The sequence below is a fragment of the Dromiciops gliroides genome, chromosome 4 (genome assembly GCF_019393635.1).
Source record: "Dromiciops gliroides isolate mDroGli1 chromosome 4, mDroGli1.pri, whole genome shotgun sequence".
In the NCBI taxonomy this organism is placed as follows: domain Eukaryota; kingdom Metazoa; phylum Chordata; class Mammalia; order Microbiotheria; family Microbiotheriidae; genus Dromiciops; species Dromiciops gliroides.
In genome coordinates, this window is record NC_057864.1 from 213,560,924 (window position 1) to 213,849,281 (window position 288,358).

A 288,358-nucleotide genomic window follows, 5' to 3' on the forward strand; every position below is an offset into this window, starting at 1 on the left:
TTTTCATAGTATACAAAAATGGAAACTAAGGGGCTGAACTTCTATTGGAGAATGGCTAAACAATTAGCAGCATATGGATATAATGAAATATTGTTCCATAAGAAGTGATGAAATGGACAGTTTTTTTCTTCTTTACTTATGTATTATTAATTTTCATTTTTTATTTAACACAAATGCCATGAACATCAGTTAAAGTACCACTTTCTTTTTTTCAAACACTTCTATTTTACTTTTCTTTTTTTTATTATGAAAGTAGTTTATTATTTTCCAGTTACATATAAAGATAGTTTTCAACATTTGTTTTTATAAGATTTCTAGTTTCAAATTTTTTCCCCTCCCTCCCCACCTCCCCAAGAGAGCAAGTAATCTGACATAGGTTATATATGCACAATAACATTAAACATATTTCTGCATGAAATGGACAATTTCAAAGGAAACTGAGAAGATCGGTATAAAGTGATTTCAGAGTGAAGTACTGGCCCTGGATTCAGGAGGACCTGAGTTCAAAGCCAGCCTCAGACACTTAACACTTAACTAGCTGTGTGACCCTGGGCAAGTCACTTAACCCCAATTGCCTCACCAAAAAACCCAAAAAACCCCCAAAAAACCCAAAAAACCTCGGGGCATGCACTAGCCTCTGGGGCTCCGCAAATGGTACAGTGTTCCACCCACTGATTGTAGCCGTCACCATGGTGCTGGCACCTCACGTCATCACCACTCTCCAACACCTACATGGGCCTGGCAAAATTATGATGATTGGAAGCCTAGTGAGGGTAGTCATGTGACTGTCAGAGCAGCCAGCCAATTGGCTGGGGGCTGTCTGGGGTCTGCTGGGAAGAAGAGGGGAAGAGATTCACCATTCTAGCTTAAAGCTGGAAGGCAACAGGATGCTGCTGTGTATTCTCAGCTGATTCCTGGGCGGTGGTGTTATTCAGGTTGCATAATTTCCCTTTCCCCATTTTATTTCCTTTCCCTTGATCCTATTGATCCTGTTTGTGTTTTTGGTTTTTAGGTTTGTTCTTTTTAAATAAATCCTGCTCTGTTTTGAGGGAGGCTGCTGGTCTCCTTCCTTGCCCCAATATTGTGGTGAGCCGCTTAGCTAACACTCCCCAATTAAAAATTGGTCCCCACACTAGCAAGTTGGCTTGAGGTTATCTTCGGACCAGAGAACAGGCCAGGCGAAAGAAAAACCTGCCCTCCCTCAAGCTAAAACACCTGGGACCCCCTGAAGCTGGGGACAGTCATGTAGCCTAGAAATAGGGCCCCCCAGTGGGGAATTAAAAGTCAAGTAAAAGGGGTGGCTAGGTGGCACAGTGGATAAAGCACTGGCCCTGGATTCAGGAGTATCTGAGTTCAAATCCGGTCTCAGACACTTGACACTTACAAGCTGTGTGACCCTGGGCAAGTTACTTAACCCCAATTGCCTCACTAAAAAAAAAAAGTCAAGTAAAAGATGAGCAAGCAAAGAAAGTTCAGAACTATAGAAAGTTTCTTCACCAACAAGGAAAATCAAGATGCACCCTCAGAAGAGGATAACAACCTCAGGGCTTCTACATCCAAAGTTTCCAAGAAAAATATGAACTGGTCTCAGGCTATGGAAGCTCTCAAAAGGGACTTTAAAGAGAAAGTAGGAGAGATAGAAGGAAGATTTAGAGAGGGAGGAAAGAATGGAAAGAGAAATGAGAATGATGCAGGAGAGTCATGAGAAAAAATCAACAGTTTGAAAAGTCAAATGGAAAAGGAGATAAAAAAGCTATCTGATGAAAATAATTTTTTAAAAAAGAAAAAAAAGAAAAGAATTTCTTAAGAATTAGGATCGAACAAATGGAAACTAGTGACTTTATGAGAAACCAAGACATGATAAGGCAAATTCAACTGAATGAAAAAATAGAGGGCAATGTGAAATATCTACTTGGAAAAACAGCTGACCTGGAAAATAAATCCAGGAGAGATAATTTGAAAATCACTGGACTACCTGAAAACCATGACCAAAATAAGAGCTTAGACACCATCCTCCAAGAGATTGTCAGGGAAAATTGCCCTGATATTCTAGAAGCAGAAGCTAAAATAGAAATTGAAAGAATCCACCGATCACCTCCTGAAAAAGATCCCAAAGGGAAAACCTCCAGGAATATTATAGCCAAATTCCAGAACTCCCAGGTCAAGGAGAAATATTGCAAGCAGCTAGAAAAAAGGAATTCAAATACTGTGGAGCTCCAATAAGGATAAAGCAAGATATAGCAGCATCTACCTTAAAGGACCGGAGGGCATGGAATATGATATTCCAGAGGGCAAAGGAACTGGAACTATAGCCAAGAATCACATACCCAGCAAAACTGATTATAATCTTTCAGAGGAAAAAATGGGACTTCAATGAAAAAGAGGACTTTCAGGCATTTGTGATGAAAAAACCTGAACTGAATAGAAAATTTGACTTTCAAATATAAGACCCTGGAGAATCATAAAAAGGTAAACAGGAAAAAGAAATCATGAGGGACATTAAAAGTTTAAACCGTTTGTTTACATTCATACATGAGAAAATAATACTACCAACTCATAAGAACTTTTTCAGTAAGGAATACACAGAGGACATAGGTCTGAACTGAATATGAAGGGATGGTCATTGTAAAGCATTTATTTTTTGTGTATCCTTGTTCTTTGTGGGGCAAACAGGATGGATTGTCTTATGTCTGGGGCTGGATTTGGGCTCTGGGCCTCCTGGGCCCAGGGCTGGTGTTTTGTCTACTGTGCCACCTAGCTAACCCATGATGGCATCTTTAAAATAGGGTTGAGGGGTAGGAGGAATAGACTGGGGGAGGGGGAAGGGGAGAGGTAGCTCACATGAAGGAAACAAGAAAAAAGCTTATGAAAGGGAAGGGAAGAGGGTGAAGGAGTGGTGGAGTGAGTGAACCTTACTATCATCAGAATTGGCTCAAAGAGGGAATAACATACATACTCAAGTGGGTATAGTAATATATTTTTGCCCTGAGGAAAAGTGGGAGGGGAAGGAGATGGGGAGAGGGAGAAGAGGGAAGGGAATTTTTGGGGAGAAAGCTGCAAAAAGCAAACCACTTTTGAGGAAGGTGAAGATGTTCTGCATAACAGCACATGTATGATATATATTGAATTGCTTGATTTCATAGGGAGAGTTGAGGAGGGAGGGAGGAAGAAAAATTTAGAAAACAGAATTAGCTCAAAGACCTTAACCTCATCAGAGTGGGCTCAAGGAGGGAATAACACAAACACCCAAGTGGGAAGAGTAATCGATTTAACCCTATAGGAAAGTAAGAGGGGAAGAGGATAAGGAGGAAAGGGTGAATGAAGGGAGGGTAGAGCAAGGGAGGGGGTAGTCAGTAGCAAAACACTTTTGAGGAGGAATTGGGCAAAATAAGATAGAAAATAGAGTAAATATCATTAGAAGGGAATAGGATGGAGGGAAATAGTTATGATGATTGACTACAATGTCAAAACATATGGTACCTACTCTGCTGGGCTATTGTGAAGAAAATTCTTTTTCAAGTTTAAGGTATTATATAAAAGTTATGATGAACAAGATGCCATCAGAAAAACCTGGAAAGATCCACATGAACTGAAGCAAAGAGAAATGTACTGTATACAAAATAACAGCATGAGTGTAAGATGATCTGCTGGGAAATATGTGGTTATTTCCAGCAAGGCAATGATCCAATATAATTTTGAAGAACTTATGAAAATTGCAATCCATCTACAGAGAAAGAACTGATGGCATCTGAAAACAGACTGAAAGATGTTAGAGCTCTGCTCAATGGAATATTAAATCATGAATCCTAACGAATAAAGATGAAATATGCCCCATACCTCCTGACAGAGAGTGGTGATGAACTTAAAACACAGAAAGAGACATTTTTGAATATGGTTAATGTGGAACGTATTTTGCCAAACTACATCAATATGTTATGAGTTTTTGTTTTTAATTTGCTCATTTGGGGAGATGGAAGAGATATGGATTAATTAAAATATACCTTTTTTTGAAAATAAATAAAATTCAAGAAATCCATCTTTCTGTCTGGTATGAACATGATAATCGTTATAATCCTCTAATAGTTATTTGATTTAAAATTTTTTCATTTATAAATTTCAAAACTCTAAAAACAATCACACACAAATGAGCTATCTGATGGATCATAATGCCATTATTACCTTAGTAATTGCACTGCTTTTTTTTTTCTTTGTGGGGCAATGAGGGTTAAGTGGATTGCACTACTTTTAAACAGGTCTTCCCAGTATATTCATCTGAGGGGCAGTTAGTAATATAGCTGGTTCTCGGAACATTTTGTGTTTCTCCTCAACATTTTATTTTTTTTAATTTTAATTTTTTATTTTGAACTCAAGACACAAGAAGAGCATTTCCATATATATAGCAGAACACAAGAAGAGGATTGTAAGTGAAATAGTGAATCTTTGTTTCATGCTACTTTTAAAAAAGTATATTTTAGGGGCAGCTAGGTGGCGCAGTGGATAGAGTACTGGCCTTGGAGTCAGGAGTAACTGAGTTCAAATCCGGCCTCAGACACTTAACACTTACTAGCTGTGTGACCCTGGGCAAGTCACTTAACCCCAATTGCCTCACCCCCCCCAAAAGTATATTTTAAAAGTCACACATTACTTTCAAAACTGTCCTGTTTGTTTGTACTCCCTTCTGAACTTTTTGTTTTCTTCTGTGCATTTTTAAAAATGTTTCTATGGTCCTCTTTTTTTTTTTTTTTAGCCTCAGTATCACTAAACCCCTTATTACCCTTCCACCTACTCTCACCCTACCCCAATTAACCCAGAGGAACAAAAGATTACAACCCAGTAATAAATAAATGTAGTAGAGCAAATGAATCCACACAGTAGCCATGACTAAAACAGGTATGTCCCTAGACCTTGAACCCACATTTCTTTTTCAAGAGATAGCCAAGATACCTCTTCATAGGTCCTCTAGAGATATTGTTGATCATTACATTGATTAGAGTTCTACAGTCATTCAGAATCATTTCTCTTTACCATTTCTCTGCCCCTGTAAAAACCGTTCTTTTAATCGCTCACTACACTCATGGCAGCTATTCTATCCAGGATTCTTTGAAATTATATTTTCTGTCATTTTTCACAGTGAAATAATATTTCATTCCATTCTCATGTTACAATTTGTTCAACCATTCCCCAATTGTCTAAGAGGCAATCTAAAGCATCCCCCTTGGAATCTTTTTCTTTTCTTTTCTCTCTTTAAAGAAAAAGTCTTGGGGCCACTAGGTGGCACAATGGATAGAGCACTGGCCCCAGATTCAGGAGGACCTGAGTTCAAATCGGGCCTCAGACACTTGACACTAGCTGTGTGACCCTGGGCAAGTCACTTAACCCCAATTGCCTCACCAAAAAAAAAAAGTCTCCTTTTCAAGATCAGGAAGTTTGTTCTGCTTGGGAATACTCCTTCCCCAGGATTATCCCCCCTCTTAACCTCTCCCTATCCCTGTTTGTTTCCTTGTTGAGTTTGATGTATTTTTGTACCGAATTCTATGTGTGTGGGTGTGTTTTTAACCTTTCTTTATCCATTTCAAATGAGTGAGGTTCATCTGATGCCCATTCCTCCCACCCCTTTCTATATGTTTGTATACTGTTCTTCTCACTTGCCCTAATTACAGGAAATAGTAAGTTACATCTCCTTCTTCCTCCTTTCTACTCTAGTATAGTCTTCCTTTTAATTTCTCTTCAAGGCCTTAGAAAAGAACCATTTATCCCCAGGAAGGATCTCTATTTTTTTTTTTTTCAGCTTAACTTTCTCATTACCCTCTGAAGACATTAGAGTTTCTAAAAATACATTTTTTTGGTGTGGCAATTGGGGTTAAGTGACTTGCCCAAGGTCACACAGCTAGTAAGTGTTGAAGTCAGATTTGAACTCAAGTCCTCCTAACTCCAGGGCTGGTGCTCTATCCACTTGGCCACCCAGCTGCCCCTAAAAATACATTCTAATAAGAATATTAGCACTATATTATCATACAGCTCCTTTCACTTACTCAAATAAATTTACCTTTCTAGGTTTCTCATGATTCATATGTTTGCATTGCAAAGTTCCTACTCAGCACTGTGTGTGTGTGTGTGTGTGTGTGTGTTTTTATTGGAAATCTTTAAGAGTCCTCTATCATATATGTGATCCACTTTTTTCCTTTGTAGTAGCATACTAAGTTTTGTGGGGTATGATTTTTGTTGTTGTTGTTGCTATAAGTCTGTAGCTTTTGTCTTTTGGTATATTTTATTCTAAGATGTCCTCTCACTTTTTAAAAATGGTATTTTATATTATTTTTTCCAATTACATGTAAAGATAGTTTTCTACATTCATTTTTGTAAGATTTTGAGTTCTAGGGGCAGCTAGGTGGCACAGTGGATAGAGCACCAGCCCTGGAGTCAGGAGTACCTGAGTTCAAATCTGGCCTCAGACACTTAACACTTATTGTCTGTGTGACCCTGGGCAAGTCACTTAACCCCAATTGCCTCACTTAAAAAAAAAAAAAGATTTTGAGTTCTAAATTTTTCTCCCACCCTCCCTTCCCTTCCCCCTTCCAAAGCCAGCAAGCAATTTAATATAGGTTAAACATTACAGTCATGTGAAACATATTTCCATATTAGTGATGTTGTGAGAGAAGAATCAGAACAAAAGGAAAAAGACACAAGAAGAAACAAAAACAAAGCAACAAAAAAACCCAATAAAAGTGAAAATACTATGCTTCAATCTGCATTCAGACTCTATAGTTCTTTTTCTGGATATGGAGAGCATTTTCCATCAAGAGTCTTTTGTCATTGTCTTAAATCATTGTATTGTTGTTTTTTGGGGGTTTTTTTGCGGGGCAATGAGGGTTAAGTGACTTGCCCAGGGTCACACAGCTAGTACGTGTCAAGTGTCTGAGGCCGATTTGAACTCAGGTACTCCTGAATCCAGGGCCAGTGCTTTACCACTGCGCCATCTAGATGCCCCAAATCATTGTATTGTTGGCAAGAGCTAAATCTATAACAGTTGATCATTCAACAGTGTTTGTTGGGTTTTTGTTTGTTTGTTTTGTTTTGTTTTGTTTAGTGAGGCAATTGGGGTTAAGTGACTTGCCCAAGGTCACACAGCTAGTAAGTGTTAAGTGTCTGAGGCCGGATTTAAACTCAGGTACTCCTGACTCCAGGGCTGGTGCTCTATCCACTGCGCCACCTAGCTGCCCGATCATTCCACAATGTTGCTGTTACTGTGTACAATGTTCTCTTAGTTTTGCTCATTTCACTCAGCATCAGTTCATGTAATTCTTTGCAGGTTTTTCTGAAATCTGCCTGCTCCTCATTTCTTGCAGCACAATAGTATTCCATTACATTCATATATCACAACTTGTTTAGTCATTCCCAAATTGATGGGCATCTACTCAATTTCCAATTCTTTGCCACAACAAAAAGAGCAGCTATAAATATTTTTGTACATGTGGGTCCTTTTCCCTTTTTTATGATCTCTTTGTGAGATAGAGCTAGTAATGGTATTGCTGAGTCAAAGGGTATGTACAATTTTATAGCCTTTTGGGCATGGTTCCAAATTGCTCTCCTGAATAGTTCAATCAGTTCACAACTCCACCAACTGTGCATTAGTGTTCTAATTTTCTCACATCTTCTCCATTTATCATTTCCCTTTTTTGTCATATTAGCCAATTGGATAGGTGTGAGGTGATACCTCAGAGTAATTTTAATTTACATTTCTCTAATCAGTTGTGATTGAGAAATTTTTTTTCATATGGTTGCAGATAGTTTTAATTTCTTCATCTGAAAACTGCCTGTTCATATCCTTTGACCATTTCTCACTCTACTTCTTAGGCAGTACCAAATAATTTTGATGGTTGCTGCCTTACAATATAATTTTAGATCTGGTACAGCTAGGCTACCTTCCTTTGAATTTTAAAAAATTAATTCCCTTGATATTCTTGACCTTTTCTTCTTCCAGATGTTATTTTTTCTAGCTCTATGTAATAATTTTTGGTAGTTTGGTATGGCAATGAATAAGTAAATTAATTTAGGAAGACTTGTCATTTTTATTATATTAGGCTGGCCTACCCATTAGCAATTTATATTTTTCGATTTGTTTAAATCTAATTTTATTTGTGTGAAAAATATTTTGTAATTTTGTCCATATAATTCCTGGGTTTGCCTCGGCAGGTAGACTACCAAATATTTTATATTGTCTACAATTATTTTAAATGGAATTTCTCCTCTATCTCTTGCTGCTGTACTTTGTTGGTTATATATAGAAATGCTGATGATTTATGTGGGTTTATTTTATATCCTGCAACTTTGCTAAAGTTGTTAATTGTTTCAAGTAGTTTTTTACTTGATTCTTTATGATTCTCTAAGTATACCATAATATTATCTGCAAAGACTGTGTGGTAAAAATTATTTGTGGTAAAGATTAACATTGAAAGTTTTAGCTGAATCATTTGGGAGGGGCCACACATGGCCCACCCTGAGATTGCGCATGCTACTGAACAGCTTTTGAAGGACCTCCCCTTTTGGGGGAAGAAAAACTGAACTCGACAGGAAGGGAGGGAACTTCCAGTAGGAGGGGCGTGTTCAAAAGGTTCATGCTCTTTTGGCCTGGCAATCCGTCTGGTGAAGTTCGGGGACCTGGCGAGGCATGTGTTTTGCTCTGTTTCGGATGATTGCTGAGTAACAGGGTTTGGTGAGTTTTACAAAGGAAAATCCTAAATTCCTTTGAACTACCTTAATTGGGAACACTCTGGGATTGCATAGGCTAAGCTTAGAGTTAAGACTATCTATCTGTATTTTCTACTTCCTTATTTCCTTAATTGGTTTCACCTTTGTGGTTTAATTAATTCCCAAGTAATAAAACCTGATCTTTATGAACTAAAGCTCAGAGGCTCCTTTTCTTATTGTCCTGGGAAGAATATATAAAAAGGAAAGTTCAAAGGGGAGATTAAATTTAAAAGAGTCCCTCATATTTCTGGGACCCCAATATTAAGGTGAGTCACCCTAACACACTCCGTATATCAAATTTTGGCCCTCACAAGTAATAATTTTGTTTCTTCCTTGCCTATTCTAATTGCTTCAATTTCTTTTTCTTCTCTTATTGCTAAGGCTAATATTTCTGGTACAATATTGAATAATAGGGGTGATAATGGACATCTTTGTTTCACCCCTGATCTTATTGGGAATACTTCTAACTTATCCCCATTACATAAAATTCTTGCTAATGGTTTTAGGTAGATACTGTTTAGCTCCATTTATTCCTTTGTTCTCTAGTGTTTTTTAATAGGAATGGGTGCTATATTTTGTCCAAAGCTTTCTCAGAATCTACTGAAATAATCATATGTGGTCAATTATGCTGATAGTTTTCCTAATATTGAACCAGACCTGCATTCCTACTATATATCACACCGGATCATAGTGTATTATACTGGTGATAAATTGCTATAATCTCTTTACCAATATCCTATTTAAAACCATATTTTTCTCATAAAAAGAATTTGAGGGGCAGCTAGGTGGTACAGTAGGTAGAGCACCGGCCCTGGAGTCAGAAGGACCTGAGTTCAAACCCAGCCTCAGACACTTAACACTTACTAGATGTGTGACCCTGGACAAGTCACTTAACCCCAATTGCCTCGCCAAAAAAAAAAAAAAAGAATTTGATAGAATTCCTTCTTCACTTATTTTTCCAAATAGTTTATATAGTATTAGAATTAAATGTTCTTTAACTGTTTGGTAGAATTCACTTGTAAACCCATTTGGCCCTGGAGATTTTTTTCTTAGGGAATTCATTGATGGCTTGTTCAATTTCTTTTTCTAAAATAGGCTTATTTAAGGATTTTATTTCCTCTTCTGTTAATCTGGGCAATTAATATTTTTGTAACTATTCATCCATTTCATTTATATTGTCAAATTTATTGACATATAGTTGGACAAAATAGCTCCTAATTTTTGCTTTAATTTCCTCTTCATTGATGGTGAACTCACCCTTTTCAATTTTAATACTAGTAATTTAGTTTTCTTCTTTCTTTCTCTCTCTTTTTTTTTTTTTGCGGGGCAATGGGGATTAAGTGACTTGCCCAGGGTCACACAGCTAGCAAGTGTCAAGTGTCTGAGGCTGGATTTGAACTCAGATACTCCTGAATCCAGGGCCGGTGCTTTATCCACTGCGCCACCTAGCCGCCCCCTCTTCTTTCTTTTTTTAATTAAATTAACCAAAGGTTTATATTTTGTTTTTTATAGAACCAGTTCTTAGTTTTATTTATAAAATCTATAGTTTTCTTTCTTCTTACTTTCTTTCTTTCTTTTGTGGATCAGTGAGGGTTAAGTGACTTTTCCAGAGTCACACAACTAGTAAGTGTCAAGTGTCTGAGGCCATATTTGAACTCAGATCCTCCTGAATCCAGGGCTTTATCCACTATGCCACCTAGCTGCCCCCCTCTTTTGTGTTTTTTAAAGTTGAGTTCTGCTCCTGAAGTACAGCATGCACTGTCCCAGGTTTCTTTTGCTGGGGGCCAGGAGCCTAGTCACTGGCTTTCTGCTCTGATGTCTCAGCTGCTTGTAGCTTGCTCACTGCACTGGAGTGACCCAACCTAGTTGGGCCTGTTGAATAGCAGATACCCCAGCTGGCAGATTGCCTTTTGTGTTGGGGCTGGGGGCTTCACAACTGGCCTGCTGTGCCACTAGCTTGCTGAGCTAGGACTAAGGGCCTTTAGCTGTTGATCTGTGCTGTGACTAAGAGCCTTTTGCTGGCCTGCCCAGACACCCTCTGCACTGAGCTGGACTCCCCTTTTACCCAGATGAGACAGACCTTTCCTAAAGACCTTCTCTAGGTTATCTTAAATCAGAAGATTGTTTCACTCTGTCTTTTTGTAGGTTCTGCAGCTCCAAAATCCTTAATTAATTAGTTAGATTTAATTAATTTAATGTTGCTTTTGAGGGAAATTTGAGAGAGCTCAGGCAATTTCCTGGCTTCACTCTGACATCTTGGCTCTGCCTCTGGAAATCTCGACTGTGTATTGGTAAAGGGCTTTGTTATTATTTTTTTCATTTGGGGAAGGGATATGGGAAGAAGAGAAAATAAATGCTTATTAATTGAAACAAAGTTTTTAATTAGGGGCAGCTAGTTGGGGAAGTGGATAGAGCACTGGCCCTGGATTCAGGAGTAACTGAGTTCAAATTTGACTTCAAACAATAGCTGGGTGACCCTGAGAATGTTACTTAATCCTCAAATGCTTTTTAAAAAAAAAACCACTCTTCAGAATTTTTTTATCATGGTTTTCAGGGAGTCCATTGATTCTTTTTATCCTAATCTTAATAGTATTTTTTCTCAGTTACATGTAAAGATAGTTTTCAACATTTGTTTTTATAAGATTTTGAGTTCCAAAGTTTTCTCCTTCCCTTCCCTTCCTTCTCCCCAAGACAGAAAGCAATCTGATAGAGCTTATATATGTACAATCACATTAAACACATTTCTGCATTAGTCCTGTGAAAAAAGAATCAGAACAAAAGGCATGAAGCTCAAAAATGAAAAAAAAAATTAGAAATGATATGGTTCAATCTGCATTCAGATTCCACAGTTCTTTATTCTGGGCATTTTCCATGATGAGTGCTTTGGAACTGTCGTGGATCATTGTATTGCTGAGAAGAGCTAAATCTATCACAATTGATCATAACACAATGTTGCTGTTACTATGTACAATATTCTCCTGGTTCTGCTCACTTCACTCGGCACGTCCCCTAAAGTCTTTCCAGGTTTCTCTGAATTCTACCCGCTTATCACAACTTGTTCAATTCCTCAATTGATGGCATCCCCTGAGTCTATTGATTCTAGAATTATGTCTCCTTGACCTGTTTTCCAGGTGAGTTGTTTTTGATATCAGATATCTTATAGTGTTGTGGGGTTTTTGTTGGGTTTTGGGGGGGTTTTGCATGGCAATGGGGGTTAAATGACTTGCCCAGGGTCACACAGCTAGTAAGTGTCAAGTTCCTGAGGCCAGATTTGAAATCTTACAATGTTTAAAAAACAAATTTTAGTCTTTTGATATTCTTGGGGCAAAGGTTGCTACTTTATTTTCTAAGCTACTTAATCTCCATCCATTTTTTTTCTTCCAAATATTTTATTTCACTTTTACCCTCTTATTTCATTTGTTCTAGCTATTCATATAATACTTGTGGAAGATCCATTTTTTCCTATGAGCATTTGAACAAGAGCAGATCCAGAGTTAGTCTCTATTTTTTGGGGGGGGAGACTCTAGATTTATAATAATTTTGAAACTGATTATTGACTTCTTTGGTTTAGTCATCTCTCCACATTTTGTTCATAAATTGGGACTTAGTGTCAGAGCCATACTCCACCCCTTGCTGCACATTTGGGTCAGTGGTTGACCTTGTTTTTTCCTGCCTTGGGTCACCTGTATTCTTGCACTGAACTCCTCCTCCCGGGTGAGCTCCCTCTGGATCTTGCAGGTTCAGAGGGCAGGATCTTCAGCACTCTCTCTGGCATTTCAGTACAGGGTGCTAGGGACCTCAGAGCCCTAGGTTGTCCTAGTCCAAGCTGCACTCACCCTGGTCATGGTTATTTTGCTACTAGGGGCTTCCAGGCATCCCAGGGACTTTCTCAGGAGAGACCTCTGCTCTTTCTTCCCCCCAAAAGAAGGCCATCCAGGCTATAGGTATCTTTGACGGTTCTCTGTTCGGGATAAAATATTACTGTCTCGTTAGCCTGGGCAGGAGTTTGCTGGCTGCCAATAGGAGAAAGTCACTTACTTAAATTCCTTACTTTATCTTCTGCAAACTTCACGTTTTTCCTAGAGTATATGTTGTAGAGCTGGGCTCTGTTCAGGAAGCCATTTGAGGCTTCCTGTTTTTCTGAGAGATTTTCTTCACAATTTCATTTTACCCGTTTTCCTTTCGTGAATTTTCCTTTTCTGCCCCTTTCAGTAACCAACCATATGAAAGGGACAATGCCTTCCATCGTTTTGAGAGGCGATACGTGGCACTAAAGCTGTTTGGAAAGAGGTAGAGGCAGAGGTGAGGAGGGAAAGCACTCCAGGCAGTTGGGACAGCCCGTTCAAAGGCGCAGAGGGAAGATGCAAAAAGGCCATTAGAGTGTGGGACCGTAGAGTGTGGGCAGGGGAGTAATGTATCCCAGGGCTGGTTATATGAAATTATACCTGAGAACTTGCAGTCTGCTGCCAGCTCAATATAGTGCGAGACCCGAACTAGGAGGGTTAAGTCAAAGATGCTCTCCAGGCCACGCCCCCGACCACAGCACCACCTTCGCCCACGATGTCAGCCAATCATAACCTCTTGACCGAACCCACCCCCGGCCACACTAATATGGCCGAAGCTATTCGAATGATACCACCTCCTCTCTTGGAAAGCGATTTCTGATTGGATAAACTGTCTTTTCTCTCCTCCCTCCTTCCCGGGGTTGGAGCCAGGTCTCATTCCAGGACCTCAGAGTCTGCTCGGGTCCAAGAAGGATAGTAGCTGTCGTGATGGAGCGAAGTTTTGACGGCCGCCGGGCGCTTGTCACCGGAGCGGGCAAAGGTAGGACCGGAGCCGAGGCTGGGGCTGGGGCTGGGGCTGGGGCCGAGGCCCGGGCCAGGGCAGGGGTCGGTGGTAGGCGGGGCCGAGCGGTCAAGAGGGTCGAAACCATCCCTCATCTTCTCCGTGCGTTGCAGGCATCGGAAGGGACACTGCCAAGGCGTTGTTTGCCAGAGGAGCCCAAGTGGTAGCAGTGAGCCGGACTCAGGAGGACCTGGTCAGCCTGGCCCAGGAGGTAACTGGGGATCTCCGAGCCCCGCAGTCCCTTCCTGCTCTAGCCCCACCCCGCCCACTAGAACCTTGCCCCTAGCCTTCTGGGCACGTGGGTCCAGAGAGGCCAGGCTGCTGCATGCCAGCTGACTTCGCGGGTCAGCCTCCTCACCCACATCCCTCCTGCTTGGTCCTCCCACCAAAAACAGCAGCAAAATCCAGAGATTCAGAGGCAACAGAGTTGGACTTAGGTGCAGAAGGTCTAGTCTCCCATTCGAGCTCTGCCCCTTCCTTCCTTCCTTCCTTACACTTTTCTGACTGACAGTTTCCTTATCTATAAAATGGAGAGGATATTGAGGCTCGGTAATAAAAGCCGGCATTTATACAGTGCATTTTAAGGTTTGCAAAGCCCTTCACACACATTTGTCTTTTGATCCGCACAACCACCCAGGGAGGTAGGCTATTACTATTTTTCCTTTTTAGCTGCTCTGTGGTTTTGTTCATAAAGAGAATTTCTGATGAGGAAATGCCTTCTATGAGAGTCACTGCTCTGGGACTTCTGGCTCTGAAGAGTTGCCTGGGGGCATCAAGCAGTTAAATGACTGACTGGATTACTCAGCCAGGAGGGCTCCTCGGCTGGGTCCTCAACCTCACCCATGCCTCACAGTTACTGTAATTATCCTCATTGTACATAGGAAGAAACAAGCAGAAAGGGGTTAAGGGACTGGCTCAGAATTAGTCAATGTCAGATGTGGGTTTGAAGCCCACATCCCCAAATCTTCCTCACTCCAGTACCAACACCTTCTTAGGGTATCTACTCTAAGATAAACGGCACAGGCAAAGTGCTTCTTAAATTTTGATCATAGGCTATCCTAATTCTCTATCTTTCCCCATCTGTCTTCCAGTCTACAGAGTTGATGGTCCAGGCCTTGGGGCCATGCTGTGAGAATCATCACCCACTCTTGGTCCCTACTGCCATACATTCATGTCCACTCCCAGGTCACATTTGGCAGAGACCTGGGACTCCAGAACAGCAGAGGCTGAGGCTACAGCTGCCTCCTGCTCCCCAGAAATGTACTTGAAGTAATCTGGGGGCACAGAGTCGTAGCTATTGTGATGACATGGGCAGAGGTAGTTGAAAGTGTATGAGGGGCAACTAGGTGGCAGGTAGGTCAAGCAGTGAATAGAGCACTGGCCCTGGAGTCCAGGAGGACCTGAGTTCAAATTTGGTCTCAGACACTTACTAGCTGTGTAACCTTGAGAGAGTCACTTAACCCCGACTGCCACCCCCCAGTTCCCAAAAAAGTGTTTGAGGGGTGAGCAGTGAGCCTTCAATTTCCTTGAGAAATCCAATTCTGGCTCAAAGTTTAGAACTGAGGGATTCTGTTTTCTAAGGGGCACCAAAGTTCCCAGAGACCATTTTGAGGGGTTACAGGATCTACTGGAGACTCCTGTCATTGTCATTCTACAAGTCAACTTTAATATGCTCTTAACCCATGAGTGGAAGCACTGCCAGGAAATGAGAACCTAAGACTTGTTCATCATCATCATGTGATCATCTCACTTTCCCATTCCCATTCCCCAATTGTCTTCCTCTTTCCTGAGCTCCTAGTTGGGGTCAGGAACTCTTCCACCTCAGGAAGCTTTTCTCCCATTGTTGCCTTTCCAATCCCCTGAAGTGCCCAGGAATAGAGACTTTATGTGTGGATCTGGGAGACTGGGAGGCCACAGAGCAGGCTCTGAGCAACATTGGCCCCGTGGACCTGTTGGTGAACAATGCAGGTGTAGCCTTGCTACAGCCTTTCCTGGAAGTCACTAAGGAGGCATGTGACAGGTAAGCCCTAGGGGTAGGGAAAAAAAAAAAGCAGGGCTCCAGGATGGTGGGGAAACTGACCTGCTTAAAAGGCAGGTCCTAGGAATCTACCCTGGTATTTTTCCCCTGTGGGGGGAATGAGAACCCACCTTATCTGCTCTGCTGAAGAAGGAACTGGGATGGGCCCTGGGGTTGTGGGTAGGGAGATATTTTCCCTTCTGGCTATGACTGTCTGTATCTGTCCCCAGATCCTTTGATGTGAATTATCGGTCAGTGGTCCAAGTGTCCCAGGTGAGTGGTGGCACAAGGTTTGGGAATTCCAACAATGTGGGAAATGATAATATAATAAAATTCCCTCATTCAAACCCCTTCTTCCTTCTCATCCTTCTGTTTGGTACCCATTTCCTCCCTGATCTCTAGATTGTTGCCAGGGGGTTGATAGCACGGGGAGCCCCAGGAGCTATCGTCAATGTGTCCAGCCAGGCCTCCAAATGTGCCCTAAGGGACCATGCCATCTACTGTGAGTGCATGCCCCCTGAGCCCTCCCTCACTGTCCTTTCTTCAGCCACTTGTTTCAACAATTTGAACCACCAGGCCCCATCTTAATGTAGAATGGAAAGTCTGGGAGGAAGGAACCTGAGAGATCAGGTAATCCAACCCCTGCACTTTACAGGTGAAAAAACTGAGGCCCAGAGAATTATCCACAGGGAGCCGGTGAAAGGGAGGACTGGACACCAAGTCTTTTGACACTCAGCCTGGGGCTTAACCTTCCCATTAACCGGGTCCCTGGGCCACTTCCAACTCTTGGGTTCCCTAACCCTGAGTCTCTTGGTCAATCAACAAGCATTGATTAAGTGCCTACTATATGACAGGCACTGTGCTAAACACCAGGGAAGCAAAAACACAGCCCCTGACCTTGAGGTGCCTCCTCCTTCTCTCTGTATATTTGCCAGCTACCCCTCTTAACCATCCTTTTCTAAATAACCAAAGACTTTTAATGTTTTTTCTCTCTTTTACTATACTCCATCGCCCCTGATCAGGCTCCACCAAAAGTGCCATGGATATGCTAACCAAGGTGATGGCTCTGGAGCTGGGACCCCACAAGGTAAGATCTGAGGCATCATGATTAAGTCCACTTATTACACGACCCAAAAGGGCCTCTCCCCAGCAGCCAGGTGGCACAGTGGATAGAGCACTGGACCTGGAGTCAGGAGGACCTGAGTTCAAATGTGGCCTAAGACACTTGACACTTACTAGTTGTGTGACCCTGGGCTTAACCCTCATTGCCAAGAAAGAAAGAGAGAGAAAGAAAGAAAGAAAGAAAGAAAGAAAGAAAGAAAGAAAGAAAGAAAGAAAGAAAGAAAGAAAGAAAGAAAGAAAGAAAGAAAGAAAGAAAGAAAGAAAGAAAGAAAGGAAGAAAGGAAGAAAGAAAGAAAGAAAGAAAGAAAGAAAAGTCCTATCCTCTGCCTTGGTCAGCCCACAGCTGGAGCAGTTTCTTCATTTCTGCATGCCACATTTTAGGAAGAATGTTGATAATTTAGGTTTCAGAGGAGAAGCTGGATAGAAATGGGTTTCAAGTTCATGTCCTATCAGTTGAAGGCATTGGAGATGTTTAAGTGGCTCCGTGGATAGAGCACCACACCTGGAGTTAGGAAAACCTGAGTTCAAATGTGGTCTCTTACACTTACTGGCCTCTGACACTTACTAACTGTGTGATCCTGGGCAAGTCACTTAACCCTAACTGCCTGCAAAACATGCCTGCAGAAGGAAATACTGAGGGTGACATCTTGTTATAACTGTGTTCCTGTAATGAAGGGCTGTTGTTTGGAAGAGGTGTTAGACTTTTTCTCTATGGTACCAGTCCCTGGCACATCATAAGGATAAGTCCTTATCAGTTCCTATTGACTGACTGACCGGAGGACAAAATGAGAAGTATTGAGTAAAAGTTAGAGAGGGAAATGTGGTCTTGCTGGGGGCTTTTGGGGGAGTGGAGCAAAAAAAACCCCAAAAAACCCTTCAGAACACTTAAAACTATCCCACCGTGGAACAAGGCTGCTTCAGGAGAAGTGGGGTTGGGGGTCTCCTGGCAATAGCTGTCAGGCACACTTGTCAGGTTCACATTGTAGAGAGGATTCTTGTCCAGCCCTGGGTTGGACCAGATTCCTTCTGAGGTCCCTTTCAGCTCAGTTCCTGAGACTCCCAGGCTGCCCCAAGGGTAGCCATGCCCCTGTAGTGCTAACCTGATCCCCTTTTAACCCAGATCCGGGTGAACACAGTGAATCCCACGGTGGTGATGACTGCCATGGGCAGTGCCAACTGGAGTGACGCCAAGAAAGCAAAGCCCATGCTAAGCCGAATCCCACTGGGCAAGTTTGCAGGTGAGTTGAGGGTGAGCAGTGGGTCCTCAAGATCAAATATCATCCGTTCCCTCTCTTCCCTCCTCCCCCCAGGTTGTTTATCTCTTGGTGCCTTCCAAGAGGCCTAGGACAGAACCTGAGTCCCTTGCACTTGCCATGGATACAAGAATGCACAATCCCCTTTAAAAATGGCAGGGCACAGGGGCAGCTCAGTGGCTCAGTAGATAGAGCACCAGCCCTGGATTCAGGAGGACCTGAGTTGAAATCCGGCCTCAGACACCTGACTCTTACTAACTGTATGACCCAGGGCAAGTCACTTAACCCTCATTGTCCCGACACTCCCCCCCCAAAAGGAGGGGCGCAGGACCCTACCACAGAGACACACCTGTCTCCTAACCTCCTGATATCACCCTGTTCCCCTTGCAGAGGTGCAGGATGTGGTGAACAGCATTCTTTTCCTGCTGAGTGACCATAGTGCCATGACTACGGGCTCAGCCCTGCTGGTGGACGGAGGCTACCTGGTGGGTTAGGAGGCCAGCATCCTGAAGCAAGGGGAGTCGTCTGCTTTATGGGTCCTATTAAATGTGTACAATCTGATCCTTGAATGCTGATTATTTGGCCTGAGGAGGGAAGGGCTGATGGTGGTGCTGGGGAAGGTAGAGATGGAAGAGTTCAGCCTCTTGGGGAGTCTGGGCTGGTTCTGGCTCTAAGTCCCCAAAGTCACCCTACAAACTAAACTAGATCTTTGGGCTTGGGACAAGCCAATATGGGGCTCTTGAGGGAAAACTGTCTGAGGTTGGCAATAGTATAGGCGAGACTCCTGTGGATACTCCTGGCTCACAAAGTAACCATCCCGGGAAGCTCTTGGTATATTGGGGGGGAGGGGAGAGCAGAAAAGCAAGCTATCTGGTTAGTGGAGGGTCAGCTTTAAAGAAAGGCAAGGCCTGTGTTCATGGAGAATGTTTATTGTATAAAATAAGGGATGATGGCCCTGTCCTGGGACAGGATGAATAAAACCCACAGTCACATACTCCCCTCCTTTCCCTCCCCTCACCCTCCCCAATGTGGGATGCCCATCCCGGGGCTTCCCTGGTCATCCCCCTTCTCCTCTCAGAGAGAGACCCTGCTCCCTCCTGTGCTGGCTGGAGGCCTGGGCTCCTGGCTCCCTGGGTGCAGAGCAGAGTGGGAGGAAGCTTCAGACTGTGCTTGCCAGGCCTGGGTAGGAGGGGGCAGGGGCTTCCTCTCTCCCCTGTCTATCAGCTACCCCCCTCCAGCCCCTCCAGGACAGCATGCCCTGTTCCTTGTGCTGTTCTTCCCTCCCCAGAGCCCAAGCCTCCCCTCCCCACCCCCCTCCCTCACTATCTTCCCACTCCCCAGACCCATGTCACATCAGACTGAAGGGAAATCAAACATTTCAACAATGACACCATACTTGGGGGTCTGGGACACCGTCCTAGCCCCCCTGGCCCTTGGGCTCCTAGCCCTCCTCACCACTCAGGCCCCCTCGGGTAGGGGACTCTGGGCAGGATCTAGAACACAGTACACTTCTTCCCAGGTTTCTTGATGGGAGGGGGACACAGCACTGCCCGAATGGCTTCATCAAACACTGTCTTAAGCCCCCGCTGAGTCAATGCTGAGCACTCCAGGTACTTGACAGAACCTGGGGGTAGGGGGAAGGGGTCTCAGGGTGAGGATGAGGATGGCAGCAGCCCTACCTTATCATGTAACTGACCTTCCTCTTATCATCCCCTGCTACTGTATCCCACTGCCCCTACTCACCAATCTCTCGGGCCATGGCCAAGCCCTGGGGGTAGGTGATGGGGGCCAGCTTCTTGTCCCGAAGCCGTTCGATGGTGTCCTTGTCATCTCGAAGGTCCAGCTTGGTGCCCACCAGGATTATGGGCGTGTTGGGGCAGTGATGTCGTACCTCAGGGTACCACTATGGGAAGATGTATGAGATGCTAAGGGGTCATCCCTTCCTTGTGGCCCCTGTTCTCTCTCCCCTTTCCTGGGCCTCAGGCTTCTGGAAAAGGAAGAAAAGGGCCTAGTGTTCCTAGCATGGCTTTCCTTCCTGCCCTTGCCCACGTAGTACCTTGGCACGGACATTCTCGAAGGAGGCTGGGCTCACCAGGGAGAAGCAGATCAGGAAGACATCCTATGGAGGAAAAGGGGGTCAAGCGTTTGCTGGTGAAAGGAATCCTCCCCACACTCTATTTCACCCACCTTGGCCCACTGTCAAATTCCAACCCTGACCTACAAGTCTGGGTACTGAAATCCCAATTCTCCCCAGAGCCCCAGAGCCCCTAGCCAGCTTGGGAAGGGGAGAAAGTAGGAAACTGCAGGGACTACATACAGTCTGGGGATAAGAGAGGGGTCGAAGCCGGTCATAGTCTTCCTGCCCAGCTGTATCCCACAGCCCCAGGTTCACTGGCTTCCCATCTACCATCACATTGGCTGAGTAATTGTCAAAACTGGAGGAACAAGACATGGATGTCAGAGTTGAGGAGTTTGGCCCCTGAGTCCCGCTCCCCCTCACCCCCAGAGCTCTGCACAGGGATCTTCAAAAGTCTTAGCCACCCCATTGCCCTGTCCCCCTCCAGCCCTTCAGAATCAGCAACACTGTATCTTCAGGGAATGTAGACTGTGGCAAAGTCAGCATTTGCCCTCCCCTCTCCAAGGTCCTCCCATCTTTTCCACAGGCAGGGACCAAACCCAGACATGCACCCCTCTTCTTCTTTTTTTTTTTTTAGTGAGGCAATTGGGGTTAAGTGACTTGCCCAGGGTCACACAGCTAGTAAGTGTTAAGTGTCTGAGGCTGGATTTGAACTCAGGTACTCCTGACTCCAGGGCCGGTGCTCTATCCACTGCTCCACCTAGCTGCCCCCCCGTGCACCCCTCTTCTGTGCCCCCTCTTTGGTCTCCTTTCTAACTGGCTGTCTTCAAGTGCCCTGTCCCAGACTGCCCGGGTCCCAGGCGCTCACACGGTGGGGATGTACTCTCCAGGGAAGGCATTCGTGGTGTAGCTGATCAGCAGGCATGTCTTCCCCACGGCTCTTTAGGATGAAATGGCATACACCAGAGGCTGATTCCCAAAGTCTTGCCCATACCCTCCCCCACTGAACCCACCCACTTGATGAAGACTCTGTCCTTTCTTTGGGATGTTGCACCCCAAGGTCTGGAATGAGGAGACAGGAGTCTAGATGAAGGTGGAAACTGTGGGGTCTCCCATGGTTCCACATGCCTCCCCAGACCCAGTTTTTCTGGAGAGACCCAAGAGGTGTGAAGGAACCAAGAAATGGAAGTTGTTTGGTGGGGTTGAGGGAGGGAAGGGGTGGTGATGGGTATTCCAGCAACTTGAGTGAACTTACAAAGTCTCTAAGGAGGATGAAAAAGGGAAGAGGAGAGGAGCACCCAGTGCCAGGCTGATTCTAACGAGCCTGTCTCACCACTACCTCAGGTCTCAGGCAGAGAGGGTCGGTAGGAGGAAGTAAGTGAGAGCTGGATCTCCTCGAAGTCTGAGACAGTGGGACTCAATCCCACCCACCCAAAAAGGTAGAATTTGTGGGGGAGATGAACTAGTTATTCCTTCTGTGTATGTACTCTGCCTCTTGGGTCACTAGGCCAATACCGATTAAAAAAAAAAAAAACTAGGAATGGGGGGGAAAGACTAGGGCACCCACGGGGGAAATTCATACTCAATTCAATACTCCAGACAAAGTGCTGGGAATGCAAAGGCAAAAATCAAACAGCTGGTGTCCTCAAAGAGTCCACTGAAATGAAAATGTGGGGTGGGAGGTCTGGAGATGGTTAGGAGAAGGGGAAATGGAAGAATTTCAGAGTTGGAACTGAAGGGGTCCTTCAGTTCATTTCTATCTGATGTAAATATTCTCCCTAGCTTCCCTTCCTGACCAATAGTGATACAGGGGGACCTTCCCAAGGCTTTTTCTCCATTTCTTCGGCTCCTCAGGTTACTGCCCTCCTTTTCTGGGACCTGGGTGCCCCTCCCTCTTCCCCCCCCCCCTTTTCCAGTCCAGATGCTGACCAAGGGGCCGAGGCTCTGTCCAGCCCCAAAGAGACAACGCTGCCAGGGCGTGGCACGTGCGTGCCCTCAGATGGGGGGTGGAGGGGATGGGGTGGTGGGCAGACACACCGCCCGGCCCGGGCTGCTGCCCCCGAGCAGGTGTCAGTCCCGTTACCTGGTCTCGTGGGTTCTCAGGATCCAGCAAACGTGCCCTTTCATCTCCCTGGACCCTGCCCCCACCCATCCCGAGATGCAGACCCACCCTTAGCATCCTTGCACTGGCCCCAGCCCCTGCCCCGGCCCCTTCCTCTCCGGCCAGGGTGGCGCCCCAGACCCCGCCCACTGGTCCCCCTGAGCCGGACCCCGCCCCCCGGTACCCCCAGAGCCAGATCCGCCCCCCGCGTCCCCAGGGTGGGCTCCATCGCCCGCCCAGGGCTCACCCGTCGCCGACCACCACGCATTTGATCGCCTGCATGTGCCCGGGGCCAGGAGCCGGCTGCGCGGGAGCCGGGGTCTGCGAGCCGAACCGCAGGGAAATGCCCCAGCGCCGCAGCCACGGCGGGGACTGGAGAGTCGAGGGGGCTGAGCCGAACGAGCGAGCGGCTGGGGCCGGAGACAGCCGAGCGCCGCCGAGCGCCGCGGCCGGAGACAGCCGAAGACCCGAGGCCGGCGGGCGGGCGGGCGCCGCGAAGGTGGGAGGTGGAACCCCAGACCTTTCCCCGCCCACTCGGGCGGAGGTGACTCCGTGGCCCAGGGCCACTGGGGCGGCAGGGGCTTAGCTCCTCCCAAACGAGCTCCCTAAGACCTCTGGGATGGGTAACTCAGTCCTGCCCGGTTTGCTGGCTATGCGGGTGCCGGGCTGGGGCCGCGGGAGGACACGCCTGCGGGCTGGAACGGAGGCAGTGAGGGGAGTACCGCTGAGGGCAGGGGCCTGGCTGCAGGGATCCAGTCCTTTTGTGAAACCTTGCTGATCTCCCAGCCCTGCCCCTCCCCAGTTGCTAGAGATTTCTCTCAGCAATTATCTTGCATCCGATTATCTGCGCACAGAATGTATCCTGTCAATAGACTCCAACTTCCTCGAGGGGACTATTTTGGTTTTGTCATTGTAACCCCAGCACCTAGCTCTCTGCCTTGTCCATTACGCAGGTCATGTGTTGCTTTTAATTTGGGGCACCTGGACAATGGGGCAGAGCCCATAGGGAAAGGAGGGAAGAAAAGTTGGATCTAACAGTCACATCAAAGAGGAGCGGCTTCTCTCGCACCACACACACAAGCCCCCTACTCAGGGCCAGGCTAGGCTCGCTCTAGCATGATGCTCTCCGTGTTTGCTGCTTAGGCTTCAGCCGTGCTGATGGCAAAGGGGAATGGCGCCCTTCTTTTGCTCACTCATCGACACCAGAGCCAACCGGATGTGTCTTAGAAAGGAGACCCTGGAGCTGTAGGCAGGGGCCAGCCCGAGGATCAGGGCCTTTTCCATAGTAGGCCCTCAAACATCAACTGATTAATCTTTGATTGAGTAGCATAAACCTTGGTGACAGGTAGGGGCACTTTTGGGAAACTCCAAATTCCCTGGAGAGAATACCTTTTGCAGCGAGGTGGGTTTTGGCATATCCATATACAAAGATATTCAGATGGTCTTTGACCAAGCCTTTGTTAAGCAAGAAAGAGAATTCCAAGGCCCCTTTCTTTGAAGCTGCCAGAGGTTGCCACATGCAAGAGGGCAGAAGTTGAGGTGAAGGCTTACTAAGGAAGAGGAAAGTCTTTAAGCAAGGCAGCACAGGACAAGAGGATTAGGGGCTTCTGCTCAGGGAACGAGATGCTTTGGTCCTAGGGAGATGCACAGGCACCAGAGGCCCTGGTGTATCATGAAATGCACAAGCTCTATATTTCGGAAACATGCCAAACAATTTAAAGAAAAAAATTGCCACAGTAGATGCAGGGCTTAGCCCTGACAGTGTGCAAAAGAATGTCCACTGAGTCTCAAGGTTAATTTAAAAAGTGATCATAACATTATCTGCTTTGTACTAGCACATGACTATGCATGCACATACACACACACACACACACACACACACACACACACACACACAAACCCTCAGCTATCTCTTGAGGAGAGATATCTGCAGAGTTCATATTTAGTTCTGCTCCAGGTTTTCTGTCATTTTCCAGCACTCTCTTAAGGCACATGATTCTCAAAATAGGTTGGAGGGGCAAAGATTGGCGGTTGTCCTTTGTGTTCAAAGATCAAAGGACCAAAATACCACCACTATGTCGGGGTCAAGGTACAGTGTGTCCGACTATGGTTGATCAGACCAATATGAGCTTGGAAGGCTCTACTGTGGTCAGGCACGAATAGTCCATGTGAACATTTGGAGTAGAGATGGCTCTAAATTTGAGCATCTCACATTTCTTTTGAGCTACAGCAAAGAAGGGGCAGAGAAGGGAATCGTTAAGTCCTTGGGTACCAGGGAGCACTCAGCCATGGATCTGCTTCTGACCCAGCAGGCACTGACCAGCCCCTTGCTGGAGACAAACCCTAGTCTGGGGTGATTTCTTTGGGCCAGTGAAATTCAGATCACAAAACTAAATTGCATTTGTCAAAAAAACAGCATGGTAGCCTCCATTCTCCTCAGTCATCAGTGTTGTTTTAAGTTGGAGATGAGATAGGAAAGCCATTTTGCCTTGTTTGAAAGAGGTGAAGGAAGGGAAGAAAGTTGGGAGAAACCCAGATTTCCCACCTCCCTTCGTAGTAGTTCTCTGGCATCGACTGTACCTCCCGCAGGAATCCTCAAATGCTCTGGAAGGTCTCGTGCTGCACTCTTCATCGTAGGCCCCAAGAATGACTCAGGAGATGGAGGTTGTCTCGTAGGCAGAGCCGAGCTCCCTTTGTCTTGCTGTGCTTTATACCCAGTCTCAGAACCTCCCCTGACTCTTATTACTTGTCGGGGTTTGGAGTCCCCAGGGAGGAACCCTGTACATAAGCCAAGATGGCATTCTGCAGGAAGCTCGCTCGCTGGGCCTCCTCCTCCCGCAACCTGTTAATCTCTGCGTTCTTGAGCCTCAGCTTTTCCCTGATAGAAGCGTTCTCACCCTCTCTGTCCAGCAGAGCCTCCCGATGGCTGCTTGACATCACTGTGGGGAGAGGAGAAATCTGGTGAGGGGGAAGCAAAGGTCTCTTCGTCTGTGCCACATGATGTCATGTGGAGCAAGTAGGCCAGGGGCGAGAAGGGCTTCTGTGTTAGGCTGGGAAGCAGGACCCTCCCTGTGGAGCTGTTTCAGGTAGAGGCCTCACCTTTGATCTGCCTTTCCAGGGCTGTAATCTTCTCCTTCAACCCTTCCTGGGCTGTCCGCTCTGCCTGCAGGTGGCCAATCTGCTCCTGCAACTCTACTCGCACCTTGTTCACCTCAGCCACCTTCTCCTGTTCCTTGTTTCTCAGTTCCTATTGGGGAAAATACTGTGAATAGAGGGAGTGGGACCCCTGGTGTGGCCCCTCGGCAGGGGCTGGGGGGGCCCTACAAACATACCTGCTGCAGCTCCTCTAGCTGCCGCCTCAGCGCTTCCATCTGGAGGCTCATCTGGTTGCTCTTGGCCTGGCTTTCAGCCACAGCTTGTTTCTGCTGGAGGCAGTATTCCTGAGCTTCATCCCGGGCCTGGGATGTCACCCTTATTTTCTCTTCCAGATGAGTCATTCGCTGTTGCTAGAAGGTCCAAAGAACAACAACGATGACTGGGGCCATCTTGGAAGGATGGGTCACTACCATGTACTCCCCTCCTCCATTGCCTTTTTCTTCCTCCCAGGATTTCTTAAAATCCATCCAATGAACCCCAACCCAAATCAATAATCCCTCCTTTACTCCTTGCCTCTTCAATTCTTACACAATAAGTAACAGGCCAAGAGTCTTTACAACCAACCCCCAAGAGCTAAGAGCTGTTCAGATTCCTTTGTTGCATGCAATACTGCTTGAAATCAATGGGACAAAAACTGTATTAAAAATCTTTTAATTAGGGAGACTAATCATCACAATGGTATCTTTTGCAATAGATTTGATCTGTAAATTAGCTCCATACTTGTTTAAATGCTGTTTTGTCCTGTTCTCTTCATGTGTGTCCTCCCTCCCCCATTAGAACCTCTTGAGAGTAGGGACCCAACTTCGATTTCTCAGGCATCCTAGTTGTGCCTTCTCTTCCTCAATACCAGTAAAGGGCTGGGCTTCTCCAGGGTTGATCAACTCACCATTTCCAGGCGGACTTGGTTCTTGGCCTTCATCATCTCCTCCTCTGCCTGACCTCGCTCAGCCAGTATAGCTTTCTTCACTCGGCTCACTTCCTACTCAGGCACAGACATGAAACCTCTAGGAGGCCCATACCCATTCCCAGGGAGTGACCCCATTCTGGCTACTTAGCAGGCTTTATGGCAAAGTCAGCCCTTTTGGGGGTGGGAAGCTTGAACTTGTAATTTCACCGATAGAAGGAATTCCCAATAAAGAAGCAACCTCTACCAAAGCAGATGAGCAATTGTTCTTCACTTTAAGAGTTGCCTGGGGGCACTGAGAAGTTAAGGGACTTGCCTAGGTAGCATCATCCAGCCAGTGTCAGGGGTGGGACTTGCACTAACGCTATACCCTTTGCCAAGTTATTTTTCAACTTCAGCCCAGAACTCTCAATTATTAAATGGAATTCAGCTATTTTCTTAACAGGGCCTTTTGCCAGGATATCCAACCCTGCTCCCATCCACCCCAACATGACATGAGAAATCAGTGGCCTTAGCACACGGGAGGATCCTTTCATACTTTGCCCTAAGCTCTGTGGTTGTCACTTCCAATACAATCGTAGCCTTGCTTTGCCACTGCCTGCCTTCTAGATCACCTTCTGGGTTTCTGGACATTTCCCTCAAGAAGGGAAGAAGATGACATTAAGGGGCAGACACTGGCAAAGTGTAAAGGAATACCTTTGCAGCCCACAAGCCAGAATATCCTTGAATCCAGGTCCACCAGGCTGTGGCTGTAACATGGAAGTACGAGGAAGGTATGGGGAAGGGGGTAATATCTACACACTCTGGAGGGCTATTTCCAGTCTCTTACTCTGAGAGATGTTATTTATGGGTCAATGTCCCCCCTGTATCATGAATGCTCACCTCCTCCAGGGAGATTCGCACAGTCTCCAGCTTTTGTATCCTCTCCTGTAAGCATCGTTCACTCTCCTCCATGTGACGACTCATGTTTTCTACCTGCTCAGTAACAAAGACAAATGCTTGAGGCCTAGAGAAGCCCTGCTCCCTAATTCTTTTCCAACAGCCTCTGGAGACAGTTGCTTTTCTGAGCCCCATTTCCTCCCCCCCCTTTTTTTTTTCGGGGCAATGGGGGTTAAGTGACTTGCCTAGGGTCACACAGCTAGTTAGTGTCATATGTCTGAAGTCAGATTTGAACTCAGGTCCTCCTGAATTCAGGGCCAGTGCTTTATCCACTGTACCACCTAGCTGCCCCAATTTCCTTCCTTCTGAGAAGAGATGGATTCAAGGCCAGAAGGCCTCCAGGTCTGATGTTGAAGAAAAACTTAGGTGGGAAAGGATTGTTCACCTACTTGAAAGTAAATTCATTTTTAGGGAGAAGCTAACTTCCTAATATTAAGATGTTCTGTCCTACTGTCCTTCCTGATACCTTTTAGGTAGGTTTTAAGTCAGACAAGTAGCCTGGGAAAGTGGATACTTAGAGACTGGGAATTAAGAGGCCTCAGTTCAAATCCCTATTCTAACGACTTAACCAGTTGACCTTGGGCAAGTCACCTAACCTCCCTGATCTTCAGTTTAGGATTTACAGATTAGGATCTGTAAAATGGGGGATAACAGTATTTGAATTACCTACTTTCCAAGGCTATCATGAGAATTAAGTAAGAATATATAAGTATTTTATAAATCACGAAGCATAATTCAGTTAATTTTTACCAAAGTTTAAAAAAAAAAATCAGTGTAGAGAGGGACTGCTCAGTATAGAGTGAGGAAGTTCCTCTACCAATGCAAATCTGCACCTTCAAAATTGAAAGGCTCTAAGTGACTTGCCCTGAGTAACACTGCCAGTGTGTGTCAGAAGCTGAATGCAGGTCTTCATGACCACGTCTGACTCTCTCTTCCTCTTTATAAAAAAGATGGACGGGGATGCCCTTCAGTTGGGGAATGGCTGAACAAGTTGTGGTATATGAATGTAATGGAATACTATTGTGCTATAAGAAATGATGAGCAGGTGGATTTCAGAAAAATCTGGAAAGACTTACAAGAATTAATGCTGAGTGAAGTAAGCAGAACCAGGAGAACACTGTACACAGTAACAGGAACACTGTGCAATGATCAACTATGATAGACCTAGTTCTTCTCAGCAATACAATGATCCAAGACAATTCCAAAAGACTCATGGTGGAGAATGCTCTCCACATCCAGAAAAAGAACTCTGGAGTCTGAATGCAGATGGAAGCAGACTATTTTTACTTTTTTCTTCTTTCTTGAGGTTTTCTCCTTTTGTTTTGATTCTTCTTTCACAACATGACTAATGTGGAAATACATTTAACATGATTGTACTGTGTAACTTGCTTGCTGTCTTGGGGGGGAACGGAAGGGAGAAACATTTGGAACTCAAAATCTTATAAAAATGAATGTTGGGAACAATTTTTACATGTAACTGGAAAAAAATAAAATACTATTAAGATCGGGGAACAAAAAGATGGGCATTCTATGATTACCCAGGCATCTGGAGACCTGGCTTTGGTTCTAGCTCTGCCACCACTTCTCTGGGTGACTTCAGGCAGGCTGGGTTGTGTTTCCCTGACCCTACTTCCTCCTCTGTAAAATGAAGACTTTGGGCTAGACAGTCTGGAAGGTTTCTTCTCACTTTTCTGCTACACTAGGATACTATGAATGCCCCAGTTGGGTGTGGAACTACAGCTTCCCAGAAGCCACCCTCCACTTCCCCTACCTGACCCAATCTCACTAGATGGATATGTTGCAGGTCAGTTAAGTGGTGCCTCGGTGGATCTGAGAACAGGAATAAACACTATGCAAGCTGGAGAGACTAAGGAGGCTCTGAAGAGAGGCCATGGATCCTTTTTTACCTCTTTTAGTCGCAGGTTTTCTGAATCTTCTAAGCTTTGTTTGAATCTCCTCTTCTCCATTTCTAGGCGCTCTGGAAGATCAAAGTAGGGAGATGTGGGTCACACCCTTCCACAGGAGTGGCCTTCTGACCCTGCTCTATCTTAGGGTTCCCCTCCCCAAACCACCCCCTCCCCACTCCCCCCTAGCACTCACCTTCAGCCTGGGTTAATCGTAATTTCAACTCTGCTGTCATGTTGGTCAGTTCCTGCTTTGTCATGAAGAGCCGCTCCTGCTGTGTCTTGCTCTTTCGTTCTAGTTCATCCACCTGAAAGGTCGAGCAGAGGTGTCAAACATGTGGCTCCCCAGGGCAGCCCAAACCGAACTAACATGTAATTGAGAAATATTTTAACAGAAATATAAGAAAACAAAGATAATGTTAATATGTGGTTTTCCAAGTCACTATGTGGCCTATAGGAATCCTTATGCATGGTTTTGTGGCCCCTGTTTCTGTGGGAATTTGATCTCAGTGATGTTGGGCTCACTCAGCTCTATCTCCTGGACATCTCTGCCAGGGCAGCACTGCTGCTCCTTAGCTGGGACATCCAAACGTGTCCCACTTCAGCCTGTTAGCCCTGGCCTGGCCTCTATCTTACCTGGTTACGGAGAAGCATATTTCTGTCATTGGATGCAGCCAATTCTTTCAGTAGTTTTGATTCCCGATCTGCAGCTTCCTAGGAGTGCATAGTTGAGAGACAATGGGTCAGGCTCTCTTTCTTTCTGTCGCACTTGAGGCCTAGGCAGTACCCCTCCCTGTTCATCTCCCTGTTGCCCGGTCTTCTCCCTGATCACTGAATCAACTGAAATCCCTCGTCCACTGTACCTGTTGCTCTAGCTTCAGTTCCTTGGACTGTCGCTGAGACAGGTTTATTTGCTCCTGCTGTGCAGTGGTCAACAGCTCACTCAAGTCTTGGACCTTCTGCTCAGACAGGGCCAAGGCAGCCTCAGTCATCTGCAGCCTATATGATGGGAGAGGAGGTTTATTCAATTAGTGCCTATCCAGGGCACACTGGCTTGGGCACTGGAGGAGACATAAGAAGTCTGGTTAGGAGTATAAGACAAAACACAGGGAACCATAAAAGCGATATTACATCCCATGACAAATGCACCAGAGAGTTGCAAAACAAAGTACTGAGGGCAGTGTGGGAAGCCTGTGCTTGGGAGGGATGCTTTTTAAGACTCTGTAGAAGTTTCTTTTGATCATTGCTTTAAAACCCAAACCCTTCAGCTTGATTTTGGGGGGGTAGGGGCAGGGCAATGAGGGTTAAGTGACTTGACCAGGGTCACACAGCTATTAAGTGTCAAGTGTCTGAGGCCCGATTTGAACTCAGGTCCTCCTGAATCCAGGGCCGGTGCTTTATCCACTGTGCCACCTAGCTGCCCCCAGCTTGACTTTTAAAGAGCCCATCGCCAACTGTCCCCCCCATCCCCCACCATGACCTTAAGCCCTCTAGACCAGTTAACCTAATCCATCTAAAAAACCAAACCAAACCAAACTTACTTGTTCCATCAAACCCACTTGTAGTTCTCTTTCCTTCTCTCTGCTGGCCCACATCCACCCCACCACCTTCAAAAGCCAGCTCCAAGTTCTTTCTCCAAGAAGCCATTCTGGATTAACCCAATCCAACTTTAACTATTCCCTTATTATGCACCATTTTTTCCCCCAGCACACTCAGTGCTATTGGTTCCCTATTTTCCCCTGGTGTTCTGAAATGCCCATGCAGTTGGTGTTCTCATGTCCTAAAAACTCTGTGAAGGTCAGGGACAGAACAGGTGCTTCAAATATATATTTTTTTAAGTGAGGCAATTGGGGTTAAGTGACTTGCCCAGGGTCACACAGCTAGTATGTGTTAAGTGTCTGAGGCCGGATTTGAACTCAGGTACTCCTGACTCCAGGGCCGGTGCTTTATCCACTTGCTTCAAATATCTTGATGTGTTAAGGAAGCCTACTAGGGGTACCCCAAACTACCACTATGCTTACCCCATCCCAACCCACTACATACTTGGCCTTGAGGGAGTTGATGATGGAGTGACGCTCATTCAGAGCCTCTTGAAGCTGACCCACTCGAACTGCCGATGTCCTAAGGAATGGCAAGAGAGCTGACCAATGAACAAAACCCATATATCCCATAAAGCAGCTGCCTCTCACCTCCTTCTGAACCACTCACCTGCAATTCCTGGAAATCTCTTCCCTTTGTTTATCAATTGTATCCATCAGGTTCAGGAACTGGGGATAGAACAGACACAAGCCATATAAAAATAGTTGATATTTGGGACAAAGATTTGGGGCAGAAGACTAAGCAGTCCTCAGGTCATGCCAAGTAAATAAGAGAGTCTACCCTTCTAACTTCACACTTCATCTATCCATAGGGCTCTGATAGCACTGGGCTGTCAGCTATGTCAGGAAAGAGGAACACTTACTATTGAGGGATTGTGGGGTATAAGAGCAGAAAGCTGAGTCAGGAAAATAGGAGAATCAGATGAAGGGACTTGACAATGCAGAGAAAACTTTAGGGAGACACTGGAAAGGAAGTATTAGTCTCCCTTCTTCTCCCAAAAAGGAAAAGTGGATGGCACAGCTCATGGTGACCATGAAAACGATGAGCTACCATACCAAAAGTCCCCGATTGAACAACTCCTTTCCTGAGGAGGAGAGAAATCTGAAGGAGTAGAAAGAAAGGGGAAAGGAGAACTAGCTTCTCTTCATCTACACAAAACCTATAATGAGGGAAATCATCTCACTGAGGGTAAGCAACAAAAGTCCAAGCCCAAGGTGCAGACAGATAGATGACCAGCTGGCTTCCTGATCGAGGAGTCTGTGTTCTGGGGTGAGATGGCAGGTGAGAAGCAAGGCTGCTTACCTGTTTGGACTTCTCTTCTTTGAGGTTTTGGACTTCTTTGCTCAGCACATAGGTCCGGTTCTGATTCTCATGGAATGACACTTGCCTGTCAAGGTTGTGATCCATGGCTTGCTCTGTCAGGAGACAACAGTGTCACCCCCACAGCCCTCTTCACTCTGGGACAACTGTCTCCTCACTTGGAGCCAGACTGTTCTTTTGGCCTGTCCAGAGGCTGCAGCTGAGGAGAGCTCTCAAGGTCCTGAGGTCCACCAACCAGATGTTCTATCTGTTCTGGGCACTCTTATAAAGTACTGCTATTATCACAGATGAGAAATATAAACGAATTTGCATTTCCTGAGAATACTCTGACTGAGAAGATATAGGAAGGAACTTAGGATTATGGTAAGGGGTAAGGAGAAACTGGGCTATAACTCTGAATTCTCTTTGGATAACTGACAAACTAGAATCTTGCTCCCAAGTGAATGGCTGAAAGTTTAGTGCACATTATTTTTCTGAAGAGGTAGTATGGCATAGTAGAAAGAGTGCTGAACCGGAGGCAGGAGACCTGAGTTCAAATTCTGCCTCAGACATTACTGGCTAGCTGGGTGACCCTGGGCATCATCCTCTTAGAACCTCAGTTTCCCCATCTGTAAAATGAGGATATCAAGTAATCCCTCAGAGGATTATTGTGATGGAAGCACTTTTATAAGTCTTAAAACGTTATATAAATATGAGAAATTACTATTATAGTGGCCCTTAAAAGCTCCAGGAAGTCTTGCTTGTATAGCTATGGTCCCACAGTCCTGTGAAAGCAATGACTTCCCTAGCACTCCAGGGGACTATGTTGACTTTATCAATAATCACTGATAGTTTTTATCTAGCACTTTAAGGTTTGCAAAGCACTTTACATACTTTAATTCATTTTATGTAAAGTGCTTTGCAAACCTTAAAGGAACATTAAACCATAGAATCTCTCGTTCTAGGTTGTATTTTTGAGCTACTTCCTTAGAAACCTGCAGATGCTGGAGTAAAACCTACTGCATCCTGTGCTTTCACAAAATTCTTTCTCTTAGGGAGAAGGCCTTATTCTATCAATAGGTATGGGAAAAGAAACTGCTCTACTGTGTACTAGTCCTGTACAATTAGATTTTTCCCTTCCCAGTGGATGGTCCCTCAAAATATTTAGCTTCCTCAACAGACAGGATTCAATCAAAGGGACCCAGCAGGTCTGAGAGCTGGTTAATGTCCCATTTCAAGGCAGTTCTGAGAATCCAATTCCATCCAATCCTGCCACTTACCAACAGCTTTCAAGATATCCCCTGGGATGTTGTTCCCAGCTAGCTCCAGCTTCCTTAGGGTCTTGTTGTTGGAAAGACAATTTACAATTGCCCGGCCTCCCAGGATTCCAATGTTATTCCAACGCAGATCTGAGGGGGAAACAGGACAACATCACAGAGACAGAGAAAACCACCAGAGGACAGAATAATAGAAAAGAAGTCTTGCCACAGAGTCCCATCAATTGCTAATTCTCTCATTCCAGCTAGAGGGACTATGGAATCATGAGGAAGGCAGCTATGGAGTCTCAGCAGAACAGGTGGCCATGTAGGAAGAAAGGGACAGAGCTAAAACTTTGGTCTGGGAATGTGAGAGGAAAAGCTCTATTTCAAGTTACCATTGCCTCCCCAGTTAGAAGTGCACAGATGCTTTCCTGCCACTTCTTGAAAAACATGAAAATTACAACAGGAGGTGAAAAAGGAGAGATGGCAAAAATGCTTAGAGTGTCCGGGTACAGAGAGGGATGCTAACTTGTACAAGTAGAGCAGCAGGGTAGGGAACAGGAACAGTTTCCTAGGGGTTCAGTGGACAGAGTGCCAGACCTGGAGTCAGGAGGATGTGAGTTCAAATCCGGCCTCCGATACTTAACTAGTGTGTGACCCTGGGCAAGCCTGCTTGCCTTAGCATCTGTCACAAGGGGATAATAATAGCCTCCCAGGGTTGTTGTGAGATGGGAAATTGTAAATGAAATGGGAGTTGTAAAATGCTTTTGCAAACCTTAAAAAGTGTCTTAAGAAATGCTAGCTATTATTTTTATCATTGCTCATTTTCCAAATAGCATCCCACGTTCCCTTTGCACTCCAGAGCACAGACCAACTCCATGGCCAGGGGAAATAAGGGGAGACAACTCTCCCCTGCCACTGGGTCAGCAGGGTCAGGCCTGGATGGAACTTCCTTACCTATTTCTTGAAGAGTGGAATTGTTCTTCAAGGCCATGGCCAGCTCTTCTGCCCCCTTGTGGTTGATCTGGTTGTTTCGGAGGTCCAGTTGCTGCAGAGTGGTATTGGCCCCAAGGCCCTCACAAAAGAGAGAAAAACTTTCTTCCCATACTCCCAGATTGTTCCACTCTAGAATAAGGCTGCAAAAAAAGCCATCATCAGGCTGGCACAGAAGAGCAACTTGTACCCATGAAGGCTCATGGGAATGAATAGGAGAATTGTTTGGGAGCTTTTCTCTCTAGGAATAACCCTGAACAATGTGGATGAGAAGGGGGTGGGCAGGGAGTCACCCTCTTACCTTTGAATGGACTTGTTTTGTCGGAGGAGTTTGCCCAGAGCCTCAGCCCCTATAGCTCGAAGGTTATTACCCTAGGACAGACATGAGTGGTCAGTCATTCACCTTCCTAAAGGCTGGACTCTCAATGTGAAATCCCTACCTTTTCAGTGAGCCTGCTACAAGGTGAAATTGAGGCTAGGCAGACCTTCAGGAATGGTCCCTAAGACATTGCAGAGGGGAGTTAGGCACATCATTCCTTCGTGGGACTAGTGCTACTCACCCATTCCTTCATTTATTCAACATGTATTTATTAGACACACTATGTATTAAGCACTGTAGGAGATTTATGATCTTTCCCTTTGAGCTTAAGGATTTTCATGAATTCAAGCTATACGTCTATAACATAATCAGAAAAAAAAATTCTCAGGCCACATATAAGCTGGGCCATTCAAACAGGATACCACAGACTACCTCACTAAAGTATTTACCAATCCCCATCTTTCCCCCATGGCTCCTTGGGTCAGGTGTTCCTGTAAAGACTATGGTTCCATCTGCTCACCTTTAAATCCAGATATCTCACTCCTGTGTTTGAACAAAGTCCTTGTATCAGCAGTTTGGATCCTGCAAGAGACAAGGAGTTATTTTTTTCTTGGAATACAATGGCTTCCCGAGCTCATCTCTTGTACTCTCCTTTTCCTATGTTCAGGTAACTCCTTAGACCCAGGAAAGAGATTTTTTACTTTTAGTTTGGTCTGGGTTAGGTTTATAACTGAACCCAAGTTGACCATAGCAACAGAATACTGCTCCAACTCACTACAATCAGCAAGCCAAATGTTAGGCTATTTCTGGTGCCAACGACCCCAAGACTACCATGTTAGGGATCTCCTAAGGCTGAGACTCATAGAGATCCTCCTACTGATAAGAAGATATTACATTTATATAACATCTAAAAGTCTAAAAAGCATTTTCTCAAGCTGAAATCATGTTTGCTTAGAAAAGGTTGCCAGGTTTCAGGAAAGGAAACTGATGTTCATGAAGGTGAATTGTTATCACACAATAAGCTTATTTCTAAGCCAATGTACAGAGCTGGTATAACTTTAGAGGATTCAAGAAGATGTGGGAGTGGTCTGGTTGTTGTGGAAGTCTAGGGGCTACAGAGAAATATTTGGCCTTAAGTCCCTCACAGAAGAAGGGAAAACTTTCTTCCCATCTCCCAAGGCTCTCCCAGTCTAGAGTAAGGCTGGGAAAAGAGATACCACGAGAGCCGAAGGCACCTTAGAGGGTTTGGCTTCTGAGTGGGAACCTAATATTTTTGTTCAGTATATGAAATGGTGATGGAAGCAATGGAAAGTCTATATATCTGAGGCCGGGACTGGGACAAGGAGTTCAGAACTGGCCTAGCCCAAGCAGCAGTCAGAGGCTGCTGGCCTCTGACCAAGTACCTAGAACCATCATTCACCTTCCTCACTCATCATGCAGTCACTAAGGAGGACCACTGAAAATAGGATGTCATTTTGCAGGAGCTTTCCCAGAGCACCGCAGGTGTCAACCGACAAGCTCTGGGTGGCCAGGTCCAGCTTGCTCTTGCGATGGCCCTCCCGAAGATCATGCAGCTGCTTGAGGACTGCTTCCTGAGGCTCAGCTCCATTGTCCTTACACAGACGGCTATAGGAACGGCGGAACTCCTCCATTGTCCCAGGAAAACTGGAGGGACTTCCTCACTATGTTCTTTATAGTCCAACTTGTCTGTGGAGAAATTCCAGAATGAGAGAAATAGCAGTTCCAAAGCCTCACTAATTATGAGGTGAGCAACTCCATCCTCATGAAGGCCCTCAGCAAGCTGCCTTCACCACTGTTAACTTAAAGTATACACAGAGAAATAAAACACAAATCAGAATACAATAAGTGCATAAGGACTATAAAGTGCTACAAGATTGGATGACATGTAACAGTACAGCTTCAAACAATTCACTTCGAGACTAGATATGGCAGATACTGTCTCACCAGATGAGGGATGTGGGGTGAAATTAGAAAAAGCAGGACAAGTGTTGGGAAGTCATTGGGTTCTTCTTCCTCTTCCCTACTTTTCTCCCAAAATGCCAGTTCAGTTATTGTGGTACGTAAGGGTAAGTACTGATAAGGGCAGAATGGGCTAAGGAATTAGGGAGAGGACACACATAGGAAATCTACATAAAATGAAGCTCCTTGTCATGAGGGTGCTTTGTCATAATGGAGGTCCCCTTGTTGATTGGGATGCTTCCCTGGATAAATGGAGAGGAAGGACTCAAGGAAGTTTAAGTTCAGTACAGTCCTAAGTATATTAAAAAGTCAAACCAGGGGCAGCTAGGTGGTGCAGCAGATAAACCACTGGCCCTGGATTCAGGAAGACCTGAGTTCAAATCTGGCCTCAGACACTTGACACTTACTAGCTGTGTGACCCTGGGCTAGTCACTTAACCCTCATTGCCGCCCCCCCGCCCCCATACCCTAGTAGAGAAAACCCAGAACCCTGAACCCAAGAGCCTTAGGAACAACAGTGCCTCCCAAACCACCAGACCTGCTCCCAGCCCAGCCCCTGTAGCTATCACTGAGGGGAGAAATCATTGTGTCAAGAGGGACCGCCTTCCTTCTCACTACTAGCAATAATTGCTGACTGCCACCAACAGGCAGATAAGCACAAGAGCACAAGCAACTTCTGTGGAGGAGGGATCAGCCATCCTTATCAACTGTCAACCCACTGCCACATACAAAGAAAGGGAGGCGAGCCGGTCAAGTTGGAGTAGCAAGGCACCCTGAAAAAGAGACAGGAGGCAGGCATGGGGCAGGCAGGTCAGAGTCCATCATCACCACCTTGGCCACCATCTCACCAATGCAAACAGCCCAGGATCCTGAACTCAAGAGCCTTGGGAATAGCAATGCTTTTAACCATCACTCTGGGAAGCCTCCCCTGGGGAGATGCAGCCTGGCAACTGCTCCTGCAGCTGCTCCAGCCCCAGCTCCTGAAGACCCAGAAAACACAGTTCTACGGCCCAGAGTCCTTGGCACTATAAAATGGTTCAATATCAGAAACTGCTGTGGTTTTTAACAGTAGTAATGACATTAAAGAAGGGGCATCACCATCTACTTTCTCTCTGCACCTTAAGGACCATGGGATTTTTTCCATGTGACTTGCAGCCGAAACTTTCCACATGTGTGGTCACCTCCATTAGAATGGGATCTCCTTGAGAGCAGGGGTTGTCTTTTTCTATCTCCAGTGCTTAGTACATATAAGTGCTTTAATAAAATACTTATAAATTTCGTTCTTCACAGAGAGGAGTAGTCTAGTGGGGAGGACGACATATAAGGATGGGGAGAGTAGTACTGTGTCTAAAGAGGGATATATAAGACGGACTCATATGGAGGAATACTGAAGTAGGATATTATGTACATGGGGACTTCTTTGGGGGGGTTCTATGAGAGAAACAAGGGTAGTGTTGGGTGGGGTCAGTTTCTAGGAAACGATGGTGTAGAGACAGAAAGAAAGAGAAAGAGAAGTGAATGGGGTGGATATAACATGAAGAGGGCAGCATACAGGGTGGGGGGAGAGAAAGTACAGTTGAGGGGGGATATGGAGGTTGAATGGGGACGGGGTAGTGGGTCGAAGGTTGGATACGGGGAGGGGGTGGTAGACGGCGTGTGTGGAGGGGGAGGGGGTAGTGTATCGACCGCAGAGCATGGGGGGGAGATGGCAGAGGGGTGTGTACTGGGGAGGGGGCAGCGCAGCGGAGGGATGATGACGTGATGCGCTCCCCCCCCCTTTGGAGAAAGGTGAGAGGTGTGTCTGACTCCTGGTTTCAGGGTAGGAGGAAACAAAGGCCGTGGGGTCGCATCTGCTTTCCCCCCTCCCTACCCCCCCCCCCAAGGCGAGGGTTCGAGGCCACCACCCCCCAGCTACACTCCGACTCCAGCCACACTCGCGGCGGGGGGTGGGAACCGCCAACTCACTCACCGGCCGCCGCCAGCAGCGCCTCGGTAACCAGGAAGTGCAGGGTGCGCTGGGAAAGGTAGTTCAGCCTGAGGCCTAGAGGCGGTAGGAACTACAAGTCCCAGGAACCCTCACGGGGCCTTCGCTTAGGAGTAGCCCCGTGGCGGGCGAACGAAAGAGGCGAGAGCATGCGTGCGCCGGGGACCGTAGCGACTGGGGCAGGAGCTGGACGCAGCTGGCAGCATCGCAGCTGCCTCTTCCCGCGGCCGTTTCTCATTGGCTGGTACAAGACCTCCGGGGCGGGGTCTGCGAGGTCTTCGCGGTTCTCGGCGGCTGAGATGGAGGAAGATGGTCCTAGCTTTAGGAAGGTAGGGGCTCTTCTGCGCACAGGTTGCGGAGCGCTCCCGGGAGGCTGCGGAGCAAGAATGGGGCGAGGGGGGAGGAGGGGCCGCCTGGGGCTGGGAAGGGGACAGGAGAGAGGATTAGGACGCCAAGATTTGCAGATAAGAGCCATGAGGCTTTCTAATGGGGGAAAATAATGACCTTCCTAAAGGGCAGGTTTGACCATGGCACCTCCCACCCCCTCCACAAACTGCAGTGGCTCCCTGTTACCTCCAGATCAAATACAAACTCCTATTTGGCCTTGAAAACCTTTCATAAGCTGCCTCCCTCCTAAGGCTTCTTACACGCGACCCCCCTCCACGAACTCTGATCCAAGGACACTGGCCTCCTTGCTCGCTGTTCTTCGCCCAAGACCCTGCATCTCCCGACGCCGAACGTTTTCACTGGCTTTTCCCCAGGAATGCTCTCCCTCCTCGACTCCGGCTCTTGGCCTCCTCACCGTCTACGGAAAGCTTTTCCTTACCCTCCTTAATAGTAGTGGCCTCTTTCTGATTTATTCCGATTTATTGTTTTAGGGCCTGATTGTATATGGTTGTCTTTCCTTTTAGACTGTGCGCTCCTTGAGGGCAGGAACTATTATTTTATTTTTTCCTTCCTATCTCCAGCACTTAGCACACATTGTTATTATTCAGTCGGTTTCAGTCGTGTCCGACTCTTCGTGACTCCATTTGGGGTTTTCTTGGCAAATATACTGGAGTGGTTTGCCATTTCCTTCTCCAGTTCATTTTACAGATGAGGAAACTGAGGCAAACAGGGTTAAGTGACTTCCCCAGGGTCACAAGCTAGGAAGTGTCTGAGGCCAGATTTGAACTTAGGGGGAGGGGTCTTCCTGACTTCAGGCCCTGAACTCTTTCCACTGAGCTGCTCCTTTGGCACAATGAAAGCACTTAATAAATGCTTAGTTATTTAATGGGCTTGAGAAAAGACAGTCTTGGCATAGTGACTAGTGTGTTAAATGGAGTCAGGAACACCTGAGATCACATTCTGCCTTTGACTTTATTGTAAGAGTCTAGGATGACTATGACATGTGAACCTAGGTCCCTGGGAGAAAGAACTGGTTTCCTCATTAGTTAGGGAAGATTAGAGAGGGGAAGTTAGATGGCTCAGTGGATAGAGTGCTGGGCTTGGAGACAGGATGACCTATCTTCCTGAGTTCAAATCTGGCCTCAGATACTTCTAGTTGTGTGACCCAGACAGGTCACTTAACCCTCTTTGGCCTCAGTTTGCTCATCTGTCAGATGAATTGGAGAAGGAAATGGCAAACCATTATAGTATCTTTGCCAAGAAAACCCTATATAGGGTCATGAAGAGTCATACATGACTGAAAAATGCCTGAATGACAACAAAGAGAAAATGAGTTCATTTTTAGACTTCTGATTTTGAGGTGCTTGTGGCATGTGTATGTAGAGAGATGTTTGACAGGCAGTTGAAGATGCAAAAATGGATATATAGAATTGTGTCGCTACAAGCGCTACTGTGACACCTCTCTGTGTTGTGAAGATGACCCTGGGTTCTCAAAACCCTCGCCAGAAGAACATGAGATCTACCCTTCGTACTGGAAAGACTATGAATTCTGGCCCAGCACTCAATACAATGTGTCTGGTTTTTGAACACCATTGTGGATAGTGTAGCCACTTGTCAATGATATGTTGACTTCCCCAACTAATGAAACTGAGAAAAATACAAAGTAGCCCTTGAATACTGGGAGATCCTCTTCTGTTTTTGCTGTGACAGGGCAGAATGATATCGTTTTAAAGACAGCCTACAAAAATTAATATAGCTGTTGGTATTTTAAAAGTGAGATCATTGAATCATATCAATCTTGACATTTTTTGCTGCAAACAAAACCAGAAGAAAGTTGGTTTAATTGTGCATACCAAGACAACGAGAAACATCATTTCATGGGACATTTGATTTTCTGGCATCACACTGCAAGGGAATCACTGTGAACATATGTAATTATGTAACATTGATTACAGAAGAAGGAAAGAGAAAGTCTATGAAGAACTCCATTAGACCCTCCAAATGAAAACAACGTGTAATTTGATACTCTGTGACTTCAGTGTTAAAGTGAGCATAAACAAGAATGGCCAAAAAAATTAAAAAGCTGCTTACCCCCTCAGGGAGGGGGGAAGGAGGGATAAAAATTGAAACTCAAAACTATAAATAAAAGTGTTTATTACTTTAAAAAAAGGTTGGAAAATATGGTTCAGGAGTAGGAAATGAAAGAAACCAAAGCCAGAACCACAGAATTTTTTTTAAAGGTTTTTTTGTGTGTGTGAGGCAATTGGGGTTAAGTGACTTGCTCAGGGTCACACAGCTAGTAAGTGTTAAGTGTCTGAGGTTGGACTTGAACTCAGGTACTCCTGAATCCAGGGCCGGTGCTCTGTCCCAGAACCACAGAATTTTAAAGTTCCATGGACCTCAGCCATCCTCTAGTCCAACACATAACTAAAAAGGAATTTCTACTTGTAATGGACAAATGGTCTTCTAGTCTGTGCCTGAAGATTTGTGTCCAATGAGGGGAAACCTACAGCCTACTGTAAGAATATTTTGGGGGGCAGCTAGGTGGTGCAGTGGATAAAGCACTGGCCCTGGATTCAGGAGGACCTGAGTTTAAATCTGGCCTCCCACACTTAGCACATACTAGCTGTGTAACCCTGGGCAAATCACTTAACTCTCATTGCCCCACAAAAAAAAAAAAAAATAATATTTTTACTGATTTGTGGCTTAATCTGACTGGGGGGCCTAATTTGGAGACTTTTGACTGGCTGGCTATCTGACTGCTATTAATTTAATATGGGCCATTTATAAAATTTCCCCCACACTGCTCCTCCCAAAATTGATAATTAAATAATCAAAGCAGGGTTTATTTATAAAAATAAACGCAAGAGGGGCAGCTAGTTGGTGCAGTGGATAGAGCACCAGCCCTGGAGTCAGGAGGACCTGAGTTCAAATCCGGCCTCAGACACTTAACACTTACTAGCTGTGTGACCCTGGGCAAGTCGCTTAACCCCAATTGCCTCACTAAAAATTAAAAAAAAAAAAAATAAACGCAAGAGATAAGGGTAAAGAAATACAAAGTTATACAAGACCTGACTGCTTTCCGCACATCTCCATCCTGCCACTGCTTGTGCTTACTCTTTGTCATCTACCTTTCTTAGTGTCCTCCTGCGTACCAACGGACCTTCTAGCGTCCCCCTCATTGAAAAGCCCCCTGTTCTGTACTCCTGCCAGCCCCTGAAAAGCCTCTTACTGTTGCGAACCCCCTTTCTTTACTGTAGCCACCATCTCCTTAGCAATTTCCTAGTCCTCCGGCGTCCTCTTTCTGTACGTGCTCTTTCTGTACATTTCCCCTTACTGTCTAACTCCTCAGTATATATCTTCCTTCTCTCCCCTCAAACCTTGGGCTCCCTACGCCCCTGTACACGCCAAGCTAATCCCCTGGCTGCGCTAGGGCTGCGCGGGGGTAGGAGGGGGGCTCGAGTGTCCAGTGCATACCACATCCAGGGCTGGAGGGGACTGTGCCCCCTGCTGCGCGCCCTGGGCCTGGCTGGACAAGCCTGGGATCTTCAGGGCAGCTCCCCTCAGGGAGGAGGGAGCTTGAGCTTTCCCCAGCTGTCTGCCCAGCCTTCTCTGAGCCCCACGGGCTTCTCCTCTTGACTGAAGCAGAGGGGGAGGGGCACCAACCCCTCTTAGAGAAGAACCCTGAGGGCCTATGGCTTTTTAATCTCAGCCCAAAGGCAGGGTCCCCAAATCACAATAAATTCCCACACTACCATGTCCTTAGAAAACCCCACCTTGACTCTGCCTTCCCTTAAGCTATTATCCTGTCTTTCCCATCCTTCACTGCCAAGGTCTTAGAAAGAATCATCTACACCAGTGATATCAAACTCAGAGAGAAACAGGAGCCATTAAACTATAAATAAGGATGCCTATGGGCTATATATTGACTTAGAAAACCCAACATTAAGATTATCTATGTTCTTTTCTATTTTTATTAATTTTGTTAAGTATTTCCCAATGATGTTTTGTTATTGTTGCTGTTGTTTTGCGGGGCAATGAGAGTTAAGCCACTTGCCCAGGGTCACATAGCTAGTAAGTGTCAAGTGTCTGAGGTCAGATTTGAACTCAGGTCTTCCTGAATCCGGGGCTGGTGCTCTATCCACTGCGCCACCTGGCTGCCCCAAAGATAAATTCACCACCTCACTATAGTTTTTTTTGGTTTTTTATGTTGTTTTTTGCAGGGCAGTGAGGGTTAAGTGACTTGCCCAAGGTCACACAGCTAGTAAGTATCAAGTGTCTGAGTCCAGATTTGAACTCAGGTCCTCCCGAATCCAGGGTCGGTGCTTTATCCACTGAACCACCCAGCTGCCCCAAACCACATGACTTTTTAAATACTTTTCAGCCCCAGAGTTATTATCTATTATTTCTAATAATACCAGTTGGCAACTTTATAATCATCAAGGCCTTTTCTCCCTCCCTTCCAAAATGAATTACAACATCTCTTGCAGATGTCTCCTCTCCATTCACATAGCCACTATACTGAAGCCTTTATCATCTCACTCTTGGCTTATTACATTTGTTCTTTGGTCTCTCTGCTGCCACTGTCTCCCTTCTACATAATGCCAAAGTCACCTTCCAGGAACATGGTTGACCATAACACACCTCTGTTTCTACTGTTTGCTTCTAGCATAAAATACAGACTTCTCAGATGGTAAATTTTTTTTAAGTGAAAAAAAGTGGCACTCAGAGTTCATTAATTCTTTCTCCGAAGTTAGATAGCAATTTTCATCTCGGGTCCTTTGGAATTGTCATGGATCATTGTCTTGATCAGAGTAGCTATGTCTTTCATAGGTGATCATTGTTATAATATTGCTGCTGTATATGATATTATCTTGGTTCTGCTGATTTCACTTTACATCAGTTCATATAAGACTTCCCAGATTTTTCTGAAATTATCCTACTTGTTTTTTAAAGCAAAATAGTATTCCTTCACAATCATTACCACAACTTGTTCAGCCATTCCCCAATTGATGGTTGGTTATTCCCTCAGTTTCCGGTTCTTTGCCACCACACACAAAAAGCCATTATAAATATTTTTGTACATATAGGTTCTTTCCCCTTTGATCTCTTTGGATTATAGACCTAGTAGTAGTATTATTGTGTCAAAGGGTATGCACAGTTTTTAGACCTTTGGGTGTAACAGTGCATTAGTATCCCTATTTTTCCCATATCCCCTCTGGCATTTGTCATTTTCCTTTTCTGTCATGTTAGCCAGTATGATAAGTGTGAATTTGTACCTCAGAGTTGTTTTAATTTGCATTTCTCTAATCAGTTGTGATTTAGAGCATTTTTTTCACTTCACTCTTGATAACTTTGATTTCTTCCCTAAGACTGTTGTTTAAATTTAGCCCTCCACAATCTAACTTCCATCTACTTCTACTTCTCCATAGTTATTTCATCTTAGTCTTCATATTCTCTGCATTCCATTCAAACTGACCCACCAAATGTGGCTAGAACTCAATATGTCACTCTCTTTCCCATAGGTTTTTTCCCTCGCAAGTAGAATATATTCCTTGGAATCCTTCTCTTTCTTCAAGGCTTAGCTTCAGGAACCACCTTCTCTTTGAAACCTTTCATGATTTCTTCCCCCATAAGCCAATATCCCCTTCTTCCCCCCCAAAAAAGAAAATCTATTTCTCTGAGGACCAGCTATCATAGAAAGTTATATTGCCAGTAGTCTGGCTACTTGGTAATGAAACTTTTTTGGCTATTGCAACCCATGAAATAGGGAAAAATGAAAAAAGGGCCCTTAGTCCTGTGTGGCTGCCTCCTATTTCTGGAGTAACAGTGGCAGTGATTCAGAAGGGGAACAGAGAAGGTTTAAGCTTTTAAAACATCAACAAACTTAGAGTACCAAACAGTCAAATGTGAGATTCTTGTTCAGTGACCCATGAGTGGACATAATGCTGAAAAAGCTAAATCATATTAATCTTGACATTCTTGCTGCAAATGAAACCAGAACAAAGAAATTGCACCACAAGGGAAGGATGGCTCATGGGTGCTGCTACCAACAATGGAAATGGTAATCACATGTCCCAAAGCTATAAGAAATATTATTTCATAGGACATTTGGTCATTGCTCATGTTGTTCAGTAATGTCTGACTCTACCTGACCCCATTATTGAGAAAGGTAATGGCATGGTTTGCCATTTCCTTCTCCAGTGTGTCCCCATTTTACAGATGAGGAACTGAGTCACACAGCTAGTAAGTGTCTGAGGCCCAATTTGAACTCAGATCTTTCTGACGCCAGGCCCAGTGCTCTAACCACTATACCACCATATTACAATACTAATCATAAGTATTTGCAAAAAAGACCCTATAAGAGTAATTGTAGTTTATGTACTAATATTAGTTCCTGAAGATGAACAGGCAGAGAAATTCTATGAAGAACTTGATAATACCCTCCAGATGAAATCAATGTATGCTTTGGTACTGGATGATTTCAATACAAAGATGGAAAAAGATGAAGATGGGGAGAAATACATGAGAAAGTATAGGTCAGGAGAAAGAAATGAGAGAGGTCAAAGACTTGTGTATTATACAGAAGTCACAAGCTTCTATTTCATTAATACCTGCTTAAAAAAAAAATTGGCAGGGGGCAGCTAGGTGGCGCAGCGTATAGAGCACTGGCCCTGGATTCAGGAGGACCTGAGTTCAAATCTAGCCTCAGACACTTAACACTTACTAGCTGTGTACCCTGGGCAAGTCACTTAACCCCAATTGCCTCACCAAAACAAAACAAAACAAAAAAATTGGTAGGTTTGACATGATGAGCATCAAACAGTATCACAAAGAAAGAGATGTTCCTTTTATCAGACAGCAAAACACTTACTATGGACATAGGCATTATTCCTGCATCATATGTTTGTACACAATCAGACTATGCTCCCCATAATCTTTCTACCATGTTTGTATATTCTTTTTAGTTATTTGAAATAACGGTTCCTTCCCCTTCTTCCTCATTTCTTCATTAACGTATTCCTTTTCCTCATTTACCCAGACCATATGTTCATCTTAATTTCTTCCTTGAAGACAATGGGATTCCGTCTTGTTTCTCACTTTGTTTAAACATGAGCACTTATTATTGTCTAGTCAATTCAGATTGCACTGATATTTTTAACTTTACAGATTTCTTTTGACTCCTGTGATTTGCATTTCAGTTTTTCATAGGATGTTATGCTTTTCCCTTTTTGAATATCATATTTCCAGCAGAGTATTATGTAATCCTAAACGTGGTTCCATGATATTTAAATTTGTTTTGTCTGCTTGAAGTATTTTTTCTTTGACTTGGAAGATCTTGATTTTGGCTAAGATGTTCCTGGGAGTTTTCATTTTGGGATTTCTTTCAGCAGGTAACTGATAGATTCTTTATACTTTTACCTTTTTCTGTGGTTTTAATGAATTTGGATAGTTTTCTCTTTTAATTTCTTAAACTAGGCTATCCAGGTTTTTTGTTTGGTAATGGCTTTCAGGTAGTCTAATGATTCCTAAATCATTTTTCCTTGATCTGTTTTGTAGGCCAGTTGTTTTTTTTTGTTTTTTTTTTTTTTTGGTGAGGCAATTGGGGTTAAGTGACTTGCCTAGGGTCACACAGCTAGTATTAAGTGTCTGATACTGGATTTGAACTCAGGTCCTCCTGAATCCAGGGCCAGTGCTCTATCCACTGTACCACCTAGCTGCCCCAGGCCAGTTGTAATTAATAGTAAGTAGCTTATATATTTCAATTTTTTTTCAATCTTTTGACTCTGTTCCAATATTTCTTAATGTCTCATGGAATCATCAAGTTTAGTTTGCTCCATTCTATTTTTCATAAAGTGCTAATTTTGGTCAAATTTCCCACCAACTATAGTAAGCTTTATCTTTGTTTTTTTTTCCCTCTACAATTCTAATTTTCTTGTATTTTTTTTTAATCTCTTGCTTCATTTCATTTACTCATTTTGAAGGTCCCTGTGACCAAGCCATTTTTTTCCTCTGAGGCTCTGCTTATACTTGTTATGGAGTTATTCTTTCAGATTTACTGTTTACCTCTTGGGTTTTTAAATATATATATACTTTCTTCATTATCATCAGTATTTTCTTCTGTTCATTCATATTTTGGCTGTTTCCCAGTGCTTACAAACTTCTGGTCTGTTTATTGGGGTTTGCATTGACTTCCCTGGTGCATTGCCTCTCCAAGCCTCTGTTGGTTTCTTGTTATCTTTTTGGTATGGTTCTAGATTGTAGAGGAACTTATCTTTGCTTTTGTTTGTTTTTATTTATCATTGTTTCATCTGAGATCCTATTCATGTATTTGCTGGGGGTGGGTGGGAAAGGGAAGGATCTGGGTCCCTCCACAACCTTTCATATTGCCATCTTTACTGGAAATTTGAATTACATTATGAACGGTCTCCGCAGGGTGGGTTTGTGAAGCAAAGGCCAGGGGGCACTGGGGCTTGATCGCCCAATTGCTCCTCCAGGCTGAGTGAGGGAAGGATAGCTGATATGGGAGCAGCAGCTCTGCCAGGTCTTACAGGCTCAGACATCTCTGTTTCCCTCAAAGTTGTCATGATCCTTTCAGGCACTGCTCTCACTCCAGATAGCCAGTTAGTTGCCAGACCTTGTTATTTCTATCTCCACCCTAGCTTTTGCATCTGTCCCCTTCTCTCTACCCACACAGCAACCACTTTCTCTCATCTGGACTGTTGCACTAGCCTTTTGATCGATCTTCTTGCTTCAAGTTTCTCCCCACTCCATTCTTTTTTTTTTTGTTTTGTTTTGTTTTTTTTTTTTTTTTGTTTTTTTGGTGGGGCAATGAGGGTTAAGTGACTTGCCCAGGGTCACACAGCTAGTAAGTGTCAAGTGTCTGAGGCCAGACCCGAACTCAGGTACTCCTGAATCCAGGGCCGGTGCTTTACCACTGTGCCATCTAGCTGCCCCCTCCCCACTCCATTCTATCCTCCATGTGGCTGGCAAAATGATTTTTCTAAAATATGGGGCGTTCAAAACCCTTCATAACCCAGCCCCCTCCTACATTTCCAATATTCTTTCACCTTACTCCATCCTATACTCCTCTCAGAACCAGGCATTTTCTCTGGCTGTTCTCCATGCTGAAATGCTTTCCTTTCTCTTCTCCTCCTGGCTTTTCTACAGGCAGCCTTTCCCAATTCCTTTTTTTTTTTTTTTTGTGGGACAATTGGGGTTAAGTAACTTGCCCAGGGTCACACAGCTAGTAAGTGTCAAGTGTCTGAGGCTGGATTTGAACTCAGGTCTTCCTGAATTCAGGGCCAATGCTTTTTATCCACTGTGCCACCTAGCTGCCCCCCATCCTTTTTTTTTAATGATTTTCTTTAAATGATTTTCTTTTTATCCTGAATATAGTTTGTTTGGACATATTTGTTTGCCTAGATTTTGCGTTTCTCAGTGGTAGTGGCTGACTTTTGCTTTTCTTTGTATCCCCAGTACTTGACATGGTGCATAGTAGGTGCTTAGTTAATGCATGTTGAGTGACTGACCATGCCACTCCCTTAATCAGTAAACTCTATTCTCTCATTTCAGGATCAAATATAAATCCCTATACTTGGAATTTAAATGCATTCTAGAACCAGCTCTAAGCTAGGCCAGTCCAGTGATTCAGGCTAGAGGTTTAAAATGCAGTAAGCACAGGTGAATCTTAAAATCCATTTAAAAACCAGTTTTAGTAATTGAAAAAGGTGAAGAAAACAAAGCTTCTAAAGAAGATGGAAAATACTTTGTTCTTTCTCTTGTTGAATCATCACAGTAGGCTTCCAGGAGAGTGATGTGTAAAGTGAAGCTTCTGATGTTATGATACAAATATGGGTTATGATACAATCTAATAGAATTATTCATATAAACTTCCATCACCTGCCACCAGAGCTTCTCTCCAGTATAGAATGCTAAACAGGGCTGTGCTTAGAAAACCAGCAGGAATGAAAGGGTCTAGGGTGAAAGACAAAGTAGGAAAGAGCTGGTTGTCCTTATGGTTCCTCTATGGCAGGCATATGTTGGGCTTATACCCTGCTAGCATAATCTTGGGGAAATGAAGATCATTTCCATAATAGAGATGAAGTTTGGAGATAGGCCTCTAATGAAGGGACATAGTATTGCTAACCTTCCCTGCAGGATAAATTTAGGGAGAAGAGACTTCATTAAAAAAAAATTGTCTTATTTTATTACTAGTTTATAGGCAGGCTCTATTGAGTTCTGCTCTCTGGTGGGCCAAAGAGCCAGAGGCTATGCTTGGGCAATGTTGGGAAGGAGTTGAAGTAGAAAGAGGCTTGAGAGTTGTCGGCTAGACTATGAGTAGACACCCAGAGCCCATCTGTTTGTCAACAGTTTTATGAACTAAGAAGACAAAAACCAGGTTCCTCTTCTCTTTCATTTACTGCTACTACCTCTTGCCTTGGTTTGATGCATCTCCCGGGGCCTTCTCTTCTGATACTTTTCCTTCCTGTTATGTTTCTCCTGAACTCCCTTGTTGTTTTTTCTTTTCTTTTTCAATTAACAAGCATTTATTTTCTTTCCCTTCCCACCTCCCCACACTGGGAAAAACCAAACTAAACCCATGTAAGCATAGACAAAACAAATCCCACACATTGTTAGGCTCTTCTGTGAAATCCTTCTTTTGGCCCTTAAATGCACATTTCTTAATCTGGAGGGCCATAAACTTATTTTTAAAAATATTTCAGTAACTATTTGGAGATAATTAGTTTTGTTTGGTATTTTATTTCATACACTTAAAAACATGTTGAGAAAGGGTCCTTAGGCTTCTTACTCCTCATCTCTACCTCCTGGCTCCCTTAAAGTCCCATCTGGAATCCCATGATTTACAAAAAACCTTTCCCATGCCCTCTTTGTTTGTTTGTTTGTTTGTTTTTGGTGAGGCATTTGGGGCTAAGTGACTTGCCCAGGGTCACACAGCTAGTAAGTGTTAAGTGTCTGAGGCCGGATTTGAACTCAGGTCCTCCTGAATCCAGGGCCAGTGCTCTATCCATTGTGCCACCTAGCTGCCCCCCATACCTTCTTAATGCTAGTGCCTTCCCTCTGTTATTTATTTCCAATTTGTCTTGTGTATCCCTTGTTTGTATATAGTCATTGTGCATGTTGTCTTCTCCTTTAGAGCATGAGCTCCTTGAGAGCAGGAAAAGCTGTCTTTTCCCTTTCTTTGTATTCCCAGCACAGTGCCTGGACCACAGTAGGCTAAGAACTCTGGCTGGACACTGTTGTTCACTCAGTCCTTCTTTTATTTTAACTTTTGTTCCCAAGATATTCCCATATTTAAAAGTAATATATTTTTCTTCCTAACATACACCTCCCCTTAAATTGTTGAGCCAAACCATTTCATCCAGTGGTTGTGACTGATAATACATGAGGCATCTAGGGGAGTAAGGATGACCTGGGTTCAGCTTCAAGACACTAGTGTGTGACCCTGGGCAAGTCTCTTAACCTCTCTGTTTCCTCAACTGTAAAATGGCACCTACCTCTCAGGGTTGTTGTGAGGATCAAATGAGATAATTTTTTTTCTTAGTATTTTATTTTTTTCCAGTTACATGTAAAGATATTTTTCACCATTCATTTTGTAAGATTTTGAGTTCCGCATTTTTCTCCCTTCCCTCCCCACTCCCCAAGACATCAAGCAATCTGATATAGGTTATATGTGTACAATCACGTTAAACATATTTCCCAATTAATTATGTTGTGTAAAAAAAAGAACATGGGTAACATCTCATTTCCAGAAATAACCAGCAGGTGGTGCTAGGCACACATTTTTAGTTCCCATGGTCTTGGGCATCCATTCTACTGATGAAGGAGAGGTATCTGTTTCTGCTCTTAGTAACTACTCCACTGTTACCTTTAAGGGGATAAAACTCATTTAGCTACCTCTGCCCCACTTGACAGCTTTTTATTTGAAGGAATTTCACAAGGGTGGTTCTGACCCAGAATGCTAAGATTTATAATTATTCAAGTCAGTTTCAATATAACAAACATTTATTTGAATATATAAGGAATATTGCAAGGGGAATGCATGGCAGATCCCCTTCTCCAGGATTATGTTGGGGAGAAGGTATGTACACAGGAGAGAGAAGACATGACTAGAACAAGGCTTGTTTGGCTAGGATGTATAGAAGTAAAGGTCAGTAGCTTGAGATAAAGCTTTATTAAGGCAGGCAATGAGGAGCCATTTGGTTAAAGAAATATGATCAGAGGAGTGTATTTATCAGACTACTTTAATAATCTCATCTCTCGTGAAAAATGTGCCAGCTCTTTCAGTTCATTTAAAAATATTATCATTAGCATTTCACTTTACTATTTGGGGTTTCCCCACACACCCTCTTCAGCAAGAGATTCAGCAGTTTCCCTTTCACATCTGATCATTTAGAAATACTCCCATTATTTATTCTTCCTTGGACAAGATCTCTTTGGATAGTGGTAATTGCCTAGTTCATTGCTGGGTCAAAGGTTTAATGACTTTTGGGGTATAATTCCAATTTGCTTTCCAGAATGGCTGGACCAACTCACAGCTCCATCAACATTATACTGGTTAGTATGCCTATATTTTTGCAGACCTTCTAACATTCGTCATTCTCCTTTTTTGTTATCTTTGCCAATCTGATGGATATAAGGACAAAATTACTTTAATGTGCATTTCTCTATTAGTGATTTGTATAATTTTAAATACCCTTTTTGATCATTTCAATTTCAATTTCTTTGAAAATTACCTGTTCACATCCTTTAATCATTTACCTAATGGGGAACATATCTTGTTCTTGTAGATTTGAATCAGGTCCTTGTATACAGGATGTCCCCAAATTTTAAACTTTAATAGCTTAAAACTGCACTAAGACTTTTGGGATATGCTGTTTTGTGTGAGACATTTATCAAACTTGTTTCAAGATTTTTTTTCTCCTGTTACATTTTCCTTCTAATTTTAACAGTTTTGGTTTGTTCAGAAGTTTGATTTTACATAATAAAAATGTCCATTTTTATCTTGTGTGTGATCTGCTATTCCTCTGATCACGAATTCTCTCATTCTTCATAGGTCTCAAGAGATGGAGTTGCTTACTTGCTCCTTTCATTTGTTTATGTCATCCTTTATATCTAAGTTATATATGTATTTGGGCCTTATGTTTTAGTGTATGGTAAGAGATGTTGGTCTAAATCTAATTTGTGCCAGATTACATTCCACTTTTTATCAGATTAATTCTTCCCTCCATATTTGAAGTCTTCAGTTTTAACAAAAACTGTGCTACTCCATGTTTGCTTTTACATGTTATATCCCTAAACTTTTTCACTTATTGATCTATTTTTAAACCCACACTAAACTATTTTGATAATTACTGCTTTATTGTGTAGTTTGAAAGCTTCTGACTTTTTTTATTTTTTTCCTTGAGATTTTTGCCATTTCATCCCTCTAAATGTAGTCATCTTTGCCCAGTTTACTGCCTTAAACCAGCTTCAGTCTTCTACCTTAGGCAGATAGCAACTTCTAAGAGTGCCAGATCCTAGTATCTATTCCCATCCTGCTGCCATTATTCCAGTGACATTCCCAGATGACAGTTGAATGACACTTGAAACTGAAGTTGAGGGTGGTCCACCACCACCACCACCACCACCACCAAGCTTAGAAAAGAACTTAGAGGCTTGCAGGGTAAATGATAACGTTTAAGTGGAGTGTATTTTTGTGTATTTAAGTGTATAATTGTATTTAAGCTTCTCATGTATCATTTGGGATTGTAGATGGGTTCTTCCCTATTGTGGTAGGGGAAACAGGGAATCGGTAGAATCAGATCTGACTTTTGTGGCTGCTGATAGTCACCAGATGTTACCAGCTCTTATTCCCTTCTTCCCATAGGAGCTGGTAAGGAAGTTGCTGTACTTACATTTTAAGGATGACAGATGCAAAGGTAATTTCCTTCCTTATTTTAAGAAAGGTTTTTTTTGTTTTTTTAAATGAAAGCTTCCCCCCCACTCCATAAATCCCTGGGGACCCCCTCCCCATCTTCCAATAGAACCTTCCTTTATAACTCATTAGCACCCTCAGGCTAAAACAAGCTAACATATAGCCCATTTATGACAATCCAGACTTAATTTTACACCTGGAGGCCTTGCTGAGAGGAGAAAGGCATGCTTCCCTGGTTGATCTCTGAAGTTAGGATGGGCCACTGCATCAATCAGACTTCAATCAGAACTCAAGATCAGGTTTTTTTTAGTGATGTTTTTTGTGGCGTAGTGGTCCTTGTGAAGACTTTTCTCTTGGTTCTGCTTAGAGAATTCTATGAGTATGAGTTCATCAAAGTGAAAGGTGATTTTTCACTCAGAAGTCAGATTTTAGCATCAGGATCTTGTGGAGTCAGTCAGTGAAACTGAGTATCCAGTTCACTGCTGCCTTGTAGATTGAGAAGTTTAATAAGTAGGCATGGCCTCTGATTCTTCTCCCAAGTGGTATGGAGCAGGCGTGAAGACACATGGACGTGTGCTCAGCTCCAACAGGATATGGAGAGATAAAAGGGGTTATGTATTTGATGAAGAAGAGACGGCAGGGCTCATTGCATTGATTATCCAGGCACGAGGTCAGACAAGGCTTAAAGCTTCCTGCTAGTCCATGGAAGAGACAAAGGCAGACAGACACTAAATCAGGCCAGAGCAGGTTGGACTGCAGGTGCCTGGGGAGGGGAATATGGGAGTAATTCTATTCTGTCTCCTTTCCAGTCAGTGCCGATGCTCTGCAGCTCATGGTGGAGATGCTAAAGATCTTTGTCCTAGGTAATTTGATAAAGGCTCTGCTCTCCCTTTTTAAAATTCCCACTGACGGCTTCCCATGGGCACTGAGACTCAGTCCTCAAATTTCTGATTTGTGTTGGAGCTACCCTGGATTTCTCCCAGTTCCTTGGAGGCACCCAATCTCTCTGTCTCCTGCAGTATGCCTCCCCTCATTTTAATTGACCTTTGAAATCCTGAGGCTCCCAAAGCTGGGTTAATGACAGTTCAAGTCAATCCAAGAAGCATTTGTTGAGTTAGTACCTAATCACTGCAGGACATGCCTCATTGCTGGCAAAACAAAGACTAAAAGAAAAGCAGTCTCTTCCCTGCCCACAAGGAGCTTATGCTGTACTCAGAGTAAGCACCTGGCATAGAATTCAGGACAACCTATAGTGAGTTAACAGCAAAATAATCCCAGGCAAAATGGAGGGGGGGCAGGGTTTAGTCATCTCTCATGCTGGAGTTTTTATAAACCACATCAGAAGCCAAGATCCTGTACTTGACCCTGCCCAAATTTCACTTTTATTTTTCTCCTGTATTCATGGGACAGAAGCTGCAGCCCGAGCAATAAGGCAGGCCCAGGCCGAAGACCAGGACAAAGTTGACATTGAACAGTTCGAGAAGGTGTTACCTCAGCTGGTATGGCGCCTTTAGCCTCACTTCTCAGCTTGGGGTGGGGAGGGGTGAGGTGGTGAAAAAACATTTCTAGAAATGGGGTACACTGACTCGTAGCACTGAGAGATTATCTAGTGTGATCCACTTATTTTGTAGGTGAGCCCACTGGCCCTGGCTGACGCAGTGGGGTTAGGATTTGAACGTGGGTCTTGTAAATCTAAGTCTAGCCAAGAAGAGCCCAGTCACTGTTGATAATTGGTTTAGGAGTCTGCATGCCAAGGACCTGAAGATACTGAGCTTCCTCTTTTCTCCATTTAGCTTCTTGATTTTTAGAAGCAGGAGCACCGGAGAAGATGACAGGTTATGAGATCAAAATGAGCTCCCTGAACCTTTTCATGTCGTCATCTGCCTGCCTACGTACCTGGTTCCAGGACAGGGAACTAAGCTCACACCAACAGTTTGGGTGGTGTCTTATTTCAATCAGGAGTCCTCTTAGGCCCGATTATGTTTACTTCCTGCCCTAACTGAAGCAAACCAAACACAAGGTCTGTAGTGGCTGTCCGCCTGAGAATTTCTACCATGGCCACTTAGCATCAGGATGAGGGTCCCTTGAATTCCCATTTGCCAGGGCTGGAGAAGAAGGAAGCCTGGGTGGTGTCTTCCTGGAAATAGCACAAGGTGGGAGGTGAGGGAGGAGGAAAGGGTACTGGGATCCAGGTAAGAGGGCAAGCCAGGTCAGGCTGGAACAAAGTGAAGTGAGGTGAGGCCCTCGAGTTCCAGCACACTTGGATTTCCTGCCCCAGGGGCTACTCAGTTCAAGATCAAGGTGCTGGTGCTGCCATTCATTCTTAGCTCCCTGGAAAACAAAGGCTGTATGTACACGGGGCTGAAGAGTCACCACACCCCTGCCTCTGCCTCATCTCCCCCAGTTCTGGCCCTGGGAGGGGCTCCCAAGCCCTCCACGGGGCACCCAGCTCTGAGCCAGGTACCTGATCTCTAGTTTATACACGAACCTGGTGCTGAGCCTGGTGCTCCCCTTCTCCCAACATTCTTGCTGCCGTCTGACATCAAAGCTCGTTTGTAACCTTTTAACCATTTGATATTCCCCTCAGAAGCTGCTTCCCTGAGCTATAAATTTGTTCTCACAAAGCAACATCAATAAATCAAAACTGTCTCCCTCCCTGGCTCAACCTTCTCACTGCCATTAATCACCCAAAGTCAAGTTGCTTCAAAGCTTTATTCAGCTCCCCAGCCCCCCGCCCCCCTGCTTCTTTCTCCATCTTTTTAGGACGAAAGCACAACTCTTAAAAAGGACAGAATAACAAACAGCATGTGTGTGAATGTCCCAGCCCTCACAAGCCAGCTCCCGCCGGCGGGGAGCTGAGAGAAGCTGTGAAATAAGAAACCTTACACATGTGGGCATGAGCCGCAGCCCAGAGCCTGGCTCGCCTGGAAAACGTTCCTCTTGCTGCAGCCACTGCTCCAGAAGCTGCCGCCGCCGCCAGCAGGCAGGATAAAGTAGTGTTTGTGTGGGCTGGCCCCAGGCCCTTGGGAACTGCCTGCAGGAGCAGTGGCCCCAAGTGTCTGTGTGTGTGTGTGTGGGGGCACCTTGATGGTGCCACACAGGACTGATGGGCAGAGGGGGTGGATGGAACTAGACACCCAGATCCCCTTGTCCTTCTAGTTTCATTGGACGTGCATTAGGTCATGCAGGCATAGCAGGAATGAAGAGATTCCTCATGTGGGGGCTCCCCCACCTTGACTGAGGTGAGATCGCTTCCTAAGGGCATACATGCAAGCAGTACCCATAGCATCCTGGCACCTCCACTATGGTACCCGGACTCCTCCACAACGATTCAAGGAAGAGGTTGTTCTGACCGACTCAGGTTCCCTTATGAACCCTGTGTTCCAAGTTATCTAGTAGATACTATTTGATATCTGATAGATAGCAATGGACATCTGACTCCACCTTTCTTTGCTTTTTCTTCCCCGTAAGAGCTTTGGAAGAAGAGAGTCAGCTTACTCTGTTACCAATGAGGACAAAATAGTGAATCTTGCCTCAGACTGGGGCTTAGTGCAGAGTCCTAACTGCCACGGCACCTTACCAGGAGTCCCAATCTTTGTGCCGCAAAGAAAAGCCACTGAGCATAAAGCACAAAGGTTTCTGGTCAAGGGGATGCTCTGCTTTCTTGATGTGCTTGCCGACTTCCAATATGTCCACCCCATAGAACCAGGTCCAAGAAAGGCCTTCCTTTGCTCAGGGCTTTAGAGGGAAGCAAAAAAAGGGGAAACCTGTCCCTCATTTCACTTTTGTTTAGCTTTCTAAGGTTTAAAAAACACACAGCACCCCACACAACAGCCTTATAAGTGGGCAGTGCAAATGCTAATCCCATTTTACAGATGAAGAAAATGAAGCCTAGCAAGTGTTAGAGCTGAACCAAGGTTTCCGGAATCCAGTCTGGGGCTCTCTCTAACCTGGCTGTTTGGCTATCATTTCCCCACTGCCCTCAGTGGGAAAGAGTGATGGGAGTCACAAGGGATGAGGACATTTTAGGAGCCTTCCCACCATTCCCAACTTTAGCTTTCCGTGTCCCCAACATCAATAGAGAGTGAACCATAGCGCACAGAAGCCAGGGGGCTAAAATCGAGGCCAGAGCAGCTTCCAGAGATTGCGGCATTGCCTGGACAGCCAACTGCCTGCCATTGGGTAGCTGAGGGAACAGAGCCGCCACACTCCCATCCAGCTGGGACCAGTCATCATTTTTAAACAGAGTGAACCTTTGACTCCAGTTCTGTTGGTCTGGGCCTTGGGTAGGGAGTGAGCTTTTGTTTTCTAAGTGGCTTTTAAAATTCCTTTTAATCTATACCATTGTTTTTCCAGTGTGAGAGCTGTTGCTGTGGATGCTCTAGGTTTAGTATCGACTGTCCAGAGGTGGCAGGAGGCACGCAGTGGGGGGAGGGGGGGGGCGCGCCGGGAGCCTGGCTTTGAATGCCATTCAAAAAGGATCTGACTCCACCAGGAGCCTTCTACTCCCTCCTGTACCACACTTTCTCCACCCTTTGACCCAATACACCCCATCTCTCCACCTTTCTGTTATTCCTTTCCTTTTCTCACTAAGGTTTTGTGCTTCAAAGCACTTGGGAGCATGTGGAAGTAATTAGACCTGAAGGGAAATGCTGGCTGGTATGGGGAGACAATGACAAGTGCCAGGAACCCTGGGCGCCCCTTTTAGCCACTTTGAAGTTCATTCAGATGGTACAAAGCTCCACTGTGCTTTATTCCTTTGGGGAGAGGTGTGGGTGTGTCCAGCCCAATGAGTAGAAAGGGGAGTAGCTACTGGAAACCCCTGCCTGGCCTGGATACCACTTACCCAAGTGGCACAGGGCACGCCCACAGCTGGGTCTTAGATGGGATGCTTGCGATGTTCTTGGACAGGGACCTATTAGGGAGAGCCTGAGGAGTGAAAAGGGGGCCACTGCTCCATTTCCTTCCTTCTCCCTGACTCCCCGACCCTGTCCTAGTCGGCCTTCTCTGTGCCAGACAACAAGGGGTGGCCAGACCCCTGACTGCTCTAGCCTAGCTAGCGGAGGCAGACGAAAGGTTCTTTTAGCTGGAGTTCTGTTCTCTTTAGCTGGGAGGTAATTATTGATGTCAATTATGTAAAAGGAGAAAAAATCCAGGGCCAGAGGCTGAAGCCCATATTGGCCATGTCATTAAAGATACCTGTGCTTCTTGAATGAGAACAGAAATCCTGGGATAGGAAACTGACTGCATTCCCAGAGAATTCATTTTCTATCCCACCCAGCCAGATTGCAGAGCAAGTGACTGGGGGAATGAAAGGGAATGGGCTCTTGTACCAAATGGAAGAGTGCAGATGTAGTCCTACCATGACAAATGTGGGGAAGGAAGGACGGGGCCATCTGATCCAACCTCTCATTTTATAGTTGAAGACAAGTTTGTCCTAGGGAGACTGACCTGCCTAAGGTTTACAAAGCCCCAACAGGGACAGGGGCTAGACCTGTGATTTCACTGGCACAGGAGACTTCCAGGTGGGTGAGGAAGCTTCCTCTAAACACTGCAGGTCAGCACCTTCTCTGTAATTTAGTCTTGGAGTTTCTGAGAACGCTGGAAGGAGAAGTGACTTGCCTGGGGTGCTACATTCAGTGTGTGCCAGGACTTGAAGCCAGGTATTCCTAGCTTCAAGGCTGGCTCTCTAGTCATATGACCTCTCCCCAGTGAGACGGGTAGCGTATTATTACTCTCTCAAAAGAGGAAATTGAGGCTCAGAAAGCCACATAGTGTTAGAGCTGGAGACGTGAATCCAGGTTCAAATTTCATTTCATATTAATTGGAAAGTCATTAGCTTTTGACCCCCTGGAATTCATTTCTAATGGGCCAAGAAACCTGAATCCTAAGAGAGATGAGTGGGGCTCCTTGTGTTTACCAGCTACTGCAGTTGGTACTTCCATCCCATCACCCTGACAGTAAAAAAGAAGAAGCTGGGCCTGCTTTAGGAGGAGCACACCAATTCTTTATTCCCAGCTCAGGTAGGGGGTGGACAGGAGGAGCAGCAGGGTACAGGAGGAGTCCCCTCCTTGCATGATAGGCTCTCACCTCTTGCCAGCTGTAATACAAACAAAGGGGCAGGGAGTCAGTGGTGAGCTGTAGTCCCAGGCCAACACCCTCCCTGCCCCTCTTTGTAAGCTCCGGCTCCCAGAGATACCTGGTAGTTTTAGCCACTTGGGCACTTTGCCTAGATTCCTCCTCACAGGCTGAGCAGTTCCTGCAATTGGTTCTGAGGGTTCTACTGCCACTTCAGCTGATTCCTCCTGTTCAGAAAGCTCAGGCTCAAGGGTTGGCAAAAGAGTTGGCGTCGCGGAGGCCCTGGACATACACCTGATCAGGTGACCAAATAAAAGGGTGTGAGAAGCCTGAAGCTCAAGGGTTTGACTGAACACAAGGGTCAGTGTTCCCCTCCCCCCACACCCCTCCACGTGCCAAGACTCACCTGGCCACCAGCACATCAGCAGAAGACGGAGAGATAGTGTTCTCCAGCAGCTGGGGCTCCAGGTAGAAATCTGTGCAAAACCCCGAGTCCCACCCTCAGGTGGACTGAAGGAAGAGTGAGACCCAGAGCTGTCCCCAGCCTTTAGCTCCAGACAACTTTCTCCCATGGCTCCCCCTGGTTGTCCTTAAGGACAGTATGACCAATGGTGATGTCCTATTCCCTGCACCGTGGGGATCACAACCCCAGGAAGGTGGGACATGCTGGAGCCGTGGGGTCTGCCTGTCTCCTATAACCTAAATGAAGGGTGCACATAGCGCTCAGGTCCTGCCAATGTGTTGACCCCCCCCCCCAGTCCAGAAATTTTGTTCCCCCACCCTCAAGGACCTCTGCCAGGGGTTGTTTAAGAGCTCTGAGGAGAGACTAGGATGAAAGGGTCGGGACTGCTGGACTTCTGCTGTCTGTTAGCTGAGCACAGCTGAGGGCTTCTCACTCACCTGCTGGTTCTTCAGACCCAAAGTGAACAAGGGCAGCAGGAAAGAGGTTGGCCTGCAGAGGGGGGCACAGAAATGTAAAAGATGAGGTGAGGACAGGGGTGGGGAAGGCCAGAAGCCATGGCTCTCCTATGGAATGCCATGGGGCTCACAAAAGGAAAATGAATAGCCTTGAGTAGGATGGGAGGGCAGACAGGGAGTCTCCTAAGAGCCAATGTAACTTGGACAGCCCCCTCTGCTCCAAATCTGCGGTAGGCCCCAGGATCTGTCTTCTATGCCGAGGCTGCATCCCATTTACCTCGGCTCACTATTTCAACCCCCAAGCATGACACTCTTAAATCCTGAAGGGAGGGGTGGGACAAAGGACTCTGGCCCTGTAAGGGGGAAGAATGGAACTCCCTAGTGCCCATCCCCCAGCACAAGGCCTTCTGAGTTGTTCCTTTCATGCCAGATGTAGCTGGAAAATAAGCTTCTTATAGGGAGTAAGTGTTGGAATTTTTTAATAACCTCTTCCTCCTGCTCAATTACTGAGGTGAATAATTAATATTCTGAAGGAGATAACTAAGCACAGCATCTCCCAGCTCAAAGTCCTTTAGTTCAAAGCCCAGCCCTTAGCTCTTCATTTCCCCACTGCCGCCACTAAAACTTCCCGTCAATCATGCTCTGGGCACACACATCAAAGCTGAATGTGGGAAGGGCCCCAAGGGGTCAGAGAAAATTCATGGCAGGGTCTATGAGTGAGTCCAGGAGACAGACAGAGCTAGTAACGAAGCAGGGGGAGAACTGAGAAGGGAGGTAGGAAGGCAAGTGGGTAGGAAAAGGAAACCTCACCAAGTGTTGGGAGTGCTGAGATGATCTGCTACTGACAAGGAACAAATTGCAAGTGACAGATTCCCATGGATAGCCACCAACCCTAAGAAAGGGTTATAGCTGAAAGAGGAGTTAGTCACTTCCTCAATCCCTCTCCCACTGCCTCTTGTTCTCCCCAGGATTCTACTAAATCATCACTGTTCCCTTTTACTCTTCCACTCCCCCTGCCCTCACCCCAGTCCCCAAATACCTTGGTGCCTGGGCCTCTGCTATTTCATTAGTAGCTACTCAGTTCTTCCGAATGATTTGTAGAGAGTACAATATCAGGGTAGGAACTAAAAAGGACTAAAGTCCCTTCAAATTCCTCCATTCCAGTTACAAAGTTTCTAGGTCCCACCCAATCCCTGGGCAGTGGGAAGGGATGGTGGCTTCTGAGTGGAGATGGGGAAGCCCTCATTTCCTTGGTCCTTTGCTTTCTCCAGCCCCCCTGTGGGTACTTTGTTCTCACGCTGGAACCTTGACCATGCTCAAGTTTGGCAACTGGCTTCCAGTGAAATAAAAGAACAAGACCGAACACCAGGTCAGACAGAACATTTTGTGTTCTGCAACTGGATAGCTATGCTCTCCGCTAAGATGCTTCATTCTTTGGGGATCCTCCCTATGGGCTAATGGAAGTAACTCCTCCTCAGTGTTACATCACTTGGACCCTGAGGAAATGAGGGTACACTTAGGTTCTGCTCCCCTCCTCCCCTGACAAACTAGACTTGATGAAGAAGGCCTGCAATGAGGATGCAAAGGGCTAGGGAAAGACAACCATCTTTCATCTCTCAGGTCCCCCCATCCATCCTTGAGTCAGGCACCAAGCTTTGAAACATGTCTTCTCTGCTGGATAAGATTCTCTATGCCCAGGCCCGAAGAGGGAGTGCTGCCACTACTTATGGCCCAATATAGGCAGGCCCTCAAGAAATGCAGCCTCCATCCTAGCAGCTGAAATCCCAGTCAGCTGTTAACTTATTACAGACTCATCACAACCTGGTACCACCCTACCTTTTCGGCCTTAAATCACAGCACAGCTCTTCATACATTTTCCACTCTGGCCAAATTACATTATTTGACTGTCTCATCTCCCTTTGTCTCCTGCTCAATATGCCTGGAATGGCTCAGAGGCCACTTCTAGAACATCTCCCTTTACAGAGCTTTCACATCTCATATAGCACTTGCTTTGAACCTCCTTTATGTGCTTAAAGTGCTGCATGGTGATTGAGGTCTGTAGCCCTCTGCTAGACAGGCAGCTGGCACTTCTAAGGTTGCCTTTCTATCTTCCCTAGCACCCAACAAACATCAAGTATCTGCTTGGCATTGTCAAATGTGGAGTGCAGCTTTGCCTGCACTCCAGAAGAACTTGCCTGGGAGGGTAAAGCCCCCTCCTGTTTGCAGCAGAGCTGCTCTTTGGAGCCCCATAGTGAGAGTAGTTTTCCCCTCTGGGAAACAAAAGCAACAATGGTTACAAAACAGAGCTATCAGACTCCCATCCCCAGCTGAGGGGAGCATTTCCTGGAATTAGCTAAAGCAAGGTCCCGCTCCTGAAGCGCCGTGTCTGAAGCCTGGCTGTGGCAAAGTTGCCTTCCTTAGCATGAGAGGTGGGGACATGACAGAATGTCCAAGGGCGGCACGGGGCTGTGGATTCACTTCCTAGAGACTTTATGGCCATGACTAAGTACACTGTAAAGCATCATGAGGGCAAGAATTCTGTCTTCCCCTATTTCTTTCCCAGTGCATGTGCCAACTAAATCTTTATGAAGGATGAGCTGGCTTTGCCCAGAGTTGCCTAGATTTGTGGCAGGGAAGGGGAGCAAGTTTTTCTGGGGAGGGAAAGGAGTGTTGGATTTGTAGAAGGTAGTGCTCTAGGCCCTGTTTGGGGCTTTAAATGACTGCTGTGTGTACTCCTAAGTATTCTCAGTGATATCACCTATTCTTTATCCTATTTATGCCAACTATACTCAAGTGTAAGGTCTTAAAGGGAAGGGACCACATCTGATTACAAGATACATATACTACCTGATAATGTGCTGAGTACACAAAAAGGGAAGCTAATAAATACAAGTCTCCTGGGCCTTTCCTAACACTGCCCTAGTAGAGAGCCAAGACTTTCCTTGAAGGAAGAGCATGATGGGGGGCAGCTGGGTGGCACAGCGGATAGACCACTGGCCCTGGATTCAGGAGGACCTGAGTTCAAATCTGGCCTCAGATATTTGACACTTACTAGCTGTGTGACCCGGGGCGAGTCACTTAACCCTCATTGCCCTGCCCCCCCCCCCAAAGTCTTTAAAAAAAAAAAAAAGAAAAGAAAGAGCATGATGGTTCTGACGTCCAGTCTGTAGTGAAGAAGCCCTTATAGAAATCACTGCCACTGCCACTCCACCCCCAACCCTTAGCCTTCTGAGGCACAGACACTCCAAACAGCCTGCCACAGCCTGCCCCAGCCTGCCCCAGCCTGCCCTGGCCCTTCCTCTAATTCCTGCTCCAATCCTACCTCCTTCACCGACTCTTCCCTACCCCCCACCCCCTCCCTCCTTCAAATTTCTCTTTTATAACCCCTGCCACCTAAACTTGGGGCACTTTCACAGGGGAAGAGGGGAGAAGAGGAAAGGTCAGTGACTGATCGATTAGACCCAATGCATGCCTGGAGGTCTACAGGGCTGAAGACAGAGACAGAAGTTCTAAGATCAGTCAGAGGTGGATTTTTAATCAGCTGTCCATGGGGGTGATGTGCAGCTGTTGGACAGAAAACATTCTTTCCATTAGAAGCTGTGAGCAGCTTTAAAGTGCCAACAGTCCATTGGAGAAAAGGGGGGGGGAGGGAACATTAAAAGATTAATAGGAAAATGAAGGCTTCAAAGAGCTAGGCACATGAATGCTGAAATCTAAGCTACCACCCTGCTTACACAAAAAAGAGCAAGCCCTTTGAAAGCTCAATTGCAAAGAGCCAGGATTGGAGAGTAGCCTGGGGTGCAGGGCTCTGGGGAAGCTTGTCTGCCCATTTAAGAAGCCCCAAAACATCTCAGACTTGTGAGCAGAAGGAAAAATCGGAGCTGGTGAGAACCGAGTTTGGAAGCCTCAATAGCCCAAGTGTCACTGAGGCCATGCACACGCCTTACCTGTGGTTTTGCTTTGGTGCTCTGAGCTGTGTAAAGAGGGCCTTTCCTCCCTCTTGATTTTCAGTAGTGGCATGGGATAATGGGCTTTAGTTTAGAGCAGGAAGGAAAAAGAAAACTGAAGCCTAAAGAAGGGGCCTTAACCCAAGATCACAGAGGCAGTAAATAGCAGAGGCTAGATGCAAACCCAGGTCCTTGGACTTCCAGTGCAGGGCTCAGATGCTGCAGCAACCTTTACAAGTCCACTCTCTGAGTGTCCGAGAACCGTTTTCACCTGGTGACCCTGTAGATTATCAGGGACCCTGGGGGAAGCCTTGTCTGCTCACCCCTTGGAATTCAAAGGGTTGTTTTTCTTTTGAAGTTGTTAGCAGAACTTGATAGAATTGCTAGCCCTGGGAATAAGCACACTTGCTCCTGGCCCTGTATGTCCCCAGGACGTCACTAGCCTTGTTCTAGAACCTGGTTATCATTACGGCAGCACCAGGCTTAGGAATGGAAGGCCAGTGGGACAAGGTGAGGGAAGCACCAAGCAGTCAGCTTCTGCCTTGTACAGAGGCAGGGAAGCAGAGAGGAAAAAATTCTGGACCTGGAATCTGTAACCTAACTGGGACCATGAGAAAGTTACTTTAGTAGGTTAAGTCTCAATTTTCTCATCTCTAAAATGGGGAGAATACCTGGAATATCCACTTCAAGGTGTTTGTGAGAACAAACCTTGCAAATTTACACTTTACAAATTTCAGTTGTTCTTCTTATTCTTCTTATTATTTTGGTGAGGCAATTGGGGTTAAGTGATTTGCCCAGAGTCACACAGCTAATAAGTGTTAAGTGTCTGAGACCAGGGCTCTATCCACTGTGCCACCTAGCTGCCCCAAATTTCAGTTATTATTGCTAAGATACAACAGTAGAGCAGCTGACCAACTGTTCCTATTCAATCTTTAAAGAGATGGCCATGGCCACAGCTATCTGCTGTTTTTTCCAATTAGTGCTCTCCTTCTAGCCCAGGGGTCCAAGCTCTCTCTCAGGAGAGATGGTCCTATTGTTGGGCATAGCAAAAAGGAAAGCAAAGGAGAGTCTTCTTTGGCACTTTCCTCAGGGCCCAAGAGCTAAGGACAAGAAGCAAAGAGTTCCTAACTCTGGTGTCATTACTGGATTTCCTCAAGCTTCACACTATCCTGTTTTACCTGTGCACACACACAAATACATACACACCCTTTGTGGTGGATGGAGTGGTGATGGGAGGGACCTTTACACCTGTCACACTTCCCTCTACTCCCCGACTCTTTTCAGAGGTGGTCTATCAACAAACTTGCGTACGTAGGTGAACATATAAAGCAGGTATAATTTGTCTTTAACTTCTGTATACCCTTCCTCAAGGCTAATGAACATGTCAAAATATGACCCTTTATTGTTTTTCTCTAAAATCCATGCAAGGTAAGCAGTAAAATAAAAACTGAGTAAACTGATAAAGGCCACAATCTTCCCTTGACATCACCAGGCCCCAGTGATTCCTCTCCTCTCTCCAGGACTCATTTTTTCCTATCTATAAAACTGGAGAGCATCACACCTACTCACCCCTTAATAACACACTTAAAAAAGATTGGTTATATTTCCCTTCCTCTAAATTTCTCTATTTCTGTTGAGGTTCCCATCATCCTTCCAAACTCCAGAAGTGAACAATCATCAAGTCAACCTCAACACTTGTTCTTCCTCCCATCCCTCCTCCCCACCAATATTCAAAGGAAGTAAATTGTCTAGTCTTGGCAATTCTACCTCTACAATCTCTTCTAAATTCATCCTCTTCTCGCTATTCACCTGGTTAACAACTGTAATGATTGGAATGACGCCACCTGCTGGAGACTTACTGTAGAAGAGTTCCAACCATGAAGCGAAGGTCTTTGAGGGCAAGACCAGGAGTCTTTTCTTTGGCATCAGGAAGTGATGTTTGCTAGTGGGAGGAAGAAGGAAGAGCTGGGTGTTCTGACTCACGCTCTTTCCTTTGGACTCTGGTGGAGAGCAGAGCTAGAAATGTGCTCTCCCTTTAATAAATAGGAATCTAGGCCTTTCTCTTTTCAAATTCTTATTCTCCTTAATAAATGCTTAAAAGTCTAGCTCTTGCTAAAGCTTATAATTTATTGGTGACCATTCAGGAGATATTTTAGACAGTTTAGCTAGAATTTTAGCCCTTAACACACCCTAATTTAAGGTATCACCTCTCAACTGTGGCTACAGCATCACTGAGTTTTCCCTGCCTCAACTCTCTTCCCACTCCCACCCATCTACCACACAACTGCAAAACCAATGTTCCTAAAAGCACAGATCCAAAAATGTCCCTGCCTTATTCAAGAAGCTTCAGTGGCTCCCTATTACCTCTACATAAAAAATATACTCCTCTGTCATTTAAAGCCCTTCATATGCTCATGCCTATCCAGACATTTCATAATCTTGATCCTCATATACTACCAAATTTTCCTATTTGCTTTTCCCTATACACATCATTCCAACTCCCACCTCTAGGCCTTTGCAGAGGCTGGACTCCTTAACCTCCCTCCCTGTGCCATCCCTCTTGTTCCTCAATACTTGGAATGGACTCTTTCTTCATGTCTGCCTCCTGGGATCCCCAGCTTCCTTCAATGATCAGCAGGGATCCACTGACTACATAAGGTCTTTCCTGATTCTCTCATTTGTTACATCAATACTCTCTCTTCCTGCTCTAATTCATTAATAAGTATCTGTAAATCTGTTGCATGTTGTATTCCTCTTGAGAACATAAGCTGACCGAAGGCAAGGATGGCTCTGGTTTTTGCTTTGTATCCCCATCACGGGATAGCACGATGCTTTGGCACACGTGGACACTTAAATACTTAATCTGAATTGAGTTTTTTAATGAATCAACAAGCATTATTGATTGAATCAGAAAAGGGCTTCATATAGAGAAAGTGGAGCTTGAGTCGAATCTTGAAGAGAGTAGAATCTCATAGGCAAAAAAGAAAAAGGAGGGCATTTCAAATATTAGGGATAGGTGGTGCCAAGGCTGAGAGACAGGAGAAAAACATCATGTATGGAGGCCAGTTTGGGTGAATTGTAGTGTGGGAAGAGGATGGGGAAGTATTATAGCAATGAGGCCTCAATGGTGTTATGAAATATTAAGAAATAACATTAGGGGGCAGCTAGGTGGCACAGTGGATAAAACACCAGCCCTGGATTCAGGAGGACCTGAGTTCAAATCTGGCCTCAGACACTTGACACTTACTAGCTGCATGACCCTGGACAAGTCACTTAACCCATATTTCCCAGCAAAGAAGAAAAAATAAAATAATATTAGGATGCTATCCTGGTCTGAAGTTCTCGGTCTTCCTTGAATCAAAGACCTAATGAGTCAACCAGTTTCAGGAAGGAATCTTAATTCCCTAGACAAGATCATTAGAGTATCTTGTTTATTGTAAACAATGAAATACTGGGAATGTGAGAATGTCTTTTTGTTTATACAATTAATAAAGACATCGCTCTGTTTATTCTGGAGAAGACTGAAAGATAAAGTAAGTGCATAGATTGGTTTGGGGAAGGTATTTTCTTCAAAGGTGCAACAACATAACATTTCTATCGTTCTATTTAGTAAATCAAAAATCCTAAACTTAAATCTTTGTTTCACTTTGCAATGAAATTTATATAGTATTTTAAGGTTTCCAAAGCATCTAACACATGCTATTTTATTTGATCCTTGTGAGACAGGTGTGATTATTCCCATTTTACAGATAAGGAAACTGAGGCTGAGAGAGTTCAAGTGCTAGAATTCATCACTTCACTTGGGTGCCTATAAGCCTAGGTTGGAAGCTGTGTGGTTCAGAGGGTATTCTGATTAGCAAGGGAAAACTCTGCTTGTCTGAACCTCTTTCCAAGCAGAAATGTTTGGGTATTAAAAAAATTGTCTCTGACAGAGCTGGGCTTAAACCTTGGAGGATAGATTGTTTTGTTCCACAGGGAGTAATGTATAATGAGGCTGAAAAGGCAGGTTGAGGCCAAGTTGCAAAAGGCTTTACAAGTCAAACAGAAGAGAAACAAGCAAAGCACAAGAGCTATCACAAAGGCCTCTGTAACTCACCAAATCGGTCTGCAGTCCTTCTACAACCCCCCCTTATCACCCTCTCCACCCTCCCCAAAAGGAGGACAGAATTTCTCAGCCACTTAGCAACCATCCCACCATTTTACCAACCTCTCCCTTCCTCACTGGCCCTCAGCTGGGATTCCTGCTTCTGCTTCAAAGCTTTGGCCGTGATGCCTCCCTGGCTGCCCTGGGCTCACTCTAGAGACTCAGAACCACAGGCTGTAGTTTGTAGATGATTTTTTAAAAAACGTGATGTTTGCTTTGATACCACAAAGCTCTCCACACAAAATCCAAACAAGCTACCAGGTCTCATGTCCCCCTCACCAGATTCCAATGCATTTTCAAAGAATTCCTTCCCTCTAGGTCTAGGATAATAACTCACATTTACATACATAGTTCTGTAAAGTTTACAAAATACTTTCTTTGCAATTAGACAGGTAATACGAATATCCCAATTTTACATATGAGGAAAGTGAGGCTCACAAAAGCATATCAGTATCACAGAATCTCAGGGTTGAAAAGTTAAATGACTTTCCTAGGTCACACAATTAATTGGGACAGAATTCACACCACAGTGATGGAGTTGAGACTGGAACCTAAGGATCACAAATTTTAATGCAGTGTAAACTGGGAAGGAAGGCAGAGGAGAAAGAAGGGAGAAGGAACAAGATGAGATTTCTTTTTTGGGGGGGGAGAGTTAGGCAGTTGGGGTTAAGTGACTTGCCCAGGGTCACACAACTACTAAGTATTACGTGTCTGAGGCTGTATTTGAACTCAGGTCCTCCTGACTCCAGGGCCAATGTTCTATCCACTGCACCACCTAGCTGCCCCTGACGAGATTATTTTTAAAGTCCATTCTCATGCTCAGAAGGAAGAGTCAGAAAGGACCTTTATGAAATATAGGTGGCAAATGAGATTATGTAAGAATGGAAGGCTATTGGAAGGAGTAAAGGTTACATGTCCCCAGGGCCATTCACAAAACTTTTGCTTAAGGGGCTCAGAATTTAAGCTTAAACCACATTCGAGATCCAACAAAATCCTACAATTTGCAGGGGATGAAAACAACAACACTGAAAACATTAAGAAGGGGACAGAAAAGTCTTATTTAAGATCAGAGGTCTTACTGAAACATGTGACAAACTACTAAGCCTAAAAGGGTAATAAGCAAATTAATGCACTTTGCGGGAGATGGTTTGGGAAAATGGTTCCCACATATGGAATGGAGAATTTCATTTCTCTCAACTAGTACTTTGACTCAGTAGTTCTCCTGGACTCTTCTGAAATGTTTCTGATGCCCAGAAATTATTACTCTTTTTCTCAGAGCATTGGAGAATCAATGGACAAGAATTTATTGTGCTATTTTTATGTATCAGGCATTCTTCTGAGAGCTAGGGATACAAAACAAAAGCAAAAATGGTCTCTGACCTGACAGGCATTTTCTTTTTCTTTTCTTTCCCTTTTTTTTTTTTAATTGCAGGGCAATGAGAGTTAAGTGACTTACCCAGGGTTACACAGCTAGTGTCTAGCGTCTGAGGCCAGATTTGAACTCAGGTCCTCCTGAATCTAGGGCCGGTGCTTTATCTACTGTGCCACCTAACTGCCCCCCTGACAGGCATTTTCATTCCAACAGGAGGATAGCATGTATATAAACAGGGCTGTATAAGATACATACAAAGTAGATGAAAGCAGGGGTTCTTAGCTGGGTCTATGAACTGTTGTTTTGTTTTGTTTTAAATTCTGATAACTATTTCATTAGAATTGGTTTCCTTGGGGGCAGCTAGGTGGCACAGTGGATAAAGCACTGGCCCTGGATTCAGGAGGACCTGAGTTCAAATTCAGCCTCAGACACCTGACACTTACTACCTGTGTGACCTTGAGCAAGTCACTTAACCCTCATTGCCCTGCCCCCCCCCCAGAAAAAAGAACTGGTTTCCTCTGTAATTCTATTTATTTCATTTACATATTTAAAAATGTTATTAATGAGAAGAGGTCTACAGTGCTGGAGGGGGTCACAACAGGACAGGTTAAGAATCCCTACTTTAGGGGCAGCTAGGTGGCTCAGTGGATAAAGTACCGACCCTGGATTCAGGAGTACCTGAGTTCAAATCCGGCCTCAGACACTTGACACTTACTAGCTGTGTGACCCTGGGCAAGTCACTTAACCCCTATTGCCCTGCAAAAACAACAACACCCCCCCCAAAAAAAGAATCCCTACTTTAGAAAGAATGCCACTAGCAGGGGGCCAGGGGCCAGGGGCCAGGAAAGGTCTCCCACAGAAGGCAGCCTTTGGGCTGCATCTTGAAGAAACCCAGGGATTCTTGGAGGCAAAAGTGAGGAGGAAGAACATTCCAAGCACAAGGGTCAGACAGTTTGGAGGCAGCAAGATGGGAAATATTCAAGGAATAGCAAGTAGGTCACTACTGCTGGGCCCCGCATGGCATGGCAGGCAGTCATGTGAGCTCCAATTTAGGAAAAGCACTTTGGCATCTGCCAGAGATCTTGTAGAAGCAGAAATAAGATTATAACTAGATATGTGGGATAAGTGAGAATAAGGATTAAAGGATGACAATGAGGCCATGAACCTGGGGGACTGGGAAGGATGGTGGTAACCTCTAAAGCTCAGAGTTGGAGTTGGTTCAGGAGAAAAGATCACGAGTTCTACTTGGGGCGTATTAAATTTGAGATATCTAGGCAATGTCCAATTTGAAATGGCCAACAGGCTGTGGATGATGCAGAACTGGAGGTCAGGGGAGAGACTGGAGCTGGATATCTGGGAATCATCAGCTTTAAGATGATAATTGGGTTTTTTTGTTTGTTTGTTTTTTAAATTATGCCTCAGTCTGTATTCAGACACCATCAGTTCTTTCTCTGGAGATGGACTGCATTTTTCATAAGTCCTTCAGAGTTGTCTTGGATCATTGTATTGCTGAAAATAACTAAGTCATTCACAGCAGATCATCTCACAATATTACTGTTATTTTGTATACAGTACATTTCACTTTGCAGCAGCTCATATAAGTCTTTCTAGGTTTTTCTGATAGCCTCCTGCCCTCCCTCCCTTCCTCCCTTCCTCCCTTCCTCCCTTCCTTCCTTCCTTCCTTCCTTCCTTCCTTCCTTCCTTCCTTCCTTCCTTCCTTCCTTCCTTCCTTCCTTCCTTCCTTCCTTCCTTCCTTCCTTCCTTCCTCCTCCTTCTTCCTCTTGCAGGGCAATTAGGGTTAAGTGCATCATTTCTTATAGCACAATAGTGTTCCATCCTAATCTCATCCCGCAGTTTCTTCAGCCATTCCCCAATTGATGGGCATCTCCCCAATTTCAAATTCAACTTTTTTTTAAATCTCTTTTTGGATACCAACCTAGCAGTGGTATTACTAGGTTGAAGAGGATGCATGGTTTTATAGCCCTTTGGCCATAGTTCCAAATTGCTCTACAGAATGTTTGAATCAATCTACAACTTTACCAAGAGTGCATTAATGTCTCATTTTCCCCATATTGGGATGATCATTGTACCCATACATCTCCCAGGCATCCTCCACCAAGGACCTAGCTAACCTGCTGCATCACCCTTCTTCCAGTTCTTCTGACATTTCATCTTTCATGGTGCAAGTGAGACCACCAAGTGAAATTGTGTAGAGAGAAAAGGGCCCAGAACAAGAAACAGAAAACACCCACAATCAGTGTTGTGAAATAGATGAAGATTCAGCAAACATGCCTGAGGAGGAGCAATGATCCAAGCATCCCCAATCTTCTTTTCAAGGAAAATCATTCTCTACCTCCTTTCCCCCTTGGCCACTCCCAACAAAGTCTCCAAAGACTTAAATCACACATAGTTGGCATACAAACTCCCAAGGCCTTTCCAAACCATCCTAAAGAATCAGGAAAAGATGGGAGACCTACAAGAGAAAGGATGATATTAAGGGTCTCCCAGGGGCAGCTAGGTGGTGCAGTGGATAAAGCACCAGCCCTGGATTCAGGAGGAATGTGACCCTTAGCAAGTCACTTAACCCTCATTGCCCCACAAAAAAAAAAAAAAAAAGTCTCCCAGTTTCTCCCATAAGCAAGGAATTCTCTATACACTATCAGATAGAAGTATAGTTATCTCTCAATTGTACATACCTGGACATGCAACAGCTAATTTTTAACACTCAGGATGATGTTTCTCTCACAGAAGGATCCTGGACTACCAACACCTAGCAGTGTCTATTAAGGGAATTCTAATTTATTTTGTAAATTTCATTCAGTTCAATCATCTTTAAAAAGTTCTGTAACCTATACCAAATTCCATTTTTTGGGGGGGTTGGTTTTTCCAGGGCAATGAGGGTTAAGCCCAGGGTCACACAGCTAGTAAGTGTCAAGTGTCTGAGGCCAGATTTGAACTCAGGTCCTCCTGAATCCAGGGCCGGTGCTTTATCCACTGTGCCACCTAGCTGCTCCCGAAATTCCATTTTTTAACTGAAAGTATTATCAACTACCATTTTGTTTCAAGATAGCGGAATGAACCACAAATCAGATTTAGACCATGTGCCAAATTTTGCAAGAATCAAATTCCTTTAAAGTCATTGTGGGAAAGATAAATTTGAACTCCATAGTGGTTAAGTTGAAACAGAGCCCTTGCTTCATCCAGCATTTTACCTAAGCCAAACATAACTAGAAAAGTACATGTGATGAGAAATCACTTCATGTAACAAATTCCTAAGTACAATAAAAATGATTTTCTAGGTTACTCATAGACCAAATTACGCAATTAGCAAGGATAATGAGAGAGAGAGAGAGAGAGAGAGAGATTGAGAGAGTGAGTTTGAATCATTCAAGAAAGAACAGAAGCCTCCACTGAAGGATTTGTCTTGAACGGTCCTGGCTGATGCAGTTGGCAGTTACACTAGGAACTCCAAGCTCAGGGAATGACAGTGACATTAAGGAAAGCCGGCAACTATTTTTCTGAAGGACTTTCCCTTCCCCTTGCTCCTTTGGAGCTGGGCCAGCTGGGTCTGGGGAGGCAAGCTCTGTTGTGCCAGATCCTCCCCTCCCCACCCCCAGCCTTGGGTGGCTGCTCCCAGCTCCCCAGGGGTGCCAGGTTTGTCCAAGGGTTTCCAAGTGTGCTCAGTCCCTGATCCAAGATGGGAACACAACTTCTTTCTTTGACTCTTTGTAGACGGCAAACGTCTGAGGAAAACAGCAAGGCAGACAGTAGAGAGGCTGCAGGGATAGAGGAATGAACAACCCAAATAAGTGTCTGGTCTCCTAGATGACAGTTCACTTTTTATTCACTAGATCAGGGCCGACATCTTTTCCAGCTCTTTTGGTGGCTCCCAACAACCTCCCTTTGCTTTTTTTAATTGTAAAAGGAGCCAGAGGAATCATACATATACTCTGTGGAAACAGGAAACTCCCTCGAGGCATATGAAAGGGGAGGCACAATTAATTAGTGTTAGGAAAGTGCTTTGAGATCCATGGATGAAAGACTCCTGAGCTACACAGTGTTATTATCATTACATTGGACATCAAAGCCCAGGTTCTTTGGGGTTTCATGAATTCCACCTGACTTCAAGAGATGTGGAAAAAGGAGAAAAAAATCAAGGAAAACACACACATATGTGCATATGTACGCACACAAACATGGATTTCAAATCAACACCCTGGTCTAGTGCAGAGAACTGTACACATATACCATTCAAAATCTAACTTGTCTCAGGTCTACAGGTTTCCATTTGAGCCCTCCAGAAAGTGATGCCTGGCCATAGATACCAGGAAGCAAAAAGGAGCAACCATCAAGAAAGTTTTGGAAATTAGCACAGGGCCTCTGTATCCTGTCTCCCTCCTTTTCCACAGATCTTGGCCAGGTGCTTAGTTCTGCAGACATTAAAAGAGACACAGAGACAGACAGACAGAGGATTAGAGAGTAAAGGACTGAGACTCCACAGAGGAGTTAACTTCTATAGAAAACTGGAAAGATGGTATCTTCCAATTAAAGAGTTATGGCTTTGGAGGGTTGGGAGGATAAAGGCTAAAGAGGGATATGGAAGAATAAGTAGCCCAGTTATGAGCATGAAAAGAAAGGCTCTGACTCTATTCAAGAGTTTATTGGTAAGCCCCAACTCAGGGAAGTTCATCTACTCCCCTCTTCCCATGCCTATTCTTTAAGAATCCCAGATTCTTTTAGTCACCTTCAAATATTACCTAGTCCAGGGGCAGCCAGATGGCGCAGTAGATAAAGCACCAGCCCTGGATTCAGAAGAACCTGAGTTCAAATCCAGCCTCAGACACTTGACACTTACTAGCTGTTTGACCTTGGGCAAGTCACTTAACCCCAACTGCCTCACCAACCCCCCCCCCCAAAAACCAAATATTACCTAGTCTAGCTCTCTGCATGCTCTTCTGTGCCTCATGTGTCTTACTTAGACTCACTTGAAAAGAGTAAACTGTGGACTTCCTAAAGACCACCCAGAGAAAGATAACTCAGAAACACCTTTATTCATCCATTCTTCTTTTGTTTTGTTTTTTTGCAGGGGAATGAGGGTTAAATGACTTGCCCAGGGTCACACAGCTAGTAAGTGTCAGGTATCTGAAGGCAGGTTTGAACTCAGGTCCTCCTGAATCCAGGTCCAGCGCTTTATTCACTGTGCCACCTAGCTGCCCCCTAATGCATCCATTCTAAAGACAAATAAACGGGCCAGGACGTTTTCACTGGGGCTAACTGAAATTCCTCATTTCAGTTTAGGTCTGTTCCTTATAACATGTCCAGCACTGTACTTCCATGGAGCTGGATATAGAACTCTTCTTGGGTTGAGAGTTAGCGAAGTATATTCTTTCTGTTAGTGTCGAGAAAGAAGTCCTAGATCCTTATTTCCAGCCAAATGACCCTGAAGTCTTCCTGTTACCCCACATCCACTGAAATGCCCTCTGCTCAGGAAAGCTACCTGAGTCACATATATGGAGTGCTGGAACTGCCTGAGAAGTCTGCTCATTCCTAGAGTTTCAATGACCCTTAATAGTGCTGCCTGAGGCAGGACAAAAGACAAAGGAAAAAGACTTATCAAGAGCTCAAAGCAGATTTCAAGAGTAGGAAGAAACCAAAAACCTCCACAGTAAATAAGCACAAGCAAGCAAAGCCTTAGCAGTGGCAAAGTAATCAGAGGTGCCCACAGCAGCTAAATGGTACGGAGCTGGTAGCCAAAAAGGTGAGGAGAGCTGGGTGGCTGTGGCAGGAGGGACAACACAGAAGACTGCACTTTTCTGGGTGTATTTCTCTAAAAATTCTGATTGTGGGGAGCCATAGTTTGGGCACAAGAGGGAAAGGAATAGAGGCCTCTCCCTGTTTAAAGCCTAGATCAGAAAGTGACCACCACACCCTCCAATAGCTGCTCCCCTGTCCTCAACTCCATCATAATCCAATGAATGATGAGATCATGGGGCTGGGATCCAGAAGGTTGGGAGGAACTTTTCCCCCAGTCCAGGCCTCAGTTTCCCTTCTTAGAGGAAAGGCATCCCCACAGGACAAAAAATGAACTGAAAGAAAACACTGAACTCCTTAGAGAAAGGCATCAAAACCACATCAGGGATAACAACCATTTTGTGCCAACATGAGGTGCCATGGGAGAGGCTGCATGGGTGGAGGGGGCATGAGATTAGGGAGAACCTAAAGAGACTGTGCCAGCACTTTAGGTGTCTCAGATTCCAGGGAAAAGGCTAAAAGACAGACAGACAGACAGAGTAAGAGAGAGAGAGAGAGCAAGTGTGTGTGTATACACTGGTGGGGGTGGGTGAGGATTGCTACAAACCTTCCTGTCATTCACTGCCTTCCCTACCATCCCCATGACAGCCCGCTCCTCCCCCCAGCAAACTGTAACAATCCCAATCTTACAACCCAAATCCCTACAAGTTCTGGCTTCCCCCAAGGCGACTGTCACTTTTCTGGAGCCTTCCGCAGCCCCCTCTCAGTCAGGCCCAGCCAACAACAACAGACTTGCCAGGGACATGAAAGCCCCCTCAGCTTCCGCTCCTGCCGCTCGCCAGGAGGAGAAAGGCTTCCCTTCAGTCACTGCCAGCACTCTGATCTCTGGCAGGAAGGAACACCACTCCCGGTAGAAGTGGTGCCGGGTCTGGCTGGCCCCCTCTGCTGACTGGGGGCAAAGCTGACAGATGAAAGGAGATGGCTGCCGCTAGGAGGGAGCAAAGTGTCACCTGGAATCAGGCTTCTCCAGGTGGGATGGGGTGATGGAAGAGTAAGTCAGTGCCCTGTGGACTCCGCAAGTCTGGGGCCTCCTAATTGGAAGCATATGGGTCATGGGGCCCAGAGCTCTAGCCCATACTCTACAATGATGCATCTTCTAAATTAAATGTTTATCAGTAAGCTAGCTGCTGACTGGAGGGGGTAGGGAAAGGAGGAGGTACCCGCTTGTGAAGCTCAGTGGAAAGGGGGAAAATAGAAAAGTTAGGGGAGAGCTGTGAAAGTTTTCTGAATCTATATAGGACCACATAAGGAAAGAATGAAATGTGGTCATAAAGCAAGTTTTAAAAGAGAAACAGAGCTGGTGTGGGCCCTCCCCCATTAGAGATCTTGGGCCTTTTTTATTGAGTCATTTTTCAGTCATGTCCAACTCCTCTTGACCCCATTAGGGGTTTTCTTGGCAAAGATACTTGAAAGGTTTGCCATTTCCTTCTCCAGCTCATTTTACAGATGAGGAAACTGGGGCAACCAGGGTTAAATGACTTATCTAGGGTCACACAGCTGGTAATGTCTTGAGGTCTGATTTGAAATCAGGAAGATGAGTTTTCCTAACTGAGGTTAAGAGATTTGTCCAGGGTCACACAGCTAGTAAGTGACTAAGGCTGGATGTGAACTCACCAAGAAGAATCTTCCTGATTCCAGACCCATAGCTCTATCAACTGCACGTAGCTATTCTAGTCTACTCACCTTGAATATTTACCCATCCCTTTCCCCTTCATTCCAAGGCCATTTCCATTCATCTCTTTTCTATGAAATATCCTGGTTTTGTTTCTTATCCTGCAGCTTTATCGTTTTTCCCTTCCCACTCAGGGCAGCACCCTTTCCGCCATAATGTCTTCAAAAGACAGAAGAAAAAAAGGCAAGAGCCTTCCCATTAATAAGCCACCTGCACTTCAAATTTGGGTACCTCCTGTTTCAAAGGCCCATGGAGCCACTGTCATTTGAAAGGGGCTAATAGCTGTTATTAATTAAAATATCTGGAGTGGCTTTGAAGAAGAAACCATTAAGGCAGCTATACTGGGGGAATACATGAGAAAACTCTTGGGGTGTATAGGATAAAGGCAGGGGGAACAAATGGGTTAGAAATACTTTTCTCTAGCTCAGGGTGCCAGTTATTAGTATATTCAGGATCCAGCTGCTCTTTCCCCTCGGTGGTGTGTAAGGGGCCACAGTTAAGGGGAAAAAGGCATGGTAATGGCAATATTAGTTACGATTAACTACTGAACATTCCTGACAAGGGTGAGCTTGGGTACCCTGCACAGCCCTAATCTCCCTGGGAGACGGAACACCTACTTCATTCAAGTGGACCTGGGGGCAGGCACAGGGAGGGACAGTAGATGGGACAGTGCCTTGTGAACCAGGCAAACTGTAGCAGAGCAAGAGAACCCCCATGCCAGGTGTTCAGTGTTCAGGGTAAGCAGAGTCCCAGGAAGTAAGGGATAGGAGGTAAATATCAGCCCAAGCAAAAACGCAGGATCAGTCCTTCTGACTCTATTCAGGGACCTGAAGCACATCAGTCTGCCCCAGCTCCCGGGACTGGACAAGAGCTACAAGCTCATCCCCTTCAGTGGGGCCCAGGCAGGAAGTGGAGGATTTCACAAAGCTCCATTCTAAACAACTTCAGAGTGGGCCTAATCCCTTCTTAATTCAATCTGCCTCTAAAAGGCTTTATTATATGCTTGGCAAACAAGCTGCCATTAACTTTCTTTCCAAGTACTTGGGGCCTCACCCTGAAGCAGACCTCCCTAACCCAGCACAGAGACTGTAGCCCAATGGCCAGGCTCCTATAGGAAAACAGGGGCTAGGGTCTACATTCAGAAAGAACAGGCAGAATATGGAACTGGCCCCATTACCACAGAGGAAAACCAATCCAACTGGCTTTGACATCAACTGCTTCGTCCTATACCCTCCCCATCGAACACATGAGACATTCTCTTATCAGGCTTTTAAGTTAGCTATGATTCTCCTGGGCACACCATGCAACAAAACCCATTGTCAACCAATACCCAGGTTGGGGAACAGCCCTAGTACCTGGAAGAGGGTCAGCGTGTTGTCGCTCAGGATGGTTTTTGGAGGGGCAAGGACTGTGGAGAGAAGAAGTTGGTTAGGTTAAGAATAATTTCTCCCCTCATTCTTTCTATCTCTCAAAACAAAGAAGCCAAGATATAGAGGCAAACTGGGAAGGAGGAATTACTGATATCACCCAAACTGACCCAAACCATTAAGTGGCAGCATCTTATCTTGTGTATGGAGGAGAGAAGAAAAGTTCAGAGTAAGTCCCAGACTTAGAAATGACTCAGTCATACAAACCACCGTCCCTTAGTGATTCCCCCAAGCAGCAGCAGATTTGGGAAAGGAAAACCCCTACTTGGGAGAGTTTCCCCAGCATTATCTAGGAACTGAAAGGGCTCTAAGAAAAGGGAGGAGGGGGAAATCAAGAAAAAACTTACACAGGTAAAAGGACAATTCAGGATTTCCCAGGTGACTTCTCACAAAGTCTTGCAAGTCTCCTACTGTAGGACAAGATGAAAAAAGGATTAAAAGGGGGAAAGCTACATCAATACTTTAGTCTTTTGTGGGGGGTTAAGTGACTTGCTTAGGGTCACACAGCTAATAAGTATCAAGTGTCTGAGGCCAGATCTGAACTCAGGTCCTCCTAAATCCAGGGTCGGTGCTTTATCCACTGCTCCACCTAGCTGCCCCTACATCAGTACTTTAGCAGGACAAAACCTAGACTATGCCTTACCTACAAAGAACCAGAAAAACATTTTAAGATCTGGGCTCCCTGATTCCCTCATTTCCCTTTGGGAAGGTATCTAGGAAGTGGGAAAGGGCCATTGACCTTTTTTTCTGAACCCTCTATCAGCCTTTCAATCTTTTTTTTGGGGGGGGGGGGAATGAGGGTTAAGTGACTTGCTCAGGGTCACACAGCTAGTAAGTGTCAAATATCTGAGGCTGGATTTGAACTCAGGTCCTCCTGAATCCAGGGCCAGTGCTTTATCCACTGTGCCACCTGGCTGTCCTAAGCCTTTCAATCTTAACCTGTAGAATTCAGAAATTAACTCTGAGATTTCTATCAATAGAACATTGTGTTGCAAAACGGGCCATTCCAATCCTCTCTGGTCCAAGGTGGCAATGACATTTTCATCCTTTGCATTTAATTCAAGCATCAGTGATAAGAAATTAAACCCTATTCATCTCACATAATCTGAGTGTGCTCATCCTTGGAGTGCAAGGAAGTGGCACAGGAAGGCAGCTGTTAACAGTACAGGCTCCTTTACTACCAAAATGTTAGTAGCAACACCAAACTGTGTCTTTAGCATAAGCATAAAACACTCTCTCTCTCTCTCTCTTTCTCTCTCCCCCCCTCTCCCGCTCTCCCTCCTGTTTGCAATCTATAGCTCTGATTCTGAGCTCTCTTCTGCTCTCTGTTCCATTTCCCCTTTCTTCCTGCTGCCTTGAAGCAACCCCATTGCCTCTAGTCTAACTATATTCTGAATTTGCAACGTATGGCCTGCACAAGCCTGGTATAGGGTCAGAACTTTCGAATGCTTAGTCCAGGAGTACAGAGTTAGGTGACAGGAAGGCAAAACTAGATAAGGACACTGAAAAAAGTATTAGTGTACCCTAACAGTACCTTGACCTTCCTTGATATCATCCCCTCCTCCCTCCTCCTTTCATTTGGTCTCTGACAATGAGTTAAGCCTCTCCTAGTCAACACAAACCCTTGATCTCCAACCTTCTTTATTCTCAATAAATAATAATAAAATAATCCTCTTTCACCTCCTCCTTCCCTCTCTCTCTTCCTCCTTCTTCTCCCCACCCCCCTGTCTCTGCCCTGCCTTTCAAACACACCTAAGCCTCCAGCATCATGGGAAAACCTTCACTAGGGGGCAGCTAGGTGGCACAGTGGATTAAAGTACCGGCCCTGGATTCAGGAGAACCTGAGTTCAAATCCGACCTCAGACACCTGGTACTTACTAGCTGTGTGACCCTGGGCAAGTCACTTAATCCTCATTGCCCTGCAAAAAAACCAAAAAAACCCTTCACTAGACACTACCATCCTCTTCAATGGTTATAGTCTTTCCTCCTTTTCTCAGTCAAAAGTCTAGAAAAAGCTGTCTACAGTCTCTGTATCCACATGTATACATTTTTTGATGCTCACTAACTTCTTAACCCTTTGTAATCTGGCTTCCAAACTCATTATTCAACTGAAATTACTCTCACCAAAGTTACCGATGATCTCTTAGTTACTAAATCTAAGTTTCTTTTCTTAGTTCTCATTCTGCCCCCCCTCCCCCCATCTTTTGCATTATCTTCTCCCTCCTCATATACTCTCTTCCCTGGGTTTTCATACCGTTACTTTCTCCTGGTCTTTCGCCTATCTAGCTATTCCTTCTCAGTATGCCTTTGGTAGCTGATCCACATCATGCTACTTAACTGTGGGTGTTTCCGAGAATCTATCCTGGATCCTCCTCTCTCTATAATGTCTTTTATTTGGGGGGGGGGGGGAACAGGGCAATGAAGGTTAATTGACTTGCCCAGGGTCAAACAGCTAGTAAGTGTCAAGTGTCTGAGGCCGCATTTGAACTCAGGTCCTCCTGACTCCAGGGCCCGTGCTTTATCCACTGTGCCACCTAGCTGCCCCCTCTCTATACTGTCTTTTTTTTTTTTAAAGTGAGGCAATTGTGGTTAAGTGACTTGCCCAGGGTCACACAGCTAGTAAGTGTTAAGTGTCTGAGACCAGATTTGAACTCAGGTACTCCTGACTCCAGGGCCGGTGCTCTATCCACTGCACCACCTAGCTGCCCCTCTATACTGTCTTGATGACTTCATCGACTCTGTGTTTAATCATGATCTCTATGCAGACAACTTATAGATCTACAGAGCCAACCTCAGTGTCTCCCCTGACTAGCTCATCTGTTAGACATTTTCTTTCTTTTTTTTTTTTTTGGTGAGGCAATTGGGGTTAAGTGACTTGCCCAGGGTCACACAGCTAGTAACTGTCAAGGGTCTGAGGCTGGATTTGAACTCAGGTCTTCCTGAATCCAGGGGCGGTGCTTTATCCACTGCGCCACCTAGTTGCCCCTGTTAGACATTTTCAAACTACATCTCAGAGAAATCTCAAACTCAACATATCCAAAATAAAACATACTATCTTTTCCCCCAAATATACCTCTCTTCTTCCAGGCTCCCAGATTTATAGCCTCAGTGTTACCCTTCTCCACTATTCTGTACCCCATATACTCAATTGGTTTCCAGATCCTGCTATTTCTACCTCTACAACAGCTCCTCCATACAACTGTTATCTGCTCACACACTACCACTCTAGTTCAGGCCCTCACCACTTCTCACCTGGATTATTCCAGCAGCCTAACTGGGCTAGCTCCAATTTGTTTTTCCAACTTTGCTGTTTATTACTTCCCTTCCTCTGCTCTGAAAATCAGCCAAAGTGACCTTCTTATTATTTCTCACAGATAGTACTCCCATCACCTGTATCTGAGCTTTCCCCATGCCTGGAATTCATTCCATGCTCAGCTCTGCCTCAAAAGAAGTCCTCTCTTCCTTTAAAACACAGCTCAAGTATCATTTTTTACATGAAGATCTTCTTGACTCTTCCAACTCTTAGTGCTCTCTCCCTCCTAAACTACTTATATTTCTTTCCCTCATCTTCTGTATAGGTGATGTGACCAATTTTAATGCCATTATTCTGGTGATTTAATTGAAAAATTCTGCTCTGTTACCTTCTAGTTGCCACTGACAGAACTGCAGTCCCAACCCTGACTTAAGACAAAAGTGTTGGGTCAAAGGGGTAGGCAGACTGGGGTTTCAACCCACTTTTTTTTTTCCTTCCAGGTGCAAAACAGATTTTTAATTAGAACAGCAATGAAAAAAAAAAGTTATTAGGGGGTGGCTAGGTGGTGCAGTGGATAAAGCACCGGCCCTGGATTCAGGAGTTCCTGAGTTCAAATCCGGCCTCAGACACTTAACACTTACTAGCTGTGTGACCCTGGGCAAGTCACTTAACCCCATTGCCCCGTTTAAAAAAAAAAAGAACAGCAATGAAATAGCAAGGGGTTAGGGTGAAGCGGTCTTAAATTGGAGTGGTATTGGCACAAAGTGGGCAGGTCTTTGCATGAGAGGTCAGGAAGGTAACAGTCTACCTAATACTCCATGAAGGGCCCTGGTAGAAGACATTTGGCCTCCCTTTGGAAAACTTTATATAACTTGTATCTTCTTTCCCAACTCAAACCCTGAGACTCCTCTGGATCAGTGGCCCTGGATGACATTCCAGCTCACATCCACAGTGATGACAATGGGACCACAGACCAGAGACGAAATCCAACACACTGTGCTTGTCAGGATGTTCGCCTATCCCAAAAGGAGTAGTACCCAGACCTGGTGGTATGTGAAAGAAGCTGAGGGGATGGGCCTGAGCAGCCAAATAAAACTTTTTTTTTTAAAGAAAGAAAAAACAACCCTGATACCAAGAGCAGAGGAAGAAACACTTTAATGAAAAGGGGGCCTCTATAGGGAAAACCTACAAAACCCAGCTCCTGGTAACAGCTCCAGAAGAGCTCAATAAATGTTAGTTGAATTGAAGAAAACTTGGAACTTAAGTGCTGACACCATCACTCCTACCCCAGTCCACCACCCTTATTCTTGAACCCAAATGTTCCAGAGCAAGAGTGTTATAACTTGGCCCCCAAGCAAGCCACTTACCTCAGCCCTAAAATGGCTCTTAACAGTGTAAGGCCAGCTTTCCCAAAGGAAGGTGTTGTTACATCCCCCCTCACACACACACCCCGACACACCCACTCCCCCCTCCACCCAACCTCCTGCCCTGAGTCCAAACACTTAGACAATGCAGAAGATCCAGAAGAGTGACTGAAATTAAGACTAGAAAGGAAAAAGATACTTGATATTATTCAGACTTTATTACTGTCCACTCAGATATAACCAGAGAGGCTATGGGTTGAGTCAATCCATCTTCCCTCAAATAACAAGGCACTTGGTCCATCCATAGCCTCCACTCTTTCTCTTCTTGTTGAGGCCAGACCCTTTTGTCTATTAGCTTCACTGTCTAGGTGGTCCATTTCTCATCAGGGTCCACTGGACAAAGCAACAGAGTTTAAGGAAATTAAGGGATGGGAGGTAGACATCTCACAATCCCTAATAACACTACTAAAAGATTCAGTAGCCTAAGGCACAGTCCTACCTGTTTCATTCGGGCGAAAGAAGCCTTGTAGGATGTACCGGTCAGGGAACAGAATTCTCAGTGCAATCTAGGCCAACAGAGACACCCCCCCCCCCAAAAAAAAAACCCCAGCAAGCTTAGATTATCGTCAGGAATAGTGCCCAGCCAACCCCAGAAACCCTGAGCCCAGTCACCTAGAACTATCCATCACCTCAGTCTCCTAACTTTTTTTTTTTTTGGGTGAGGCAATTGGGGTTAAGTGACTTCCTCAGGGTCACACAGCTAGTAAGTGTCAAGTGTCTGAGGTCGGATTTGAACTCAGGTCCTCCTGAATCCAGGGCCCATGCTTTATCCACTGCACCACCTAGCTGCCCCTCCTAACACTCTTAAACTCTGTTCCTGAGGTTGACAGAGAACAGGGCAATGTAGACAGTGGAAAGCACCATTTCCTACCAGCAGCTGTCTCATCGCTCTATAGTTTTTGCCACACCGTGTCACAGAAATCACCCAATGAATTACTTACAGGATCCCCACCCCATTCAAAGCTTAATCTGGAAAAAGGCTGACTAAATTCTCCCAGGGCCCAACCTCACATACCTTCGGATAGCGCTCTAGTTTTTCTTTCATCTGAGCTTCTCGCAAAGATCTGGTCACCAATGGTGCTTCTTCTAGGCGCTTCCTATGTCAGGGGTAAAACAGAGGAAGAGAGAAAGAGACAGAAAGCAGGAGAAGAGGTTTCAAGTTTCACTCTTCCTACAGAGAGCTCTCAAGAGCTATGTCTGGGTCTGTTCTTTGCCCTGACCCCAGAAGTCTTACTCCTAGCCATACACAAGTTCTAAGTGCCCATGGAAAATGACAGCCTAAGAAGTCTATTCAGGCAAGACCTAGGTTTTCCACAGGTTCAGGGTGTCATGTCCTTATCCCCAGCCAGACCCCGGACATACTGACACTAGGTGACACTAAAAGCAGACATCAGGTTTTTGTATCAAAAAGGATAAGCATTAGCTCCTATAGCTCAATGTCCCTTTGTTTTAAGTAGTTAGAAGAAAGGAGATTCTTTCTGGAACATAGAGGGGCTTCACCTGGAAACACATTCTGTACATAGACCTCTTTCCTATCTCCCTATAGGCCCTGGAAAGGACCTAAGACCCTTCTGGAAATACAGCATAGATGTAGTCGGATATAACAATTGATACATAAGGGAAAAGAAAACAGCAGATGGAAAACCAAAGACTCACCGTTCACTTTTTAACTGAGCCAAGCGTCTCCTCACATCATCCACTGTGATCTCAAAGAATTCATCAGGGAGCTCTGCTGGCCAGGCCTGGAACAGATCCTCCAGATCTGGGTGGCACACCACCGGCTCTCGATCCATGGGCTGAGGATTAAGAAGAGAAGGATATAGTTCAGCCACGGTTTTGGAGAATCTGTAGGTAAGAATCTTCAACTGTTCATCTCCGCACAGTATCAGATAATGTTGATAGGAAAGCTGCATCAGAGTAAGCTGGGGAGGGGAGGGAAAATAGCATTTGGCACTACCCTAATCCACTCCTGTGCTGACCAGCTCTATGGGCAGTGACTATATAGACAAAATGAGGAGATTCTTCAGCCTAGAGCTATTGGGAGCACTAAATCATTGTGTGGTTGGCAGCCCTATAGGATGAACAGGAGCTGTGCACTTCAACCAGGTCAAGGTTCTCAGAGAGAAAATGTTAAGAGGCTTCTCCAGGGGCAGATGAAGCCCCAAGCTTCTTTCCCAGCTTAAGGCAGTGGGTACACTCCCCTGTCCCTCACCCCTTCTTGGTGTAGCAGGCATTTGTACCAAAGCCGGACTGAGCATTCAGGAAGAGATCTACGGTCTCCTGGGAAGCAGACCGAGGTGACATTCTTGTCACATCTCTTTCTGGAGGTTATGACCTCTCCTAATGACTAGGACAAGAAAGAATTTGCAAAATTTCTGTTCATGGGGCAGATGGCCCTTTAAATCTTTACTCTAGCTTGTCCCTGGCTCTTGGCACTTGTGGTTGAGATGAACTGTCATCACTACTTCCTTCATAGTAAAGTGCAATGAAGGGGTGGGATAAGTAGTACCTAATTTACACTCTGTGCACAAATATTCAACAACTGTCTACTTTGGCAGGATACCATGCAGGGTCCCAGAGACTACCTGTCACCACCTTTCAGAGATCCAGGCCCCTCAAACAGAGGTATCAGGTTGCATAATCCCAGGAAATATGCTGGCCCAGACCTATCCATGTCAGGGTCTCCATTCAGTGCAGGGAGGAGCAAGAGCCAAATTAGAGCTTTGGCAAAAACCAGGGCACTGCTGAACCGGCTGCTCCCTCAGACAGACATCCACCAGCCTGGCCCACCCTTCCCTCCCCTTCATGAGGCCCCCTCCCTTTGCCCACCCTGGGGACACAGGAAGGGAGAGAGTCACTCCTGACTGTCAGCAAAGACAACACAAATTACAAGGCACAGCCAGCTCCATTTGTGGTCCAACTGAGTAATTTCAGAAAGTTAAACCAGTGAGGTCGTGTGGGTGGGACACCTCGGTGGCTTTGAGAAAGCCCAGTGGAGCCGGGCCTAACTAAAGGGTGAAGGAGCTGATTGTAGCTTTCCTCAGACCCAGAGGAGGCGGATCATCTGCCAATCTTTCCTCTAACAAAACAGCCAGACTCCTTTCTATTTGCCTACTTTGGCTTCCAGAGGAGAGACAGGTGACCTGAGATGGAAAGCAAGTGAGAAGAGCAAAGAAGAATAAAGGGAAGAAGCTCCTTTTTCTCAGGAGGGGTTTCCTTCAGAGGGACTTTGGTACTGGCCCATGGGTTCTGGCACTCCAGACTCTAGGTATAGAGAAAACAAACCTCTTCCTTGCTCTGTTCTCTTTGGTTCCTAGTACCTCCTCCTCACCCCCAACCAGATCTTTGCTTTTTGTTTTCAACTGCTTTGAAATGAGAATCCCCCGTGTCTTGCTTGCTTTCCTGACAATTCTAAAGGAAAATTATTATCCGGGGAAGTACCTTTTCCATACCATCCTATAACACGATTTTCCCATATAAGCCCATACACTAGGAGTATCTCACAGCCCTTCTATTATTCAGAGGTGATTGCTCTCCATCCTGTCGCGACCCAGTCCCCGTTAGTCTAATTTTTCTCTGTCTCCCACTGACAGAGATGGATTTCCAGGATCTCTGTCCTCTCCCTGATGCTAACTAGTCTTAAGCAAGAGAAAATAAAGGACAATTTCCACTTCCCTGGGAATAACACCTTAAGATTTGGGGCTCTGGAGAAGGGGCAAGTCTTTGGTAGACAGATCCTTTCATCCACCTGTTCTAGTTCATTTCCAGACTATCCACAGTGTCTCTCATTCCCACAGTACAATTAATTCAAGGCCAACAGTCTCAGAAAGAGAGTTGGTTAAAAAAAAAAAAAGAAAGAAAACACAAGAGCCTCCATTGCTCAACTTAGGGCCTCTTCCTGATGCATAGTTTTGGGACTAGTAGGCCATGTGTACATGTGCTCCTGACCCCAGCATATACCCTCTCCAAATTCTGGGCTCTTCTTTGTTATAACTAGATGGGTCTTACCTGGCCAGATCCTCTGCAAATAGCCAACCACTAAGTATTTCTAAAGCATGTACTATGTACCCAGCACTATGCTAGCCATGATCAGTTATATCCCAAGAAACCACTTATTTTTTTCAGAGGTGCCCCAGTCCCTGTCTAGGGCAGCTAAGTGGCACAGTCAATAGATCACTGGGCCTGGAGTCAGGAAGACCTGAGTTCAAATCTGGCCTCAAATACTTCCTAGCTGTGCGACCCTGGGCAAATCATTTAACCCTCTTTGCCTCAGTTTCTTCATCTATAAAATGAGCTGGCGAAGGAAATGACAAACCACTCCAGTACCTTTGACAAGAAGATCCCAATTGGGGTCACAAAGAGTTGGATACAACTGAAATGACTGAACAACAGCCCCTGTCACCTTAGCAAATCTGGCTAACAAGAACTGGCAAAGGACCACATAAAGATGATTCTTAGGTTGCTAACCAAGGTCCCTGGGGTCTCTAAGACTAACCTTTCCAAAGCCACAGCTGACTTCCCAGCCATTGTGGGCAACCAGTGTTAAGAGTTTTCCGTAACAGAATGCTAGGCGCCAGGCTGCCCCCCATGGCCACAGAGCCCACATTCCTAAAAGGCCAGAGAGCCAGCTTCTGTTCCTAGGAGAGAATAGGAGAGAAAAGACATTGCTCCCCAACCCGGAGGCCTGCCTCTTTACCCACAGAGACAGCCCATGTGGAAAAGGCCCGAGAGGCTGGGCCCAGTTCAGGAACAGCAAGGGCCAAACTGGTACGTGGCAGGTTGGGATTTTGAACTCTTTTCACGTCCTTTCCTATAGGAAGTGCAAAGGCCTGACTTAAGATCTGTAAAGTGCTTTGGATTTAAAGGGAAGAAGAAAGGATCATCATATGGACCTATTAAACATTTCAAATTTGAGCCATATATATGAGTTAAAGAATGGCATAATGGATAGTGCTTGTCTCACGTTCTGGAAGAGCTGGGTTCAGGCCTCACTTCTGCCACATGCTGTCTGGGGGACCCTGAGCCATTCACCCATAGGGCCCTTGGGCAACTTTCAAAGACCACAAGTTGCAGGGAAGGTGCTGCTCAACAATGGTAAAGGAAGTCCCTCACTGGGAGTTCCTTTTACTGATGACATCATAGGGAAGGTCAAAAACAAAATATGTAAGCAACTGAATGATGGTTCTATCAGCAGAGACATCTCATCAGAGAAACCGGTGCACTTTTGAACATGTGGAACCAAACCACAGGGCAAAAAGGGGGTGGGAAAGAAGGCAGCTGAGTTTAAATCTGAAATGCAAATGAAGGCACTCAGCTTTCTCCCTTTCCCTAAGCACCCTGCATGTTAAACACACTCACAGTAACTGCCAGAGAACCAAGCAAGGAGAGTGAACGTGCCTGACTTTTCTAGCACAAACAAGAAGATAACATTGGACTGGAGTGGAGAAACCAGGTACCAAGAGGACCCAGGTGGTTCAGAAGCCACCTAACCCACTTGCTGGCTGTTTGATTTCAGCCAAATCACTTATCTTCTCTCAGTTTCAACTCCCTCATCTGGAAAATGAGGGGACTGGACGACATGACACACCTTTCAGCTTTATAGTGATGACAATATAACCCTCTGAACATAGAGAAGTTTGCCAATGGTTCCTGAAGTAGGCCTCATGCAGGTGTCATCTGAGCTCAGATCTGAAGGAAAGCAGGGATTCTGAGAAGTAGAGGTGAGGAGGGACCATGGTTAATGCAATGCTGCTATTACATGCAAGGAGCAGCAAGAACAGCCTGGATGAGCTATAGAATGAATGGAGGCGAGTACTGGGGAAGAAGGCTTAAAAGGTAGAACAGGGCCTAGTTAGGAAAACCTTTAAGTGCCAGTTTATATCTGATCCTAGAGGGAACAGAGTACACCTCTACAGTTTTTTGTCTTTGTTTTAGTTAGAAGAATGACATCATCAGACCTATGTTTTAGGGAAATCACTTTGGTAACCACGTGGAGTATGGGTTAGAGTGGGAGAGAGACTCAGGGGTGGGGAGATAAATTCCTAATCCACTGAAATAATCCACTATTTTGCACTAGTTTGGTGGCTATAAGAGTAGAGAGAAGGACATATAGGATGCAGAAACAAGAGAAACAAGAAGTAGAAGCAGAAATAAGCAAATAAAACTGGATTTATGGAGGTGAGTGAAAAGTCATGAAAGACAATGATATTGAGAATCTGGGTACCTGGAAAGATGGTAATTAATACCTTGAACAGAAAGTTTGGAAGACCTCATGGGTTTTGAGGAAAAGATAGTTCTGTTTTGGAAAGTAATAGAAATTATTTTTACAAATAATCAATTACTGCCATCTGATTGAAATTCATCAACCAGTTGCCTGGGTGTGCCTTAAAATGTAAAAAGATTTGTGATCTCATCAATATGAATAGTCTCTCCAATGGTAGAAATAGCAAGCCATCCATGCCTTCTTATCCCATGTGATCTTATCCATGTTCCCCTACAGATCTTCCATTGAGGAGCTACTTAACATGCTGGATGTCATCCTTTCTCTAAGTCTTTTTATATTTCATGGTTAACAGCACAATTATCTTTCTGTTATGAGTATAATGTAGTTCAATTTAACGTATATTTACACAACACTGATTACTGGTGTATGCATTGCAATTTCTGGGCCAAGTGGTGAGACTGAGACAGAAAAGAGAATTTACTTGAAACAGTCATTCCAAGGGTAGCTAGGTGGCGCAATGGATAGAGCACCGGCCCTGGAATCAGGAGTACCTGAGTTCAAATCCAGCCTCAGACACTTGACACTTACTAGCTGTGTGACCCTGGGCAAGTCACTTAACGCCCATAGCCCCACCAAAAAAAAAAAAAAAGAAAGAAAGAAAGAAACATAGTCAGTTCACAGGAGAATCAGCATGACCACAATCTTCAGGTTTTAACTGCTCTCAAGCTACCTTAATTGCTGGAGAAGATTATTTTACATCCCAGATTAGGAAAAAAATTATATTTTTTAAAATCGGATTTTGGATCTAAAATGTTTTTATTACAGCTGAATCTTTTTTTTCTTATTCTAAAACAAGGGTTCTTTACCTAGAGTTTGTGATCTTGTTTTTAAAAAATATTTTTATAACAATTTCAAGTGCTTAGCACAGTCCCTAGCACAAAGAAGCTGCTTAATAAATGTTTATTGATTATCTGACGATATAATTGGGTTTCTTTATAATCCTGTCTATTTTATTTTACGCATTTAAAAAAAATATCCTGATAAGAAGTCCAGAGGCTTCACTATATTTGCCAAGGAAGTCCACGGCACCAAAAAAAAAAAAAAATGAAGGTCCCACAGGAACTTGATGTTTGCTTCAAACCAAATCCAATATGGCAGGGGCAGGGGCTACCTGGATTCTAAATCAAGGCAAGAAAATGACAAAAGAGGGCACGATTCGTGTATGCAAAGAAGCCAGATAATTTGTAATCGCCCTGCTTTGCAGGCTGAATAATTTTTTTTTTTAATTCGCAGGGAATAAAGCTATTTCTATCTGCTAAGTGATAAGTTTCAGGTCCAAGAAGATCCCTGCAAAGCAGACCAGGCCTTAGTTCAGAGAGGCCTCTTACAAAGTTGTATGAAGCTCAGAGATGGCTAAGCAGCACATCAGAGACAAGAGGGGTAAGGCTAAATGAGTAACTTCACTAAGGCTGCCCGAAAAAGCCAGATCACCTACTAGTCACAGGGCTGGATAGACACCCTGGCCACGGATGGGTCTAATCATATCCTACAAGAAGGGGAAGTCTGTGGCATTTCTGGTAGGAAACACCACTTTGACTCCAAATATGGGAATTAGAAGCCAAAAGACACATCACGAGTCAAGGCACTTCAAACATGAGCCCTTGGCTTTGGATAATCTCCCAGGAAACAAGATTTTTAGCAAATGAGAAGAATGGCTAAGGAGAAGATATGCTTGATCTCACCAAACAGAACCACCTTCGGAAGCACAAACTATGGGACCTAGAATTAAAAGCAGGACTTAAGTCTTGGCAAGAATGCCAAGAGTGGAGCTGAACTTCTTTCCAAATGCTGAGTGAAAGGAACCTATGGCCCAGAGAATTCAACAGGTGGGATCAAAAAAGCTACACCCTAACAAGGTCAGTCGCCTAAAGCCATGGGATACATCAGCCACACTCAACTTTATTTCATATTTCAGATCCGTGTTCTGGACTTATTTACTTCTGATCCTTTGCCTGGCAATCTGGTTCTGATTTAAATTCCATTTGCCCACTGTTCTTTAGTCACTGCAGTTTGTTATAACACCCATCCTAGGTAGATTTATGGGGAAGTCTTTGGAGCTAAGATGTTTAAGAGATATCACTAAACATTTTTTTAAAAATTGGTAAGTGATGATGGAAAAACTTCAATGCTTTTAGTTCACAGGATCATCAACTTAGGATGAGACCTTAGAGAACACCAAGACACACCACTTCATTTTATATGTGAGGAAACTGGGCCCAGAGAATTTGCACCAGGCAACACAGGTAGGAAGAGACAAAGCTGAGATTCAAATCCAGGCCCTCTGATTTGAATTTGAATTTAGCTCTTTACCTTATATTGCCTCACAATTGTTAGAATGCACCCATAAGTTGAAACAGAAAACTGTCCCAGACAAGACTGTAATAAAAATCCCAGTATCAAATTCAGTTGAAGGTGGGGGCTGTCTAAAGTATAAGTGCTCTTATACATGGCTGGGGTCGAATGGAGACAGAAGGCATGGCATCTGGAAGGCTGAGGAACTAAAAGGCCAAGGTGCTCAAGGAGATGGGAATAAAGAAAACTAATCTAGGTAACTGAATTTTACTGTGGGTGTTAGGGGGGAAGAGATGAGGAGGTCCAAGTGGCAGGATGTAATGAACTTTAAGGGAGATTTGGTTACTGAATGATGCTGGGTAGACTCTAAAAGTGGCAGTAGAGTAGAAGAAACATGTCAACTCCTATCCATGTGTCAGGTAAGAAAAAAGCCAGTCTCATAGAGGGTGCCAAGAGTTGTGGTATCTTTAGAAAAAGGAATGTGAGAAAAAATCCAGAATAAAGCTGAATGGAGAGTGGGGGAGGAGAAACCATCCTAGAGGGCAGAGTAGAAAGAAGTGCAGAATATGGAATCCTAGGGACAGAAGGACCCAGAGGTGAGAAGTCCCTTGGTTCAAAGAGTATGAGGGAGGTGAAACTGTCACTATAAAACCAAAATGTTATGTATTTTACTTGGAAGAATGGGGATCCTCTAGCTGACTTGGGGGTAATTCTGAGTCCTTGGATGGAGGTATCAGAGTTCTTTCCCAGCCTCTCCACAAATACCTGTATGAGGGCAAAGAATTTGTAATTTTCCCTTAATGTTTCTCCAAAAAGGGGGTGGGGGGGGCAGAGGCGGTGTCGGTTGATAAGCCAGGGAATGAGTGCCAATAGTAATGCTAGTATTTGGTACCTCAGTATTAACTTAAATCCTGGGAAGAGGCTTGTGACCTCTTAGTCACTTGGATGCATGATGAAGAACTATTGACTGTCTCAGAAGTTACCATCTGTGCTGTGCCCTTGATATTCCTGGTGCTAATCTGGCTCATCCGTTTATCATCATCAGCTTGTATCAGGAGGCCCACTGTGAAGTGTAAAGATAGAGCATCAACCACCACATGGACATGGTCACTGAGATTCATGATTTCATTATTCCAAAGCAAGGAGGAAAAGTCTAAAAGTCTAAGGCTTCTGCTCTCCCCCATTTTACTGTCTATATGAGAGTCCAGTAAAAGCCAGGTAAGTATTGTTTTGGGGGTATTCTCATGGAATAGGTCATTAGTTTCATCTCACAAAACAGGAAGCAATACAAGAGATCAAAGCATCAAAAAGAAACACAAAGGCTTCTGGGATCAGAATGCAACAGCGCAAGAGAGTAAAGCACAAATACGTTTGACTGGGGGCCAAGGGAGAGGGAGAACCTGGGAAGGGAGGGCATTTTTTTTCCATGCCTTTCTCCTTCTGCCTTTAATAAATTAAAAATGAGATCTGTACTTCTTATAAAATGCCCAATGTTGGGTATCTTTTTCTCAACTTGAAAATATATATATTTTTAAAAGACAGTAAGAAAATCATAAAAAAGAGAAACAGAGAGGCAGGCAGGAGTCAAGAGGAGACAAGGGACAGACAGAGTCTGACACTCTGACTTCATTTCCCTTCCTCACATGTCAATGCAATTAGCTCAAACCCATTTGGTCCTTGCTTGGCTGACTCGTAATAGAGGGACAGGGCAAGATGAATTCCCTGTGATAGAGAAGAAGCAGAGCAAGGAAAAGGGGAAATGGGAAGAGGAAAGGCTAGGGCAGGGATTGGGGCTGGCTGCTTCCCACCCCCAGATAGGGGTGTCATGGTATACTGAAGGTATAAGGGGGGAAGATGAAGATGAAGAAGATATACACAATCTTTCCTAGGAGGTCCTAAGTCTACACTAGTCCAGTTCTCAAGAGCACCTTAGTTTCTGTATCAGGAATAGGGCAGTAGAGGTGATTGAAGAGGTAGACAGAGTATCCCTAGGATACTCCCCAACTGCCACCCTGACATCCACCTAGTTCTGCTTACAGGCTTTGATTTACTCCAACTATTCCCAAAATTGGGGGAAGGGGCCCCCACAGGAATTGGTTAGTTGCATTCAAGTGCCAGCAATTTCTAGAAACTTCATAGAGAACAGTCAGGAAGTCATCTAGTTTGTCCATCTTATAGCCTTCTCCATTCACAGAACTACATCCTTCAGAGGTCTTCTCTGATAAGGAATTGGCTTGAATGAAAAGATTTCCCAGAGAATGGTAAGTCAGTCAAAAAATGTAATGAGCACCTACTATGTGGCAGGCACTGTGCTAAGAGATAAGGATACAAAAAGAGATAAAAGAAAGCCCCTGCCCTCAAGGAGCTTGCAATTTAATGGGAGACAACAAGCAAACAAATATGTAAAATAAGGCATATAAGAAATAGTTAAAAGAAGGAAGGTACTGGGTTTGGAAAAGAATTCCTATAAAAATGAGATTTTAATTGGAATTCAAAAGAGGGCTGGAAATGTGGTAGGTGGAGATGAGGAGGGAGAGCATTTCAGGCATGAATGACAGCTAGAGAAAATGCAGGGAAGGAGGAGAGGGGAGAATGGGGGATGAAGGGGGACTGAGATGGAGACAGAGAAAGCAAACAAGATGGCAGGCATTTTTGCCAGTGCTCTCCCAGCATAGCCCTCTAAACAACTTTTAAAAGTTCAGTCAAACTGAATTCTATGGGAAAAAAACACAGAAAAAACCCCAGTAAGTCATATTTTTTTGGCTGAGGAAAGCTTAGGAAGACAAAAACATAGGTGGTTTTTTTTTAATGTAGATTTCTTTCAGAATTCTTTATGTAAAGTCGAATTTGTATAATGCAAATGTACTTGTGAGAACTGTGTGTAGTTACCTTTATTATATTGGCATACCTACCCATCAATACTGAATAGTTCTCAAGCTATTTAAGTTATTCTTTATCTTTTTAAAGAACACTTTGTAATTGAATCTATACAAATCTTTAGTGTCCTTGGTAGACTGGTCCCCAGATTTTTTATTTTTGCATTTTGTAGTTATTTGGAGTGGGAGTTCCCTATTTTTGCTTCTTAGATTGTTATGATTATATGGAAATGCTGTTGATTTTTTAGGGTTTGTTTTATCTTGATTATCTTTGTTGATCTCAGATTTTCCAAGTATACCATCATATCATCAGCAAATAGGAATAGTTTTATCTTCTCTTTACTTAGCTTTATGCCCTTAACTTCTTACTCTCATTTTCTTGATGCTGCTAGCATTTCCAGAACTATATTAAATAGGAGTGGGGAGAGCAAGCATCCTTGACTTACTTTTGTCTTTACTGGAAACATTTCTAGTGTATCGTCATTATATATGATGTTAGTTTTGAGTTTCAGATATATGCTTTTTGTGATATTTTAAAAAGGTCTATGTCTATACTTAGTAGGATTTTTAGCACAAATGAATATTGTACTTTGTCAAAGGCTTCTTCTACATCTACTGAGAATAGATTTTATCATCTCAATACATAATTTTGGATGTTTTGCTTCTTAATATAATTAATTACAGCAACTGTTCTAATGTTGAAACATCATTGGCATAAATTCAATTTGATTATATCAAAATATTTCTTAGGATAAATCAATGTAATCTGTTTAACAGAATTTTGTTTAAAATTTTTGAGTCAATAATGATACTAGCTTATAGTTTTCCTTCTGTGTTTTATGCTTCCCCAGTTTATTTCTGGATTTTTGGTGGTTTTTGGGGGGGTGGGGCAATGAGGGTTAAGTGACTTGCCCAGGGTCACACAGCTAGTAAGTGTCAAGTGTCTGAGGCCAGATTTGAACTCAGGACCTCCTGAATCCAGGGCCAGTGCTTTATCTACTGCGCCACCTAGCCTGCACCCTTCTTTCTTTTTTTGAGAAAAGTTACTAATTGATCTTTAAAAATTTGATGTGAATGGGGGCACCAGCTCTGGATTCAGGAGAACCTGAGTTCAAATCCGGCCTCAAACACTAGACACTTACTAGCTATGTGACCCTGGGCAAGTCACTTAACCCTCAATGCCCTGCAAAAATAAATGAATGAATGAATAAACAAATAAATAAATAAACAAATAAATAGAAATTAGATGTGATGGGGTAGGGAGGAAGGGAGGAAGAGAATTTGGAACACAAAGTTTTTAAAAATCAATGTGAAAATGCTTTACAAAAAAAATTTTGTCATCTCTATTTTATCATTTCCTTGCATATAATTTTCCATTCTTATGCTAAGAATTGTCTGAATGTTACATAAATGAGCATAAAACCCAAAATGACTTAGAATTTCTAAAATGATCACAGTGCTGATAGAGTCAAAGCAAAGTAAACCATTTGTTTTTTGGACATATATTAACTTTTGGGTAATTTGAAACTCATATATATGGGAGGCCACAATAATTACTCCCTGTACCATATTTCATTCAACTAAGACAGAAACATGAGAATACGTTTATATCTGAGTACTCTTTCAGAAAAGTTAGAATTAAGAATTTTCTATTCATATTTTCTTTAAGAATAAAATAATTTGGGGTGGCTAGGTGGCACAGTAGATTAAGCACCAGCCCTGGATTCAGGAGTTCCTGAGTTCAAATCTGGCCTCAGACACTTGACACTTACTAGCTGTGTGACCTTGGGCAGTCACTTAACCCCCATTGCCCCACAAAAAAAAACCAACCAACAAACAAGAATAAAATAATTCCTTCATCATTAAAAAAAATTTGATGTGAAGACGTTTTATTTACAGCCTTAGTAAATTTATCTTTTCTTCTCTTCCATAGCACATATGTATAAAACAAACTGGACCTATAATGATTTTAGTCTACTCTTGTGTTCGTTTGTCCACCTGAATTCACATTGCAATAGAGTAATAGATAATCACCACATGTTGCTTTGGAAGTTCATTAAGAAACAAAAACAATGATGAAAAAAATAACTGAATTTATGATCAATGAATCTTTTCTATCAAGTAGTGCTAATAAAGCAGAATATTTTTTCCAGAATATTTTTTAATTTTAATTTTTTTTTTAAACGGGGCAATGGGGGTTAAGTGACTTGCCCAGGGTCACACAGCTAGTAAGTGTCAAGTGTCTGAGGCTGGATTTGAACTCAGGTACTCCTGAATCCAAGGCCGGTGCTTTTATCCACTGCGCCATCTAGCTGCCCCTCAGAATATTTTTTAAAAGAGGGATATTATATAATTTCTTTCTTCCTAATAAAATAATCAAAAGAAAAACAATTTGATGTGAATCTGTCAGGACCAACAGTTTTTGTCTTTGGTAGTTCCTTTAAAGCTAGTTCAATTTCCTTTTCTAAAATTGGGTTATTTAAGATCAATCTCATTTTTTGGAAAGTTTCAAGTATTTTATATTTTTGAAAGTATTCTTCTATTTCTTTTGCTTATCTCAGTTTTGTTAGTATATAACTATGTAGAATAAGTCCTGATTATTTTTATGCCTTTTAAATTTGTGGTACTTACTAGCCTGTGTGACCCTGGGCAAGTCACTTAACCCTCACTGCCCTGTGCAAAAAATAAAAAAAAATATTGTCATGATTTTATGTGCTATTTTATTAATTTGATTTTCTCCTTTATGCTTTTTAATTTGATTACATAAAGGTTTATTAAGTTTATTAGTCTTTTCAAAGAATCAGCTTTTATTTTTATTGATCATCTCCATGGTTTTTCATTTCCCAGTTATCTATTTCTTTTCTAACATTTAATATCTCCTTTTTCATGCTTATTTTAGGTTTATTTGTTGCCCTATGAATTTTTTTAAATTTGCTGGCCTATTAATGGGGCAGCTAAGTGGCACAGTGGATCAAGCACTGGCCCTGGAGTCTGGAAGACCTGAGTTCAAATTTCACCTCAGAAACTTACTAGCTGTGTGACCCTGGGCGAGTCACAACCCCAAATGCTTTGAACATCTGGGACCATCTCCAGTCATCCTGATGTATATCTTGTCACTGGACCCAGATCACTCTAGAGGAGAGAATGAGGTTGGTGACCTTGCACAGCCCTCCCTCCCTTAAATCTAATTCAGTGCAAGTCATGACATCACCCTGATATCATGGTCCTCTTTGAGAATGAAGGACAAACAACAATTTGTTGGCCTTCTAATTTTAAAAAATGAATATTTAATTCACTAATCTTTGGGTTGTGGGGTTTTTTCCCCCTTTTTTTGCTACGGTAGGGGGTAGGTTTTTCCCCAAGGATTACTTCAGCAGGATCCCAGAAATTTTGTTACACTGTTTCACCATTATAATTTTTGTTTCTATGGTTTATTCTGTGACCCACTCATTATTTAGGATTTAACTGTTAAGTCTCCATTTGGGTCTGTCTTTTGCTTGCGGTCCCTGAACCAATGACTATTTTTATTGCATTATGGTTTATACAGAATGTCATTATTGTTTCTGCCTTTTTACATGTCTTTGCACTATCCCAAAGCCCAAGAACATTGTCAATTTTTGTTTCATGTGGTGATGAGAAATACATATATTCTTTTGCAGTCCCATTTTGAAGACAACATAAGTCTTTTAGCTCTAGTTTCCCTAGCAATTTGTTCAATTCCATATTTCCCCTTTTTATTTATCTTTCTATTAGTCTTTTGGAAGGGGGCAGGACAATGAGGGTTAAGTGACTTGCCCAGGGTCACACAGCTAATAAGGGTCAAGTGTCTGAGACCAGATTTGAACTCAGGTCCTCCTGAATCCAGGGCTGGTGCTTTATCCACTGTACCACCTAGCTGCCCCTCTTTCTATTAGTCTTATGCAAAAAAGTTACAGTAGAGGCAGGAGGGGATAGAAAGATGGTAGAGCTAGGACCCTATTCTCATCAGGAATAGGTTAAAGAGGGAAAAGCATATACATCTAGAAAGATATAAAATATTAAGTTACAAAGAAATAGGAGGGCAAGGGATAGCATAAGGGATGGACTCTTTTTTTTTTTGTGAGGCAATTGGGGTTAAGTGACTTGCCTAGGGTCACACAGTTAGTAAGTGTTGAGTGTCTGAGACCAGATTTGATCTCAGGTCCTCCTGAATCCAGGGCCGGTGCTCTATCCACTGCACCACCTAGCTGCCCCAGGGACAGACTCTTAGAAGGGTGTGCAGATCAATAAATAGGAAGGTAAGGAGAGAGAATGGGGGTGGGGGGAGGGGACAGGACTGGAAGGGACTCAGAAGGGTGAGTAGATTAAGGAATAGGAGGGTAAGAGGAGAGGATAAAGGAGGGATTCTTAGAAGGAATGAAGATTAGAGAGGTAAATTAGATGTTTGAAGAGGGATATGGTAAAAAGAGGGAGAGAGGATAAACAGTGAGGACATATAATAGGATGGAGGGAAAATAAATAACTAGTAATTATAACTTTCAATGTGAATGGGATGAACTCACCCATAAAATGGAAACAGCAGAATGGATTAAAAAACAGAATCCTACAATGTTGTTTATATGAAACATATTTTAAAATGAGAGATACATAGTGTAAAAATAAAGGGCTGGAATAGAATTTATTATGCTTTAGCTGATGCAGAAAAAAGAGCAAGGGGCAGCAATCATTTTATCAGACAAAGTTAAAGCTAAAATAGATTTAATTAAAAGAGATAAACAGGAAAACTACATTATGATAAAAAAGCATTGCAGATGAAGAAATATCAATACTAAACTTGTATTCACCAAACACTATAACATTTAAATTTTTAAAGGAAAAGCTATTACAGGTGGAAATAGATAGCAAAACTATAATAGTGGGGGACTTCAACCTTCCCCTCTCAGAATCAGATAAATCTAACCAAAAAATAAATAAGAAAGAAATCCAGCCTCAGACACTTGACACTTACTAGCTGTGTGCCCTGCCCAAAAAAAAAAAAAAAAGAATGTTAAAAAAACAAAGAAATCAAAGAGATGAACAGAATCTTAGATAAGCTATGATTTAGATATGATAGAGAACTGAATGGAAACGGGAAGGAATATACCTTTTGCTCATGATACCTTTATAAAAATTGACCATGTATTATAGGGCATAAAAACTTTATAGTTAAATGCAGAAAAGCAGAAATATTAAATGCACCCTTTTCAGATTACAGTGCAATAAAAATTATATTCAATAAAGGACAATGGAAACACAGATTAAAATGAATTAGAGACTAAACAACCTAATCTTTTTTTTTTTTTTTTTTTTTTTTTTGCGGGGCAATGGGGGTTAAGCGACTTGCCCAGGGTCACACAGCTAGTAAGTGTTAAGTGTCTGAGGCCGGATTTGAACTCAGGTACTCCTGAATCCAGGGCCGGTGCTTTAACCACTGCGCCATCTAGCTGCCCCTAAACAATCTAATCTTAAAGAATGAGTGGGTTAAAGAACAAAACAGAAAGAGAAACAATCAAGAATTTCATTAAAGAGAATGACAATAATGAGACAAAATAACAAAACCTATGGGATATAGCAAAAGCAGTAATCAGAGGAAAATTTCTATCTCTAAATGCTTTTATCAATAAAACAGAATGAGCAGGTCAATGAATTGGGTATGCAATTTAAAAAAAAGAAACAGAAAAAGAACAAATTAAAAATCCCTGATTAAACACCAAATTGGAAATCCTAAAAATCAAAGCTGAGATTAATAAAACTGAATACAAGAAAACCACTGAATTAATAAATAAAACTAGGAGTTGGTTCTATGAAAAAAACAATAAAATAACCCATTGATTAATATGATTAAAAAAGAGAAAACTAAATCACCAGTATAAAAAATGAAAAGGGTGACTATATCACTAATTAAAATGAAATTGGGGGGCATCTAGGTGGCACAGTGGATAAAGCACTGGCCCTGGATTCAGGAGGACCTGAGTTCAAATCAAGCCTCAAACACTTGACTGAAAGAAAGAAAGAAGGAAAGAAAGAAAGAAAAGCAATTAAAAGAAGTTATTTTGCCCAATTACATGCCAATAAATTTAACAATAAGTGAAACAGAATATTTACAAAAATATAAACTGCCTAGATTAACAGAAAAGGAAACAGAATATCTAAATAAATATGTTTTAGAAAAAGAAATTGAAGAAAAAAAATTTAACTTCCTAAGGAAAAAAACCATCAGCACCAGATGGATTTAAAAGTGAATTCTACCAAACATTTAAAATTAATTAATTCCAATATTAAATAATTTGGAATAATAGGCAAAGAAGGAATCCCACCACACTCCTTTTATGATGCAAATATAGCACTAATAATTAAACCGGGAAGAACAAAAACAGAAAATTATGGACCAAATTCATTAATGAACATGGATGCAAAAATACTAAATAAAATACTAGCTAGGAGACTACAATAATATATCACAGAGATTATATACATTGCAACCAGATGGGGTTTATACCAGGAATGCAGAGATGGTTTAACATAAAGAAAATTATTACTTGTTACTTATACCTATCAAATTGACTAAAATGATAGGGAAAATGAAAAATGTTGGGAGGGGGTATGGAAAAATTGGGACACTAATACACTGTTGGTAGAACTACCATTTTGGAGAGCAATCTGGAATCATGCCCAAAGAATCATAAAACACTCACACTCTCTCTCTCCATATATATATATATATATATATATATGTGTGTGTGTGTGTGTGTGTGTGTGTGTACACACACACACACACACACTTTTTTTTTTGGCAGGGCAATGAGGGGTTAAGTAACTTGCCCAGGGTCACATAGCTAGTAAGTTTCAAGTGTCAGGTCCTCCTGAATCCAAGACCAGTGCTTTATCCACTGCACCACCTAGCTGCCCACTAAAACTGTATAGTCATTGACCCAGCAATACACTATTACTTGTTTCCCAATGTGATCAGGGAAAAAGGGAAAGAATCTATAAGTTCTAAAATATTTATAGTAGCTTTCTTTGAGGTGGCAAAGAACTGGAAATTGAGGGGATTCCTATCAATTAGAAAATGGCTAAACAAGTTGTGGTAGATGATTGTGATGGAATACTACTGGGATGTAAGAAATGGATGAGTTGGTTGATTTTTAGAAAAACCTGGAAAGACTTGCATGAAATAATTAAGAGTGAAATGAACAGAACCAAGGGTAACAGTATAGTAACAGCAATTCTGCTTTTTAAGGAGTTCTTTTCTTCAGTGAATTTTTGTGACTCCTTTTCCATCAGGCCCATTTTTCTTTTTTCTTTTTTTTTTTTCTTTTTCAGGCAATGGGGGTTAAGTGACTTGCCCAAGGTCACACAGCTAGTACGTGTCAAGTATCTGAGGCCAGATTTGAACTCAGGTACTCCTGAATCCAGGGCTGGTGCTTTATCCACTGCGCCACCTAGCTGCCCCTCCCCCATTTTGCTTTTTAAGGAATTCTTTTCTTCAATATTTTTCTGTGCCTCTTTTACCAGTTCTCTTTTCATAATTTTTTGCATTATTCTCTTTCTTTTTTCAGTTTTTCCTCCATCACTCTCATTGCTTTAACTCTCCCAGGAATTCTTGCTGGCCTTGTGTACAATTAGCATTTTTATTTGAGGCTTTGCTTGTGGCTCTTTTCTTCTGAGTTTATGTCTTGGTATTCCCTGCCACCATAGTAGCTTTTCATGGGTCAAGTTCTTTCTTTTTTCTTTTCTTTCTCCTTTTTTTTTTTTTTTTTTGCTGGGCACTGAAGGTTAAGTAACTTGTCCAGGGTCACACAGCTAGTAAGTGTCAAGTGTCTGAGGCTGGATTTGAACTCAGGTCCTCCTGAATCCAGGACCAGTGCTTTATCTACTACACCACCTAGCTGCCCCCTTTCTTTTCTTTTCTTTTCTTCCTTGCTTTCTTTCTGGCTGATTTTCCAGCCTATTTCTTGACTTTGAACTTTATGTTAAAGTTGGGCTCTGTTCACCTTGGGGTGGGGAAGCATTGTGCAAGTTTCAGGCTTTTCTGTGCTGCTGTTTTCAGAGCTATTTCTGAGGCTTTGCAAGGTTTTGGTGCTTCCAAGGTAGTGTGATCTGGGAAGCGTTGTGGTCACTGTTCTGTGTCACTGCTCTCCTGGTCTGCACTTTGTTCTTTTCTCATCAAAAGCCCGTTCCCCATCATCCATATTAGCACTCCTCCTTTGGAACTGAGAACAGGTCCTCTGCTCTCCTGAAGCCACAAACACTGGTGCTCCTCTCTGCTTTGGCATTTCAATGAAGGCCCCTGCTCCCCTGTAACTAACCAAAAGTGCTCCTCTGACCCTAACTGCAACACAGAAATACATATGGGCAATAGTTGCAATCAGTGCCAGCTGTACCCAATGCCAGCAAAAGGTCCCCTGTAATCTTTTTCTGACCAGTTGTCCCACCATCTTACTGACTCTGGGCTGAGAGCTCCCAAAGCTGCTGCTGCTAGGCCCTCACAGTTGCCTCTACGGCACACCACTGATACTGCCACCACACACCAGGTCAATCCCTAGCATAGTGTCACAGACCTCTCCTACCAATCTCCTAAGTTGTCTTAGGCTGAAAAAATGTCTCATTCTGACCTGTTGGCTCTGCTGCTCCAAAATTTTATCTGAGGAGCTACTTTAAAGTTGTTTAGAAGGGAACACTGGGAGAATTTAGCCAGGCTGCTCTCTCTGTACACTACCATCTTGGCTCTACCCCCACTCATTTTCTTCATTATCCATCCTCTTTTTTGTTTCTCTAGATCTTGCTTCTCTGGCTCATAACTCTTATGCTTACCTAGTCTCTCTCTACTCTCTGTAATCTATGTGGATTCAAAAGTTCAGAGGTATCCATTCTGGACTCTCACTATTAAGCATTTTCCCACCCATCACAGAGTTTGCTGTACACATTCCCATTTTTCATTGTGTATTGCTAACAGAAAAATACCATATCCTGCAGAGAAAACACTGTCCCATGGCAAGTCCCCATTTATGCAGCTCATTTCTAACCTATATCATCCCCTGATCACCATTCTGTCCCATGTACCTCAAAATCCCCTCCCTGTGTCCACCTGCCATTCTCCTAGGCACCAGTTACCCCTAAGGGTTCCAACTCCACCCATCTACTAGCCCCCATCTTGAAGCAGGACACTACTCTTTTCCAGCACCAAATCCCCACAAATAACTGAGCACATAGTCCCCATCTGCCTTCAAAGAATATTTCTCTTCACCCAAAGAAGTATTGATCAGTGGAAGCCCCTCCTCAACATCAAAACAAGGCCTCTTTTTCCCCTCCCCCTTTCCAATTCTCCTCTCTCCTCACCTGGTCCCTTGTAGACTCTTCTCTTCCTGGATAACCACAGGGGTCACTTTCCCCTCATCACTAGCCTACATATCCACCTTTACATCCATCCCTAACTCTTTGTGTATAGAGGAAGTCTTTTTTCCCCCTGGTCTCTCTACTGTCACTGTTTATGTGCTGCCCTTGGCTGCTGCATTCATTCTCCTTTCCTAAATTTTTGTTGTCAGGGGTATGTGAAAAGCAAATAATCTCTTCAGGTCTGGTTTTCAAAGGCTGTTTTGAGTGCCTCTTTATTATTGAACATTCATCTTTCTACATTTATGGTTAAGCTTGGATTTTCAGGGTAGGTCACCCTGTGCTACATACTAAGCTCCACTTCTCTTCACAACACATTCTATTCCCTTCTGTGTTTTCTGGTGGGTGTAGAAAACTCTTATGTTACTCAAATTTCCTTTCATTTCCTTTGTATTTGAAGGTCTTTCTTCTGTTCATATGTAGAATTGTTGATTCAAAATTAAATCGTTAAATTTAACCATCATATATGTTGGAGTTGGCAGCCTCAGGTTTTTTCTGGAAGCAATGTATTTATTCTTTCAATTGGTATTTCCTTTTCTCTGTTCAGAAATTCTAGGCAGTTTTCTTGTATTGCTTTTTGCATCTGATAGTCAAATTTTTTTACTTATCTTTTTTTTATTTTTTAGGACTGAGAATCATTAGGTTGTCTCTACATATCCAGCTGTCATGTTCTACATGAATAGAGAGCATGTTTTCTTTTAGTGTTATTGCTTTTTTCTTTTCTTTTTCTAGATTTCCTTCACTTCTATGTATTTACTTGGTGAGACTTGCCATTTCAGATTCAAGTTTTTCGATTTACCAATTATTTCTGCTGTACAAGCTATAAATTCTTCTCTCATAATTCTCTTTTCTCTTTTAATCCATGTAGGAACAATATACTGTGGTTCCATGTTCTCTTCGAATTCTATAGGGCCCTCGGTCTCATCAAGTTTTGAATTATTTTCCTTTGTTTTGCAATATTTACTCATAGTGGTCTGAACTCATTACCTTGTCCTAAAGGCCTTATTTTCTTAATGTTTTCCCTGTTGCTTAATGGCTTATGCACAAGGTCTTTGAACTTTCTTTTGAGATTATTGACCATTTTAGTCTGGCAGATTTTTTCCCCCTTTATTTTCTCTTATTTCTAAATTTCTGACCCCCTCCTTTCTGATAATAGTTTTTCCAGGAGACAGATCCAAAAGAGTTTCAGCCTTCTCCCAAACTGGGAAATTCATGGTTTACCAAGCCTAGGTTTCTGTTCCAAGTGACTTTTGCGGGGATAAATTTATTTCAAGTCCAGAAACATGTCCTGTCCCCTTCCTCTCAGTTCCTCTACTCTCTTGTAGAGACCTTTTACAGTACAGAATGCTGCCATGGTACTAGCCACTGAGACTCCAGCAAACTCCACAGTCCAGAGCCCAGATCTCCAAGGCATTAGGGTATAGGGTTTGGTTTGTTCCTAGCTCATGGGTCAAAATGGCTAGTGCAGCCACCCTATCAGTTCATGTTGGAGTATGCTGAGTGGGCTCAAGGTAGTCATTAGTTCTTGGTTGTTGGTTTTTGTTGTTGGTTTTTAAAAACCTTTTAGGTTCCTGATGTCCCAGACTATATGGAGACAGCTTAAGTTGCTTTGTCTTTGGTGCATACCTTCTGTTTTGGAGAAGTCTGAGAGGTCATGAGAATCAGAGAAAATGTCTTCTCCTCCATCTTATTGGTCACATTACCAGGATGCCAAACTTTTATCCAAGAAATTTGATACGAAGTTCTCCTTTCCCCCCATTGAATGCTTTTCTTTTCTATATTGCATTTTTGTGTGTATGAAACTTCTTCAATTTTATTTAACCAAAACTATCTATTTTATCTTTTATAATTACCTTTCTGCATTGTGTGATTATAAATTCACCTCCTTCCCAAAACTGAAAAAGATATTTCACTAGTTTTTCTTCTAATTACTTGTTATGGTATGAGCTTTGAAAATATTCAAGTCATGTATCAATTCTGGATTTACTGTGGAATGTGGTGAGGGATGTTGGTTTAAGCCTAATTTCTCCCAGTCTGCTTCACAGTTTTCCTAGCAGTTCTTATCAAACAGGGAATTCTTTCCTAAGTAATTTATGTTTTGAGGTTTATCAAATACTGGGTTACTGAGTTCCATTATTTCTGATTCTCCCTTATACTTTTCTATTTTTTTAAACCAATACCAAATGGTTTTTGATGAATACTGTTTTACAATCTATTTTAAGGTCTAGAATTCTCTATCTTTTAATAGACTAAGTTATCAGTAATCCAAGCCAAGAAATGATTAGCCACTCTGATTTCAGGAAAAGAAAGCAGATACCTAAAGAAATGAAGTGCTTCAATACTCCTAACTCATGCCTTCATGCCAGGCTTATGATGTTTTACAAAATCTCCTATTTCTTCTTTCTGCAATGGTTTGTAGCATATTCTAGTAATATCACTTCTGGTTTTGCCTCCATTCATCTTTACTCAAATATGCTCTGCCATGGTTCTTTCTTTGGTTCTTGTATTTCTTCACAAGTCTTTTTCATACAATGTCAACTTTCCCCCTAACTAGCCAAGTTTGATGTAACCTGTTGTTTTTAATTAAGGTGTGCACTTGGACAGGCAGTTAGATGGCATAGTAGATAGAAACGCTAGGCTGGGAGTCAGCAACACTCATCTCCCAGAGTTCAAATCTGGCCTCAGACACTAGCTACGTGACCCTGGTCAAGTCACTTAACCCTTTTTGCTTCAGTTTTCTCATCTATAAAATGAGCCAGAGAAGGAAATGGCAAACCACTCCAGTATCTCTGCCAAGAAAACACCAAATGGGGGTCACAAAGAGTCTGACACAACTGAAAAATGACTGAATTGAACACCCATGGGTCTTACCTCATCAAGTCTCAGTTAACTAACTACAAGGTCAAATTTCCCTCTTGCATTATGATCTTGCATTTGTCTTGCTTGTTACTTATACTTTGTGTGTATTTCAATATAGTTATCTTGAGGCCATGGATCTAATTACTGGTTTCTTAGATTTTTCTCTCCTATAAACTTCTGGACATTTTTGTTATTCTTCTTCCTACTTTGGTGTTATTCTCAATGGTATTTAGCTTGATGGATATACAATGGATGTCTTATTCCCCCTTCCCTCACCCGACCCCCGTTCTTTTCAGTTTAGAGTGCTTTTGATTAGCTTTGCAAGACTAAGCAAATACAACTAACTTACCAGTCCTTATTAGGTATGCTACCTCCCAGGCTAAGAGCCAAGTCTTTCCCATATTTTAAGCCATGATTCAGAAAGCTATATCCCAAGCTTTTTAACCCTACTCTCTCCACCCCACCCCCATCTGCCTTTCTGAAGCTCTTGCCTTCAACTGGTATCAGTGATTCAAACATCACCAGAGTTTCTAAAGTCTTTAGATTCTTTCCTCAAATTTCATAATCTTTAGCAAAGCTGTCTACATTCCTTCTGAGATCATTTGTGCTCATGTGAATTACCAGAAACAGGTAATGCCACCAAGTTGATATTTCTTTAAAGGTTCTCATCATATGCTAAGGATATATACCCCAGGGAAGACCTTTCACTTGTATTTATTAGGTTTGACAAATATAGATAAATAAACATTTCACGTACTACAGCTGTATGTCAGCTGGCTCGCCCAATTATTGTTACTAAGACTCTAGCTGGAGGCAAGTCATTTAACCTCTGTCTGCCTCAGTTTCCTGAACTGTAAAATGGAAATTATAATAGCAACTACCTCTCAGGGTTGCTATAAGGATCAACTGAGATAATATTTGCAAAGTGCTTAACACAGTCTGGCATGTAGCAGCTACTTAATAAATGCTTGTTCCCTTTTCCTTTCCCTACTGATGGGATGAGGGGAAATGATCGAGTTTCACCTTGAGAATCTATGCAAAGTCAGGAGGACCTGAGTTCAAATCCAGACTCAGACACTTAACACTTACTAGCTGTGTGACCCTGGGCAAGTCATTTAACCCCAATTGCCCCACAAAAAAAGAAAAGGAAAAAAAAAAAGAGAATCTATGCAAAGAAGGCAAAACTCTATGACGAAAGTTCTTCTGAATGGTGCTGACTTTATGTTACATAATCTCACCAGGGCCCTCACTGTATCAAGACAAACTTTCACACTTCCCTCACTGATTCACTGTCTCAGCCACCATGGGAGTTCTTCCAAACTTTTTCATCCTTCAAGGCTCTCATGGCTCCCTCACTCCCCCTCCATACTCTCAGCTGAGAACTTTGCCTCATGTTGAACACATTGAGGATGTTCACTCTTCTCCCCTCATCTCACATCACTAAGATGCTTTCTGTCACTTTCTTCTCCTTCATTCATTTCACATGAAGACGTGGCCTTTTTCCTGGCCAAGATTACCCCACCCCTACATATGCACAAATAATTCCATTCCATCCCAACTTCTACAGTAGATTGCACCACTATCGGCCCTAATTGCTCTGTTATTCAATCTCTCCCTGTCTATTGGCTACTTCCCTACTGCCTACAAACATGCCAATGTCTCCATATCCAAAAAAATCCTAACTTAATCCATCCCTGCTAGCTATTGTGCTCTATCTTTTCTCCTTTCTCCGTCTAAGTTTCTAAAGAAAACATCTACAATTGATGCCATCACTTCCTTTCTTCCCATCCCCTTCTTAACTCTCTGCAGTCTAGTTTCCAACCTCATCATATACAGTACATATAGGAAGTGAATTTACATTGTATGTGAAAAAATCAAATCTCATAAATGGCAAAAAATAAAGAAAAAATAATTTCAAAAAGTTATTAAAACATTGTGACTTCTGGCCTGCTCTGTATATATTTATCTGTATACATGTTCTTTCCCTCAGTAGAATATAACTTCCTTAAAGAAAGGGGATGTTTTGTTTGTCTTTGTATCCCTAGCACAATGCCCAGAATGTTGGAGGTACTCAAATGAATGTTGAACTGGATCACTCACCAGAAAAGACAGATATATAATCACATGTACCGGTTGAAAAAAGATTTCGTTTAGGGGCAGCTAGGTGGTGCAGTGGATAGAGCACTGGCCCTGGAGTCAGGAGTACCTGAGTTCAAATCTGGCCTTAGACACTTAACACTTACTAGCTGTGTGACGCTGGGCAAGTCACTTAACCCCAATTGCCTCACTAAAAAAAAAAAAAAGATTTCATTTTCATTCTCATATTTTAATAAATATAACTTTAAATCAAATAACTTGAGCCAATCTGCTTCCTAGATAACGGGCAAAGATGAACTGATTGATGAATAAGTATTTAGTTAAATGCCTACCAGGTGTGCAGTTTTGTGTTGGGCCCTAAGCATATATGAACATTGATACTAAGAGAAGTAAGCAGAAGCAGGAAAAAGATACACAACTACAACAATATAAATGGAAAGAACAATGAATATAGCCAGTAGTTTACTCCCTGAGAAAGGAAATAAAGATAAAAGATGACAGCTTAAAGAGATGTCAGTTTAATGCAAAGGTATTTTTAGGGACCTGGGCATGTTTATAGGCATGAGGGAAAGAACCAGGACATAGAGAGAGACTGAAGCCTGGGGAGAGAAAGAAGGGGGATCAAAGTGGGAATAATTTACCATAGGAGATGGGAAAGAATGGAATCAAGGATACAAGAGTTTTCCTTGGGAAAGAGAAAGGATACCTCTTCATCAGAGACTGGAGTAAAGGAAAAAAGAATGAGGGATGATGATACAGAGTAGGGAAAAAGAGGGAACTCCGGCAGATTTCTTGATGAAACATGAAATGACTTTTTTTTTTTTTTTTGGCTGGGAAGGTGAAGGTGGGAAGCAGGCAGAGGGCTTAGGGAGAGACCAGTTACTGTGATGAATGGGACAGAGAATCCATTAGAGAGTAAAAGGCTTGCTTTACTGCAGTAATGGTTCATATGATATCAGATAACACATATTTATCATGGACCTAGTCAATGTGGTTGTATGTTTTCTTCCAGAAGTTTCAGCATCCCATGAGTGGGAGCAGGAAAGGGGGGCAGGAGTAATCCAGGATTAGAGTCTAGGAAAGTTATGAGTGACAACAGGACAAGGGGTTCAAGTAGAGGATGCTGTTCCATTGAACTGGTTAACTACAAGGTAGACTAGGAAGAAAGGAAAGCAAAGCAAGAGCAAGGATGATAAGCTGGGAAGGTATCTGAGATAGAGAGACTGAAGGGCATAGGAAAATGAAGACTAGATTTAGGAAAAGTGAGCCATAAGGAATATGAGGGAGCCAGAGAGGGAATGAAAGGAGGTTAACTTCTTGAATCAACGACAAATTAAAAATTTGGTTCTTCTGATGGCCTCCAGAGCATGTAAAATCTTATACAGAAAATGTAGCCTTTGGGACCAGTCAAATGTACTTTCTATGTCAGTGAGCAACATATACTATTCAAGAGTATAACTATGACTGGATGAGTTGTGTGATGGGTCAAAAAGGGCACATTCCAGGGACTCCTGCTCTTCAAACTATGGCCCTAATTCTATCCATAGCTACAAATCAGAATTCAAAAGTCCTATTTCAAGGTCACTAGTTTCTCCCTGGTACCTTTTGCTTAGTGGAACAGTTCTTGGAACATGCAAGAACAGATAGCATAAGAATTTTAAATATATCAAATGACTAATTTGCCTGAAAGCTTACAATTATTTTGTACATACACTCGGGTATCTTACCATATGATGTCCCAAGATTAAGCCTTTTCTAGACCACAAGGCAATTGTGGGGACTAACTAGAAAATGTTTGGGAAATACTTGTGGCTTCAGAGAATTTATACCTATGAAGAAACATTAATGGATTTGGAATAAGAGGAAAACAGTATTCAGCTAAGAGTCAGAAGACTTGAGATCCATTCCTTATTCTGCTTCTAATTCATTGGGTATCAGTGAGCAAATCACTTTATCTCCCTGGGCCTCAGTTTTCTCATTGAAAAAAAGCCCTTCTAGCTCTGAAATTCAACAATTCCAATCTGAAACAAAAGATAAAGAAAAGGCTTAAAAGTCATCTACAAACATAAAATGATTATGTTCCTCATCTACCCAGAGGACTAAATCAAAAGAAGAGGGCCTAAAGAGCAACAGAAGATATTTAGTAAAGACATAAGAAAAATGCCCAGTATAGTAATTCAATAGCTTTACTATGAGGATTATTGAAGGAAACCAAAGAATCTTCTTGTTTAGAATTTTTTAGATTAAGTTCTATGTGGAAACGGGAAGATAGATTAGGTGACCTCTGGAAATTTATTTTAGAGCTCTTCAAAATTATCTGTTGAAACACATAGAGCAAGGGAAAAAAGAAATTTTTTTTAAGTGAGGCAATTGGGGTTAAGTGACTTGCCCAGGGTCACACAGCTAGTAAATGTTAAGTGTCTGAGGCCGAATTTGAACTCAGGTACTCCTGACTCCAGGGCCGGTGCTCTATCCACTGCACCACCTAGCTGCTCCCAAAAAGAAATTTTTAAAAAAAGAATCAAGTAGTTAATGAAGTGCTTTGACAATATAAAGTGATGCATAAATACGAATAGTTGTTATACTGTTATTATTAGGAGAAATATGGGAGGTTTCTGCAATTGTGGTTTAGTAAAAACCTAAGATGGTAGCTCCAATGAATGGTTAGCTCCAAGATGATCATTATGTAAACATAGTATCATGTGGTCCTTTAATCCTCACATATTTTTAGGTCTCAGTTTTATCAGATAGGTAACAACATCATGGTGGCAAGCCATGGAGGCAGATGAGTTGTGAGAATTGTAAGGTGCACATGTGGTCAAAGGTAACTCTCTGGAACATTTGGGAGAGCCTTTTTCAGTTGCAACCAGGGAACTGCAGACTTTGGACTTGTAGCTGTATGAATGGCTTGGAAGATTCACGTGGGCTTCAAAGTTATGTCAGAAGTGGCTTTACTGGCTCAGTTAAGGTTTCATTTTCTGAAGAGTTATTTTCCAGTACGTTATTACACATGAAGAAAAAATTTAAGAAACTATTTGGGGCGACCTCAACTTGAGAATTTCCAGCTTTTTCTCTCTCTGTGTGTGTGTGTGTGTGTGTGTGTGTGTGTGTGTGTGTGTGTGTGTGTGGTGCTTTATGAAAAAAAAAAAAAACCTAGGGTGTCCTTTGAAAGTTGTTTTTGGTAAAAGGGAATCTGAAGTTTCTTGCCCTTGAGGCTTTGCTTTTTAATGAATCACTACGAGAAGAACACAGGCCAAAATCTTCCTGAGTTATTCACATACCACCTAATTCAGATCCTTGCACGCATAGCAGCTGTGAACTGGAGGGGGAGGTACCCTCAAGCACGTGGGGATGGAGATCATCAAACAAAAGATATGCCCCAAGAGCATATGAAGTCAGATTTGGTCCTGAACCTTTCAAAGCTTCACAAAGAAGGTTAATATTTGTCTGTTAGATTTCTTGATACAAAATCCAATGTTACAAGTTCAAAAGCTCTATAGATTTAATATCAGAAAAAAAATCCTGAAGAAATTTACAGATCTAAATAGCTTTGGACACCAAAGGAATGAATAACACCTTGACAGTTTTTAAAAAGACAACACAAAAACTTGAGCTACTTAAAAAAAAATGTTAGTGATCAGAAAACCAGCAAAAAATATTGCTACCTTCAGACTAGAATTTAACAAACAGTATTCATAATAGGCTATTAATGGAACAAAGAAAGCTAAAAGCAAGACAAATCATATTCAACACTACCAAAGACTTAACAATTTGATAAGCCTTCATAATTTATCATACCACCTTTGATAATTATCCACAAGTAATCCACTACCTAAATAAAAAATGGTGATACTCCTCTAGCTGACCATAACTTATTATTCTACCTCTACTTATGTTGTTGTTTGTCCTTCTTTCTTTTTTTTTTTAATTTATTTATTTATTTTTTTTAGTTCTCAACTTTTGTTTATACATGCTTTACAAATTCAGATTTTTCTCCCTCCCACCCCTCCCTCCCCCCTCCCCTAGACAGCAGGTAATCTGATATAGGTTATATCTATATATCTCTATACATATACATATATATATATATACACACACACACATATATATACATAATAACATTAATCCTATTTCTGCATTAATCCTGTTACAAGAGAAAGAATCAGAGCAGTGATGCAAAACCTCAAAATAGAAAGAAAAAAAAAAACCAACAGCACCCAAAACAAAAGAAATAATATGGTTCAATCAGCATCTATACTCCACAGTTCTTTTGTCCTTCTTTCTTGAAGAGGACTGTGACATCAGGGAGGGGATATCATGACTTGCACTGAATTAGATTTAAGTGAGGCAGGGCTGTGCAAAGTCACCAACCTCACTCTCTCCTCCAGAGTCATCTGGGTCCAGTGGCAAGATATACATCAAGATGATTGGAGATGGCCCCGGATGTAGGAGGCAATAGGGGTTAAGTGACTTGTCCAGAATCACACAGCTAGTAGTGTCAAATGTCTGAGGCTGGATTTGAACTTGGGTCCTCCTGACTCCAAGGCCAGTGCTCTATATCCACTGTGCCACCTAGCTGCCTTCTATCTATACCTCAACCCTCACTACTAAATATTCTTGACCTCTAATGCTATATTTAACACTACTGAGTACCCTCTTTCCTCTCTGGGTTATCATCACAGTATTCCCTCCTAATTCTGCTTTCTTGTCTGACCATTACTCAAATTTCCTGTGTGTGTGTGTGTGTGTGTGTGTGTGTGTGTGTGTGTCTCCCCTCTCTCTCTGTGTCTCTCTCTTTTTCTCTCCCCCCCCCCCCCCCGCCAACCCCGATTTCATCCACTCCATGGATTCAGTTTTCATCTATTCTGATGACTCACAGATCTATATATACAACCTTAATCTCTCCATTGAGTTTCACTCTCATATCCCAAATGACTAATGGATATTTCAAATTGGACATCAAAGTCATATTAAGAAAAAGTCATCTAAAATTCAACATGTACAAAATACAACTCATTATGTTTCCCCCACCCCATCCCTCTTCCAATTCCCAATTTCCACAGAAGGTACCATCATTCTTCTAGTTATTCAAGTTTCTAACATTGACAATTATCCTCAACTCCTTATTTTCATTCATCTCACATAGCTAAGCTAATCAGCTGCCAAGTCTTGCTACTTTTATGTCCACGTCTGTCCTTTTCTTTCTACCCATATAGTCAACATATTAATTCAGGACCTCTGCAAGGTTACTACAATGGCCTCCTAAATGATCTCTGTTGCAAACCATCCAAAGTGCTTTTCCTTAAGCACAGATGTGACATCACTCCCCTAATGAAAACTCCAGTGACTCCCTATCACCACTGGGGTAAAACATAAATGTCTTTGTTTGCTTTTTAAAGAAAGTCCTTCACAAGCTCAAACCTATCTCTTCGGTTTGGGTTTTGGTTTTATTTTAAACCTCTCTTTTCTCATCATTATACATTCATTATCCCCTTTCCCACATAGCCAACTGCCAGTGAAACTGCCCTTCTCTCTGTTGCCAGAACATGGCACTTCATCCCCCATCTTCATGCCATGTCCAGAACACATTTCTTCCTCACTTCTGCTTTGGAGAATTCTTCTTTAGCTTCAGGATGCAGCTCAAGCACCAACTTCTACACAGCCTTTCCTGTTCTGCCCAGCAGCTAGTGTCTGCACTCCCTCCCTGGCAGTAACAGTCTTGTATTTGAGAACAGAGATTCTTTCTTTGCTTTTTTATCCACGGTGTCCAGCAAATATCAGATGCTTAATAAACTGTTTACTGATTGATCCCTTTGACCTTTTAGGGGGTGAGGGAGTCTCACTGATGGTGCAATAAGAAGTAGCACATACCCAAGGGAAATGCAAAATTGGCTCTGCCTGGTGATCTGGTCTCTGAAGGAGCTAAGCTGATCTTTTTGGTAAATGCAGGAATTCTAGGTGGTTTCTAACAGTGTTTCATGTTTCATCCCATCTAGCCATCCTTCAGGATACCTTGCCTAGTCAACACAAGCATTGTGACATCTATCCTACCCATCTCTCCCCAATGGGAACAGCAACACTCCAGACCTAAATTTCAAGAGACTTTGCCCATTCCACTCCAGAGGAGTTAATCTATTTAACTTTAATATGGGGCTGCACAAATGAGTAAGTTAATACTTACTTTAACTTTCTATATATAGCTAGCCCCAGACCATGCTTCATTCCATCCAGTTAATCACCAAGACTTAAGCAGCATGGCGTATCTTGCCATCTGCCTTGATGCCAAGAGTGTATCTTACAATCCATCCCATGTTCTCTCTCTCTTGATCAAAGAACAATATCAAAGCAACATTAGCACTGCTACTGAAAAGGGCAAGATAATTGACTAATGGCCCTATCATTTCTTAGAACAAAGTTCCCTTTCCTGGTTATTACTCTCCAATATGTGTTATACACCCCCCCCCTTTAGTACATAAACTCTTTGAAAGCAAGGAACATCTAGGTCTTATTTTTCTGTCTCTATAGCCAAATATAGTAAAGAGTAAATGATTAATCAATTTAATTTAATATCATGTATACTAATTAGACAGTGGGAAATTTTTCTAGGCAATGTGGTACTGTTTGCATATAAAAGAACAAAATATGATCCCAGATTCCAATCTAGAAGAGTAGATAAAAATGATTATAATATAAATTAGAATGAAATCATTAAAGAGAAAAGATAAAAAGGGCCTCCTGAGGAAAGGAAGATTATTTCTGGTTAGGTGATCAGGAAAGGCTTCACTGATGAGATGGGGCCTAAAATGGGCCCAGAAGAAAGGCAAGGATTTAAAGAGACTACTAATACTGGGACACTGAATAGCAAGAGAGGATGATATGAATAAAGATATAAAGGCAGGAAAAAGCAAGATGCAATCAGGAAACAAAGGATATGCAGGTTAGCTGTAATGTAAAGTATATGAAGGGAGAGCCATTAATTATAACTCAAATACTCAAATGCCTTGATGATCTTCTCCATTAGGGTGTTCCCTCCAATGATGCAACTCGGAACCCATTCATGCCTGCCCATCCTGTGGGACTCTTGTCTATATCTTCCTATAAACATAACACAAAAGATCCACCTAGTACATTGGAGGTTTTCCTTGACTTGAACACAAGGGTCCCAGTAGGGCATTCTGGACACCCACCTGTCATTCCCTGTCCTTCACCACATAACCAATCCATCTTCTCTCCCTATACACAACTAATTGATATTAACTCTTATTCATGTTCTTCTTCAAAGTTTCTCATTGGTTCTATGTTGAAGACTAATTCATATCCACCAGGCACATCACATTCCTCTAACTATTCTATAAAGTTCAGAGCACAGGATCATAGATTTCAGGCTGTAAGGGACCTTAGAGGTCATGAACTACAGCCACTTCATTTTATAGATGAAGAAACTGAGGCCCAGAGGGGCTAAAAAAAAGCTTTTAGAATTTGAACCTGGGTAGAGTAATCTGATTCCAAATCCAATGCTCTTTAGATCTTCTAAGATTAAACCCTGGTCATAGAATTAGAAAACATTTTGGGAACAACTGAGAAAAAGGGTGAGAGATGATTAAGTCAGAATGAAACTTTGAGAATAATTCCAGATAAATACTAATTCCATGAGACCCCAAAAAGACTGACTTAAGAAAGCAGCTTGGGTTATGGTTTTTTCCTTCATCTGAAAAGGTGACACCCAGTATCAGGTAAACAGGTAGAGCTTGCTAAGAATTCACTACTGATATACTTGCCAAGTATATATGCTGATATAATTCCCAAGTCAAGTAAGGAATTGGCCTGACACTGCCTGAAAAGACCTAAGCCCTGGTCAGGCCATCTTTAAAAGAATCACTGCTTATTTTATTCCCAAATCACAAGTCAACAAAAATGAACATCTGATTTTTCTCAGGAGACTACTGGGAGGTGAAGATGACAATCGAAGAAAGAGGTATCTGACAAATTATCACTCAAAAAAAGAAATGAGGGGGGCAGCTAGGTGGCGCAGTGGATAAAGCACTGGCCTTGGATTCAGGAGGACCTGAGTTCAAATCCGGCCTCAGACACTTGATACTTAACTAGCTGTGTGACCCTGGGCAAGTCACTTAACCCTCATTGCCCTGCAAAAAAAACGAAAAAAAAAGGAAGAAGAAATGAGCTCCTAGCATTATTTGACAGGGAAAGACTAGAAGTTTTCCCAATAAATATAGGAGTAAAGCAAAGATATAGGCCTTGTTAGGTATCCAAAAAATTCTAACAATAGGAGTAAGATGAGAGAAGGGAATTAAGGCATAAACACTGGCAAAGAAGATACAAAATTATCCCTCTTCACTGGTGACAAAAGAGTTTATTTAGAAAGCCCAATAAATTCTACCTCTTACCAGAGAAGTGATGAGTTAGAGGTTCAGAATGCATTTCAGACACAGCCAACATGTAGATCTGTTTTGTGTAACTATACTTATTTGTTATAAAAGACTGCTCTATTTGGGGGGGGGGGCATTAGGGAGGGAATGGAAGGATGGGGAACAGCAATAATAAAATTTCTAAGAGAAAGAAAAGATTTCAAAAAGCATTAATGAATAATTTTAAAAACAGACAGGAATCAGAAGAAGGTTCAAAAGGGAACATGAGGGGGCAGCTAGGTGGTGCAGTGGATAAAGCACTGGCCCTGGATTCAGGAGTTCCTGAGTTCAAATACGGCCTCAGACACTTGACACTTACTAGCTGTGTGACCCTGGGCAAGTCACTTAACCCCCATTGCCCCGCAAAAATAAATAAATAAGTAAAAAAATAAAATAAAATAAATAAGAATCTCTTCCTTAAAAAAAAAAAAAGGAACATGAGTGATTAGAGAAATGTTGGGACTACCATGTCCTACTTTCCTATTCTTCTTTGTACACAAAAATGCTCATGTTTGTTGAATTTTGTCAAATATATTAAAAAAAGAAAAAGACAAAAGAAAACCCCAGAGAATCAAGCAAAGTAATCAATTGAGACAATTAAGAGCTTCAGCAGCAAGATACAAAATAAATCCACAAAAAGTATCATCATCTCTATAGATCAATAAAAATCCATAAAGAAATCATTTAAAAGGAAATCTCATTTGAAATGATCATAAAATGCATAAAATATTTGGGAGCCAATATACCAAGACACATTTAAGATACATAAATAAAACCACAAAACATTCCTTAAGGAAATAAGGAATGCCAAACTGATAGATATTCATAGTTCCACCAATATAATAAAAGTTCAGGTTTCTAAAAAATGATATTACATAACTTAACTTATAGATTTTGTGCTAAATCAAATCACCAACCAAACCAAAATTTAGAGAAACAAAAATCCTAGAAACAGAAGGAAAATAATGGGGGGGGGGGAGAAATTGGAATAAAGGGACAATAGCACCTCCAGACCTCAAATTATATTACAGAGAAGTAACTGTCAAAACAATTTGGAAATGGCTAAAAAGTGGGAAAGTACATTAATGGAACAGACTAAATAAGCAAGAATCAGAACCCAGCAATTCAGGATTTGATAAACTTGAGAACATAGGTTGAGGAAGAGCTCTCTATTTGATAAGAATTGCTGAAAACTGAAAAGGAATTTGTCAGAAATTGCTTACAAAAACATCTTATATCATTTCCCACAAGCTCAAAATGGACATATGACCTAAATATTAAAGGTCATACTACCAAAAAAATTTTTTACTGAAATATTCTGATTGGGTATCTCCCATATATGTGAAAAAACTTCATAACTAGGGACCATCCCAAAAGATAAAGAAATAATCTCAATTACATTAAACTGAAAACCATATACACAAACAAAATCAAAGCTACTAGGATAAGAAGAGAAGTTGTCAAGTGGAAAAAAAAATCTGTATATCAAATATCTCTGATAAGGATGTGATAACTTAAGGCTATCAAGGAAATTAACCAATATATATATAAACAAATGTATTAATATGAAAATTAACAAACGTGTATAAAAACAAAAGTCATCCCCCAAAATACTGGATGTTGGAGGGGATGTGGGAAAACTGGGATGCTAATCCACTGCTGGTGGAGTTGTAAAAAGTTCCAACCATTCTGGAGAGCAATTTGGAATTTTGCTGAAAGAGCTATAAAACTGTGCATACCCTTTGATCCAGAAATACCATTGCTAGGTTTATATCCCAAAGACATCCCCCAAAAGAGAAAAAGACCTATTTGTACAAAAATATTTACAGCAGCTCTTTTTGTGATAGCTAAGAATTGGAAATCAAAGAAATGCCCACCAATTGGGGAATGGCTAAACAAACTGTGGTATAAGATTGTGAGAGAAAATTATTGTACTATAAGAAATGACAAGCAGGATGATTTCAGAAAGGCCTGGAAAGACTTATATGAACTTATATATAGTGAAGTGAGCAGAACCAGGAGAATGTTGTCCACAGTAAAAGCAATATTGTTTGATAAAGAACTGTGAATAACAACTAATTGCAGTAATACAATGATCCAAGACAATTCCAAAGGATTAATGATGACTCATACTAACTACCTCCAAAGAAAGAACTGATAATGACTGAACACAGACTGAAGCATATTTTTCATTTTCTTTCATTTTTTTCCTTTTATTCAAATTTTCTTATACAAAATGACTGATATGGTAATGTTTTACATAATTGCACATGTATAACCTATATCTGATTGCTTACTACCTTAGGAAGGGAGAAGGGGAGGGAGAGAAGGAGGGACAGAATTTGAACTCAAAACTTTAAATAAAAATGTTTATTACTAAAAAAAAACAAACAAAAAACCCAACAACAGAAAAAGTCATTCCCCAGTGAAAAAGTGATCAAAAGAAGGATGACAAACCATTAACAACTATTTGAAATATTGCTCCAAATAATTAATAATAAGAGAAATGCAGCAAAACAAACCTGAGGTTTCATTTCATACCTAGGAACTGTCCATTAATCTATCACCAAGATCTCAATTTATGTTCCAAGCAGTGTGCTAAGCACAGAGGATACAGAGAAAGACAAAACCACAGAAACAGTCCCAGCCACCAAGAAGCTAACAATTAACTAGGGGCACAACATGTGAATAATTAAGTACATACACAAAAGATACAGAGTAGAAGGAAAGTAACTTAAACAGAAGGATCAAGTGCCATGGTGGGGAACAGGGAAGCTTCTTGAAGAAGGTGCCATCTGAGCTGAATCTTGAAAGACAAGATTGTCAAGAGGCAGAGGTGAGGAAGGAGAGCACTTCAGGTATGGGGGCCAGCTAGTGAAAAGGCATAAAGACAAAATAGAGTATAGTGTACAAGAAATAGCAAATAGGAAAAGGAATATAAATGAAACAAACAAATAAAAACCCACAAAAACCATGAAATGAAATGCTTGGCTCCAGAAATTAGAAAATGCCCTTTCCTTTCTTCTTTGCAGAGGTGGGGGACTGTGGGTATAGAACATGGCATAACCTTCTCAGACTCAGTTGTTATGTTTGGTAAGTTTTTCTAAACAGTTTTCTTTCGTCTTTTCATGGCTTGTAGGCAGGAAAGGTAAAAGATAAATTTGTAAATAAAGGCAATATAAAACCCCAAAATATTAATAAAAATAATATTTTTAAGAAGCTAGCCTCCAGAAGCAGTAGTCTTCCCAGTTGGCCGACCAATGTACCAACAAATCTCATTAGACATTCCAACTGGTGAGTATGCTTGAGCTGCTTGGGACAACGAGACCCCGTTACACTGCCAAGACACATGAGGCTTCCTCCCCCTCAATTGCCTCATGTGGCTGACAGCCCAATTCATACTGGTGATCATCAAGAAATGCACTACCAGTTACAATAGCAGTCAGTGCTGGCCCCAGTTAGATAAGTCTTAGAGAACAATGGGTTCTCTTTTGAGTTCTAGCCTTCTTCTTGTACAAGGAATGATGTGGAATTAACCATAATACAGTCTGGGAAGTCAGAATGGTCTCATCTATTGCCAGGGTAAATAAAAAAGATGGTAAAGCAGGCAAGAGATTCTTTCAAAAACCAGCTTTTTGCTACACTAGAGAGTTTGACAATAAGAATGTCAAATACACTAGCCAGGCAACATCTAGATTGCAGGTAGTCATTTTTACATGCCCTAGAACCAAATGACTAAATTCCCAATACAACAATTAAGACCATATTACAAATAGCAGCATTCTCAGTGAAATGCCCCTGAAAACTTGGGATGGAACCAGTTCAAAGTAACTGCTGCTTTTCATTATTCTTGCTATGTATACCAACTGTGGGGAACACATCACAAACACAAAGAGAGGTTAAAATGAAAACAGTACATACCTGAGGTAATCTAGTCAGACCAAGTCTCTTTACCCAGAGGGAGAAGGGTGTACCTATAGTACAAGAAATATATGGAGTAGCTGATGGATTTATAAGTGTAACCTCTGAACTCCAAATATTTTTTTTAACCAATCTATATATGTCCTTACCTAGCTAGATGTGCTCAAAAATGGGGTCTGCTTATCCTGTATTACTGCCTTTGTGAAGAGCATCAGGTCCCTTTCCTTTCCTGAGCATAGATCTGGCTAAGCCCCAGTGTTCATGAACTATTGCACTCAGGTGCCACCTGTAATAGCTGAGCTTTCCTGTTCCCTCCATAGTTGTCAATACATGTTACCTGTTGAAATTATTTTGTATTCTTCTGCAGTTACTTATCTGTTTATATGTCCATATACCCCCAGCAGAAGTATAAGCTCCTTGATGATAGGTCCTGTTTCTTTCCTTTTTGGGGGGGATCTTTGTATGCCTGATACCTACCATAGTACTTTGCGCACAGTATAAACATTTGGTGAATTGAATTTATGAGATCAAGAATGAATTCTGATGAGAAAGTTTCACTTTTGTATCGTGTTTTAAGGCTTATAGAGCACTTTCTTAATAGCAACTCTGTGAAAACGATACTGCAAATATTATTATCCTATTCTACATTTAATGAGCCTGAGGCTCAGAGAGGTTATACTGCTTGCTCAGGATCACAAAGCTAAGAAATACTAGAGTTGGGATCCAAACAGTTCTATCCCTACTCCAAATCCAGTGTTCTTTTCACAATACCACAATGGCGCATCCTTTACTTAAGAGAGACCACTTGTTGGGTCATAAACAAGAAGACAATTAATTAAGGACACAGACTAGGCTCTGCTGCCTCACCTAGAGCAGAAATCATGTATATCTTTGATCAGTGAACTGGACCTTTCACCAATGTGGGCCACTAAAGGCCATGGGATCTTCAACAGGCTGAGGCCATCAAGAGGGAAATTATCAGTATCTGTTCCGGATCACTGCTTTGGCCCTGAATGGGGAACTGTAAGGGGACCAAGGAGATGAGAATAAGGATGGGAAAGAGGGGGGTGGGGGGGGGCATTCTCCCAAGCACATCTTATTTAACTTCAAAGAATTAGGGCTGGGTGTTTCTGGGCAGCCCCAACCCCTCTCAGTGCACCAAGTTCTGATCTCCAATATAACTATCTTCTAATAATTAATGTTTTGACATCAAAGCCAAAAGCGCCTGGGTCTGTAAACCATCCCCAGTTCCTAGCTTAGGACCTGCCCATATTTTATCCTGTCTCTTTATTTAAATCCTAAAACCACACACAGGCAAAAACATTAATGGGAAACTTGGAAACTTTTTTAGATTACTAAAGTGTACCTTTGATGTCCTACCCCCACCCCTTTTCCAAAAAATTGTTTTGTTCCTTCTCCCTCCCTTTCCTTTCCCCCCAGGACTGAAAAGGGACACAAAGCAGATGTCATGTGGCCGGCCAGCCCTCTGGGTGTGCTGCTGTTAGTGACAAGAGAAGAGAGAATGGAAGGAATGGGGGAGGGAGGGCTCTATAATCAATCAGCTGCATAAGCTTGTGAGATCAAAGGCTCAGAGAGCAGCAAAGTCACACACTGTTTAACATGAGGGCGGAAACCATCAAACCTCCCCCCACCACCACCACTGCACCCCACCCCCAGACTGCCTAGACAGAATTGGCAGCTAATGCCAAAGGAATCACTATGCCCAACTGTACCGTCCTGGGCTTAGGGGATTTTCTTAACAGGAATCTACTTCGCATGGGCCAAAGAATACATACTGGGAGACCACAGTTTCTCTCATACGGAAATACAAATCCAGGTCTACCTGTCCCCAGTTGTCTATGCAGTCCTAAACTCAGAAAACCCCACCAAAATAGCCATTGTTAAGTCCCTGGAAAAAAAGGGTAGAAGTCTTAAGGCTGGAAGGCAGAAAATGCATAAAATGCCTGCAATCATTTAAGAAAGAAGAATCAAACTGAAGGAAAAAACAAGGAACGTTTTTCCTTAAGAGTCCTAAAAACTTTCGAGGGGGGGGGGGCCCGCGAGGGCGCTACCCAGATGTAAGAGGTGGCAGGAAGGAAGTCTGTGCCCTTTACATAGCTACCAGGCTAGTGTTCATCACATGCCACTGATTTTGGTAGTGGGAAGCTTAAACTAAGGAGACAAACTGTACTTCATAAGATTGTCAAAATACGGAACAGAAGGAGTTTCTAAAGGTTCTGGGGACCACTGACACTCCTGACTGACCAAGAGTGGCCCTGGCTTTCCTTCTAGTACTAATTCATGACTAAGGCCACATCCCTTCATTTAATAAATATTTACTGAGCACTCATTAAGTATGAGGTCCTATGCTGAACATCATTGGGGGAGGAGGGTGTGAAGGTTATGGGACAAAAGATATCTTTCTTACTTTTAAGAACCTTGTTCTCACTGGGACTTACTGACTGTATGAAGGAGGAAATGAAAGAAAGAAAGAGCCAAAATTGACTCTGAAATCATGATTTGAGTAACCATAAAACAATGTTAAATGTGAAATCTCCCAACTTGTCAAGTGATAAATTTATTATTTACATTCAAATGATCTGAAAGAAATAGGAGCTAGGTTCCTTCTAGGAATGAGAGGCTGTTTGAAAGGGATCCCCTGGAAGATGACAGGTATACAAAGCCTTCTCTTTCAAACTGTATCCTTTCCTCTCATTGATCCCTGGCCAGGACAAGTAAAATTGGCTCAATGAAAATATACTTGACTAACTGACCCTTTCCATAAATGGACTCTGTGTTAAGGGTTGGGTCTCTGACCATATAATATCTCTACCATAATGCTGTTCCATCCAACTGCAATGCTATAATGCAATCAAAATCAATACCTATGAGGAATAGGAATACAGAGAAATCTAGAAAAAGCTGTATGAAATAATGAAAAAAAAAACAGAACAAAAAGAAGAGAGTACACAGTGACTACAATAAAAAAGCAAACAGAGACAAATGAACAAAAAGAAAATTAAAGAGTACACAAAATTTGTAAACATTTTATATTATGAAATTCATGTAATAAAATGTAGAAAGCCATAAATTATATTTAGCTGGTTTTGTTGATGTTTAAACTTAATCTGATAGCCAAGAAATGAAACTGAGAGGATGCACCTCAATTGGCAATTGACTAAACAAATTATGGTAAATGAATATGATGGAATACTACTGTGCTGTAAGAAATGATGAAGAGAATGGTTTTAGAAGAACCTGGAAAGAGTTATATGAACTGACACAAAATGACGTGAACAGGACCAAATGAACAATTTATATAATAATAGCAATATCATAAAGTTCATCAACTTCAAAAGACTTAATAATCAATGCAATGACCCACTTCAATTCCAAAAGATTCATGATGAAACATGCTATCCACTTCTGAATGAAGAATGACAGAGTCAGTGCAAAATTAAGCATATTTTCTTCTCTCTCTGTCTTTATCTTTTGTTGGGGTGGAGGGGACATGATTAATACAGGAATTTATTTTGCATGACTACTTATTTGTAATGGGTTTTGTTTTTCTTGACTTCTCAGTGGGTAGAGAGGGGAGAGTGAGGGAGAGAATTCAGAACAAAAAATAAAATTTGAATTAAAAAATAAAACTAATTTTATAATCATTTTTTAAAACTCTAAAGTGCCTAATTCATAGCCTCTATTACAATATAACTGGGTAGAGCTCTTATAACTACCTTCAGTGCACATCTGGGATAAGAGAAGCCAAACACCACAGTAGACTGGCATCTTTCAGATTGGTTCCACCTAAAAGGCTATCTGTCTTCTCCTATCTAATCCACGGTCCCTTTCAAACAGTCTAAGCCAACAGAACTATGGAATCACCAAGAAAGAGTGAAAGATGAAAAAATAAGCAGAATCATATATTGCCAAAAGGCCCAAGAGATTGTAAAGAATAAAATATGTCAGGAAAAATAGGGTTTTTTGAAAGCGACAGAACTAAGAGATCAAGTGATGACTATGAATGGAATGTCTGTATTAGAATACTTCTTTTTGATAGTGTTATAGCAAGTCTTCCTCTCAATATTAATTCCAACTGGTTTAGGAAAGAAACAGTCACATGGGCTAACAGATGGGGTCAGGAAAGAGCTGGCTTCTAAAAAAAGCAAGAGGGCTCAAAAAGGGCCCAGCAGCCTTCACATCTGTACTAATGATCAGGAAGGGGGAGGGGGAAGGAGATTCCCAGACTACCGGAAACAGGGAGGTGTTGAAAATATCAGTAAGAACTGAAGAATCACAAAAAGAGACTAGGAGAAGTCCATGAAAGAAACCATGATACGAAAATCAACCCATCCTAATCCAGACTTGAAAATCAGCCCTGGCCAGCTGACCCTGCAGTTTGGAAGAAAGAAACTGGGCCATAAGCAATTAAGACATTGTGCATAGTTACATATGGTTCCATGCTAAGCATGGAGAAAAGGCAGAAAATTACAGAATTTATTTTGTAATAATGATAATAACAATAATATCAATCCCCTCAAAGTCCCAAACCAACCTGGAGGTCAGGGAATCTGGAAAGGATAACAAAGAAAGGGAATGCTAGCCAGGCTGATATATACAATGTGGTCTAAACCTTTGGGTCCTACAGAACTGGAAGATGTGATTACTGAGCCAATGTCAATGATATCTGAAAGATGATGGGAAACAGGAGAAGTGTCACAAGATCAGAGAAGAGCACATGTCCTAATTTTAAGAAAGGAAGAATGGAAAGAATGAAAGGAGCAAGAGAGGGAAGAAGTGATGGGAGGAAGGGTGGGAAAGAAATAGAGAAAGGAAGGAAGGGAGGCAGAAAGGGTTGAAGACAGGAAGAGGAAAAAAGAAAGCAAAAAGACTGATATTTAGACCCTGATTACAAAAAGCCAACATGGTTTCATCCAGTCAAAAAAGAATGTATCTGGGGCAGCTAGATGGCGAAGTGGTAAAGCAACGGCCCTGGATTCAGGAGTACCTGAGTTCAAATCCGACCTCAGACACTTAACACTTAGTAGCTGTGTGACCCTAGGCAAGTCACTTAACCCCAACTGCCTCACTAAAAAAAACAACAACAACAAAAAAAGAATGTATCTTATAAGCACTAACTACATGCCAGACATTGGGCTAAGCACTGGAGAAACAAAAAAACAAAAACAAACAAACAAAAAGACAGTCTTTGCCTTCAAGGAACTTCCATTCTAATGAAGGAAGAGGTACTCGCATAGGTGAAGTCCAGAGAATGAAGGATGGAAATTTCAGAAAGAACTCACCAGTTGGAAAAGGAGGTTGACAAGGGGAAAAGGAGTTGGGGCATTGTGGCAAAGTCTGAAGAAAGGGAAAGTGATGCCAGCCTAACCTCATTTCATTTTTTGACAAAATTACTAAACTAGCAGATGAGGGAACTGCTGTTGATACAATATACCTCTATTTTGGCAAAACATTTGATAACTCATTATTTTTCTGGAGAAGATGGTTAGGGATTAGATAATATGATTACATGGATTCACAACTGGTTGGAGAGATTCAAAGAGTGGTTAATGGTGTTCAAGGATCATCGTGGCAGGAAGTCTTTAGTGAAGCACTACAGAGTTCTGTGCTTTGCCTTATTTTACATAATATTTTCATGCTAGCTTCATTAACTATGCAGGTGAAACAAAGTTGGGAGGGGTTACTAACACAGTGGATGACAAATCAGGATCCCAAAGAATTTTAACATGCTGCTGAATAAGATGAAATTCAACTGAGATAACCCTAAAGTCTTGTACTTGGGTATAAAAAAATCAGCTTCATAAGAATTGAGATAACACAAAAACTGTTTGGGAGTAAAACAACAAAGGTAGCAGAGACCTCCCTGATTTGAGAGTATAAAACCAGTCACTAAACATTTATTAAGTACTTACTATGTGCCGGGCAATGTGCTAAGTGCTAGACTGTAAACTGGGACAAACCAGGTCTGCTGTGGAGGACTAAATAATGTAAGACAGTCTCTCCTGGAACGGGGTGGGGGGGTTGGTTCTTTTCACTATAACCCCTTAAAGAATATCAACTGTGCTGCAACTGCACAGAAATCACACAAAGGGCATAGAAACCAGGAGTTTGAAGAACAAAAAGTTATACATTACTCAGCTAGTGATTAGTGCAAGAGATACAAATCCTGGCCCAAATATAAACGGAACAAAATAATCTTGCAACAGTATTATAAATCCAATATACAAGGTCAATTGTCTTTGCTCTGCTTAATGTTATTATCTTTACAGGCTACTGTCCAATTCTTCTTTTGCCTTCTAAAATTCTCAAATGTGACACCTATGCCTATATCCATCATCTCTACTTCCTATCCACCCATTTCCTTTGCCTCTCGAACATGGCTTCTTCCCATGTCAATATCCCAACAATTCTGTTACAAAAAGTCATAAATGAACTCCTAATTACCACATCCAATGGCCTTATCTCAGTTGTCCTCACTGACCTCTCCATGGTATTGGCTTTACTGACAATCTTCTGAAACTATCCTTCCTTCACTTCTAACACTGTATGATACCAGTTTTCCAAACTGCAGCCTCCTGTTTTTCTTCCCAGGTCTTGCTATCTCACAGTTCACTGATGTAACATCAAATATCACTTCTACACTGATGACTTCTATGTTGACATCGCAGTTCTGGTTTCTCACAACAGTCAAAGGCGGGGTGCCAGCTCAGAAGTCTTCACCCCATGCTCAACATATCTAAAATGGCCTATCTTCTCCCACTAAACAACATCCTTTTCCCACCATTACTATCAGTGGTACCACCATTCATTCTCTCATTCTTCCAGGCTAAAACTCTGGAGCTGCTTTTGATCATTCCTTCTACTTTAATATCTACCTTCAATTTTTCATCAGTTCTTGTCATTTCTTCCTTTAAAATGTGCTGAATATAAAAATTACTTGGGCCTAGCAATAATTTTCATATGGTTTCATTCTGTGACAGCAAGTCTTCTGCCTCTGCTGATGCTAGGCTGGCTCAGAACAGCTGACCTTGACCAGATGAAACCAGATAAAACCCCACCTCTAGTTAGTTCTCTGTCAGCTGAGTGCTGAATTTCATGCCATATACATGTGTTGCACTGCTCAATTTTTATTATCTTTAATTGTGACTTTTAAGAAGGTATATTAACAATTCCACAGAAATGTGTAAAAGTAGTGGCTCAATTCAATGACTATTAGAGATCTAATTGCATCTGTTGCTGTTGGTGTGGCAAGTCAAGGGTTTCAAGGATCATTCAAGCTCACAATGAAACAGAATTAGTTGCATCAAATTGCAAAGGAAAGTGCAGTTTCACACTTCTGTGAAACAGCCTAATTAATTCTTGAAAAACAAGCAAAAACCTTCAGACTTGTCAGCTGAAAGAGTTGTTACTGATAGTTCTACAGTAGGCTTCTTGCAATTGGAAGAATAACACTATCAAGTTTTTAAGAGCAGCTAACTACTGTTATAAAGAAAAATGCTTCTCATGGGCAAGACAATACAGAGACTGACGTACTGAGGATTAGAAAAAAAGATAATTTTACAGATGAAACTCACTTTTTCATTCAAGACTATGTTAAAACTGTTGCAGGAAAACATTGAATGTGCTGCCCTGCTTTCAACTCCAAAGACCAAATGCCCCTATTAACATGGGAACTATCACTTCTAAATTCACCACTATGCTGCTAACTCAAGCTTTGACTGACACCACCTTCCCCAAGCCTCCTCTCCCATCTGACTGAAAGACTGAAAGGTAGAGTAGCAAACTTCCCAATGCCTTCCTTCGTAGAGGGCAGAAACTCCACTCTGCATCTGCTGCTGCTCCCAGTTTTAATTCCACAAAACAAGATGCCCCCATAATTGGTATTCCCCGGTGTCCCCCTGCCCACGTTTCCTGCCTTCTTTTCTCTGCTGTCTCCCCCTTTAAGGTTCCAAGTTCCTTGAGAGCAAGGACTGTCTTTCTCTTTATTAACTGTATCCTTAGCACATGTAGCCTGGCACATAGTAGGCATCTAATAAATGTTTATTGGATTTATTGAACTGGCAGAAAGAAATCCAGGTGAGCCTGTAAGATCTGGGCATCAAAAGATTGTAAAACAGCCACCTCCAAAATGTTTCAAGAACGTTTTTACTTCCACTGGGTCTGAAAGTCTTGTTCCCATTGAAGAAATGAGGAACTCTAATAAACATACTGATAAACTAAGAAGCAGAATTGTTCTGAACTTACAGAAATTCCTAAGGGAAGATGGAATATTACAATAAGGCTTTGTACCATGCCACACGACACCAAAGGTTAAGAAATTTATCTGAGAGATGGAGATAAATATCCTTCAATAACCTGGAAACTTGCCTAATGTAAATCCCATTGAAAAATTAGCTGTTAAGGGGCAGCTAGGTGGCTCAGTGGATAGAGCACGGGCCCTTGAGTCAGGACTACCTGAGTTCAAATCAGGCCTCAGACACTTGACACTTACTAGCTGTGTGACCTTGGGCAAGTCACTTAACCCCAATTGCCTCACTAAAAAAAAAAAAAAGAAATTAGCTGTTAAGCCAACAGAAGGTTTATTATACAATATAGGAAACGTGTGCTTTCAAGACAAAAAAATTAAACAAAGATGTAGCCAAAAAAATCTTGTGAAATGAATGCCAAATCATGGAAAACAAGTAGTACAGCAAAAGGACATTTTGCAGATTAAAAAAAAATTTTTTTAAGACATAAATCTGCTTTGCCACCAGTAATTTACACACTTCCATAGTATGGTTGCTATATGCTTTCTATTAGATGGCGAAAGACACCAGCCCGTATCTATGTACTCCTCCATCCTTAATTCCTCACATCCGGGAATCTTGCCTCTCATTTTTGAAAATTATATTTAAAAAATACTAGAAGAAATCAGCCTCATAGCTTTGAATTTAAAATCACACTTGTAAATCCACAGAAAAGGACTCATGATGGAAAATGCTCTCCAAATCCAGAAAAAAAAAGAACTGTGAAATCTAAATGCAGATCGAATCATACTATTTCTATTGTTTTTGTTGTTGTTGTTTTTCTTTTTTGAGGATTTTCCTTTTTGCTCTGATTCTTCTCTCATAACATAACTAATGGGGGGCAGCTAGGTGGTGCAGTGGATAGAGTACTGGCCCTGGAGCCAGGAGGACCCAAGTTCAAATCTGGCCTCAGACACTTGAAACTTATTAGTTGTGTGACCCTGGGCAAGTCACTTAACCCTCATTGCCCCACAAAAAACAAACAAATATCGTGGCTAATGCAGAAATATGTTTAATGTGATTGTACATATATAACCTATATCAGATTACTTACTGTCTTGGGGAAAGGAGAGGGAGGGAGAAAACTAGAGAGGGAGGGAGAAACTAGAAATCTTATAAAAACAAATGCTGAAAACTATCTCTAAATGTAACTGGAAAATAAAATATTTATATGAAAAAAAAGAGTCAGTTTGGGGGCACCTATGTGGCACAGTGGAAAGAGCACTGGCCCTGGAATCGGGAAGACCTGGGTTCAAATCTCAGTCTCAGACACTTGACTGTATAACCCTGAGCAAGTCATCTGTTCTCCCTAAAAAGGAAGGAGTATCCCTGACACTCACCAGAGAAAACTTTTCACCTATAAAAAGGGAAAGCAAAGCAACCATCTTGGGAGCAGCCACATGATCACCCCAATAAAGGAGTAGATTTTTTTTTTTGGTGGGGCAATAGGGGTTAAGTGACTTGCCCAGGGTCACACAGCTAGTAAGTGTCAAGTGTCTGAGGCCGGATTTGAACTCAGGTACTCCTGAATCCAGGGCCAGTGCTTTATCTACTGCGTCACCTAGCTGCCCCTAAAGGAGTAAGTGGATTTAAAAGATCACAGCACTCCCTCTTCTCCAGCCTTTCACAGGCCTCAGTTGGCTGAGAATATCCTTTAACGAAGCTCATTTGGACACAAGTCCGTTCATGGATTTTTTTCTCCTTTTCCTTTCTCTAGTATGGACACTGAGTTACCAAATAATCACTCATGAGGACAGGCCTTTGTTGCCAAATGTAGGAATTAAATACAGGCAGGTGAAAAAATTTTTGTTTAGCTTTTTTTTTTTTTGGGGGGGGGGAGCCAAATGAAATGAGTATGAGAAATGAGAAAATGATCAAATCTTTTCATTTTGCAACTCCTGGCATTCACAAAGAGCACTTTCTTTCATTCAAACTGATGTAGTCCCCCCCAAAAAAAAAAAACAAAAACAAACTGATGTAGTCAGTGGCCTTAATTATTGGATGGCTTTACTTAATTATTTTTCTTAGTCACAGGGGGAGGGTTCAATCTGGAGGGCAGGTTCAATCTGAAGCTGAGTGTGATGTAAAGAAAAAAGTCATCAAAACACGTATTTTAAATAGCAATACATGAATCCAATAAATAAATAAACAAAGCAATTTGATGGTTTGGAACCAAAATTGTACCTTGATTTTAAAAAAAGCTAAACAAAAAAGGTTTCACCTTGTATTTAATTCTACCCATTATCCCCTTCAGCTGCCAGTTAACTGGTCATACAGCTCAGAGCAAATAATGAAGAGAAATAAGCATTCCCTTCTAGCTACACATATTCAAAGATCCCCCTCCATTACAAATCCTCAAGAAAATCCAAGCAAAAGATATCAAAGAGCCAAACCACATTTCTTAAAGCCCTCTTCTTGCCTTCTTTCAGTGGGAATGAGACAATGTGTATGTGTGTATGTATGTACACATATACATATATACACACATACACACATAATTGTATCATGCTATCTCATGTCACCCAATATTACATACTTTCTTGCATAAGTCCTGTAATTAAACTGTGTATATTTGTTAGGGAAAAGCAGCTAGATTGTATGAAGGAAGGATCAGGAAATATCACTCTTTTCAAATGAAAATTCACCTGACAAGTTCTGAGTAAAATTTAACATTCATTTTCATAAAACCAAGATTAAAAATTAGAGGGTCATTTTTCACTGTTTCCTTCTATTTGCAACTATGTCAGCCATGGTAATTCTATGACACTAGACTAAAAGGAGTCAGTAGCAAGAAAGAGAGGATTCAGGTCCTTATTCATAAATAAAACTTGTGTTTCCCACAATGTCTGCAAGAGTCACACTGAGCAACATCCTAAGGAAGCCTGAACTGAAATGAAGACATGAGGAGATTAAGGTTGAACCCCAGAAAAACTCCCTGCAAGCAAGAAGTCCCAGACCAAGCAACAATTTCCCAAGGATGCTAATGGAAACTTAATTTTTTGAGACACTGAAAACAAGACTGGAAAAAGCCCTAAAGACTAGGAAAACAATTCTATAGTAACCTTCAGGGAAAGAACCGACCAGATGTGTCCTAACCAGCCTGTCCCTTTTGTGTGCCCTCTTAAATGCTTTTGCATGATTGCAACTTGCTGGGATATGACTTGGACAAGGTCAGTCTGACTCATAAAGGATAAGGGGCAACCTTCAGAAGCATAATAATGTTGATAATCATCCAAAAGTCTTCAAACAGATGACCAGGCAATTTCATGGCTGGTGTGACTATTAAAGTCTACCTAAAGCCAAGAAAAATGTCTTCCTGGACATGCAAGACTGTGGCCTTGCTCTAAGGTACTATTTCCATCACAAGTTATGAATTTCAGAAACTTCTTTGGTTTAGGCAGCTTAAGTTTCCTCATTTCCCTTTGCCAATATTTGACAAGAAGGGTTGTAGATGGGTGGAGAAGATTAAGTAAACTGGATAAGTGCATGTAACACACATGACATTGGAGGTAGAGGGGAGTTGCAAATGGGCTAATGAGCTGAGTTAAGACTAATGGTAGAACAACTCTGCACTAGAGTCCAAAACATAACACTGTGACGGTGTTCTTTCTCTACCATCTCTTGTAACAATCCCATCTACTGCCGCAGGCTCAATTGTCACCTCTATACAGATGACTACAAGATCTACCAATTTTGTCCTCTTTCTCCTGTCTCCTGTCCTGTACCACTATCTGAATGCTAAACATAACTACCTATATGTCTCATGGGCATATCGAACTCCGCATGTCCAAAATGGAACTTATTACATTTCTCTAAACATCCATTTCCTTTACACACCACACCAAAACAAACTAACACGATACTATGCTACTATTCCATACACCTAAGGACTCTAGCTACTCATTATTTGACAGAAACTTCAGGGAGGGTGGGGAAAAGGGCCTACTATGTGCAAAGCACTGTAATAGGTCCTTTACAACTATTATTTCATTTGATCCTCACAGTAATCCTGGGAAGAAGATGTTACTATTACCCCCATTTTACAATTTAGGAAACTGAAACAAAAGATTGTTAAGTGACTTGCCCAGAGTCACACAGCCAGTATGTGTCTGAGGCCACATTTGAACTCAGGAAGATGAGTCTTCCTGTGTCCAGGCCTGGCACTCTATCCACTGTACTACCTAGCCACCCCTACTAAAGCCTGACAATACATATTTGGCAAAAGAGTTTTGAATTCTTTTTTTTTCTTGATAAGGAAGAGGAGGCATGAAGGAGATAGAATAAATGCTTGTTATTTTTTTCAGCTAAAAAACAATTTTTTGTTCCAAACTTCAATTTCTACTGAGGATACTACCATCCTTTTACATCACCCAGGCTTACAACCTCAAAGCTGTCCTTACCTCTTCCTTCTCTTTCACTCTTCATATCCAAGCAGCTACCAAGTCCTTTCATGAAGGGCTAGGTCTGTGCAGGGGATAGAGCACTATGGTCAGAAAGTCATGAGTTCAAGTTTGGCCTCAAACACTAGCTGTATGACCTTGAGCAAGCCACTTAACCTCTATTTACCTGTTTCCTCAACTATACAACAGCACCTGCCTCCCAGGGCTGTTGTAAGAATAAAATGAGATATCTGTAAAGCTCTTAGCACAGTGCTTGGCACATTCACTCACACAGTACCTTAATACAGCCCCTAAACAACTCTCTCCTATACTACAACTCTCTTTTCTGTCTTACTTCTTCCTCCTCGAATCCATGCTCCACAGACTGACAATTTCATGTCCTTAAAACACATCTGACTATGTCACAATCCCTCCTCCCTCTATTTAAAAATCATCAATGGTTCCCTATTGCCTTTGAGTCTGGTGTACTCCACCAAGTGGAGGCCCCCACATATCTTTTTTTACATGCTTATTTCAGATAACTTTCCTTCTGACCCCTGAAACCCAAGGCTCTTTACAGGTAAGCTTTCACCTTACTAAGCCAAATAGCCATGTCTCTTCCCCAGTAGTTCCAAACCATGTATAGACCCCTTTTATCACCTTGATCCCACTGGAAGCCGGGGACCAGGGCTCTACTAGGTGGAGCTTTCACTCTTTTTCACCCAGAACCAAGACATGACACTTCCAGCCAGCTTTAAACCACTGGTCAACTCCCTCCCTATCCCATCCTTCTGTTTCCAACTGAGGTAGTCCCAAAGTCTTGCTGCAGTTGTAAGCATTTTAAACAGCCTGTATAAGTTAAGATTCCTCCATTAGGGCATCAGCTCCTTAAGTGAAAGGACTTATCTATCTCGCCTGTTTGGATTTGAGCTCTTAATAAAGGCTATTTTCTTACACACAGTCTACATTCCAGAGAATATGAACTGCTTAAACTGTTACCTGAAGTTGAAAGGCCCCCTGGAGTCTCTCTGCCACAGGCACTGGGCCAGAGATGTACTCACTCATCTCAAGCTCCCTTAGGTGCTCACTATCCCCTCCACACAGCCTTTCCTGAACTCCCTTGATATTATCCCTCTCTCCCTCCAAAAAGTACTTGGTATTTATTTATCTATGTTTATGTTGCCTCCTGACCCCTATCAAACAGAGGCTCCTGAAGGGCAGAAATTGTTTTATTCTTGTCTCTGAGAGCTCAGTGCCCAGCAGAGAACACCCCAAGCTTTTTAACAGTAAATTTAGCCCTGAAATCCTGCTCTGTTTAGGTTAATATTCAAATTGATTTGCATTCTCTGAACACCAATTAGCTGACAGCCAAAGGAAGTATATTTGGATGATGGTCAGGGAAGTGGGCTCAGGATTAAAAACGGAATTAATTCATAAACTGGAAAAATGAAAGCAGGTCATACAGGATGCTGGCAGACAAAGTAGGAGGCTAGAGAAGCTATTAACTCAACTTCACTGATGGCTCATTTAATTCTAAAAACCAGGGATCCAAGTCTCCATTTTCTGTTCTCCCCCCACCTCCCTTAGTGAGCAGCTCCTGTGACTCACTATATCAGGCCATAATCCTTAGCTTCCTGGATTCTCAGGCCTATTCTGCCCACCCCTACTCCACCTAGTTTGGGAACCATAATAAAATAATACTGTCACTGATACTGGAAAGAACATGTCAACTTACTACTCTTGGGTTCCTATCACCATGCTGTTAACTTTCCAAATCCAAATATCCTTCCCTAGCTCCAGTCTGCTTTATATGTTGTCTCCCCTATTAGAATATAAGTTTCTCGAGGCCAGAGACAGTCTTTCCTTTTGTATTTGTATCTCCAGCACTTAGTATAGTGCTTGGTATGAGTCAGGATTTAATAAATGCCTTTTCCTTCATTCATTCTCCAGTGTTCAAGCCACTGTACAAGGAAAGATATGTATGCCTCCTTTACAACCCTCCTGTTCTAAGAAAACACATTTAAAAGGACTGAGCCCCACGTACTTTGAAATTTCTAAAACATCTCTTACCTCTCCCGGTTCTGGTTCCTGCTCCTGGCCAGGCTTGGACTTCTTTGGTTTAGAAGGGCCTCCAGGACTAGAAAGAGATTTTGGCAACTTGGCTGAAGATGGTACCAGATGTCTTGAAGGCATAGAGGAGCCTCCAAGACGCTGCCCGCCGCCAGAGAAAGGAACAAAAGAAGGAGATACTGATTCCTTGGAACTCAGCTGCATTTCATCATCCATCCGTTGAAGGCCCAGACAATCTATTTGGCTGACCCCTGAAGCAACTGCATCATCTGGTCGGCTCAAATCACCACTGCTTAGACCACCAGCGCCCAAAGAAAGCGGAGGGTTGCTGGTGGCCTGATCCACAGAGACAGATGGGGCAGGGTTTCCTGAGAGTTTAATCCTAGGAACCATATCCTCCTGCTTGTCAGGTGATTCACACGTCTTCATGGAAAACCTTTTGGGAGAAAACCAAGGCAATAATCAGCAGTACTAAAACCAGGAAAAAAACCCCTCATTGGCCCCTAGGATTTCCTAAGTCCCATTCCCCAGCCCATAGTGATAATGAGCAAACAGCTCCAAACAAAGCTTTTCTGATGGAATCAGGAAGTTAACACAATGATCTTAACTGAACAAAAGAGGATTTGGTCTGTTTACCCTTCTCTACATTGTAATAAGCAAAACGAAGCACCAATCCAATATCATGCACAAGTGAAAGTAAGCCCCTCTAAGGAGCTAGACAGCTATTTATTTATTTGGAGCTAGTAAGGAGAAGCTGATCTCAAACCCAACCAGCAGGCGGAGCCACAGGAGTCAGCTTCCTACAGAAGAGGTCAGAGCCAGGCTTTAAATAATTTTTTTAATTAAACACTAGTAACTTCGTACACCAATGATCTGCATTTCCCGCCCAATCAATAAACCTACCCTACTTCTTTTCATCTGTACCCAAAAAAGAAAGGACAGAAAATGGTTCAGAAGGAGACAGAAACAAGGAGGGCGACTTTGGAACAAACATTAAATGTGTTACATACTTTTTTAAAAAAAGCTTTCCTTAATAGATTCATGGTTTCATATATAGTCCTCTTGTTCTGCTCTTCTTTGTAAGTGGAAATATTCATGTTAGTTGATGTTTGTCAAACTCATAATAATACACTTTCCAAAAAAAAAATTGTACCCAAACAAAATTGTAAAAACCCTGAGCCAACATCTGCAACCATGGGAAACACATCTGGGCAACAGTTTTAGATAAACAGGCAAATGCAGTAATTGCTGTGAGGATGCTTTTTTTTTTTGCCTTTGAACTTTTTTTTAAATGCATTTTTCTGGTGTCCAAAACAAAACAAATTTACCACTATAAGTTTACAAAGAAAAAAGAGAAACAAAATAAGAGTCTCTGACAGGAAGATTGACTTCCTCCACCTGACCTGATGATGGCATTGCCTCCAGTTAAGCCCAGTGACTTCAGTGTGGTCTTCTGCAAAGCAGCTCTCCCAGTTATCTGGAAGAAGACAAAAATGGGAATCAAAATATACCTTTGTCCAAGATATCTAGAGGATGGCTGACCAGAGAATAGGCAACAAGCAACTCCTAAGAGAATTCTTGAAGGATGATAGATTTAGAGCTAAAAGGGACCTTAAAAGCCACTGAGTCCAACCCCTTCATTTTACAGATGATGAAACTGAGGCACAGAGCAGCTAAGGGATTTGCCTAGGGTCACACAGCTACTAAGTATACAAGTTAGTACTGGAACCCAGGTCTTGCTGACTCCAAGTCCAGTGTCTTCTCCACTAAATTACACTGCTTCTCTTCTAGCTCCCTCTTAATGGTGTAAGCTCTTAGTCTTTTCTGATTTAAAATAAAGTTCCCATTTTTTTAACTAGAGACAAAACCCTTTCTCCAATTCCTGCATCATGTGATGCTTTTCCTTCCAAACTTTGGGCTTTTTCTCATAAACAAAATGGCAGCTTGGTATATTTCTGAAAGAGTACAGGAGTCAAGAAACCTGAATCTTCTGATCTCAGATCTGTTATTGACTATTCATTTAACTTCTTTGTACCACATTTCCAGACTCATAAAATGACTGGATTAGATCTGATGATGTCTTAAAATCCCTTCCATTTTATGACTGGATGATGTCTAAAACAAGAGAACCAACCTAGTTGGACTGAAGGGAATTCTATAGAACAAAGGGCAAAGAGATTTGGAGAAAAAGCCTCTGGTCAAGCTTGGGTGGGGAAAAAACTGAAGTATAATAAGGGACTGAAAGTTCAAGATGACACACTGAGAACAATAGGGCTCTATCATTTTAGGAAAGAAGAGAGAAAGAAGTCAAGATCAGCTACTAGTTCTCAGGTCTTGTTATGGCCTTGCCCAAAGAAGGATGACTCCCAAACCAAAAAAGGGGCCGAGCATCCAGAGTTCTAGAAGAGGCATGTCCAAAAAGAGTCTGGAGAGTTCAATCAAGAGCCAAAAAACAAACCTAAAAATTTCAATGATTAATGTTCCTTTTAACTTAAAAAATTATAAGTATATAGGCATCAAAATTATAGCTTTTTGCTGGCAATGTGATAGTTTTAGAGAATCCTAGACATTCAACAAAAAATTAATGGAAATAACTTTAGCAAAGAAGTGGAATATAAAACCAGCAAAAATCATCAGCCTTTAGGTACATTATCAACAACGCGTAGGAGAAAGAGAAAAGGGAAATTACATTAAAAATAATTATAGGGGGGGCAGCTAGGTGGCGCAGTGGATAAAGCACTGGTCTTGGATTCAGGAGGACCTGAGTTCAAATCCGCCCTCAGACACTTGACACTTACTAGCTGTGTGACCCTGGGCAAGTCACTTAACCCCAATTGCCTCACCAAAAAAATATATATATAAATATATAGAATGTTTGGGAGTCCCCCTACCAATATACTACAAAAATTATATGATTACACCTACAAAACACTTTATAAAAATAAAGACAGACCTAAATAACTAGACAGAGATTAACTGTTCATGGTTGGGTTCCACCAATATAATAAAAAATAACAATGCCACCTAAGTTAATTTACTCATTCAATGCCATGCCAATCAAAGTACCAAAGGGTTACTTTATAGACCTAGAAAAATAACACTAAAATGTATCTGAAGGAACAAAAGGTCAAGAATCTCAAGAGAAATATTAAGAAAAATGGGGGAGGGAGGATAGATAATGAGATCTAGCAGTACCATATCTCCAACTATGCAATTAAGCAGTAATCATCAAAATTATTTGGAACTGTTTTTAAAAAAACAACAACAGGAAAGTTGATCAATGGAACAAAATAAGCACGCAACATATAAAGGTAAGTAAGTGAGCACAGAGACCCTAACTACTGTGTAAAGGACTCACAACCTGACCAAAAATGCTGGGAAAACTAAAAAGCAGTCTGGCAGAACTTAGGTTTGTACCAACAACTCAGACCATATATCATAATGAGCTCCAAGTGGACATGTGATCTAGGTATAAAGGGTAGCATCATAAACAAATTAAAGGAGTAAAGGAAAGAAAACACCTTCTGCAACTATGGATATGAAATGACCAAATGAGGGATAGAGAGGATCACAAAAAATAAAATGGGACAATTCTGAGCATATAAAATGAAACCGTTTTTACACAAAACCAATGAAGTTAAAATTATAAGGGAAACAACTAGGAATAAATCTTTGTAGTAAGTTTCTCTGATAAATGTTAAATATCCAATATTTACAATATTGTAAAATATTTATAGCAAGTCTTTTGTAATAGCAAAGAATTGGAAACTGGTGTGATAAAATAATGGGATTTAGCAGATACTCAAAGGCCCACCTGGAGATTAATCTAAACTGAATGAATTAAGTGAGAGTGATTGACTACTGATTAGCCTACTTCAAGTTAACTAGATTGTAATCACACCTGGCTAGTCCTTAAGAAGGTTTTGTTCTCAGAAGCTAGACTCTGAATTCAATTTGAGAACACCTTCAAGTCCAGTGAACCAATGGATTGGGATGATGCCAACCAATCAGCTTGAAGCAGTGTGTAAGGACCACCTCTGTTCCGAACCTATAAAAAGCTTCCACAATCAATTTGTTAGAGAGTTCGTGATTGAAGCAGGCTCCCGGCAGAAGACCTGAGGAAGAACCCGACCAGGCTGGAACTCTAGGCTAGATAGGCCTTTTATTAACTTTCTGAACTCCATGAGAATACCTGTATGCTTTAATAAATGTTTAATGCCCAAAGACTAGTGCTGAAGCTTCTAATTTGAGGCGATCACACAATATAGATTTTAAACATCACACTAGGAAGGTGTCTGTCCATCAACTGTGGAATGGCTAAGCATATTATGGCAAATGAACTAATGCAATAATGATGCCAAAAGAGAAATCCACAAACAATAACAGAGCTCAGGAGGCACAGGCAAACAGGACAGCTTTGAAACTGGTATATCTTTTTAAAAATGAAAGCTGTATGTAATATAGTCATAATTTCATGTATAATTTTTTGTTTTCTTCTATGTATATGGAAATAACAATCAGCAACCAACATTATTATGTTGGTTGATGTTTGTCAACTTCAAAATAACAAAAATTTCCCCAAAATACATGATGATGGGGCAGCTAGGTGGCGCAGTGGATAGAGCACCGGCCCTGGAGTCAGGAGTACCTGAGTTCAAATCTGGCCTCAGACACTTAACACACACTTACTAGCTGTGTGACCCTGGGCAAGTCACTTAACCCCAATTGCCTCACTAAAAAAAAAAAAAATGACGATGTTACATGAGGAAAAAAAACCAATAAATTCACGGATGAGCATATACGAACAGATTTTCATCAAGCAGAATTTACGTAAGTTAAACCAACTTATTTAAGGATATGCATAATTGTTACTATGCTACATGGTAATCAGGCATAAATGGCAAGCAGTTTCAATAAACGACTATAATCAATATTTCTTTTACACAGTCAACCTAAATTTGTAGTCATTCTCTTTTCTCTGTTATTTTTCCATAATCTAATAAACATTAATGTATACAGTTTGTCTTGATACAATATAGGATTTAATCTTTGTCCTATATATGCAAAGATCTGGATCCTTCCCTTCCCCACCAAGGCCCAGAGTTGAGGTTTTCTAGTATTCTTTCCTATAACTCCAGGTACCTGTATTACCCCTGAGCAACCCCTAGAGTAATCCTATTTCCCAGGTAAAGGATTTAGGTGAGCAGCCCAGGGAAACAGAAAATGGCTTCCTTTAGTGGGAATTAAGAGGAGACCTGCCATTCACATACATACAATAACTCCATTACACTGACTCCTCTACCTCTACCTCTACCCCAAATTACCAAGGCAAAAGGATACTTGAACCTCATCCTTACCAACACTTGCTTCTCAGGGTGCAAGCTATCTTTTATGTTCATTCTAGCTATACAAAAATTGAAGGAGGGAGGGAAGAAGGGAATTGCTCACCAATTGATTTGCCTATAAATCTCAGTCCCCTGTCTCACCTAGAGGTGGAGATGGGGTGGGAACCATGTAAATGTATTATAATGTATGATCACCATTGCCAGAGAGGGTGAAGAGACCTAAAAAAAGCCTTAGAAATAGCTAAGTGGTACAGTGAATACAGCACTGGGCCTTAAGTGAAGAAGAACCAAATTCAAATCCACCCTCACTTCCTAGCTATGTAACTCTGAACAAGTCACTTGCAATCTGTTTGCATTAACCCTTATCTGTAAAATGGAGAGAATAATAGCACTTACTTCCTAGGGTTGTTGTCAGGATAAAATGAAAACTATATATGAAGTGTTTTACAGCATTATATAAATGCTAGCTATTATTGTTATTATAGGATGGCTCATGAAGGAAGAAAAGATAATGAGAATGATTTCTGGATCCCTAACACTCAGGGGCTCTCAGATAGATGGAAGGGGATGGAAAAGAAAGCGGCCAACTCAAGGCAGTATTTCTGACAGAGAGGACTCAACCTTTCTCCTTTTTCCTGAGTACCTTAACAGATCTCAATCTGGTTTACTGTCAGGTCTGATTTTCCCCTAACTGCTTCATTTTTTCTCCTACTCATTTCCTCTGTCATAAAAAATCATCAATATTTTGACTTGCTCATTCTCTTACCTTACCTTCCAGGGAGCGCTTAAAGTGAAAGAAGCTAAATTCTGTTTTAAAGGAGTGTCTCCACTTGGCAAAATGCCTTACACACTCAATAACTGCTTATGAGTAATACTGAAGTCAGGAGCCAAAGCATATGTTAATTCAGCTGTTTTCAGGCACCAAAATAGGCTTATTGATTTTCTAACCATTGTCCACAAGGAGCTTAAATACAGGGATATGAACACTGAAATAGCCAAATCAGCACTTTAAAAAGAATGATAGGGGCAGCTAGGTGGCGCAATGGATAAAACACCAGCCCTGGAGTCAGGAGTACCTGAGTTCTAATCCGACCTCAGACACTTAACACTTACTGGCTGTGTGACCCTGGGCAAGTCACTTAACCCCAATTGCCTCACTTAAAAAAAAAAAAAAAAGAATGATAGCTCTTCTAGGCAAAATAAGCCAAAAAGGAAATGAGGTAAATGGGATCATTTGTGTATCATTTTACTTAAACCAATCAGGAAGTTGAATGGTTTATCCAAAACGAAAGATTTACCTAAAGTTTACTGAAGAGCAAAGTAAAATAGTTTCAAGGTTTTTTAGGGGGAAAAAAGTGGCACAAGGACCCATCCCATCTAATCTCACTTGAAGCACCGCTTTTAGCATTCTATTTTGGGGCATATGAAAGAGCACTAATCCTAGGGATGTAGAAAAGAAACATCGAACAAGAAAATCCTATGTATGAGAAGATATGAACCATGAAAACTCCCCTTCTTCAGTCATACTAAAAAGGAAGACTTGTGGCCTAAATTGAATATCCCTAAATGCTTAAGTGCTAAAGATGCAATGGCTGGTTCCAAGTGCTTTTTTGATTCTTTGGAAACAAGTTAATTTCAGATACCCACAATCTTCTACTCCAAGCCCCAAAACTATCTCTAGTAGTCTCTCCTGGCAGCAGGAGCCAATATTCCACTCCTTAAGGATGTCATGATCCTAGCAGTAGACATAACCTCCAGATGGAAGGTTTCTGGCTAGGAGGCCCATGAAATCCCATCTCTTCCCTGAATACTTTTAGGAAAGATCAGGATTGCTTCCCCTTTTTCACAGCATCCAGACACAAAAATCTCCCACTTACCCTCTGTCACTTCCTACCCATATCCCCAAAACTTCTTAACCTGGCAATGACAGATGCTTTACTTTAATTGTTGTATTAATTTAACATTTTCCTTCTAAGGCACATTTCTTATAAACATGTCTATGTCCATGTGCCTCTTTCAAATCATGAGATCAAACAGAACAGATAATAAATATCTTTGGGCAATGGATAGCACAGAAACAATGTATATAATCTAGTTCTTAAATGAGGACAGCAGGAAATATCAAACTTTAGACAAGTATTGGACTTTCCTGGACCCAACTTGATTATCTCAGTAACAGAATGAGACTCCAGAACAGTAGTTTTAAGAGAAAACCAGAGTTCTGGCTCTTCCACAAGTCCCTTCTGAGGACCTCAGTTTACTAATTTGTAAAACAAGAGTGCTGGACTAGGTGATCTCTTAAGTTCCTTCCACTTTTAACCATCTACAATACATTCCTCCAGTCAATATCCTCCTATATGACCCCAATCAAGGCAACCTCTTCTCAGTCTCTCATTCAGTCTATAGGCATTTGTTAAGTTCTTATTATATGTGCTAAGCACTATGCTATAAGGGGAAATGGAGATGAGTCAGTTCTATGTTCAAAATGATTTTTTGGATGTCAAATTGTATGTAAATAAATTGGCATCTTTACATTTTCATCAGTCTCCACATAGGGGAAGGAACTTTGCTGATGGTCAAGACAAGCAGCAACAGGGACCTGGGGGTTGTGAGAGACCTAGAGCTAAAAGAGGTACTCACCAAGGATCACTCTCAGAAAGAAAATAGTGAGAAAGAAAAAAGAAGAGCAGGGAAAGAGAGGGAGGAGCCGGCAGGAGGAAAAGCTAAGCTTCAAAAGCCAGGACTGAACATCATACAAAAAACCTCCACACTGCAAAAGGTTTTGAAAGAGATCAAAACATGGAGCAAAGCAAATATTTATTAAAACAAAACCACTTTTGTGACTCTTGAGCTTTGAGAGACATTGAAAAAACAAACAGGGCATTGAGTGAGGTTTATAGGAGCAGCCGCCCGGGCAGTCTATGGTTATGTTCCAAAGAAGCCTGAGCTTCTTTTTTTTTTCCTTTTTCCATAAAACACATCAGGCTTTGAAAAGATCTAACTTCTCTCAGTCACACACTTTGAAGACAGGTCTGAAGGAGAGAGAATTTTCCAGGTCGGAAAGTGGCAATGAGTTTGTGTAGTGATTTAGGAGAGGTCACAGGGAAAGGAAAGCCAGAATTCGGGGGTGGGGGTGGGGGAGTTAAGGGGGGAAATGGGGGATGGGAATTATTAAACCAGAGAAAGCTGCTAACCTACCTCATCCCTCATGTAAACACAGACTGGAGTAGATTCACACAGCTGCTCCACACACTCCCTGTAAGGAGAGGAAAAGAAAACAGCTTAGTCTCTCTGAAGCTGATGTACAGAGAACACCCAGGTGCCAGTCACCACGACTCCTAGCTCAGAGGACAGCTAGGAGGGAAGCAAATGAGATCCTGCAGCATCCAGACTGGTCAATGTGGGAGGCATTCCCATGCCTCCATAGCTAAAGAAGTGAGAAAATGAGGCCACCGCACCCACCCCACCCCCACCCCACCCCCAGTCAAAGCTGTGTTCTAAAGATGTAAGACATGGAGTTTTCTCTCTCAAGCTCCTGGTTATAGCACTCATCCTTACTCAGACCAAACCTGGTACTGCCAATACTCATATGAGAAACAGACTATTCCAATATGCAATGTAACAGAAGAATGCCGGACTAGAAAGCTAGAAACCTGTGTTCTAATCTCTTCTTTGCCAGTAACTAGCTGTGAGACCTTAGGTAAGTCACTTAATTGCTCCACGAAGCAGTGACATATGTAAAATGAAAGGGTTGGCAAGAATGACAAGGGACAGAGGATTTTTGGAGAAGAGAATTTTGTAGTGATCCAAACTTAGTGACCATTCTTTCTGTTACTATGCAAAGAAAAGCAAAGTAGTTTAAGGAATACCTCTCCCACTCTCCAAGTTATCAAGGAGAAAAAAACAACACCACAAAAACAATGAGAGAATTGCTTCAATGTAAAAACAAAGAAGAAAAAGAATCTAATAAGACAAGGATGGAGGACAGAAAATATGACACAAGGTAAAGGAAAGGAACAATAAATGGTTAGAGCTAAGTAACAGATAAGATGTTCTTTACATAGGAGAGTACTAAATCATCTGAGGAAGATGCAACTGCTTGTCCTTTAAGGAATATATAGAGGGGCAACTAGGTGGTGCAGTGGATAAAGCACCCGCCCTGGATTCAGGAAGACCTGAGTTCAAATACGGCCTCAGACACTTGAGACCAGCTGTGTGACCCTGGACAAGTCACTTAACTCTCATTGCCCTGCCCCCCAAAAAAACAACACACACACACACACAAAGAATGACAACTGAGGGGGTAGCTAGATGGCACAGTGGATACAGCACCAGCCCTGGAGTTAGGAGGACCTGAATTCAAATCCGGCCTCGGACACTTGACACTTACTAGCTGTGTGACCCTGAGCAAGTCACTTAACCCCCCCTCCCCCAAAAGGCACGCGCGCGCGCGCGCACACACACACACACACACACATACATACATACAAAAAAAATGACAACTGAGAATGGGATTTATATTCCTGAATCACTGTTTAAAATATTGAAATGAAATGTTCTTGGATATGGAGTACACCTAACTAGGGCTATTACAAAAACAAAAAAACCCACCACCACCACAATACATTTGTCTATGGTTGTGCAGATCTAAACAAAAGAGATTTAAACTGAATAGGAAAAGAAAACGAAGTAATCTCATAGAAAATAGCTACAATATAGGAAAAATAATAGCAGCAGAGACACCTAGAAATATACAGGAGGTAAAAATCTAAGAAAGGATCTTGCAATAAAATCCTGAGATGCTTAAAGAATGGGTAACAAGCACCTCAGACACTTACTAGCTGTGTGACCCTGGGCAAATTACTTAACCTCTGTTTACTTTGATAAACTGGAAAAGGAAATGGCAAACCACTCCAGTATCTTTATGAAGAAAACCTTATGGACAATATGGTCCATGGGATCATGAAGAGTTGGATGTGACTGAGGAAATGATGAGCAGAAGGAGTTCAGAGAAACCTGGAGGGTCTTGCGTGGGCTGATGATGAGTGAGATGAGCACCAGCCCCGGATTCAGGAGGTCCTGAGTTCAAATCCCACCTCAGACACTTGACACTTACGAGCTGTGTGACCCTGGGCAAGTCATTTGACCCCAATTGCCTCACCAAAAAAAAAAAAAAAAAAGAGGTAAAGAAATGAACAGAACTTTTATTCCAGACTCGATTCTCACCATCAAAGAGGAACTGGTCAATAAAGTTTAAATTATGGGAATCTTGGGAGTAAACTACTTCTACATCCAGTTTATGACGGGTGGCTTTCATAGGATTCAGAGGAAGGATAGAGAGAATCCCACTTAACAGGCGAAGTCAGCCAAAAAGAGATGGGTAATGAATACTTAAGAATAAAATTTTGAAAACACAAAAAGAAACAACCCAAAAAGAAGGGAAAGGGGTAGATCTATACCAATAGGGAACTTATCAACAAGCCAGAATTTTAAAATTACACTACAGAAAGTGGAAGCAAAAGCAGGTAAGCATGGCATAATCCTCTAAGACTCCTATCAGGAATAGTAATCTTGGAATGAAGTAAGGTTGACAGAAAATACTAAGAACCAAAAAGGGGGGGAGGGGGAGGGGACAGTATTTTCTTTGTAGCTACATTGTTTTTTTTTTTGTTTTTTTTTTTTTTTTAGTGAGGCAATTGGGGTTAAGTGACTTGCCCAGGGTCACACAGCTAGTAAGTGTTAAGTGTCTGAGGCCGGATTTGAACTCAGGTACTCCTGACTCCAGGGCCGGTGCTCTATCCACTGCGCCATCTAGCTGCCCCTTTGTAGCTACATTGTGAAAAAGAGGATCAAAGAAGGCAAAGAAAGACTATTGCAGATGGATAGTACAAATAATGTATAATGGAGAAAAGGCAGAACTACTCAACTTTTAGCTTCTGTTTTCTCAGCCAAGAATAATCTTTGGGCTAGAAAGGCCTACAAAGAAATGGCTAACAGGAAATTTATAGATAAAAAGATATGAGTTTAAAATCCCTTGCTGTGCCTGCACTGTGAGATTTTCACAATATGTTAGTTTTACCAAACCTTTTCCCCCCTATTTTATTCTTTGTCACATGGGATAGTTCAAATACAGATGACGTAAAAACAAACTATTATCAGTGGGAAAAAAAATGTCTAATTATCAAGGTCAGACAAATTGCATCCCAAGGTACTGAAAGAATTGAAGGATGTGCCTTTTGAGCCACTATCATTGATTTTTTGGAGAATCATGGAGAGATGTTACTGGACCAGAGAAAGGCAAGTTTTGTCCCTAATTCTCAAAAAAAGGGGAGAAAGTGGAGAATACAAACTATAGTGAGAAGAGTCAAGACAGCTGAGTGAGAGGACATATTTTTGCATAGCTCTCTCGATATGTGTCCTTCGCCACAACCTAGCCAGATGAAATTCTGATCAGGAAAGCCAAGAAAAAGTCACAGTGATTCATTTTTCCAGTCCAGGGGAGCTTAGGAAGGCAGAGAGATCTAAGGACTCTATGGAGGAAGCTGCCTAGGAACAGGAATACTGGCAGCACGACTACGAGCATTCCAGTGCCATGGAGCCAAAAGGGAACCTAGATAGGGCAGCAGAGCAGAAAAAGATCCCAGGGCACTCTTAAACTAGCACTGCAAGCAGGACTGAATGCCATTTGGCAGCCATATCACCCACTATCCAGTTCTGGGTCACAGATCCAGGGTAGAGTAGCAGCTGCAACTGAGCATGAAGTTCAACCTGACTAGTGAGCACACACAAAAGAGGAAAAAAAAATTCCAGAAACTTAACTGTGAGCACAGAAGCTTAAGCAATAATTCCATTCTGACAGTCAGCTCAGCATATAAATCTGCAATGAGAAAACCTGGAAACTGAAGGGATACCCCGCAATTAGGGAATGGCTAAACAAGCTGTGGTATATGAATGTGATGAAATACTACTGTGCTATAAGAAATGATAAAGGGGATAGTATTAGAAAAACCTGGGGGCAGCTAGGTGGTGCAGTGGATAGAGCACCGGCCCTGGAGTCAGGAGTACCTGAGTTCAAATCCAACCTCAGACACTTAACACTTACTAGCTGTGTGACCCTAGGCAACTCACTTAACCCCAACTGCCTCACTAAAAAAAAAAAAAAAACAAGAAAAAAAAAACCTGGGAAGATTTATGTGAACTGATACAACATGAAGTGACCAGAACCAAGAGAACAATGCACATAGTATCGATAATATTGAAAAGATAATGAACTGTGAAAGACAGCAACTTTGGTCAATGTAATGATCCCCCCCACCCCAAATTCCAAAAGACTCATAATGAAAAATGCTATCCACCTCTAGTTAGAGAACCAATGGATTCTGAGTATAGATTGAAGCATTTTTTTCCTCTTTATTTTTCTTCCTTTTTATTTTCACATGTCTAATGTGGAAATATGTTTTGTATGACTTCATATGTATGATAGGAATTGTATTTTTTGCCTTCTCAATGGTGGGAAAAAGAGACAGAAGAAGGAAAAGAATTTGGCACTGAAAATAAAAATAAAATAACAAAATAAATCTACAACAATTTTTTAAAAAGAGAGATAAGAACAAAAAATGCTTTTTAAAACCAAATAAGAGGGGCAACTAGGTGGTGCAGTAGAAAGAGCACCGGCCCTGGAGTCAGGAGTACCTGAGTTCAAATCCAGCCTCAGACACTTAAGACTTACTAGCTGTGTGACCCTGGGCAAGTCACTTAACCCCAATTGCCTCACTAAAAAACCCCCAAAAAACAAAAACAAATAAGAAGAGGAAAAAAAAGTTTAAAAAAACCACAAAAGTGGTAGAGGGGAAAAAATGGGAAAAGAAATGAGAGTTTGTCCAGGTTAAAAAAGAGAAACTTGCTAAAAGAGGTACAAAATGTTACTGAAGAAAATAACTCTTTAAAAATCAGAATTAGGCATATGGAAGCTAATAACTCTATAAAACATTGAGAAATAATAAAATAAAGTCAAAACTCAAAAAAATAGAAGAGGCAGCAGCTTGGTGGTGTGGTAGATAAAGGACTGGCCCTGGATTCAGGAGGACCTGAGTTCAAATCCAGCCACAGACACTTGATACTCACTAGCTATATGACTCTGGGCAAGTCACTTAACCCTCATTGTCCTAAAAAAGAAGAAAGAAGAAAGAGAAGAAGAAGAAGAAGAAGAAGAAGAAGAAGAAGAAGAAGAAGAAGAAGAAGAAGAAGAAGAAGAAGAAGAAGAAGAAGAAGAAGAAGAAGAAGAAGAAGAAGAAGAAGAAGAAGAAGAAGAAAATATTAAATATTAAATGGGAAAAACAACTGACCTGGAAAATAGATTGAAGAGATAATTTAAATATCACTAGACTACCTGAAAGCCACAAAAAGAGTCAAGATATAATATTTTAAGAAATTATTAAACTGCCCAGATATCTTAGAACTAGAAGGCAAAATGGAAATTAAAAGAATATAATGGTCAGGAAAAGAAACCCCAAAATGAACTCTTGGGAATATTGTATTAAAAATCTGGAACTCCTAATTCAAGGAGAAAAAACTGCAAGCAGTCAGGGGAAAAAAAATAATTTAAATACCAAAGAGCCACAGTCAGGATCACACAAGGGGTTTTTGTTGTTGTTGTTATTGTTTTTTGTTGTTTTTGTTTTTTAAATAAAGTATTTTATTTATTTTTTTCCCATTACATGTAAAGATAGTTCTCAACTTTTGTTTATACAAGCTTTCCAATTTCAGATTTTTCTCCCTCTCTCCCCCGTCCCCTAGATAGCAGGTAATCTGATATGGGTTATATATATATAAAATAACATTACACATATTTCTGCATTAGTCATGTTATAAGAGAAAAATCAGAGCAATGAGGAAAAACCTCAAAATAGAAAAACATCAGCACCAAAACCAAAAGGAATAGTATGGTTCATTCAGCATCTATACTCCACAGTTTTTGTTTTTTTTCCCCTGGATTTGGAGATCCTCTTCCATCATGAGTTCCCTGGAACTCTTCTGTACCATTGCATTGGTGAGAAGAATATAGTCCACCACAGCAGATCGACACACAATGTTGATGATACTGTGTACAATGTTCTGGTTCTGCTCATCTCACTCATCATCAGCCCACGCAAGACCCTCCAGGTTTCTCTGAACTCCTCCTGCTCATCGTTTCTTACAGCACAATAGTATTCCATTACATTCATATACCACAACTTGTCCAGCCATTCCCCAATTGATGGGCATCCCCTCAACTTCCAATTCCTTGCCACCACATAAAGAGCAACTATAAATATTTTTGAAAATGTGGGTCCTTTTCCCCTTTCCATCTTTGGGGATGTAAAGAATTCATTGTTATTTGAGGTTTTTATGCCTTGGCGCGCTCTTTCCTGGGGACTCTGGCAGAGAGGGGAGCTAGAAATGTGCTCTCCCTTTAATAGACAGATGAATGTAGGCCTTTCTCTCTTTACCAAATTCTTATTCTCCTTAATAAATGCTTAAAAGCCTAACTCTTGCTAAAGCTTATAATTTATTGGCGACCACTCATTAGATATTTTAGACAGTTTAGCTAGAATTTTAGCCCTTAACAGGGAAAAGACCCAAAAGTGGTATTGCCGGGTCAAAGGGTATGCACAGCTTTATTGCTCTTTGGGCATAATTCCAAATTGCTCTCCAGAATGGTTGGATCAGTTCACAGCTCCACCAACAATGCATTAGTGTTCCAATTTTTCCACAGCTTCTCCAACATTTATTATTTTCCTTTTTTGTCATTTTTGTTTTGTTTTGTTTTTGTTTTTGTTTTTGTTTTTGTTTTTGCGGGGCAATGGGGGTTAAGTGACTTGCCCAGGGTCACACAGCTAGTAAGTGTCAAGTGTCTGAGGCCGGATTTGAACTCAGGTACTCCTGAATCCAGGGCCAGTGCTTTATCCACTGTGCCACCTAGCCGCCCCCTTTTTTGTCATTTTAGCCAATCTGATAGGTGTCAGATGGTACCTCAGAGTTGTTTTAATTTGCATCTCTCTAATCATTAGTGATTTAGAGCATTTTTTCATATGGGAATAGATAGCTTTGATTTCTTCATCAGAAAACTGCCTGTTCATATCCTTTGACCATTTCTCAATTGGGGAATGACTTGGATTCTTATAAATTTGATTTAGTTCCCTATATATATTTTAGAAATGAGGCCTTTATCAGAAGTACTGACCATAAAAATTGTTTCCCAGCTTTCTGCCTCCCTTCTAATTTTGGATGCATTGCTTCTATCTGTACAAAACCTTTTTAATTTAATGTAATCAAAATCATCCATTTTGCATTTTATAATATTCTCTATCTCTTGTTTGGTCTTAAACCGTTTTCCTTTCCAAAGATCTGAAAGGTAGACTATTCCTTTCTCTCCTAACTTACCTATGGTATCACCTCTTATGTCTAAATCATGTATCCATTTTGACCTTATTTTAGTATAAGGTTTAAGATGTTGGTCTATGCCTAATTTCTGCCATACTATCTTCTAGTTTTTCCAGCAGTTTTTGTCAAATACTGAGTTCCTATCCCAGAAGCTGGAGTCTTTGGATTTATCAAACACTACATTATTAGTGTCATTTACTACTGAGGATCACACAAGTTTTAATAGCCAATGCCAAAAAGGAAAAAAAGGGCTTGGAATATGATATTCCAGAAGATAACGGATCTAGCATTATAGCCAAGAATAACTTACCCAGAAAAATTAAGGATAATAGTGTAGGGGGGAAATGAATATTTAATGAAGTAGAGAGTTTTGAAGCATTCCTAATGAAAAGACCAGAGCTGAACAGAAAATCTGACATTCAAACACAGGACTCAAGAAAAAGGTAAATATGACTGAGAAGTCATAAGGGACTTTTAAAAGGTTAAAATGTTTACATTATTATTATTATGAGGAGATAATACAACACCCATTCCTATTAAATACTAGAAAACACAGGAATAAATGGAGTTTTCCTTAAAATAAGTATTATCTATCTAAAACTAAGAACAAGAATTAGGTATAATGGGGATAAGCAAAAAGCCTTTTCTTTCTTTCTTTTTTTTTTTTTCAGGGCAGTGAGGTAAGTCTCATTGTGACTTGCCCAAGGTCACACAGCTAGTAAGTGTCAAGTGTCTGAGGCCAGATTTGAACTCAGGTCCTCCTGAATCCAGGGCCAGTGCTTTATCCACTATGCTATCTAGCTGCCCCTCAAAAAACCTTTTCAATAAGATTAGGGATGAAGCAAGTATTTCCTTTATCACTATTACTATTCAATATTGTACTAGTAATGCTAGATATAGAAATAAGACAAGAAAAAGAAGTTGAAGGAATAAATGTAGGCAACAAGGAAACAAAATTATCATTCTTTGCAGATGATATGATAGTTTACTTAAAGAATCTAGAGAGTCAACTAAAAAAACTAATTGAAATAAATAACCTGAGCAAAATTGTAATATATAAAATAAACCCACACAAATCAGCAGCATTTCTGTATATTACCAACAAAACTCAACAGGAAGAACCAGAAAAAGAAATTCCATTCAAAATAACTATAGATAGTATAAAATACTTGGGAGTTTACCTGTTAAAACAGACATGAGAATTGTATGAACACAAATACAAAACACTCTTCATACAAATAAAGACAGATCTAAATAAATTCACTGTCCATGGGTAGGCCAAGCCAATATAATAAAAATAATACTACTTAAATTAATTTGCTCATTCAATGCCAAACCAATCAAATTACCAAAGGACTACTTTAGAGAGTTAGGAAAAAAAAACCATATTTCATCTGCAGGAACAAAAGGTCAAGAATTATCAAGAAGGGGGCAACTTGGTGGCACAGTGGATAGAGTATCAGCCCTGGAGTCAGGAGGACCTGAGTTCAAATCTGACCTCAGACACTTGACACTTACTAGCTGTGTGACCTTGGGCAAGTCACTTAACCCCAACTGCCTCACCAATCAATCAATCGATGAATAAATAAATAAATAAATGAAAGAATTATCAAGAAATTAAATGAAAAAAAGAGAGAGCAGGGAGAATAGCACGAACTATACTACAAACAATTTGGTACTGAGTTAAAAATAGGGAGGTTGATCAGTGGAACAGGTTAAGTACACAATATACAGTAGCAAATGAGCATAGAAATCTAGAACTTTATAAACCCAAATCTAGCTACTGAGGCAAGAACTCGCTATTTGACAAAAACTGTTGAGAAAACTGGCAGAAACTACACAGAGACCAATACCATATACCAACAAAAGCCCCAAATGGGTACATGATTTTAAACATAAAGGGTAATATAAGTAAATTTGTGGAGCTTAGAATAAATTACATGTCAGATACAGGGACAAGGGAAGAAAACATGACCAAATAAGAGCTAGAGAGGTTCACAGGAGGTAAAATGGATAATTTTGACTATATACAATTTAAGTTTTAGCAATAATAAAGCCAGTGCAGTCAAAATCAGAAGTAGAACACTGGGGTGGGGAGGGGGATCACTGCAGCAAGTTTCTCTGATAAAGGATTTCTTTCTCAAATACACGGGGAACTGAAGTCAAGAATAAGAGTAATTCCCCAAATGACAAATGGTCAAAGGATATTAACAGTTTTCAGGGAAAGAAATCCAAGATATCAATAATCATGAAAAATTATCTTTGTTGTTCAATTCTCTTCAATTGTATCCGACTTTTTATAACCCCAATTGGGGTTTTCTTGGCAAAGATACTGGAATGGTTTGCTATTTCTTACTCCAGTTCATTTTACAGATGAGGAAACTACAACAGACATGGTTAAGTGACTTGTCCAGGGTCACAAAGCTAATGACTGAGGACAAATTTGAACTCGGAAAGATGAGTTTTCCCAACTTCAGGCCTGCCACTCTATCCACTTGTGCCCCAAAATGCTCTAAATCACTAGCAATTAGAGAAATGCAAATAAAAACTACTCTGAAGTACTAAGTCACACCCATCAGATTGGCTAAGATGACAAAAAAAGAAAAGAACAAATCCAGGAAGGGGTATGGAAAAATAAGTACACTAATGCACTGTTGGTGGAACTGCAAACTAGTCCAGCCAATCTAGAAAGCAATTTGGAACTATGCTCAAAAAGCTATTAAATTGTACATACCCTTTAACTAGGTCTGTACCCTAAAGAGATCAAAAAATGAGGAAAAGAGCCTATATGTGCAAAAATATTTATAAAAGCTCTTTCTTGTGAAAAAGACCTAAAAACTAAGGGAATACTCAAGTTATATAATAACAAGTTACATAATGGAATACTACTGTGCTGTAAGAAATGGATAAAGAGGATGGTTTCAGAAAAACATGGGAAGACCTGTATGAAGTGATACAAAGTGAAGTGAGCTGATCCAGAACAATTTATATAGTAAGAGCAATATCATAAAGATAATTACCTTTAAAGACCTTTAGTAACTCTGATTAACAAAATGACATATCACAATTCCATAGGACTAATAAAGAAACATGCTATCCACCTCCATAAAGAAAAGTGATGTGGGCAGCTAGGTGGTGCAGTGGATAAAGCATCAGCCCTGGATTCAGGAGGACCAGAGTTCAAATTTGACCTCAAACACTTGATACTTACTAGCTGTGTGACCCTGGGCAAATCACTTAATCCTCATTGCCAAAAGAAAGAAAAGAGAGAAAGAAAGAAAAGTGATGGATTCACAGTGAAAACTGAAGCATATTTTCTTCTCTTTCTTTCTTTTCCCCCCTAAAATACGGCTAATGTGGACATCTGATTTACATCTCTGTGTGTGAGAGAGAGATGGGTTTTATTTTTCTTGCTTTCTCAATGGGTAGGATAGGAGGAAGGAGAGAATTTGGAACTGAAAATAAAATTAATCTTAAAAACTATAATAAGCTTGACTTTGATTCTTGGCAAAATTCTAAAACACGGGATAGTTGGTGAACATCTAGAATAGGAAGCAATGACTGAAAAGAATGCACATAGCTTCCTCAAGAAAAGATCATGTCAGATTAACCTCATTACCTAAAAACGAATCTGCCAGTCTGGAGACCCTATCAAACAAAGAATAGTTAACTTATATTTTAAGCAAAATATTTTAAAATCTTTTATTCCAATCTCCTAAACAAAAACAAAGGATTTATCAAATGCCTATATGTACTATGCACTATGTACTATGGTCTATGTATTCTTCTTTTGGAGGGGGAGACTGCGGGAGGGCAGGAAAATGAGGGTTAAGTGACTTGCCCAGGGTCACACAGCTACTAAGTGTCAAGTGTCTGAGGCTGGATTTGGATTCAAAACTTAGAATGTGCTCCCTCATCACCTCCACCTCTCAGAATCACTAGCTTCCTTCAAGACTCACCTTAAGTTCCACCTTCTGTGGAAGGCCTTTCCTAGTACCCCCACCTGCAAGTGACTTCCCCTTTAAGGTCATCTTCCATCTCTCCTCTGTATCTTATACCTCTTCTTGCAACTGTTTTTACTTTTTCTAGTGTTTAATAATGTGGTACATATTAAGAGCTTAATAAATGCTTACTAACCAACTGCTTAAAGGAAAACAAAAACAACAGAGAAATAGTACCTGCCTTCAAGGAATTTAACATTCTATGGGGGAAATGACAGGTATATATTTAAATAAACATAAAATACACATTAGACAAATTCAAAACAATGGAGGGTAGGGGAACACTTGCAGATGGAGAAAAAAGAAAAGGCCTTCAGAAGGAGATAGCATATGAGTTGAGTTTTGAAGAAAACTAGAGTCTACGAGACAAAGATAAGAAGGCAATGCAAAAATGAGACATTTGGTAAATAAACAGAAAGGAAAAGTCTAGACAAAGTCCTTTGAAAAATCTAGAGAGAGAGAAATTAACTTTTGGGGAAGAGCAAATTAGGACGAGCTCCTGGAGGGGAGGAGGGTCACATATGAGATGAAGCCTGAAAGAAGGAAGGAGCCTTAACAAACAGAATTGCAGAAGCAGGGCTTCTTTGAAACTTGGTACATGTGGGGAGGAAAAGGGCACCTAAGCAAATCATGAAAATGAGAGTACAGAATGAGAACCAGGGATGCAGAGTTTTCAATTTGTAAGGCAATGAGACACCACTGAAAATACCTTAGTAAGGTTATCAAGGCATTGACCTGAAGAAAGAACTGCAGAAGAGGTAGGCGAGAGGCAAGAAAACTGCTTAGAAGGCTATTTTAAAATAATCTGACAAGAGATGTATTAACAATACAACTAGGGGCAGCTAGGTGGCGCAGTGGATAGAGCACCAGCCCTGGAGTCAGGAGTACCTGAGTTCAAATCCGGTCTCAGACACTTGACAGTTACTAGCTGTGTGACCCTAGGCAAGTCACTTAACCCCAATTGCCTCACTAAAAAACAACAACAACAACAACACACACACACACACAAAAGATAAATAGGTATATTCAGAACTGGTTAAATGGTTAGACCCAAAGAGTAATCATTATTGATTCAAAGGGTTCTGATGAAGTACTCCAGGGAACTATGGGCTTGGCCCTATGTTATTAAACATTTTTATCAATGACTTGATAAAAATATGGATGACATGCTTGCTAATTTGCAAGTAACACAAAGCTAGGAGGAATATCTCAGATATTAGATGACAGATTCCAAATTATCACACTGGGCTAGAACAGGGGGCTGAACCTAATAACAAAATTTTTAGGGAACAATGTTTCCATCTCAAGTGTACCAAAAAAACCCAAAAAACAACTTAACCCTCATTGCCCCGCCAAAAAAAAAAAAGTGTACCTAGGACAAGTATAATGATGGGGCAGGGTGTAGTCATGGCTAGATAGCAATTTACCTGAGAAAGATCTAAGGGTTTTAGTAAACTGACAGCTCAATACAGGCACAGCTAGGTGATAGAGTGGATAGAATGTTGGGCCTGGAGTCAGGAAGACTTATCTTCCCAAGTTCAAATCTGGTCTCAGACACTTACTAGCTGTGTGACCCTGAGAAAGTCACTTAACCTGTTTACCTCAGTTCTTCATCTGTAAAATGAACTGGAAAAGGAAATGGCAATCCACTCCAGGATCTCTGTCAAGAAAACCCAAAGTCTGGGTTCACAAAGAGTCAGAAATGACTAGACCAACTGAACAATACAAGTCAACTATCTGATCTGGCACCCCAAGAAGCTAATGTAATCGCAAACTAAATTTAGAAGCATAGCGTCCAAGACTAGAGAGAAGATCGTCCTACTGTAATCTCTGTACATCTACAACATTCAGTGCTGGGCATCACATTTTTAACAGTACACTGACAAATATCCAGGAAAGGGTGACCAAGTTGGTAAAAGGCCTCAGGATCAAATCATGAAGATTTGCTAAAGGAACTACTGAGGTTTAGTTTGAAAAGAAGAGAAAACTTTGGGTGAAAATGTTGTTTTCAGTAGCTGTCTTCAAGTATTTGAAGAGCTATCATGCTTGACTGCAAAAGGCAGAATTTAGAAATAATATATAGAAGCTGGGGCAGCTAGATGGTGCAGTGGATAGAGCACTGGCCCTGGAGTCAGGAGTACCTGAGTTCAAATAGGTACTCAGGCACTTAACACTTGCTAGCTGTGAGACCCTGGGCAAGTCACTTAACCCCAATTGCCTCCCCCCCCCCCAAAAAAAAATATATATAGAAGCTGTTAGAGAGGCAGATTTAGACTTGATACTAGGAAAAACCTTGTAACAACTGAAGCTACTCCAAATTAGAATAGGCTGCCTCTAATAGCAGTATATTTGCTGACAAGCAAAGGCTGACCGATAATTATGAGTGTTCTAGAATGGATTCTTGTTCAGTCTGAGTAGATGGTCAATTTCAACTCAATTTTTTTTTATTCTGACAAAGCAGTCACTCGGTCCCTCTAAACACTAACATTCTGAATCTAAGACTACATGATCCATTTCTTGGCAATACAAAATACTACCCCAAGCTTCAAAGTTAGCTTGACCCCAGCATGAACTTCTGAGTGGACAGTGAGGCTATCAGGAGCCATTCTTTGCATGGAATACAAATCCCATAATTAATGCCCTACAACCAAGGCTCTTCTCTAGATATAAAAAATAAAGGATTTATGACAACCTAAAACATCATTAGACACCCCAAAAGCCCAAAGAAAATAAGCATTTTAATCCTACTATCAACAACTTGTGTAGTATCAACAACATGTAGAAAACATTCTATGATATCTCAAAACACCAATTCCACCTTGCTAATAATAATAACTCAGACTTTTCCACTTGTTGTACTGACACAAAAGCTATACGAATATTAGCTGGAGGCACCTCTAGACTATATTTTTCCTGTTTTGGTCTGATTTTGTGGCCTAGCCTGGGCTATGCCACAGGGCCTATGAGGTCATGTTAATTTGCAAAACTAGTACCAAAATAAGAATATCCGCATCTAATTCTGTACCAAAATCCTTTATGAATAACAAGTCTCCACCTTAAAGTACTAAACAAATGTGAGCTATTATTATTATTATGGAGAAAAGTATAGCAGAACAGGTTAGAGTCTGGAATTGTTTAAATGAGATTTCCAGTTAGCAAAGAACTCATTTTACTAAGTATGTTTTGAATATCTACTATGTGGAGGGCAGTAAAAAATAAATTATGACACATTCCCCTGTCCTCAAGGAGCTTATAATTCAGTTGAGGAAACAAGACTTGCAAAAATGAAACAATTAGTAACTGGAAAATAATAAAATACTTTTATAATCAAAAACTAAAAAAAAAAAAAAATGAAACGATTACAGGAGCTAATAATTAGGTTCTAGAGAAATGAATAGAGGGATATGTACTTCAAAGGACAGTCAGACATATTTGCAGGCCTACCAGATCAAGAATTTTTTTTTTTAAATCAGGGCTAGCAATGACATGAAGTTCAGAAGAAAGTCATAAGTCAAGAAAAGAAGCAAGAAAATAAAGGCAAGAAAGTCTGAAGGCCTCAATATATTTCTATTTCTCATACTGTGGAGAAATGTCATTTCTTTTTTTTTTTTTTTTGGTGGGGCAATGGGGATTAAGTGACTTGCCCAGGGTCACACAGCTGGTAAGTGTCAAGTGTCTGAGGCCGGATTTGAACTCAGGTACTCCTGAATCCAGGGCCGGTGCTTTATCCACTGCGCCACCTAGCCACCCCTGAGAAATGTCATTTCAAGACAAATGAAACAAAGGAAAGAAAGTAGAGTAGTTTTGACTACATAGTCTTTGATCTATAGAGACCACTGCTCGACATATACTCCCAAAGAAGTCAATGGCAAAAAGGTCCCAAACATACAAAAATATTTATAGCAGTACTTTCTATAGTAGGAAAGAACTAATAACAAAGACATTCATCAACTGCATAACGACCAACTATAAGACATGAACACAATGGAATATTATTACATTGTAAGAAACAATGACATACAGAAGTGTGGAAGACAAATTTCCACAAAGTAAGCAAAACCAAGAAAATAATATATATGACTACATGAATGTAAATGAAAAGAATAACAAATCAAAGCTGAATGCTGTGAAATTATGAAACTATGATAACCAAACAGCTTGGCCCCAAAGAAGGAGCATACAGTTTCCATCCCTCTTTGCAAGGAGAGGAGAGGGAGGGTTTGAGTGGGAAACCCAGAATAGACTGTTGGATACAGTTTTTGCTGAGCTTTTTCTTTTTCTTTTTTTTTTATTGTTATAACATAACTGGGAAAAGGAAAGGGATGACTAGGGGAAAGGAATGTAGGTAATGTAAAAACAAAAGCAAACAATAAAGACTAGAAAAAAAGGCAAATGTAGCCATCTTGGGCTAGCAGAGACCTTAAGAGATTGTCTTATTTATTCTACCTTCAGAAACACAAATCTAAAGTAGGATAAAAATATATACTAGTTGAAGACTACCAGAGGAAATTCTAACACCTCTCTCAATAAAGTTGTTCTAAATAGCAAGAATTAATCTAAGCGGGGCAGCTAGGTGGCGTAGTGGATAGAGCACTGGCCCTGGAGTCAGGAGGGCCTGAGTTCAAATCCGGCCTCAGACACTTAATACTTACTAGCTGTGTGACCCTGGGCAAGTCACTTAACCCCAACTGCCTCACTAAAAAAAAAAAAAGAATTAATCTAAGTAACCCAGTTCATTCTCTCCTAGGAGCATCCCTATTTCAGTAGACTTAAGGGCTATTTATTCCTATAAAATTCTTCCCTCTCACACGTGGACCTTTCCCCTCTATAGATTCCACAGAAATATATTCATATCAACCTTGTAAATTACACTGTCCTGAATAAGTAGAACAGGAATTTACAAAGATTTCTCCTCTTCCTCCTTCACCCTATACCCCAAACCAAAAGTTACTGCCCAAATCATACTTTAGGCTACATGGGAAAAAGAAGCGAGGAAGCAAGGCAGGCAAAAAAGGTCCAGGTTGAAGGTAAAGTAAAAAGTGCCATGTGGAAAAGATAAAAAAGGGATTTATTAAGCAATTCCCAAGGTCTTGACAGAAAAATTGAAAAGAGATTTGACAGACATGGGGAACAAAATAGCCAGTGTGGCAATGGGAGAGGACAATAGACTGAAAGAGTTAGCCTAAAAAAGATGACAGTATATGTATTAGATAAAGTAGAGCACAACCAACTAAGTACCAATAAGGGACAAAGAGCCTTTTATTTTCCTGCAACTTACCCCAAAAGAGGTTAAACTATACCCACCTTACATACTTATGTCATTATAACTACATTAATACAGGTTCCATCAAGAGCCATACTAGAGTGGTAGCAGAGGTCTCAACCAGAAGGACCACCTCCCTGGATCCATACCAGCAGGCATGCCCAATCCCTGGTAGGGAGGCCTGTCACTGGACAACCTCAATCTATTATTGCTTCTTTTATTTGTTCCCCCTTTCCTGAAATATTACAAAGAAGACAGCAAGGACTCTTCAGTCTTATGGCATTTCCATTGTCCTCTGAGCCAGTCTCTGCAAAGCTAGTCAACTCTTTGCCCATTCCATCATTTGTGTTTTCTCATAGTCATTGCCATCAAATCTACTATAACAAACTCAATACAGAAGGGTTTCCAGGAGTTCTCTCTTAGCTCTCCACTCTCAAAGACAGGGAGTCCTGGACCTGAGATAGAATCCAGGCCACTGAAAGAGAACAAGCTACCAGTTTACCAGCTTCATAAGAAGTTGGCCAGTTCACAGTTAGGTCTCTGAATCTGAAGTAGTCATTCAAATCTTGGGCAACAGGGCAGCCTCCCGCTGTGATAGGATTAGTATTGTCAAACTTTGTTTCTCTGAGTTCACTGAATGTGAGGTATGTGCTCTTCCTCATTACCAAAGAACAAAAGATCTGTCTGACCCACCTATTGTGACACACCAGGAACCCAGGTTTCACCAAAAGAAAACAAGACCACAGGGGAAAATCAGGGCAGTCTGGACAGAGACCAACCAATTCCATCTAACTCTCTCCTTGGAAGCCAAGCTGCTAAAGATCAGAAGGCAAGTTGAAGTAATTCAAGTCAAGGTAGATAAAAGTCATAAGGAAAAGGATCCCTAGGCAAAGGAGGTGTTTAAGAACTAAAATGAAAAATTTAGGCCTCCTCTATACACCAAGAACTTCATGCCAAATGAATTGAAAAAACTAGTTATTCCCAAACCAGTCACACTACCGCATCACCTCCAAATACAGTCAAAGTCTTGAGATTTCAGGTTGAAACACTAGAATTCCAGGGAAGGAACTCATTCTTAAATGAACCAACATTGAGTACTCTCTCTCTCATGATCTTTCCCATGAGAGGGACTTCAATCCATCTCTGGGAACTACAAATCACAAACAGAAAAAAAGAGAGAGAAAAACAAACAAGAGATCCTTAATGGCCCTGTTTTCTTCCCTGAGCCCACTGGCCTCCCTCTTTCGTGATAATACATTACATGCGCCTTCCGAGGCTGTCCGGCACATCAAACGCCCAGCACTGGCTTTGATGTGTGGCTCCTCCAAAGGGAAATGGCAGGCAGATTAGATTCCCTCATGTTGGGATCTGAGAGGGCCTGTAAACATCTTGTGTGTGAGGACTGCAGCACGCCGAGGGGAGGAGCAGCTCGCAATCGCTTCCAGACCTTCTGCAGTCCCAATTAGCAGAGATCTCCCTTCAGAGGACAGTGGGGACCCGGGGGGAAATTCCAGTGGATTTAGGAGACTTCCCCTCACGCACTAGGAAGAACCATAATGCTTCCTCTGCACAACCTTTCCCAAAACGTTCTAAACATCTCCAAAAGGAGATGAGAGGAGGAGGAAAGAGGAGGCTTGTGGAGAAGACCCAGGAACCAGGGTTCATATCCAACAAGTATAAGCCCATCACAAAATAGAACTATCTAGATGGACCATCTAGATCATAGGAATATGTAAGCCACTTACACACACACACACACACACACACACACACACTTTCAGAAAACAGTTTCACCTCTTCAAACAGAGTAAAATGGGCACAGGGAAGGCACAAAAATATGTGTTGATTGATTTGTCCATGAAAAGCAATAAAGTCCACTTTAGTAGACCTACTGTTTATACAAGATCCACTAGCAAAGCCCAAAAAATCTATTCTTTCAGTGCAGGTTAAATGCCTGTTACTGTTTGTTTTTGAAGATGCTAGCTTTTTTAACTAAGCAGTTCATTATATTACATATGTCTATCCATCCCACTTCCATAAAATATACAGTTCCTGGCAATCAGGCTCATTAAGTCAGGGTAAGGTATGGTATTTGAAGCTCTTTTGTGTTCTTGGGCCTTCTGTTTTGGTTTAACAGAGCTGGGGCTGGGACACACAAAATTTCAGCCAAGTTAAACCAAAGGCCAGAGCCACTCCCTACACCAAAACAAAGAAACTGAAAAAGGTGCAACTTCCAAGACCTAAGCCGCTCTTCTCTGCCAACTAAGATGCATCACCAAGAGGAAAGGCAGCATCTCCAAGACGTGGGCTGGAAACTCCTTCAATAAATCAATCAACAAGCATTTATAAAGCACCTACTTTGTGCCAGGCACTTTGTTAGGCACTGGGAATACAAGTATAAAAATATCAAATAATCCCTCCTCAAAAGGAGTATACATTTTGATGTGGGAGACAAGTACATATATACTGAATATAAAGACAATACAAAGTATTGTACGAAGTACTTAGGGGAGAGAGGGTACTACAGGGTAATTAGTAAGAGCTTCACATAGAAGGTAGTATTCAATCTGTATCTTACAGGAAAAGCAGCATTTTTTAAGGAAGAGGTGAGGAGAGTGTGAATTCTAGGCACAGGGAATAGCTCAGAACCAGGAGATGGGGCAGGTCAACTTGGCTGGAATCAAAGAGTAGAAGAAGAGGAATCATGTAAAAGGAAGTGGCAAAAAAGAGGTTGGGGTCAAGCTCTCTGGGGCTCCAGCCAGATTGGGAAAGCTAAATGGAGGACTTTCTATTTTATCCTAGCAGCAAGAAAGAATCAACAGAATGTACTGAACAGAAGAATGACATGGTCGGATTCATACTCAGGAAAATTACTTTGGCAGCTGTGTAGAGGATGAACAAGTAGGGAGAAACTTCAGGTACAGGGATGCTGCATAGGAAGCCATCAAAATAGCCTAGGTGAAGACTGATGAGGGACTAAACCAAGTAGAAAGAAAGGGACAAAGGAGAGAGATGCTGTGAAGAGAGAAAAGAAAGACTTGGCAATTCTTCCATGCAGCCAAACTGGCCTTTGCTGTATCACACACCAGTGCATCCCCTGTGTCAGAGAGTCTATCTTCCCTTAAAACAGAGATCAAGCATCATCTTCTACATAAAGCCTTTTCAGATTGCCTCAAGCACTGGTGCTCTCCCTCCCAAGCTATCTTGCATTTAACTACTTTGCATATATTTCTTCTTCTTTTTTTTTTTTTTGCAATTAGGGTTAAGTGACTTGCCCAGGGTCACACAGCTAGTTAGTATCAAGTTTCTGAGGCCACACTTGAACTCAGGTCCTCCAGGGCTAGTGCTTTATATCCATTGTGTGACCTAGCTGCCCCATACTTTGCATACATTTGTAATTACTCACTTGATATTGATACTGCATACACACATTTATACATGTATTTATTGTCTTCTTTCCTCATTAAAATGTAAACTATCCAGCAAGACTCTTTCAGTCTTTATGCTGAGGACAACACCTGGCTTAGAGTCTGGCAGACAGTAAGCACTTAATAAACTGCTGAACGACTGAGGGGGCATGAGGAGTCAAAAATAACTCCAAGGTTATAAACCTGAGAAAAGCCCAGAAGAATGGTGGTGCCTTCAACAGAAATAGGAAAACTGAGAAAAGGGGTGTGATTAGGGGAAAGACAATGAAATCTGTTTTGGACTTGGTGAGTTTCTGATATCCCTGGAACATCTAGTTTAAATTAGGGCTCAGGAGAGATTGGGGCTCATGTAGGATATCTTTGAGTTATCTGCAGAGAAATAATAATTAAACCCATGGGAGCTAATGACATCACCAAGAGAGAGCTCAGAAAGAAAAAAAAAAGGCCCAGGACAGATCCTAGGGTTGAGGATGAATGATGAGTATGCAGACTGAGAAAGAACAGTAGGTAGAGAACCAGGAAAAACCAGTGTTATAAAAAAAGAGGAGAAAAGGGTGGTCAGGAGTGTCAAATGTAACAAAAAAGTCAAGAACAACAAAGTGAGAAAAGACCATCAGATTTATAACTGAAACAAACTGTGGTTTATTTGTGAAGTATTATCATTCTATAAGAAACAAATATGATGAATACAAAGAAAACATGGAAAGACAACATAAATTGGATGCAGAGAGAATTAAACAAGGCCAAGAACATGGTATAAAATAACTACAACAATGAAAATGGAAAGAAAAAACACCACAAAACAAAAAGAGAATATTGCAAAATTACAAAGAAAACAAGCATAGTTCCCAAGTAGAGATAAAAGAAGACCTCTCCAAATCTCCCAATCTTTTGCAGAGGAGAGAGATCCACAGGTGTGCAAACTGAATATCATTTCAGATAAATTCTTTCAAAGCACTGATTTCAGATTTTTTTCACAATTTTTTTTTTGCAGGGCAATGAGGGTTAAGTGACTTGCCCATGGTCACATAGCTAGTAAGTGTCAAGTGTCTGAGGCCAGATTTGAACTCAGGTCCTCCTGAATCCAGGGCCAGTGCTCTATCCACTGAGCCACCTACCTGCCCCCACTCAGATTTTTTTCAATGTATTAATCAGTTTTACGAATCTCTTTTTCTCTTCCACCTTTTTTGCTACTTAAAAAAAGTAATATGGAATAACTATCTGGGAAGGGGAAACTGAAAAGATACAAGGAAAAATTCAGGTATTAAAAATAAATGGGGGGGCAGCTAGGTGGCGCAGTGGATAAAGCACTGGCCCTGGAGTCAGGAGGACCTGAGTTCAAATCTAGCCTCAGACACTTGACACTTACTAGCTGTGTAACCCTAGGCAAGTCACTTAACCCTCATTGCCCCGCAAAAAAACCCACAAAACAACAAAAAAATAAATGGTATCAAAAAAAAAACTTTTAAGAGGTCGTAGATAATTTTGGAGAGAACAGTTTTAGTTTTAATTTTTTTCTTTTTTTTCTTATTTTTTTTGAGAGCAGTTTTAGTTTAATGATAAGGTTGGAAGTGAGAAGAGAGAAAGTAGAATAAATACTGATGGAATTTTCCAGGAGTTTGGCTTATAAAAAGCAGAAAGATATAGGAAGTTCAGTCAGTCAACTAGCATTTACTGAGCGCATATTGTGTGCCGGGCACTGTGCTTAGCTGAGGTGTGCTATGCTGAAGGTATATAAAGTCCTTACAACCAAGAAACTATAGTCTAATTAGGGAGAGAACATGCAAATAACTGTGTACAAACAAGATCTATACCATGTAAATTGGAGGTGATCTCAGAAGGAAGGCATTACGTAAGGTTAAGGACTAAGACTTCTTGCAGAAAGTGGGACTTTAGAGGAGATCTGAGAGAAGCCAGAGAAACTAAAAGACAAAGAAAAGGAGGTGAAAGTAGCATGAGAAACAGCTAGTGAAAAAGCTAGGTATCAGAAAAGCTTCACATGAAGAAGAGCCAAGCAGAGAAAAACCTATTAGATAGGTATGAGTTGAAGATTAGAGAAAGGGTATGAGTAGGCGAACAATCTGCTCAAGAAAACAGAAGGAATTAAGGACACATGTATAGGGATTACACTTGGGAGAAGGGGCCCCTCATATTCAGAGACAGGAGTAAAGCAGGAGAGAATAGGGGATGATGCCATGTGATTTTGATATAAAGAGGAGAGAACAGGGAACCCATGGCAGATGGCCTCAAATTTCTCAACAAAGTCCAAAGCTGGGAGGGAGAGGTGAAGGGGAGATGTGGGAGGCTTGTGGGGAGAAGAGAAGGTTTGGGGAGTGAGATAAGAAATAGGAAATGAATTAGAGAGCAAAAGGATTCTTTGCTGCAGCAAATCAGATTAGATAACAAATTTGTTGTATAGCAAGTCACCTCAGCTGTGTGAATTCTTCACCTCTCTTCAGCAGCACATAAGCAGAAAAGTGGAAGCAGCTGGTAGGAGTAATAAAGGGCCACAATTTGACAAGGAATGAATGATGTGTGAAAGAACCAAATGATCTGAGAGTTGATGACATTATGGAAATGAATTAGTTTAACCACAGGATTAAGACTGAGAAAGAAAGAAAGTGAAGTCAGAGCATGAGGAAATAACCTGTGAAAGGACGGAGGGGTAGAAGGATTGAGGCACGGTCGATTTAGAATAGGCTTCGGAAGGCTGAGGCAGAGGGAAAGATTTAATGATTGGAGGTTATGGTTAGAGAAAGGAATGTCAGAGCTTTGGGTCATGGAAGACCATTTGTGGGTAATGGTTAGATCCAGGCTATGACCATCCCTTTTTGTGGTTGAAGTGGAGTGGAGGAGGAGGTCACAGAATTTAAGGGGACAGAGGAATTGGGAGGTTAGGGAATTTGAGGATGCATCAGTATGAATGTCAGAAGTGTCCTAGTCATAGGGTGCTCTGCCTCCCTTAAGTCCAATTCACTTGCAAGTCAAGACATCGCTCTGTTAGTATCATTGGTCCTCTTCTAGATTGAAGGACAAAGAACAACAGTAGTTATAAGGGCAGGAGTTGGGAAGTAAAGGAAATGAGTAAGCCAGCTTCTGACTTCCTTGAGAATGAAGGGAGAATGACTTGGGGAGCTGATAGATAATAGTCTCCATGATTTGAATAAGACTGAAAAATAAAATAAGGTATGGAGACATACCTTACCAACCTATGACTAGGCTTCCAGGTGATGGGCCTTTAATTAGATAAATGAAAAGAAGATACTACAGAGATGACTGTATAGAAAGTAAACTATTCCATGGAATAAAGAATTCTTCTGCTCCAAAAGGGATTAATAAGGTTTTTTTTCAGGAAACCACTAGGTTTAACCTTTCCGAAGAACCCTTCCTCTTTCCACCTGTCACCCCCAAAGACCATGCAGTGAGATACAGTCTAATAAGTCAACATATCCCTCTCACAACTCATCGCTAGAGAGGTGAGAGAAGGGAGACTGCTTTAAGGAGTAAAGCCTAATCAGGACAATAGACAACCATGGTAGACTCTGGAGACAGATGAGCCAAATACTCAACCAACAAATGTACTCAATCTAAGACCTTTGTCCCCTCAGTAGAACCTGACCTATGTCTTAAGAGAATTCTACCTTTTTCATCTCAGCTGGCTGCCATGGTAAAATCGAGTTAAGAAGGCCAGCATAGGGGCAGCTTGGTGGCACAGTGGATAGAGCACCAGCCCCCCCGGAGTCAGGAGTACTTGAGTTCAAATCTGGCCTCAGACACTTAATACTTACTAGCTGTGTGACCCTGGGCAAGTCACTTAACCCCAATTGCCTCACTAAAAAAAAAAAAAGGCCAGGATATACTAGGAATTGAGGTAGAATCCAGGCCCCTGGAAAAGAACAAGGTACAAGTTGAATAAACTGAGACCTTAAAAGTGATTTGTCATTCCTAAGGATAAGGAACATCAGTTGATAAATGGGCCTGCCCTCCTTGTCCCCCCGTCCCAAGATTCAAGAATAACAACAAATATTCTACTTTTCCAATTGAGTAAAATGAATGAGAGGGAAGAAAAAGCCATGTTGCTTACTTGTATGAGATCTACAGACAGATAGTCTATAATCTCTTACTTTCTGTACAAAAAACCATAAAGATTTGGGGGGAAAGGCCAAAAGAATCATATACTGTAAGGCAGTATAGTTTAGCAGAAATGCTAGAGCTGGAGTCAGCAGATGCCTGGGTTCAAACCCAACCTCTGTGTGACCGGGGTAAATCATGACACCTCTCTGAACCTCAGTTTGCCCACTTGTAAAATGAGAATACTTATACCTAACATTGACCACCTCACAGAGCTGGTGTAAGAATGAAATGAGACAATGTTTGGAAAGTGCTTTGCAAGCTCTACAGCACTATACACACGTCCATTATTTATTATTATCAAAGAAGCAGGTAAGCCAAATGAGGATAAAGAAATGCATACTCTACAGTCTGCACAATTCACACCAGCCTCAGCATCTCAACTAGTGCAGTCTTCCAAAGCCACAAAAGAAAGCAGAGAGGAATTATCTTTGGAGCAGAGTTTATTAGTTTGACATTTACAAAAAAATGCCACATTGTTCTTGAATCGACTTCAGACAGATTGCAGCTTCAAGCAGAGGGTGCAGCAAAGGAGAGGCAAATGGAGCGCCTCAACCTCTCTAAGCCTGAGAAAGTTCTGTTAAGTGCAGGCTGCTGTCTAGGTCTGGTCAGGTTCTCCAAGATGGCTGTTGAGTTCAGACCATTATCATCCAAGCAAAGCATACTCTGAGCTGAAAATGTGCTGACTGTCCTTTCCATCAAAACAGCATGACCTCCACTCTTCTAAGAATAAGACAGCACCAGTGAAGAAGGCTCCAGAGGGAGCGCCTTGAATGAAACGAGGCATGGAGACTAGTAAACAGAACTCATCTCTGTGGGTCCCTGCGACTCAAACACCTGTTTTTTAACTAAGTGTCACACTCCAAGTGGGACCAAGAAGCCTGTGTCCAGTGAAGAAGGGAGAAGATTCTGGAGAGCAGGGGCAACAGAAAATGGAGAAAGGCAGATGCCATTCCATGTGCATGTCTAGTCTCACATCTTGCAAACAGGCAGTTTGCCATAGTAGTAAGTCCCATGGTTTTATCCAAGAGTTACCAAAAAGAAGAAAAAGCATGCTGGAAATTGCTTCAAGTAAAGATGGAAGGCAAAGACAATTCTACTGGATCCTTCAGACATTGTGCTGTTTGTGCTTCTGCCAGTAGCACGTAACCTCTGCAAGTCAGTCTTGATTGCAGGAGGTAAAATATAAAGGCTGGAGGGGGCAGCTAGGTGGTGCAGTGGATAAAGCACCGGCCCTGGATTCAGGAGGACCTGAGTTCAAATCCGGCCTCAGACACTTAACACTTACTAGCTGTGTGACCCTGGACAAGTCACTTAACCCCAACTGCCTCACTAAAAACAAAACAAAATGTAAAGGTTAGAGGAATACATCTACTTACCAGGTTAACAGGGAGAATGATGATCTCCTTCAGAGAAATTCTTCAGAGATGTAACAAAGATGGAGAAGGATAAAAAGAAAGCAAGTAGTTCTCACATTGTGTCAGGACAGTGAAAGAATATAAAGCCAAGATGTAAGGAAAGACTCACTGTGCACTTGACCACATAAGACATATACAGTTCTTCCCAGAGTAGGGGGAACTGGGCTATCTCTGGAGGAAACAACTATTTGTGCCCCACAGAAAAAGAAAGGGATCTGTAGGTGACATCAAGTGACTAGAAACAATAGGAGAAGGACGAAGAGATGGATAATGGTAGCTGGTGACTTCTGTTAAGAGGTACTGTTTAACCACCTAGCATAAACTAGAAAATACCTGAATCTGGAACCTGAACAGCCTCCCAAGAACTGTCACTCTAATGAATACTATCCACTTCTAGTTATTCTGGACACATTAAGACCAGAAGAAATAGAGAATACTGCTAAGGATTATTTAGCCCTGGTTTAAAAAACAAAAACACACATAAAAAAACAAAATCAAAAAAACCTTGCCTGGTAAAACTGATACTGACCAACAAGGAGAAACTGATCGACAAACTATAAGCAACAGGAATGTTGGAGGCAAGTGACCCACTTGTCATAGTTTATGAAAGTGACTTCCAATGAGAAAGAATCCAATTCCTCCAGAGCTAGTCCATATATAACTATAATTGTCAGAAGTTTTTCCTTACATCAAGCCTAAATTTTCCACTCCTCAACTTCGCTCAGTTGTTCCTAATTCTGCCCTGTGGGGCCAACAGAATAAATCTAATCCTCTTTCTATGTGACTGCCCTTCAAGCCCTTCAAATACTTGACCATAGCTCCAACATGCCCTCTAAAGGAGAAATCTCTGAAGAGATACAGCTCCCTGCATCATTCACTGAGCCCCTAAAGTTATTAGATCTCCCACCTCTGTGAGATATTTACACTTTTTTGGTAAGTGGGACACTCTAAATAACTCTTAGAAATGTGTTAAGTGAAATAAGTGCTGAGTGCCTAGTGAGGTAATCAAACAAAACACATTTATTAGGCACTTATAAAGTGCCTGGCACTATGCTAAACTCTGGAGATACAGATAAAAGCAAACAGTCTTTTCCCAGGAGAAGCTTAATAGGGGAGACAACATGTAAATGTTTAACTATATGTATAATACGTATGGAATAAATACAAGGCAGCTTAGCAAAGGAAGACCACGAGTAGGTGGGGAGACTGGGCATGGTTTCTTTAGAAAGTGGTGGTCTGACATTCTGGAAAGCAATTTGGAACTATGTCCAAAAGTCAGCAAACTGTGCATACATACTCTCTGACTCAGTGATACCACTACTAGGTACATAACCTAAAGAAATCAAGAAAGAGGAAAAGGACCCATAAGTACAAAAACATTCAGAGTAGCTCTTTTTACAGCCACAAAGAACTGGAAACCAACAGGGTGCCCATCAGTTGGGCTGAATAAAATTAACTGAACAGATTTTGGTTTATGAATGTGATGGAATACTACTGTACTACAAGAAATAATATAGGAGATGGTTTCATAGAAACCTGGGAAGACTTATATGAAAGGCCTGCAGGGTGAAATGAGCAGAACCTAGAGAACAATTTATACAATAATGACATTATGAAGAAAAATAACTCTGAAGGATTTAGGAATCCTGGTAAACACAATAACCAACTATGGTTCCAGAGGACTTACTTTAAAATAGAGAGGTGATGAACAGAGTACAGATTTTTTTTGGCCATGACAAATGCTGAAATTTGTTTTGCTTGACTATACATCTGTTACAGGGGTTTTGTTTTTCTTACTTTCTCAAGGGGAAAAGGGAGTGAGGTGAGAGGGTGCAGAGGTGGACTTTCACTAATTGAAAAATATAAAATTTAATTAACTCCTGGCCTCCAATAGCTACAGCCACACCAGTTCTTGATCTATCTTTTCCCAAAAAAAGCAATGGATCACCTGAGGTCAGAGAAACTGTAGACAAACTCCTCTGGCCTACCCTCATTTCCACCCCAATTATCTTAAAGGACTAAACTAGTGTCAAGTAAGAACAGTCTGATTTCAGAAACTCTTGAAATTTCAGAGAAGGCTTTTTTCCTCTAAATTAGAAATAAAAGGCTTAAAATGTAAATGCCTGTTTGACTTAACTCACTCACACCAAAGTATAAACAGTCAACTTAAAAGTATAAATAACGCCTTTCCAGGCTAAAGAACAAGGGAACATTAGGCATCTGAAGAGGGCTGCCCCAAGACCAAGAATACTAAACACAGACTTCTGATTTCACATGCCTAGGGTTGGCCCTGTTTGCCTGTTTACCTTCAACAAATAAATGCTATAAGGTTTTCTTGTCCTGCCCAACTTGACAGGCTTAGATGAAGCTACACAGCAAAGCACAAGCTTAGCAGGAACATTCCTTCAGAGCCAAATGATGAAGGATAGCACTGTTTCACATAAATACGAAGCTTTAGAGGAAGGAAGGTTTGGTTTGTTTTTTATAAAATATAGCCAACTCTGTTATAAAGTAGGTTCTTTCCCAAAGGGTTTATTAATCAAGGAATTACTGTCTAGCCTTCTCTTCCATTTAAGGATCCCCAAAGTATTAAGTCACTTTCTGGGAGAAAGCCAGCCCAAGCATCTTATTTTCCCCCTCAAGGTCTACTCACTCCTTTTCATGGCCACCACGATCCTTGCAGAGAATTAAAGCTACTTGTTCCTCTCCTTCTCTAGTATCCAAAAGTAAGGGCCACAACTTTGAAAAGGAAGCTTAATGAGAGAATTTATCCCAACCTGTCTATGAAAAAACTGCAAAACCAACATTCTAATCACAAACAAGTGAGTCTCAAAACCAGTTTTCTTAAAAAAGAATCTCAGAGCACTAGAAAAGTCCCAAAAGTCTAACCCAATTCACCTGGAATAAGCCAGTTCTCTTGATTCCCAATCACAGTTCTGGCAATGGCACATACTTAATAGAGAATTCAAAAACTTGTATGAACTGATATATGGTGGAGAGCAGAACCAAGAGAACATTGTGCACAGAGACAGCAATATTGTCTGATGAAGAACTGTCAAAGACTTAACTATTCTCAAACAACACAATGATCCAAGACAATCCCAAAGGACTACTGATGAAACATACTATCCACCTACAAAGAAAGAACTGATATTGACTGAACACAGACTGAAGCATGCTATTTTTCACTTTCTTTCATTTTTTTATTCAAGTTTTTATATACAAAACGACTAACGTGGTAATGTTTTACATAATCATACATGTATAACCTATATCTGACTGTTTATGGCCTCAGGGAGGGAGAAGGGAGGGAAGGAGGGATAAAAATTGGAACTCAAAACTATAAAGAAAAAAGTTTATTACTTAAAAAAAAAGAAAATGCTTTTTTAAATTCAAGCATAAATGTTTATCTTCATGACTATTAAATTTCATTTTATCTTAAAAAAAAAAAGAGAGAGAGAATTCAGATCTCTTAACCCCTTAAGAATGCATGCCAAACATTCACATTATTTCTTACCTGGTTTGTATAAAATGAACAAGAATCTCCCAGAGCGTCTGGCGAGAACAAAAAGTATCTTGTAGCCTAGTGCCATCATCCAATTGCAATGCAATCCGAACCTAAGGGAGAGAAGGCACATAAATCAGATCCATAATTAGCAAGGATGACAGCTTTTTTTATCCCCAAACTTTAAGCCAGAAAGAATGGGGCCTGAACCAAACAACCTTATTGCAAAGATACAAAGAAAAAAATGTCATTTGATGACCCTCCTTCAAAACACAATTTGGGATTTATATGAAACACTGGGAATAAAAAGTCTGTTAGTGTTAAGTTTCTTCCCTTCTACCTGAATGACAATTGACTACAGACACAGAAAACAACCAGTCAGGAGGAGTCTAGATTTCTGTCTCATGATTGCAAGCAACAAGTAAGTTCCTACTTCAGAATGGGAGTGCTGGGGAAGGAATGAAATTCCTTTTTCTAAGTCCTACTGATGAAACCCATAAGACTGACCCTACAACTTGGGAAATGGGGGGATAAAGAAAGTCACCCAGATCTCCCAGAGAATTAAAGACAAACAATGAGATGGTCTCTGCCTGTAATGTAATTCCACTCTACTAGGAGTTTAACTACTAATGTTAACTATTAATTCAGAATACACCAGTTCAGAATGCACAATAAATTGGAATATCTTCTCACCAATTTTATGATCAACCTCATTTCATGTTTTCATATTTCCTCATGGGACCAAAGCCTTGCTCAAACAAAACTCCCAAACTTTGAACCACCCCTTTGCTTAGAGGGTTACCTCCACTTCTATTACAGTATCAGGAATACAACTAGCTTAAAAACTACAAAAGTTCCTCCTCCAGATTTTCTATTTCCTGGAAAACTTCATTTCTAATAGGTACCATACTTTAATGCAGCAATTCCCAAATTGTGCTCCATGAAATATAAATAGGAGTTCTATGAGAATTCTCTTTAGCAATATTTTTCTTTCTAAATTGGCCATGAAATCATAAATGTATAAAAATATTTACCACATACAGCAACTTCTAGGTATGAAAACAGCCTTTATTTTCCCCTTTCCTGTCCCCAAATTTCTGAACAAAGGATGAGGTATTACATAGCACTAGTTTTCTCTGAACTAGCATTGATGAGCTTTATTCATATGGCTCAAACCCTAAAGTCTGCTGTAACAAAATAAATTATAATTCAAATAAAAGTATTTGTCTTTTAAAATAAAAACATTGTTCAAACTGGGACTGACTATTCTATCCAAATAATCCAGATTGACTAACTAACAGCCTTAGATCTAAACAGGAGAGATGAGAAATGGGACGCAATTGGGGACAATTTGAAAGTATAACAGAAATCTGGATATGAGGTACTAATGCCCTGGACCAGGCTGCCTGCAGTGGGGAAAAAAGAAAAACTTACCAAAGAGACACTACAAAAGGAACTTGATGTCTAGCTATAGGGAGTAAAGGAGATACAAGTTAAATATGACCTACAAGAGTTTAAGCAGGGGATAGGGAGAGGAAGGGAGTGGAAGGATCAAAATAGTACCACTGGTAGAAACAGAGAAGCTGGGAAGAACAATGAACCTAAGGCTAAAATGATGAGTTCAGTTTTAAACAAAGCAAGTTAATGGCGATGGTGGGCCATTCAGGATGTCCTAAGTGCCTAGAGTTATGATATTGGATCTCAGATAAATGAGCAAGGACTAGAGAAATACATAGAGGTAATAGGTGAAACTGCTGAAGTGGATGAGTTCTTGAAGGAAAAGAATCACAAGGATAAGAAGCAGAGATCTAAGAATTGAACCCTTAAGGACAGCCACAAGAAATTAAGTCATAAAAAGAAAGAACACTTAAAGAAATAGAAGAACCAAAAGAGTACAGTATTCCCTCCCTAAGTCTTTTCTTCCTTAAGCTTTTCCTAGATAGAACCAGTATCCCCTAGCAGAGGTCCCTATAGCATACATAGTCACTCAATCAGTTATAAACATCAGTTTAACCTAAAAGTCCCCTCTTGATGAATCGTGCAGCCTGTTAGAAGCTTCAGTGTTGAGACTTCTGAGTCATGTGAGCAACAAGATGGAGGACTAAACATTTTCTGATACCCACAATCTCTCAAACCTCTCCAAAACAGAAATTATGCACTAAAGATAAAGCAACTTCAGCTGTCTCCATGATGTAAGATACTCAGAACTCCAAAGAGGGTTCAAAAACAAAAACATAAACTGACCCGAACTGACCCTGAGCTCATTCAGCACCTCTTAAGGATCTGACACAAAGAGAAGGGTTTGCAATAAAACCCAGTCCCACACACCTCCATTCCCCCTCCCTTTTTTCCCAGTGCCATGGGGACCATGGCTCCAGATTATGGAGATTTGTTCAGGAAGTGGCAGCCCTTCAGAAGCAAAAGCCTGCTGAGGGACACAACCCCATAGCACCAGCACAGCAGTTCTGCCAGTGGCGAGGCAGATCACTCCTTTGTACCAGCGCTGCAAAGCTATAACATGTCAAGGGAATCTTGTAGCAACAGCACAGAGGGAGTAGAACAGGACCCTAGGACAGAATACCATGGAAGGAAAGGGAGGTAGAACACTCCACTAAGCATGAGCAAAAGAGCACGACACCCAAATGGGACCAGTTCTGACCATCCAAGACACTTGAGACAGAGACCTAAGCTGGTGAAGGGTGAACTTCACAGCATGGTAGGATGCTGAAACACTTTGAGATCTAGTCCCTAAGGAAACTGTCATCAGAGGGGACAGGGTCAGAAAGTGAATGGAGGAAATCAGGGGGGAAAAGATTAAAATTACCAAAGTTCTAAGGAAGAAACAATGAACATAAGGAGATAAATCAACAGAGAAAACATCAACAATAAAATGAAATATGGCCTCTAGAATGTGATGATTAAAAAATGAGAGACATAGCTTCTGGGTAATTTAATCATTTTATTAGTAAGGCCAGCAGGTTATTAATAAAAGGATGGTCATTTGCTGTCTCTCTCTGACCAAAGGCCATCATGGCAGCAGGGCTCACAGCTCATATACCCTTGAAACAGTAGGTGGTTCATCAAACAGCAATCAAAATCTAAGTGGTTAACTTAATTTGGAGGTGATTATGGGCTATACTAGACCACCCCCAGTCTTAGCTATCAATTCAAAGAATGCATACCTTTTTCAATGGGTGGGCAGAGTGACCCCTCTCTGGAGGAGAGGCCTTCCTATCTAGACAAAAAGATCTGTCTCGGGACAGCTGGGTGGCATAGTAGACAAAGCAATGACTCTGGATTCAGGAGGACCTGAGTTAAAATCCAGCCTCATGTGTAATTTAAGATTCTAAATGTGGATTCTAATGTGTTCCCCCAGTTTGGGGGAAACTGACTAAAAATCACTGATAAAACGAGTTTAGGTTTTTAAGGGTTTATTGGAAAATAGAAAGAAAAAGATTGAGAACAGAATTCTAACAGCCTGGCATTCCTATCTTTCCTCAAATTTCCTGTGAAGTCCTCTGCAGCCACCACCATCAAGTCCGGAAGCCAAAAGGGGCAGTGCTCTCTGCGCAGGCTCCCTTTCCTCCTTCCTGTCTCCTCCCAGACCATAGGAGGCTCCTCCAGTTGATTGGCTGGTAGACTTGATAGACAGCACCCATGAGCAAACGTCATTTCCTGACGCCAAGGAAAAGCCACAATGCCTCTGAGGCATTTTCCTCATGGTGGAGCTCTCCACAGCAAGTCTCCAGTAGGTGGTGTCATTCCAATCATTACACTCAGACACTTGACACTTACTAGCTGTGTGACCCTGGGCAAGTCACTTAACCCTCACTGCCCTGGGGGAAAAAAAAAAGATGGACTTTGGGGGGAAAAAATTTAAAAAATAAAAAAGCTGTGTGACCCTGGGCAAGTCACTTAATTCCCATTGCCCTGCCAAAAAAAAAAAAAAAAGGCTTTGGAAGACTGTGGAGGGAGTCAGGACTTTGAAAGAAGGGGGGAGGGGCAGCTAGGTGGCACAGTGGATAGAGCACCGGCCCTGGATTCAGGAGGACCTGAGTTCAAATTTGGCCTCAGATACTTAACAATTACTAGCTGTGTGACCCTGGGCAAGTCACAACCCCAATTGCCTCACCAAAAAAAAAAAAGAAAGAAAGAAAGAAAGAAGGGGGGGAGTACTGAATCTCCCCAAGATATTGGTTATAAATAATCTTTTCTCAAAAGATCTAGTCAACAAGTTTAGGCATCTACCAATAAATACTGCAAAACAAAGAAAAATGACCTAACACTTGATGTGACATGATAGGACTCTATGGAATGTAGAGAGAGCATGTAGAGAGAACCACAACACACTGTTCCTGAGTAATTCAAAAGAGAGAGTGATGTGGGATGGAATTCAGGGTCAAATTGATCGTGAGTCGTCCGAAAAGAATTACAACTCAGTGACTCAGTTTCCCAAATTTTATTGCAATACTGTAGGTGATCACAGGGAGAGAACCAGAATAGTGGAAAGGTATCAAATAAGGAAAGGAAAGACAGTTATATTTATAGTATGGATAAATTGATTATCAGTCTCATTATAATAATCTCTACCTTTGGGAGGTACAGGGAAGGGCTTATCCTACTCATTATAATATTCTCAACCTTGGGGAGGTACAGGGGAGGGCTTATCCTGATTTGGAGTTCCTGGGGTCCTAAGCCAACCCCCGAGGTGGGTACCTTTTTCAGCGGAGGTGTGTTTTGAGGGTTTACACATGATAAGGTGAATCTGGGGACAAATTTGGCCTTTTCTGGGCATGTCTCTTTCTGGTTCCCATAGCTAGTTTCAAAACATCTTCATTTTTCATTTCTAGTCTAAGTCTCTATAGTCTGTCAATTCCTTTATTGTTATAGTTTCAGTTCTTCGTGGCCTTTACCCCTCTGTTCCGTTATGGGCACTGATTTCTGTGGGTAAGAGAACCTAGCATCTTGACTTGTAAGTTATCCATTAACTGGGGTCTAACTCCCTTTTGGAGCTAATATCTGAATCCTAGATTTTTCTGTTAACCCCTTTTTCTCTCCTACATCAAGATGAGAATTATAAAAGCAGAATGGCTTGCACAGCAAAAATAATGGACAGAATAAAAGAACTAGAATCTGCAAAGGCAAATCTCGCCAAAGAAACAAAAGAGAGACCTACAGATATGGAACATAAATATACAGAAGTGAAAGACAATGTAGAAGAAACAAAAAAACAAAACAACATTACATAAACTATGCTAACTATTCAAGCAACACAACAGATCAAGAAGACAAGACACAGAGAAAGAATCTAAGGATCATAGGTCTCTCAGAAGAACACAACAGAAAAACAACAACAACAAAAAACACCTTAACATCATAATGCAGGAAATAACAAGAGAATTTCTGAACACAGAAAATGAAATAACTATTGAAAGAATTCACAGATTACTTCCAGAAAACAAACAAACAAAAAAACCTAAAAACCCAAGGTTGCAAACTCCAAGACACATAGTGGTTAAATTCAACAATTCAATTTAGAAACAAGTTCTGCAAGTAATCATGAGAAAGACCTTCAAATACAAAGAAAGGAAATCCGAATAATGTAACAGTATTCTGTACCCACAAGAACATGTGTTTCAAAGAGCAAAGAAGCTCAGGATGTAGCCCAGGGTGACCTAGCCAGTAAATCTGAGTTTAACTAAACTGGAAAAAATGAATATTCAATATTAAAGAGGTACTTGAAACATTTTTAGAAAGAAGATCAGAATTAAAGAGATTATTTGCTTCCCAAACAACAGAAATGCAAGAGTAAATAAATGCAACAGCTAAGGAATGACAGTAGAGAAACCAGCAAGAGACTTTTCTTTTTGTTTTTTTAAATGTTTTTATTTAAAATTTTGCATTCTAAATTCTATCCTTCCCTCTCTTCTCCTCCCTGCTCCCTGAGGCTGTAAGCAATTAGATATAGGTTCTTTCTAAATGTATACAAGGAGACAGGGTAAAAGTCCAATGGAGGTAACAGTGAAGAGGCAGGCCTAGGGCATTATGGCGACACCTTGCCTACAGTTAAATCAATGTTTTTTTGTGGAACTACATTACAACATGAGAGTACACAAAAGGGGGAGAGGAAAGCAAGAGGGCAGAGAGAAATGCGAGATGTACCAGAGTCAAATCTAACAAAGATGAGAAGGCGATCCCTATGGTCTCAAAAAGAGGAAAGCCTACAGAGGAGAGGGAGAAGAGGGGGAAGGACTGAAAGGAGGGAAAAAAGAAACTGGCCTTGCTTTGGTGGTGAGAGGGAGCAGCACTGATCAACGGTCCTAAGAGAAAAGAGAGGTGTTCTGTGAAGGGAGATGAGGACCCTATGCTGGGTGTGACTAGGGGAATTTGGTGCTTGATAAATCTATTAGTCCTACATCAGACAGAGGGAGCTGGAACTTCTGGGGGCAACAGACACCTGAGGGAATGAAAGAGCATGAATCCAGGGAAAAGCCTTTGAGGCAAATGGGTTAAAAGTTGCAGGGGAGGGTACAGATCAGGGAGGATCTCTCCCAAGAGGCATTATCCCTTTGACACCTGAAATAATTGGCATTGTTCTGGGAATAAGGAACAATGGAAAAGGGGAATCCATGCAAACTCTACACAGAAGCAGCAGAAACTATTTAGGGAGGAGAGTCTGGAAAAGATACCTTGGAATGAATCAGAGAATGAAGGTCAGAGAGGATGTATAATGAAGGGGGGGAGATCTTTTTTTGGAAAGGGGCATCAAAAAAATGAAATTTTTAAAAACTAGTGAACAGAACTAGTAGAAAGGCAAGAGAGGAAGAGTGAATATATTTGAGAGGGATAAAAAGGGGAAGAATTATATAATCAGAGAAAATCAGGAAAGAAAAGAAACTAATATGCAAAACTCCAAAAGAAAAGAGGTAACAAACAAAAGGAGGGGACCAAAAGTAAATGGAAAAAAGCCAGTGCGAACAAGGTCACCTTAAAAAAAAAATGAAGGCAAAGTAACTGAAGGAACATAGTACTAGCAGAAGATGGGAAGGGGGAGATTCTTATTTAAGAAAACACAAATATTAGAGACAGATGGAAAAAAAACAAACCTAACATAACTTTAAACATGAATGGATTAAACAAGCCAATAAAACAAAAAAGAGCAACAGACTGGATAAGAAAACAAAACCCTACAATTTGTTGTTACAAAAAACATTTTAAAAAACCAAAACATACACAAAATTAAACTGAGAGGATATGCCTGGAACAAAGTAAGCACTATATAAATGTTAGCTATTATTAAATAACTGGAGGAATATTCAGTGCTCATAGCTAGGCTATGCCAATCTAATAAAAATTATGATAGTTCAAAAATTAATTTACATTTTAAATACTATGTCAAGCAAATTACCACAAAGGTGAAACTTTTTAGAACTTCACAAAATAATAACAAAATTCATTTAAAAAAACATAAAATCTAGAAAATTAAGGGAAATAATGACAAGAAGGAGGGATAAAGGACTAGTACTTCCAGACCTCAAACTATATTATGAAGCAGCAATCATCAAGACTATCTGATATTGGTTAAAAAATAGAGAGATCAATGAAACAGTCCAGACAAGAAAGTTTACAAAATAATAGAACTCGGGGGCAGCTAGGTGGGGCAGTGGATATAGCACTGGCCCTGGAGTCAGGAGGACCTGAGTTCAAATCCGGCCTCAGATACTTGACACTTACTAGCTGTGTGACCCTAGGCAAGTCACTTAACCCCAACTGCCTCACAAAAAAACCCCAAAAACAATAAAAAACTTTTGGGAGAACTGGAAAGCAGTCTGACAGAAATTAAACTTAAACCAACACCTTACACCATTTTCCATAATATATATAAATGGACATGCAATGTTAATATTAAAGATCATACTTTTAGGGGCAGCTAGGTGGCGCAGTGGATAGAGCACCGGCCCTGGAGTCAGGAGTACCTGAGTTCAAATCCAGCCTCAGACTTTACACATTCTCATATTCTCTTTAATCCAGTGACACTAGCCTCTTTGCTATTCTTTGAATAAGACATCTTATCTCCCAAATCCAGACATTTTTGCTATTTTTCCCTCATATTAAATGTCTTTGCTCCTTTTCTTTCCTGACTGTGCCAGATGGCACAGTGGATAGAGCACCGGCCCTGGAGTCAGGAGTACCTGAGTTCAAATCCAGCCTCAGACACTTGACACCTACTGGCTGTGTGACTCTGGGCAAGTCACTTAACCCCCATTGCCTAAAAAAAAAAAAAAAAAAATCATACTTTTAAAAAATTAGAAGCAAAATAGATCATATACTATCTCAGCTATGGGTAGGAAATATATATATATATATATTGGGGGGGCAGGGCAGTGAGGGTTAAGTGATTTGCCCAGGGTCACACAGCTAGTAAGTGTCAAGTGCCTGAGGTCGGATTTGAACTCAGGTCCTCCTAAATCCAGGGCTGGTGCTTTATCCACGGTGCCACCTAGCTGCCCAGGAGATATATTCTTTTTTTTTTTTTGCGGGGCAGTGGGGGTTAAGTGACTTGCCCAAGGTCACACAGCTAGTAAGTGTCAAGTGTCTGAGGCCGGATTTGAACTCAGTAATTCCTGAATCCAGGGCAGGTGCTTTATCCACTGGGCCACCTAGCCGCCCCCCAGGAGATATATTCTTAACCAAATACTAGATAGAGACAATTACAAAAGATAAAATAGATAACTTTAATTACTCAGAAATTAAAAGCTTCCACACAGACAGAATTATTGCATTTCAGATAAGAGAAGTGGTCAAATGGAGGAAAAAAAACTTTGCATCAAACTTCTCTGATAAGGGTTTGGTATTCAAGACATAAACAAACAAATACATCTAAGAATTATAGTCATTACCCAATAGATAAATGGTCAAAGGATTTCAACAGTTTTCAAAAGAAGAACTGCCATGTATCCACAATCACATGAAAAAATGCTCCAAATCTCTAATAAGAGAAATACAAACCAAAATAACTCTACAGTTTTACCATACCCTGTAAATTGGCAAAAATGATCTAAAAAAGGAAAACAATCAATGTTGGATGGGTTGTGGAACAGTCACACTAATATACTATTGGTGGAGTTGTGAAATGGTTCAAGCATTTTAGAAAGCAAATTAGAATGATACAAATAAAATTACTAAAATGTCTGTTTCCTTTGAACCAGAAATTTCATGACTGGACTTATACTCAAAGGAAGCCACTTGTTAGAAAAAAAGTTGACATATACTATGAAATATTTATAGCAGCACTTTTTGTGATAACTAATAATTGGTTAATGACTAAACAAATTGTAGTACATGGATGTAATGGAATAGTGCTGTAATGGAACTGTGCTGTAAAAAAATGATGTGTGATGAATACCAAGAAGCATGAAAAAATCTATATGAACTGATGCAGAATGAAGCAGAACCAAGAAAACATACACAGCTACTACAACAATGTAAATGGAAAGAACACCACACCAAAAAATCAAAAATAAATGTAACAAAATTATGAAGATCAAGCAGGACTCTAATTAAGATATGAAAGAACATTTTCAACCCACTCCTTAGTGAAGGTGAGAGGTCCACAGGTGCTATACTCTGCAGATGTTTTCACACTTTTTCACTGTATTGGTCAATTGTTCTGATTTTTCCCCTCTCTATAAAATACTAGATGGTTCTCGGGGAGGGGGAGGGGAAAAGGGCAGGATTTTTGGTATAACTATAATGATGTAAGAAACAGAAGATATCAATAAGAATTCGGGCTTTTTTAAGTTTTAAAATAAAAATAAGGAGCAGCTAGGTGGCGCAGTGGATAGAGCACCGGCCCAGGAGTCAGGAGGACCTGAGTTCAAATTCAGCCTCAAACACTTGACACTTACTAGCTCTGTGACCCTGGGGCAAGTTGCTTAACCCTCACTGCCTCACCAAAAAAATAAAATAAAATAAAATAAAAATAAATAAAAATAAAAGCTTCATTAACATGATTGTAATGTATAACCTATATCAGATTGCTTGCTGGCTGTGGGAGGGTGGGAAAAAGGAACTCAAAAACTTACAAAAATGAATGTTGAAAATGATCTTTAATTGGAAAAAATAAAATACTATTTTAAAAAAAGAAATGGAAAGAAAAGCTTCATATTTTTACAAAGAAAACACAATACATACAAGAAAGCATGAAAAAGAGTACCAGACTTGTTTAGTGTTTAGTGGGGAGAACATCATCATAAAGTGATAACAGTGTTACTCCTTCTGCAAGTATTTATTGAGTCCCTACTGCAAGCCAGGCATTGTGTCAGGCACTGTGGAAGATACAAAAAATTAGATGTAATCCCTATCCTCCTAGAGTCTGTGGCCTATTAAGAGAGAGAAAACATACAAAAACAACTTTATGCAAGGTGTAATGAAAAAGTACAATAATTAAGTTACAAAGTGTTATGCTAAATCAACAGCATAAGAGACAAAATGAAAAGAATATGTTATACCTACCATCTTTCCAGATCATACCTTTTACCCTCCTTTCACTCCTCTCCATTAAGGAGTAAGAATACCACACAGTAGAGGGGAGATAGGAGATAAACAGCTCTACTCCAAAACTCTAAAAGGAGAGTCCTATATTATACCAACAGAGTTATCTCCTCCACGAGAATTCAGTGTTTTTCACACTGAAGCCTAATCCCAAAGCAAGCCTTTTATTTTTATTTTATTTTTTTTTGGTGAGGCAATTGGGGTTAAGTGACTTGCCCAAGGTCACACAGCTAGTAAGTGTTAAGTGTCTGAGGCCAGATTTGAACTCAGGTACTCCTGAATCCAGGGCCGGTACTCTATCCACTGCGCCATCTAGCTGCCCCAAAAGCAAGCCTTTTAAAGGTACAAGTTATAATACATATTTCTGTTGTACAGTATTTGACAAGTATATATCCAAGCACCAAAAGTTTTGAAACCAATTCGATCCATACCAAACCTTGTCCAAGGTACCACATCAGCCCTCAATTATGTTTCTTTCCTAGGATGGCCAGACACTAACAGCAAAAGCCAATGAGAATCTGACATAGCAATCCAAAAATCCAATAGCACTCTTGCATAATTATTCAGCAATGTCCCCAAAAGACTCCTATCCAAAGGTCTCTGGCTTGGCTGAAAATATGTCTCTCTTATCCTTTTTAAGAGCCATGGAGAGGGGCAGCTAGGTAAAGCAGTGGATAAAGCACCGGCCCTGGATTCAGGAAGACCGGAGTTCAAATCTGGCCTCAGACACTTGACACTTAGAAGCTGTGTGACCCTGGGCAAGTCACTTAACCCTCACTGCCCCGCAAAACAAACAAATAAATAAATGAGTAAATAAACAGATAAATGAGTAAATAGACAAATAAATAAATCTTTAAAAAAGAAAAAAAAACTTAGAAGAAACCAACTACTTGGAACTAACAGAGATGCCACTCTTGACAACTCTCTTCAACTCAGAAACCATGACTCCAACTTCAAGAGATAGTCACCTGGCTGAAAGGAAGAACCTAATAACCCAATTCAGGCAGGCAAGTGAAAGCCAGGTCTTAACAGTTGGTATAGCTGAATTTTTCTGAGGATCAGAAGACTGAAAACGTACTTCTCTCCACACATACCCAACCCACAAACAAAGAGCACAAGACCACAGAAAAGGGGTCATTTCTCTGGTAATCTAGACGTGCTGAAATCGATGCACACATTAATATGATGACTAAACTTCCAACATAATATATGTCCCTCTCTTAATAGTTTCTACTGCAATTTACTGCTTTTTTCTGTGTGAACCTTAATGAAATTAATTCAAATTTCCTGGAGCTTAAAACCTACAGTGAAGTAAAAAGAACACTGAACTAGGAGTCCAGGGAGGAGATTCTACACCCAGCTCTGCCAATAACTAAGTTCTGTGGCTTTAGGCAAGTCACTTAACTGTATATAATATTCTACCTCCCACCTTTGCACAGATTATCTCCTGTGGCTGGAGTGCTCTCCCTTACCTCCACCTCTAAGCATCCCTACCTTTATAAACTCTTATCTCATCTCTCATTCAATTATACTCCTTGAGGAAAGGGACTATCTTTGTCCTCTTTTTATTAAATGCTCAGTGCTTAGCATAGTACCTAGGACATAGTTAGGAGCTTTAAAAAAGTTTGACTGACTAACCTGTATGAGGCCCTCCCTGATCCTCTCCATTGTCAGTACTCTCCCTACCAACCACAAAATTGGAATTTACTCTATGTACATTTTGTTTCCCCCCTAGTAAAACATAAGCTGGTTGAGGGCAGGAACTGCTTCACTTTTCTATCCTCAGTGCCTAACACTGGGCCCAATACATACCAGGCATCCCATAAAGGTTTGTTTAGTTTAACTGAATTAAGGTCTCTGAGGCCTCATTTTCTACATCTGTAAAATGAGGGAAAGGGACCAGATAGTCTAAGAAGATATTTGAAGTTACTTTTATGATTCTATGGCCAAAAAAAATTTTTTTAATTACCATAAGCATAACTAAGACATTCCACACCTCACATTCTTTTTTTTTTTAAGTGAGGCAATTGGGGTTAAGTGACTTGCCCAGGGTCACACGGCTAGCAAGTGTTAAGTGTCTGAGGCCGGGTTTGAACTCAGGTCCTCCTGAATCCAGGGCTGGTGCTCTATCCACTGTGCCACCTAGCTGCCCCCACCTCACACTCTTAAATGCCAAGACCACACATTTCAGAGAAAGAATCTGAATTTCCATCTCTTCCCCAATCAGAACATTTACTCAGACTTAACCCAAAAGAAAGAACTCTCTCGAATTTGTCTTCTATGTAAAATAAGGCACTTCCTACAACAAAGAGGTTTTCCTCAGGACTCTCCACATCTATGTAACAAAGAGCTGATACACTAACAACATCCTGACTTCAACCTACCTAATTCTCCCATCACCAGTAGCTATCATCCCTTATCTCTCCTCCCCTTCTCAGCTCAAGTCTTCGAAAAAGCTGCCTACTATATAGATCTGCCTCATTTCTCACTTGCTTCTAAACCCTCTGCAATCTGGCTTCTGACTTCATCATTCACCTGAAACTGTTCTCTCCCAAGTTATCAATGATCGCTTCATGACCAAATCTTTTCTTAGCCTTCCTCCTCCTTGACTTCTCTGTAGCATCTGACACTGCTGATCACCTTCTCCTCCACTGGGATGCTCACTCTTCTCTGCATTCTCATGACAGGACTCTCTCCTGGTTTTCCTACCTATTGGATTGCTCCTTTTCTCTATATCACAATCATTAACTGAGGGTGACCCCCAGGACTCTCCTGGGCCCTCTCTGCAGTATCTTACCGAGCGCTCCCACAGCTTCCACTATCCTTTCTATGTCGATGACTCTCAGGTCTATACAACTAGCCTCAGCATCTCTCCTTCATTCCAGTCCAACTGAAATTACCAACTGCCTTCTGGTCATTGTGAACTCAATGTTACACAGGCATCTCCAACTCAACATGCCCAAAACAGAACTTATTCTTTTTACACCTAACCTTCCCCTCATATTTCCTTCCCTGTTATTGCTGAGTACACCACCATCCTTTCAGTCGCTTCACTGTCACATTCTATTCCTCACTCATATTCAGTGCATATACCCAGTCTTCTGTCAGACCTTGTTTTATCTATTTTAACAGCATCCCTCACAGATGTCCCTTTCTCTCTATGCACACAGTCATCACCCAGATTCAAACCCTCATCACCTTGTGCCGGGACTACTACAGTGGCCCACTGGTGGGTCTTGCTGCCTCAAGTCTCTCCCTACTCCATCCTCCCATCAGCTGCCAAAGTGACTCTCCTAATGTGAAGGCCTGATAAAGTACCCCTCACTACTAAATAAACCCCAATTTTACTACCTCCAGTATCAAATATCAACTCCTCCATTTGGTATTTAAATTTCTTAAACTTTACAAACACACACACATACACACACACACACACACACACACACACACACAAAATACATGTGCATGCATACACTTCTCTATGGTCCAACTACACTAACCTACTTGCTTTTCCATATTCTATCTCCCCTCTCCCTGCCTTTCTACCAATTATCCATGTCTGGAATGCTTTCCCTCCTCACCTTCACCTCTTAAATCTCTCTGGCTTCCTTCAAATTTCAGTTTAAATACCATTTTCCTCAGGAAAATTTCCCCCAGCAGCTAGAGCCTTCAGCTCTGAAGTTACCTTCCACCTGCACTGTATATATCTTGTACATACCTAGTTATTTACATGTTGTCTCACCCATTAGAATGAGTTCCTTGAGGGCAGGAACTGAGTTTATCTTCCTTTGTATACCCAGTGCTTAGTACAGTGCCTAATATATAGCAGAATTTAATAAATGCTTTTTGACTGAAAAAAAAAGGGGGGGAGAGAGAGATAGTAATTCCAGTCCCTCCAGAAATACACATACCGTATTTTCAGGTCCCTCCCGACTACGGGAGACTGGCACCATCTCCAGCTTGGCATTGTTAGGAAGATTGGCAAATCTCCACTGAAGGGAAAGATCAAGCACATTCCTCTGAAACCTGCAAAACAAACCAAAGTCCTCACCACAAGCTGATAGTACATTACCCTGAAGCCACCTGTCACACCCAACTCCAGTCAAAATCCATGAATTAAATCCTCCAGAAACAAGGACAGAAGACTAGCAATTTATCTGCCTGTAGATTCCCACTACCGATGACATCTTCAAACTAGACCAAAAGTTAAAGAACCGTAAGTTTAAAGTGGACAAAAGCTAGAGCTGTCAAAGTACAACAAGATATCCAGACTGAAAGCTGAACTTGGCTTTGACATTCCTCCAAATGTGATGGTGTTAATAATGAAAGGACCGATGAAATAGAAATTCATGTCTCTGAGGCATAAAAGGAAGTTTTCAGGGTTTTGAAGGAATGGTCATTGAACAAGGTTCCTTTAGGTGCAGTGAGGGAACAGAGAAAGTGCCAAAGGGCACTGACTTCATTCTCATCAATAAATTATATCTATCATGATTGTCAGTAAGGATGGGGGGGGGGGTCAACTGAAAAATCAAGTTTTCCCAATACATCGTTTTACCTAATGCATTCTCCTCACCTTCCTCTTTCCCCATATCCACACCAAACCTTTTATCCAAGATCCTAACAAAAAAGCAAAGTTAAATAGACTTCTTTTCAGTTCTCCTTCCCATCCTCAGGAGGACATAATTAACAAATGAGAATATGATCAAAAGGCAGACAACAAGGAAGAGTAAAAAAGGGAAACTGACACTATATAAACCAGATAACTTTTCAGTTATCTGAAAGCTGGTTAGCTGTTGAAAACAAACACAAATCAAGTCTTCATGTGCTGAACAGGCACAACAGACCAGATTAAAAACTAGGCTTGAAATTCAGTTAACAAGAGTTCTTGTCTCAGAATCAAAACTAATTTTACTCATGACCCTGGACAAGTTACTTAATATCTCTGTGTCTCTTAGCTTTGCAAAAATTAATTACTAAAGAAATACTATATAATTTAATGATCATTAAAGCCTTCCACCAGACTAAAAGAAGCTGCCAGTCTGGATCAGCAACTAACAAACCATAGCATAGGTTTGGAAATACCCTAATCCTCATGCAAAGAAGGGAATCAGAGAACCCAAGAGTTCAAGGGGATAAAGTTTCTCGGAAGTAAATGAAGGGAATTAAGAGATCTAAGATGTAAGATATAAGAGGAAATATCAGAGTCTAGGAGGAGAAAGCAGATCACAGAATCATAAAGGACATAGGCAGATCTCAGAAACAGGAAACCAAAACTTCCCCTGATCTTTATTAGTGAACCCTCCTTCCCAATTAGAATTCCAGGAGGCATGGTCTATCACTATTCTCACTATTTTTCAAACAGGGAAACTGGGATGAGGAAAGCCAGATTAGTCAAGGGCCATACAATGGTAAAACTGAGATTACGATAAGCAAGCAAGTTCTTGACTTCCAGTTCACTTAGGAATTCATCATAAACTATATCCCTAATCATACTGGGTAAAGAAAAAAGACAAAAGAGAAAAATTGGGAAGGAAAGGAAACAGGAAGAAACAAAGAAACTAGTAAATTTCAGGAGAGTAATGCTAAGAAAAACAATTCTCTACATAAATTGACAGAAGACTTGTCCCTAATTTACCTTTCCTAAAACAAAAGAAAAACTAGCGTGGGAGATAGAAAAGAAAAAGAAAGTAACTCTCCTTCCACTTACCTCCTTCACTTACTCCAATCCCCATAACACTTCTAAGAATAAGGATGTTTCAGCCCTTGTAATGCCCCAGGTCTAGGAAAGTAGTTGCTAAATATCCAAAATATATTACTATCTCTCGCCTCTGATATATAAAGAAGATTGTGTGAATCACCAGAGGTAAACAAAACACAAATGACTATTCTCAAATAGCAAACTCTGAATTCTATTTTGAAAATATCCATTAAAGAATGAAAAGTTTAAAAAGTTAGAAGGAAGGACTCTGAGAAAAAGAAATTTAAAAGCCAGGGAGGGAATGTGTGTGAAATTTGAAAATGTACAAAGTGGCCAGCCAGATAACACAAATGCCAAGATATTACTGAAAAAAAACAATGACTTTTCTGAATCATTAACAACCAACCCAGGAAAGTTCAAAAAGATTGGGAAATGGGTAAACATCACATCAATCTTTAAAACTGGCTCAAAAAATAACTTTGGAAGTTGAAATGTAATAAATTAGATTTCTAGTGCAAAAGTAGAAGAGATAATGGGAAATTCAAAAATGGGTTGAGATCTGCAAGATAAAAGTATCTTAGTTTGGAAAAAAATCAGATGACACAAAAAATGCCAAACCAAGTTTTTTCCGTCAATTATGGCATTTAAAAAAAACAACAAACACAAGCACTTAGGGGACAAAAAACAAAAAAGCAACAGGAACTATCATGATGTTATAAGGGAACAGACTCAAAAAATTAATGCCATTTGGTTCCAGATAACCTATGACATGGGCGAAAACTAGTTAAGAATAAACAAAGGAGGGGCAGCTAGGTGGCGCAGTGGATAGAGCACCGGCCCTGGAGTCAGGAGTACCTGGGTTCATATCCGGCCTCAGACACTTAACACTTACTAGCTGTGTGACCCTGGGCAAGTCACTTAACCCCAATTGCCTCACTAAAAAAAAAAAAAAAGTATTAAAAAAAAAAAGAATAAACAAAGGGAAATGGTAAACTGCTATAAAACCAGTTCTTCAGAAATGACTTAACACGTTTGTTAACAAACTGTCAAGAAGGATGGACATACCAATACATATAACAAGTAACATATAGCAATGGATTAATTAGATATTCCAGTGTGCAATAGGGCGAAAATCCTACCAATGGACACTATAAAGATCAGAGACTGTTAAGAGAAAAGACAGATTCAACTTGGAATCCTACAATTAGCCAATATAAGATATGGATATTTTTTAAACGAAATAAGAGACTATCAGTTAGTTATGGATGCAATTAAGAAGCATATTCTAGTGGATATAACCCTTAGATGGTTAGAACTAGGGAACTCTAGGTTCAGTTCTATAACCTGGAGCAAGGCCCTTCACAGTAAGTACCTTCATTTTCTCATCTATAAAATAGGTATTATACCACATCTCTAGTTCACATATTTATTAGGTTATTTACCTCAAAGATAACATGTTTTCATGTAGGTACTTCCTCCATAGAATCAGGGTGAAACCTTTCTATGCCTTAGGGGCAGCTAGCTGGCGCACTGGATAAAGAATGGGCCCTGGATTCAGGAGGCCCTGAGTTCAAATCCGGTCTCAGACACTTACTAGCTGTGTAGCCCTGGGCAAGTCGCTTAACCCTCACTGCCCCCCCCTCCCAAAAAAAGTAGTCATCACCTAAGCACCAACCTTCTAGTGAGATGCCTCTCTAACTTAGCTAAGTTAAGCTCTTGAACAACAGCCATATAATCTTTTGACAGAAGTTACATTTATATTCTGAAATAAAACTGAGAAAACAGAAATGAAAACATTTAAAAGAATTGTATTTTTTTCTTCATTATGACTAAAACAGGAAAAAGGTAAGTCCCTTCCAGTAGATTCTGGGATTTACTGTTTTTCTTTCCAATCTTCTATGTTCTTAGCCTCAAAACCCTAAACAGTAGCTGGCAAAAAAGTCTACTTACTTAAAGACTTAGTGAGTTCAGTGTGGTGACTGCCTTCAGTGAAGACTGCAATCTCCCTCCACACCTTAACAAAAAGTCTTTGTTAATGGGTATGGTTGAAAAAGGGGTATTTCGGAATAGTGGATAAATGACCAGACTTAAAGAAGATATAGGTTCAAGTCCTGACCCCAACACATACTACACTAGTAGTGCAACCATATACAAATTACTTAACCATAAGTTGCAGAAGAGTTGCTGAGTTGCAACTCTTTATAGGCATAAGAAGTTTCCACACTAGGAACTCTCCAAATTGATGAAATTAGTCCAGACCTCAATATAACTGAAAAAAACATCATCACCTAGTAATTAAACCTCTGGTGATAAGCCTTTCCAAACATAAGTTTAAGCTGGTCTTCTGATGTTAGACATATGCCATTTATGAAGGCTGTACTCGAGGATTTCCATCTTAGTGGGACTTGCCAGAGGTTATATTCCATTGGCACAGCCTTCAAGAGCCCAAGATCAACTCCACAGGATGATGAAGCAATGAAGCAGAACTTTAATGGAAGAAAACTGATCCCCTAAAAGGGAAAATTTTATTTTTCAAACTATGCCTGAGCCTTCATGCATTTCAAGCTTAAAGGCAATGTGTCCACCATCTCCGTTCTAGAGATCTAGATACATGTATTGATCCTAAGAGCAAAGAGTTCTAGAACAAAAAAAGCCAACTACATAAAGTCTGACTCACTTCAGATCGTAGTCACTTGGATTGAAGTTCTGTCGACGACAGGTGTCCTCCAAAACCTGCCAAAAAAATAAAAGGGGATTAAATTACTCTGTCCAAGACAAGTAATTCAGTCATTACAAACAAGTGCTACTGAGTAGTCACAGACTGCAAGAACAAGAAGTGACCACAGAGATCATGTAATCCAATTCCCCCATTTTACAGATGGAAAAACTGCTAAGGGAAAAGTGACTTAAGACAACAGAGAATTGTCAATAGACATGGGACTAGAACCCAGGTCTCCTAACTCCTCCTCCAGTATATTTTCCACCAAGCCACACTATGCTACTCCACAGATCTTAGATTTAATTGTTATATAGGTCAGTGAGGTTTACCCATGGAAAAACTCTCAAACTGTCCAGTCATCCGGGAAACGCGTGTATCTTTGAAGTAACAAGGGTGATCTGATGAAAGCACATGAGTAGCTTATCAAAAATCCACTCCTGCAGCTGCAGGGGAGGGGGAGGAAATAACTCAAAAAAGTTCATGCACTCCTAAAGCAGGTCAACAGCCTCAACTACAAATACAAAAGATCGGAACGTCAGATGAGGCAAAAGATTGGACTCCAAGGGTTCAGGTGAGAGACAGGTGGCTATGAAGGCCTCAGACCAGACCCATCCCTATCCCAGGCTTGGGACTGGTCTCGGAGTCACCTCCTGGATGGAGAGGGAAGAGTGAGGCAGGGGACGCCCCGGCATAGCCCCTCTCATCTCCCCACCCCATCCCGAGCAATCACCCGCCACCTCCTCACCCCACGTTTTGGAAGGGTTCCCCAGAGCTCCTCCCCTTCCCCAGGACCCTCAGAAGTCGGCCTCAACTCTAGACCCTTCAAAGGCTTCGCCCCAATTGGTCAACCAAACCCCGCCCCCCCGGACACGCCCTCCCGGGACATCCCACCCTACCCCACCCCCACCCCACCCCTCCTGAAGCCAACCGCAAGAGGCCCGGCCCCGGCCTCAGCCCGCCCGCCGCACCTAGGGACCCTTCGACGGGCAGCTCCCAAGCCTCCTCTCCCCTCCCACCGCACCTGCAGTAACGCGGTGCTCGGCGTCACCTTCACGGTGAGGCGCCTCCCGTTCGGGGTCAGAACCGACACCGCGGGGCCCCCGCTGCCGCCCGGGGCCGCCATCTTCCGATCACGTGACCGCCCCCTCCCCGTCGGCTCCTGTTCAAACAACTTTATTGGCAAAAGGGCCCGGAAGAACAGCTACAGTTCGGGGGGAGGGGGTGGGGCCTGAGCTTCACTTCCGCTACTGGACCAATCCCAGCCGGAGAAACCTACTTTGCCCATCCTCCCCCTCCCCATTCCAGCCACATCCTCCCCAGAGACTTGCCGCTACAGGTGCCAAGCTCCACCCACTGTCTTTAGAGCCGAGATAACCACCGCTATAATAATAGCTAATGTGTATCTATCACTTTAAGCTTTGCAAAGCGCTTTGTAAACATTATCTCATTTGATCCTCACCTTGGTCTTGGAAGATGGGTGCTATTATTATCTCCATTTTACAGATGAAAATACTAAGGCAGAGGGAGGTTAAATGACTTGCTCGAGGTCACATAACTAGGAAGTAGCCAGGACAGGATTTGAATTCAGTTCTTCCTCTCTTCAAACCCAAAACACTCACCTCAATAGCTATCCTGTTACCTTGACAGGTACTTTTTAAGCATTTTACTGTGTGACAGGACGTGTAAACATTTGTTAAGTAGTTATTTGTGTGTCAGGAATTGTGCTAAGACCTGTATTTTTGTGTCATGGAGCCCGAACCCGGGCAGTTTGATGTAGTAAGGTAGCATACTGGACTTGGAGCAAAGAAGCAAGGAAATCTCATCTCAGGTACTAACTAGCTATGTGGCAGGTCCTGGTGGGACAAAGTATCACTTACCTGGGCCTCAGTTTCCGCATTTGTAAAATAAAGAGGCAGGGTGGACTCATAAGGCCCTTTCTAGCTGTAAATCTCTATGGTCTGTGACCTGAGACAATCCCTGCTGCCTATCTCTCACTTCCCTCCAAGGAGCCTTGAGGAGGCAATGGAGCTGGGAGAGGGGAAGAGTAATTCTCCAATACGTTTCAATTTAATGTTTCTTTAGGGTCTTCTCCTCAACAGACACTGTGCACTGAGAATCCATGGTCAAAAAAATAACAGTCGTTGCTGTTCTCAAGGAGTTTACCAATCTGTCTGGGGTAGCTAGGCAGCAAAGTAGATAGATCACTGACCCAGAAGTTGAGAGGACCTGAGTTCAAATTATACTTACTAGTTGTGTGACCCTGGGCAAGTCGCTTAATCCCAGAAGCCTTAAACATCTAGGGCCATCTCCAGTTGTGTTCATGTATATCTTGCCACTGGACCCAGATGGCTCTGGAGGAGAAAGTGAGGCTGGTGACTTTGCACAGCCCTCCCTCATTTAAATCCAGTTGGGTGCAAGTCATGACATCAACCCGATGTCATGGTCCTCTTTGAGAAGGACAGACAAAACAACAAGCAAACCAAACTGTCTATTGAGTAGACAGGTAAATACAAAATAGCTTCAAGAGGTAGAGCATTGACAATTGTTGGGGCCAGAAAGATTTCAAGGAGGCTATGGAATCTAAGCAGAGCCTTGAAAGAAGATAGGGATACTAATAGGAGGAGATAGAGAAAGTATTCCAGGTATGGAGAGGGGAGTGAAGGGCATTCCCACCCACCCCCTCAACCCCCAAAGAGGAGTTGGCTTCAAGAAGACTTGGAAGCTGGAGTTGGACTGTCAAGTTTATAGAATAACTTTGCCTGGAATTTAGACTGTGTGGGAGCTATATAAAATCAGTCTGGAAAGAAGCCACATCAGGGAGAATATTGAGCAGTCAACAAGAATTTATTAGGTCCCTAGTATGTGCTAGGCAATGGACATGGTAATGGAGATACAAAGACAAAAGCAAAAACAGGGGCAGCTAGGTGGCACAGTCGATAGAGCACTGGCCCTGGATTCAGGAGGACCTGAGTTCAAATCTGGCCTCAGACACTTAACACTTACTAGCTGTGTGACCCTGGGCAAGTCACTTAACCCCAATTGCCTCACCAAAACAAAACCAAAAGCAAAAACAGTCCCTGCCCTAAAGGAGCTCACAATTTGAGGAATGATGGGAGTGAAGTAACATATAAACATAGGCAAATACAAAATAGATTTATTGATTTAGGGGGAAAAGAATAATCAACTGGAAGATCAGGAAAGACAATGAAGACAGTGGCATTTGAGCTAGGCCTTGAAGGAAAACCAAGGATTCTAAGGGAAAGGGGTGCAGGAGTACATTCAAGGAATAGGGAAAGAGACAACACAAAAGCTTGGAGATGGAGGATGAGATGCTATGTATGTGGACCAATCAGTTTTACTACTACATCAGTCTATGTGAAGAGCAATGATTTGTACCAAGACCAGAAAGGTAAGTGGAAGCCAGGTTGTAAAAGATATTAAGGGCCCAGTTGTTCAGTCATTTCAGACTCTCTGTGACCCCATTTTGGAGCTTTCTTGGCAAAGATACTGTTGTAGCTTGCCATCTCCTTCTCCAGCTCATTTGACAGATGAAGAAACTGAGACAAACAGGATTAAGTGACTTGCCCAGAGTCACACAGCTAGTAAGTGTCTGAGGCTGGATTTGAATTCATGAAGATGAGTCTTCCCACTTCCAAGCCCAGTGCTCTATCCACTGCATCATCTAGCTAGCCAATAAATGCCAAATAAAGGATTTGTATTTGACCATGGAGGTCATAGACATCAATGGTGATTCCTGAGAAAGGAGCAGGGAGGAGTAGCGTGGTCTTCATATCCACCCTATAGGAAAATGAGTGTGCAGAAAATGAATTGGAATGGGGGGGAGGGGGAATAAGGCAGGGGGTTCATTTAGGAAGCTATTAGAAGAAGCCTAGAAAGAGGTGATGACACCTTGACCTAGCATGGTGGCAGATCCACTCTATAGGATATACACCATGTGGAGCATAGTTTGGAATAAGGAAAGACAAGGTAAGAGACAATGGTGTAATGAGAGTAGTGGCTATACAAATAGAAGCATATGTATGGGAGATGTGTTGTGGAACAGAAAATGACAATATAAATGGTGAGAATGAGAAGCTGAAGATCACAGCAAAGTTGCAAACAAGTTAACCAGGAGAATGTTAGTGCCCTTGACAGATATGGGAACATTTGTTAGAAGGTTGGATCTCCAAGGAAAAAAAATGAATTCTCATTTAAACATGTTGAGTTTTACATGTCTTGACATACCAAATTTGAGATGCTGATGGTAAATGCAGTTAGAGATCTGTGTGGGAGTCAGTAGGTGATCCCTAACTAAATTCAAGAGAGATTATGGATAGGTATATAGATTTGAGAGTCATCATAAGCACTGAAATGATAACTGTATCAAGGGAGAGTAGATAAGATCACCAAGAGAGAAGAAAACCTAAGATAGATCCTTGGAAGACCCCAACACTTAAGGGACAGGAGATGGCTGATGATCAATAAATTAGTCAACAGGCATTTATTAATGGCCAGGCATCATGGTAGGTATTGGCGATACAAAGACAAAATGAAATATTTCCTTCCTTCAAGACTTAGCTTACATTCATTCTATTGCAGAAACAATGTGTCCATAAATAAACACATACAAATATATTTATGATAAATACAAGGTAAAAAAAATTTCAATTGAAAAAATTGATAAATACAAGGTATATTGGGGGAAGAAAAGAAGAAGCACTATTTGCTGGGGTGGCTGAGGAAAGGCTTCATTTAGAAGGTGGTGTTTGAAGAAAGTTTTGAAGGAAACAAGGGATTCTGAGATGGAAGTAAAGAAAGAGTGAGTTGACCCCCAAAACAGCAATAAAACAAGCCCTAGAGTGGCAAAACCCACAAAAAGACACTGAGATTATTTTCCAGATTAAAGGGGGCTGTACTGGGCTGCGAGCAGAATCCAATCCCTGATTGCACCAACACAGACCCCAAACACTCTGCACAAGGGAAATTTACCCCCAGCCTCCGAATCAGCTACAGCACCAATGTCTTCTGGAACTAATCTCACCATCAGGTGAAAGGGCTGAACGGCTGGCCCAGGGGGTGGAAAACACAGGGGTTTCTGCAGGACCTGAGGAAGAGTTTGGATATCCCACCCTAGCAGGGAACCAGGAAAAAATCTTGAGTGGCAGGAGGCCCAGTTGGGGGAAGGGCTCAGGTTCAACAAAGTTAAAAACTACCACAGCACTTTGCTGCCTGGTTAACTAGCAAGTTGGCTTGAAGTTACCTTTGGACCAAAAAACAGGCCAGGTGATAGAAAAACCTACCCTCCATCAAACCAAAACACCTGGGACCCTCTGAAGCTTGACACAGTGTAGCTTGCGAGTAGGGCCCCACTGTAAGAGGCAGCTAAAAGTCAAGGAAAAATGGCAATATGAGCAAGCAAAGAAACTTGAGAACAATAGAAAGTTTCTTTAGCAACAAGGAAGATCAAGGTGCACCTTCAGAAGAGGATAACAATCTCAGTGCCCCTACATCCAAAGCTTCCAAGAAAAATATGAATTGGTCTCAGGCCATGGAAGCACTCAAAAGGGACTTTGAAGAGAAAGTAGGAGAGATAGAAGGAAGATTTAGAGAGGTGGAGGAAAGAATAGAAAGAGAAATGAGAGCAATGCAGGAGAGCTATGAGAAAAAAGTCAGCAGCTTGAAAAGCCAGATGGAAAAGGAGATAAAAAAGCTGTCTGATAAAAATTATTGCCTAAGAACTAGGACTGAACAAATAGAAGCTAGTGAATTTATGAGAAAGCAAGACACAGTAAAGCAAATCCAAATGAATAAAAAAAAATAGAGGGCAATATGAAATATCTGCTTGGAAAAACAACTGACCTGGAAAATAGATCCAGGAGAGATAATTTGAAAATCATTGGACTACCTGAAATCCATGACCAAAATAAGAGTTTAGATAGCATCTTCCAAGAGATTATCGGGGAAAATTTCCCTGATATTCTAGAAGCAGTAGGCAAAATAGAAATTGAAAGAATCCATCAATCACTTCCTGAAAGAGATCCCAAAAGGAGAACCTCCAGGAATATTATAGCCAAATTCCAGAGCTCTCAGGTCAAGGAGAAGATATTGCAAGCAGCTAGAAAAAAGAAATTCAAATACTATGGATCTCCAGTAAGGCTAAAACAAAATCTAGCAGCATCTACATTAAAGGACCGGAGGGCATGGAATATGATATTCCAGAAGGCAAAGGAACTGGGACTACAGCCAAGAATCACATACCCAGCAAAACTGATTATAATCTTTCAGAGGAAAAAATGGGACTTCAATGAAAAAGAGGACTTTCAGGCATTTGTGATGAAAAGACCTGAACTGAATAGAAAATTTGACTGGAGAAGCATAAAAAGGTAAACTGGAAAAAGACTTCATAAGGGATATTAAAAGATCAAACTGTTTATATTCCTACATGGAAAGATAATACTTCAAACTCAAAAGAACTTTCTCAGTAAGGAATTCACAGAAGACACAGGTCTGAACTGAATATGATGGGATGATATCTGTAAAGCATTTGTTTTGTTCTTTGTGGGGCAAACAGGGTGGGGTGTCTTATGTCTGAGACCAGATTTGGGCTTGGGGCCTCCTGGGTCCAGGGCTGGTGCTTTGTCCACTGTGGCATGTAACTAACCCATGATGACGTCTTTAAAATAGGGTTGAGGGGTAGGAGGAGTAGACTGGGGGAGAGGGAAGGGGAGAGATAGTCTGGGGAGAGGTAGTTCACATGAAAGAAACAAGAAAAAAGCTTATGGAGGGGAGGGGAAGAGGGGGAAGGAGTGGGGGAGTGAGTGAACCTTAATATCATCAGATTTGGCTCAAAGAGGGACTAACATACATACTCAAGTGGGTATAGTAATATATTTTTGCCCTAAGGGAAAGTGGAAGGGCAGAGAAATAAGGGAGGGGGGAGAAGAAGGGAAGGAGGAAAGGGCAGATTGGGGGAAAGAGCAGTAAAAAGCAAAACACTTTTGAGGAAGGTAAAGATGTTCTGCATAACTGCACAAGTATGACATATTGAATTGCTTGATTTCATAGAGAGGGTTGAGGAGGGAGGGAGGAAGAAAAATTTAGAAAACAGAATTAGCTCAAAGACCTTAATCTCATCAGAGTGGGCTCAAGGAGGGAATAACATTCACACTCAATTGGGAGGAGTAATCTATTTAACCCTATAGGAAAATAGGAGGGGAAGAGGACAAGGAGGGAAGGATGAAAAAAGGGAATGCAAAGTAGGGGAGGGGACAGTCAGAAGTAAAACACTTTTGAGGAGGGATAGGGTAAAAGAAGATAGAAAATAGATAATATATCATGGGAAGGGAATAGAATGGAGGGAAATAGTTATGATGATTGATTATAATGGCAAAATGTATGGTACCTACTTTGCTGGGCTATTACAAAGAAAATTCTCTGTCAAGTTTAAGGTACTATATACAGGTTATGATGAACAGGATACTATCAGAAAACCCTGGAAAGATCTACATGAACTGAAGCAGAGTAAAATGTACTATATACAAAATAACAGTAATAGTGTAAGATGATCTGCTGGGAAGCACGTGGTTATTTTTAGCAAGGCAATGATCCAATATAACCCCAAAGGACTTATGAAAATTACAATCCATCTATAGAGAAAGAACTGATGGTATCTGAAAACAGATGAAAACACATTTTTTAAAAATTTATTATTTTTTTTTTAGTGAGGCAATTGGGGTTAAGTGACTTGCCCAGGGTCACACAGCTAATAAGTGTTAAGTGTCTCAGGCCGGATTTGAACTCAGGTATTCCTGACTCCAGGGCCAGTGCTCTATCCACTGTGCCACCTAGCTGCCCTGGAAACACATTTTTTTAAAAAAATGTTTTCTTTGACAATTCCTTAATCTGAAGTTTTGTTTTTTAACTGTTTTCTCTCACAACCTAGCTAATGTGGGAATGTTTTCCATGACTACTCATGTATAACTTATTTTGAATTGTTTGAGCTCTTGTGGATGGGGGGTGGGAAGGTAGGGAAGAAAGGAAGTTGGAAGATAAAGTTTTTTTTTAAATGATTTGTTTTTACATATATTTTGGAAAATACAATTCTAAAAAATAAAATGAATAAAAAATTTAAACTAAAATTAAAAAAAGAAAAAAAGTGAGTTTCCAGCATGGGGGATAGCAGTGCTGAGGCATCATAGAGGAAGTGTTATATGTGAGGCACAAGAAGAGGAATTTGTCTAGATAGGAAAGTGCAAGAAAGGAATAATGTATAGCAAGCAATGTTGGAAAGGTAGGCTGGGGGTCAGATTGTGAAGCGAAACAAAAGAGTTGATTTAATCCTACAAGTGATAGGGAGCTAAAGGTGTTTACTGAATAGTAAAGTGGCACAATCAGACCTGTACTGTAAGAAAATCACTTTGAGAACTGCATATAGACTAGGTTGGAGTGAGGAGAGACAGGAGACAGGAGTGTGAGTTAATTAGAGGGCTATTTCAGAAACCCCAATGAGATGTGGACCAAAACCACAGTGATGGCCATATGAGAAGTGAGAAGGGCAGTGATGCATGGTCATAATGGAGGCAGAAACAAAATTTGGCATCTGATTGGATATTTGGGTAAGGAAGAAGAGTCAAGAATAATGACAAGGTTGCAAACCTGAGATGAGAAGAATGAAGATGTACTCGAAAGAAATAAGTTCAAAAGAAAGGGAGATTAGGGAGGAAAAATATAATGAGTTTGGTTTTTAGAAATGTTGAGTTTAAGACATCTGAGGAATATTAGTATTTTCTGATTGATCAGCTTGTGAAATAACTACCACTCTCATTTTTCACCTTTTATTGTAGATAGATTTCCCTTTATCCTTAATTTTTTCCTCATTAGGTAGAAGCAGCTAGAAATTGAGTAGTTGCTGGGCCCAAATTCAGGAAGATACAGGCTATGAGACTCCGGGCAGTTTACTTAACCTCAGTCTGTCTCAGTTTCCCATATGTAAATTGGGGATAATAACAGCCCCCCTACCTTGCAGCATTGTGGTGAGACTAAGATGAGATAATATTTGTAAAGTATTTTTTATAGTGCCTACTACACATGTGCTTAATAAATACTTATTTCCTTCCTAGGCCCCTCCCCTTCCTCATCTTACCTGAAATCTGGCTTTCCTTAAGACAATAGTCTCACTTGTCCCAGTCAATACTTTCTTTTTTTTCTTTTGAAAATAATTTTATTGGTATCTTCTGTGTTTATATCACCTACCTATTCCAATGGAACAGTTGGTGTTGCCATGGATAGAGCACTAGACTTGGACTCATGAAGACTCATCTTCATGAGTTAAAATCCAGCCTCAGATGCTTACTAGCTGTGTGACCCGAGGGAAGTCACTTAACCCTGTTTGCCTCAGTAACTAAAATGAGCTGGAAAAGGAAATGGCAAACCACTCCAGTACCTTTAGCAAGAAAACCCCAAATGGGGTCACAGAGTCAGATACAACTGAAACGACTGAATAACAACAAACACATTTTCCAACATATCCCTGCTTCTCTCACCTCCTCTAAAGCCATCCCTTTCTAACAAAAACAAAAAAAGGCATAGTACCTGAATTAGAATCTCTCTATATGGAAAGATTAAGAGCCCGCTTCCTGTAAAGTCATGATGACATACCTTGCAGAGATGGTGGATTATGCCAAGACATTCTGTAGTGGTTCCAGGCAGCTACCTTTTTAATTGGCTATAAAGTCTTTGAAAAAGGCCTGTCAGCTTCCAGCGGCTCCCTTACAAAGTCTGATGAGAGACTATAGGGGGAAAGGCCTTACGGTCTCCTCCTTTTCCAAGGCCAAAATAGGCCTCAGTCATTAACCTCAGCATTTGTTGTTGTCTGTTCTAGATGAAGGGAGTGGGGCCTCCATGATCTTGTGAGTTTTGAAGGATATGGAAAACACTTAAGTAACAAGGCATTCCAGAGTCTAGAGCGTGTTTTTGTGTTCTGGTATTCCAGGCTGAAGTTTTCAGTTAGCACAATGACCTGAGAAGTTACCTTCTGAATGAACCCAAGTCAGCAAAAGCTGAGAGGAAGACTCATCTGGCATTCATACCAATTTGAACATGAACTTGGTGGGTCTAACTGCTATGTAAGAATAGAGCCTAGGGGCAGCTAGGTGGTGCAGTGGATAGAGCACCTGCCCTGGATTCAGAAGGACCTGAGTTCAAAACCAGCCTCAGACACTTGACACTTACTAGCTGTGTGACCCTGGACAAGTCACTTAACCCCCATTGCCCCGAAAAAAAAAAAAAAGAATAGAGCCTAAATGGAGCCTACTCTCCAGGGACCAAGGAGAGACTATGCCCCTGAGGAATTGAGGAATATGTTTTATACACTTGTTCTTGCTCTATCTTTAAAGTAAATATCCCTTTGTAAAAGCTAATTTGGGGGGCAGCTAGATGGCATAGTGGATAAAGCACTAGCCCTGGATTCAGGAGGACCTGAATTCAAATACGGCCTCAGACACTTGACACTTACTAGCTCTGTGACCCTGGGATAAGTTACTTAACCCTCATTGCCTGGCCAAAAAACAAAAACAAACAAAAAAGCTAATTTGGCCAAACACTACAATGTTAAGCAGTGAAATGACGCTTAGACTTAGTCACTGGTGCCCCAATGCCACAATTCAGAAAAACACAGCTACTCGGGGCTTGAATCCATGGCAGTAGGGATGAGATACCTTACAAAGCCTTCAAAGTACCTGGAACCCAGAAGGGATCAAGTAACCTGCCTGACTCTAGGAGAAGGGATCAGAGCATACTCACAAATCCAGCAATAAGTACTGTGTTGCATAGCCATAGTCTCCCACACCTGCAAAGAAAGGAGGGAGTTGCATTCTCATATCCCTTCTTTGTGGTTACTGCAGTTTTATAAGATTTAGTTTGGATTTTGTTGCTATTGTTCTTTCCATTTACATTGTTGCGGTCATTATGTATGTTGTTTTCCCATTCTGCTTGCTTCACTTTTCAGAAGTTCTGCTTCACTATATTCATAATGCTCCACATTTCTTACAGCTCACTAATATATTCATATCCAACATGTTATTTAGTCATCAACAGCAATATACCACTTTCAGTTCTCTCCTACTACAAAAAGGGCTGGTATCAATTTTTTGGTGGATATGAACTTTCTTTTTATCACTGACCTCCTTGGAATATATGCCTAGTAGTGGGATCTCTGCATCAAAGATATGACATTTTAGTCACTTTCATAGCACAATTCCAAATTGCTTGCCAGAAAGGTGGGAACAATTCACAGTTCTACCAATAGTATATTAATATTCCTATCACAGACTTTCCAAAGTTGACTATTCTAAACTTTTGTGATTTTTGCCAGTTTCCTGAGTAAGAGGTAAAACCTCAGTTATTTTAATTTGCATTTGTCTTACATTAGTGATTTGGAGCAGTCTTTCATTTTATTATTTAATATGATCATTATTATAATATTTAATATAATTATTATATGAATTATATTCACTTAATAATTAAATTCATGCTTATATGCATTCCAGTCTTGGGAACTGTTTTTTAAAAAATATCCCTTAACCTCTCTTCCGCTTTTCCACCATGGCGCAAGATCAAGGTGAAAAGGAAAACCACATGCGGGAACTGAGCATCTGAAAACTCTGCCTCAACATCTGTGTTGGGAAGAGTGGGGATCGCCTGACCTGGGCTGCTAAAGCGTTGGAGCAACTCACAGGCCAAACCCCAGTGTTCTCCAAAGCTGGCTGTACTGTCAGATCCTTTGGAATCAAGAGAAATGAGAAGATCGCAGTTCACTGTACAGTCCGTGGAGCCAAAGCTGAAGAGATTCTGGAGAAGAGGCTAAAGGTGCAAGGATATGAGTTAAGGAAAAATAATTTCTCAGACACGGGCAACTTTGGATTTGGGGTCCAAGAGCATATCGACCTGGGGATTAAGTACGACCCAAGCATTGGCATCTACAGCTTGGACTTCTATGTGGTGCTAGGCAGGCCCGGCTTTAGCATTGCAGACAAAAAGCCAAGGACAGGTTGCATGGGGCCAAACACAGAATTGGCAAAGAGGAAGCCATGCGCTGGTTCCAGCAGAAGTACAATGGCATCATCCTTCCTGGCAAATAAAGTCCTGATTTCTATAAAAGATCAATAAAATGATCTCTGAAGTGTAAAAAAAAAAATCCCGTAAGAACTCCACCTGGAAATGTATTTTAGGCATATATTTATGTTTGTTCCCTGTATATCTTGAACATCAGACCCTTATATCTAATGCAAAGGTTTTTTTCAATTGACTAAATTCCTTCTTATCCTAATTGCAATAATATTTTTGTTTTTATTTTCATGCAAAAGCTTTTCAATTGCATGTAACAAAAATATCTATGTAATCATTTGTAATCACCTCTATCTTTTGTTCGTTTAAGAATTCTCTCTCTGTCCATAATTATTGGCAGATTTGGTTCTCTTCTAATTTTTTAATATATGACTTTACTATTCTGGTCACTTGTCCTTTTTGAGTTTATTGTACTACATGGTGTAAGGCAGTGGTCTAACCCTAATAATCTGTTAAAATGCTTTCCAATTTCCTCTGCAATCTTATCAAATAGGAACTTCTTCCCTGAATACTTAATTGTTTTCAAGATTATAGAACACTGTGTTAATTTAATTCAGTTGTTTCTGATTCTTCCTTATCTAATCTGTTTCATTAATTTATTTTTCTCCAATGACAAATAATTTTGATGATTATTGCTTTATTCCATGATTTAAAGACAAGAAAGAAGTTCTGTCATTCCTACTTTTTCCATTATATCCCTTGATATTCTAAATCTTCTGTTCCTCCAAATGAATTTGTTATTATTTTTTCTAATTCTATAAAGTATGCCCTTTGTGGTTTGATTGATGTAGCACTAAATCTATAAATTAATTTTTATAGTATCATCATTTTTATTATATTGTCGTGTCCAATCCATGAGCATTGAATATTCTTCCCATTATTTAACTCACTTATTATTTCATTAAGGAGCATTTTGTTATTGTAGCTATGCATTTCTTGAGTGTTCCTTGGTAGATTAATACCCATATATTTTATATATTTTGGTGACTTTTGAGAGCAGTTTTTATTCTATATATTTTGAATGCTATTTCCCTCTCTATAATTTATGCCTAGATTAAGTTCTATCAACCTAGAAATGCTGTTGCTTTTTGGAGGTTTATTTTGTATTCTTCTATTTTACTGAAGCTATTGTTTCAATTAGTTGTGGTTTTGGTTTTGGGGCTTTTTTGCTGCTTCTCTAGAATTTTCTAAGTAAACATCATCGACAAATAAGGACTTTTGTCTCCTCTTTACCAGTGTTTATGCCTTTAATGTCTTTTTCTTTTTCAGTTGCTATTGCTAGAATTTCAAGAATGATGTCAAATAACAGCAAGGAAATAGTGTGTCTTTCTTTACATTTATACTTATTGGGGGGGAAGAGAGTAAGAGAGAATATCATTATAATATCATATTTTTTCAATGTACTATTTATCAGGATCTCTGTTATCTAACCTCAACTCAGCCCTTATTTTTTATAAAAGATTGGAGAAAAAGAGGACAGAATGGAGGATGATGGCACAGGGCCTTAAGATGAAGAGAAGTATCACAGAGGGAACTCACAGAGCATTTTCTTAATAAAATACGGTGAGGTCTTCAGCTGAGAGGGTGAGGATGTTTGAGGAGAAAAGAGAGGGTTTGAAACAGCTTCAGAAACTATGAAAATTCCAATTCATCTGACCCCTATTGCTACCCCTATGGATAGCAAACTGCTTTTCTCCTCATCCCTATGTTACTTAAGGGACAGCAGATAAAGCACTGACTCTGGAGTCAGGAGGATAGAACAATATGGATAATGTCTGAATCTGAAGCTATAGCTCAGGACCTCTGCAGACCTTTGCGCTGGACTGGGTGCTGGTGTTGGGGTGGAGGCTGAGATAGATGATGGAGCAGCGAATTGGAGGGTGTGGAACTTACTGACTGCTCCCTCGGGTTAGGAGCTTACAACTTTTAAAAATTATCATTATTTGTATATTTTGAAACCTCAACAAAGATGAATATTCTCATATACAAAGAATAACCAAGAAGGATAATTGTATATGAAACTATGAATCTTTATTATATAGAGCATGGTTTTTTTAAAAGTGTATATTAAATTCAACATAGTAGTATCAACACTGCCCTGATTATCTCTGTCCCTTTCTGAAAATTCTTCTGCTGCCTTCGGTGTGTCTTTCAATATTTTACTAATGCTCTTTTCTTTTTTTTATCACTATAATTTCATACCCCATTACTCCGAATAATATTCCTCCTCCTTAAAAAAAAAATTTCTCCCTTGTAAAAATAAGAATAGTTTACCAAAACAAATTCACACATTGTTCATGTCTGAAAAATTTGTCTCAATCTGTACATATAGTCCTTCATCTCTTTGCCAAGAGATACAAAACATGATTCAGTATCTTGAAACTTTGGTCATTGCATTGATAATCATTAAGTCTTTCATACTTGCTTTCCTTTAAATATTGTACCTATTTATAGTATACAATGTTCTACTGGTTCCTCTCACTCCAGTTTATACAAGATTTCCCAGGTTTTTCAGAACTTAACTTTTATATCCTTTTTAATGACAGTCTTTAGAGAGGAATTTATATCTTTAAATGCTTCAATCAACAAAAAAGAGGAAAAAATAGATCAGTGAAAAGAAATTGCTAAAAACTATTTTGATAAATTATATGCCAAAAAACTAGTCATTTCTTTTTTTTTTTTAAAGTGAGGCAGTTGGGGTTAAGTGACTTGCCCAGGGTCACACAGCTAGTAAGTGTTAAGTGTCTGAGGCTGGATTTGAACTCAAGTACTACTGACTCCAGGGCCAGTACTTTATCCACTGCACCACCTAGCTGCCCCTAGTCATTTCAATTAAATAGATGAATATCACATTATAAGATACTCAGTATTAAAAAAAACAAGAAATAGAAAATTTAAGTAACCTAATCTAAGAAGTAGAAATTCAACAAGCTATAAAGTAAATCCCAAAGAAGGAAAAACCCATACCAGATAGATTTACAAGAGAATTTAATCATATATTCAAAGAATAATAAATAATAAAGTCTAATTTAAAATAGTTTCCAAAAATAAGGAAAGAAGGGACCCTACCAAACTCCTTCCATGAGATAAATATGGTTCTGATACATAAATCACAGTGATAGCAAACAAAACTCTAGAACAATATTTTAAATGAATATCAATACAAAAATAATGAATAAAATACTAGCCAAGAAAAAGATTGAAAGATTGAAAAGATTATGCACTATGGCGAGGTTAAATAAATAAATATAGATGTGTGTGTGTGTATATGTGTGTGTGTGTGTGTGTGTGTGTATGTATATGTATTTGCATATGTCAGTCAGGAAAGTGTAAGAAAGATGATAAACACAATAGGCTATATTAATAATAAAAAACAAAAATATGATTATATCATTAGATGTAGGAAACATATTGACAAAATACAATAAACATGATTTTACCTTTTAAAAGTGCAAAAGCTAGGGGGCAGCTAGGTGGCACAGTGGATAGAGCACTGGCCCTGGATTCAGGAGTACCTGAGTTCAAATCCAGCCTCAGACATTTGACACTTACTAGCTGTGTGACCTTGGGCAAGTCACTTAACCCTCATTGCCCAACTTAAAAAATATATAAATAAATATGAAAATGTAAAAGCTGAGGCATAAGTTGACCTCTTCTTAATATGGCAAATAGTATATATGTAAAATTCAAATTCATATTATAGTACAATAATACTAACTTTGCCATTAAGATTGAGTAAAGCAAGGATGTCCATCTTTACTACTTTTATTTCTACACAATCCTACAACTACCAATTATAACAATAAAACAAGTAAAAATTGAAAAAATAATTCTAGAATAAGAAGAAACAAAATTAGTGATTTTTGCATATTTTCTGTTTGAAGCAATTCATAACTTCATCAAAGTAGTAAGATATAAAAGAAATGCATTAAAATTATTAATCTTTCTGTATATTACCAAAAAAAATCTATCAGGACAAGATAGAAGAAACAGAGGCAAGATGTCAGAGTCAAGGCAGAAACCCAGACAAACTCTCAAAATTCTCCTCCAAACAACTTTAAAATAATGTATCAAATGGAATTCTGGAGCAGCATAACCAACAAAGGTTCAAGATGAAACATTTTTCCAGCTCAAAACAACTTAGAAGATTAGAACAAGAAGTCTCTGACACCAGGGTGGGAGCTGGCCTGGACCCCACATGGCAACAGTATTAAATGTGGGCCTTGAAGTTGGCTGCTACAACAGAAGCTTTGGAAGTTTTCAGCCTAGAGATGTTCCAGTGCAGAGAGGAGCACTAGCACTTGCAGATGCAGGGAAGCAGGAGCCCTCCCTGGTAAATGTAAAGACTAGAGTGCAGATCAGGAGAGACTTGATCACACCTTTCTCCACATCACAACACCTGGAAAACACTGAAAAGTTATAGACCAATAGTTCTGGGGCAGAGGAAAGGCATTGAGCTCTCGAACTTATGACACAATTGATCGCTCCAAACAACATCCAAATAATGCCATAGGACAATTCCTGGAGCAGCAAAACCCACAGAAGAATGTACTGAGATCATTTTCCAACCAAGAAAAGCTTTGAAGGTCTGAAGGAGGGAGCTGCTGTGCTGAGACAGGAATGGACCCCAACCCCACAGTCACCCTGACACAGATCCAGTCCCAGGAAGGCCTCTCCAGAGAAAGAGACCCCCCCTAGATCCTCTGAATCAGTTGCAGTGCCAGTATTGTCTGAAACTAAGTTCTGGTGAGAGGGCTAAGCCCTTGGCAGGGGGGAGATTACATGGGTCTATGCTGGTGCTGAGGTAGAACTTGGGTTCTTCACCCCTGCTGGGAACCAGGAAGTAGACTTGAGTAGCAGTGGCTCAGGTGGGGGAGGGTCACAGGCTCATCAGAGCTGACAACCACAGCACACAAAGCTGGTTGATTAGTAAGTTGTTCTGGGGTTATCTATGGACCAGGGAACAGGCCAGGTGAGTGAAGAACCTGCTCCTTAAATCATACCACTTGGGACAGTGCAACCTGTAAAATAAAGGCAAGATAAACAGACAGAGAAAGGTGAGGACCATAGAAAGTTTCTTTAGTGACAAGGAAGATCACGGTGCACCCTCAGAGGAAGAGGTCAATGTCAGGGCCCTTATATCTAAAGCTTCCAAGAAAAATAGAAATTGGTCTCAGGCCATAGAGGTGCTCAAAAAGGACTTTGAAGATAAAGTTAGAGAGGTAGAGGAAAAAATGGAAAGAGAAATGAGGGTGATGCAGAAAAGACATGAGAAAAAAAATCAACAGCTTGAAAAGCCAGATAGAAAAGGAGATACAAAAGCTCTCTGATGAATATAATTGCCTAAGAATTAGGATTGAACAAATGGAAGCTAGTGACTTTATGAGAAACCAAGACATAATAAAGCAAATCCAAATGAATAAAAAAATAGAGGGCAATGTGAAATATTTTCTTAGAAAAACTGCTGATTTGGAAAATAGATCCAGGAAAGAGAATTTGAAAATTATTGGTCTACCTGAAAACCATGATCAAGGAAAGAACTTAGACATCATCTTCCAAGAAATTGTCAGGGAAAATTGCCCTGATATTCTAGAAGCAGAAGGCAAAATAGAAATTGAAAGAATCCACTGATCATCTCCTGAAAGAGATCCCAAGAGGAAAACTCCCAGTAATAGTATAGTCAAATTCCAGAGCTCCCAGGTCAAAGAGAAAATATTGCAAGCTGCCAAAAAGAAAGAATTCAAGTACTGTGGAACCCCAGTCAGGATAGCACAAGATCTAGCAGCTTCTACATTAAAGGACCAGAGGGCATGGAATATGATATTCCAGAGGGCAAAGGAATTGGGATTACAACCAAGAATCATATATCCATCAAAACTGAGCATAATCTTTCAGAGGAAAAAATGGGACTTCAATGAAAAGAGGCCTTTCAGGTATTCGTGATGAAAAGACCTGAACTGAATGGCAAATTTGACTTTCAAATACAAGACCCTAGAGAACCATAAAAAATTGGAGTTGGGGGACATACCTGGGGTTGTGCAGTGGATGAGTGTCTTGTGTCTGAGACCAGGTTTTGGCTGAGGTCCTCCTGGGTCCAGGGTGGATGTTTTGTCCACTATGTCACCTAGCTGCGCCATGATGACATCTTTGGGGTAAAATTGAGGGGTGAGAGGAATGCACTGGAGGAGAGGGAAGGGCAGAAGTAGCATGAGATGAAATCCCACATGAAAGAAACAGGAAAGGGTTTATGGAGTGGGGGAAGAGATGGGGGAGGAGCAATGCAGTAAATTAACTTTACATTCATCAGAATAGGCTCAAAGACCTTAATCTCATCAGAATTGGCTCAAGGAGGGAATAACTTACATACTCAATTGGGTGAAGTAATCTATCTAACCCTGCAGGAAAATAGGAGGAGAAGGGGATAAAGAGAGAGGGGTAAAAGAAGGAAAGGCAGATTGGGGGAGGGGATAGACAGAAGAAAATCCCTTTTGAAGAGGGATAGGGTGAAAGAAGATAGATAATAGAGTAAATATCATGTGGAAGGGAATAGGATGGAGGGAAACAGTTAACAATAGTAATTGTGAAAAAGAGAAAAGGGGGGAAAAGTGCAAAAAATAATTATAGCAACTCTTTGTGGTGGCTAAGAATTGGAAATCAAGGGAATGTCCAATTGAGGAATGACTGAAGAAGCTATGGTATATGATTGTAGTGGAATGGTATTGTGCTATAGGAAATGATAAGCAGGATGATCCCAGAAAAACCTGGAAAGACTCATATGAACTGATGTATAGTGAAGTGAGCAGAACCAGGAGACATTGTGCATAGTAACAACAGTATTGTTCTATAAGCAATTGTGAATAACAACTACTCTCAGCAATACAATGATTCAAAACAATCCCAAGGTACTAATGATGAAGCATACTATCCACTCCCATAGAAAGAACTGATAAAAAGAGCACTTGTGGATTGTACATATATAACCTATATCAGATTGATTGCTGTCTTGTGGAGGGGGGGAGGAAAGAGAGAGAGGGAGAAAAAATTGCAACTCTAAATCTTATGAAAATGAATGTTGAAAAGTACCCTTACATGTAACTGGAAAAAATAAAATAAATGTTTGTTGCATTGCAAAAAAAAAAAAAAAAAGGAAAAAAGAAAAGTTATAGACCTCCCCAGAACTAGCTCTGAAAAAAGCAGCTTAAAAAAGCCCAAAGTGGGGCAGCTAGGTGACGCAGTGGGTAAAGCATCGGCCCTGGAGTCAGGAGTACCTGAGTTCAAATCCAGCCTCAGACACTTGACACTTACTAGCTGTGTGACCCTGGGCAAGTCACTTAACCCTCATTGCCCTGCCAAAAAAAAAAAAAAGCCCAAAGCTTGGGATAGTACCATCCAACCCCCAGATGAGCAGAGCCCATCTTTGACATAAAATTTAAAGTAAAAAAATAGGCTGAGCAAACAATTTGTTAAAATATGATCATAAAAAGCTACAGTGGTGACAGGGAAGATCAAGACAAACTCAAAAGACAAGAATGTGAAAATAGTACAGACAAAGCCTCAAAATAAAAAATACAAATTGGACATCAGCACAACAAGAATTTCTGGAAGAGCTAAAAAAAAAAGTGATGATTGGTAAAGGAAAAATTGGGGAAAGAAATGAATTATGTACCAAAAGAAGAAGAAGAAGAAAAAGAAAGAAATGAGTGATGCAAGAAAATTATGAAAAGCAAATTAATAGTTTGGTAAAAGAGGCACCAAAAATACTGAAGAAAAGAACTCCTTAAAAACCAGAACTGGCCAAATGGAAAAAGGAGGTACAAAAGCTCACTAATGAAAATAATTCCCTAAAAATTAGAATTGGGCAAGTGGAAGTTAATGTCTCCATGAGACATCAAGAAATAATAAAACAAAGTTAAAAGAATGAAAAAAATGGAAGGAAATGTGAAATATATCTCATCAGAAAAACAACTGACCTGAAAAATAGATCAAGGAGAGATAATTTTAAAATTATTGGACTACTTGAAAACCATGATAATAAAAGAACCTAGACATCATATTTCAAGAAATTATAAAGGAAAACTGCACAGATAGCTTAGATCCAGAGGGCAAAGTAGACACTGAAAGGATCCACCAATCAACTATGGAAAGAGATACCAAAATAAAAACTCTCAGGAATATTATAGCCAGTTTCCAGAAATTCCAGGTCAAGGAGAAAACATTGAAAATTCCTAGAAAGAAACCATTAAAATATAATGGAATCACAGTCAGGATCAAACAAGATTTCACAGCTTCCATATTAAAGGAGTAGAAGGCTTAGAATATGATATTCTGAAAGTTAGATAACAACCAAGAATAATCTACCCAGCAAAACTGAATTAATGAAACAGTGGACTTTCAAGCATTCCTATTGAAAAGACCAGAATTGAATAGAAAATTTGACATTCAAACACAAAACTCAAGAGGAGCATAAAAAGGTAAATATGAAAGAGAAATCATAAGGGACTTAATAAGGTAGAATACTTAGTGTTCCGATATTGGAAGGTGACACATGAAACTCCAAAGAATTTTATCATTATTAGAACAGTTAGAAGGGCACAGGTGTGAATCAGTTTTGTTGGGATTCTCTCAAAAAATGGCTGCATAAGAAAGAGGGATGCCCCGGGGAAAGGTAGAGGGAAAGGAAGAAATGGAAAATTATCTCACATAAAAGAGGCATTCAGGGAAGAGCTTTTACAGTAGAGAAGACAATGAAGTGACAATGACAGGCAATGCTTAAACCTTACTCTCATCAAAATTGGTTCAAGGAGGGAAGAACACACTCAGTTGGGTATAGAAATATAGCTATCATACAGCAAAATAGGAGGGAAAGGGGACCCGGGAAAGGATGGAGGAGTGTGATAAAAGGGAGGGTGGATTAAGGGAGTCAGGAGCAAAATAAACTTTTGAAGAGAGATAGGGTAAAGATAAAGAGAGAAGCATAAACAGAAGACAATAGGGTGAAGGGAAATGCACAGTTGGTAACCATAATTGTAATGTGAATGGGATGAATTCGCCCACAAAATGTAAGCAGATAGTAAAATGGATTAGAAACCAGAATCCAACAACATGTGGTTTATAAGAAACACACTTAAAACAGAAACAGAGTTAAAACAAAAGTTAGAGACTAGAGCAGAATGAATTATGCTTCAGCTGAGGTTTTTAAAAAGGGTAGGAGTAACAATTATGTTACCAGAAAAAGCAAAAAAAAAAAATTAAAAGAGCTAATCAAGGAAACTGCATTTTGCTAAAAAGGTACCATAGGGGCAGCTAGGTGATACAGTAGATAGAGCACCAGTCCTGGATTCAGGAGGATTTGAATTCAAATCCAGCCTTAGACACTTAATACTTACTAGCTGTGTGACCCTGGGCAAGTCACTTTTAAAAAAAGGTATCATAGATAATGAAGTAATATAATTACTAAACATATATGCACCAAATAGTAAAGCATCCAAATTCTTAAATTAAAAAGTTAAATTAGTTACAAGGGGGGCAGCTAGGTGGCGCAGTGGATAGAGCACCGGCCCTGGAGTCAGGAGTACCTGAGTTCAAATCTGGCCTCAGACATTTAACACTTACTAGCTGTGTGACCCTGGGCAAGTCACTTAACCCCAATTGCCTCACTAAAAAAAAAAAAATTAGTTACAAGAGGAAAAAGCAGGCAAAACTATATTAGTGGGGGACCTCAACTTTCCCCTTTCAGAACAAGCTACTTCATACCATAAAATAAATGAGGAAGAAGTTAAGGAGATGAATAGAAAAAGTTAGAAAAATTTTAGAAAAGTTAGAATCTGGAGAATATTGAATGGGAATAGAAAGGAATATCCTCAGCTGTGCATACCACCTTCACAAAAATTGACCATGTATTGAGGCATAAAAACCTCATAAATGAATGCAGAAAAGCAGAAATATTAAATGCACCATCTTTGAACCAAAATGCAATAAAAATTGCATTCAACAAAGGGTCTTGGAAGCACAGATTGAAAATGAATTGGATGCTAAGTAATCTTATCCTGAAGAATGACTGGGTCAAAGAACGAATCACAGAAACAATCAATAATGCCATTAAAGAGAATAACAATAAGACAACATACCATAATTTGTGGGAAAATTTATACCTCTAAATGCTTACATCAATAAAAAAGAGAAAGCAGATCAATTAATTGGACATGCAATTTTTAAAAAAACCTAGAAAAAAGGAACAAATTAAATATCCCCAATTTTAAAAAAATATCCCCAATTAAACACCAAAATAGAAATCCTGAAAAATCAAAAGAAATTAATAAAATTGAAAGTTAAAAAATTGAACTAATAAATAAAATTAGGAACTGGATTTATGAAAGAAAAAACAAAATAGATAAACCATTGGTTAATTTGGTTTTAAAAACAGTATCAAAAATAAAAAGAGTAAATGCACAATCAATCAAAATGGAATTAAAGCAATGATTAGAAACTATTTTGCCCAACTTTACACCAATAAAAGTGATAACTGAAATAAAATGGATAAAGATTTATAAAAATACAAATTGCCCCAGATTAACAGAAAAGGAAATAGAATAAATAACTCTTAGAAAAAGAAATTGAACAAGTCATAAATAAACTCCCTAAGAAAAAATTCCCAGGACCAGGTAGATTTACAAATGAATTCTAGGATACATTAAAGAATAATTAATTCCAAGGCTATATAAATTGGAAAAAATAGTTAAAGTAGTCCTACCAAATTCCTTCTATGACACAAATATGGTTTTGATATCTAAAGTAGAAAGCAAAACCAAAGAAAGAAAACTATTGACCAATTTCCCTAATGAATATTGATGCAAAAAATTGAAATAAAATACTAGTGGGGAGATTGCAACAATATATCACAAAGATCATATACTATGATCAGGTGGGATTTATGCCAGAAATACAAGGCTGGTTCAATATCAGGAAAACTATCAGCATAATTGACCTTGTCAATAACAAAAAACAACAAAAATCATGATTATGTCAATAGATGCAGAAAAAGTTTTTGACAAAATATAACACCCATTCCTATTAAAAACACTAGAAAGTATAGGAATAAATAGAGCTTTCCTTAAAATGATAAGTAGTGTCTATCTAAAACCAAAAGCAAGCATTATCTGTAATAGGGATTAACTAGAAGCCTTCCCAGTAAGATCAGTGTTGTATTAGAAATGTTACTTATATGGAACCAGGAGAACATTGTACACAGTAACAGCAATATTGTATGGTAATCAACTGTGAATGATTTAGCTATTCTCAGCAATACAATGATCCAAGATAATTCCAAAGAACTCATGATGAAAAATGCTATCCATCCCCAGAGAAAGAACTAATGGACGCTAAATGCAGATTGAAGCATACTATTTTTCACTTAATTTTTTCCTGTTTTTTGGGGGGAGGGTCTGTGTTTTCTTTCACAACATGACTATTATGGAAACAAGTTTTGCATGATTGCACATGTATAACCTGTCTCATGAAGGAGGGAGGTAGGGAAGAAGAGAATTTGGAACTCAAAACATTTTAAAATAAATATTAAAAATTGTTTCCACATGTAATTGGGAAAAAATTAAGTATTATTCAAAGAAATTCTACCTATAACAATAAGATAAGAAAAAAGAAATTGAAGGAATATGAATGGGTAACAAGGAAACAAAACTATCACTCTTTACAGACAATATGGTGACATATTTAGAGAATCGATTAAAAAACTGGTAGAAACAATGAACAACTTTAGCAAAGTTGCAAGATATAAAATAAGTCCACAAAAATCATCAAAATGTCTATATATTGCCAATAAAACACAGCAGGAAGAAACAGGAAATGAAATTTCATTTCAAATAACTGCAGACAAGGCAGCTAGGTTGTGCAATGGATAAAGCACCAGCCCTGCAGTCAGGAGGACCTGAGTTCAAATCTGACCTCAGACACTTACTAACTGTGTGTCCCCGGGCAAGTCACCTAACCCTAAATGACTTAAAATAAAATAAAATAATTTGAGACAATATAAAATACTTGGGAGTCTACCTGACAAAACAAATCCAGGAACACAATTACAAAATACTTTTCACACAAATAAAGACAGATCTAAACAACTAGAGAAATATCATGCATAGGCCAAATAAATAAAATAAAAATCCTAGCAGTACTACATCTCAAATTGTATGAAAAGGCAATACTTATCAAAATTACCTATTACTGATAAAAATATAGAAAAGCTGATTGGTGAACCAGAAGGGCACAAGACCCAGAAGCAATGAAATGAAGAAGTATAATGTTCTGTAAACTCAAGGATTTCAATTACTGGGATAAGTATTCACTATTTAACAAAAATATCAAGTAAAGGGGCAGCTAGGTGGCATAGTGGATAAAGCACAGGCTCTGGATTCAGGAGGACCTGAGTTCACTTAATAGCTGTGTGACCCTGGGCAAGTCACTTAACCCTCATTGCCCTGAAAAATTAAATTAAATTAAAAATATCTAGGAAAACTGGAAAGCAATCCGGCAGAAATAAGATTTTAGTAAATATCACACACTATGTATCACAATAAGTTTCAAATAGATACATGACCTAGATGTGGAAAAGCATGTTATAGATAAATTAGAGGAGTAAAGAAAGTGATAACTTTCACAACTATGGATGAAGAAAGAATTCTTGACAAAGAATAGACAAGACTGCAGGCAATAAAATGGATCATTCCAATTATTTAAAATTGAAAAGTTTTATATGAATAAAATTAGTGAAGTTATAATAGAAACAGCTAGTTTAAAAAAATCTTTCTGAACGTTTCTCTGATAAAGGCTTAAAACCCAGGATGTGTACAGAACTGATACAAATATAAGAATAAGAGCCATTCCCCAAAATATAAAGCCAAAGGATATAAACAAGGAATTCTCTTGTGTTTTTTTCAAATTTTGAACAGAAAAAACTCTATTTCCATCACAAAGCAGGGCATAAAAAAGAGGATTGTATATGAAACTATGAATCTCTAGCCTGTGCAACTTGCTTCTTTAAAAGTATATCATGGAGGGGGCAGCTAGATGGCGCAGTGGTTAAAGCACCGACCCTGGACTCAGGAGTACCTGAGTTCAAATCCGGCCTCAGACACTTGACACTTACTAGCTGTGTGACCATGGGCAAGTCACTTAACCCCCATTGCCTAAAAAAAAAAAAAAAAAAAAAAAAAAAGTATATCATGGGGGGCGGCTAGGTGGCGCAGTGGATAGAGCACCGGCCCTGGATTCAGGAGTACCTGAGTTCAAATCTGGCCTCAGATACTTGACACTTACTAGCTGTGTGACCCTGGGCAAGTCACTTAACCCCCATTGCCCTGCAAAAAAAAAATTGTATATCATGGGGTGCAGTGGATAGAGCACTGGCCCTGGAGTCAGGAGTACCTGAGTTTGGGTCTGGCCTAATACACTTAATGCTTACTAGCTGTGTGACCCTGGGCAAGTCACTTAACCCCAATTGCCTCACTAAAAAAAAAAAAAAAAGTATATCATCGGGGCAACTAGGTGGTACAGTGGATAAAACAGCAGCCCTGGATTCAGGAGGACCTGAGTCCAAATCCGACCTCAGACACTTCACACCTATTAGCTATGTGGCCCTAGGCAAGTTACTTAACCCTCATTGCTCCACCAAAATTTTTAAAAAGTATATCATACTGTACATATATAACCTATATCAGATTGCTTTCTGTGTTGGGGAGAGGTGAGAGAAGAAAAATTTGGAACTAAAAATCTTATTAAAACAAATGTGGACAACTATTTTTACATGTAACTGGAAAATAATAAAATACTTTTATGATTTAAAAAAAGAGAAATAAAAATTGTGAGAGAAAAAATAAAAAGGAAAAAAGTATATCACAAATTCAACAAATTACTTCCAAAATTGTCTTGCTTTTCTGTTTCCTTCTGAATGTCCTTCTATACTTTTCTGTACATAAAAAAAAAAAGTTTCAGTTGTTTTTTTGGGACATCACTATTGCTAACTCCCCTCACCCTTCCAGTCATGCCTCACCCTCTCCCAATTAAATACATCAATCTCTGGCCATACTTTCCCATGCTTGACCAGCTATATCTTCCTATCAGGGTTCTAGGACCACCCTTGAGGTGTTAAGGATAACTTCTCAACTGCTATCCACTTGAGCCACCTTTCTGGGTATAGTCACCTCACTAATAGCTGCCAATAAATAATATCCCAGTTCCACTTCACCAATTAACATAAATTAGCTTTTGCAAAAGGATATTTACTTTAAATATGTAGCAAGGATGAAAGTATAAACATTTATCCCTTAACACTTCAGAGGCACACTCTCTCCTCCATCTTTAGGGAGAGTGGACTCAGACTTAATTTAGTTTCTGCATATCCGACAAAGTTCATGTCCAAATTTGGCATCAATCCTGGATGAGTTCTCATCTCATCTACCACTAGTCTGGCTACAAAATCTGGCATGGATTCAGTTCCCAGGCTCACTGATTCCAAGATGGCTCGTTCTCCTAAATTCAAAACTAAAAAGGTCATAGCCTCCAATTTCCCATGCCTAATACTTAAGAACAAATAATAAGGTTCATATTCATGGATCCACATGTTGGCCTCAGAAGAAGACCCAAGGCCTCTTCCCTCATAGCATTGTCTCTCATTTTATGCCATTTATTGGAAAAAGAGTTAAAACAAGGGAAGAAATCCACCCAACAGAAAGAGAGAGTCTAGGGAACTATGTCTGGGTACTGCATTTTGAAAGTACTCCCAGTTCTTGTTCTGAAACTGTAAGCCAATCAAAAAGGCTGCTATTCACCGCCTTGTTAGCAGATCTGAAGTAGTTACATAATATCTGCACATGCTCCAAAGTCTTCAAGGCACTTCCAATACACAGGATTATGACTCTTCCCAAAATGCTCTTCTTCTCACACATGGGAAGTTACATCATCAGTATTCTGTGCACTTTTGTAAGGACTACTCTCATTGGTTAGCTCTCCATCACATTATAAAAGCACCTTGTAACAAATAAGCATAGTCAAGAAAAACAAATCTACACAATAGCCATGTCCAAAAATGGATACCTCTTTTTCTGCCTTGAGTCTATCATCTCTCAAACATATTTCTCACAAAAAGAAACACAAGATATCAACAACTACCATATGAAAAAAAATGTTTTGTCACTAGTAATAAAAGAAATGCAAATTAAAATAACTCTAAGATTTTACCTTTCACTCATCAGATGGTCAAAGATGACAAAAATGGAATATGACAAATGTAGGAAGGACTGAAGGAAAACAGGCACACTAATGCACTTCTTGTGGACCCGTGAATTGGTCTGACCATTCTGGAAAGAAGGTTGGAACTATAAGAAAAAAGTTACTAAAATGTGAATACCTCGTGACCCATTGATATCACTACGAAAGTTTATACCTCAAAGATGAGGTGGGGGAGGAGAAGGAAGGAAAGACTCTGTATTTACAAAAAATATAACATCATGTTTTATTATAGCAAAGAACTGAAAACAAAGTGGGTGACTACTGATTGGGTAATGGCTAAACAAGTTGTGATATGTGAATGGAATGGAATATTAATCAGCTATAAGAAATGATCAAAAAAATGAATTCAGATACAGCCTTTTATAACCTCTGAGGACTCTCAACTGAAATCACACAAACTGATGAATTATAACCCTAAGCAAGGATAGCAATGTCTCAACCTCAGGGTTCTAGGTGTTCCTCTGAGGGATTGAGAGTGTCTTTCTGTAAAGCTGTCAGCTTGAACTCCTAATATGGTATGTTTTCCTGAATATAACTTGCCAGTTATCAGCGGTCCATTTTCATGTAACCAATTAACACCAATTAGCTTTTCACAAAAGGATATTTATTGAGTAAATATAGCCAAGAAAAAAGATTACAATACCAGGTAATATTATTCCCTATACTGCCTCAACCACTGGGAAGAGTGGGCTCAAACTGAATTCAGCTACTCACTAACAAGTTCACTTCCAAATACAGGAAAACCAATGAATGATGAGTCTGCATCTCTGCTACTGCTGGGCTGCGTCAAGCAGGTCACACCATGCTAAGTTTCCTTCATATCTCAGCATGAATTCAGGCTCATGGATGTCTGGCTCAATAGTCTGACCCTTCAAAGCTCAAAAAACTGTAACTATCTCCAGTACAATTCTCCCCAAAATCAAGAATACTAGACAAAAAATGAGACAAAAACAACAGCAGGATCATGTACTTATGAACTGCATGGTGTCAGCCCACCAATGGCTTACAACTGTCCTTGCCTCCTCAAGCAGCCAGGCAAGAAAGAGGAAGAGAAAAACACTTAGCAGCCAATCATTAATCTGTCTCTTCACCACCTGGCTAACAGACTAAAACCAGTTATAGAATGTTTGTGAATGCTCCAAACTGGGAAACAAAACCCTTCCCTTATATGTCATCCTGCCTTTCCAATAACAGGCTTCTCAGCACACTTCCCGGGCTCTGGGAATGGGAATCCCATTGATCAGATTTGGATTACAAAAAAGAACATTGGATGACTTGTATGAATCCATAGAATGAAGTGAGAAGAGCCAGGAGAACCATTCATATAATGGCTACGATCTTGTAAAGAAAAACAACTGAAATCCTTAAGAATGATGATTGGTGCAATGGATAATTGATACTTCAAAAGCCTAATGTTGTATCACACTTCCTACCTCCTAGCACAGAGCTAATGGATTTTAAATACAGAATGAAACATACATTTTCAGACATGACCAGTGTGTGCATTTGTTTTGGTAGACAATAATTATTTGTTACAAAGAAGGACTTTTTTGTGGGGAAGGATAATTTAGGGGGAGGGCATAGTGATTTCTTTTTAAGAAGGAAGGATAATTGAGGAGGAATGGAGGGGGAAGGGTGATAGTAATACTTTAAAAATGAGTGTCAATTACAAAAATAAATTTAAAAGAGCAGAAGAAAGTTCAGAAGGAGATAGACAATTAACAAGACAGTGTTGGAACAGCCATGTTAAATTTTAAATACACCAAAAAATGAAAAGAAAAGAAAAAAGAAAAAGCCAATTCCTGTGTAGTGGAAATGTGTTGTTTCATATGCACTCCTTTTTTTCTGTTCTTCATTTTATGGGGAAATGTTCATGTCTATTAGTGTTTCTCAAGTCCATAATAATAAAAGGTAAATTAAAAAAAAACTGTCACCTATCTCAATAGGTTAACCTTTAGACAAGAAAAAAAATCTTGAAGCTAGGAAATCAGTAGAGCCAGTGAGACTTAGCTTCAGGGCTAGATTCAAATGGGGACTTTACCACCTTCCCAGCTCCAAGCCTGCCTTTCAGCCTCCCTCTCACCCAGACTTTCCTTCCCTAGTTGGAGCTAAGCAGCTGTTTCTAATGATCTGCTTTGTATTTGAAAGTGGCTTGGCCCTTTAAGAGCAGAAGCAGACCTCCACCACCCCAGTCACCTTCCTCTTTCTCCTCCCCTTCTCCTCCCTCCCCTCCCCACCCCAACAACCCCCTTTGAAGTAACTGGAGCTGAAAAGTTCCAAGTGGTGAGATCTAAGAATTGGCTCTTTGCTTTTCCAAAGGCCACATGTGGATCACAAGTGTGGGAGGGAGAGTCAAAGGTCACATGGCTAGCTAGAGCCACTTCTAGATCAAAATGGGTTGATCAAATAAGAAACATGAGTTCTAGAAGAGAAAAGAACCTGGAGGAAGAGCAGGACCTGGACCCAGATAAGGGGAACAACTGGGTAGAAGACCCTTCCTGAATCCCAGTTCAATGAAGTCAATGGAGCTGACCAGCTTAATGCTTTGTGCTCCTGCAGAAAAAAGGTTCTTGCTCCATATTCACTCTCTAAGATCCTATGATCCCCAAATTGTTATTAGATCCTACTTTTCTTGGTGTTTCCCTTCCAAATTGTATATTCAGGATAATTCAAATATCCTTTCTCCTTTACCCTTTATTTCTTTTTCAGATTTGGTCCTACAAGGCAAATTGTTCTTAGGTACAGAAATGGAGGCTTAAGGAAACTCAAGAGAGGCGCCTGCCCTGAGGTCATCCATAAGGTCAATGGAGTGGATAGGAACCCAAGAGGCCTTCTTTCAAGTCAGGCTTATTTGCTTACCAGCTTAATGCAGAGCCACTCAGAGAGTGAATGTGGACTGAACCTTAGACTAAGCCTGGTAGTTGTGTTAAATAGGTGATCGGCAGCAAGCTGCTGAGGAAGACAGCTTTGATACAGAATCAAGAATGTCTAAATACTGCCTATTTCTTGGAGTCTGAGACCTTCCTTCCAAAAGAGGGTGAGCATTGCTTCCATAAATGTAGAGTGGTTGTTGTTGTTGTTGTTTGTCCTTTGATCTAAAAGAGGACTGTGACATTGAAGAAGTGATGTCATCACTTGCAGTGAACTGGATTTAAGTGAGGCAGTGCTGTGAAAGGTCACCAGCCTCACCCTCTCCTATCTCTATTAATAAAGAGGATGTGTTTCAACAAGAGAAAGTGATTTCAGTTTCACCTTCAACATTTGCTGCCTGTATAAATTTGGGCAAGTAATTTAATCTTTCTTCACTTCAGCTTCCTCATCTGTAAAAATGAAGGTGTTGGAGGGGCAGCTAGGTGGCACAGTGGATAGAGCATAGGCCCCGGATTCAGTAGGACCTGAGTTCAAATCCGGACTCAGACACTTAATACTTACTAGCTGTGTGACTTTGGGCAAGTCACTTAACCCCAATTGTCTCACAAAAACAAAAACAAAAAACAAAAAAATGAAGGTGTTGGATCAGATGACCTCTAAGGTCCCTTCTTCCAAATCTACAATTCTACAGATAGACTTCCTTGTTAGGAACTTCAATATCAGGGGGAGGATCGAAATCTAGGTAGCTAGATAGACTTGGAATCAGGAAGGCCTGAGTTTGAATTCCACCTTTTACATTTACTAACTGTGTGACTCTGGATGAGTCACTTAACTTCTCTCAGGTTCAGTTTCCTCATCTGTAAAATGGGAGTAATAATAGCACCTTTCTCACAAGGTTATTATTGTGAGGCTAAAATAAGGTAACATATGTAAAGTGCTTTGCAAACCAAAAAATGCTAGCTGTTACTAACTTCAAGTTTATTTTTGCATCTGGAAAATCTGTCCTCTCTTCCTTACTCCTGAGCCAAATGTAATTAAAAAGGGACCTGTCGGGGCAGCTAGGTGGCACAGTGGATAAAGCACTGGCCCTGGATTCAGGAGGACCTGAGTTCAAATCCGACCTCAGACATTTGACACTTACTAGCTTTGTGACCATGGGCAGGTCACTTAACCCTCATTGCCCCCCCCCCAACACACCAAAAAAAAGATGGTACCTGTCATGGAATGTGGATTCACTCTCTGTGTAAGTTAGGCCAGGGATTCTCTTCTGACCCTCCAATCGAAGTAAACTGCTGTATCTTGACCTATGATATGGAAGTCATACATGATCATCACTCTAGCCTAGACAGCCCTTTCCCGAACTCCACCTTAAAAAGTCCTATACTTGAGAAGATGTTATCATTTCCTTTTGCTCCAGCTCTGTCACTTATTACAGGTAAGATCTTGGGCAAGCCTCTTTAACTCTCCAGGCCTCAGTTTCTTCATCTGTAAAATGAGAAGGTAGAAGGAGATGACCTCCAAGGTTCCCTCCAGTATTAAATATAGAGTCCCAGGATGGTCAGCAGCCAAACACATCAATCCATCACTGAGAAGATCTAAAATCTCTCCTGATGCTCTCAGAACCTAACCAATTTTCTTAGAAGGAGCTTTATTCAGGGCAGCTAGGTGACGCAGTGGATAGAGCACCAGCCCTGGATTCAGGAGGACCTGAGTTCAAATCCGACCTCAGACACTTGATACTTACTAGCTGTGTGACCCTGGGCAAGTCACTTAACCCCAATTGCCTCACCAAAAAAGAAGAAGAAGAAGAAGAAGAAGAAGAAGAAGAAGAAAAGAAGAAGAAAAGAAGAAGAAGAAGAAGAAGCTTTATTCAGAGTACTTGGTCACTGAGGTAGGACTGTAGTGTGACAAAAAAGAGATATACTGGTCACCTCAAAGTGGGGAAAGTTCTTTCTGGGCCACAGCCATGGAGAAGGGATCCTAGGGAGTCACCTAATTCAACTTTTACCTGAAGTATGAATTTCCTCTACAATATCTCCAACAAATGGTCATCCATGGTACAAAACTTGGGAAAACCCCTAGAGGGGATATAAGGAATGCTTTCCAGCAGGTCTTCACCATAGTAATTCCTTGGTCTGATAAACTAAAAATTCAGGAGCAGAAAAAATTTGAACGGAGTGTTGAGTAAGTAGAAGATACTCATTAAGACCCAGAGAAGGATGGAGGAAAGAAGGCTAGTTGGGCAAGGAGGATGGCCTAGCCTGAAATAGCATTTCCAAATGAGACTTCTGAGGTTCACATAGAGTGGGAGAGATGCCCAGGTGGGAGACATACATATAGTCACAAAGATGTACCCCAACATAAGGCTAGGAGATGTTCACACAGCTGGGGAGAGGCCTTGAGAGCCTCACTGCCCTCCAGGCAGCCATCTGGCCTCCTGCTTAAGAGGCAACAAGAAAAAAACAACAACAACAAATAAGACTTCTAAGATGAGCTTTGAGCTGTTTCCTAGTACTGCAGATGTCCCTCTGGAGGGGCCCCCAAGAGGGAACACTGCCGGGGCCCAGAGACAAAGATTCTGGTGGGATCATAAAATGGGCACTCATGGCTTCCTAGATGACAGACATCCCAGGCCCTCAGACATATTCCTTCTGATCAGCACATCTGTTTCTGATTCTCTCAGTTCCCACCACAATGCCCAGGGCAGGAACCCCACAGAGTTGCTGACAGCCTTCCTCCACATCCCACCCTACCCCATTACCCACTCTCCTTACTTCACCACATACTAGGAAAAGCCCTATGGGCTGCCCCTGCTCTGACCCCAATTCTTACTTTCCAAATCACCAGATCTCTAAAACTTCCTATCTGACTCATTTTCTTTTTTTTTTCCAGGACAATGGGGGTTAAGTGACTTGCCCAGGGTCACACAGCTAGTAAGTGTCAAGTGTCTGAGGCTGTATTTGAACTCATGTCCTCCTGAATCCAGGGCCGGTGCTTTATCCATTACACCACCTAGCTGCCCCCATCTGACTCATTCTCAAGGTAGATTGGGTAAGGATCCAATGAGTGACAGAACCAAAGGTGCCAAACCTCCTGCAACCTAGATTCCCACTTCCCTAAAGTCAGATATCCAGATGCATGATAGAATGAAAAGGGATCATAGATCTAGGACTGGGAGAGACCTCAAAGACCATCTAATCTTATCCCCTCATTTCAAAGATGAAGTCATTGAGATCCAGGGAAGTTAAGTGACTTCCCCAAGGTCATACAGGTAATGACTGTCAGAGCTGAGATTTTAACTATGGCCCTCTGATTCCAAAACCAGTGCTTTTTTTTTTTTTTTTTGGTGGACCAATGAGGGTTAAGTGACTTGCCCAGGGTAACACAGCTAGTGTCAAGTGTCTGAGGCCAGATTTGAACTCAGGTCCTCCTGAATCCAGGGCCGGTACTTTATCCACTACACCACCTAACTGCCCCTCAAAACCAGTGCTTTTTAACCACACTACCAGGCTTGGCTCTGATACTTACCGTGTGACCTTTGGAAAGTCATTTGACTTGGAAATCAAAGGAATATCCATGAATTGAGAATTGACTGAACAAGCTGTGTTATATGATTGTAATGGAATATTATTGTGCTGTAAGAAATGACAAGCAGGATGATCCCAGAAAAACCTGGAAAGACTCATATGAAGTGATGTATAGTGAAGTAAGCAGAACCAGGAGGACATTGTGCACAGTGACAGCAGTATTGTTCTATGGGCAATTGTGAATGACTTAACTACCCTCAGTAATACAATGATCCAAGACAATAGCAAAGGGCCAATGATGAAGCATACTATCCACTCCATAGAAAGAACTGATATTGATTGAACACAGACTAAAAAAAAGAGCATTTGTGGATTGTACATATATAACCTATATCAGATTGGTTGCTGTCTTGTGGAGGAGGGAGGAAAGGGAGGGAGGGAGAAAAATTTGGAACTCTAAATCTTTTTTTTTTTTACATATAAGGTATTTTATTTTTTCCGTTACATGTAAAGATAGTTCTCAACTTTTGTTTATACAAGCTTTACAATTTCAGATTTTCTCCCTCCCTCACCTCCCTCCCCCCTCCCCTAGACAGCAGGTAATCTGATATAGGTTATATCTATATATCTATACACATAATAACATTAATCCTATTTCTGCATTAGTCATGTTATAAGAGAAAAAATCAGAGCAATGATGAAAAACCTCAAAATAGAAAAAAAAACAACAGCCCCCCAAACAAAAGAAATAGTATGGTTCATTCAGCATCTATACTCCACAGTTCTTTTTTTTTTTTTTCCCTTGGATTTGGAGATCCTCTTCTATCATGAGTTCCCTGGAACTCTTCTGTACCATTGCATTGGTGAGAAGAACATAGTCCATCACAGTAGATCAACACTCAATGTTGATGATACTGTGTACAATGTTCTTCTGGTTCTGCTCATCTCACTCATCATCATTGATGCTCATGTAAAACCCTCCAGGTTTCTCTGAACTCCTCCTGCTCATCGTTTCTTACAGCACAATAGTATTCCATTGTCTTCATATACCACAACTTGTCCAGCCATTCCCCAATTGATGGACACCCCTTCAACTTCCAATTCCTTGCCACCACGTAAAGAGCAGCTATAAATATTTTTGTACATGCGGGTCCCTTTCCCCTTTCCATGTTTTCTTTGGGAAAAAGACCTAAAAGTGGTATTGCTGGGTCAAAGGGTATGCACAGCTTTATCGCCCTTTGGGTATAATTCCAAATTGCTCTCCAGAATGGTTGGATCAGTTCACAGCTCCACCAACAATGAATTAGTTGGAACTCTAAATCTAAAAAAAAATGAATGTTGGAAAATCATTTGACTTCTCATACTTTCCACCTTCTATCTGTAAAATGGGGATAATATTTATCATTACCTACCTTCCTTGCAAGGTTCTTGTGAGGAAAGGGCTTTCAACACTGTATCAGTGTGGACTGTTATAAGGCAAACACAATCCAAGCCTTTCTCCATCTCACTCTATCTTACCTACTTCACTGATTGGACTGTTTCTGTTCTCAGGTGAAGTCTAGAGTTTCCAACCAATGAAGGTTACCTTCTTCCCTTAAAAGTGAGATGAATGTCCATCTGTTCAGATACTATCGGGTGTTGAAACAAAAGGATGGACTAGATGATTTTTCATAGCCCTATCTACTCTTAGGATCCCATGAAATTGTCAAGAGTTGGAAATTCTGTGGCCCATGGATATAACATGTGGAAGGGCCATCTGATCTCATGTGACTATTTTATGTAATTCTGAGAGGAGGGTGGGGGACAGGAAAAGATAAATACTGCTATATTCCTAGAGAAATTCCTAAGAATTCCTTCTACAGAATAATCAATAAATGAGTAGCTATCATTTCTATTGAAAATTTTGTTGTTTTTTATTTCCACACATTTATTGCAGCAAAAAAAAAAAAACAACAAAAAACCAGGCAGGGGAAAGAGTAAAATGGAAATGGAAATTCATCTTTCTGGATCTCTATATCCTCATTTCTATAAAATGAAGGGTTCAAACTAAAACTCCAGCTCTAAATATATGGTTTGAGGATTAGATTTGTATATTTACAATATTAACTAGGACAAAACTCACCCTTCCTGAATTAACTCCCCACCTCACTCTAATCTCTTTTGTTCTAGGCCCAGCTCCCTCTTTGGCTTATAAATACAGAGTTTGTATCTTGTACTTCCTTAAATCCAAGTTCACAATTCTTTGGTTGTTTCATATTTTGTTTCTTAGGTTTTCTAAAAATACTCCCTTGGTTGGGCTAAAATAGCTCATTCGGTAGGAGAGCTCATTCACTCTGTGTATTGTCTGGTATGTTCTCATCTGTCTAACTTCTGTGATTTCTATTTGCTATAGGCTTGGATAAATGGGCTTATTTGCTACTTATAAAAAAATAGGATATTCCTTTTGTACCCTGAATAGCTCCTACCTCGGAGGACATGGTTGTAGGAAAAACTACCCTTCAATAAATACTAAATGAATGTTGTCATATTTATTCAGCTCATTCATCAGTCTGGGGGGGCTGGAATGAGGATGATTATGTTGACATTCAGGATCTTGGTTCCAAAATGAAATACTGTTGACACTGAGTAAACCTGTGTGAATAGGAGCTGTCTACCACAGGAAGCAGCTGCATTGAACAGGGAGCAGAGTGTGGTGTAACCACGCACAGAGAAGAGGAGGGAGGAGGGAGGAGGGGGTGACCATGTTGGAAACAGGAAGCCAGGATCTTCACCACTGTCCTTACCTACAAATCATACTTCACAGATCCTCCGCAGAAAGTATTGGGTTGCTAATTCAAGAAAAACCAAGAGAGTTCTGGCATTTTCTCAGCTAAGAAATCAAAACACCTTGGCTGGAGAATCTCTACCCAACCTGTGAGGAAAACCTCAGGCAGTCTGGACAGGCCTAGTTGCAGAAGCAGGTGTCAGCCTATTAGAGAGAGATGAAAACATCAGGTAAAGTGGTCCAAGAATCAGGTAGCAGTGCTCTTCCCAGTCTGCCTGAAGGTATTTCCTTATTCAGTCTTGGTGAATTAAGAAGACATTGCCATGTAGGGGAAATAATTGCTTGAATTTCTATAGTTTTCAGGTTTCAAAGTGCTTTACATATATTCTATTTTTTATCCTTACAACAACCCTGTGAGGTAAATGCCATTATCATTCCCATTTTACAGATGAAGAAACTGAGAGGTTAAGTGACTTGCCTATGGTCACGCTGCTAGTAAGTGTTTGAGGCAAGATTTTAACTCACTTCTTCCTGACTCCAAGTTTGGAGTACTTGCAAGTCATTGCTCCACCTAGCTGCCTGATTAGCTAACATTTACACAGCATTTTAAAACTTTTCAAGGTACTCTACTTATGTTATTTCATTTGTTATTATGCTATTTCACTATAATAACCTTATGAAATAGGTGTTATTATTGCCTTCATTTAAAAATAACAAAAGTGAAGCTGTGAGTAGTTAAGTGTTTTGCCCAGGGTCATACAGCTAGTGAGTGTCTGGGGTAGAAATGGAACTCAGGTCTTCCTGACTCCAAGTCCAGAGCTCTATCTATTACATTCTTTACACTGGATTAGATGTTAGGAAACCTAGGTTTTAGTAACAATTATATCACAATTATCTCACTGACTCACAGTATGACCAAAATGATTTAACCTCCCCATATCTTGGTGATATTAAGTATTCCTTGTTTTGTCTGCCTCCAAGGAGGAACAAATGAAATACAGAGGCAGTAGGAAAAAAATGGTGATTCTAGAATCAGAAGACCTGGGTTGAAATTCTGCCTCTGGTACATATTGCTCATGTGACCTTGGGCAAGTCACTTAACCTCAGTTTTCTCATCTGTGAAAGGAAAGTATTGGACTTCAGAGTTCCTTCCAGATTTGAATCTATGATACATAATGTAGGTAAAAGTAATTTGCGGAACTACACTGTTGATGGAACTGGATGATCTGCTCCAACATTTCTGGAAAGTAATTTGGGATTATGCTCAATGGTGCTCTCCCTTTGGGTTCACTCCTCCCCTGACACTGGCAGGTTATGTCTCCAAAGGGGCAACTTCTACCTCAGACTCTAAGGTTAACCCTAAGAAAATCTACCACTAACACTGTTTTTCACATGTCCCACCAGTGTTCTTCCCAGCCAGTAAACTCAGACCTTAGAAAAAACATTTACTCAAATATAAGAGTAGTTACAAAGCATTCTTCTCAAAACCCCAAAATGCACACAGAATCCTTGAGGAGAGAGTTAACTCAAACTTACAATACAAAAGTGGTAGGGAAAACATGGGGCCAAGGTGCAACCCCAAAATTGGAAGGCCTGAAGTGCTTTTCTTTCTCCAGAGAGTCTTCACAAAGCTCACGAGTTGTGGTGATGATGGTCTGGTGTCTTTGTTTAGGCAGACTGATCTGATAGAGTCCCTGAGCTCCACTACTTCCTACCTCCAGCCTCGTGGCCTGTCTGGGTATTGCTGTGCTCTTTCTGAAAAGGTCTAGAATTAACTCTCCAAGTTTGTGGCTCCCTGCTTGGAGAATGGGAGAAGGATAACTTTTCCTATTCAACCATTTTTCCTAGCTCAGAGATGGGATTCCTTCATGAGAGACCTCACCCTAACTTACGGGTGACCATCTATGAAAAAGGCACTGACTGTGCCCTAGAACAAAACTTAAAGCTTTGAGACCCCATATGGAGTTGTGACTGAATGTGGGGGTCACGAAAAATTTGGCAACAGTAAAAGGTCATGTATACCTATTTTACATACCTACATATATGGGGTTGAGTACAAATTTCTTGGACGAAAAGGACTTGGCAGTGGAAAAAGTTTAAGAAGCCCTGCTCTAGAGCAAGGTTCTTTCTCTGCTTTTCATGTGGAATCTTGTTCCTCAAAGCCTCAGTTTCCTCAGTTTGCACTTGAAAGGGCCATTTGTATTTCATTGTTTCAATCTTTGTCCCTAACATAACTTTGCTGAAGTCTACAAAGGGGATAACCTTACATAAGCAAGTGATTTACATGCTCTATGCCCAGTGACCCAGAGATCCTACTGCTAGTTATATATCACAAGGAAGTCTAGATAGAAAAAAGGGTACCATACACTTTGAAACATTAATAACAGTACTTTTTGCAGTAGCAAAGAATTGGAAACAAAGTAGGAACCTGCTGATTGAAAAATGGCTAAGCAAATTGTGGAACATAAGTGTAATGGAATATTATTTCACAGAAGCAATGAATATGAAAAATACAGAGAATCATGAGAAGATGTAAATGAACTAATGCAACGTTGTAAACAACGTAGGACAGCTAGGTGGCACAGTGGATAGAACACCAGGTCTGGAGTAAGAAAGATGAGTTCAAATCTGGCCTCAGAGACTTAGTAGCTGTGTGACCCTAGCAAGTCATTTAACCCTATTTGTCTCAATTACCTCACCTGTAAAATGAGCTGGAGAAGAAAATGGCAAGCCCACTCCAGTATCTTTGCCAAGAAAACTCCAAATGGGGTCATGAAAAATTGAACATGACTGAACACAAATGGGAAAAAACAATAAGAAAGAAAATGGAAACTGAACATTTGTATAATTTTTGTGTGTGTGTGGGGGGGCAATGAGGGTTAAGTGACTTGCCCAGGGTCATACAGCTAATAAGTGTCAAGCGTCTGAGGTCAGATTTGTACTTTGGTCCTCTTGAATCCAGGGCTGGTGCTTTATCTACTTTGCCACCTAGTTGCCCCTGTTTGTGTAATTATAATGACCAGATGTATGGATATGAAAATGTACCTCTCTTCCTTCCTTAATAATAACTAGCATCTACAGAGTGTTTTAAGGTTTGCAAAGTGCTTTACATGTTATCTCATTTGATAAAAGGTAGAAGACTATGGGTGTAGAATACTGCACACACTGTTAAAACTTTAGTTGATGCTAAAATGCTTTTTCCCCTATTTCTTTTTTTTTAATTATTTTTTATAAGAGATGGCTCTTGGGGCAGCTAAGTGGTGCAGTGGAAAAAGCACTGAGTTCAAATCTGCCTCAGACATTTGACACTTACTAGCTGTGTGACCCCTGGCAAGTCACAACCCTTATTGCCCCACCAAAAAAAAAATAATAATAATAAGTGATGGCTCTTTAGATGGAGTAGAGGGAAGGGATATTTCCTGAAATGAAAGTGATGTAAAAACAAAAATACAAAAAATGTTTTAAGTGTTATGCTAGGTAAATTAAATGATGATGACTACCTAAATTACTAAACATTTAATGTATCTTGTTCCTAGGATTAGTGTGCCTGGCTCTGGTGGCAGACTTGGGAAGAAAGTAATAGTGTCTCTACTATTTCCCCTATGTATACAGTTCAGTAGTGTCCGATTCTTCAGCAACCTCATGTGGGGTTTTCTTGGCAAAGGTACTGGAGTGGTTTGCCATTTCCTTCTCCAGCTCATTTTACAGATGAGGAAACTGAGGCAAACAGGGTTAAGTGACTTGCCTAGGGTCACACGGATAGGAAGTATCTGAGGCCATATTTGAACTCAGGTCTTTCTGACTCCAGGTCACCTAGCTACCCCTTGGCATGCTATGTGTGCAATGAATCGATAAATGTTAGGGCTGGAAGGAATAGGATGGGGTCCCTCAGGGATCATTTCTTCCAAAGTCCACATTTTACTGAGGAGGAGAAGGAGCTTGGCTAAGGTCACATAGTTGGTAACTGGGCTCCCGGCTTCCAGCCCAGTGTTCTTTCCATTGCGTTGTCCCAGAGTCAGAGGTCAGATGAAAGTCCAGCTCTGCCACGTGTTATCTACTTTGTGTGACCTTGTGCAAACAGCACACGATTTGGGGTCAGAGGATGTGGATTCTAATTCTAGATCTGCCGTTTACTAATTGGGTGGCTTTGGACAATCACTCAACTTTTCTAGACATCAGCTTTCCTTATCTGCAAAATGAAATCGTTGGACTACATAGCCTCCCAGCTATGTTTTTTCATCCTATGGCATTGAGTTCTGAGGAGACTGGGGCTAGGGAGAAAGATTCCTCACAGTCAATTAAGAGGATAAAAGGTCATTCAGAGGACACTAAGAAGTAGTACCGAATAGCAGTTCTCTATATCATTGGCATTAGGGGTTTCCAACACAGTTTCTCCCCAAAATCCTTCAGCTCAGGCAGATCCTGGCTTGCTCTCATCGGGATTAGGAGGTATCTGTTCCTACGTGACCTGAGGGAGCCCCCCCCCCTCCACTGCACCAGCACCCTTGCTCCCAGCCACACCTGTCCATTCTCTCCCCCTCCCACCCCCTACTCTAGCTCAGAAGCCTATTACTCCCCCCAACACACACACACCCAAGACCCAGAGAAGCCCGATGCAGCCGTCGCTTTGATCCGGGGGCCCTGGCTAGATAAAAGTCCCCGGCGGCTGCCCGCCAGCGCCAGAGGGAAATGCGGAGCCGGGAAAGGGGTGGGGGGGAGAGGGAGGGAAGGAGCGAGCCAGTGGCCTGGGAGCCCTATCAGCAGGGCAACTCCGTGCCGGGCACAGCCAGCAGTGAACTCGGGGCTCCGGTGAGCCTGGAGCTGAGGACTCCTATCGTGTCCTGGGTGGATGGGGGTCGGGGGTCTGGGGTCGGGAGACTGTCCCGTGAGCTGAGTCCCGAATCCCGGCAGGCAAATGGGGGCGGGGACGAGGGTCTGCAACCCTGGGGAGCACGGCTCTCGGAGGAATCTTCAAGTTTAGAAGACCCGCGAGCTAAGGCAGTGAACAGCCCCCTCCCTCCAGATGTTGCTGGCTCTCTCAAAATGCCAGCGGCCCCAGGTGCTGCCCGCGCTGCGCCTGGGTAGGCGGGCAGAAGTGGGTACCCGGGGGGAGGAAAGAAGGTTCCAGGGATGGCATTGTCCTGTTGCTCCAGGTGCGCTCTCCAGCTGTGCCCTCCCTCAACCTTTCAGGGACCGCTCTCCAAACTTGAGGTGAGAGGAATGAACAGGGATGGAGCCCCAGCGATCTCCAGTCTCCAAGCCTTGTCCCGCCCTGGGCGATGTTTTTTTTTCTTTTACCTCCAGCTCTTAGTTGCTCTGGAGGGTGGAGAGGGGGGAGTTAATTTCCTTTCCGCAGGTGACTCCCCCCCCCGTCCCATAAAAAACAATCCCCTCCTTACTGCTCCCCCCGCCCTCGTGAGGGGAGGGAGGGGCGGGGAAGGGGAAAGGCTCCTGGCTGGCTTTCCCTTAATGGGAGCCGCTGTGGCAGCGCTGGGAGCCACAGCCGCGCTGCCCCACACCAAGCCGGGGCCGGGAGCGCCTCCGGCGGTCACGGCGGGGTAATCCAGGCCCCCTCTGTCATGTTTGCGGTTTGGGAAGAAAAGACGATGCCTCCGCCTAGAAAAAAAGCGAGATCACCGCCTCCCCCGCCACCCCCACCCCAGACACACACCCCCCACACCCCCGCCCCTGAGCTCGGTGAAGGCCCGGGAGGCGGTGGCTGCACAACTAACGCGTGGGCACCGGGACAGCCGCGGGCCCCGCAAACTACGCCCAGGCTCTGCCCCCGCCGCTCATTGGAGCGGGACCGAGCCAAAGCACCCAGACCCAGAACTGCCCTCTTCTAGACGCGGAGCTGGGAGCAGGGCGCGGGGAGCAGGGTGCGGGGAAAGAGTAAGCATCTGCCTGGGATAGCCTAGCCCAGCCCAGCCCAACCCAGCCCAACCCAGCCCAGCCCAAGTAGAGGCTACCCTGTGCTCAGGCACAGCTGGGGGCGAGGGGACTGGGCCCCGGGGCCACGGAGATCGCTTCGACGCCTAGAAGCCTGCACAGCGCCCAGAGCCCACCCGAGACTCGGTGGGGCGGAGTGGGGCTGGGCACCTCGGGAAGGACAGTCTCTTCAGAAGAGCAGGGATCCGGCTGGAGCCCAGAGCCCAGTCCAGGGCAGTAGGACTACAGCCGAGGATCCACCGACCCCGCGGCGCCGGGGTTCGGATTTCAAAGTCCTCTGGGGCTCACCCGCTCATCCGCTTCCCCTGCAGGTGGCCCCGAAAGACAGGACCAGCGCTGGCATGGGCCAAAGAGCGGTGCGAGTGCTGCTCCTCCTGGGCTTATTGCACTGGGGCCCGGGCAGCGAGGGAAGGAAAACCTGGAGACGGCGTGCTCAGCAGCAGCAGCAGCAGCAACAGCAGCAGCAGCAGCAGCCGCCGCCGCCTCCGCCCCAGCCCCAGCCCCAGCCCCAGCCCCAACCCCAGGCGCTTCCTGGCCGTGAGCTGGGCGAGGTTGCAGGGCAGCCAGTGGAGAGCTTCCCACTGGACTTCACGGCCGTGGAGGGCAATATGGACAGCTTCATGTCTCAGATCAAGAGTCTGGCACAGTCACTGTATCCCTGTTCTGCGCAAAAGCTGGATGAAGACTTGCGGCTTCACCTCCTGCTCAACACCTCAGTGACCTGTAATGACGGCAGCCCTGCCGGGTAAGTGACTCCAAAGCTTGGACTCTCTCTCTCTCTCTCTCTCTCTCTCTCTCTCTCTCTCTCTCTCTCTCTCTCTCTCTCTCCTCCTAGCCCTTAGTCCCACGATCCCGATCTCTCCCAAATTTGAAAATCTCTCCCAACTTCACTCCCTTCAGCAGCAGGTGGACGCCGCTACAGTCTTCTCACTCCTCCCGGTCTCCGCCTGCTCTCTCTGAAGGAAAGCACGAAAGAATAGAAGCAAGATCCCAGCCCATCCCACACCGCAGTCTCTGCCCCTACTCCCCCCTCCCCATACATCCTCCTCTTCCTTGCACCCACCCCCAATCCATTTTGTAGTAGCAAAAGACTTTGGTCTGCTTTTCCTTTAGAGACCCTGGAATTTCTCTCCCCTACGCCCCCGACCCAAGAAAGAGGGGTGAGAAAGCGAGGGGGAACCCTCTCCCCTTTGGTTTTAAGTTCATCCCTTTTCCTGGAGAAGTCTCCAGGTAGAAAGACATCCCTCAGATTTCCCCCAACTTCTGATACTTAGGGAAAGATCTCAGACTTTGAAGCCTCAAAATCCTCGCTAGCACAAGGAGCCCTGGATGTTAAAAGTATTAGAAGCCCCGAATCTAACCCATTCTCCAATACATGGCACCGAAAAGATAATTAATGAGGAAGAGAAATAATCATTCAGTTTCCTTGCAAAAAAGTCAGTTCCTTCTAAGAAAGGTTCCAAGATACCCTAGGAATGAGCTCGGGTCTCTTTCCATATGAAGAAATGAGGGGACTATAGAGAAGTCAGCCACAGAGACTGTTTCCTTAGCCGTCCACCTGGCTTGTCTAACGAACACCCCAAAAAAGAAAGGGACCCATTGTCTCTATCCCCAGTGTCTAGCACAGTGTAACCCTTTGAATTTGTTGAATTGAATGGAGTGAAGGGATTTCAATACCTTCTGACACCTTGTAACTGACATTGGGCACATCTCTCCCTCCGGAGTGAGAGCATGACTGTGTGTATTGGGGGTGGGGGGTGGGGTAGGAAGGGGGATGCCATTGTGTAGTACCTAGAGGAGAATGGAGGGAAACTAGGACAGGAATCTGCTTATATTGAGGGCCAGAAAATGAGGCTCAAAGGTAAAGTAAGTTGCTGAAGATTATGCAGCAAATTAGTGACAGTCATGATCAACAGCTGTTTACCAAATGTCTATCAACCTCATGAATTGAATATCCATGGAGTGCACAGCCTTGGGGACTGGAAGTAAGAAGGAGACACTGTCACTGCTCTGGCAGAGATTCCTGGCTAATGGGGGTAGGGTGGAAGGGAAGAGAAAAAACTGGACATACACATGGCAACGGCATGGGACACAGCAGACAGGCAGCCATGAGGGAGAGAGGGTGGTGATGAGGTCAGTGAGCAAAATGGAACCAGGATTCGCTCCCCTATTCCTCTTTCCTACTCTAACTCTCTCTCATTCTTTTCTATTCTATCGCTTTTCTTCTCTCAGGACTGTATCCTCCCTAACTACACCCTCTGACTAGCTGGAACATTTTTTCTTCTTCAGTTCTCACTCTAGGGTGGATGGAGGTTAATGTGGTGGGTGCCCCTTTCCTCCTCCTCTTAGCAACAATGCTACAATGTGGAACATAACTTTTTAGAATATTCTCAAGTTTCCATCACAAGTGTAGGGCATGAAGAGCAAGGTATTGTCTACTTTATATATAGCTAAGGCAACTGGACCATAGAGGTCAAATGAATTGCCCAAGGTCACAAAGGTAGTTTGTTTCAGAGCTGGCTCAGGAACAAAAGTTTTGGATTGCCTCTCGGGGATCTTTTCATTAGAACAGTAACACCCTTTTGTCTTCTCTTGACAACCCTTCCTTTGAGCTGGCTCGGCCCTCCAGGGTGTAAGAAACCTGGACCTGCCCTAACTTCTTCCCTAAGACTAGCTCCAGGAGACCTGTTTCTGTCCTTTCCAAATCCTTACCCTTCTCAAAGTTTTTTAAGCTTCAGCTTGCTACAGTTTTACCTAGTCTCTTGCGCCCTCGTGTGGCACAAGACTGCCCTGCTTTAGTGACAGGTGGAATAACCCTTTCTTACCTGGCATCCCTGGTTATGGAGGATCAGGGAAGACCTAGTTGACTTACCGGCTATTTCTTTTACAGCTACTACCTCAAGGAGTCTAAAGGCAGCCGGCGCTGGTTGCTCTTTTTGGAAGGTAGGTCCTGATATTGACTTGGAAAGGGGTAGGGGTGAGGGTGGGAGGGAAAGAGTTGGAAAAGAGGAAGAAAAGACTAAGAACTAGGGATCCCAAAGAGGGTGAAGAATGACAGTGGGGGAGGGTCCTATTGAAAGAGGGGTAGGTGGCTGGCCCAGACCACAGAGTATTGAATATGTGTCTGACCCTGTAGGCGGCTGGTATTGCTTTAACCGGGAGAACTGCGATTCTCGATACGACACCATGAGGCGCCTTATGAGCTCCAAAGACTGGCCCAGAACTCGAACAGGTCAGCAGTTACACGTGCCCCCTTTCATTTTGCATGGCCACCTTTTCCTTCACCCTCCTTTTCATGTGGCCTCTCCTTAATAGGCCCCACCTTCCCTCTCACCATTGTTCTTGAACTCTGAACCCCTACCCTGTCCTCCTTTTCCCCTCTCCAAATCTCCATTCCATTGCCTGTCTCTTCTGCTCAATCCTTCCCTCTCTTCTCTCCCCGAAGAAGGGTGGTACTGGGTGACTCCCCACTGCCTGGCCCTGGCTCCACGGCTTCTCCCAGAAGTAGTATATGGAGAGGCAAGAGAATTGGCTGGTTTCAGCCCTATTACTGACTTGCTTTGACTCCATCAATGCCTTAATTTTTGCATTTTGAGGTCTTGGCCCTAAAGAAATGAGATGCACTCTCATCATTAACTTTTTTTTGGGGGGCAGGGCAGTGAGGGTTAAGTGACTTGCCCAGGGTCACACAACTAGTTAAGTGTCAAGTGTCTGAGGCTGGATTTGAACTCAGGTCCTCCTGAATCCAAGGCCAGTGCTTTATCCACTGCGCCACCTAGCTGCCCCATATCTGCCCCTTTTGATGTCTTTTTTTTCATCATTAACTTCTTAAACTATTCTGTCCCAAAGGGCACAGAATAAACTTAAACTATCCTGTCCCTCAGGTCCTCAAAGAAACATTCCGTATTTGCATGGTCCTCCATCACCACTCCTCACCTCCTTTATTTCCTAAACTTTTCCAAGATTGCCACACACCCTTTGGTAAGGATAGTGAAGCAAAGACACAGAGTGTCAACTTTCTGTTTTCTCATCCTTACACAGTTAGTGTTTGTTTTTGGCTAGAGGTACCACCTGTTCTAATATGTCCCCTATCCCTAGGGCTCAAGTAATCCTTTCCTTATGTTACCAATATATCTCCACACTTTCTAGCTAGATCTCTAAGCCTGGGGCAGCTAGGTGGCGCAGTGGATAAAGCACTGGCCCTGGATTCAGGAGGACCTGAGTTCAAATCTGTCCTCAGACACTTGACACTTACTAGCTATGTGACCCTGAGCAAGTTGCTTAACCCCAATTGCCTCACCGCCCCCCCCCAAAAGTTTTCTAAGCCTGACCAAAAGTCCCATTGTTTTTCTCCCCTCCCATCTAGGTACTGGTATCCTTTCATCTCAACCAGAGGAGAACCCACACTGGTGGAATGCCAACATGGTGTAAGGGATAAGTATGGGGGATAGGGATTATTCCCTTGGGCAAGATGGGGTGGAGTCACAGCATTGAGAAATTTTAGATACACAACCACCAGAAAGTAGAGTCTGAGCTTCCCCCAGGGTGGTGTTAGTTTAGAATAGAGAAACACTACTTTTTGCCAGTCTTATCAACTTTGTCTTTTACAGCTTTATCCCCTACTGCTCCAGTGATGTCTGGAGTGGAGCTTCCTCCAAGTCTGAAACCAGTGAGTTTTTTCCCCCTTCTGCTCCTTTCCTTCTCTCCTTTTTTCTCCCTCTTTCCCTTCATGATCACAGGGACCTATGGTTAGTCTAACCCAGTCCTGCTTCCCCTAGTCCTAAAACCCTTTTATTCTCCCCTTGGGTATTTGTCCCTAGTACCATCTTCCTCTTTTAGGCAAGGGGCTCATTATATCAGGGTCCTGACTTTTGTGGAGCAGGGTTCTCCCCAGTAAATAGGCATGGCTTTGTCTTCAAGATATGAGCATCCTAGTCTGGCCTTGCCCACACAGACTTGAAATTTCCAAAGAGTCCAGCTTCCCAGGGACAGTCTAACTTTACTAAATGAAGCCCATGCCTTTCATTCGGTGGGGGGCAGGGGACATTATCCTCTTCCTACCCAGGAAGCAGTCATGCTTTCCTAAAGCAGAGATATTTCCTTTGATTTACAGACGAGTATGCTTTCATGGGGGCCCTTATTATCCAGGAGGTGGTTCGAGAGCTCCTGGGAAAGGGCTTGACTAGTGCCAAGGTACTACTGCTGGCTGGAAGCAGGTGAGTACCAGGAAGAGAAGAATGAGGCTAACACAGAGGAGGGAACAGAATATATAGAATATAGGGGAGTGATGGGAGTGAGGGTGGGTAGAGAACAAAGGATTGAGGTAAGGTAAGGGGAAAGAGACTATTTGGCTGAAGCTCAGATATTTTGCTTCATGGAACTTGATTTTTTTTTTAAAAAGTTAAAAGGGGCAGCTAGGTGGCGCAGTGGTTAGAGCACCAGCCCTGGAGTCAGGAGGACCTGAGTTCAAATCCGGCCTCAGACACTTAACACTTACTAGCTGTGTGACCCTGGGCAAGTCACTTAACCCCAATTGCCTCACTAAAAAAATAAAAAAATAAATAAAGTTAAATGTTAAATTTATTATGTTTATTTATTATATTTGTTACTATTACTCTTTTGGTGCCATCCCAGTAAAAGCCCTTTGTTTTGAGCTATTTGGGCCAACTGGCTAACTACTCCAGGTAAGCACAGCAGTTGGGATTAGTGACATATAGTTTGAGATTTGTGGACCCACACTGAAGCACAGTTTGTGAACTATAGTTTTAGGAGTGTGTGTGTGTGTGTGTGTGTGTGTGTGTACTCTTGTTTGTTTGTTTTTTCCCTGAGGCAATTGGGGTTAAGTGACTTGCCCAGGGTCACACAGCTAGTAAGTGTCAAGTGTCTGAGGCCGGATTTGAATTCAGGTCCTCCTGAATCCAGGGCCAGTGCTCTATCCACTGTGCCACCTAGCTGCCCCTGTACTCTTGAAAATAGTGAAGACTTGCTCCTGGGACTTGACTTGAAAGTGAAGCTTGAAAATTTTCCCAGGATGTTAGAGATCACCTAATGTAACTCCCTGATTTTACCAATGAGAAAATGGGCCCAGAAAAAGGGATACTGCTAGTTAGTGAGAGAGCTAAGACTTGAATCCAGGTCTCCCCATTCCCAGGATGATGCTTCTTCCACCGTCCCACACTGTCTTACTTCATAGAAGAAACGCAACACTAGACATGAGTATGTTCTGAGAGATTGTGGGATGGGAGGAGTGAAGAGAGATAGAGACAGAGCCAGAGAGACAGAGATCATAAAGTTGAAGGGGACCATAGAAATCACCTAGTCTATTCCTATTATTTTTATAAAAATAAATTTTGTTGATATAGTTATTGTTGGGTTGGGGTTTTTAAAATTTGTATTCACAGTGCTTAGCACAGTAGTTGGCATGCGGTAGACATTTAATAAATGCTTTTTGACTAACTGATTTTTCTTACATTACCAGAATTTCTCCTAGCATCCCTCTCCCTCCCCCTGCCCTGCCCAAGAGCCATCTCAAATAACAATATTTTAAAAGAAAAAGAAGAGAAGAAATCAGTAAAACTGATCAAATACATTTTAAAAGTCTGAAAATGTGTGCAATATGCCACACCTCTGGCTCTCTTACTTCTGCAAAGGAGTGGGGTGGTGGTGTCTTCTTATATGTCTTCTTGGAAACACTTGTCCAATCCTATCATTTCTTCTTCTTCTTCTTCTTCTTCTTCTTCTTCTTCTTCTTCTTCTTCTTCTTCTTCGGCAGGGCAAGGAGGGTTAAGTGACTTGCCCAGGGTCACACAGCTAGTAAGTGTCAAGTGTCTGAGGTCAGATTTGAACTCAGGTCCTCCTGAAACCAGGGCCAGTGCTTTATCCACTGTGCCACCTAGCTGCCCCTAATCCTATCATTTCACAGAGAGAAAATGGGCCTGGTGATGGAGAACTACTTGTTCAAATTTACATGGGCAATGAGTAGTGATGTGGTCAGGATTCAGTACTAGGAGCACTATTGCCAAATTCAGGGCCCTTTCTAATGGCTCTCTTAAAATAAATGGCGATATGCAATATTGCAATGATAATCTCCAATGACCTCAGGACTAAGAGACAGTGTAGAAATGACCCTGCTTACCTGCTTGGCTGTATCAGCCACCCATGTGTCTTCTCCCTCATTTGCAGTGCTGGGGGCACTGGGGTTCTTCTGAATGTGGACCGGGTGGCAGAGCAGTTAGAGGAGTTGGGATATTCAGCCATCCAAGTCCGGGGCCTGGCTGACTCAGGTTGGTTCCTGGACAACAGGCAATACCGCCGAACAGACTGCATTGACACCATCACCTGTGCACCCACTGAAGCCATCCGACGAGGGATCAGGTGACAGCCTCCTCTGCCCTCCTTTCCCTCCCCTCCCCAAGTTACTAACACCCTGCTACAGGTGCCCAGACCCCTTCCCCTTCCTTTCTATCAGACCTTACTGCCCTTTGATCCCCTATTCCCCAATATGGAGGACCCACCCAGCCCATGGCACAGCTGGGGCTTGAAAGATGACATGCCAACCCAGGGCTAGGCGTTGGGAATGCCTTGCATTTCCAGCCTAGAGGGAGACTCTTAGCAGTACTAAAGACTCAATCAGGTATAAATTCCAATGGTTGAGTTCTTTGGGTTTGGGAAAGGGCTGAGTCAGGCCCATGGCCCCAGTGATGGGAGGTGAATGCCCATGGAATGGTGGATCTATCGCTTCCTGTCATAGTGCCTTGAGTCCAGGTGGGCAGAGTTGACTAGAGGAGAAAAGTCCCTACCTGTCACCCTGTGGGATCCTCCTTCCCCCATCCCACAGGTGAGGGATTGGAAGAGGCTCTCAAGAGCCAACCTGATTCCAAAGCTCCTGGCCTTCCAGGTACTGGAATGGGGTCGTCCCCGAGCGCTGCCGGCTACAGTTCAAGGAAGGAGAGGAGTGGAACTGCTTCTTCGGATACAAAATCTACCCTACCCTGCGCTGTGAGTGGGGGTGGGAGTTCGGGGCTTAAGAGGAGGCATGATGCAAAAGAACCCAAAGCCCCCCATTTGCTCCCCTTGAAAATTCAGAGTAGAAGTTAGCAGTTGAGAGACCAAGTTCTGGGAATGTGAATTGGGGCCCATAGTCAGCACAGAGACTGTACTCAGTATGGGTGTTGTCTAAGGGATACAGAGGAAGTTAAAGATTAGGTCCTTATACTGGGGGAATTGACAGTCTAGATTTGGTTTGGTTTGGTTTTAATCTGGACTTGTCATTTCTTTGCTGTAGAGGGAAGTCCTAGAGGGAAATCTCCCTCCATTGATGTAGCTAGACAACTCACCTATAACTTGGACAGTTGTCTAAGAGGTTAAGTGACTTACCCTATGTCACACAGCAAGTATATCAGAGGGAGAACTTGAACCCTGGTCTTCTTGATTCCTGGACCAGCCTTCCACACACTGTACCATACTCATTATTTTTTTGTTTTTGTTTTTGTTTTGTTTTTTGTGGGGCAATGAGGGTTAAGTGACTTGCCTCAGGTCACACAGCTAGTAAGTGTCAAGTGTCTGAGGCTGGATTTGAACTCAGGTTCTCCTGAATCCAGGGCTGGTGCTTTATCCACTATGCCACCTAGCTGCCCCTCATTTTTTAAAGAGGCAATCAGGATTAAATTACTTGCCGAGGGTCATACAGCTAAGAAGTGTCTGAGGTCAGATTTGAACTCAGGTCTTTGTGACTCCAGGGCTAGTGCTCTATCTACTGGACCACCTAGCTGCCCCCACACTCATTTTTTATCCTTTTTTTTTTTTAACGGGTCATATGATTTGATTGCTGTAGGGGGCTCCTAATGAGGAACCCAATGCAGATCAGCACCTTCTCCTTCGATTTATAGCCTTAGGAAGTTTATTATTATTGTTTTCATTTTCATCATCAGTGACTGACATCTGCATAGTCCTTTAAAGTTTGTAAAGCACTTTTGTACAAATTATCATTTGGAGCTTACTATAACCCTGCAAGGTAGTACTATAGGCATTATTGTTCCCATTTCTCACATAAGGAAACTAAGACTCAGAGGATTAGTCAATTGTCCAGGCTCACACAGCCAGTATCTGAGTCACAGTATCTGAGATAGGATGTGAACTATTTGGTTAAGGGTGGCCAGCATGCCACCAAGGGGATCCTTACAAAGAACCAAGAAATTGCCAGCACTTGGAGCTGTCCCAAAATGAAACAGGCTGACCCCTGTGGTAGTGCTGCAGGTGGAGGTGCTTAAGCAGAGGCTGAATGACAGCTACTGAAGATGATTTGTAGGAACTGGAACTTAAGCAGGGGTAGTGTGAGGCTCCACTGAGAAAACAGATATGAAGCACTTGCAAACTTTAAAGCACTAGATAAGTACCAGCAGTTATTATTCCTATTCCTATTCCTGTTCCTATTCCTAGCCTCCAGTCTGGTGATGACTTTATTCCCTGAGCCTTCTATTGCCCTTGGGCTGAACTCCAGCAATGGCTTTAGAGCAACACAGTCCCTGTTTTGCAATGATTGCCTATTTCCAAGATGTGAATGCTCACACTGAAAAGTTAACAATCGAGCTAACTCCAAACCCCCCCCCCCAAGCCACCTACTCTCTAAGTTTCCTTTCAGTGCTAATATTCCATGAGTATACGATAGGCATTGTGGTAAAATGGAAAGGACTGTTGAATTTAGAGTCCTGAACCCTGGTTTTAAGTCTCGGTTCCACCACTTAACTAACTTCATTTTCTCTTTCTTTGTCTCTTTTTCCTCATCTGTCAAATGAAGGCATTGCATTAGATCCCTTCTAGTTCAGACATTCTATGGTTTTAGGGCTCTGTAGCCTAAAACAAGGGAAAACTGGGTTTGTGTACATAAATGGGGAGGGTGGGATGGGTTTGGCATTCAGGATAAAGGAGTGATCAAAACAGGATAGGGTTAAACTTCCTGAGAAGATGAGTCTTCACAGTCAGATTGTGAAGCAAGGGGAGGGTGTACCTTGTCTGAAAAGAATTGGGAAGACCTTCCAAGAGAATGATGTGAGGCAAGAGCATGGACCCAAAGGTGGAAATAATTTGAGTTGTAGGTAGAGAACAGTGAGAACCACCCACCCCTAATACTAGGGTAGGAGAAAGTTAGTAGGGGAGTAGAAGGGAATACCTGGAGTTGCCCCATGGGGGGTGGGGAAGATTGTGCTCTGAGCCAATATGTATCCCTACCTTGACCTAGGCCCTGTGTTCGTGGTGCAATGGCTGTTTGATGAAGCCCAGTTGACTGTGGACAATGTGCATCTGACTGGGCAGCCTGTGCAGGAAGGGCAATGGCTCTATATCCAGAATCTTGGCCGGGAGCTTCGGAATACACTCAAGGATGTGTCGTGAGTGTCTTTGGTGTGGGTGGGGAGGGGGGAGGACACACAGGGAAGAGACAAGGCCAAGGACATAAAGGGTAACTCACTCTAGTCTCCTAGACACCATGCCCAGATCATCCAACATCCCATTCCTAAGTGGTCAAGTGGAGAAAGCAAGAACCTTCAGGGATGTTAAATATTTGCACTAAATTGAGACAGAGTAATGGTGATAGGTGAGAAAGCCAGTCCTCGGTCACTATTTCTAGTGCTCCCTGTATGTCAACCCCTGGGCTGAGTACACTTTTTAGGAAGGACTCTTAGAATCATTCTTTCTCAGTCATCCAGATAGAGTGCTGAGCCTGGAGTCAGGAAAGACCTGAGATTAAATCCAGCCTCAGATATTTCCTAACTGTATGACCCTGGACAAATAATTTAAACTCTGTTTGCCTCAGTTTCCTCAGCTGTAAAATGGATATATTAATAGCAACTACTTCCAGGGTTGTTGTGAAGATCAAATAAGATTCTTGTATCGTTCAGTCATTTTCAGTCATGTCCAACTCTTCATGACCCCATTTGGGCTTTTTGGTTCTTATTTGGGCAAAGATACTGGAGTGGTTTGTCATTTTCTTCTCCAGCTCATCTTACAGATAAGGAAATTGAGGCAAATGGGGTTAAGTCACACAGCTAATAAGTGTCTGAGGCCAGATTTGAACTCAGGAAAATGGGTCTTCTTGATTCCAGGCCCAGCACTTTATCTACTGTACCACCTAGCTGCTTCAACAACTGAACCTCCCAGGGTTGTGGTGAAGATCAAATGAGATAATAGTTGTAAAAGCTCTTGGTATAGGGGCAGCTATGTGGTGCAGTGGATAAAGCACCGGCCCTGGATTCAGGAGGACCTGAGTTCAAATCCAGCCTCAGACACTTGACACTTACTAGCTGTGTGACCCTGGGCAAGTCACTTAACCCTCATTGCCCTGCAAAAAAACCGCAAACCAAATGTCCTCCACCAGCTTTTAGGGGGCAAAGAGCTGGTGGAGGGCATGAGAGACAGGTTGAAGAGCTTGCATGATGGAATGGATATTAGGGCCCATTGTAGTGAGAAGAGGGTTGAAGTTGGCACCAGTGGTGACTGATAATCACTGATCATATCTCTCTTCCCCAATACAGGGCTAGCTTTGCCCCTGCCTGCCTGTCCCATGAGATCATCATCCGAAAGTAAGTGTTTCAGTACAATAATTTAATTCAGTTCCACCTACTATGTATGAGGTCTCAACCCATAGGCTTCCCTCTACCTCTTCTTCTTACCCAGCTTACTTCCACCTACCTCCTCCCCCACTCACCCATGTGCCTCAATCTTTGCAGCCACTGGACAGACATTCAGGTGAAGGGTACCTCACTGCCCCGAGCACTTCACTGCTGGGACCGAAGTCTTCACGAGGGCAACAGAAATGGCAAAGCACCCCCCCTGAAGGGCTGTCCCGTCCACCTCATTGACAACTGTCCCTGGCCCCACTGTAACCCCTCCTGTCCCACCATCCGAGACCAGTTTACCGGACAAGAGATGAACATAATCCAGTTCCTCATGCACATGGGCTTCGATGTACAGAAAATGGCTCAGCAGCAAGGGCTAGAGCCCAGCAAGTTGCTGGGGATGCTTAGCAGTGGGAGCTAAATGAAGTCAGGATGTGGAAATGGTTCATGGGCAGCACAGGAGAGGGTGACCCCCTGCACACCCTCTGCCTCCCTCCCTTTCTCCACCTCACCTCACACCACCAGGCTCACATCCTTGCTCTGTGCCTGACGCCCCTTGGACCTATACGTATGTGTCCCACCAGGGCCGACAGAACCCTAAGCCACCTCTTCCCCCTCCAGTGGGTCTTGAGACATTTGGAATCACAGAATGTTTAGAGTTGGAAGGGTCCTCAGTGACCAGTCTAGCTCATGCCCCGCCCAAAGAATCCTCCCTATAGCGTGCTGAATGTGGGTCATCCAGCCTACTCTAAGACCCCCAGTGGGGGTAGGACGAGGCATCCCATTTCACTTTTAGATGTCTTTGTTAGGAAATTTTTCCTGATGTTGTCTAAATCTGTCTCTTTGCAACTTCAACCCATTGCTTCTGTTTCTGCCCTCTGAAGCCAAGAAGAGCAGATCTAATCCATCTACCATATGACAGTCCTTCAAATACTTGAATCTGTCATGTGTTCCCCTACCCTCACCCCTGCCCCAAGTCTTGTTTTCTCCAGGTTCCACATTCCCAGTTCCTTCAACTAATGTTCTCATAACATGTACTCTAGGCCTCACCAGCTTGTTCATCCTTTTCTGGACATGATCCTAAATGGTGTTACCCAGCATTAGACACAATATTCCAGAGAGGGTCCAAGAAGGGCAGTGTAAACAGGCACACTCCCCTCCTTATGCCTTATTTCTCAGTGTAGACCAGGATTATATCAGCTTTGCTGGCTGCCACGTTATCCTGCTGACTCATATCTAGTGGAACCTCCAGTTCTTTCCCCAACATACTGTTGTCCAACAATACCCTTTACCCCATCCTGTCCTTGGGAAGTTGACTTCTTTAACTGAAAGGTGAGCCTTTACATTTATCACTGTTGAATTTAATCTTATTGGATTTCGCCCAATTGGTTTCTGTCTAGTCTTCTTTTTTGGATCCTGCCCGTCATTTAGGGTGCTTTCATTGAATTCCTGCTTTGTGTACCTAAAATTTGATAAGTATGACTTTGTCCTAGTTATTGACAAAAATGTTTAATTGGACAAGGCCAAGCACAGATCCCTGGGGTACTTCCCCTGGATGTCTATTGCTAAGTTTTGTCATTGAACTCTGAAGGACCACTCTGAGTCTGGCCACTCAATTCTGTATCCATTCAATTGTATTGTTACCTAATCCACATTTCTCCAACTTTTCCCCAAGAAAAGCATGGGATATTTTATCAAATGCTTGACTAAAATCTAGGTCAACCATATCAACAGCATTCTGATCTGCTACTCTAGTAACCATGTCGAAAAAAAGGAAAAAAAGAAAAAGAAAGAAAAGAAAAAGAAATAACATTTGTTTGGCACAACCTGTTCTTGACAAAGCCATGCTGGTTCTTTCTGATTACTGTCCCTTTTTCTAGATATTCACTGATCATTCCTTTAATGATTCATTCTAGAGTTTCCCACAAATTGGAATCACATTTGCTGACCTGCAGACTGTTCTCTTCCTTTTTTTTTTTTAAATTGGGGTAACAATTGTCCTTCCTTAGTCCTATATATCTCTTCCATTTTCCATAGTCTTTCAAATACTTTTGACAGTGGTTCTGCCATCATTGACACTCCCTTCAGGACCCAAGGATAGAGTCCATTGGATTCCAATTGATCAAGGACATCTAGGTATTCTCTTGCTATCTTCTTATTCCTCTTGGACATCAACTCCTTGTTAGTCATTTTTACTCTTATTATCAGTTCAGAGCTCATTGTTTTTGTCAGAGCACATAAAAAGAAAATTAGAATTGTTGTCAGTTACTAGTTTATTTCATACCCCCCCCAAAGCAACTCTAATTCCTATTTAATCTTTTTTCCCAATACAGTTTTTTAAAAAAACATTTTTGGGTCATCTTTATTCTGAGCCTTAGCACTCCCAACACTATATTTATGGGACAGTGTCATGTTCTTATATTCTTCCTCTATCCCTTGCCCTTGCTTCCATCTTCTTTACATATCTCTTTGAAATCTCAGTTGGCTGGTAAGTTCACAGTATATCCACATTGATCTCTTTGGGCAAATATTTTTATTATTGGAATTGTTTCCCTTCGTGACTGAAATTCTTAAGAGTTTCTCATCTCTTCTGGGAAGATTTCCACTATAAGATTTTAGCCCATAGGATCCTACATAGCCTTTTCTCTGAGCCCAAAAATCTAGGGTGCGTGTCAGAGTCTACTTGGATTTCCTATTTTTCTTTATCAGAAATTCTGGAGGGGAGTAGTGATTTTCCCTGTAATGTTCCCATCATTTCCACTCACCCTTCCTTCCTTCTCTGGCTGAGGTCTCTGGTCTCAACTCTTCCTCCCACTGCTTCCAATGAAGTCTGGCCAGAGACTGGCTGCCCATCAAATGAAGCAACATCCTCATGACCCCTTCCTGGCTCTGCCTCTGTCACCAGCATGGACTCCCCTGTTATCCTTTCTTAACTTTTCCTCTCAGAGTCTTTGGTCCATGGGGCAGAGCCTAAAGCACTGGATTCCTCAATTCCAACAGAAGTCCCATCTCAGTCCCTTTCCATCCTCACCTCCCAGGCCTTTTCATGCCCTTTTGTATTATTTTATAAAGTGACTTTTTATTACTTTTAATTTTTTAAAAAAGGAAATAAGCAAGAATATAAGATGAATGATATTGTTTTGTAACATATTTTTTTTAAATAATAAAAAACCAAAGAACCTCAACCTACTGACTTATTTATTTGAAAGTGTAGCTTTGTCTCCTCCTAGTTTTGCCAGAGAGAGGGGGAGGGCCCCCCCCTCCCTAAAGCCTGGCTTGGAAAGTCTAAGATTAGAGTATCACCCCTTAATAGGTTTACAGCATCCTTGGTACCCAGTCATTACAACAGCATTCACCTCAAGTGAAACTCTCTTGCTTTCACCCCCTCCCCCCTTTTTTTTTTCTTGTGGGAAGATCTACTTTGTCAAGTTTCAGATGATGCTTACTTTGTTAGTTCAATTGAATAAACATTTATTAAGCACCCACTGTGTGCAAAATACTGTCCTAGGTTCTGTGGATACAAAGATGAAATAAAACGCAATGGCTATATGCTAATAACTGTCAGGAAATGATTAAGTTCTTTGAAGAGTTTAGACTGGTCTGAAGTATTCAAGGATGATGGTTCACTTCCTACTGGGGAGATCACAGGATGTTAATGGAGGAGGCAGCATCTGAGTTGGGCTTTGAAAGAGGTAAGAATATTAATGGGCAAAGACGGGTATGTATGTGGTAGTAAGAAGACTTTTCCAGATATGTCTAGTGTGAAAAAAAGGCATGGGAGTGATGGAGGGCAGAACAATATAGGATCAAAGCTATTAGTCTAATTTGGTTAGAGTCAGACCCTAGAGAGCTTTGAATGTAAGGCTGAGGAGTTTGTATTTTATTCTTTGGGGAGCTACTAAAGGATTTGGGCAGAGGAGTGATGTGGTCAGACCTATTTATATATTAGGAGAATTACTTTGACAGTTGCATGAAGAATGAATTGGAGAAGGGAGAGGTTAGAGTCAGGGAAGCCAGTTAGGAGACTCATAAGAATAAGAAGGGTGAGGGCCTCAAGTAGTAACAACAGAACTGGAAAGCAAGAGATAGATACTAGAGAAGTGGTGAACAAAGGATTGACCAAACTTGGCGACTAAGTGGGTGAATAGTAGAGGAGAGAGAAAAGAGTCAAGAATCACTTCCTAGTTTTAAGACTGGGTAACCGAAAGAATGACTGTTCACACTATCAACTGAAATAGGGAAATTAAAAGAAGAGACAAATTTTAGAGAAAAGATGGTGAATCCAGCTTTGGATATACTGAGCTTGAGGTGCCAGAAAGATATCCACCCAGAAGACAGTTAGAAATGCAAGCCTGGAGCCCTGGGGAATAGATAAGGGGCATATATACAGACAGATTTAGGAGTGATCTGCACAGAGGGGATGACTGAAACCATGTGGGTGGATAAAATTGCTAAAGGAGAGAGTAGATAATGTGAAAATATGTTTAATGTGATTGTGCATGTATAACATATCAGATTGCTTTCTGTCTTGGGGAGGAGGGAGGGAAGGGAGAGAGGGAGAAACATTTGGAACTCAAAATCTTTTTTTTTTTTTTTTAGTGAGGCAATTGGGGTTAAGTGACTTGCCCAGGGTCACACAGCTAGTAAGTATTAAGTGTCTGAGGCCGGATTTGAACTCAGGTACTCCTGAATCCAGGGCCGGTGCTTTATCCACTGCACCACCTAGCCACCCCGGAACTCAAAATCTTATAAAAAGAAATATTGAGGGGCAGCTAGGTGGCACAGTAGGTAAAGCACCAGCCCTGGATTCAGGAGGACCTGAGTTTAAATCCAGCCTCAGACACTTGACACTGTCGAATATTAAAATATAGCTTTTGTATCTGCCTGCCTCCTACAAACAGATCAGAGAAATAATGTTTACTCTCTCCTGCAATTAATAAACAGATCAGAGAAATTATATCTCCTACTAAGTAGAAAGAGAACATGTTATATCTGCCTGTCTCATACAATGAACCAGATCAGAGAAATAATGTTTAATTTCTCCTACCAGTGAAAGACAGACAGAAAAAACATACCTCTCCTCCTATGAAAACAGATCAAAGACAGAAAAAACATAATATCAATGTAATATTTTATTATCCCAAGAAGAAAGATAACAAAACACAATCATGTGGAGATTTCCCTCCTAAGAGAGAAGCTTGGGGGACTCCCCACTGATTACCGGGCATTGTCAGTTTCAATAGTATGATACAGAAATCAACCCAGAAGCAAAAAGTAGTTTAACAATTTCAGTTATTACAAGTATGGAGGAAATACAGAAGCATCATGATAAGACTACAGGATTCCAAAAAAAGGGTTTGGCAAAGATGAGGATGCCCAGATGTTACCATAAGATAAGGACTTACTATCCTGAGGGAAAAGAAGTCACTAGGTAAGGTCTTTTATCTGCTAGCTATCTGGGTTCAGGTTTGGAGTTCAGCTGAAGGACATTTTGTTCCTATTAATCCTATTAATCCAGGGTTTTATAAAACTCCCCTTGGATAATAGGCTACCTCCATCAAATCCAGTTGTTCCATGTATTCATATTAACAAGACTTACTAGCTGTGTGACCCTGGGCAAGTCACTTAACCCCATTTGCCTCACCAAAAAAAAAAAATATTGAAAACTATCTTTACATGTAACTGGAAAAAAATACTATTAGGATCAGGGAAAAAAACACAAAGGAGAGAGTAGAGAAAAAGAAGAGAAGAGGGTAAAAAACAAAGCCTTTGGAGATACCCCAAACTGAGAGGTCTGAGAAGACTGGAGATGTCCAAAACTGGAAACTTAGAGGAGAAAGGAACCCATGAAGGAATCTGTCAAAGCATAACAGGAGAGAAGACAGTCGTAAAAGTGAAGGAAAAGGGGGCAGGTAGATGGCACAGTGGATAAAGCACCAGTCCTGGATTCAGGAGGACCTGAGTTCAAATCTGCCCTTAGACGCTTGACACTTACTAGCTGTGTGACCCTGGGCAAGTCACTTAACCCTCATTGCCCCCGGGGAAAAAATTGAAGGAATGACACAATATCAAGGAATAGAGGATAGTCAACAGGAGGATGAAGAATGAATGGGTGATAGAGTTGTACCTAGTAATTATGGTCCTTGAGGTAAGAACACAAAAGATGCTCAAATGGACTTTTTCCCCCCAGGTTCCTCACATTTATTTTAAATTTTTTAATATTTTATTTTCCCCCATTTACAGGTAAAAACAATTTCAAACATTCTTTTTTTTTTCAAACGTTGAATTCCAAATTCTCTCCTCCCTCCCCTTCCCCCATTGAGAGGGCAAGCAATTTGACATAGGTTATAGGTATAGTCATGCAAAATACATTTCCATGTAAGTCATTCTGTGAAAGAAAACACAGACAAAAATCCCCTCACAAATAACTTTTTAGGGACAGCTAGGTGATGCAGTGGATAAAGCACTGGCCCTGGATTCAGGAGGACCTGAGTTCAAATCCAACCTTAGACACTTGACACTTACTAGCTGTGTGACCCTGGGCAAGTCACTTAATCCTCATTGCCCTGGAAAAACAAAAACAAAAACAAACAAAAAACCCCCACACCTTTTAAAAGACAAATTCATTTGGGAGCAAAACCTGTGACCCCAGGACACAAGGCTCTGTTGAGGGGAGACTGAGACCCTAGGACACTTTCCTTGTACATTTCCTTGCCAGGGACAAGAATGGAGAAGACTGGGTTGGGGAGGAAACAGCTTATCTAGTAACTTTCACTTTAGTTATTCTTGCTAACTAGGTGCTAAATTCAGTAGCTTCTTTCATATGAAGGGGTACACTGTAGTATCAGCATCCTTTTAATTTTATTGCCTAGCAAAGCACCAGTCACCCTGTCCTGGTTATGGCTCTGATGAGTGGTAAGGAAGTAAAGACATCGAAGGTAGGATACTCTTTCTAGAAATTGAATAGTCAACAGGAGGAAAGAGAAAGATGGATAGCAAGCTGAGGGGAAAAAAATGGAGGTTTAAGCTTGTAGGTAGATACAGGAAAAAGGGAAATTGAAGATGAGAGTTGTGGGAAATGATCAATGGAGTAAGGTTCTGAAGGAGTTGGAGGAGATGAGATTAAGGATACAGATTAAGAAATTAATTTTGAGGTTATGAGATTAAGATTCTTATAAGATTAAGAAGTCAATTTTGGCAAGGAGGACCATTTCATCTGTCCCCAACAACCCCAAATGTCACAAACTAGTGTCCATCTTGGTGACAAGTTTCTATGATTTAATTTGCTGCCTTAACAGGCATTAATTACTACTGAGTTCCTTTGAGTACAGTATTCAGGATGATACCCATTTCCATATCCACCCATCTCTATTGAAGAAAAGAGAAGGGATGATAGACAAATGCAAGGTGGGCAAAAGGCACATACATCTTCCCTGGATCCTAATGAATTATATTAAAGCCTCTGCCTAACACTCTATACCAAATAGGGTCTCAAATATTGCTGATAATAATGTATTCTTCTCTATGTAATAGCAGTACTGGAGCTAGGTTCGCCCATTGGCTTCTTGCCAAGGGTCACACACTTGTACTTTTGGAATAAAGCAATCCTTTATTGGTCCTGTGATTAGAGGCTATGTCAAAGAGGACTGGCAATCTGGCCAGGAAAAACTGCCAATTCTATTAGCTTTAAAGGAACCAAGAGAGATGGCTTCTACCCTCTTTCAAAGTGACCCCTTTGAATGACTGAACAAATTGTTATATATGTTGTGATGGAATACTATAGTGCTATAAGAAATGATGAGCAGGATACCCTCAGAAAAACCTGGAAAGATGTACATGAACATTGGGGGCAGCTAGGTGGCACAGTGGATAAAGTACTGGCCCTGGATTCAGAAGGACCTGAGTTCAAATCCAGCCTCAGACACTTGCCACTTACTAGCTGGGCAAGTCACTTAACCCTCATTGCCCCACCAAAAAAAAAAAAAAAAAGATGTACATGAACATTAATGCAAAATGAAACGAGCAGAACCAGGAGAACATTGTATACAGTAACAATGATATTGTATGACGATCAGCTATGAATGCCTTAGCTATTCTCAGCAATACAATGATCCAAGACAATTCTGAAGCACTTATGATGAAAAATCCTATCTATCTCCACAGAAAGAACTGATAGGAGCCTGAATGCAGATAGATGCATATTTTTCGTTATTTTGTTTAATTTTTTTATTTTTATTTTTTTTTTGTGGGGCAATTGGGATTAAGTGACTTGCCCAGGGCCACACAGCTAGTAAGTGTTAAGTGTCCGAGACCGGATTTGAACTCAGGTCCTCCTGAATCCAGGGCCAGTGCTCTATCCACTTCACCACCTAGCTGCCCCTATTTTGTTTTTTTGTCTGTGTTTTCTTTCACAACATGACTAACATGGAAATATATCTTTTCATGACTGTACATGTATAACCTATATTAAATTGCTTGCCTTTTCAATGGGGGGGGTAAGGAAGGAGGAAGAGAATTTAGAACTTAAAAAAATTTGACATGACTGTTAATTGTTTCAACATGCAAGTGGGGGAAAATAATTTTTTTTTTTTTGGTGAGGCAATTGGGGTTAAGTGACTTGCCCAGGGTCACACAGCTAGTAAGTGTTAAGTGTCTGAGGCCAGATTTGAACTTAGGTACTCCTGACTCCAGGGCCGGTGTTCTATCCACTGCGCCATCTAGCTGCCCCAAATAAAATATTTTGTAAAAATTTTAAAATATTTTTAAGAAAAGGAAGTGGCCCCTTTGTTGAGCCATAGTCAGTATCTTCTCTCCTTTGGATTTTTACCTCCCAGGGGCCATTGCAACTTGAGCACATATGCCTCCAAAAATAAACATATGCTTACCTAGGTGAATCTGAGACTGAACAGACTGGACACATTAGGCAGAGAAGTGGTACAGAGTATCGAGGGTACAGGATTTGGAAATCACTTAGACCTAAGTTCAAATTCTGCCTTAGATATTTATTGGCTGGATGACCCTTGGCAAGTCACTAAATCTCTCTCAACCTCAGTTTCCTCATTTCTTAAAATGGAGATAATAATAACACTTACCTCCCTATGTTGTTGTGAGAATCAAATCAGATAATATGTAAAGCACTTTGTAAACCTTAAAGTGTTATATATGTGTGTGTGTATGTATGTATATATATATATATATGAATATGAGAGAGAGCTGCTATTGCCACTAATGGACCTCAAGTCCCTGTCCATCTCTTCTTCTGCCTTCCTTTATGTTTATTTAACTGAGTTCAGGTTACTGAATCAGAATCCTGAAAGACAGACATTTCCCCACCTCAGTTACTACCCTGTAAGTTTGAGAAGTAGGAGATTTCTGAGTCAGGGATGACTGCCCAGCAGGAAGTGCTTCCTAAAACTATACTGCTTCTTGGAAGAGACAATGTAACCAAGAAATCCCAAGCCATATGCTAGCTTACTAGGAAATCCAGACTTGTGAGTTTTAAAGACAGCCCAGGTTAAAGGGAAAAGTGAAATATATATATTTTGTATTTCCACAAAATGCCTTTACTGTTTGTCACAGTATAACAGGGATCAGGTTATTGGGTTTTTTAATTTGTTTTTGTTTTTAAATTTTAAATGTGTAGCTGTGTGCTTGGGGCAGCTAGGTGGCACAGTGGATAGAATAGTGCAAGTCAGGAAAACTCATCTTCCTGAGTTCCAATATGGCCTCAGACACTTAACCTTCTTTGCCTCAGTTTTCTCATCTGTATAATGAGCTGGAGAAAGAAATGGAAAACCACTCCAGTACCCTTGCCAATAAAACCCCAATGGGTCACAGTGGCAGACATGACTGAAAATGACTGAATGACAACAACTGTGTTAAAAATTGTGTTAAGTCTTTCTTTTGTAGTAGAGGAAATAAATATCTGTCCTATATTTACCTTATATTTACTTTATAAATTGAGTGTATTTTTTTTTTAAAGAAAGATCCTTGACCCTGGGCAAGTCACTTAACCCTCATTGCCCCGCAAAAAAAAAAAAGAAAAAAAAAAGAAAAGAAAAAAGACAGATCCTGTTAATCCATTTTATGTTTTTGGTTTTGGTTTTTTGGTGAGGCAATTGGGGTTAAGTGACTTGCCCAGGGTCACACAGCTAGTAATTGTTAAGTGTCTGAAGCCGGATTTGAACTCAGGTTCTCCTGAATGCAAGGCCGGTGCTCTATCCACTGCGCCACCTAGCTGCCCCTGTTAATCCATTTAGAGGAGATTCCAGATACAAGCCATATATAAGCTTTGTTTGAGGAATTTTTCCCAGAACTCTGATGTGGAAGACATAATAAGCCAGAGTACAAGAAAAGTTTAATCCCCCTTTGGGTGTTCTAAGTACTGAATTTAATATGAGTCCAGAGAAGGAGCCCTTTGGGAAAAGGAATGCCACCTGGACACTATATTTGAAGATATCACTTACATATACATATATAATAATAAATTATATATACACACATACATACACACAGTATACATACATACATACATACATACATACTGAAGCAGCTATATACCTCAGTGTTTGGGCACTGGGCCTGAAGTCAGGAAGACCTGAGTTTAAATCTAGCCTCAGACACTTACTAGCTATGTGACCCTGGACAAGTCACTTAATCTCTGCCTCAGTTCTTCAACTATAAAATGGGGATAACAGCAACTCCTACCTCCCAGGGTTGTTGTGAAAATCAAATGAGATAATATTTGTAAAGTGCTTAGCACAATGCTTGACACATAACAGGAGCTTATTCCCTTTTCTTCCTTTTCTACCTACCTCCACTGGTAAGATAAAATTTCATCCATTTGTGAGAAGTTAGGTATATTGAGTCATCTAGTTGAATTTCACATTTAAAATTTATAATCCACATTTTTGTGATGCTTTGCTGGGTTAGGATTAGAACAGTTGGCCTTAGGATATTTTTCCTCTGTGCAGTGCCTCATAAGTTTCATGGTATCATCCATCCACTGAACCCTAGTGGCTCAGAAAAATGCTAACAAAAAAATGGTGATTAAAAATTATAGAGGAGAGGAACTCACCCCAGGGGATGGATCTGGCCTGGATGTGACTCAGAAGTTCTGTCTACCAGGATACTGTCCCTTTGAGGTTCACAAAGAAGAAAAGTTGAGGGGCAGCTAGGTGGCACAGTGGATAAAGCACCAGCCCTGGATTCAGGAAAATCTGAGTTCAAATCCGGCCTCAGACACTTAACACTTACTAGCTGTGTGACCCTGGGCAAGTCACTTAACCCTCATTGCCCCAGCAGAAAAAAACCAACAAAAACAAAAAAAAACAAACAAAAAAAAAGGAAATTTGGTAGAAGCCCATGCTGTTGGAATATACTTCTGTTTTCCTTGAACATGATTTCCCAGAATGCTAAGGACTGAGAGATGTAGACAATGGGAAATGAATCCAAGAGAGAGGTCAATGGGGAGAGCAGAGTTTTGGAGAGGTGGGAAGAAAGAAGATTCAGACAACTTAGCCTTTTTCTCTGATACACCCTGAAACTACAAGAGACTTCCTGCCCATCTCACAGACAGGTGTGAGAGAAATGGTCAGAACCAAGCAAAACATTTAAGACAGTACCACTGTTTACCTGGATACTTTAATTCACTGATGATCCACATATGAGAACTCTCTCCAATAATGCAGTGATGATAATGAATATGATGTGCAATACAATAATGCAATAATGCAGCAATAATAACCCATACTCAACATCTCATCTTGTGCAACTCTCATCTATGTCTTCCAGTAAATCTTCCAAAACAGGTCAGTCTGGTGTAATGGGCTTCATCCAATCCCTTGGTATTGTATGGATCCCAATATATCATATGGACAGCCCACTGGTTATCTATTGCTCTTGCTATGTGACCAGCCCACCTCAGAAACCAATTATTCTTCAGATGCTCTCTGGAATAATGGCACGCTGCCATCAATGACATCACTGCAATTAGAAAAATCTATTTCTTCAATGAAGTAATCTGAAAAGACCATACTGTGACTTTATTCATCTTATGCATGCCAGTTTCACAATTCTTGGAATTGCTTATCAAGGAAAGAGGAAAGGACCTTCTGCCCCAATCCCTTTCAAATGATGGTTCATTTCATGCTCCCTAATCTATGTTCAGTTCTTCCGGAAGAGTTGAGTTGGGTGAATTACAGACAAAATATGGCAGAAGTCTTTAGGCTCTTCTATTTACACCTTTATTTTAGGGGAAAGTAACTTCTACACACTGGATTTTTCATATTCATAAAGATATTCTCATTGTCCCCATTTACCAAGTCACCCACAAGTCTATTTCTTTCAAATGGGGCACAGAATAGTTTACAGTCTTAGAAAATGTATATTGTTCCATCTAGCAATATCTCCCTATAGGCCTCTTGTAAGTGTAGCTCTGATGCCAGCCCCCTCTTAGTTCAGGTTCAATGATGGCATGAAATTAGACATTCACAAGTCACCGAACATGTAACAAAGGTTTCTTTTTCCTCAATACAGCAAGAATATCCAATAAAGATATGATAGTGATGTAGGGGGTGGGGTTGATGGATCAGATTGCTCGTGAGGCGTCTCAAAGAATTACAAGACTCAGTGACTCAGTTTCTCAAGTTTTATTGCAATACTGTGAGTGACCACAGGAAGACCACCAGGGAGGTGTCTCGAATAGGCAGATGAAGTGGTTATATTTGTAATAAGAAAAAGTAGGGGGGCAGCTAGATGGCGCAGTGGATAGAGCACCGGCCCTGGAGTCAGGAGTACCTGAGTTCAAATCCGGCTTTAGACACTTAACACTTACTAGCTGTGTGACCCTAGGCAAGTCACTTAACCCCAATTGCCTCACTAAAAAAACAAAAAAAAAAAACAAAACAAAAAAAAGAAAAAGTAGGTTATCTCCTCATTATCTTAATCTCCTCCTTATGAGAGGTTCATGGGAGGTCTTATCTTAATTTGGATTTCCTGGTGTCCTAAGACAACTCACAAGGTGGGTACCTTTTTCCCCCGGAGGTGTTTTTGGGGTTTACATGTCATAAGGTGAACCTAAGGACACATTTGGTCTTCTCTGCACATGTTCCTAAAGACATGCTTAAACTTGTCAGACCCAGAAGGTCTCTGTGTTTATGGTATTATGGATGGTCTCAGGCACCATTCAGCTCTGAGAGACATAGACTACATGTGGTTGGGACTTTCTATACCTATCTCCCAGGAATCTGCATTAGGGAATCTGGGGCCAATCAGGTTTCATATGGGGAAGAAGCTTTATTTTAGTTTTGTTTTTTTTTTTGGTGGGGCAGTGAGGGTTAAGTGACTTGCCCAGTGTCACACAGATAGTAAGTGTCAAGTGTCTGAGGCCAGATTTGAACTCAGGCCCTCCTGAATCCAGGGCCAGTGTTTTATCCACTGCACCACCTAGCTTCCCCGGAAGAAGCTTTATGGGGAAGCCTAAAAGAAACTCTGTCATGAAAATATTGGTCCTATCATAGGGCCCTTTTTTTGGGGGGGAGGGGTGAGGCAATTGGGGTTAAGTGACTTGCCCAGAGTCACACAGCTAGTAAGTGTTAAGTGTCTGAGATCAGATTTGAACTCAGGTACTCCTGACTCTAGGGCTGGTGCTCTATCCACTGCGCCACCTAGCTGCCCCTTATAGGGCCCTTTTGATCTGGTGAGCTCATGTTTTTAGAAGTCTCTGTTCAAGGGGCAGCTAGATGGCACAGTGGTTAAAGAACCCGCCCTGGATTCAGGAGTACCTGAGTTCAAATTTGGCCTCAGATACTTGACACTTACTAGCTGTGTGACCCTGGGCAAGTCACTTAACCCCCTTGCCTGCAAAACAAAACCAAAAACCAAAAAAAAAAAAGTGTCTGTTCATAAAGACCAGGTTGAATGAAGTCTTTGGCTGGCACCCAGCAATGGGTATACCAAATAACCATTAAGGTTATGAAGGTACAAGCTCCCCAAAGTAGACACTTTCTATACCAGTTTTGAAAAATGGTTGTTTTGGGGCCCTAGTTGCTACTGAATGAATATGTGACACAGGGTCATATAATCCCACTTCATCCAGAGTTACCTATTAGGAGTAGGATGTTACAAGATGACTTCTAAGAATCTGGGTAGAACACAGAAGACCCCTACTGTTGAATGTGAATTTTATATTCAAAGTCAGCCAGGTCCCCTAGGTGTTAGAAACAAATTGTTACTCTGCTAGAGGTCCTAACACCTTGTGCTCCTCAGGTGGCCCAATGGACCTCTTTCTATAAGGAAGGATCTGACTCTTGAGGAATACCACGTTGCCTGGCAGCCTCCCACTATGAAAGGCATGTGAAACTAGAATTCATTGTCTGCTAACAAGGGATATTGTGAGGTATGGTGGGCTAAGCTCATAAGCCTCATAGTTGGTGAGTCAAAGAGCCTTGAGAATTGGGTCAGATAAATCTTTATCTACACCGATCCTTAAGTGATAGTCAAGGTCTGGTCCAATGGCCTGGAGCCTGGAGAGAATAGGATTAGACAATAAAAAACTCTTCCTTTTGGGGTCAGGAGGAATTTTGCTAATGCCTCCAACTGCATAGTATAAAAAAAATTAATTATTAACTATGACTAACCTGGGAAAATTATATAATTAGATTTATGAAAAATTATGATTGTATGAAAAATGACATGTTTTGGAAAATTATAATTGGGCTGTAAGTCCTGCCGCGGTCGCCATTAAATGTAGAAATATTTTTGATGATTGGGCCTGATTTGGGGGGCTAATCTGACTGGAGGACTAATCTATTTGGCTATCTGACTGCGTTTAATTTAATATGGGCCGTTTATAAAGTTCTACCACACTGCTCCCAAATTGATAAGCTAAAGATTAAGAAACCTCTTAGCTAAATAATCAAAGCAGAGTTTATTTATGAGATACTATTGAAAATTAAGAATACAGGGAAATAAAATGTACAACCTGACTGCTTTCCTGTGGTCTCTTTCCTACCTGCTGGCTTCGAACTTTTTTAATACAATAAGGGCCTTAGCCGCCTCTCACCTCAGGGCACGTTAAACTTTCCCTGCTCAGCTACTTTCTTCTAACTCCTCTGTGGTAAAATATGAAAGTTTTTAACAGTCGGTTAGGATAACTGAAAGACGCCAGTTTTTCAAGGACCACCCTTTTGGGGAGGAGACGAACAGTCCGCCTGCTGCACACGTCAGACTGCCTGTGGGACTCGACTTCCGGGGTGGAGAGAACGGAAGTGGGGCTTTTGGCCTGCTTGGCGGGACTCCTGACAGCGCGGCACAGACTCTCTCTCTCCAAAGGTGGCCTTTTCGGTTTGGTGAGTTTTTATAAGGAATATAGACTAAGCTTAGACTTAAGACGATTTGTATTGTGTTTCTACTTTCCTATCCTTCTAATCAACATCACCTTGTGACTATCATAACAATAAATAAAAAGGTCTATCTAGAAAACCAAAAGCTTCTTCCATTTACTAGTTTGGGAGATAAATTAAGGGAAAGGTTAAGTAGGGGAGATTTATGATCTAATATCCAATTTTAAATCTCACACCTCTTAACCTGTACCCTGTGCTGACTGCTTCTGTGTTCTCCACTGCTTCCTGTTCTGTCTGTCTGTCTGCTCCGTCCTCTGCCGCCTTTGTCGCCCCTCTAATCTTGTCCGCCTCTCTTAATCTTGTCTGCCAGCCTTTCCTCCTTGCTCCTAGTCCTGTGTTACTGTTCGTCCCATCTCTCCTTTCTAGTCTCGTCAGCCGCCGCTTGACCTCTTCTCCACCTCGCCTCGTCTAGTCCGTCTGAACCTCTCCGTCCTTGTCCGCCCCCCTGAGTCTAACTTCCAGGTCTATATATCTTTCTTTTCTCCATTCAAATCTCGGGGCTTCCTGCGCCCCCACAGACCAAGCTAATCCGCTAGCCAGGGCTGCGGCTGGTGGGGGGGGGGGGGCTGTGTGCGCTCCAGCTTCATGTGCCTCAGCACAGGCTACGCCAGAACCCAGCATCTCTCAGATACCTCTGCTCAGGTCGGAGGGAGCTGGGGGCTTTTCCCCCAGCTGTCTGACCTGGCCTTTTGTACAGCCCACGGGGCTTTTCGGCCCAGCCAAAGCTGAGGGGGAGGGGCACCAGCACCTCCAACACAGAAGAGACCCTGAGGGCCCAAGGCCCTCTAATCTCAGCCTAAAAGTAGGGTCCCCAAATTGAAATAAATTTCCACAATAGCATTATTAATAAGGCATGTCAATATCACTCAGAGAGATATTCTATGCATTGTATTAAACTAAACCATGAGGTTGAAGCTGTTATGAAAACAGCAAAAATTGGGCAGTGGGTCCATTGCAATGTGAAAATGGGCATCATGATGCCATACTGTGTTGGGCATAGGGCTACCTAATTCCTTTAACTAAGGATTAGGATGCTACTTCTGTCAGATAGGGCTCTTCATCCCAAGCTTTCTTGGATAATATCTGTAAGAAAATAATTATTAATCTATTTCTTGGAGTCACCCAGGGATCAGTCCTCCTCCCCAACACACACTCCAAAAAGTTGAGTTCTCCTTGAGAGACTTCATCAAATCTTATCTAGGTCAAACTCAAGCTCAAAAAGGAGTCTTGGGTGGAGACTTGATCCTTTTGTCTAGATAGCCCAAGGATTTACTGATGAGATTAAACCACAACTAGATGAATGGATTTTGCCCGGACCAACTTGGGGTAGGGGTGGGGGTGGAGGTGGGGGCAGTTCTCCTTGGATTCCTTTCTCTGATGTCATCCTTGGACTTCATTATAATACAGCCCATCTTCAAGTCAAGTCAACCAATGAGATTTGAAAAATGCTAGGTTTGACTGATATATAATGACCCACCTCTTATCAAAAGGGATTAAAAACCTGGACAGGTAGCCATGTTGGCTCTCTGAGACCACATAGTCTCTGTCTCTGTCTCTCTGTCTCTGTCTCTGTCTCTTTTTCTCTGGTCTCCTTGGACACCCCATGCTGTAGGGACTGCGTGTGCTTTTGCGGGGCTTAACTAGAATGCTGAAACTCTCTGCTTCCTCTACCACTGGGCCTGGGACCATGGAAAGATAGGGAGACATGTGGTCAATCTCTTACTTATATAATATTGATAAATTAATATAAATTTATCCAAAACTTGTGTCTATAGTAATTTTTTTCAACGTCACATATCCTTCATGGTATTTAACCTATGCCCAAGTGAATAAGAGGCATGCCTCTGATAAATAACAGTTTCATCATTATGCTCCTAATTATTGGAGTTGTGTGACATGCATCCCAGAAGCCATATCCATAACAAATCAAGGCCACCCTACAAAGGAGGAAGATTCTCAGGTCCAGCTGTTTCTCAGACCTAGCCTCCAGGAAGCCTTACACAATAAGGATGGGCTATTTTTAGGCAATTGCTGTTGACTGTCTCCAGGTCTTCCTTATTCTGTCCCTGGCTCAGAGTATTCCTGGCTTTGAGATCCTTATTTCCTCTATCCAAAAGATCCATAAATGTATGTATGTGTATGTGTGTGTGTATTGTATGTCTATATTATATGTGCATGGTATATATGCCTATACATACTTATGTAGATACACATTTATATATACACGTATATACCTAAACCTATACATGCATGTATGCATACATACAATACATACTTTACAACTCAGGCATCCTTCAAATGGAATGCCTTTTTTCCCTTTAGGTGGTTTGAATAATTTCTTTCCAGAAAGGACACAGTGGATCATAGAGATGGTATTATTGGGAAATGACTTTCTTTCTAATGCCATGGGAAAGAAGAGACCATCTATCTCTGTGTAACTATGGTGAATGTGTATTTTTCTGGGGGGGAAAAAAGTCGATCTTCTAACTAGCCTGGTTGTAGCAATCCTCAGTTTCTGGATGAAGGTAAGGGAAAGTCCTTACCTAACTCTTGTGAAAGAAAGGGGAAGGGGCAGCTAGGTGGAGCAGTAGATAAAGAACCGGTCCTGGATTCAGGAGGACCTGAGTTCAAATCCAACCTCAGACCCTTGACACTTACTAGCTGTGTGACCCTGGGCAAGTCACTTAACCCCAATTGCCTCACTAAAAAAACAAACAAAAAAAAAAAGAAAGGGGAAAACCCTCAGGAGAGACTTCCAAAGGAAGAGAGATTTAGTATTCTTCATCCACTATAAGGCTCCTTTTGGGAAGCCAGAGAACACTGAAGGGATAGTGCTAAGGAAAAGTCTTAATGTTAACACTGGCACTGGGACAGACCCCAATCTATTTTATTGCTGATGACCCTGGCCCATGATGCAAATGGATTGCTATGCCAGAAGTGACATCATCTGTGCTGTGGCCTTGATGTAACCTGAATTTTTCTGAGGACGATCTTGCTGTTGTCACTCCTTTGCAAGGAGAGAGCCACTGTGAAATAAAACAATTTGGCATTACCCACTGTATGGATTAGATCATTAAAATATAGGACTTGGTTATTCAGAAGTATTCAGAAATATCTTCATTCTTTTCCATATTTGTCCCTTCCTCCAGGGGACTATTATATTGCTGATTATCTTTATTGCTGTCTTTCTGTATTGTACTAAGCTCTTTCTCCAATGTGACCTACATACCAGGTGTCATGAGACCCCAATATTAGGATTATCAAATAAACAGTACTAAAACTGATGGTAAGTGGTGGTAAATTCTCTAGAATAGACTGTCAGATTTATAGTCTGCAGGCAACAAGCAGCCTGCAAAACTTTTGAATAGAACCCAAACCAATTTAAAACTTAATTGGCTGGGGGTGGGGGTGGGGGGTGTGTCTGGAGGGGGTGCAGCGAGGTGGCAGTGGATAAAGCACCAGCCCTGGATTTAGGAGGACCTGAGTTCAAATCCGGCCTCAGACACTTGACACTTAACTATCTGTGTGACCCTGAGCAAGTCACTTAACCCTCATTGCCCTGCCTCCCTCCCCCCAAAAATCACAAACACACACAAAAAACTTAATTGGGAGATGTTTAACAAAATAAATAAAAATTGACATAGATAATGTCAATTTGTAGTTTTCTAAAGTCAATATGCTGCCCACAGGAATCCATTTCTATCTGAATTTGATACTACTGCTCTAGAAGACCTTTATGACCTTACCACCAAGGAATGGGATATAATAGGAGCAGTACCATCATACAAATTAAGTCAGTGATGTATCCTTGCTTTGACAAAATAAAGCTTCTCATGTTAAGAAGGACCAGAATTTGAGAATACCTAAAAATTGTCTGTCTGTTGGTACATTGTATTTTTTTTTATCTATGACAAAGAAAATATAGAATGGAAAATTTTTTTCAAGTTAAATGATAATATTGCTTATAATTATTTAAGTGCATTTGCACAGCTAGGAGAAAGAAAATATTTATCAAACATATTTCCTTATAATCACTAATTTAGGATTCACATTTTTATGACATATATGTTTTGGTTGCATATTTGCTGTAAAGTTGTTTTTTCTTTTGTTTTGTTTTTGTTTTGTTTTGTTTTTGGAAATGAAGCATACATCTGTGGTCCTGTTAGGGTACTTTATATGTTATCTAGCTATAGATGAGGGCTATATCTAGAACATTGCAAGACTTTCCTCATTGCTACTTTTACCCTTCCCATTTGGTCAAGAACATCTACTCCTATGTTATTATTATTTTTTTAATATTTTTAACTTTTTTTGGTGAGGCAATTGGGGTTAAGTGACTTTCCCAGGGTCACACAGCTAGTAAGTGTTGAGTGTCTGAGGCCAGATTTGAACTCAGGTATTCCTGACTCTATTCCATCCACTGCGCCACCTAGCTGCCCCCTATGTTATTTTTACAAAATAGGATAAGGTAGCTGACTTTTATTTTGGATTGTTCTCTGCTGGAATTTGAACATCCCAATGGAAGGTACTCATCATACTTCCACATTAACTCTCTTATAACTGGGATAAAGTCAAGGTTACTGTTGGCTTCTTTATGGGTTTCAAAACCAGAGGTTCATGGAGTAGACTCTATATCCTTTTTGCTTCTGAAAGTTCTGACAAATAGGCCCAACTATGCTATGCCTTTGCTTTGCAAATCTCAAGGAAATCTCAAGAAATATAAGATTTATTTAGGTTACATTGTAGCCTTTGGTTAAATAGTGAGTTCAGGAACTTCAATGCTACTTCTGAGGGCATACTGGTCTCATTGCTCCTAGATTGTATTTTCCCAAGTAACAGAATCTGTTGCATAGTATAAAGAATTAATTGTTATTCGAGGTTTTTACGACCTCATCTTTTGGCTTTAATTAAAAAAAAAAAAACAACTTCGGTGTGCACACTGGCCTCTGGGGCTCTGCAAACGGCACGATGCTCCACCCACTGGTCGTAGCCGTTGCCATGGTGCTGGCACCTCACATCATCACCACTCGTGGACGCCTACATGGGCCTGGCAAAATTATAATGATTGGAAACCCAGTGAGGGCAGTCATGCGACTATCAGAGTGGCCAGTCAATTGGCTGGGGGCTGTATGTGGTCAGCCTGGGGTCTGCTGGGAAGAAGGGAGGTTTTTTCGCCATTCTAGCTTGAAGCTGGAAGTCAACAGGACACTGCTATGTATTCTCAGCTGATTCCTGGGTGGTGGTGTTGTTCAGGTTGTATAATTTCCCTTTCCCCATTTTATTTCCTTTCCATTAATCCTACTGATCCTGTTTGTGTTTTTTTAAGTTCATTCTTGTTGAATAAATCCTGCTCTGTTTTGAGGGAGGCTGTCTGTCTCCTTCCTTGCCCCAGTACTGAGGCGAGCTGCTTAGCTAACACTCCCCAATTAAAAATTGGTTCCCACAATAGGTTTTGGTTTTGGGTGTTTACTGCCAACCAAAATTTCAGGTCAAATCTTTCTGTTTTATTTGATATATATTGGATAAATTTACAGTGTGTCTTGCAAGGCAGCAATTGCTCACCAACTATGTATATATGATATATAATATTATATATTCATAGTATATAAATATATTATATGCATATACATATAAATATCATATCATTATATAGGCTATCATATGTACATATGCATATATACATACATATACACATATATGCATACAGATATATAGATAGATGTAGATATAGATACACATACACATATAGATAGACTTATTTCAGTTGTGTCTGTAAGGGCTACAATTCTAGCTATACTGTCTAAAATATCTAATGAGTGGTTGCCAATAAATTACAAGCTTTAGCAAGAGTTAGACTTTTAAGGATTTATTAAGGAGAATAAGAATTTGGTAAAGAGAGAGAGAAAGGCCTAGATTCCTCTATCTATTAAAGGGAGAGTGCATTTGTAGCTTCCTTCTCCACCAGAGTCCTCAGGAAAGAGAGTGAGCCAGCACGCCAGCCTTCCCCTTCTTCTTCCTCCCACCAGCAAACGTCACTTCCTGACGCCAAAGAAAAGACGCATGGTCCTGCCTTCAAAGGTCCTCTCCTCATGATGGAGCTTTCCTACAGTAAGTCTCCAGCAGGTGGCGTCATTCCAATCGTTACATATCTGATTCTTTGTTGCCTGCTTTGGGGGTTTTTTGGGGGATTTTTTGGCAAGGATACTGGAATGGTTTGCCATTTCCTTCTCCATGCTCATTTGACAGATGATGAAACTAAGGTAAACAAGGTTAAGTGACCTACCCAGGGTCACACAGCTAGTAAGTGTCTGAGGCCACATTTAAATTTAGGAAGACTAGTCTTCCTGACACCAGGCCCGGCACTCTATGCACTATGGTGCCACCTAGCAGCAGCCTTCTGACAATTTTCAGTAAAATGATTCTATAGCAAGATGCTCAAGAAAACTGGTTCTAAGATAGATTTTTTGCTACTTCTCAGTTTTCAGATCGAAGGGAAGATACCTCTTTATATTTAGGAATTGATTATATGACATAGTTTTATTGAATAAAGGACATACCCAGATGCTATTCTACATGCTTTTTATGGGTAGGTTTCTTTAACCAACATCACAAGCAACAATAAGACCAACACATTTTTCAAAATACTCTAAAGTAATGGACCATTTAGCAGTGCCTGTTACTTATTGCCCTCAGAATTTATATATTCCTAAATAATTCTAATCACTGACTCACTAAATAAAATTTTTAAAAGGAATAGAATTGTGCTCAACAACATGGGTTGTAGAATATACACTAAGGCCAGACTGAAGAGTAATATTAAGCTGTTTTAAGCATCCTTACACTGCTTGAGAAGCAATGGCTTATCACCAAGAATTATCTCTTCATTTGAAATATTTTGGCTCTTCATTTCTTTTTTTTTTTTTCATTTTTTTTTTTTTAGTCAGGCAATTGGGGTTAAGTGACTTGCCCAGGGTCACACAGCTAGTGTTAAGTGTCTGAGGCCGGATCTGAACTCAGGTACTCCTGACTCCAGGGCCAGTGCTCCATCCACTGCACCAACCAGCTGCCCCTCTTCATTTCTTTTACTGTGAACTTGGGTCCAACAAGCACCATGTTGCTCCTTATCTCTCAGATTATCAGCTATTAAAAGAATTTCATTAACACTGGACTCAAATGAGGAATACTTTTTTTTTCTGTCTCACTCTCTGTAACTGTAGCATTTATGTCCTTGAATTAATTATCTAAAGTTCACCATTGGATATGTTGGATGAGGTAATTCTTATTAGTTCTAAAATCTATTCATCAGAGAGTCTCTCAGACATTTTATCAGTAAGGATGCAAACAAGGCTAAATTATTCTGAAATACCAGAAAAATAATGTAAATAAATTAGCAAAATAGTGGGAATTACATGAGAAGATAAAATTTTATTTTACTCTATAAATACATTATTCACAAAGTATTACAAATATTGAATTAATTCTACCAACACTCCAAAGGGAAAAGACTAATATGGGGCAAAGGAATGACCAATGTAAACAAATGTAGGAGTATTTCCTCTTATTTACAAAATATATATATATATATACACATATATATAATGTCTAAGCATATGAGTCATTTATCAGCAATATCACTACTATATCTATATCCCAAATAGATAAAAACCCAAAAGGCAAAGTACCTATATGTACACAAATATTTATTGCCATTCTTTTAGTGGTGGCAAAGAATTGGAAATGGAGGGGATAAATGTCAACTGGGGAATGGTTGAACAAGTTGTGGTATATGATTGTGATGGAATACTATTGTGATGTTAGAAGGAGAAGGATGCACTCAGAAAAATCTGAAAGACCTACATGAACTGATGCAAAATAAAGTAAGCAGAACCAGGAGAACATTGTACATTTGTACAATGATCAACTGTGAATGACTTAGATGATCTCAACAATACAAGGGTCCAATACAGTTCCAAAGGATTCATGATGAAAAATGTTATCCCCCTCCAGAGAAAGAACTTATAGAATTTGAATACAGATCAAAGCATGCTTTTTAAAAAAAATCCTCTTTATTTTAGGAGCTGTTTTCTTTCTTTCTTTCTTTTTTTCTTTCTTTCTTTCTTTTTTTGCTGGGCAGTTGGGGTTAAATGACTTGCCCAGGGTCACACAGCTAGGAAGTGTCAAGTGTCTGAGGCCAGATTTGAACTCAGGTACTCCTGAATCCAGGGCCGGTGCTCTATCCATTGCGCCACCTAGCTGTCCTTGGGGGCTGTTTTCTTTCACAACATGACTAATACGGAAATGTTTTACACGAGTATACATGTATAACCCAAGTCAAATTGCTTTGCCTTCTTAATGAGGGGAGAAAGGGAGTGAGAAAAATTGAAACTCAAAATTCTAAAAAGTGAATGTCAAAATTTGTTTTTGCATGTAATTGGGGGAAAATAAAATATTAAATAAAAAAGTATATAGGTAATTTAATGCATCTGGTTCTTATAGAAAGGACATGTTTAATTTCTTTTTTCTTTAAAAAGTCTTCACAGAGTTAAGGAATATTGATAACAAGAATACAGAAAAAGCCACAAAGTAGAACTTCCTAAGCCTTTTCAAGTTTCTAAATACAGTTTTGCATCAACTGATGTACTTGGCACTTCTTCTGCTCAGATGACCTACAAGTGTCTCATTTCATTCCAGTTCTGAACCTGAGCTACAGACTGAATTGAGTCAGTACTGGACTACAACATAGAGCAGTGGAGGAGCCCTTGGACTGAGCAGAGAAATTCCTTGTCCAAGCCTCCTGGACCAAAAAGGAGTTGGGGCTATAGAGCAACAAGGGATAATGCCATTATGTGAAAGAGCAAGGTTGGACCTTGCACTGTTAATTCACCCAACCACGAACCTGGGTCCAACAAGTTCATGCATTGTAAAAAGCTGGGAAAGGGGTATTGTTAGTGACTCTGAGTGTTTTTCTTTTGCCAGGGTAGGGTAGGGATAACAATATAATTCTAGAGATAGATTCTGTAAGTCTAGAAAACTACCTACACTGTTGTATGTAGTTGCAAGTAGCAATTTTGATACAATTTCCTTTTCTAATAGCAATGGTCATGTGTATGCTTCTAATAATGCTAAGTTGACTCAGAATGTTTGATTTTGATCAGATGAAACTAAATTGATCTGGTTTCCCCAGAACTTTCCCAATTTTAGTTAGTCCACCACCAGTTGAATGCTAGATTTTGTGCCATGAACAATATATTTCTTGTTCTCTTCTGTTGTGTTTTTAATTCGGTAGGTTTTGAGAATATATGATACTCCAAGATAACATGTAAAAATTGTAACTCTTAAAGAGTACACTTCAATGACTATTACAGATATCACAGTATTTGTTGGGTGTATTTCCCAATTTGCCTCATTGAAAAATCTATAGGCTATGATCAAGGTTAAACTTGAAAAAGTGGACAGTTCTTCAAAGATGTGCTTAATATCCAATGTGATAAAAATATAGTTTCATAACAAAGGATTAAAGAATATGTATCAAATCTTGTAAACTTGATGTCAATGTAAAATAAGTAACTGCAGAAAAGAGAAGATATATTGCATGTTAAAAATTTATTTATAGATGTAAAAAGTTATAAGGTATATTGTATTCCATAAATTTAATTATTTTATTTTTGTCTCAAATAAGTAGCAAACTATTACAGGTCCATGAGAGATGAGATTCAATAGAGGGACAGTTTACTTGGTTCTCTATATCCCCTCATTCTTCTCCTGTTTTAAGGGGTCATCGGGGAATACTGTAAGTCTAGAAGACTGTGTAAGTCTCTACAGAGGCAGAAACCCAATAGAGAGCAAAAGGAAAACTAGAAAGGGATCTGGTGTGAATCTTTACATCTTAAAAATTGGGTTAAAGTCTGCTCTATATTTCAGGTATTTCTAGCCCAAGTGCTGGGGATATGTGTGTGTGTGTGTGTATGTATGTATGTGTGTATATACATATACATTGGGGGGGGAATCTGAGGACTTTTTTCATTTTTTGTGGAGACTAGACATGGGATAAATTCGGAGGTTCTTTGAGTCAAACCCTAGGTGAGGACCCAAGTCAAAAAGAGACTTTACTGTGTCATGAGAGCTAATGACTGTGCGAACATTACCAGTTTGCTAAAATGGCATTATCCAGCTAGAAGATACTAAGCATGTATTTCCAGGAAATGAGAGAACCAGAGCATACATAGATGTTTTGTGCTGGTCCGCTGAATGTTTGTGAACAACCTTTTTCCAACTGGCTCTGTAATAAGAACCACTGGCATCTTTATTATAGCTTGACTCAGTACTTGCTGGGGCTTTTGACTGCATTGGAATCTAAGGTTGACAATGGCTACTTCACTATGCCCAAAGGGCTATGGAACTGTTCATACCCTATGACCCAGTAGTACCACTGCTAGGTCTGTCTGTATCCCAAAGAGATCATAGAAGAGGGAAGAGGACCCATATGTACAAAAATATTTATAGCAGCTCTCTTTGTGATGGCAAAGAATTGGAAATTGAGGGAGTGCCCATCAATTGGAGAATGACTATATGAATGTAATGGAATATTATTGTATTGTAAGAAATGATGAGCAGGAGGAGTTCAGAGAAACCTGGAAGGACTTACATGAATTGATGCTGACTGAGAGGAGCAGAACCAGGAGAACATTGTACACATTGTGTGATGAACAATGGTGATAGACTTGGCTCTTCTCAGCAGTGCAATGATCCAAAGCAGTTTCAAAGAACTCATGATAGAAAATGTTCTCAACATCCAGAAAAAAAGAACTATGGATTCCGAATGCAGATTGAACCATATTGTTTCTACTTTGGGGCTGTTCTTTTTCCTTCTTTTTTGAGGTTTTTCCCTTGTGCTCTGATTCTTCTTTCATAATATGACTAATGCAGAAATATAATGTGATTGCACATATATAACCTATATCAGTTTTTTTTCTGTCTTGGGGAGGAGGGAGGGAATGGAGGGTGGGAGAAAAATTTGGAACTAAAAATCCTATGAAAACAAATTTTGAAAACTATCCTTATATGTAAGTGGAAAATAATAAAATACTTTTATTTACAGACACTTGACACTTACTAGCTGTGTGACCCTGGGCAAGTCACTTAACCCCAATTGCCTCACCAAAACAAACAAACAAACAAAAGCCCTTTTATTAATTTAAAAAAAAAAAGAAAGCTTTCTGCTTCCTCGATCATCATAGTTCCTAAGAAATCTGTGATGAAAGGCGGCAAAAAAGATGCAAATCCTCAAATTTACCCTGGATTGTACCCATCCTTTGGAAGATGGGATTATGGATGCTACTAATTTTGAGCAGTTTTTACAAGAATGGATCAAAGTGAATGGAAAGGCTGGCAACCTTGGTGGTGGAGTCGTAACCATTGAAAGAAGTAAGAGTAAGATAACTGTGACTTCAGAGGTGCCATTTTCTAAAAGATATTTGAGGTACCTGTCAAAGAAATACTTTAAAAAGGGGGCAGCTAGGTGGCGCAGTGGATAGAGCACCGGCCCTGGAGTCAGGAGTACCTGAGTTCAAATCCGGCCTCAGACACTTAACACACACTTACTAGCTGTGTGACCCTGGGCAAGTCACTTAATCCCAATTGCCTCACTAAAATAAATAAATGAATAAATAAATAAAAATACTCTATTAAAAAAAAAGAAATACTTAAAAAAGAACAATCTTTGGGTTTGGCTCTAAGTGGTGGCCAATAGCAAGGAGAGTTACAAATTCTGGTACTTCCAGATCAACTAGGAAGAGGAGGAGGATTAAACCCTCTTGGGTCTGGAAATGTTTTGTATATGATATTGAATAAAACCTAAACCGAAAAAAAAGAAAAAAGAAAGTGACTCCTTCACTCTGAGGCATTAAGACCATGTGACCATGAAATTAGGGAATAAGGGCTTCCTCCATCCACTTTGGCCATGGAGCTCCAAGAAATGAGCTTTTTGTTGTTTTCTTTTAAGTATAGAGAATGGGGTTTTTGGTATGGCCAAGCACTCAAGACATGGGGTACAAGAGACCAAGAATCCAGGTCAGAAGTTTCAGTCAGCCCAGTAGTGGCACATTTAGGAGCATGGTTCTAAGAATTCAGTCCAGAAGAATCCGACACTGGACTTGTACTTGGTGAAACTAATACTATGCAGGAACTGAGCTAAGCTGTGGCTCAATTTTCATCCCCCCTCTCCAGAAAACAAGATGTTATAAGAAGAAATATGCCTCTGAAGTTTGAGGGAAATTTTTCATTTTTTGTTTATTCTATAGTTTTGAAGTAAATACCCTTTTGTAAGTAGTGTTGATCCAATTGTTTAGGTGATCCAATGTTAGGTGATTAAATGGAACTGAGTTCTAGTCACTGGCACCTTAAAAAATGGGGAAATACGGTCAGTAAGGGGTGGATTCAGTGGTAGAGGAACAATGGCAACCTCAAATTTTCTGTGCCTGGGAACACTAAGGGAGAGATTATGTAACAAAACTGACCACCACTGTCAAGCCCCAAAGATTTAATCTAGTCTGTAAACACAGAACTTCAGGTCTCCCTGGACCATGGGTTATAACTACAAACCAAATGTCTTCCCAAAATTAGTCTGTACATTGTTTGGAACTAAAAGCACATTTTCCCATGGAAACAACATTATCAATGGGAGTATTTCCCAGGCTAGTCTAGTTAACCCATAAAACCATTAAACTATAGTAATAATGGCAGGGTAGAAGGGGTGGGGCAGTGAGTAGGATGGGGAAAGAAGCTGGGGAAAGGGGAGGGAGAGCCATAGCAAATGTGGTAGCAAGAACCAGTTTGGCAATACCAGTCTGGAAGGATTGGTTAAGGGAGTGTTGTAATTAGCAGTGGCATGAAATGCCCCCAAGGCAAGCCACATAAGACTCACCCTGAAATTAACTTTTTAAGACAAAATTTAGTTGTGTGGGTAGGGTGGGGAAGAGACCCCAGGATACTGCCTAAAGTGGGGAAACAGAAACCCTGGGGTACCCTCTTCTGGGAATTCCAGTCCTCAAAGGGTAGGGGAAGCAAGACCGGGCTGGACTAAGCCAAGGAAAGCTCATCTGGAGCACAGTTAAATGCAGTGAGGATGGACGGTGTCTATTTTTTCTAACCAGGTGCTAAGCTCTATTGTTTGGATAATGAGGCTCTGCTTGTACACTTTAAATTTCAGTGCTCTAGGGGAAAGTCCCAGTCTTCTGATCCTTGTTACAGAAGAGGATTCCACATAAGTGACTGGCAAATCAAGTATTCATTAGTTTTGGATTGTCTTCATAGAAAAACAAAATCATCATGGCACAGAAAATGTTGGTCTTAAGACAATATAGAAGGAAAGCACCACAATATTCTGAAAAGATGGGGAGAAAGCACCAAACTTTTGTCACTCAGAATTTTATCAGACGACTTAATTTTTGAAACTTTCAATAATCAACAATTTCTGTTTCTTCTAATGCTTAGCTTTTACCATCTTTTTGACATTCTGAAAACCAAAAGTTTGTCATTATTGAGACAAGGTTCTCTTTTTTTTGGTGGGGCAATGAGGGTTAAGTGACTTGCCCAGGGTCACACAGCTAGTAAGTGTCAAGTGTCTGAGGCTGGATTTGAACTCGGGTCCTCCTCAATCCAGGGCCACTGTGCCACCTGGCTGCCCCCAGAGACAAGGTTCTCTTTTTAATTTTTTCTTCAATAATTCCATGGTTTCAATTGTAGCGCCTGCTCTAAGGTAATTCCCCCAACCAACACTAGTGCTGGCAAGTTGGGTCCCCAAAGAACAGCTGACTACTTAGTTTCCAATTGTTCTAGAGCTAACTATGAAGTGCTAGGGTTTCTGGTACTGTACTGCCACTCACAAACCCCCACCAGTCTGTTTTCCATTAACATTTAGTCCATAGGCATTAACTAGCTTTTTTTAAAGTTAATTTACTAAAAAGTCATAACACAAATAGTTGGCACAAAAAAAATTTTCCCCAAACTGGAGACATACTCTCCCCTTGCACACACCAGGTCCCTGTGGAAATTTGGGCATTAACTGAAAATACTAATGTAGTGAGTCACAGGGCTAGAAAATAAATATGGCAAAGAACTCCTGGCCCTGTAAGTCCTTTTCTCCTTTCATAGAGTTCTCATGAAATTCCCTTTAGATGATGGCAATCCAGGTAGGGTCATTGGGTTATTGGTTCTGTTGAATGCACAGAAAGAACATTTGTCCACCATGAGAGGTCTCCCTGAAGCTGTCAGTGTCCTTAGGAGACCATCTTTCTGATACTTCCTGCAGGTGCTTTCTCTGTCTTTGTCCCTGTCACTCCAAAGGCTATTACTACCTCCTCCAGTAACCAGTGGTACCTCCACTGAGACCTCTGGAGCTCCATAATTCCCAAGGTTGCTGCCTGGATACATATACCTCAAAGGTTGTTCAGTTTCCTATAGCTATTTCTATGGCTCTGGTGAACTCTACTACTGAGACCCATTAACTCTGGCCATTATTAGGACCTCCGGATTGCCTGAACTCCCCAGGTTGCTCTTTAGACACATGCACCTGAGAATAACCAACGGCCACGTACTCATAGCCATGGGAGACAAAGATAACAGCCTACCTACTCTGAGGATAAGCTCCTGCCCTGTCTCCTTGAAGCCAGAGGGAGTGCAGTATCATGAAAAACCTGAGAGGATGGGGTCAGCTAGGTGAGGCAGTGGATAAAGCACCAGTCCTGAATTCAGGAGCACCTGAGTTCAAATCCGGCCTCAGACACTTGACATTTACTAGTTGTGTGACCCTGGGCAAGTCACTTAACCCTCATTGCCCCACTTAAAAAAAAACAAAAAACCTGAGAGGAGAGAAGATCCAGGAGAGGGTGGTCAACAATGTTAAATGCTACAGAGAGGTCAAGAACAATGAGCAGTGATACAAGGTCATTGGATTAGGCATTTAAGAGATCCTTGTTAACTTTAGAGAGAGCAATTTCAGTTAAGTTAGGAGTTGAGGAGCTAGTTTGCAAGGGGTTGAGAAATGAATGAGAGAGGAAGTGGAGGTAACAAGGGTAGACAGCTTTTCCTAACAGTTCAGCCATGAAAGGCAGACGTTCTTCCTTACTTCAGATTATAACAGAGGACAGCTCATTCAATTTATCCAGCAGTAAAAATGGTTTGCACAGAAAAAGGCCCGAGACTAGAATTAAGAAGAAGTGGCTGCTAGATTTATATCCCAAAGACATCCTTCCAAAAGAGAAAAAGACCTAATTTTACAAACATATTTATAGCAGTTCTTTTTGTGATAGTTAAAAACTGGAAATCAAAGAGATGCCCGTCAGTTGGGGAATGGCTGAACAAGCTGTGGTATATGATGGTGATGGAATATTATTGTGCTATAAGAAATGACAAGCAGGATGATTTCATTTTTTATTTATTTATTTTTAAATTAATAAAGTATTTTATTTTTTTCCCATTACATGTAAAGAAGGATGATTTCAAAAAGGTCTGGAAAGACACGAACTGATACAAAGTGAAGCTAGAAGAAGCAAGCGAGCATTGTGCACAGTAACAGCAATATTGTTTGATGATCAATTGTAACTGACAGCTATTTTCAGCAATACAAAGCTCTAAGACAATTCTGGAGGCCTTATGATGAATAATGCTATCCACCTCTGGCCCTGTATTCAGGATGACCTGAGTTCAAATCTGACCTCAGACACTTGACACTAGCTGTGTGACCCTGGGCAATATGGAATTATGTTTTATATGACTGCACTGTATAATCTATATCAAAATATTTGCCTTCTCAATGAGGGGAGAGAAGGAGGGAGAGAATTTGAAACTCAAAAAAAATTTTTAATGAAATGTTTATTTGTTTGTTTTTCTGTGGACAATGAGGGTTAAGTGACTTGCCCAGGTTCACACAGTAAAAAATGAAATGTTAAAAATAGTTTTTACAAATAATTGGGAAAAAAATTTTAAAAGAAGAAAAATAAAGTAACATAGTGGAGAAAGAGCCAGCCTTGGAGTCAGGAGCTAATGAGGCCCTTACTATGTCCCAAGCACTGCTAAGCACTGGTAATACAAAAACAAAAGCAAGACAGTCCCTACCCTCAAGAAGCTTATATTCTTATAGGTGGAAACAATATAAAAGAGTGGGGTAGCTAGATGGTAAAGTGGATAGAGTGCAGGGTCTGAAATCAGAAGAAGATTCCATTTTCCTGAGTTCAAATCCAGTCTCGGACACTTACTAGCTGTGTGACCCTGGGCAAATCACATTGTCCCGCAAAAAAAAAAAAAATTATGGGTCCCAAACTGAATAGACTAGGGCATAGGTTACAGAGGTCTGGTTGGGGGTCTGGCTGGGGGTCTGGAAAAAGTTGGTGCAAGGCAGATGGCAAAGAGATGTCTTGGATATATGGTCAGATGGGATGTAAAACCTGGCCCAGAACAAAGTCCAACCTCTGGTTCTGTATGACCTAGGCAAGTAATTTAATCTCTCAGCTTCCTAGGAAGCTCTTTAAGAGGATACAGTTTCACTTTGGTATACAATGTTTCCTTTTTGGGAATTCCCTATGCCAGTGAAATCCCACATCTAGTCCAAAAAAATGAAAGAAAGAAAGAAAAAACATTTTTGAACTCACACATTGTGAGCAAAGGGCTTTTTTTTGTTTGTTTTTTGTTTGTTTGTTCTGCAGGGCAATGAGGGTTAAATAACTTGCCCAAGGTCACACAGCTAGTAAGTGTCAAATGTCTGAGGTCAGATTTGAACTCAGGTCCTCCTGAATCCAGGGCTGGTACTTTATCCACTGTGCCACCTAGTTGCCCCCAGAACAAAGGGCTTTGTAAGCCTTAAAGTGCTCTACAAATGTGAGTTATTATTTATAAATTAACAATCCAAAATTTAAAACATCTCCCCTGCCCCCAGCATTTCACTGAGGGAGAAGTCCTACAAAAAATAATATGTATGTAGTGGTGGTAATTGTTTTTGTTTTTGTTTTTCCTTTCAGTCTTCATATTTCCACAAAGACCAGAAAGAAATTACCCCCCCCCCAAAAAAAAAACCCTAATGTAATAAAGTGTGAGGACAGGGACATGGGGACAGGGAGGGAGGACAGGAGATAGTCTCAGGGAAAATTGTTCAGTCATGTACAAATTTTCTTGAGCCCATTTAGGCAAAGATATTGGAGTGATTCTTAGCAAAGATATTGGAGTTATTTGTCACCTCCTTTGCTGGTGGATTAAGACAGTGGTCAAATGACTTGCCCAGGGTCACATAGCTAGTTAGGGTCTGAGATCAGATTTTAATTCAGGTCTTCTTGACTCCAGGCGCATAGATCTATCCATAGCAAAACCTTGATGCCTAGAAAAATCAGTGAAACAGTTTTTATTCCCATGTAGAGGTCAAGAATTATATTCAGCAACCTGGAAAAAGGAGAAGTTGGACAAAGGGGTGGGGCTAGGAGGGTTGGCCAAAGATAAGAGGCTCCTCCAATCAGCATAGGGTTGTCAGAGTGGCTAGCTAGGGTAAGAAAGAGGAGAGAAAGGACAGATAAGGTCAAAATAGAACAGACCTCTCTGAGCTTAAGGCCATCTGCCCTGTCAGTCTCATCCCACACAACTGTCCCCATTCCTAGCCCCTAAGCCCTGAGGCTAGTTCCCTTCAGGAGCCCATGGGTCCCTGCCATGAGAACAGGAACAGAGTCAGAGCTTGGTGCATTCCAGGACTAACAACCTCCTCCTGTCCTTGGCAGAGATAAATAAAATCTTCTAACTGTGAGTGTGGCTGTTTAACTGTCAAAGACCCAGCTCCAGCCATCATCAGGTTAATGGATCTGGCATGATTAGGAGAAGAGAGTGAGGGTCGGGTGTCTAAACCCCCAAGACCAAGCCTGGGGGCTGGGCTATTCTGGGTCTATGAATACACATGCCTATTTATACCACTGGGGTGGCCAGCTATGCTGCAGAGAGCTACGCAGAGCTGCTGCTGCTACTGCTGCTGCTGCTGCTGCTACCAAGCTGGGTTGACTGCAATGTCAGGACAGCAGCCGGAGACTACAAGAGGAATCTGGTGACAGCCGAGAGGCCCCTGAAGCAGCCCAAGCCTGGTGGGATTGAGAGGGCCATAGGCATCAGCAGGATGAAACAGATTGGCTAAGTACCCCGAGGAGGTGAGGCTAGAGTCCTCAGGTTGGAGGGATGGGGAGCACCATGGATCCCCCTGGGGGTCCCTACCTGAACCTGGGAGCTGTCACTTCCCCAGTGGGCACCACCCGCCTGCTACAGCTGGCATTTGGCTGTGCCACCTTCAGCCTCGTGGCACACCGGGGTGGCTTCGACGCTGCCTATGGGACCTTCTGCATGTCCGCCTGGTGTTTTTGCTTTGCCCTCACTGGTCTGGTGGTGGCCTTCGAGTTCACCCGCCTCCATGGTTGCCTTCGTCTGTCCTGGGGCAACTTTACTGCAGCCTTTGCCATGTTGGCCACCCTCCTGTCAGCCACGGCCGCCATTGTCTACCCTCTCTACTTTACCAGGCTCGAGTGCCCCCCGGAGCCAGAAGGCTGCACGGCCCGTGACTTCCGCCTGGCCGCCAGCGTCTTTGCGGCGCTACTCTTTGTAACGTATGCCACTGAAGTGGCCCTAACTCGGGCACGGCCGGGCCAGGTCACCAGCTACATGGCCACGGTGTCAGGCCTGCTGAAAATCGTGCAGGCTTTTGTGGCCTGCATCATCTTTGGGGCCTTGGTCCAAGACAGCCGCTATGGGCGCTTTGTGGCCACTCAGTGGTGTGTAGCCGTGTACAGTATATGTTTCATAGGCACTGTGCTGGTGGTAGCCCTGAGTGTGACCGGCCGGGCTGGAACCCTGGGCTTCCCCTTTGACCGGATAGTAGTTGTGTACACATTTCTAGCTGTACTGCTTTACCTAAGTGCAGCTGTGATCTGGCCTGTCTTCTGCTTTGACCCCAAGTATGGGACTCCTTCGAGGCCCTCAGGCTGTCCCCAAGGAAGCTGTCCTTGGGATAGCCAGCTGGTGGTAGCCATCTTCACCTATGTCAACTTTCTCTTCTATGTTGCTGACCTTGCCTACTCCCAGAGAATCCGCTTTGTGCCCAGTCTATAAACCCAAGAGAGCTAATGTCTCTCTCTACCCACCCACCCATGGACACACACACACACACACACACACACACACACAAATTCTCCCTTCTCTCTCTGACTTGAGGGAAGGAAGAGGTGTGGGGGGAGGGGAGAACAGAAGGAGAATGTCTGGCATGGAGCTGCTGAGCCTTGAAGGAGGGAAGACTGAGACAGGGAGGGCAACAGGCTTAGATAGGAAAGACTTACGAGATTGACCTTGGGAAGGCCACAATCAAAGAATGGATTGGGTGAGAATAGCCCATGTGAGGATTTATTAACCCACGGAAAGGGTGTGACTCTAAATGGGGAGGAAAGAGTATTATATTGTCTCCCCAGAACTTATATAGCTGGAACAGGACAATTTACCTAAAACCCATTTGCCTCAAAATTATTTGCCTTATAGTATGAGCTCAGTAGATGAGTATGTATGTAGAATGGTTTTCATTATTTTGATATCACACTATCAATGTTGTTGTTATTATTGTCTTAAAATTTATTTCTGGAGACTGGCTTTTTAGCAGATGATTGGTCTGGACCTCCCTTCTTGGATACCCTCTAGTCCAATACCCTCATTATATAGGTAAGGAAATGGAGGGCTAGAGAACTTGTTCAATGTCACACCACTGATCAGTGGCTAAACTCTAGCTAAATTCCAGGACTCCTGACATCTAGTCCAGCATTCCTTCCATTTTTCCTTGCTATTTCTTGGCTATTCACTGAGCTAATAAGAAGTATAGGTTGGGGGCAGCTAGGTGGAGAAATGGATAAAGCACTGTCCCTGGATTCAGGAGGACCTGTGTTCAAATCTGATCTCAGACATTTGACACTTACTAGCTGTGTGACCCTGGGCAAGTCACTTAACCCTCATCACCCTGCAAAAAAGAAAAAGAAGTTTAGGTTGGATCTGGAGGGCAGCCAGGAGGAGATTGGGGATGGAGATGTGCACCATTTCTTACAGAATGAGAACCCAGCTTAAGATACCCTGGATCCAGATCCACTACTGCCTGGCAAGAACATTTTGGGGCACAGAATGCTGTGGACATGATGCATTGCACTCTGGGACTTTTCCATGTCATGAAGGCCAATGTGTCTTCAGTAGTTTGGGGTAAAAAAGACTGGAGTATCTTGAGTAACGTAGTTTCCCACTTAACCTTGGTTCCTGGACTTCTGGATTCCCATCTTGAGCAGCAAGTTTACATTCAATTAAACTAGTATCTGCCTTCTAAGAGGTCACTACTAAAGAATCCAGAATGGCCCCACACCATGGAACAGAACTGATCACACCATCTTATGACTCTATCTTGGCTTCACCCCCATTATTCTTCAGCCTATAGCTCCAGAGAACTTGGGCTGAGCAGCTGCTAAGTTCTTCTTAGTCTTTCAGGAAGTACCTAAGAATGGAAATAAAGTAGAGGAAGTTGATTTGTACCCTGGTTCTGACTGTTTCATTTCATTGGAGTGTCCCTCCATCTGCCTAACATATTACAGACTCAGTCACAGCATATTAGAGCTAAAAGAGACTTTAGAGATAATTTACTCAAATTGCTTTGTTTTATGGATAAGGTCTAGAGGAAAGGAAGAGACTTACCCAAGGACACATGATTAGCAAATTACAGCTTCCTTAAATTCCCTAGATAGGTCCTCTTCATGTCCTGTTCCTTGGGGCAAAGGCCTAGCTGAAAGCTCCCCAAGTTACCTCCACTTCATTCTCCTCAGGAAAAAAAGATTCATGCATGTTCTCAAAATGTAGGGATACAATAGAGGTGCTAGTCTCTTCAGACCAAAGGGCTTCTGTGTACAATCTGCCACCGAGAAAGGAATGAATGGAAAGAGGAATTTTGTCCCCCTCAAAGACCACAGTACTCTGGCTAAGACCTCTTGGCCTCTGGCTAAGTTGTCTCTGAGCCTGTATAAGGAAAGATTTACCATTTCCTTAAATGAGTCTTCCCAGCATCCCCAATCCCCACTTCCACGAAAGCTCGTTCTCCATCATTATCATCATAAATAACCATGTATTAATTGCTTGCTATATACCAGGTTAAGCACTGGGCATACAAGGAAAAGCAAACACAGGGTTCCTGCCCTTGAGGAGCACACATGCTTAATGGGGTTTATATCTCAGAGTCAGGGCTCTTTATCCCTCTTCTGGGTGGGGAGCTACCTGGTTTCTATATCAAGCAGGTTCTCATAATTCTTATAAGCTGTTTCTGGATAAGCAGGGCAGAGCTTGCAACAGAATAGGCATGGAATGTGACCCCAGATCAGGTAGTTTTCCCAGCAACTGCTATGAAACCCTGCCAGCACAGTGTCATATCTGTTCTATTTTCACAGCTTCAACTATTACCCTATGCAAATGACACAAATTTCTATCTCTGGTCTCTGAGGTGCCAGTCCCATATCGCAAACTGCCTCTTACTCAGCTCCCTCCCTCCTTTCCTTCTTTCTCCTTCCCTACCTCCCTTCCTCCCTTCTTTCCTCCCTTCCTTCCTTCTTTCCTTTCTTCCTCCTTCCCTTCCTTCCTTCCTTCCTTCCTTCCTTCCTTCCTTCCTTCCTTCCTTCCTTCCTTCCTTCCTTCCTTCCTTCCTTCCTTCCTTCCCTCCTTCCTTTCCTCCCTCCCTACCTCCCTTCCTTCCTTCCTTCCTTCCTTCCTTCCTTCCTTCCTTCCTTCCTTCCTTCCTTCCTTCCTTCTTTCCTTCCTCCCTCCCTCCCTCCCTCCCTTTCCTTCCTCCCTTCTCCACCTTGCATCCTCTATCCACAAATCCATCTGGTTTTCATTCAAAAATGTTTTATATAAATTGATTTCTTTATAGTTGCAACAGCTCTTTGCATCACCTTCTTCCCTTGTAGACAGAGGAAATGGTCAGGATCCTTGCTAAGAATTCTGGGGCTTGTAGTGTTTGCTGCTTTTCCTAGTTTCAGAAAAGTGGTAGAAATATCAAACAGGGCAGTTAGGTGGCACAGTGGATAGAGCACTGGCCCTGAAGTAGGGAGGACCCAAGTTCAAATCTCACCTCAGATACTTTCTAGTTGTGTGACCCTGGGCAAATCATTTAACCCCAGTTGCCTTAAACATCCAGGGCCATTTCCAGTATATATCTTGCCACTGGACCCAGATGGCTCTGGAGGAGAGAAATGAGGCTGGCAACTTTTCACAGCCCTCCCTCACTTAAATCCAATTCACTGTAAGTCATGACATCACCCTGATGTCATGGTCCTCTTTAAGAACAAAGGACAAGGGACAACTAGGTGACACAGTGAATAAAGCACTGGCCTTGGATTCAGGAGGACCTGAGTTCAAATTCAGCCTCAGACACTTGACACTTAACTAGCTGTGTGACCCTGGGCAAGTCACTTAACCCTCATTGCCCTGCAAAAAAAAACAAAAAAAACAAAGGACAAACAGCAACATCAAGCAATTTAGAATTGGACTATATGATTGATACACACACACACACACACACACATATATATATATTTTTCCCCCTTTTGGTGAGGCATTTGGGATTAAATGACTTGCCCAGAATCACACAGCTAGTAAGTGTCCAATGTCTGAGTCCAGATTTGAACTCAGGTCCTCCTGACTCCAGGGCCGGTGCTTTATCCACTGTGCCACCTAGCTGCCCCTTCATGCTTACTTCTGTAACAAATAGAGAGTACAAGCAGGGAAGCCTTTGGCTGGTTTGGTTTCACAAAATTCAGTTACCTTTTCATCATAATAGCAGCAACTACTTAGCACTTGACAAGCTTTTTTTCTTTCATTTTATTAATAATTCTGTAAACTCTCTAGAGACAGAGCTTCAAAATGGAATATAGGGCCATTGCTTCGGGGTTATTGATGTTGTAAGACAAAAGAAGAACGCAGAAGCCTAGAAAAAAGACCCTTCCTGAGCCAGCCCCACTGAGTGCAAAGGAGCACAGTCTAGGGAGAATCTTATTCTGTCCCTTTCCTTGGAGGGAGGGAGGAATGAGGAGCAAGTTAGCAAATCAGCTCTGCTCTCCACTGTAACACATGCTAGTCAATTAGGAAAAAGTTTACAGTCAACTGCTGAAGCCATGAGAATAGATGAGTTAGTTTCATTATATGTATTTTGAAGACTACGTTCTTGAACTATGCCCAAAGGGCTATGGGACTGTTCATACCCTTTGACCCAGTGGTACCACTGCTAGGTCTGTATCTGAAAGAGATCATAGAAGAGGGAAAAGGACCCACGTGTCTGTGGTGGCAAAGAATTGAAAATTGAGGGAATGCCCATCAATTGGAGAATGGCTAAATAAGTTGTGGTATATGAATGTAATGGAATACTATTGTGCTGTAAGAAACGATGAGCAGGAGGAGTTCAGAGAAACCTGGAAGGACTTACATGAACTGATGCTGAGAGGAGCAGAGCCAGGAGAACATTGTACACAGTAACAGCAACATTGTGTGATGAACAATGGTGATAGACTTGGCTCTTCTCAGAAGTGCAATGATCCAAAACAATTTCAAAGAACTCAAGATAGAAAATGTTCTCAACATCCAGAAAAAAGAACTGTGGATTCTGAATGCAGATTGAACCATACTGTTTCCACTTTGGGGCTGTTTTTCCCTTCTTTTTTGAGTTTTTTCCCTTGTGTTCTGATTCTTCTTTCATAATATGACTAATGCAGAAATATATTTAATATGATTACACATATATAATCTATATCAGATTGCTTTCCATCTTGGGGAGGAGGGAAGGAAGGGGTGGGAGAAAAATTTGGAACTAAAAATCTTATGAAAACAAATGTTGAAAACTATCCTTACATGTAACTGGAAAATAATAAAATACTTTTATTTTTAAGGGTGTGGTAGGATCTGGTGAAAGGTCATACTACTGCAGTGGACAAGTCAACTCTCACAGACAACAAGAACAACTCATAATTATAAAGTGTTAAAGTTTTTAAAATGTATTATGTACATTATTTCATTGGATCAAACTAAGGAGTTTGTATTTTATTAAATGGGCCATGGGGAAACCACTTAAAGTTTTAACTAGGAAAGTGACATAAGACCTATGCAGTCAAAAGATACTTGGGTAGCTGAGTGGCTCATTGGATAGAGCACCAGGCCTGGAATCAGGAAGACCTGAGTTCAAATTTGGCCTCAGGCATTTACTAGTTGTGTGACCCTGGGCAAGTCACTTAACCATGTTTGCCTCAGTTACCTTATCTATAAAATGAATTGGAGAAGGAAATGGCAAATCAATCTTTGCCAAGAAAACCCCAAATGGGTCATAAAGGTTGTATATGACTGAAACAACTCAGCAACAACAGTTAGGAAGATTGGTTTGCCAGTGGTCCTTGGACGGACTTAAGAGAAGAGAGATTGAAGAGAGGCCTACCAGTTAGAAGGCAATTGTAATAGTTTAAGTATAAGGTGGTGGCAGTGGAGCTGGAAAAGAGGGGTATCGATGCCAATGCTATTGTGGATATAGTGGGACAAGGAAGAAAAAATACTGGGTTTGGAATCAAAGGACCTGAATTCAAATTCTGGTTTTGCCATTTTACTAATATGCCACTTGACTTCTTTTTCCTCATGAGAAAATAAGAGGTATGAACTAGATGATATCTAAGATCTAGTCTAACCCTAAATCTATGATTCTGGAGTCATTCAGTGAAATAACCAACCACAGTTTCAAGAGACCTGTGATGAATCATAGCTGCCTCCTGGCAGAGAAATGATATATTCAGGGTACAGATTGAGACATATATATATTTTTTGGAAATGACCAACGTGGGAATTTGTTTTGCTTGACTATGTATATTTTTTTACAAGGAGTCTTTCCTTCCTTCCTTCCTTCCTTCCTTCCTTCCTTCCTTCCTTCCTTCCTTCCTTCCTTCCTTCCTTCTTTCTTCTTCCTTTCCTTTCCTTTCCTTTCCTTTCCTTTCCTTTCCTTTCCTTTCCTTTCCTTTCCTTTCCTTTCCTTTCCTTTCCTTTCCTTTCCTTTCCTTTCCTTTCCTTTGCCTTCCTTTTCTTCCTTTTCCTAATGGAGAAGGGGTGGAAAGGAGAGAAAGAAATAAAATAAATTTTGACTAATTAAGAAAATATTTGTTTTTAAATTTGACAGCTGTTTGGATGGGGTGAGAGAATGAGAGAAATGTAAAAGTCAAAGATGAAGTTTTGAGACTGAGGGGCAGGGACAACAGAAGAATGAATGAGATCAAAGTTTATCATGTGTTAGTTAAATTTCAGTGAGCTCTGGGAAACACCTTAGCCTCCTCAAAACCACTTGTATGAAGAAGCCATGAGTGTAATCTTTTTCATTTCATGTTGATTTGTAGCTTCCATGTCAAAGGGGGACATTTTCCAATTGTCTTGAATTGTGTCCTACTTGGAGGCAGAAACCCTGTATGCCCTGACTACAAAGAGATACAATACACTTATAATTCACCAGGTGATGGTGGTAAGTGAGGAAAGTTGAGCTATCAATCATTCTTTAGTGTAGGATGGAGATTTCCCTCCCTCCTCCCTTCAGGGATGGGACTTTCTTTTTTCTTCTGAACTTAAACACACACACACACACACACACATACACACATGCACAAGTATTTCTATAGACACAGCTGCACATAAAAAAGAGGATTATTTTTTTGAACCATTAATCTCTATTTCATACAGCTTGTTTTTTTAAAAAAGCATATAATAAACTCTAGACATAACTTTCAAAGCTCTCCTGCCTGTCTATGCTTTCTTCTGAACTTCATTCTTTTCTGTGAAGTATTTTTAAAATGTTACAATGGCCCTCTTTTTTTGGCATCACCATTATATTAACCACTATTGTGTTGCTTCCCTCCCTTGGCCTCCCCATTAAAAATCAATAGGAAAAAAAGGTAAGGTTGTAACAGATAAGAATAGTCAAGAAAAATAAATCCACACAGCAGCTCTCTCAAAAATGTATATCTCTGTTGCTTAACAGTCTTAGTGAGAGGGAAAGGAAGAAGGGGGGGATAGAATCTGGAACTCACTACTTTTAAAAAAATGTTTAAATTGTTTTTATGTGTAATTGGGGAAGAAAAGAAAATATTATTTTAAAAATATGTACATCTTTGCACCTTGCCTCTTCACCAGAAGATGGGTAAGTGGGGTCATGCTGGTAAACGTTTAACAACTGGCTTTCCAGAAAGAAAAAGAAAAGTCTATGTACACTTTTTTTTTCCCAGGGCAATGAGGGTTAAGTGACTTGCCCAAGGTCACACAGCTAGTGAGTGTCAAGTGTCTGAGGCCAGATTTGAACTCAGGTACTCCTGAATGCAGGGGCAGTTCTTTATCCACTGCGCCACCTAGCTACCCCCCCCATATACACTTTTAAAGTTAATCTGGATTACTTGTGTTTTCTCCATCATTTTCTAAAAGTGTAGACAATCAATAAAACAAAT

General features: G+C 41.6%; 7 protein-coding genes and 1 pseudogene across 14 annotated transcripts; 5 read left to right on the forward strand and 3 right to left on the reverse strand.

Annotated features, from left to right (window-relative positions):
- The first annotated feature begins 13,374 nt into the window (after positions 1-13,374).
- Positions 13,375-18,546, forward strand: DCXR (dicarbonyl and L-xylulose reductase). Its single transcript, XM_043964561.1, has 8 exons — positions 13,375-13,572; positions 13,707-13,804; positions 15,459-15,613; positions 15,841-15,883; positions 16,013-16,112; positions 16,633-16,697; positions 17,853-17,970; positions 18,376-18,546. The coding sequence occupies exons 1-8, from the start codon at positions 13,521-13,523 to the stop codon at positions 18,477-18,479; spliced, it is 735 nt and encodes a 244-aa protein (XP_043820496.1). The 5' UTR covers positions 13,375-13,520; the 3' UTR covers positions 18,480-18,546.
- Positions 18,547-18,950: 404 nt separating this feature from the next.
- Positions 18,951-22,666, reverse strand: RAC3 (Rac family small GTPase 3). 2 transcript variants are annotated; one of them, XM_043999494.1, is made up of 7 exons: positions 22,411-22,588; positions 20,931-21,002; positions 20,303-20,420; positions 20,042-20,104; positions 19,729-19,888; positions 19,441-19,609; positions 18,958-19,115 (listed from the first exon to the last, which is right to left on the reverse strand). In XM_043999494.1, the coding sequence occupies exons 1-6, from the start codon at positions 22,443-22,445 to the stop codon at positions 19,479-19,481; spliced, it is 579 nt and encodes a 192-aa protein (XP_043855429.1). In that variant the 5' UTR covers positions 22,446-22,588; the 3' UTR covers positions 18,958-19,115; positions 19,441-19,478. The 2 variants fall into 2 exon arrangements, with proteins under 2 accessions (XP_043855430.1, XP_043855429.1); XM_043999495.1 differs by having other exon boundaries at positions 18,951-19,609; positions 22,411-22,666.
- A 1,927-nt stretch (positions 22,667-24,593) lies between these two features.
- On the reverse strand, positions 24,594-38,549 carry LRRC45 (leucine rich repeat containing 45). Of its 2 annotated transcripts, XM_043999706.1 has the most exons (18): positions 38,484-38,549; positions 35,956-36,242; positions 35,056-35,117; positions 34,518-34,588; positions 34,181-34,359; positions 33,245-33,373; positions 31,968-32,080; positions 31,275-31,333; positions 31,110-31,187; positions 29,930-30,065; positions 29,703-29,780; positions 29,263-29,374; positions 29,070-29,140; positions 27,106-27,198; positions 26,206-26,298; positions 25,496-25,669; positions 25,263-25,410; positions 24,594-25,102 (listed from the first exon to the last, which is right to left on the reverse strand). In XM_043999706.1, the coding sequence occupies exons 2-18, from the start codon at positions 36,185-36,187 to the stop codon at positions 24,906-24,908; spliced, it is 2,025 nt and encodes a 674-aa protein (XP_043855641.1). In that variant the 5' UTR covers positions 36,188-36,242; positions 38,484-38,549; the 3' UTR covers positions 24,594-24,905. The 2 variants fall into 2 exon arrangements, with proteins under 2 accessions (XP_043855641.1, XP_043855642.1); XM_043999707.1 differs by lacking the exon at positions 31,110-31,187.
- Positions 38,550-38,628: 79 nt separating this feature from the next.
- On the forward strand, positions 38,629-55,477 carry CENPX (centromere protein X). Of its 3 annotated transcripts, XM_043999553.1 has the most exons (6): positions 38,668-38,827; positions 51,425-51,464; positions 52,777-52,828; positions 53,634-53,687; positions 54,235-54,323; positions 54,618-55,477. In XM_043999553.1, the coding sequence occupies exons 1-6, from the start codon at positions 38,808-38,810 to the stop codon at positions 54,630-54,632; spliced, it is 270 nt and encodes an 89-aa protein (XP_043855488.1). In that variant the 5' UTR covers positions 38,668-38,807; the 3' UTR covers positions 54,633-55,477. The 3 variants fall into 3 exon arrangements, with proteins under 3 accessions (XP_043855486.1, XP_043855487.1, XP_043855488.1); XM_043999551.1 differs by lacking the exon at positions 51,425-51,464 and having other exon boundaries at positions 38,629-38,827; XM_043999552.1 differs by lacking the exons at positions 51,425-51,464; positions 54,618-55,477 and having other exon boundaries at positions 38,629-38,827; positions 54,224-54,293.
- A 3,332-nt stretch (positions 55,478-58,809) lies between these two features.
- On the reverse strand, positions 58,810-193,440 carry ASPSCR1 (ASPSCR1 tether for SLC2A4, UBX domain containing). Of its 4 annotated transcripts, none has more exons than XM_044000595.1 (16): positions 193,296-193,440; positions 192,233-192,288; positions 187,769-187,883; positions 173,316-173,416; positions 144,334-144,391; positions 137,194-137,267; positions 135,791-136,226; positions 84,527-84,666; positions 83,886-83,967; positions 83,310-83,376; positions 78,541-78,603; positions 78,122-78,174; positions 59,803-59,854; positions 59,309-59,378; positions 59,024-59,196; positions 58,810-58,924 (listed from the first exon to the last, which is right to left on the reverse strand). In XM_044000595.1, exons 1-16 carry the CDS (start codon positions 193,395-193,397, stop codon positions 58,911-58,913), a joined length of 1,656 nt encoding a protein of 551 aa, XP_043856530.1. In that variant the 5' UTR covers positions 193,398-193,440; the 3' UTR covers positions 58,810-58,910. The 4 variants fall into 4 exon arrangements, with proteins under 4 accessions (XP_043856530.1, XP_043856533.1, XP_043856531.1 ...); XM_044000598.1 differs by lacking the exon at positions 193,296-193,440 and adding an exon at positions 192,604-192,933; XM_044000596.1 differs by lacking the exons at positions 58,810-58,924; positions 59,024-59,196; positions 59,309-59,378 and adding an exon at positions 59,389-59,601.
- A 10,435-nt stretch (positions 193,441-203,875) lies between these two features.
- LOC122726516 lies at positions 203,876-204,467 on the forward strand (annotated as a pseudogene).
- A 30,197-nt stretch (positions 204,468-234,664) lies between these two features.
- NOTUM (notum, palmitoleoyl-protein carboxylesterase) lies at positions 234,665-249,972 on the forward strand. Its single transcript, XM_043963707.1, has 12 exons — positions 234,665-234,748; positions 235,117-235,550; positions 237,696-237,748; positions 237,942-238,037; positions 239,172-239,232; positions 239,416-239,474; positions 239,919-240,021; positions 241,988-242,179; positions 242,703-242,803; positions 245,043-245,190; positions 246,334-246,381; positions 246,529-249,972. Exons 2-12 carry the CDS (start codon positions 235,147-235,149, stop codon positions 246,836-246,838), a joined length of 1,575 nt encoding a protein of 524 aa, XP_043819642.1. The 5' UTR covers positions 234,665-234,748; positions 235,117-235,146; the 3' UTR covers positions 246,839-249,972.
- A 30,050-nt stretch (positions 249,973-280,022) lies between these two features.
- Positions 280,023-283,425, forward strand: MYADML2 (myeloid associated differentiation marker like 2). Its single transcript, XM_044004242.1, has one exon. It carries the CDS (start codon positions 280,023-280,025, stop codon positions 280,944-280,946), a length of 924 nt encoding a protein of 307 aa, XP_043860177.1. The 3' UTR covers positions 280,947-283,425.
- Positions 283,426-288,358: the final 4,933 nt, after the last annotated feature.

Coding starts and splice junctions, on each gene's coding strand:
- RAC3 (XM_043999495.1), bottom strand. CDS start 22,445: ATGCAGGCGATCAAATGCGTGGTGGTCGGCGACGG. Junction 21,003..22,410: donor TGCGTGGTGGTCGGCGACGG/GTGAGCCCTGGG, acceptor TTCATCCTAAAG/AGCCGTGGGGAAGACATGCC. Junction 20,105..20,302: donor CCCTCTCTTATCCCCAGACT/GTATGTAGTCCC, acceptor TTTCCTCCATAG/GATGTCTTCCTGATCTGCTT.
- CENPX (XM_043999551.1), top strand. CDS start 38,648: ATGCGTGCGCCGGGGACCGTAGCGACTGGGGCAGGAGCTGGACGCAGC. Junction 38,828..52,776: donor ATGGTCCTAGCTTTAGGAAG/GTAGGGGCTCTT, acceptor TTCTTCCCATAG/GAGCTGGTAAGGAAGTTGCT. Junction 53,688..54,234: donor GCTAAAGATCTTTGTCCTAG/GTAATTTGATAA, acceptor TTCATGGGACAG/AAGCTGCAGCCCGAGCAATA.
- NOTUM (XM_043963707.1), top strand. CDS start 235,147: ATGGGCCAAAGAGCGGTGCGAGTGCTGCTCCTCCTGGGCTTATTGCAC. Junction 238,038..239,171: donor CTGGCCCAGAACTCGAACAG/GTCAGCAGTTAC, acceptor CCTCCCATCTAG/GTACTGGTATCCTTTCATCT. Junction 240,022..241,987: donor CTACTGCTGGCTGGAAGCAG/GTGAGTACCAGG, acceptor CCTCATTTGCAG/TGCTGGGGGCACTGGGGTTC.
- MYADML2 (XM_044004242.1), top strand. CDS start 280,023: ATGGGGAGCACCATGGATCCCCCTGGGGGTCCCTACCTGAACCTGGGA.
- DCXR (XM_043964561.1), top strand. CDS start 13,521: ATGGAGCGAAGTTTTGACGGCCGCCGGGCGCTTGTCACCGGAGCGGGC. Junction 13,573..13,706: donor TGTCACCGGAGCGGGCAAAG/GTAGGACCGGAG, acceptor CGTGCGTTGCAG/GCATCGGAAGGGACACTGCC. Junction 16,113..16,632: donor AAGGGACCATGCCATCTACT/GTGAGTGCATGC, acceptor GCCCCTGATCAG/GCTCCACCAAAAGTGCCATG.
- ASPSCR1 (XM_044000595.1), bottom strand. CDS start 193,397: ATGGCGGCCCCGGGCGGCAGCGGGGGCCCCGCGGTGTCGGTTCTGACC. Junction 78,604..83,309: donor CTTTCGCCCGAATGAAACAG/GTAGGACTGTGC, acceptor CTTGTCCTACAG/TAGGAGACTTGCAAGACTTT. Junction 59,379..59,802: donor TGGGTCTGAAGAACCAGCAG/GTGAGTGAGAAG, acceptor GGTTTTGCACAG/ATTTCTACCTGGAGCCCCAG.
- LRRC45 (XM_043999706.1), bottom strand. CDS start 36,187: ATGGAGGAGTTCCGCCGTTCCTATAGCCGTCTGTGTAAGGACAATGGA. Junction 34,589..35,055: donor TGAGATATCTGGATTTAAAG/GTGAGCAGATGG, acceptor TGTCTGTCCTAG/GGTAATAACCTTCGAGCTAT. Junction 31,188..31,274: donor GAGATTTCCAGGAATTGCAG/GTGAGTGGTTCA, acceptor GCCATTCCTTAG/GACATCGGCAGTTCGAGTGG.